Source organism: Miniopterus schreibersii (assembly GCF_964146895.1).
Source record: "Miniopterus schreibersii genome assembly, chromosome: 1".
Taxonomy (NCBI): domain Eukaryota; kingdom Metazoa; phylum Chordata; class Mammalia; order Chiroptera; family Miniopteridae; genus Miniopterus; species Miniopterus schreibersii.
Window position 1 is genome coordinate 61147270 of NC_138101.1, and position 288358 is coordinate 61435627.

General features: G+C 36.6%; 1 protein-coding gene across 4 annotated transcripts; it reads right to left on the bottom strand.

Annotated features, from left to right (window-relative positions):
• Positions 1–104023: 104023 nt before the first annotated feature.
• Positions 104024–206693, bottom strand: EMCN (endomucin). 4 transcript variants are annotated; one of them, XM_081120899.1, is made up of 12 exons: positions 206446–206693; positions 168254–168388; positions 161190–161267; positions 152264–152374; positions 141244–141282; positions 122874–122966; positions 122389–122439; positions 120693–120788; positions 116682–116706; positions 115185–115246; positions 109747–109819; positions 104024–104838 (listed from the first exon to the last, which is right to left on the bottom strand). In XM_081120899.1, exons 1-11 carry the CDS (start codon positions 206510–206512, stop codon positions 109785–109787), a joined length of 792 nt encoding a protein of 263 aa, XP_080977025.1. In that variant the 5' UTR covers positions 206513–206693; the 3' UTR covers positions 104024–104838; positions 109747–109784. The 4 variants fall into 4 exon arrangements, with proteins under 4 accessions (XP_080977025.1, XP_080977024.1, XP_080977027.1 ...); XM_081120898.1 differs by lacking the exon at positions 109747–109819; XM_081120901.1 differs by lacking the exon at positions 141244–141282 and having other exon boundaries at positions 206446–206650.
• Between the last annotated feature and the right edge of the window lie 81665 nt (positions 206694–288358).

Genomic DNA, 288358 nt, shown 5'->3' on the forward strand with positions numbered 1-288358 from the left:
TTCACATTTTGATTGCCTGACTTTTCCTTCTATCCATCCAGCCCATCCCCCAGGATGCCCTTATACACATTTCTTGGAACAAGTATTTTCCCCCCTAGGACTTTCTAAGCTTGTACACGTTTTCGAGCCCAACATGTCTATACACAGTCATGAAAATGGATTCTGCAGAATTGGAACATCTTAGGCTTTAACTGAGACACATTGATTTCCTCCACCAGACTGAATGGGCTGAGGTCTGTATTGGTCATTTTATAGCTACTGTGGTTGAAGTATAATGAATATTTTTTAAGCCATGCAGCATGCATATTTTTCAGGTATAGCAGAGATATACACTAAATTTTTAGGCATCTTTGTATTACCAAAGCAGGATGAATGAACACAGGTTAAATCATGTTTGAATTTGTAAACTATGTGAGATTTCAAGTTTGTAGGAATTTGACATAGGATTTCTCACTGTAGGATATCAAGAGGTAGCTATTTTAATGCCATTTCTCTTCCCAAACTTCCTCCTCTTTTGTTCAAAGATGCCAGGCACCTTTGGGAAGTAGTGAGCTTTGAAAGAGCCTGAGCTCATGCCTTTGAGAGAAATAGATTCAGATTTCCATTCTGTCATTTCCTAGCTCTGGGCTTTTGCCCACCTCTTAATCTGAGTCTTATAAAATGCAGCCAATAACACCTGTTTTACAGGATGACTGTAAGGAGAAAATGACATTTACACACTTCTTGGTTTTTATTTATAGCAGGGGCTAAATAAATGGTAGATGATTATTTACCCCATTGTTTTGTAAAATTTTATCATTTTGCTTGGAGAAAGTCTGTACTAGATACCATTTTCGTTGGAAAAAACAGAGAGCACCTTATAATTTACAACAGTCTTCATAGATAAAAATTTTTTTAGAGCCATCTCAATTATTCTGAAAGCATTGTTATTATTAATATTTACCTTAGTCTTGAAATAAAAGCTATTTAACTTAACACAATATGATTTTGCATTCTATACCTATAGATCGAAATGACTGTTTCTTCCAGGGCTATTCAGAGCTGCCGGTCCCCTGTGATAAAACCATTTGTGTACATTTTATAAAAGAAATACCCAGTTATTATTTTAAAGAAAAGGTGAGAAGAGAGCAAAGCTGTGCTTGGGAATCACTTAAAAATGAACAGAGTGTGGATAACATAGGATGCCTAACAGGCAGAAGGACTAACTTGTTTTAAAGGTTGATGTGTAGGATGTAGGAGGACATTTAGCAAGACAAGAACCAATGTGAGGTTCATCGCACAAAGGACTAAATTGGTAGGCATGGGAGTGGCAAAAACGTTGTTTTTTTAGACTTCAGTAGGTTAGGCTGTGGGAGGGTGAAGAGATTGAAAACCCAGTTTGCTTATTGACAGAATAGCCGAGAGAAATTACATGAAGATGGGAAAAGGCACTTTGAGTTGTTTTGCTATATTTGAAGTGAAAACTTCACAGAGACACAATGCTGACAAAGAATGCACTTTAATTAAGCCTGGATTGTCTGTGTGAACGTGTGCGCATCGCTTTCCCTCCTGAGGAATTCTTCTTCAGAGGCCCCGCAGACCATTCGAGTTACTTTTTTATTGGATTTTGAGTAATTTCCCCCACTCCCTTCAGCCATGGTGTTACTGACGCAGTGGTGATGGTTTCTGAAAGCCCTGTCTGGCTTATATCATGACCTCATTGGCATTTAATTCAAACAAGAGTTTTAAGCCAGAAGAGAAGAAAATTCCTGTTTAATAGGCAAAATGTCTGCAAAGTCTAGAGCGCTAAGTATTGAACACAACAGCTAATACTTTGAATTGTCTGGTGGGAAAGTGTCAGGTGTGTCCAATGTTCTTGCTGAAACTGTGGTAAAATGAAAGCCACATATTTGGCTATGTTTGGTGACAAGTATTTTAACCAAAGGCCAAGAGGAGGCATTCTAGGTGTCTGGGGGTGACAGTGGAAGGCTCCTGTGTTGGAGGGGCTCCCTCTTCTACAGCAGAGCCAAGCGGAGGCATCGCTGGTGGGGGGTGGACGGGGGCACCGACGGTGATTCTCACACACGGGTGCAGTGTGTGGAGTGGGCCAGAGGAGGAAAAATAGGAAAGTCACATCCTAGAAGAGGTGCAACAGACCCGCCGAGAGAGCATTCTTAGGAAGCAGGAGAGGTGAGGGGAGGAGAAAAGCCAGGTTGAGGAGGCAGAGGGAGCCAGTCAGCTGAATTGGTCTAGAAAGGTTCTGGAGATGGAGCACCAATTCCTTCAGTAGCTCTTACGCTTCCTGAACATTGTCAAGGACAAATGATGCTTTTTGAAAGACCTGGGGGGGATGATCAGAATCACTTAATGGACCCCAGCTCTGGTTATGAATATGCCACCAACAAACTCACTATAGAGTACTTGGGACTAGTAATTTACCTCTAAAAGAGGCAGATCAATCGAAGGATCATTGAAGATCTCGGTTACTTTTGTTGTTTAAATTAATTCTAATTAATGGATGACACAGAACAGGCACAACTTGAAAGAAAAATTAAGGACTTTGGTAGAAAGTAGTGAAGGAAAAATGTGCACATGTGATCCTCAGATATTCAGCGTTTAGACCATGAAGGAAAACACCAGACAGAGACCTTTCCCTTTACTCCTAAGTCCTGCTTTGTGAGAAGCTCCTTTCACAGCATTTCTGTCTTCTCAACTCCACCATTCCCTTTTGAAAATTCATTTTAAGAAAGGTCAGAATTTGCACTTATTATGCAAGGGAATAAGGAGTAGGTGACTATTTCTTCTTAGAAGTTGGAGAGTATGGAATTCTTCACTTTTGAAAGTTGTAAGCCTTCTATTTGAGCAGTAGAGCTTCATAATTCTGCTGTTGTAAATGTATAAAGACCTCTCAATAGGAGGTGGAACTGAGTCTGGGAACTCTGGATTCTTTCTAATTGGTTTGTTGTTTGTGGAAAAATAAATATTAGTTAAAAATCACCAACTTTAGACATTTGGTATTTACTGAGAGGACCTTACTGTTGGGGGAAATATGGCCTTGGGAGCAATTGGCTAGCATTTATTGCTGTGTGCAGTGTACCATGCTTTTCTATGTGATTTACAGAGAAGTGTGGAATAACTTTCCACTAAGCAAGGAATTTTCTTCTTCTTATTCAATTTCTCATCTTTATTTTCCCAAATAATTTTAAAACTTAAAACAGTTATTTTTAGGTCTTTTCTCATCTGCATGAAATTATTAGATCCCAATTAAAATGTAATTAAACAGCCATGGCTGGTGTGGCTCAGTTGGTTGGGTGTCGTCCTGTGCACCGAAAGGCTGCTGGTTCCATTCCCGTCAGGGCGTGTTCCCAGGTGGAGGCTCCATCACAGGCAGGGGGTGTGCAGGAGGCAGCTGATCAATGCTTCACCCCTATGTGGATGTTTCTCTCTCTCCCTCTCTTTTCCTCTCTCTCTAAAAATCAATAAAAAAATCTTTTAAAAAATTAATTAAAGAGTTAAACCCAAATTCCAAGCTGAAGTTTATTCCCGTTTTACCCCCAGATACTCATCTTGCCTTAAGTAATGACCTCATTTGATGTGGTCTCAAGATGTTACCACAACTCCAGATTCACTGTGTGCTAATGAAAAATGCAATGGAACAGCTGTTGTTTGTTCTGAAAAATTCTAAACCAGTAGAATATTTCCTCTTAATTAACTAAATATAGACAAGACCACGTGGTCATTCTTTACTGTGTCCATTATTAAGACTATTAAAAGGCGAATGACACCTATTTGCTGCACTGTGCATTTGTGTGGTAGGGCAGAAGGAGGAACAGGAATGGAATTAGATGATCTGAACTTTTTAAAGCAGTCTGGCCTTTTCTTGCACAAAGTGTTGTTTTTCTTTCCTCTGTTCTTAATAAGACCTGCCTTGCAAATTTTAGTGGGAACTAAAGGGTCTTATTTAATTCTTAATGCTCATCACTACAACAAAAACCTGAGCAGTCATTATCCTTTGCAGGAATTATGTAGGTCATTTTTCTAGGTAAATTAAGATAAAAACAATCTGGATTTAAAATATTTAATCCAGTAAGGTAAATTATTTGTTAAAATTCAGTTATTCATTGATTCGTTCAATAAATTAAGAAGCATCTTCTCTCCTGGAGAGAATTTCATAAAACTTGACCCATTGATGATCTTTCACTTTAATCCTGTTCCATCTCCTCTTTGTCTTGCTGGGATGAAACATGGTAGCCAGACAAGCACTACAGCTATCTCTGCAAGAGCTTATTGTGACTGCCTTCATGGGAAATATCTTGAATAAAATCCTAGAGCTATGCTGAAGAATCAGAGTTGGAAAAGGTCCTAGGGAGGAGGAGAGAGGGTAGGGAGGGGAAAAGAGAGAAGAGAGGAGGGAAGAGAGGGCAGGAAGATCTATTAGAGGGAAGAGAAAATATAGAAAGCACATCAGATTTCAGTCCTTAAACTAGAGATTTTAACCTTTTTGATTGAGTTGGCCATATGTTTATAATTAAACATCAATTAAATATTATAATAAATGATACAAATATTAAATAAATGTTATGCATATGGAATTATGTGTGAGTAAATTCATGTAACTAATGGATACAGCCCAAGTAGAAGACTCAAATGCCATCTCTTCTTTAGGGCTTCTTTTGAGTTCCCAGGTAGAATTACTTATCCCCTCTTGTCTGCTCCCAGAGGATATGCACATTCACCTATAGCACCGTGTTGTGACTACGCATTGCATATTTCTCTCTCCAGTAGACTATGAACTTTGTGAGAAGAGGAGGAACTTTGTCCATATAACTAATATTTATTGTGAACATGTTATGTGCTAGGCATTTTACAAACCACTTTACATATATTTAATCTTCTAAACAGTCCTAAAAGTTAAATATTCTTATTCCCACTTTAAAGATAATAAAGCCAAAGTGAAGAAAGATAAGTGGTGTCAAGGTCACACAGCAAGAAAGAGGTAGAGCTGGGATTTGAAAGTAGTTAGTCTGATTCCCAAACTTTCACTCTTGAGTGAACTAATGTATTATGCTACTATGCACTTAACAATCAATAAGATAGTTTAGTTCCTCGAATTGCTAGTGGTTAAATTTTTTCAAATCCTGATAAATAAATGATTTCTATAAATGCCACCCAGCTTTACTGTAAGATTTTTTGTTTGTTTGTTTGTTTTAATATTTTGGCATTTCCATGATGTCTATTTTTAAATTAAATTTATTGGGGCAACATTGGTTAATAAGGTTGGGTTTCAAGTGTATATTTCTATGATACATGATCTGTATATTGCATTGTCTGCCCACCACCCAACGTCAAACCATCTTCCGTCACCATGTATTTGTTGACCCCTTTACCCATTACTACCCTCCACTCCCCTTCCCTCTGGTAACCACCATACTGTTTGTGCCTATGAGTTGTTTTTTTTTTTCTTATTTTTTCATTTATTGCTTTGTTTGTTTTAATTTTAAAGAAATACTTTTGCCTTACTCATTAGATAAGTGTGAAATACCTTTAATTAGAAGCATTAAAAAGTGTAAGCTGGCCAGGCCAGGCGTGGCTCAGCGGTTCAGCATCGACCTAGGATCCAGGCCATTGGGGTTCAATTTCTGGTCAGGGCACATGCCCGGTTGCGGGCTTGATCAATGACTCTCTCATCATTGATGTTTCCATCTCTCTCTCTCCCTCCCCTTTCCTCTCTCTGAAATCAATAAAGACATATTAAAAAAAAAAAAAAAAGTGTAAGCTGGAGCTGTTGCGATAACCTCAAATTTCCAACAGGTTTCACTGATGTTAGAGTGAGGAGCAGGAAGGTTAAATGCAGATATTATTTTAAGTTTATTTTCCAAATAGATGTAACTTATTTTGCAGAACTCAAAAGTGGTCTCAGGAGGCCAAGATACAAATGCATCTACATAGTGACTAAAAAGAAGTGGACAAAGTAGGGTCTGTGGACGACCTGAGCCACCATACTTGTTTCACTGCTGCATTCAATAAACATTTATGGGGTGCCAATCTGTTTAGAGTTCTCCAAGGTGAAACTCCAAGGGTAAGTTGCTGAATAGTATCTCTATTTACCTTTGCACCATCAGGAGATCTAGGAATGTAGCCCTGTAGTTTGAACTTTGGTGATATTTTTGGATAACATCTCTTTTTCTGGGAGAAGCTGATAGCAAATTGAGGAGAAAGATTGTGGCTCATAGTCTTCCCGTTCTCAGATGATGCCTACCAGGGCTACTCTCAGAATGGTTGGTCAGTAAATATTTGCTGAATGGGTGAATGAGTGGATTAATCAGTCAACTGAGAAAGGTAGACTATTCCCAGTAAAAAATAGCAAAAGCCACTCAATTTTACAGAGTTAGAATACTGGTTTGATTCAAAGGTGATATAGACACTGTAAAGAAATTCATCATTTCTCTCTCCCCTACTTCACAAGTGTTCTCTTTTTCTACTTTTTTCATTTTTTTCCCTTTCTCTACTCTTAATTTCTTTTTTCTCTCCTTGTCCAGCTATAAAGTATGTCCCCATGATCTCTATCATTAACTGAATAGATATCTTTGTTTATGGGGAAAGAAATGGAATTTTAAAAATATGATTTTTATTTTAGATTATTTGGGTTTGAGATGTTAGTGAGGTATCAGGAAGTTAGGATGTGAAATATAAATTAAGAAAGAAGTTGAGGTTTATCTAGCATGAAGGTAATATTCAAAGGTATGGGAATAGATGTGACCACATTGCCTTAAGCATAGCACCAAAGTTTACTCCGAAACACTAGTTCTACTACTCCAATCAACACTAGAAACAACAAGGCTGTTAGTAGCACTTATTGCATGCCAGGCATTGTTCCTAGTGATGCACAGTTATTTAATTCTCAGAGCAATGCTAATGCTAGTATCTGATTTTTCAGAATGTCTGAGGTTATTGGTAGTATTTATCAAATTGCCAATTATCTAATTTCCTTTACTCTGATTGTGTGATTTAGGACAAATTATTGGCCTTTTCTAATACATACATACAATTTTCTGTTTATATGATCTTATCTTTATAGCTTTCATCATTACCATTACCAAAAATCACATACCTTTTTACTTAATTTTGTGCATAATAGTAATCATAGAGAGAATTAGTTGAGTGCTGTGCTTACTCTGTGACAGACATTGTAGCATAATGTATATATGCATATGTGTGTGTACATATATATATACACACACAAACACATTTATCTTATCTAAACTTTATAACAACCATATGAGACAGTTTCTATTATTATTCTCATTTTACATGTGTAAAACATGAGATTTACAGAGGGTTATTAACTTGCCTAATATGATATAGTTAACCAGGTAGAATTAAAAATTGTGTGCCTGGATACAAATACTCTACAATTCACCAGCAGTCTACTTTACCTATTGGTATTATCTCTTTTCTACTTTTTGCTGCAGCCTATCATTCATGCTTAAGGCTCTTGCATGCTTTTTAAAAAAATTTTTATTGAAGTATAATTGACATATAACATTATATTAGTTTCACGTACACAATTTAATGATTTGATATTTGTATATATTGCAAAATGATCACCACAATAAGTATTTATACATAACTACAAATTTTTTGTATGTGGTAAGAACTTTCAAGATCCACTCTCCTAGCTACTTTCAAATATGTAATATAGCATTATTAACTAGTCACCATGTTGTACATTACATCCTCATGATATTCATTTTATAACTGGAAATTTATACGTTTTGACTTACTTCACCCACTTCATGCAGCACCTATCCCCCTCTCTCAGGCCCCCAGCCTTAGGTAGCCACCATTTGTTCTCTAAATCCCTGAGCTCAGTTATTTTTGTTTGTTTTTCTTTTGTTTTGGTTTTAAATTCCACATATAAGTGAGATCATATGGTATTTGTCTTTTTTTGGTCTGACTTATTTTACTTAGTATAATGCCCTCAAGTATAATGTCCTTAGTATAATGCCTTGTGTATCCATGTTGTCACAAATGGCAAGATTTCATTCTTTTTCATGACTGAATAATATTCCGTCGTGTATATTACCACAAGCTGTTTGTTTATTCAGCCATTGATGAACATTTAGGTTGTTTCCATATATTGGTTATTGTGAATAATGCAGCGATGATTACATGGGGGTGCAGATATCTTTCTAAATTAGTGTTGTCATTTTCTTCTAATAAATACCCAGAAATGCAATTGCTGTATTATCTGGTAGTTTTATTTTAAAATTTTTTGAGAAACCTCTATACTGTTTTCCATAGTGGCTGCAGTAATGCACATTCTCACCAACAGTGCACAAGGGTTCCTTTTCTCGACAACCTCACCAACACTTGTTATTTCTTGTCTTTTTTATAATAGCCCTCCTATCTCATTACTAAGGCTCTTGCATTCTTTTTTTTTTTTAATATATCTTTATTGATTTTCAGAGAGAGGAAAGGAAAGGGAGAGAGAGATAGAAACATCAGTGATGAGAGAGTCACTGATTGAGCAACCCGGGCATGTGCCCTGACCGGGAATCGAACCCAATCACCTGGATCCTAGGTCAATGCTCAACCGCTGAGCCACGCCCGGCTGGGCGCTCTTGCATTCTTGAACCTACAACATTCTCTTGTTTCCACACCTTCTTATGATCTCCTGTCTTAGCCAAGCTCAGTTAAAAAACAGCCTGCACCTCCTTTCCCACCGCACTCTGATGCTTGACACACGGTTGGACTTATGCTGCTATGACAAAGGGGACCAAGGCCTAAACCCAATGGACACTTCTCTCCTTTCTTTGTATGCCCCTGTGACCTTTGTCCTTTTTGAAAATGCTCTAATCACGTGGTTTCCTTTGGTCTTCTCTTTCCTTGAGCTTGTCCTGTAGTTAGTGATGCTGAGGGCTCTCTTGTAGTTCATGGTAAGTCATGGTAAATGCTCTCCCTTCCTTTCTGGATGTACACATTTGGATGTCTTATGAACACTTTAAGACTAACAAATTTAGCTGGATTATTCATATTTCTTTTATAACCTGGTCTTTCTCCTAAGCTCCTGATCCCAGCAAACAGCAACACCATCTACCCCCTTATCCAGACCACAAACCTGGGTCATTCTACATTCTTCCCTCCATCAACCTCTACATTTCACTACCTAAATGCACCTTACATCTGTTTCATCATTTATGCTTCTGTTTGTATTGTTAAAATTCATCAATCTAGTGCTGTACAATTTTGCCTTTAGGAAACCTATTATTCATGCTATCGCCAGAGTAATTTATCTGATAAAACTCTTCACTCCTTTATTGGCTTTGTTTTTTGTGTAATGTGTTTACTGCCCTAGTTTACCACATTGTCTTAGAATCAAGTCAGACAGGTACTCAGGCAACACAAACATGATTATGTCACCTCTTAAGACTCTATAATAGAATTCAGTGGCTGATAAGGTAAAAATGTAAATCTTTTCATGGCCTTCAAGCCCCAGCTGGTGACCTCTGCTTGTGTCTCAGCCTCATTTTGAACCACTTGCCGCTTGTCCTCACTCCAGCCACACAGGCCTCCTTATAGTTTGCGGGACCTGCTCTGCTACTTCTTGCCTCAGGGCCCTTGTACATGCTACTTCCCTTCTTGGAATTTTGCCTCCCCTCCTCCCTACACATTCAAATGAAAACCCCATATAAGAATTATTGTTGTTATTCTAGGATCTCACAAAACTATGCCCCTTTCCTTCAGAGTTCTTAATTCAGTTTGAAATTAGATAATCATAAATATGATAATTTAATTAATGGCCATTTTCCTTATTTCCTTGTTAGGCAACCCCACACCAGTACTGTGCATATAGTAGGCACTTAATAAATGTTAATTGAATAACTTCTTTCTTCAGCATTTCTGATGTTTTGGGTGACTTTCTTCTTTCTCAGAGAATCATCTTCAACATATAGTTGTTTGGGTTTTCTGAATGTAAAGAAAACTTGGTCTCACTTAAAACATGCATCTCTCTCTCTCTCTCTCTCTAAAGAAGAAAGTGCATGTGGGAAAGACAGATGTTTCCACAGTTCTCCAAGTTGCAACTTCATTTAGGGTTTTCTCACAAGAAATTCAGCGTCCCTCTTTATATTCTGTGCCTAGAGGGGAAAATTCCCCTCCCTTACTTACTGTTAACCCTGTTGATATTTTTCCCCTATAAAGCATTTTCTAAGTAATAAGGAAGAACCGAGGAAATATTGAAGTTCCCTAGGAACAGACACGTTGCTGAGCACAGGCTCACTCCAGCGTGAGGATGGCAGACTGGCCTCCTCTCTCCTCACATCCCCGATCCCTTGGCAGTGGGGGCCTGGATCCGTGTGTGACAGGGGTCCTGGGGCACGGCCAGCCCGGTGGGCAAGCTGCCCTGGCGAATCCATTCAGCACACTGACTGAGTGCGCTGTGAGCCAGCGGCCTAGCCAGGCCGTGGGGGTAGAAGCAGGACCTTGGGAGCAAGCCCTTAGCCCTTTTTTACACTCGAAGGACTGGTAAATTCTGTAAGCACCTCGCTTATTTCATTTCTCCCCCAGCTCAACGCTTAGCCCTCACTTATGTGGCTTTCCGCCACCGTTTTGACTTCCTGACCCCAGAAGCAGGTCTAAGGCTGAATTTTATTTTGCCGTTGGACAGGAATCAAGAGCCCTTTCCTCACTTAAAACCCCCACATTTTCATGACTTGAGCCTCCCTTCTCCCCGCCTTTTCTCTTTTGAGAGACGTACTTTGCTCCCTTCTAATTCGTACTGACAGGATCATGACCTGTATTGAGCACCAGTGAATAATCTGGCCCTTCATTCTTCGATTTTGTTTTTTGTTTTGCTTGTCTGTTTATTTTGTTCTTGAGATTCCACATATAAGCGATGTCTTATGGTATTTGTCTTTCTCTGTCTTACTTATTTCCCTGAGCATAATGCCTTCTAGGTCCATGCATGTGGTTGCAAATGGTAAGGGTTCACTCTTCTTTATGGGCCCTTCGTTCTCAAGCTGTGGTAGAGACAGCTAGCTGTTCATCGAACATCCATTTCCTTTTTCTTCTTGATAGGGATGGCCGGGAAGTGGCCCCTGGGTGGGGATTTTCACACGCGTTGCCCTTTGCCTTTTCAGCCTCTCTTGCTGGAAAGTGGAGGTGAGCACTAGAGTGTCAGGAACCATCCTGTGACAGGCTGGAAGACCTGATGGCAGAGCAGAAAGCTCGATAGAGCCTGGGTCCCTGTGAACCCAGTGGAGTTACCCTTCACGGTCCAACTGCCTACTTTTGGGCATCATTTTATGTGAAAGAGTACGCCCTAATATGTCTAAGCTACTTAGTCTCCTTTTTATTCTTTGCAGCTTTTTGTACTTCCTAGGAACGCATGGGCTATTCAGCTCTGGTTTCTCTTTTATTACACGCTTATTCAGGTGAAACCTCTCTTCATCCAGGAAGGGATCTTACACTCATGGTTTCCTAAGACTGCTGTTTCCACGAGGACAGGGGATGTGACTATTCTGTGCACCAGTATTTCCTCAGTGACCCAGGTTTGTGGTCTGGGTAAGGGGGTAGATGGTGTTGCTGTTTGCTGGGATCAGGAGCTTAGGAGAAAGACCAGGTTATAAAAGAAATATGAGTAATCCAGCTAGATTCGTTAATCTTAAAGTGTTCATGAGACATCCAAATATATACATTCAGAAAGGAAGTGGCATGAACCTGTCCCTCAAAGAAAAGTTCATGGATAAATATATAGATTTGATGTGTGACCTAATGAACAATAACACACACTTTACTCAAACACAAGTCACAATAAATTTAAAAGATCTAGCAATCATATAAATATCAGAAAGCCAATCTCTCAATGATTAGTTGAATATCTCCTTTCCTAATGGCCAATAAATACTATCTATGGTTATAAATTTTGTGGAGTAAAAAAAATTTGTTTGACATTAAAACACAATATAATTTGTAAAAAATTTGATGATAACATTTATAAACTTTAGCTATAGTAGTGTTCCTTTAATGTACCTTAATTTAGAACATTTCAAAGTCTCCTAGCTTAGAGAATAGAAAGTGAATTTAAAGTTTTTCACAGTGTATACCTGCACTTTAAAACTTTGATATTTGCTGAGTGCTTCCTACCTAATCATCTGAGTTGTAATTGTTCTATGCGCAGATTTAACCTGATAGAGCAAGAACTATGTTATTATTGTTGTACAGTTGAGAAAACTTAGTTACAGAAAGCTTAAGTAACTTGTTAGTCTTAAAGTCAACAAGCTCTGTAATATTTTATTTGATATTTTTTGGTGACGTGTACATTCACTCATTTGTTTACTCATTCATCAACAAAGGTTCTTGTTTGTGTGTTTATTGATTGATTGGTTGAATGTACTCAGTGTCAGGCACTGTGTGAAGCTTTGGGGAAGCAGAAATGTGTGTTTTCCCACATTAAGATACGTACAGTATGATGTAGCATAATGCAGGCATACCTCAGAGGTATTGTGGGTTTGGTTCCAGACCACTGCAATAAATATTGCACATATCTCAATAAAGCGCGTATTGTGAGCCATGTTTTTTTGCTGGTGGAGGTTCTTCAATTTCGAAAAAATGCAACACTTGTGAAGTGCAATAAAGCAAAGTGCAGAGAAACTAGGTATGCCTGTAATTGCTTTGGTAGAGAGGTGCACCAGGGCTCTTCATCCAGATGAGATTGGATAGAGGAAGGGAGAGATCGAGAGGCTTCTAGGAGTAAATGGCATCTTACAAGACCATATAAGTTGACCAGATAAAGACTGAGAGAATGATGTTCCATATCACAGGAGGAACATGTGCAGAAGTGTGAAGGTGAGGAAGCATAGCTTATACAGAAAATGGGACGTAATTACTATGACAGAGGCACGTCTGGGACAGGCAAAATAGAGAGACATGGCTCTCAACTGTGATCAGCTACAGCCAGGTGACTGAGGACTTCTCCCTTCACCCTAGAGATCTCAGACACTATCCTAAAGTTCCAAAGAGACCAATAGAGAGTGCTTTAGTTATCTTAATGCTTAAAGAGAATAGTTCTGGCTGCAGAGGGGAGAACAGCACAGAATAGAGTAACACCTGGAGACTCAGGTAAGGTGAATGAATCAGGTGCCTACCATACTTTTTGAATTAAAAATAATTGGAATGAGATCCACTGCACATGTTGAATGCCTATCCTCATTTACTACTGAAAAGTTGTATACCCAGGAAATACCTGCATTTTGGGCCTGTATTTCAGATAGGGTCAAATCTCTATCTCCACCTTAGTGAGAAGGAACAAAGAAGGGAACAATACAAAATGGTAGATTACATCAATAAATTCTAAATTAATACATATTGATTATATATATTTACTATTTTTGAATTTAGAAATGTCTAATGTCTTGAAAGTTTGTTCCCAATCAAACAAAAAAGTGGTGCTATGGAGAAACCCTGGAGAGGCTCAGGAAGTGTCCTTTTGTTCCATTCTGATCTTGCCTTTCCATGCATAGTCTCCTTCCATCAGATTCCATTCTGGGAATTGATGGCTAATTCCTGAAAAGGATTCATTAAAAAATATTTTCTCAAACTTTCTGTGATGGGAGTACTATATTAAAAATTGCAATTCCCCTTAATTTTTCTCTGCAAAAGACAAAATGAAGAAGACAAATAGGAGATATCAAATAGCTCAGTCGTTGCTATCTACCCATGCCTTCCTCTGTGTGGCCAGAGCAGGACTCGGAGGTGTTAACTCTTTACCTGTAGCTCCAGAGCCAAAAAAGATCTGACTTGTTAGCAATACTAGACAAAACCTGAACTCATGTGGCCACAAGAGTTCATGGAACTCTGAGCTGATGGAAGGCTATTTATAATCTGCACTTCACTTGGTATGAATAGTGGTCACATGCTTTGCTGAAGAAATATTGTGTTTGACACCGCTGGAGTGTTACATAATATACTGAATATGCACTTTGTTGCCTATTTAAATGTTTCCTTTACAAATTTATTTCCAGACTTATAGATTCACTTGCAGTTGTAAGAAATAATAGATATAATATACCTTTCACCTAATTTTCCCCAATGGTAACATTTTGCATAATTATAGTATAATATCACAACCAGGAAATTGAGATCGAGACAATCCATTTGGATTTCACCGAATACTCACTTTTGTGTGTGTGTCTGTGTGTATTTAGTTCCTTGCAATTTTGTCACATGTTGATTCCTGTGACCACCACCCCAGTCAGATGCAAAAGAGTTCTTCACAAGGATCCCTCATGCTATCCTGTGACAGCCACAACCACCCCTCTCACTACTATTCTCCCTCACCCCTGGCAACCAGTAATCTGGTCTATTTCTATGACTTTGTCACTTAAACAATGCTAGACAAATGGAACGTACATTATGTAACCTTCTGCGATTGGCTTTATTCACTCAGCCTAATTCCTTTTTAGACCCACACAAGTTGTTGCAAGTCTTTTATTTTTTATTTTATTTTTAAAAATATATCTTTATTGATTTCAGAGAGAGGAAAGGAGAGGGAGAGAGGGAGATAGAAACATCAATGATGAGAGAGTCACTGATCGGCTGCAGCCCACAACACGAGCATGTGCCCTGACCGGGAATCAAACCCCGATTGCCTGGATCCTAGGTCGACGCTCAACCGCTGAGCCACGCCCGGCTGGGCGCAAGTCTTTTAATATCTGAACATTCTCATCTTTAAAACACATTTAGCCCAGTGGCTTTGGGTAGGAGCCGTGGAGCTGCACTGAAAGTCTGCTGCCGCAGAGAGAGCCTGGCCTGCTCCTTGAACCACTGAAGGGCTGGGCTGCCAGGACCCGAGGGGCTGTGTTCTCATCAGGGAGCAGAGGCTGGAAATCATTTGAAACATATGTTTCTGGTGTCTGGTTTGAATGTGGCTCCTGCTGTCCAAGTGACATTTGCATCCTGTGGCAGCCTTATTCAATGCTCACAGTCATCTGCCTCACTTGCCTTTGCCTGGGTTTCTCATTCTCATGGCATTTCCCTTCTGGACCTAAATTCTAGGCCTAATTTGCAATCTGCTTTCCTTAGCCGTGTTTCTATTAGCCCCTTTCCCTGGGACTGCACCTGGCTCCCTGTATCACTTACACCGACTCCAATCTGCCCGCAGATCTGTGACTCAGGGCTCAGGTTTCAGCCCTCGCCGGCCTCAGCTTGTGTTGTGTCCTCTCAGCCCCTCAGACTCCAAGAGCTGGATATGGGGTCTTCTTTGGAGATCTTCCTGGTGTGGATTCTCATCATCATTACAGTGAGTTTTGATGTCAATACAATAAAACCATATAGTTACTGCTTATATTCTAAATCAAAATCTGCCCCATTCACACTGACATGCAGTTCAAAAGATACTTTGATAAATTCTGTAGTGGAAATTGTCACTAAATGTAGTAAAATCATGTTCTATTCTTGACATTGGACTTAAGGACATCTCTGAGAAATGTGTGTGTTACTCTAGAGGATCCAAAGCACAGTGGACCAAGGAGAGGCTTTTACCACACTCATCCTTGCACCTCAATTCTCTTTCCAGCCTGTTGCAGTGGAAGACATGGGAATATCGATGTTATAATGTTATTGTCCCAGGCAAACTTGATTAATTTACTTCACCCTTTTGGAGATGTACATTTCAATAGTTGTGGGATCACCAAGATTTTGTTTCCAGCTCTACAGCTATTATAAAAACACACATCCAGGTGGAAAGCAAAAACTTCATTTTTAATAATTCATAGAATTTGTTCAAGTGAAACAATTATCTGGGAACTTTCCAGATGTTTGAATATTTCACTTTTCCATCTGGTGTTTGCCATTGTGCAGAACAGCCTAGCATTGTTCTGGGATACTTTTGGTTAGCACTGAGTTGCCAAAAAAATTTGCTCTGGGAATAGCAGTGTGATCTGTTGATTCCCTGAAGAAATCAATTAGGAATAGAAGAGAAAAGAGAAATAATAATAATAAAAAAGATAATATCTAATCCTGACTTACTTTATCATCTAAAATATTGTTTCTCCTCTCCCCCCAAAAAACAAGTGTCATGATTTGGCAACTAGGAAAGAACATAAGGGAAATTTTAAAAATGTAGGGTAATTTGAGCAATCTTTTAAACATCTGCACAACATAAATGGGAAAACTGAATACAAAAGTTATGTAATTTTCAGGGTGCATGAAAGAAGAACAAAGAATAAATCAGGTTCTCCCTTTTTAAAATGTTTCTAAACTCTTTCTCTCTCAATCTTCCCTCCAAAAATTTCAATAACTGAAAATTGTCCCATTTTCTCCAAATGTCTTCCAGAATAGCAATGCGATGGATTCCTGTCAACGATTTTACCTTCAGTTAGAATAACTTTTCCTTAAGCAAGTGCATTAGCATTGAAGAAACAGCCATACTGATAGGCCCTTGCTTTTGCTTTGTATGTCAAAACTGCTTTCTGAAAAATAACTATCATTTTACTTTGCGTATTGGCCCACAACTGAGTCATAAAGTACATACAATAAAAAGTACACAGGAAGCGCATGTGTCTGGCTGGTTGCTCACGGTGGAATGGCGAGGTCGGGTAAATGAATATGGAAAACGAAGGCTGACAGGGTTCTATTTCTTAACCTAAATTATATATATTTGTTACCATTGGTTTATCTCAAATTTTTAAATCACAACATCAAGTTGACCTTAGAACCTTATGACTATTTGGTGCCCAGAACAGTGGCTGGCACAAAACAGGTGCTGAATAAATATCTCCTGACTCTGCATGCATGACTGAGGGTCTCTATTTATTCTCTCTCAATCTTTAAAAAATATGGAACGAACAGTGACATGATTTGGCAACTAAGAAAGAACATAAGGAAAATTTTTTAAAATATAGGGTAATTTGAGCAATCTTTTAAACATCTGTACGAAATAAATGGGAAAACTGAAGACAAAAGTTATGTAATTTTTAGGGTGCATGGAAGAACGGAAAACAGAATAAACCAGAACCTTGACCAAAGCAAGTATTAATTTCTGAGTCTGGAACTAAACTTTTATTTATTTTGAAAAGTGCTTTGCTTGTGGAATTTCAGTTGCGCATAATATAGTAACAGCCCACATTTTATAGCTACAAAAATAAAGGCTTTCGCTATCTGTTTAATTATCAAATTAGAATTCAGTAAGCTACATAGAGGCTGCCCTTTGGGGCTCATTAAGGCAGCAGGCTTAGGAGTGTTGCAAGGGAAGAAAATACGTTCTGGAATCAAGTGTGTTGTTGCCGAAAGGTCGCTTGGTTACTACAACGCCTGTGAGAGGGAGCGGTTAAGCAGGGCCATGGCAGGCAGGTGTCCTGGGAGGCTGAGGTGGCCCAGGGCAGGCAGGTGTCCTGGGAGGCTGAGGTGTTGCACAGCTCTGGGCTGCAGAGGAGGAGATCCTCTTACTGCAAGCTGGGATGACATGCCTCAGGCAACAGGTTTTTGAGTGTTGACATGCAAGGTCAAAGAAGCTTAATCTTTTGTGCTGGCTGACCCCCGCTTCACTGCAGGAACGGGCTGAATCACAACGGTCTTTGGATTGAAATATTAGCTCCTACGGAACACGAGCTCTTTACTGTTGCTGCTGCTGCTGCAGTGTTTGCTTCTAATGCTGGAAATTCAAGCATTTCAGTCTCCAGGATGCTCAGGTGTAAATCTTTCTACCAGCATGAACGTCTCACAGAGTTGTTAAAAAAACAACACAAAGCCACGAGCCCTTCACATTTAGTTTTGTTGGGCAGTGAATCATGCTAATTTGAAAATAGAACTGGCACAGCCTATGTTTTATAAACTGAGAATTTTGTTCTTTTTTTCTGCATTTTGATTTTGTCATAATTGCCATGCCATGAATTTCTTAACCAGAAGAAAAAAAAAAAAGAGGCACTTTGCACCAGGATATAAAATGTCACAAGTCTTGATAACGTCAGCAAGATGCTACCCTCTCACAGAAGGCCAGTTCTGCCAAAGTTGAATTACACTTCTTATCCACAAAAACACCGAGTTACCAACATATCTTGGTCCAAATAGCTGGATTTTAAACATTCAGAAGAGATTTGTCGTTTTGCTGTTCCTGACTCTATAGTATGTAGCTTTATGACAGTTCTTTTCATCATTTGAAATGATTTTGTTTAGTCAGGCTCCTACTAAAATGAAATGCATTTCCATGTGACTTTCTTGGGTTTGCAGCCCCACACTGCTCCTGCCTGCCTCCTCGATTTTGGCTTCACTCACAGCTCCTTTTATTGATTTTTGGCAAGCTGCTGAGGGCATATGTTTTGGACTTCTCTTGCCTGATTTGTGAGATTCTGCTGACACCCTGGAAAGTGCCGCAAAAACCTGTTGCTCATATCCAAGCTTGTGTGTTTCATGGCAAATCCACTAGCACAGCTCAAGTTTCTTGACAAGTCTTATTTATGGAGAAACAAACATAGGCAATATTGTGTCGAACCATGCTGTTCTCTTCCTGGGAGTAACATTTGGCATTTCTACGCAAAAGGGTAAATTGTTTTTAAACGTCTCATATTTTATGGGCGTGATGTTATTGCTGCTATTGATCACAGTCACCATTTATTGAGCATGTGCCACATACCATGTGATTTGCATTGACTTGTCACCAGAAAATTGCAAGGGAAATGCTATTGTGCCCATTTTGCAGATGAAGAAGCTTAGGTTAAGCAACTTTCCAGTCTTGTTGAGTGGTGCAGCCAAATTTAAACTTTGGTTTCTCTGTCTCTAGAATTTATGTTTTTTCCCTAAAGAAACCCAAATACTGCCCTCATTTTATGAATAAAGAGAAATTTGTTATATAATTTCCATTCTATTTTATAACAATTATTAAATGTATACCATTTATAGTAGTTGATGCAATGAGAGTACAGTAAAGACGTGGTTCCTGTTCTTTAAGGACTCATAGATTAGAGCAGTGGTTGTTGACCGGGTGATTTTACCCCTCCAGGCAACATTTTCCAAATTCTGGAACCGTTTTTGATTGGCACAGTGGGTGAGTGTACGTGGAGCTATTGATATCTGGTGGGATACTGCTGAATGTCCTACAATGCAGGCAAATCCTGTAACAGAATGATCTGGCCCAATATGTCAATAGTGGTGAGGTTACGATGCTGTGGCTACAAAAAGAATGGAGACTCTGAAAGCATGGAGGGATTCATGCTTTACCTTTAACGATGGTGTGGTGGATTGTATTGTTTGCTCAAAATATTTGCTGACACTCCCTATTAGGATCTTCAATGTGGAAAAATTATACCTCCAACCCCGTTAATACAAGGTGTGGCCGTTTGACCTGCTTTGGTCAATGAAATACGGGTAGGAGCTTATGGAGCCACTGTGAGTTCTGCCATCATTCTTTCCCCTGTGACTTCTTTCCAGCAGCCTGCCTGTAATTTCTGCAGCCACCAGCAGGTTGAGGGTGGACCATTAGGGAAGCATTTCTCAGTCATTTCGTCCCAGGATCCCAACATACTGAAGTGTGAAGCCTGAGAAAGGGAACTAGGTGGTGTTCTGACTTATTCTTAGGGAATGTGGCATATCACCAGCCTCTTTTAGCCTTTGAACTGCCTTGGCAAAACTTCCAAACTGATGGGTGTATTGCCTGTGAACCCTAGAGGGGCTGGAAAAGGGTGTAGACAGGAAATTCAGACCTTTAGTTACGGTTGTGAACACAGGCTCGTTAGATTTCCCTGAGGTGTGGAAACTGAGAAGGGAGATTAATACGTCATTATCTAATCATAAACATTTTTACTTAAAATTATAATCAATCAATCAATAAAGAATGTAGTATTCTAATTTCTAACTGGTAGGCATAGCAAAGACATAATAAATAAAGTTTAAAACTAAACTTCCACGTATAACTTAAGAATTATTTCAAGTAAGTGCTACTCCGTTTCTGGTTTTCATTTTTACATGAGGAAAACTTTGAATTCATACTCTCATTTTGAGTGTTTATAAATTCCTGACCTTATAGATGAGTACTACTTTTAAAAAAATATATATGTTTTTATTGATTTTTGAAAGAGAGGGAGAGGGAGATAGAGACATCAGTGATGAGCGAGAGTCATTGATTGGCTGCCTCCTGCCCCCTACTGGGGATCAAGACTGCAACCCGGGCATGTGTCCTGACTGAGAATCGAACCATGACCTCCTGGTTCATTAGTCGATGCTTAACCGCTGAGCCACGCCGGCCAGGCTGTGTGTTACTTTCTTTAACCAGGGTTTAACTGCTTCAGAATAATAGCAAAAGCGTTTAAGCACCTATTTGTAGTTAACCAAGGAATAAGCATTAATTTGCCTCCTTACACTCCTAATTACTTCTTCAAGATCCAAACATAGCTCCTTACCAGCCAGGCATGGCAGCATTTTCCTCAAGTGCCTGGCATGCCTCTGATCAGGTTCATTCTTTGCCCAAACTCCAACTTCCTTTTCTTAGATTTCTCCCTCACTTCCAGCCACTATCCCTAGATAACACTGTCCAAATTGCACTCTTATGCATAAGATACCCTAATATGTAAATCATACTAGGATTCCCACTGTTTAGATCCTCATAGCCACCTGCCTCTGAGCATCTCTCAGTGGTTAGCCCATCTTTATCTGGAGCTCACTAAACTCTGGAAGGAATTTATCATATCCATTCTAAAACATATTCTATGTAACACTATTTTCCAAGATAATCACTCTCAAAATCTTGATATCATCTTCTAGTCATCTTCTCATTAGCCATACAAAGTAAATTTTAAAAAAAATATATCTTTATTGATTTCAGAGAGAGGAAAGGAGAGGGAGAGAGAGATAGAAACATCAGTGATGAGAGTCATTAATTGACTGCCTCCTGCACGCCCCCGACTGGGGATCGAGCCCGCAACCTGGGCATGTGCCCTGACCGGGAATCGAACCACGATCGCCCCGATCCTAGGTCGATGCTCAACTGCTGAGCCACACCCGGCCGGGCCAAAGTAAATTTTTAAGGTCAATTATTTTTTTTCTTTTCCAATCACTCTGGCATAAGCCTCCTTTTTTTTTACTTATATTAACCCTGCCCATGTTTAGGCCCTTGCTCCTCTCATTGGGTCTACTATTATCATAGCCTGATTTCCTGCCTCCTGTATCTGTCCCTTTCCAATAATCTTTCCCTCTGCTCTCAGAATTAATTTTCTTTCTCACCCCTACTAAATGTCCCACACATAAAATTAAAATCTGCCCTTTGTCATCTGGCATACCCTGGCTCCAGTCTTTTCTCCCAAGTTTTCCTCCTACCACAATCCCACCTCATTCTCACCGACTGAAATAAGAACCATATCCACGTTAGCCAGCATGGACTACGTTACACTGCATTACCAATTTCAAAATCTCATTGGCTTAAACAAAGGTTTATTTCTTGCTGTGATACCAGTTCTTTGGGGTAGATTGTATATCTACTCCATGTTGTTTTCATTTGAAATCTCTGGTGAAGGAGCCCATGCCTGGAACTTGATGGTCTTGTGACAAGGCAGCTCAATGGATAAAACAGGTTGGTGATATGCTACATTCCCTAAAAATAAGTCAGAACACCACCTATTTCTCTTCCTTGAGCTTCAAAGTTCAGTATGTTGGGATCCTGGAACATCATGGCTGAGAAATGCTCACCTAATGGTCCACCATCAACCTGCTGGTGGCTGCAAAAATTACAGACAGACTGCTGGAAAGAAGTCACAGGGATGCTTTAGTTTGCCTGGGGAGAGAAGGTATTAAACTAGTTGGTGTTAAATACCACTCATGTCTGTGAAGATAGAACCTGCCCTTCTTCTGAAAGCAACACTAACCTGAGTAATTTCATTTGCAATTTTAATTTCCGTTCATTTCTCCACCTAACCAGTCTGTCAGTTTGCACTTACTGTAAGCAAAGAACTTAGGGTCTTTCTCAGATTTGGAGAGTTTAGGACATAGTCTTCTTTCAGGCATTTATCAAATATTTATATTAAATAAGTTCAGTTCTTTGGAGATCTTACAATTTACCCCAGAGAAGGCTGTCTAATCTTTCATTTTCTACACCTAAGCTATCTTATTAACATCAGTAAAACCTCCCCTCTGGTTGCACAGTAATTGGAAATGTGGAGTTAAGTTACTGAGCCTCGTGTTCCGGGTCCTCAAGACTTGACCTCACTTTCTGTATCGGGGACCCAGCATCTGCAGGTGCCCACTGCAGCAGCCCATATTTTCTTCATGTTTCTGACCTTTCCCTCCCATCTCTTTGAAAGTTTTGTACACATTGTGACACTGGCACAGTGCTAATTTTATCAGCTAATCACTAGAATATGTTACTGGGAGTGAACATTTTTAATGGGCTTTCCCCCACCCCAGGGTCTTTCATTTTCCTGGGAATGCAAGTTTTCTGGAGACATAAAGCCTTAACCCAAATCACTGTCACTAACAGAAGAATGTTCAGGAAGATGGAGGAGACACTTCTGAGACACCTTTAGACCTCCTTTTAATTATATCATGTTAGTGATCAGCAACTTTGCCTCTCTGCTCTGTATGTGTGAAGAATAATAAACTGAATGCCAGTTTGATGTGGGTTGAGTAGAGATAAACCCATGGCCTGTTATTAATATTGTTGCATTTTAATGAATGATTAGGGGTAATCAGATGATCTAACTTTAAGCAGGTTTCTAGATTTAAACTCTTCCATCATAATTCACATTACAAAAACTTTCTGAAGAAACTTTGAATAATTCGCAAGACTCAATTAAAACAGACAAAGAGAAGCATCCAGGTAGGTCTTGGTGAGGAGGGTGAAGTCTCCGGTCTAGTGATTTTCTTAGTGATTGCCACTGCTTCTCTATACAGGCAGCACAGGAGGGATGACACAGAAGCCCCTCTGTGACTGGTGGTGGAGTGATGTACCATTCTTATGCTCAGAACGAAAGCACGGAAAATGAAGGTAGAGAAATGAGGTAGAGAAAAATGAAGGTTCAGATATCAGAAGGTTGTGCTCTTCCCAGAACCACTCAGAAACTGGTCTGGGGCTGGGAATAGGTGGGGCCAGGGGCTGGGGTAAAGGTTAGGGTGACAGCATCCAACAGGGGCAGGGGCAGGGGCTGGACACAGCAGCCTTGGGTGACTCCCCATGTCTGACTGCTCCACTGTGGGATGAGAGCTGCTCTTTGCCTCTGCTTTGAGACCTCATGAGGTTCCTCCATGAGCAAACATGGAGTGCTTGTGACACCCAGGTCCTAGATATCTATTAGGCTAGAAGAGGGTCTCAAATCTCCACATTTTGGAGGCCTGAAGTGACAGAGGGAAGTGCCTACTTCTATTATTTACAAATGAAGAAATGGGATCAGACAGATTAACTTACCCAAGTTCTCACATAGAGAAAGAAGAGTTAGCATTTGAGCAACGTATTTTTAACTTCGCAGCTTGAGCCTTATACATTCACTCTTTTTTGTTAAAATTGCCCAAAGTACCAATTCTGTAAACACTAAAATATAGCTAGTTTTCTGCATGTATCTTCACTTTTCTTGGCTATGCATATGTTCTGGGTCCCTCGTGTGGTGGCTGGGATGGATCAAGGATGTTGTATAAAGGATGTTGCATGGAAATGTTGGGTCCTAGGTTAGCTGGACAAGTAAGGGATTTTCTGTGATGCTAACAGCATTTAAGTTGAGAGAATTTGTGGTCTAGGGGTAAAGCTGCCCTGTCTGAGGAAAACTGAAATAATCAGAAGAGGACTTTCTCAACTCCCACCACCCTATCTAACCATGAACAGCATGCATGCCGCCCTATTCTGCCTTCCTACTTGCTTCCACAAATTCTGTGTCCTCAACTACAGGAGCTCTCTCCTCTTTTCCACTAGATTGCATCAATTATCTACCAAAGGACATCACTCCTGCAGTTCTTTCTTCTCTCTCTGATTGTGTTGACTCTCTAATGATGCTTAGCAGCAACCACACATTCTGTTAATGATCCCATCTTTAAAAACATATTCCTTTGATTTCACTTTCTTTTTTAGCTACTTTCCATTTGGAGCAAAAATTTAAAATTCCTGTTCCTTTTTCAACCCATTTCAGTTTGGCTTCATCCATGACCACAGTACTGAAACTGTTCCTGCCAAAATCACTAATCTCCCATGGTGCTAAAGCCAATGGTCAATTCTCAGTTCTCATCTTACCAAACCTATCAAAGCAGTTGATACAGTTGATCATGCCCTTCTCTTTGATTTCTTCACTTGGCTTCTAAGACACTGTTCTCTCTTAGTGGTTTTCATAACATTCTAGATTCTCCTTTTCTGCTTCTTTATCTTTTCCTTAACCTCCTACAGTCAGAGAGCCCCAGAGTTCACACCTAATCCTCTGTCTACAGTCACCTCCTTGATGCTATAATTCAGTCTCATGGCTTAAAATACCACCTACATTCCAAAGACTTCCACATTTATATTCATAATCCTAGTCTCTTATATTAAACTTTCTACTTGATGCCTCCTTTTGAAGGTCTAATAGACATACCCAACTTTATACTGTATATCCAACATTGAACTTTCAATCTTCCTCCCAAAAGATGGTCTACCACCACCCACTCCCAAGTCACTTGATGGAAGCTTCATCCCCCAAGCTGCTTAGGCTAAAAATCTTAATAGGTCTCAACTCCTCTATTTTGCTCCTATATCTAAATGTCCTGGAAGTCTTGTTTGCTCTACTTTCTCACTACCTACACGACTACTATGTTGGTGTGAGCTGAATCATTGCTCCTCTGGACTTCTGCAATATCTCAACTCCCATTATAATCCCATAGAACCTATCTTTCACACTGTAACTGGAGCAATCCTTTAGAAATGTAAGTCAGATCATGTTGCTCCTCTGCTCATAATCCTCCAATAGGTTCCCACCTTAATTAGAATAAAAGCTGAAGTCTTTACCTGTTACCATTACCTCTCAGAGCTCATTTCCTGCTATCATTCCTTCTCTTACTCCTTTCCAGGCACGCAGCCCTTAGGGCTTTTGCTCTGGAACACTTTTCTCCCATATAGCCATGTGACTAAGCCCTTCATAATTTATTCAAATGACATCTTCTCAACAAGGCCTGCCCTGACAACACCACCTCAAATTATACCTTTATTTTCAGCCCTTGAATCCCTCTACACTATTCTATTTATTTCTGTTTTTCCATAATATTTATCAACTTTCAAAGTACCATCTAATCTACTGATTTGTAATATCTATTGTTTGTTGTCTGTCACTTTCTAGAATGTTAGCCCCACAAAAACATGGATTTTTGTCTGTTACATTCATTGATATTTAAAGTGCTTAGGAAAGTTGCCTGGTATATAGTAGATGATCAATAAATGTTGAATGAATTATTTCCTTTACCAGGAGAAAAGCTATCACGAGGGCAGAAGCTGGGACAATCAGGATATAGAAGAGGGCAGTTGGAGCAAATGGTCCACGATGAGGACCATGGACAAGCGTAGGTAATAGAGTTTGTTTTATGTTATGGAGGTGGGTTTGACAAATGTAAGTTACTATGAAGCACTGAAACCCTAGCTTCTTCACAGTTCTGTACAGAATGTAGCTTCCAGAATATCTAGTACTTTGATTATCCCCTTTGCATACATTTTAGTTGGTTGGAATCCCTTTAAAATTTGCTGCTCAAAATTAAACACAATATTCCAGATACACTCAGATCAGCATCCCATTAATGTCATGGGCCATCATCTCCCTTTATCTGAACCTACATGTTTAGCAATGTAGTTACAAAGGTCATTAACTTCCCAGGGTTTAATGACACATGACTCAGATGGAGCCTGTTGTCAGCCAAAACCACAAGTTACTGTTGTTTATTTTTTCACACAAACCACACTTACACAAAATCTGCTCAATTCTATTCTTTTAGCCTATGTGTATGACTTTTATATTTTTTCTGTTAAATTTATCTTTTCAGTTTAGATCCATTATTTTAACCTGTCAAGATCTCAATGTTAGTAAATCCTCACAACTTTTTATTCTCTGGAAATCTGACAATTAAAGGTATGATTGTGAAGGTATTGATAAAATGTTGTCCTGAACAGGGTCCATGGCAAAACCTGTTTCAAACTATTACAAACCTTTATTTCCATAATAACAAGATCCATTTAATATTCAGGATATATGAGTTTAAACCGTTATTTCTTAATCTTGCCCACAAAATTGTTAGAGTAATTTTTCAAATGCTTTGTTGAAATCCAAATGTACTATCCTACAGGATTGTGCTGATTGTCTATTCTAGTATTTTACCCAGAAGAGAAAGAGGCCAGTTTGGAGTAGTTTTATTAGATAAGCCCATGTTGGCTGTGTCTGAGCCTTTTATATAAGTTCAGAAACCATCTTTTATTAATTCTGCCTCGAGGTCAGGATTGCTATCTGCAATTTGAAGACTTGACCTTCTTCAGCATAGTGACATCTTATCTCTGTTTATTTTGTGACTTACATTTGGAAGAAACTATTCATTACTCCTTCTGGATGAGTGGTCCTTGTCATTTAAAAATATGAAACTTTTTAATATATTATTTAACATAAATGCATATATGAAATCTTATCATACAGATTTTATCTTTCTTCTATTTTTCTTGACTCTCTTCTCTCCTTATCCTTCTTCTTCTGCTCATATTGTTCATTTACTGCTGCCTCAGGTACTAGGAACACCTAGTGTACATATTACATATTTCCATATGTTTTGCATGCTCCTGTAATCATAGATGACCTTCTTTATGAACTCCCAGGCAACTTATTTCAAAAAGAATCAGTTTAATTATCTTTCTCTGAGAGATGATATTACTCATAAAATTGTCCTTGAAGCATGCATTTTATACTTTAGACCCCAAACTAAAAGTAATAGAATAATTCATTTGTCCTTTCATTCAATAAAATTCACTGAGCTTCTCCTATGTACTAGACACTGTGCTAGGTTGTACAGTAATTTCAAGCCTCGACAAGGTGTTGTGTTTAATCCACCTCTGTATCTTTTCTTTTGCCTCTGAATTAAAAAAAACAAACATCTCTGCTGCTTAGAAAGCTTCTGTTATGAACTGAACATTTGTGTCCTCTCAAAATTCATGTGTTGAATCCCTTACCCCCAGTGTGACTGGGTTAGAGGGCCTTTAAGGAAGTAAAGTTAAATGAGGTCACAAGGGTGGGGCCCTGATCTAATAGGAATAGTGTTCTTATAGGAAGATACACCAGAGAGTTCTCCCAGAGGGAGAAAGAGCCTGCAGGCTGACAGCCATAGAGAGCCACAGATTTTTACCACAGATTTTCATTTTTTGTCTGAGGAGGACAGTGGGGTGGTGAACAAAAACATACTGTGCAGTATTCAGGGAAAAATATCTTGATTTAATAACATCAATAAAATTATAAATATTTGTTATCTGAATATTGTTACTTGTGTGGTTTACTTTCTCTCAAGACTCAAACATGAAGATTCCCACTATAATATTCAGCAAGGTTAAATATCAATGTAAGTATTATAAGCTAAATTGTTTTTCCCCTTCCAACCTCTCCCCACCCATTACCTCAGAATGTGACTGTATTTAGAGAGAGGGCCTTAAAAAAGGTAGTTAAGTTAAAATTGGGCACTTAGAGTGGGCTGTGATCCAATCTGATTGGTGTCCTTATCGGAAGACGAGATTAGGATACAAAAAGAGACAGCAGGGATGTGTGTGGAGAGGAAACACGAGTGGGGACACAGGGAGAAGATGCCGTCTACAAGTCAAAGAGAGAGGTCTTCAGAGAGACCAAGCCTGCTGACAACTTGATCTTGGATTTCTCTCCATGACTGTAAGAACATAAATTTCTGTTCTTTAAATCATTCAGTCTGTGGTATTGTGCTATGGCAGCCCTAGCAGACTGATACAGATGGGATAAAAACATATTTTTAATTTTATTTTTCTAACCCTCCTTTCTCTTAATATTCTGAAATTATTGCAACTGGTTCATTTGCTATTTTGGGAAATTCTTCTGATCTACTCTCAGGTACCCCAAGCACAGTATCATTTCTACGAATATTAACGCTGACTGGGTCATGAGTATACATGTATTTCCATGTCCAAACATTGCTGACCAGTCACAAGTTAACTCGTGTCTGTACTTACATTCATTTGAGTAATTTTAAACACTTAAATACTCATTGCTGACCGGTCATGAGTTTTCAAGTGCAGAAAAGTAGCTGGCCACACAGGTGTGTTCTGGTTCAAAATAACCAGTCAGCAAGGTGTTAAGTACTGGCATATCAGAGGAAGAACACGATTCTCCTCTGTTAACCAAAAAGCTGGTCATCACAGCTTTTTGAAAAACATGTGGAGTGGAATATTGTGTCTATTAAAAGTCTGTTCTTCCAAAACAATGCATAAGCTTGCCTAGGACACACTCTGAAAGTACTTTTCATTTATTGTGAAGTTTATTGTTCTATTTACTTGAATTTTCCTTCCAAGTTTTGAATGTGACATCCTGCATCTCTTTTTTATAAGAACAAAATAGTGGTGTACCCATCCAGATGGTGGGAGTTTGGTAAAAACAGACCCTAGAGTGAGCCTGGTAAGCCCATGCTCAATCTTCAAGGCCAAGGTGACTCAATGTAGCATGCAGAAAGAGGAAGCCAGGGTCCAGGATCAGGCCATGTGGTATTTAAAAAATAAATAAATAAAAAGATAGAGACGGGAAATAGCTGGGCTGACTGAAAACTTATTCCCTGGAGCCCAAAACTCCTTGAGGTTCCTTAGCTAAATTCCCACACTTAGTGTATTTTATTGAGCCAGTTTCTAATCTGTTCCCTGCTTTACCATGGAAGCCTTTGCCCTACAGCTGGGGCTCATTTGGTTTGGATTTTCATCTGCAAATTGCTGTCAGCAAGAATCTTTAGGAGCTAATTGGTGAAAGTGACCTAAAAAGGGAACCCCAGAAAAGAACCGGAAACACTGAATTTTTATTCTTTCTTCCCCCAAGAATTTGTGTAACAGTTTGCCAAGGAACAGCTAGCTTTGAAGCTTGAGTAATCTCTTTTGTGTAAAAGCTAAAAACCACCGTAGATGAGACACCATCAAACAAAGGTATATTTTTCAGTCTTGTAGTTGAGTAGTGTGGAGTGGCTAGTGTTTGTGATTCAAAGTCCCATTTGGACACAATTCAAATGCAGACTCCGGAGGAACTGCTCATAGCTCCGCCGGCACCAGGACATACAGATTTCCAGTCACGAGGGCCTGTGCTCAGTTCTTGCAACTGAGGATGATCGTAATGGCTCTCCTTTTAATGATCTCTGCAGCCTATCAAATGGAGGTCACTACAGCAGGACACATAGGTTCACAATAAGAACAGAATTTTTAACCATTTGATTTCCCTTAAAAAAATCTTTGCAATGATACTGGAGCTTAATACAAGTGTGGGAATTAAATTCTAATAAAGGCATTCAGGAATAGCTCAGATGATGGAAAAGCAATTCTGGCATCACAGTACAGGTAGTATGACAGGTAAAGTAGGTGTGAATATCAGCTTACAAACTAAGGTGTACAAGCGTACAATTTTCCATTTGGATAAAACAACTAATTTTTATCTCTAGATCCCATTTCATGAAGGTGGTATAACTTGATCTTAGTCTCTTCAGGGTCTTCAGTGTCCTAATGGTTGCGCAAGGTCATCTGTATAAATCTCTCAAATAGCAAGTGTTGAGGTATCCATTCCATTATCCTGCTGGGACTTGGCCATTTGCCTACATGACGCACCATCTTGATGCCCTGTGTCTATGTATAATTGGCTCCAGCAGCTGTGTTTACTATTTTTGTGTAGAATCCGGGGCACAAGAGTTATTGTGCCACTTGACACAGTGCACGGGAGGCTCACCCGTGTCCGGACCAGCTATTTAGTCCGTGCCTTCCCAAGGTCTTGCCGTTTCCTTGAGGCGCTACAAGGAGAGCATTGGTTCTTCTGCTTTTGGAGTTTTCATACCTCTCTGCTTGACCACATTTCAGAAGCAGAGCCTCCATTAGACTCGCCAATGTTTATACCCTCAACATTTTGTCACCAACTCTCCTTCTCTGCCCCCAAGGGGGATATTTTCTACTTTTGAGGTAGAATTGCGGGCATAGTTAGGAACTCTACCTTCCTCAACCCCCCTGGGTTGGGAAGCCCAACAATCCTCAGATCTCCTGCTTTTAAACATCTGTCTGTGTCAAGCCACTTCTGCACCTGAAGACTTTGTCTTTGGAAACAATATCTAGGAAGATATTTCTTGTCCTTTGCTTTTGTTTATTTTGTTTTGTTATAAAATATCCTTCCCCTAAGGCAAGGAGGGGTTGGGGTGAGATTGTGGGAGGTAGGAAGCAGAGGAGGGAACATTTTTAGGGGAAAATAGTATTGATTAACATTTCAAAAATATGATTTCACCTTAGTAATCCCAGGGCTAAGAGGAGACTGCCCTGGGATAATGCCTAGTAACCTTATCTCATCTCTCACTTGTAATTTAGCGACTTTCCTCATCTGTTCTCATTCGCATGCCTCTGAACATATCTTCCCCATTCCTACACTTTATTGGTCTTAAGCAATTCCTCAGTTGGATAACCAGTACCCAAAAGGCCTCATACTCTTAAATGTCCTCTCCCCACATGCATTCCTGAGTCTTTCCTAATCAATCGCCCAAAGACTAGGATAGGCTCTTCCTGTTATTTACTCTTTTGGTACTTTATAGTTCTTTTATAGCATATGTCACAACAGTGATTGATTGTGCTATAATTTGCTAAATATTTATCTTACTCACTATGAAGATAGGAACCACTGCTGTGCCCACAGAACCTGGCCTATAGAAGTATGCAATAAATATTTATTGGGTAATGGATTAATGAATGATAAACCAGCTAGTTGTTGAGGGGGAGGTGAATAGAGGCCCAAATTTGAGTTTCTACTACTCCAGGCACTTTCACAGATACCTTATCTGTATCCTCACATCTGAACAAAAATTTCTTTTCCCTATTTTGTAAATAATGTAAATCTCTATAAGTAAGGACTCTGAGAGTCCAAGAGTTGAGGGAGATTTTTCCCAAGGTTATTCAGTTAATAAAGGGCAGATGTGTCATCTATTCCCTTCTTAACATGTGGTCTTAGACACCATGTCCCCAGGTGTCTTTGAAAATAACTTCATAACTTCTATGAAAAACTGATATCTTATCAAGTGATATTTGCTTTTTTGAATAGAATGAGTCTCTAGTCCGCCTAAGAATTTTAGGCCAATTATGGTGCCAGAGTCAATCAGATCTCTTTCCTTAGGTTATTTAATCACACCAGAGGGATGTACCTGTGTTCTGCCCACTTTTTTCCTTTCTCCTAAAAACTAGACCTGTTTCCTTTTAGGGCCTTGTTTTTAAAACATGAGCCTGGCATTGAGGATAGAGCATCTACTCTATGCAAAACATTAAAAACAAAGCAGAATAACAATTTTAAAAGGACATATTTTTATTATAATGGCTTATATTATCAAATGTAAGAAACGTGACAACATAAATAATTAGTACAAGAAAAAATTTTACAGATTTTGTGACTTAAAAAAATGCATCAGGGGCAGGGTAAGAGATGGGCCAAGGGAGATTAACAGAAAGAAGACTAGAAGGATTCCTGGAGGAGAGGCGATTTGGCCTGGGCCTTGAATGAAGTATAAAATTTCTGCAGGCAGATAAGAGGTGATTGCTGGGGTAATGAGCATTCCATGAAAACCTAGTGGTTTATCCTGGCTCTATTTCTTCAATTTAGAGGACTTCCAAGAAGTGTATGTGGCCCTAGGGTCAGCTTACAAGTTGGAATATAATACATGGGGTTTGAGTTTCTTTGAGGTTTGATTGCGTCAAGGCCAGCTTAGGTGTACCTCAAACAGAGCCAAACTCTAGATTAGTTACAGAGCTCTCCTGATCTCCTGGAAGCGGTCCTGACCACAAGACCATCTCTGGGTCAGAGCAGATGAGATCAGGAAGCCCTCCCCAACAAACAACCCCACCCATTCCAGATGGAGTTAATAATTGCCATCCTGCCAGCAACCTCTGCAACTCTTGCTTGCCTCCCTTGCTATCATCATTACATTGCTCACTTTGTTTACTGGGTCTTCTTTCCTCATGCTCTGGACTCCTTGAGAGCAAGGCTCTGTTTTATTCTCTGTGTCCCCAGGTGTCTTCAGCGTCTAGTACTTTCCTAACAGCTAGCTTAGAAGGACCTCAATTAATTGAGAAGAAATGAAGACACCCCTGCCAACCCCAACTCCCTGCTAGCCCTTATGGAGGCAATGTATTTTTATATAGGTTGTTATGAATCTCACCTAGCTCTAAGAGTTTGATATCCTTATATTACTATTTGACAGACAAAAGAATGGAAGCTGAGTGATTAAATGACTAAGGTTGTATATTTAATAAGTGCATACTTCCAGACTTGAATTCCATTTCTTTTTGCCAGAAAATATTGTGCTCTTCTTTGTGAAGTTCCTTTCAGACCTATGCTTAGAAAAAGGAGCAGGTTCTGAAGAAGAGTTTGATGGGACCCACAAAACTTCCTATTTATATTAATCTCAACCACCATATGCCATAAATTCAGAAATGCCCTTTAAAATTTATTGTTGGTTAAAGCATGATCTTCAGAAGACCCTTTTTAATGTCATGTTTTCTGATAGTTATTATTTGATAATAGAATTTACATGATGTGGATCAGTTAATTTTCCCAAAACAATAAACACTTTATTAGTACTTTTCTAATTGCTTTATATATTTTACTTTAATTAGTCCTCACAACAACCTAATGAGACAGACACTGTTATTGCCTTTATTTTATAGATGAGGAAACTGAGGCAAACGTAGATTAAGTAATTTTACAAAGATGACACAGTAAGTGACCGAAGCAGTATCGCAATCTAATGACCACCCCATGTCATCAAATATTTTCTAAGGATCTGCTCTATGCCTTGCATTGATCTGTTCTGGGAGATGGAATGATGCACCAACCAGATGGGTTTCTGTCTTCATGGAGCTTTCATTCTAGAAGTGGATGACAGGTTATAAACCAATAAATAAATATTATAAATCAGACAATGATAAAAACAATGAAGTAAATAACAGGGGTAATGTAATCAAGTCTGACCGGGTTATTTGTGAAGTGTGGCTACTTCAGATAATATGGCAAGGAAGGAAGGGGGATTTGGAGAGTGAGAAGGCACCCCCTGTCAAAAGATATGACATGGGAATGAGGAAGAGCTTGTTCTTGTGACTGGAGCTTGGGAAAGGGTTGACCGAGGGGAAGAGAAAGGGGCAAGGCCATGCTTTACATGTACTGGTGAGAGCTTCAGTTTATTCTAAGTACAGTGGGAAGGGTTTTCCACAAGGAAGTCAAGTGATCTGAGTTATATTTTATATACAACACTCTGTTTTAATAAAGGTGATCCATAGTTGGTGGAGATGCAGGAGTAAGGAGAGCAGTTGAGAGGCTAGATAGAGCAATACTGGCCAGAGGTGACAGTTCCTGAAACAAGGACGGTGGCTGCACAAATGGAGAGAAGGGAGGAGGGTGGGAAATATTTTGAAGGTTGTGACTACAACACTTATCAGTGGATGTGGAAAATGAGAAAGGAAAAAAAGTTGGATGGCTCCAAACATATTTTACTTTAGTCACTGTTTGAATGTTTGCATCATCTTACTGATAGGGAAGGACTGAGGGAGGAATCAGTCTTAAAAAATGAGGTGGAGTTCAAAAATTTTTGCTTGAAATGTAATTTTGAGTTCCTCTTAAATATTCCTCTGGAGTATAAGGAGGTAATTGTATATAGAGTTAGGAGCTCAGGGGTTGTCCATGTGAAACAGAAGCTTCTAGACAGTGAGATTTGATAACATTACAATAGAGCATCTGTGATTTCAACATTTCTGCTCCAGAGGAGTATCTACTTTTTCAAAAGTATGACTTGACATTGAAAGTTTCTATTCTTATCCAAACAAGTAGACTGTGATTCCTACCACCACCTCAGGGCAGCAGCAATGTTAATCAGGAAGAACACAGAGGAAGCAAGTTGGGTATAATTGGGGGATAAAAGCTGCAGATGCGAGTGCACCATAAACAAACCTACTCACACCATTCCTGGAAAAAGTAGGATACAGCAAGTCTTGTATACTGCAAGTCAACAGAGCCTCTTTACAATAAGACTGCTTAAGATATTGCTATTAAAATCTGAACTTTGAGCAAATACAGAGACTAAGCCTAGTGATACAGATATAAGAATGCACCCTATTTCATAGCAGAGTGTTGTAGAACAGCATAGATGATGCTGCACAGATTATCAGGATGTCACAATATAAGGTAAAGACAATTCAGAACAGATTAGACCCAAAGCCATTCTCTCAGCCATATCTAACAAAGGATTTTCACCAACTTGTGGTTATGAGGAACTAAATTTACATCAAAATCCCTACTGTGCATCCTTTGTAATTTCATGCCTAAGTTAACTGTATAATAAAATAAATATATATTTAATTCTATTTTTCATTTACTCTTTTTAGACTAATCCATTTTGATTTTCTTACTCCCTAAGTCCAAGATAAAGAGAACCCCCAGATTTTATTAGCATCCTGCTGGTGATTACAGTTAAGATTTTGGTGTCTCCAGGGTGGGCAGAACCAGTTGGAGGAACCTCTCACATGATGTTCCCTTAGCCAGGTTGATCCCTTCCCAGCTATGCTACAAGTTTCAACTAAAACTTTAAAACATGGGCACAAATAAGTTGGCCATATTTCCTGCATGGAAGCTAGCTGAGAACAATCCTAAGCAAGTAAGACCTAGCCCAGGTGGATTTTGCACTGGGAAGAGGGGATGTGTAAAGGTGTGGGACAATCAGCACTTGTAAAAAAAAAAAAAAAGAAGTGGGCTCAGTTGAACTGTGTTAGTGACTGGGAGAGGAGATCTTCACCTCTGCTACTCTACTTAAGTTGATCTATCTATCCTTGGTAATTGGAGAACCCAACTATTTCCCCTTTAGACCTTGCCCAAGTCACCAAAATGCTCAGGAAGTCTAGCAGAATTATTCATCCTTGTCAGTTAATGTTTACAGTTCACTCTCTGTATGCTGGCCATTTCACTGACTAGGCAACTTGCTATGGACCATGCTCCCTGAGACGTTGAGGATTAATGGAGCAAGACAGAGGATTTGGCAAATTCCAGTGACCTGGATATCCGTCTGCATTTTCCAGGGTATTGAGAACTGCTGAGACGATGATTAAGCCAGAAGCTCATCTTTCATCAGGTTCTACTTGGTTCCTGTTATTTTATACTGCTAATTGTGCTCTGCATTTATTTGCCTACTTATATGCCCATGAACAAATACGAGAAAATGTATCACAAAGCCCATTGGACAAAAAAACCCCACAGAACCCATGTGAGGCTCAGTCACATGCATTCACATAAGCATGTAGACATATATGGGCATGTTTGGATAATAATGAGAAATACACTGTTAAATTACACAGATAAAGAGATACCAAGGATTGATAATAGGTAAAAGCTAAAGGAATCTTAGAGGTGATGCAGTCAGGTATTTCTCAAATGGTTTTTAAACCATAGAACATTTTCTCCAATTGAAAATTTATGCAGAAGACCAGTATATAGAGTAAAGCTTTCCTGCATAAGGAGGGGTGGTGGGTGAGGGCTCTGCCCTTCTTAACCTCCCTTGAGGCACTCCATAGAACTGGAGAGATTTAGCAGGATCATTCTCTAAATCTAACTGCCTGGCTTACTACTAAGTAAACTATGGCTCAGAGGAGCCTGGAGTTGATTGGCCCAGGGTCTGCTCTAAGTAATTTAAGTAATTATAGCTAGAACTTGGTTCTACTGACTCCAGGTTGATTGCATCACATAGTAGGAATCAGTTTTTCTCATTCAAAAATAATGTGGAGCGCAGCCCGGGGTGGCTCAGCGGTTGGGCATTGACCTATGATACAGGAGATAGCAGTTAGATCCCCAGTCAGGGCACATGCTTGGGTTGGGAGCTCGATCCCCTGTAGGGGGTGTGCAGAAGGCAGCCAGTCGATAACTCTCTCTCATCATTCATGTTTCTATCTCTCTCTCCCTCTCCCTTCCTTTCTCTGAAATAAATAAAAACATATTTAAAAAAATAATGTGGGGTCAGTGGAGAAAGAACTCTATGATTATTGTTAGTGCTTTTGTTTAGATCTTTCTCATTTTTTAAAAGGAGTTGGATGCTTTTATAACTTGGTCTTTCCTATCTGATCTTTGGGAAAAGCCCAGCTTTCTTAGCTAAGGACACTAGTTCCTCCAGCCTGTTCCTGGGTTGTCTCTTCAGTCCTGTTGACAACTCAACAGTTCACCCACCTGGTGCACCAGCTTCTCAGCGTCCCATGCTAAACTCCTCCCTCTCCCTGGACCCCACATGTCTTGGGTGGTTCTGACTTGCCTCCTCTGGATGCTTTCCTCCCATGTCTCTTCCACTTGATATACTAACATCTTGCATCTCAACTCTTCTTCAAGGCTTTCTACATGCCCTCTCAGCTCTCATGTTCCTTCCACTATGGTTTGACTAGCATCCATCAGAGATTGTGTGTTATTAGTGATTCTTAGTGTGTGTCTATCTCCTTCCTTAGTTATGAACCACTAAGAGAGAGCTGGAAATGTTTATAGCATTAGGTAAAATACCCGCCCACTCCAGAGGCTCCAAAACTGTTAGGTGAATAGAATTGCATAAGTATATAGAAATAGTCTTATTGCCTAGTTTTCGATTGGCAATAAAATTACAATACGGATAATGGAGATCATCCCAATTATGCAAGTGTTATTAAAAAATGAGGTTTTGGAATTTTATATTTACAGGTAAATGTGGAAATATTCAATAGTCAAGGAATTAAACACTATAAGAAATTTAAAAATATGTAGGAGTGGGTTTTCTGTGTCAGTTTATTTGTTGTAGCAGCCTCACCTTTTCTGTGCTGTGCGATCCCATCTTCCATTGTCTGCTATGAAATTCCTGACAAGCCTACTTCATTAAGTAGGGGTTAAAAAAAATGTAGAACTTGAGGTGTTCAGTCTGCTCCTGCAGTTCTCTATTAACCCCCAGCTCCCAAATTTTTATTCTTTTTGGAGTATTGTATCTCAGTTGATATATAATTTCTTGATTGGAAAAAACTGTTTTTCTTTTAATTTTAAAAATTTTCTCTAAATGTACTGTTTTTCTGACTTAGTTTTCCTAGAAATTATGATAGTATTTTATGTATTAAATATATACATTATGTGTGGTATCTATATCTATCTATCTGTATCTATCTATCTGTATCTATCTATCTGTATCTATCTATCTATTATCTATCTATCATCTATCTATCTATCATCTATCTATCTATCTATCTATCTATCTATCTATCTATCTATCTATCTATCATCTATCTATCTATCTATCTATCTATCTATCTATCTATCTATCATCATCTATCTATATCTATCATCTATCATCTATCTATCTATCTATCTATCTATCTATCTATCTATCTATCTATCTATCATCTATCTATCTATCATCTATCATCTATCTATCATCTATCATCTAGCTATCATCTATCTATCATCTATCTATATCTATCATCTATTTATCATCTATGTATCTATCATGTTTCTCATCTATCTACCTCTATAAGACAGTCCAGAGGAGCAGGTTTAAAAATCCTGTTGTTTTAGTTCTTGCTTGATTAAAGCTTTAGTAGAGGGATAGTCACCAATGTTGTTGGGCCCTCTGGAATAATCTTTCAACTCATTCTTATCTGCAACAAAAGCCCATATGACATTATACTTAAGAGCATAAACTTTGGAGTTAGTTTACCTGGGCTTGAATCAGTTCCACTACTTCTCAATCATGTGAATGAGGGCAAATTAGCTTAATTCTCTGTTTCTCTTTCCTTGACTATAAAATGGGATAATAATAGTACTTACCTCCTGGAGGTGCTGTAAAGGCTAGCTGAGGTAATATTTAAAGTGCTTAGAGTAGTACCTGGTACTAGGTCTATGCACTAATTATATAAGTACTAGTCATTGTTTTAGAACTCTTTTTATTTGTTCCCTCCTATTGCCTTTCCCCTGACATGCTCTGTGGTACCTTCTTGAGCATTAGTTACATGGCTGAGATGAGTACTGGTAAATACAGACACATACACCTCAAAAAAGCATTTCTTCAGGGTACATGCTAATGACAATGAGAAAGTTCTTGCACCAAGGGTATTAATAAAGACTTAGAGGCTTTGCTTATAACTGAGAGGAGAATATATGGAGACGTGGTTGGAAATGCAGCTACTGCATTAAAGAAATCTTCAGGTAATATAGTGCAGACTTTACCATAGGCAACTTCATTGTATTGTTAAACTATGAACAGAGCTGCCTATCTCGAAAAGCCATTCTCGGCAGATGTTCACTGATGCTTAAGAAGTACAAATATATATAATTAATGGGTGAACGATGGGGAGAAGTGTTTGCTGACTCAGAAAATACTGAGTTCCACCTGACTGGTATTATTTACAGCTCTCTGGGAAACAACAAGTCCTCCTGCAAGCTCTGAGATGGTTTTAATGATGCCTTTGCTCACCATCAGTCTGTGTAATAAGACTAACCCTTCATGGGCATTTTCCCTGAGTTTTGAAATTCTGCAGATTTTTTTTTCTTACCCTCTTTACATTTCTAAAGCCTATGTGTTTAGTAGAGAGAAGCTCCAAATTGTGTTCACTGTGCTTGATTGGACATGTAGTTTTTCCACTTGGGGTTTTAAATAGATTTTCAGATTTAGAAATCTGCAGAAATAAAGCTGTCCCATGCAGCTTTATTCTTGAATGGACTACCTACTGCCTCCTTTAGCCAAAGAATTCAGCACCCACTAAAACTCTCCAGTTATGTTTTCCATGCCTATTCACAGATGCAAATTCCAAACCATATGTCTACCTTTATTTTTAATATTATTACCTACAGAAACAAAATTATGGATCTTTCATTCATAGAAACTGTAGTAGCCTAAAAAAGGAGGGACAAGAGGAAAAGGGGTTTATATGTAAATTGAGTTATTATTTTTTGAGCCATAAAAGTCGTGGCATGACTAAGAAGCCTGGCAAGTAGTTGTATGGAAAAGTATAAACTAATGCCAAATATCTAAATAAAAAGCAAAGAACTCACATAAATATTCAGACATCCTGTCTCCATAATATCAGATAGCCAGATGCATGAAAGTATCTGTATCATGAGCTGATTTTTCTAGATTTTATATGACCTGTGTTGTCATTTAGAGGTAGATCTGACTCTAAACAATTACATTCATTCTTGGAAGTCTCTAGTGCTATCTTCTGTGTTTGTGACCCCAGAAGTTTTTGGAAAGTTAGAGGCTGACTTAATAGCATTATCCACTAGGAGGTCTCTACTTATTTACTTACCTTTTCATGATCCCACCTTGAACAACAGATCTTAGTGATCTATTAACTTAATCTCAAAAGATAAACAATTGCTCCCAGAGAATAATTTGATAACAATGTCTCTGGAAATGACATATAAACATCTGGGGAAATTCGGTTTTGTTTCTAGAAGAAATCAATGAAAATCTTTTGTTGTGTTACCTACGGTTATTATTATTAAGTGTGACCATGTGAATGCTTCTTTACTAATCTGAGTTTCCATTCCTTCCTAAGGAACACTGGCATAAAAATACCAGTTGTGGAGTTGTTATGAGGTTCAATAAGACAATCTGTGTTAAAATGCCTAATCTAGGACCTGATGTATAGTAAGTATTCAATAAAAAGTAGCTGTAGGATGGTATCAAATACTTAGGCTAATTGACAAAGCTTTGGGATAGTTTCATGTAATTGCACTCAGTCACACAATAGTTTGATACTTTTCTCTCCCATTACTGAGTAAAATAATTTTTATTTTTAATAACTAGGACTTGAGGATGCTCCATTCTGCAGTGTCTTCAGTTGAGAATGCTTGACTAAAGGGCTCTCTCCTTGAGGGAGCTCAAGTTAATAGTTGATAGCCCTTCTGTTAGTCTCTGCTGCCCAAAGGAATTTCTCTCTCTGCTTCCAGAAGAGGTAAGAGAAGCAGATGCAATGTTTTATCAGATTTGGAAATGATTATTGAAGGTAATGCTTACTACTGCATGATTTGATTTCAACTTGCCAAGGAGTTTGAGGAATTTAAACTTCTAAGTATTTCCATGTTAGTTTTTTTTCTTCTATTTAAATTAATTATTGGGGGAGCAAATATCATGTATAGTATAGATAGGTTACTTAGGCCTATATGAACTCACAGCTATATACTACCATGTTTCAGTGAATGTTCAGAACATTAGGGGGTATACTGCTGGGAAACAGACATGAATGAAATGTGTCAGGATGGTTTGGACTATAGACTTCTGAACATTGATCCTGAGAACCTCAAGATGAAGGTGAGAACTTGAATTGTGAGTTCTATTTCTTTCTAGGAGAGAGCACAGAAAGAGAGGCCCCCTGTCACTCTGGAGACACAGTCTCATCACTCCATCATGAGCACAGAGGCACAGGATCTTAGTGAGGAGCTGGTCTCAAGACAGAAACTGCACTAGTTATTTCAACAGAGAGAATTTAATGTGAAGAATTGTCAACTTGGTATTAATGAACTAAAAATGACAAAAATGTAAATTAATGTATCAGAGAGATAGTCCCTGTCAATGAGACTGGCTTCATGTGTGTGTGACCCCTGCATTTGCACAGGCTCCTACATTTAGAAAGGCCCCATGTTTGGTTTTATATTCTGCTGTCATCATCTTGAAATTCTTACTAATTTTTGAACAAGGAGTCCACACTTTCATTTTTCACTGGACCCATCTGTAGGAAGCAGCTACCACTTTTAGGGGTGGGGGAACAAAGAGAAGTAGTTGAGATTATTAAACAAAAAATCTTGGAGATGGGGTTTCTGCAGTGTGGATGCCACCTGGTGCTGGTGCCTCTGAGTTCAGAGAAGGGACCCTTTGAGGCTGGCCCCTGAGAATGAGTGCTGGTCAGTGGGTGCTGGTCAGCTGCTGCTGGAGTCTTAAAAAGGGCATGCCAAAGTTCTAGAGTCCCTGAGGTGGCACCAAGAGGCTGGCTCTGAGTATTAGAACTTCAAAGTTCTACTGGAAAGTATTCCATTGCTGGGCTGAAGAAGTACTGTTCAGTGATGCTAATAAAGGCAAGCCCAGGAGGAGCAGGAAACATGAGATTCAGAAAGCAGACAAGGAGGAGCCAATTCCCTCTCCCTCTTCTCCTCCTTCTATCTTCCCTTGTCACCTACTGGCAGAGTTTAACAGCCATCCAACTGGCAAAGCACCACCAAGGGCTGCGGAGTCTTAACCTCAGAGTCACAAACAAAGTACAGAAAGATGTGCATGTAGGGAGCGTGTAGTCATGTTCTTGAGCAGTAAGAACCTAGGAGAGGTGTACAAACTGCCTTGAAGTCTGTCCTCCAAGTTGCGTTTGCAGTAGTTCTGACAGTTTAGGGAGATCTTCTGATGGTCAAATGAACTCTCAGAAGACTCAGCTGACATGACCTTTCCAGACCTCACAATATTTGTAGCTCCACTTTGCCCCAAGAACTTTTTGATAATTTATGCCATACATAATTCTGGCTCAGACCGGTAAAGTGTTCAGATGTACACTCATTAGAAAAGGGGAGGGAACGCTTCACCCTGCAGAATATTGACTTTCCCTCTGAGTGCTTCCTGCAAGAAAACATTTTGTTTTAAGTAGGCACCAGACTTTAGACTTCTTCCTTTGTCTGTGCCCAGGTTTCGAGTTGTGCTTGTGCCTGTGCTTTGGTAAAATTTGATAAACAGGAAGTTTACATATAGTACAATCTTTTTTTAAGTTCTTTTCATTTTATTTGGTTAAGGATTGTTATTTCATTGTAAATAAAAAAAAATTCATTTAAGGATTCAAAATTCCTATAAAGGGAACACCCTCCAGATGAGTGGGTGGGTATTTTTCATCTTGTCCCGCATCCTGCTCTGGCAGCCAAAGCTGAAGCAATGAGGGCTTCAGCTATACAGGTTTGGTGGGTTAAAGAAAAGTCTGTTCCGTAACAGCACTTTATAAGACTGGCAGGCTGACCACACATCCCTTCCCTGCATCTTTTATTTTTCTATCCACTTCTTGGATGAGGATTGAGTACCACATTTCCCAACATATGTATATGTTAAGGGAAAAGCATTTCATCAGAATGGTGATGTCAAGTAAGGTAACTCTATGACTTTAAACCTAAACTTACCTTTATAAGGTTATTCCCCACCCTTAGGGCTGCCTTCAAAATCATAGAGGCTTATGGTTGCTAAAGGGCCTGAGGTACGGAAACTGTATAGGGGAGAGAAAAAAGCCTGGGACAGAGTTATTTAATTAGAGTTGTCAGTAGTTGAAGAACAAGCATAGTAATAGTTTAGACTTGTCATCCATCATCCACCCTGATTTTCCTCAACGAGGAGTGTAAGGCATCTTATAATAGAATGTCAAACCTCTGCCTTGAGCAATCCAGCCAGGCTCAGCTGACATGCTGGGCTTAGAGTTGTCAATAAGGGGACACACAGGCAGGCCAACAGGTTAACTTGATACACTTGATTTCCACATCATTGTTGGATGAAAGACAGACACAGCAAGGGCGCCGAATTCAGAGACTTTATTGCTTACAAAATGCCAAAGGTGGGTTTTTTACAAAACAGCTAAGAGAAATCCATCTGTGAAATGCATTTTCTTCATAAAGTGCACAATTTACCACAAAGCACGCAAGAATAAAGCTACCCTTACTGCTGCTTTGTTCATCTCTCTTTTTCATTTACCAGCAAGGATCCTCAAATTATATAAATATGTAGAGTCTTTGGTGCAGTTTTGGAAAAGGAAAGAAAGAGACCCAGCTGAATCAGCTTCCTACACTATGGCATTATTTTACCCTGATGGTTTTAATTAGAGAAAAAATAGCTGCATTGAGGCCATCTGCATATTCATAATGTAGAACATATGGCTGGTTTTCAGGATTTTGAGAAAGAAAATGCATTAATAACCGTGCTTCTTTCCATTCATTTCTCACGTTGCAGGTTATTTCTTTGAAAAATAATATATTCGAAAAATCTGTTTAGTCTTTTCATGAGCCAAATGTTCTTATTCCTTCAGGCTTTTGTGTGTTGTGCCTGCTCCTATTGTACATTTCAGCAAAAAATGCTAAAACAGAATATGGTTATTTATGATTGAGAATGTCACATATGTGAGTTCATCACACTTTGTAGAGGTATATTTATTTACATTAGCACATTGTATTCTGATAGGTAGGTTACTAGAGTTACATTAATGGGAATGTCTTGTTAGAATTTCCTGAGTACACAATAAGAACTTAAACCAAGATGGGTGTTTGTGTGCTTGTGCATGTGAGGGTGTGTGTATCTCAGAACATAACAAGGTGGATGCAGTTTTGACCAAGTGAAATAATAAATTATGAAAACCAAAATAAATAAATATATAGAAAGTATTTCAGACTTAATGTTATTCTGGTAAGATAATAAATAAGATGGAATGATTTTTGAATTTTAAATTCTCAGTGGAAGAAAAAAACCACATTTATATGAGATGAAAATAAAAAACCAATAGAACATTTGCTTTTTTTGTCTGGCTCTCTGGGTACTCGCCGGATCAATAAATCCAATTCCAGTGTAAGGTAACAAACAAGAAAACAACCAGAGGACTAGAACTGGCATAGCTACCTTAATAACAAAGCAGAAAACAGTGTAAAGGGGAGGGGTGGAGCAGATTGGGAAAGAAATGAAATTTTGCTCCTCTGAGACCAAGCTACCATGTTTGTAGAGCAAAAGGAAAGGGAAACATATTTAAATGGCAGGGAAACATGCATGTCTTGAAGAGCTGGAAGAAATTTACCTGCTCCCCCCGGAGAATGCACTCACTTCCTGAGAGTCTTGGTGCATCTCAGTCTTATTGCTCCAAGGTGCTTTAAGGTCTCCAAGGGCTCAAAGATACAGTTTTTTCTTCTGTGTTGCCACACTTTTCTCAGAATCTTAGTGGCTTGGATGAAACAATTTACAACCTGTTGCCCAGTTTGGAGAAAAAAAATTCAAGTTATTTGAAGCAGGTATTGTTTATTAAAAAGAATGGATTTCAAGACAGTGATTACCACTGAAATAAACAACCTACTTATATCAAAATTATGCTTTTATAAAATCAGAGTCTTTGTTTTGGAAATGAAAACAATCAGACACTTTCATTTATTTTAGTGAGGGCGTTGGAGATTTCCCACATTTCACCTAATCTATTATGATGACTGTCAGGTTGGGGATAAGTTTGCTTTTATGAACATAGTTAATGTGTAAATGGAAATTGCCATGATAGAGTCAGTTATGTTAAGAAAAGTAAAATGGAGCTGGGAGGCCATGAAGAGGTTTGCCTTATTCTTGTCCCACCCATGAACTCTTGGACCGACCATGAAATGGTGGTAAGCAGTTAGACATGAGCAGAGTAAGGACAATGGGCCAGGCAGAGAAGGTCACCAAGGTGGAAAGCCCCAGGTGCCTAGCAGAGGACAAATGTAGGGTGGGACCTCGCCCCCAGGCAAGGTCATGCGGTTTGAACCCCCCTGACCTTTTCTCTCTAGAGATAACATCTAGGCCTCAGTTGTATTTCAGCCCCAGGCCCAGAAAAGCAGCAAAACCAGACAAGCAACACCAGGGCTGACCTCAGGACCAGCTGCATTGGATAATGACCCTCCTGCCCTGGTGCTGACCAGTCAATTAGTGGAGACCTAAACTCTGAAAGGACACACCTGGAAAGCTGCTGAACATTCTGTTGAGATCTTCCCCTGGGACCTCCCCTAAAATCTCCACCCTCAAAACCCTAGGACAGAGGACGCAGAGGGCTCTCCCTCCCTGGAGCATGCCAGGGCCTTTCCCTTCCTATTCCCCTTTCCTGTTCCCCCAGGTGCAGTACCATTACCTTCCTCACTCCCAAGCTCCAAGGGCCCTTCCTGGATCATAGGTCTATGCTCAACCTCTGAGCCCTGCCGACGGGGCATGGGCCCTTCCTTTACCTCTATAACTTGTTTCCTAAGCCCATTTCTTCTAGGAATTGCTTTTCTATCTCTGCGATTTTTCAAATAGATGCTCTCTTTTAGTCTGAGTCTTAGCTCTGCATTCTTTCCTAGCCAGGACTCCAGTACCAACGTTGCTGAACCCGGCAGTCTAACACCTGGTGCTGTCCGCTGCCTACAACAAAACCACATCCTGGACATTGCTTCCTTCTCACCATGGCAACCAGACCACCTGCACACTTCACCTTGAAAGGAACCAATTCTTTTTACCAGGCACCATCCTTCACATGCATGGAGGACCTAAGTGAGGTTGGAAGTGTTGGACTTCCATGCTTGCCCTAGAAGCATTTCTTGGAACTTGCTTACCTCAGAGTCTCACCACTGGGGACCTGACCAATCCTTTTTGAGCTAGTCATCACATCAGGTTAGATAGCCAATAGGAAAGTTTCTTTTGTTACAACTTGTGGTTTTTGCCTTTATAAGCTCTGGCTCCCTTTGTTTTCTCCGGAGCAGGTTTCAGGTCTTCCCCTGAATTTGTGTCTTCCAGATTCAAATCCTTTAAGACCCCAAATAAACTTTTAATTTGCTTTACAGAGTTTTATTGGTTGACAATGAATGACTCCTTTTCAAGGCAATCTGAGTTAATTTTGTCTTTTTTGCCCTTCTAGTCCAAATATCACACCAATGATTTCAGCAAATCTTGTTTTGAAATAGACTGTATTAACTCAGTTCAGTGTCATAGTTCTTTGTGTTGGAGAAAGGTTGTCTTATGTGTTTTCTCTGTTTTCTAATTTCTAGTAATGGTGATACAAAGTTAATAATTTTCTATATGGTTTTGAAATTTGCTTCATATTTACTTCCTTATATCTATCTAAAAATCTCATTTCCTTCTTTACTGTGAATATCAAAGTTTTCCACAATGAATTCAGCCTACTGTTTCTTGTGCATATATTTATCATGACTATAACAGTGTAATATAGGTTTTATAGTTTTGTTTTTATTTTTTGCTCTGTGTACCATCTTGTTTTATTTATTTATTTATTTATTTATTTATTTATTTATTTATTTATTTATTTTGTTTTTTATCAATTTCAGAGAAAGGAAAAATATAGTCAGTATAATATAGGTGTTTTGTTTTTATTTTTTGCTCTGGGTACGATCTTGTTTTATTTATTTTTATGTTTTTTATTGATTTCAGAGAGAGGAAGAGACAGAGATAGGAACATCAGTGATGAGAGAGAATCACTGATCTGCTGCCTCCTGCACACCCCCTACTGGGGATCAAGCCTGAAACCCTGGGCATGTGCCCTGACTGGGAATTGAACTGTGACCTCCTGGTTCATAGGTCAACGCTCAACCACTGAGCCAGACCTGGCAGCCCACTTCTTTTATTTATTTTACTTATGACTTTTTCCCTATGGGTTTATAGTATTTGAAACTCCATTATACAGAATGTACCGACAGAGTGTACTTAGATGTAACAATGCCATATTTTAGTAAAATCTGGACAATCTGATCAGTGTCAATTTGTCTCACTCTTTCTAATTTGCTTTGGTGGTATGCCAATCCAGAAGTAAACATGGAATGAAAAATCTTCATCAAGAACTGCTTTCCTTTCCTTACTGACTTGTGATAGAATTTAATATATATCTTTTAGTTCTGTGCATTTAGCAATTCCTCAAAAATTTCAATCAAATCAATTATTTAATATAAAATGACCCAAATATTTGAAACAAATTTTCCTTTTTCTTTTATTGTGGGAAAATATACATAACATGAAATTTACCATTTTAACCATTTTAAGTGTACGGTTCAGTGGCATTAAGTACAGTCACATTGTTCTGTAACTATCACCACTACCCATCTCCAGAACTTTTTTTTAAAAAAATATATCTTTATTGATTTCAGAGAGAGGAAAGGAGAGGGAGAGAGAGAGACAGAAACATCAATGATGAGAGACTCATTGATCGAGCCCACGACCTGGGCATGTGCCCTGACCGGGAATCGAACCTCAATCACCTGGATCCCAGGTCGCTCAACTGCTGAGCCGCGCCCAGCCGGGCTCCAGAACTTTTTCATCATCTCAAACTGAAACTCTGTATCCATTAAATAATAATTACTCATCTCCCTTGCCCAGTCTCTGGTAACCACTAATTTACTCTGTCTCTATGAATTTAACTATTCTAGGTACCTCATGTAAATATAATAATATATTTGTCCTTTTATGCAAAATTTTCACTTTTAAATGGATATCACAGAATTAAGAAATTGGCTTGGATCCCAAAAATTGCTCATCCACTTACCTTCAGCTTCCAACTCTATTATCAGTCAATGGAAAATGGTGGGAGCTCCATGAGGGCTTCCCTATAAAGCCCCAGTGAGGATATCGCTCAATTAACCTCATCAAAGAAAAATTCATTTCACATCTTATCAGACTGATAGGCTGTATCACAATCATGTAAAAATGCTTTTAAGTTACATGAGCTAAAGAAATAAAAATATATTGAAATAATAAATTAATTGAAATTATTCCCTCTGTATCATGTATGTGTTTGTGTGTGTGCACACATATGCACACTTGTGTGTCTCTGTGTGTGTGTACTCATAAAGGAAATGATTTTGCTTGATAACATTAATAACTAATCTCCACAAGTCATATTATAGTTAATGAAGGACTTTTTCATAGACACTTTCCTATCAAACAGCAGCCCTGAAAATGTTAATGTGTCTTCCTGGGTTTAGATGCTACACTCCAGGCTCTGTGAGATTAATGCCTCACATTCACAAGGCAAGTGAGGGGTGTTGCTGGGCCCCATGTGCAGTCCCACTGTGTTTGCAGCACATCTTCTGTCTCGCTGATTGTCCCTCAGAGGCACAGGAAGCCCTGTCCAGGCAGTGTGGAGTCCCAGCCTGTTGCATGAATCAGCAGATGCTGTGCTCTCCTTCTTTAAATTTGACCTTCCAAGAGATCTTTTCCTGTGTCCAACACTCTGCTACTCACCCTAAGGTCCAGACACTGACCTACACATTGTGAGGTTTGGTGAGGGTCAGAAGCTCCCCATGTCGGGAAGAGAGCGTCCCCAAGCTGCTGTAATTAAGGATGAGGGGCTCCTTTCTCTCACCAAACCTGGGTCACATTACAGACAGTAAGGAGAGATAGTGTGGAACTAGTTCAGCCTGGCAGCTGACCAAGCTCTGCTGCTGGCAACGGAAGTGGAAAGTGGCCTTATGTTAAAGTCCAACATGAGATTTCAAGCGATTAAAATAATAATAAAAGCAAAACTGCCAATGGTATTAAAAAACAACCTTTCAAACTTTGAGGAACATAGTGTAAAACATATTAGTTTACTCTGAGATCTCCTGGCTGTAGCTCTGTGTCTGGTCTGTGCAGGAAACACAGCAAAGGGAAGGAGGTAGAAGCAGAAACGTCAGCTCTGTGCTTTCTTGACTCTTGGAGCCTCACATCCCCCAAGAGTATTGTCAGAGTGGTTTTCAAAAAAAATTTTTTTTTAAGTGTAGCTTGGCAGAGCTGTAGAAGTATTTTATTTCTTGAACACTTGCTGGATACAGCCATTGACAGAACCATGTTTGACTGGTCCTGCAGAGCAGCCAAGGCAGGGAAATGTGTTTTGTTGCGTGCATTCATCTCAGCTCCTTCTCATTCGCTCCTATTTTCCGTGGCACTTTGATCCTGTCTCATTTTCCACTCCAAATTTGTCCCTGTATATCCGGTGCCAATTGGCACATTTTTATTAAAGAAATATTTTGCTTATAATATCCTAGCTGTTCTGAATTCTCCTCCAGTCTCTTTCATTCTATCTGGATATAATGTTGATTGCTCTAAATCACGCTGCTGAATCTTACAAAGATAAGCTTGACTGCTTAGTTTTATGTTCTGCAGATTCAGTAAACATCTTTATTCCAAAACATTGCATTCTTTTTCAAAAAGTTATTTTTATTAGATAATATTTCACTTTAACAATTTGACAAAAAGATAATTATTAAAGAATTTACTATGGTTTGCTAATTTGTTAATGTCACCTACTGTGCTTAGGCTAGTTAAAACACAGTTTTTAATTTGAATAAGTAAATCTTACCAAGAGATACTTACCCTAATAGAGTGGCTCAAAAAGCTCTCTTTCTCACTGGCGGTGCTACATTGGATGAGTTCCTAGACCTTCCAGACCTCTATTCTGCAGCAAAAATAAGGGGTGGAATCTTCCACTTGCCTCTGGGCAATAAAATGCAACAATTCTATGAATTTATAAAATAAAGAACACACTGAGCATGTTGCCTGAGGACTCCTAGGAGTTACATTTCAGATGCTCTTGGCTGTGTGTTTCTAGAAATCAATTTCCTCATTAGTGCTCTTTCAACTTATTTTGAAATTCTGGATTTCTTTGTCTCCTTCCCACTGCAGCCCAGCTCAACTTGTTTATTTCTAGAAGCCAGCAGCTTCTTTATGTGCCTTGAAACAAAGCTATGTCAGCCACTGAGTGCTCCATGTGGGATTTCAGTAAGGGGATTTCATAGAAGAGTATGTTTTAAGGTACTGAACTTCTGTCCTTTGTTTTCTTTTTTAGATCGTTGAACTATTGTGAGGCAGAAATGTAACTTCTGTGTTTTGTTTGACTTGGGTAACTCAGTTTACATAAATATTTTATCATTATACATTAACTTTATCTGGCATACGATTTTAAAAGAGTCCTGCTTGAGCAAGGTGGTTTCTATTATGCCCTAGGCCTTGTTTTCCTATGGGAATGTGCTTTTGATGTTATAATAGGAGTCTACTGGAAAATAAGATTAAGATAGAAACATTTCATTTTGAAAGCAACTTTTAAATAATACTATGTATAAGGCCTTGATAAGGTTTTTAGACTTTTAATATTTCATAAGCTAGTGTATATGTTTGAGAGAAAACTCTGTATATTCCATAGAGGCCATATTCTTCTGTATTTTAGAAAGGAAGATGTCAAGGCTTTAAATTAGGCAGTTTGGGACTTCAGTCTCATGCTGTCCTTAGCTGAGTGACCTCAGGCAAGTCATTTGGAGCCTCGGTTTCTATTTAATTTTTTAATTGTAGACACTATTGCACATGTTCCCCATTTCCCTTCCTTTGCCCGCCTCCACCCAGCCCCCTCTCCCTTAGTCCTCACCATACTATTGTCGGTGTCCCTGGTTCAGCCTCAGTTTTTTACCTGTAAATTGAAGGCAGTAATAATTAACTTCTAAGATTAGAGCTAAATATCTAGCCCACAGGAGGCACTAAACAAATGTTGTTGGGATAACTTTCTATTAAGAGATAAGAGAGATTTCAGTACTCCTAGCCTCAGGGTTATGTATGTTTTTCTCAGTTGGACTTGTGGTAAGAGTTCACTGGGTACAGTTGTGTAATAAACTATCACTTTAATAAATTCATCTTGAAATGATATCTAGCAATGGTTTCCTTCATGCTTAAAACCAGTCTTTTATCACATCCTCAGCCTTCTTAAAAATTAACTGTCAGAAAAGCAAGTCAATATGGATCAGATGCTTTTAAAAAAATCCAAATAATATTTCCAGTATATAGTTCAAGTCCCAATTATATACTTCATTTTGTTTCACTGCTGGTTTTCTTACCTGAATCAAGAATATTTATCTCTTTTTCTCTTGCTCCGTCCTTTATGCCATTTTTTCTTTCTGTCATTCAACATGTATTTGTTGAGTATCAGTTATGAGCAAGACATTTTTCTAGGTTTTGGGGATGGAGCAGTGAACAAATTAGGAAGCCTCCTTTAAAAAAGATGGTCAGAGCAGGCCTCTATGGGAAGGTAACATCTAGACTGAGAAATCTTGATAATATTACATTTAATGTGACATAAATTTCTACAGGAGGTAATCATTTTTTGAAACATAAAGTCTGTAATACAAAGCAAAAAAGATACATAAACACATATATAAATAATCTCTTTCTCTTTCTCTCTCTCTGCCTAGATATCTGAACAAATTCTGATTAATAAGGGCTATTTCAAGAGGCCATAAAGAGAAGGGGATTTTAGAAATTATATTCTGAGCTGATGAGGAAAATGAGGTCCAGAAGTTTTAAATTCATGCCTGTGTTCATGGTATACTGGGGTTGAAATTTAAACCAGGGGTCATAATTCTTACTTGGGTGTTATTTCTAACAAACTATACTGCCTCTGAATTGTTCAGAGACCCATCAATTTTACCAGTTGGTAGGAGAGGTAGAGAGCATTTACCATATCCTGGGAGCCTTGCTGGCTGTTGAAAGCAAACGGTGATCCCTGGACTCATGGAGTTTACAATCAAGTGGAGAAGACAAGCCATTAGATTTGTATTGGTGCCTGTAATGTTCCAGGCATTACCAGGACCCCAGATAGAATCGAATGCTTAACATGACTTTAATACATAAGTTTTAAATCAATGATTTTGTTCCCTTAAATGAAGATGTAATGATATTACAGGTCACTGGGACATCACTGAACCAATATTAATTGGCAGCTTATTATGTGTCAGTTATTATACTGAAAAGTAGAATATAATGCTGAGGATACTGAACTTAAGTCGTGCTCTCATGTAGGTTACATTCTTACAGAAAGATTAAGCTTCTAAACTCATAATTCTTTACATAAGTAAATAAACAATAAGTGTACTTCTGTTATATTGGCATATTCTGTGTGTTAGTCACTGGCTGCAGTCCGCTTTCCAACACTGAGGATCCCCCTCTGTCCACATGGTGAGAAGCCTTTTGCAACAGCATCTTATTCTTGGCCAGCATTCCTGCAGGAGTGAGTTCAACACAACTTGCACGGCTGCTGCTTTCTGTGGTTATGCTGATATCTGTGTTAACAGTGGCAGGTCTGCATTCTTATGCTTTAAACAAGAATTTCTGTAACCTTCAGTCAGATAATCACACCGCTGCCCAGAGTGACTCTAGCTTGAGTCTACATCAGTCCCTTTCCCTACTGTGCCAGCTGTTAGGATGCAGAAAAGGAGACACTCATAAAATTTATGGACTTCACACTCATGTAGCACATTTCTATTGAAGAATTCAAGTCACTTTGGATTTTTATTGCTTTTAATTTAAAATGACCTTGAGATTTAAGGTGGAAGTGATAGGGGTTTTTTTTTCCTACTAAATGGAGCAGCCTGAACACAAGGTACTTACTTCATGCTACAGCTCTATTCCTATAAATTGGCACCTGAGCTGAATGCTTACAAATCAAGCAAGTGATAGAGGTAGCAGAGCTGTCAAGGTAAAGAAACTCTATAGTAAAAGTGCTTATAAAACATACTATTTCTCCATTTATATTTTATTAAAAGTTCAGCTTTATGTATGTTTGGCCTAAGGAAATATGATTTGCCTAAACTACATTTCTTGGACTGGAATTGTTAGTAGAAGCTTCAATCCAGGGCTCTTTGTCCTGGATTTTATTGAAATGTCAGTTGCAAATGAACTTCCATTTGCCTATGGGGAAAAAAATGGAAGTCTTTAAGACTGGTCAACAAGACTTTTTAGAATCTGGGCACTACCTACATTTCCAATCTTATTTTTCTACTATTGTCTATTTTTTTTTTTTAGCCAATAAAGTAAGTTTATTATCAGTTCTGCAGGCCCAGGTTCAGCAGATTGGCAGGTAGTACTAAAAAGCTGTGAGCTCAGCATTACTCTTGCCTTGTACCAATATGGATGAAGTTTGGCAGGTATGTAAGGAACATTGTGCTTCTGGAACAGCTCTTCTCCCTGGTCTTTGGATCTTGCTCCTTCTTACCATGCAAAGCAATTTGTGAATTGTCATGATAATTTCTCAATTTTCTGCCTCAAAATTCATCCTCTAGCAACACACAGCTTCTTATTTATCCATTTTTCTTGCCTCTAGAACTTTGCTTATATTTCTTCTGCCTGGAAAGTCTTAGCCAATAAAACTTTCACATCTTTGAAGACCAAGATGTAAATGTCTCCAGAAACACTTCTCTAGTCCACAGAGTAGGCACATTTTTTCCCTTTATTTCTCTATAGTAAACTGAATTGTAATTTCTGTTTGTACTTATATTCGTAATAAGATTCTACATATGCTCCATCACATCCCCACTCTACAAACCTGTGAAGTTCCTGAGGCTAAGGACCAAAGAGTTCATCTTTGCATACCTAACCCTCTAAGATAGTGTTAGATTCTCAGTAAGTGTACTTTGAATGACTGACTGCTCCCTGGCTCTGTGGTCACCAGCCAGGGTCTTTATCAACTTGGAAAACCTTTTCTACAATCATAACTCTTACTCATTGGCTACGAGTCCTCACCATGGACTTACCCATTCCCCCAATCAGACTATGAAAATCAGACTATGAAGATGGTGCCAGATTAGAGAAGATCCAGCTTCACTGTTTCCTCATGGACATTATGGTATGCCAAGCCCTTTGAGGATGGGGGTAACTGAGAGACTCCCCTTTGGCTTGTTGCTTTTATCTGGGTCCATTTATTTCTGAACATCTCCCTGCTTCACAGGCCCATTGTAGAGTGCCCATCAGACCTTGAAGTCACAGACATGTAAATTATAAGACAAACCATTCCCTCCAAATGTCATAGATGTCCCCATCTTTGTTCTCATTTTCATGTTGTATCTTCTTGGAATGCTTTCCACTGGTTTCTCTCCTTAATTAAACCTTCCCCATTCAAATTTTATTTCAAGTTTTATCTCCTTTGTGAAATTTCTCTAAGCACTTAAACCGACATTAATCCCTTCTCATTTGCATTCTTCTTAGTACCTAGACTCCCAAATTGGCCCTTCTCTTTTTCTTATTTTACCAGTTTTTTTCTACATACCTATGCTCTTTTCTCAATAGGGTTATAAACTTCTCAATGTTGGGTGTTTTATCTAAGTTTAGAACATGTGAGGACCTCAGTGACACATCCCCTCGGGGGGGGGGGAGGAGGAATGGTAGAACCAGATCAGAGATGGACAGGGGGAAGATGACCTGTCCATAGAGATTGGGCTCTCAGGGAGACCAAGACTGACCAATGCTGTACGTCCCAGGGATGAGGTGGTCAGAGGTAGTCCATGCCAATGTTGGGGTGAAAGAGTCTGATTAGTTGTGCAGGACAAGACAAGATGGTGGGAATCTGGGTGGCAGATTTTATTGTGACTAGTTAAACAATGTTCTCCTGAAAGGAAGCCATTCAGGATGTGGGAGCAGGGAAGGCTCTGGAAAAATCTAGGTAGAGTAGGAAGGAAGGTTCATTAGGAAATGGGGTTGGGCTAGTAGATTGAAGCAAAAACCCAAACCACATGATGGAGGTGAGGAAAGGGCTGGAGGAAGGGGAGAAAGAGAGAGAAAAGGAGTAGGGCAGACAGAAAAGGGAAATGAGGAGAAGGGGGAGAAGCTAGCAGTGAGAGAGAAGAGAAGAAAGAGTTGAAGAGGAGAGAAGAGAAAGAGAAATAGAATGAGAGAGAGAAAAGGAGGTAGAAAAGAAAATAAGTTAGAAAGGAGAAAACAAATAGAGGAAAAGCAAATCGGAGGGCTCATCTCTACTCACTGCCTGCCTGAACAAAAACAAAATCCAACCCAATAATCATGCTAACAGGGTGGGTCAAGTTAAAGATATTCCTCTAAAATCACTACTAGTTTTCGCCTACCTTGACATGGACAATTGCCATTTTTCTCACCTTTTGTAGACTGTGAACAAAAACATTTTAAGAAAATCTGGCTATATTTAATTTATATTATATATACATCACACATTATCTAAACATTGCATACATTATGTATACATTACATATATTATGCATGTATTCTTTATTAGACACAAATGCAGTGTGATTGCTAATCAAACACAGCTTCAAAATGAATTTCCTAACCAACCCACTGTCCTGCCTGATTCTACCTTAACCAACATTGCTGTCATGAAGTCTAAGTTCCTGTGTGCAGTTCTGGGTCTGCCATCATGTCAGTCACAACCAACTTGTAGTTTTGAGGCCCCTGAGGCACTTCCTGGCCTCTTCAGAATTGGAACTTCGCTGAATAAGGTCTAGATGGTAGGTGACTGAGAAAGTGGTCGTGATGCAGTTTTAACATCCAAGTAAGACAGCATCAAGAGTCATTCATTCCCAACACTCTAATATATTAGATATGAAGTAGGTTAATGCAAATAAAATAATACCTGTGTGTGTTGCACAGCCTCTCTGAAGACTGAGAGACGAGCACTTAGAGGAGTAACTTGGCACAAAGTGCTATTAAATATGATCTATTATGACTTTATTTTTATTATTATTTGTTTAGTGCTTACACTTTATTTATTTATTTTTTTTATTGTTCAAAACAGATGTCCCTTTTTCTACCCACTGACCCTTTCCACCCTGCCCCTACCCCTACCCCCCTTCCATAGTTGCTCACCACACTATTGTCAGTGTCCTTGGGTTGTGCTTATATGAATATAAATTATTTGATTTATCTCTCCCCACCCACCCCCCACACTCCCCACCTTCCCTCTGAGATTCATCAGTCTGATCCATGCTCCCATGTCACTGAATCTATTTTGTCTATCAGTTTATTAAGTTCTTTAGATTCCACATTTAAGTGAGATCATGTGATGTTTGCCTTTCTCTGCCTGGCTTCTTTCACTTAGCATAATATTCCCCAGGTCCATCCATACTGTCCCACAGGTACGAGATCCTTCTTTTTTTACAGCTGCATAGTATTCTATGGTGTAAATGTCCCATAGTTTTTTATCCACTCATCTACTGATTGGCACTTGGGTTCTTTTCAGATCTTAGCTATTGTAAATTGCTCTGCTATGAACATAGGGGTGCATATATTATTTCTGATTGGTGTTTCAGGATTCTTAGGATATATTCCTAGAAGTGGACTCACTGAGTCAAAAGGCAGTTCCATTTTTAATTTTTTGAGAAACCTCCATACTGTTTTCCATAGTGGCAACACCAGTCTGCATTCCCACCAGCAGTGTACCAGGGCTCCCCTTTCTCCACACCCTCAGCAGCACATTGTCATTTGTTGATTTGTTGATGGTAGCCATTCTGACAGGTGTGAAATGATACTTCATTGTGGTTTTAATTTGCATCTCTCTGCTGATTAGGAAGGGATCATGTTATGGGATATGAAACTACTACTACAAAGACATTGTCATCAAAACAGCCTCATATTGGTACAAAAGCAGATATATAGAGCAATGGAACAGAACAGAAACCCCCCAAATAACCCACACAATTACGATCAGTTAATATTTGACAAAGGAGGCAAGAGCATACAATGGAGTAAAGACGGTCTCTTCAATAAATGGTGCTGGGAAAATTGGACAGGTACATGCAAAAAAAATGAAACTAGACCACCAACTTACTCCATACACAAGAATAAATTCAAAATGGATAAAAGGCTTAAATGTAAGTCACGAAACCATAAAAATCCTGGAAGAAAACATAAGCAGTAAAGTCACAGACATCTCATATAGTGGAATTTTCACCAATACATCTCCTAGGGCAAAATGAATGAAAGAAAAAACAAACAAGTGGGCTTGGCCAGGCGTGGCTCATCGGTTGAGCATCGACCTAGGAATCAGGCGATCGGGGTTCGATTTCTGGTCAGGGCACATGCCCGGGTTGTGGGCTCGATCCCCAGTCGGGGGCGTTCAAGAGGCAGCTGATCAGTGACTCTCTCATCACTGATGTTTCTATCTCTCTCTCTCTTCCTCCCCTTTCCTCTCTCTGAAATCAATAAAGATATATTGAAAAACAAAAACAACCATAAATGGGACTATATTAAACTAAACGCTTCTGTACAACAAAAGAAATCAGCCTTGAAATACAAAGGAACTTCACGGTATGGGAGAAATATTTTCCAAGGATGTATCTGATAAAGGGCTAATTTCCAAAGTGTACAAAGAACTCATACAACTCAACTAGAGGGAGACAAACAACCCAATTAAAACATGGGCAAAGGACCTGAATAGACACTTCTCCAAAGAAGACATACAGATGGCCAATGGACATAGTGCTTACACTTTAAAATGCAGTAGCTAACCTGATCTTCGCCATACTTATGAGGTGGAGCTGATGTTATAATCTGTTGTACTAAATGTGGAAACTGAGTTTCATCTAAGAAACCCTTCAGTAGCCTAGTTCAGTGTTGTCTGTTTCCTTGTGAGCCACAACCAATTAGACCAGCAACAGAAAAATGATTATTTCTATATTATTTCTGAGTGGCCACAAAATAATATATGGTATGTCTTGACAATCCTCCAGTAAACAATTTCACAGCTGATATTCCTTGATGCATTTAAACAAAATTTAGTTTCAGCTAGGGTTTATTTCTGTGCTCTGTCTCCATTATCTTTCAAAACTGAGAAAGTAATACTCAAAATTTTAAGACTAACGGGCCACAGGGAACAAGGTTTCAAAATAAAACTGGCTTCCAAACTGCGCCCAGTTTTATTAGTGTGTGTAAAACTGACATTCGGCGGTGGCTGCGTGGGGGTTTAAAGTTATCCTCTGTTGAAGTGAAAAAGCAGGTGGTAAATCCAGGGCTGGAGTCAGGACAGCCAATTCCCGACGTGCTCTTCACTCCTGACCAGTCACTTATGATCCATACCTTGTTAGCTTCCAAATGCAAACTAGGGCAAACACCAGGACAGGAATGGCATGGGCATTGTGATTGTTAGCAAACAAAACATTTGTTGAAGCAATTCATGCAGGAGCAATATTTCCATATACGTGTCAGAGTGTTGGAAGGATTTAAGTCTCACAGTTCAGGTCTCTTCAGGCGGACACCATCACAGGCATTAATGTCGGGTGTTACACAGAAATTTTTATTCACTGGCTACATTTGGGCCTTGCTGATTTTACCGGGGGACATGCTATGAGGACAGCAACTGCCTCTGTTGGATGCATATTAATTCTCCTCTTGTGGCCTCCAAAGGATTGCTGAGGAAAATCTTGAGAAATTACTTTGGATTTAACTAAGACAAAGGTTTTCTTACAAAAGGCCTACAGCTAAGCACTGGCTGTGCCTCATTCATCTTCTGGAAGCCCTGAGGAGGTCTTTATTAAAGCATTTCTGGCCTATTTTAAATGTGTGAAACCTGAGGGAATAAAAAAATGTAAGTCTAAAGAGATTGTATTTCAGGCATATCCATGATTATTTTTAACTTGGCTATGATGCTTAACACACTTAAATAAGAATTTTACATAACTTCATAGATAAACAGAATTATCTTTTGACCTTCCACAATTTTAAAGATCCTCAGAATAACTGCTTTAGGATAAAATTTTCTCAGGGACTAATTCATATTTCAAATTTATGTTGATTTTTTAAAGTTGATATCCACTCTCTGGGTGATCTTATCTAGTATCATAGCTTTAAATATGGTATATGTGCTGACACTCCCTTATTTATATCTCTAGTCTAGGGCTTGCCTTTGAACTCCAGATTGTATATCCAATTGCCTACTTCACAGTTCTACTTAGTGTCTAAAAGCATCTCAAGCCTAACATGTCCAAAACAAAATTATTGTTTTTCCCCAACAGATCTGTTATTTTTAAAAGTATTCTCCAGCTCTGTGAATGGCAACTTCATTTTTAGGTTAGTTTAAAAAGTTGGGGTTATTTCTTATTCTTTCCTAACTCACAATGCATACTCAACTCCTCAGAAATTCTTATCAAATTTAATTTTCAAAATATATCCAAAATTTGACTGCTTTGTGCCAGCTCCCCACTACCAGACTGGTCCAAGCCATCATCACCTTTCATCTGAATTATTGTAATGATATTCTAACTGTTCTCCCTATCTGTTGTCATCACAGAGTTTCCTGTGTGATCCTTTAAAACTGGAAATCAAATTTTGTCACCCCTGTGCTCAAACTTTCTGGAATCTTCCCAACATATGGACAATAAAATAAAAGTCTTTAAAATGACCTACAAATTCTGCAATACGTGTAACCTCCTTCACCCCTCTGTTCTCATTTCCTAACAGTCTTTCTCTTACTCTCTTCTAGGTGCTGTTCTAACTGCTCTTTCTCCACAATGCCAGGCACACTATAGTGTTAGGGTCTCTGCATTTTTTGCTGCTTTTGTCCTGGAATGTTCTGTTGGGGAGGAAAAATTTCTCTTCTATCCTTCTAGGTTCTTTTGGTTGGTCCAAGAATTAAATTGTTATAAGACAGATTAACAGGAGAAAACCAAATTTAATTTTGTATATATAAAGGCTCCCCAATAATATGAGGGCCCACAGGCAGTCAAACAATTGGTGCTTATATGCTATTGTGAACTAAGGAGAAAGGGATGAAGCCAGTTTACATAGAGATGGCAAAACAAATGTTTGGTGAACAACTGTTTGCTGGACATGAAGAGACAATGGGACATAGAGAGGACTTTTGGTCTTCAATCCCTGAGGAGTCCCCCTACAACACGTAGCCCATATTCTCTGTAGATATCTTTCAGGATAGTGCTCTTCCTAGACCAGGCTCTTTATCTAAATTTTTTTTTAGGCAGTTAAGGGGAAGGTAAAAATCTCTTCTTGAGCCCTCCTTCGTCTTCAGCTCAAAGTCATCTGCATACCAGGATGCACACTCTAGGATGGCTTGCCCTGAACCTCTACCGCTCTTCCATCAGAGCTGTACTTGTCTGTCAACTTCCAGATTCTGATAGCTGCTTTCTCTCCTCATTGCCACCTTTGGACTACAAATGATAACAAAGAATCTAGAATGATGCACTATCACTTGTGGTTCTATATCTCAACTTTCTAAATTGTCCCTTTGTAATAAGCCTTCCTTGAATTATCTTAATTTGAATATGCCCTCTTTTTCTTGCTGTGATCCTGAGTGATACAATAATTAGTATTAGATGTAGTACTTATTGGTACTGGAAATGCCCGTAGAAAATAGGCCTTCCAAGTGAGACTCTGACATTGAATTTCTCCTAATTTTATGGAGCACAGGGATTATCATCTTGCCAGGGGAAGGGGGGACATGAGTACTCCATGTAATCGAGTGGCATTACTATTATGCAAATTCTCATTGATGGTATAGAAAGATGTGCAGATCACTATGCCAAAAATAGACATTGTAAAGATTGTGGAGTAAGCCTGCTGCTTCTCCTCAAGAGATACAAAGGTATGTAACACACATAGAAAACAAGAAGGCCTCTGTGGAAGCTTTGAAGGAATTCTTCACCTCCTACTGTGGGAGGACTTATTTGGCTAAGCACAAGCCCAGGGTGTGGTTGTAAGGGGTGTGGGGTGGCAGCGTCAATCAAATGCTCAAGCCTGTCAGGTATTTCATTTAAGGAAATGGGTGGAAGAGGAGTTGAACCCAGGGGTTTAGGACATTTGAGTAGTCATTGGGCTGAGAGCTTTGACCCTCCAAATTCTCCAGAAATTGTCTTGCCTGGAAAGGTAGTCCATGCTCCATGCCCTCCCTTTAAATAGCCATCTTCTGCATAAAATCTTTTCAATGATTCATCCCAAGGCTATTGCTTTGTAACCTGGTACTGACTTTCCTCTGACCCAAACTTACCAATACTCATTCCTTCTAGACCTAAAATGAAAGTTATTTTTTAACATAGAACAATTTGAGACATTCAAGACCTACTTCCATGAGGAAAGAGCGTATAAAAAAGGACAGAAGAACTGACCAATCTGTATCAGTAGATGACTTTAGTGGATGTGGGGGAAATGAATTCTAAAGGTTTGAAAGCAAGGGAGAGAACTATAAAGATGTTATGATACAAAAGATCAAGTAGAAATCCCTGATACTTCCTCCAATCCTTCTCCTCCTTCTCCCCAATAAGATAATGAACCAAAAACAATGTCTCATTTCTGGGGATATTGTAGAGATTAGTGTCACTTAAAAAAAATTGAGAAATGAAATGGTTTTGCTTACCACATATTATTTAACATGCCTATTTGCTTGGTACAAAAACCAGATGTATCATGGAGAGTAATAGCAGACTATAGCAAACTTAATGACGTGGTGATTATATTTGCAGCTGTGCTATCATTCCATTTCAATCAGTGAGGAAAATCAGAAACAGTTTGCATTTACATGGCAGGGACTACAGTATATTTTTATTATTTTGCCCAAGGGCTATGCCAACTTTCCAACTCAGTGCTATAATATAATCTAGATAGACCTTGATTAGTTCACAAATATCTCACTCGTCTACTGCATAATGATGAAATTGTTAACTGGGTCTGGCCAGTAGAAATAGCAAGCACTCTAGATATCTTAATATGACACATATATTCTAGAGGGCAGAAATGAAAATTATAAAATTTCAGGGTCTGAAATATGAGGGGTCCAGTAGGAATAATGTGACTTCCTTTCTGAAGTGAGGGACAAGTTTCTATACACAGTACTCTCTACTTAGAAAAAAGTATACACATAAGACCAGTTAATATTTTGCACATAATGCATATTTTATGTATGATCCTCTCACCCATTTATTGGTAAATTCATAAGTTTGCAAGTTTTTACTTTGACCTATAGGAAGAATGGGCTTGTAGCAGGTCTAGGTTGCAATGTAGACTGCTCTGGTATCTGGACCTCATAGTATAGAACTCTATAAATGAAAAAGTATTTATGACAGAGATCCCCTTTGAGGGTCTAGCAAATTCAATAGAAAAAGCCACAGCACAGACACCCAGGGATCTGGAATAAAGCCATGTCTTTATTTACTGACAACTATTTTCCAGGCTCTGGTAGACACTAAACACTTGACCATGGAATGTAAAATGACTATGCAATCTGAAATTCTCATTATAGATAAAGTATTATTTAATTAGCAGAATTAAAGTTGAACATAAACAATAATATTATACTATAAAATCAAAGTAGTGTTCGGTCTTGAACATCTTCATCAACTGTAGGAGCAGGTGGCTCAGACTCATACTGTACCTGCTTCTACTGATTTGCCATCTTTTCTTCATCCACAGCTCTGACTTCATGGAGAGTTCTAAATGACTAGGTAATTATGAAAGCAAAAGCATCGGCCTGATTTATGGCTAGATCCCCATGCTTCGCTGGCACCAGCTGAAGGACAGACACTGCACAACAATCACACGCAGTGGTGACCTTGAAAGACAAGTGACAGTATGGTGAAATTATTATTACTCCATGATAATACAGCAGCTGATGGGACTTCATCATGTCTCCTCAGATGAGAACATTTATTTTTTAACTGGATGAAGGACAAGAATGAGTGGTAAGGGGCAAAGCACGTAGGCTGTGCTGAATACCTTTCATTTAAAGCTACAGGTCAACTTCTGCCCTTCTAAATTTCGATCTCTGCCTTGGGAAATGGATTTGTGTGGGCTGCATCTCTGACTTTCAGCTGAGTATGGCCAATAGGGATTCCAGACAGAAGGTCAGAACTACAGTGAGGTCGATGTGTTTATTCCCATGGCTCTTTCTTGTGAGTTCACTTTAAACTATCTGTGTCCCTTGACTCAATATCACCATTTGTTTCAAGGTAACTTCTGCGTGAATCTATTCTTTCATGTTTTGGTAACTGGTCCCTCCCCTTGTCTTTGTAGGCCTGTGGGTGGTTATAGGACTGTTCTAACCAACTCTGGGTTAATGCACAACCCTTGAGGTTCTGATCCACCCTATCTATACTTTGTAAATAAAACCTTAATTTAAAAAATCCTCTAGGATTTTCCAATATGAGAGTGCCATCTGTTTCCTTTTGGGAAATACACTATTTATTATTTAGAGATCATGCATTTGCAAATGACAAAAATATTCCAACTAACTAAGCTAAGAAAGTATAGGGCTTTATTAGCTTGTATCTTTAGAAAGTCCAAGGGATAATTCTGTATTCAGGCATTGCTGAGTCCAAGAGCTCACATAATATTGGCTGGGCCCTCTCCTTCTCTTGGCTTTACCTTGTGTTGCTTTTTTTTTAAAGGCAAATCCTTTTTACAAAATGCAAAATATGGACATTCGCAGTTCTGGCTATAGTGGTTTCACAGCTTGCAATCCCAGAAAAAGAGTATGTGCGATATTGCAAGTGTCCTAATACACATCATTGGTGTGATTCCAATGATGAACTGCTGGGTGTAGTTGAGGTTGCTTCCCTGGCTGTCACATTGGCAGTCATGCAGAATAAATTAACAAACCCATTGCAATTTGGCCCAGGAGTAGCTGTGAATAAAAAAGAACAGTGCCTGGCTCAGAGGAGTACCATCTCCCAATCCTCAACTGGAGCTCATTTGCTTTGAAGTTTAGAGTTGAAAACAGAAGAATGCTGATAACAGATGGAGTAGGGCAAAACAAAGACCAGCTTCTGTTTTAACTGGAACACTCTTCTTGCCAGAAGACACTGTCACTTGTCAGTCTCTGGATAAAAACTGACTCAGCAAATCCATTTGAATGGCCTCTCAGCCTCAATCTGATTGTCAAATTCAACAATACATGAAGAGGGATTCCCTTGGGTGAACAGTGAAGTAGATCTGTTCAAAGGACTTCATAAAATGCAAGGAAGCCCTTTGTCAATCTTGCATATCTTCTTTGGCAACCCATGCTGAGAACATGATTTGGAACAGTGTTCTGAAACTTTGAGATAAAGAAGAATGTAAGGGAGCCAGCTAGTCTTGGATGGAGGGTGTGTTCCACCTTCTGTAATCTGTAATCTGTAATCCATAATCCATAATACAGCTGGATTGTAGTGGCAGAGGGAACAGACAAATATGGTGGGGTGAGCTCCTGAAGGGAACAGCCCCCATTTATAAAATTAGTAGAACCATGGAAAACCTTCGGGACATACAACATGAACGTGGTAGGCACAGAAAATATCTTTGGCCATGGTGTTAGTAGACTGGAGGGAAGTGGGTTATAGCTGTTTAGAAAAGGAGTGCCTAGGCCTAAACAAGGGAATTAACAGTTTACTGGAGAGAAAGTAAGACAAAGAGGTAAAGAAATTGCTTTATGCTGAAGACAGAATAAATTGTGCTAAGAAATAGTAAACAGAATTCATTGGCCTTGTAAATTTTTGTTTGCTCACATCAAGCCAGGAATTAAAGTACTATAGAAATACACATTGCATCTTTCACAGAACATATAGCATTTTGTGACTGGAGCATTTGGCATGTTTTACTCAACAGATGTTAAATTCTTTATTTTTACTGTGTATTTAGTAGCTACTCTGAAATGTAGTGTAATATAATGAGAAAATATGGGTTTTGGTGTCTGGTAAGATTTTTTTTTTTTTTTTTTAATACTTATTCTGTCACTTACTAGCTTTGTGTTTTTGGTAAGATATTTGACCTTCAAGTGTAAAATGCAGAACACAATTCTTACCTTATGGGATTGCTGTAGATATTAAATTAGATAATGTATACAAAGTGGCTGCCACAATAATCACTCAACAAATAGTTGCTGATATTACTACTTATTCCTTCATTAGGAAGGCTCTGTTAAAAGCAGGATGGCACCATACTTATGGTTAGTTGGCATATATATCAATATTTACTCCTACTTATCCTGCCTGCTTCACTTTAAATTATTTGAGCAAACTGAGAATATTAAGATTCACCTTTTACTTTTCAGTCTGTGGTCTGGTTTAATTCCCCACTGGGATCAAAGGTGGTATATATTTTGTCAGCCTGGCTCACAAACTGCACCAGAGGGGATGTAGATGACCTCTGCTGACACTTAGAAATCCATCTGGAGTTTGAAGTTTCTGGTCTCTACCGTGGGCTCGTTCCTATACATTTCAATGCCTCAACATTTTCAATGTGCATCTGAATATCAGTGTAGTTTGACCTCTGGACCTCCCCTCATTTTGCCACCACTTAAAACTACTGATGCAGAACTAGCTTTTGTTTTTACATTAGCAGATGAGAAAGGCACACTGAAATGGCCTATTTGTTCCTCTGGTTTAACGGAGTTAACCAGGAGGATGGTGCCACAGCAACCAGTTACACAAATGTGCCAGCAGGGGGAAATGTGGGAATTAAGGAAAAGTGCCTTTTATTTTTTTTATTTTAACTTTTATGCATACTATTTAAAAAAATGATTACAGCAATTTTGTTTTCCCCTTTGCACCTGAATGTGTCTGGATGGTTCCTCAGTTTAAAATTTGACTTACTGAAATAATATTTTGAAAGTTGGAGCTTCACATGGAATATAAGAAATTTTTTTTTTCTTTATTATTTTTTAATCAGAGAAAGTAGCTGGAGTTTGTGGATGTATTCATTTTAGAAATTTTCCTGCTTGCTTTTTACTAATTCTAGTTTAGAGCTAAGTATCCTGTTTTCATTTTCTTCTCAATTACCTTGTACTTGTAACTTCTTTCTGATTTTCCTAGCTACATAAAAGAGAACCCTTGAGATGTGCATCAAAACAACAAAAGGAACACAGTTATGCAAAGCAGAAGTGCCTCATTAAAGTTACATTTTTAAAAAGTTACTTAAAAAATTCAGAATGACCTTATAAAATGCAAAAAGATATTTTGGTTTTAATTAGTAAATATGTTTCTTTGTTTAAAATCTCCATGCCGGACATTTTCAGATTGCAAAGAGCAGCAGCATGCTCAGGGTACTCAAACCTGAGTTTAATGCTCAGAGGATTAAACTCAAACTTTGTGAGTTTACTCCTTTAAAGGGAGACAGAGACTGACTGTGGGACAGAAACTAGAGAAGAGATACAATTTGATGCTGTAAACACCTTATCTGCATTAAGACACCCGGTCAAACTGTGGCTCAGGTGTCATTTCTTTTTTTAAAAAATATATTTTTATTGATTTCAGAGAGAGGAAGGGAGAGAGAGAGAGAGAAACATCGGTGATGAGAGAGTCATTGATCAGCTGCCTCCTACATGTGTCCCGACTGGGAATTGAACCGTGATCTCCTGGATCAATGCTCAACCACTGAGCCACGCTGGCCAGGCCAGGTGCCATTTCTTGGTCCAATCAGTGGTGGCCAGAAGAGCAGGGTTTCACATATAAAGCATGAGATCACATGCCTAAGGGGCCATCCGGTACAAATTATGGTGTCTTATGCCCATTACATTTTTTCTTAGCAGGTCTTAGGACATAATCATGGCAAAAGTTCAAAGCCAGATAAAGTCCTCTACAGTATATATCATAACTCAAAATACAAAATCTGAAACTACCAAGAATTTAAAACACATACCCTACTTCACACCCATTAAGATGACGCCTATTAAAAACAAACAGGTGTTGGCAAGGATACGGAAAAATCAAAACCCTTGGGTACTGTTGGTGGGCATGTAAAATGGCGTAATTGCTATGGAAATCAATATGGCTGTTCCTCAAAAAATTAAAAATAGAATTACTATATGATCCAGCAACCCCACTCTGGGTATAGAGTCAAAAGAACTGAACACAGGATCCAGACGCAGAGATATTTACACAGCCATGTTCATAGCAGCATTATTCTTGGACGCACCCCTAGAGCTCACCAGCGGATCAGTAAACAAAATGTGGTCTGTATGTGCAATGGCATATCACTCAGAAAGAAAACTTTGAAACATGCCACAGCATGAATGAAACTTGAGAATATTATGCTGAGTGAAATAAGCCAGCCGCAAAAGGACAAGCACTGTACAGTTCCACTTCTATGAGGTCTGTGCTGTAATCCGACTCAGAGAGGGGAAGCGGAACGGTAGCTGCCACGGCCTGGAGAAAGGGAAGACTTGCTTAATGGATGCAGGGTTTCAGTTTTGTGACATGAAAAGTTTTCTGGAGATAGATGGTGGTGACGGTTGCCCAACAATGCGAAGGTAGCTAATGCTACTGAACTGTACACTTAAAAATTGGTAAGATGGTAAATTTTATTTAAACATTTTTTATATGGAAAAATACTTTCCAAAGAGCCATAACACACCACACTACACACTACACACACATACACACACACACACACAACATCACGCCCATGGAAGAGTTAGCATGGTGTAGTGATAAAGTGTGCAGTCTCTCTAACCAGACTGCTTAAACTCAAATCCTGCCTCTAGCATCTGACAGCTGTGTGACCCAAGGCAACATCACCTCTCTGTGCTTAGATCAGTTTCCTCATCTGTAAAATGGAGTTAATAATGCTATTTACCTCATAAGGTTGTTGTAAAGATCACATGAGTTAATACAGCATTTAGAATAATGTCTGGAAGATAGTAGGTACATAAAATGTGATACTTTATTCTAAATGAATTGAGTATATCCAATATTAGTGACTTTGGCAAGTGCATCTTTTACAATTTGAAATAAGGAATTTCGAATAGAAGGTCCTACTGTCCTAAATGTGAAAGAAAAACAGCTCTTTGCTTTGGAAATATAATGGTTTGGTTTCTTTGGGTCAGAGATGTCCACATAAAAACCATGTATTGTATTCTATTAAGCTAGCAGCATCTTCTGCTTGTAACTATTTTTAATTTTGCCATTTACTTAGAGAAAATGCACTTCTACACTAGATATTTTGCTTTCTTAGCCTCAGCCATTTGATTTTTTGCTAACTTTCCTCTCGCAGTTATTGTGGCTTGTATTTATTATAGGATGATTTAATGAACTTTTGAAACATGGCTGGGAATATCTAATGTTGCAAACCAGGCTAAGCTAGACACAGAGGATCATATTTGCATAATGGCCACAATACTCCGAAACTTGAAGCATTTTTGTTTGCATAACAATAGCGTTCAAATCATTATGCTGCTCAGAATATAGCAGTAAACTGACCTAGTCAGGTGTCCCAGTTTAATATAACGTACTGTTATCCTTTTCTCCCTGAACATACCTAATGAGGCTCCTGTTTATCCAATTTTTTCATGTTGCAATCCACATAGGGCATCTCAAATGATTATGTCTGTGTGAGTTTGTGTATATGAGATTCTTGTTTAAAACAAAAGAATCTGTTTTCCTGTTTTGCTTTCACTCCTATTGCAATTATTTTCTCAATCTGTATTTTTATTGATGCAATTTAAATAATTTTAAAAGCCTGTGAATATGTATATATGAATAGTAACAACAGCAATTTGTAAAAATATACATTGTCGACTTAGAATGTGTCATGTGATTTCAAAATTTTCTCTTTAATTAGCTATGTTGAGAATATAGGAATTGTCCTGGCTGCCACAAAGTCATGTTTTTCAATGGTATATAGGAAATTTTAAAATTATAGATCTTTGTTGTATTTCTTTTTCAAGTAACAGTTATGTGCATGAAATTTGACATCTCATAGACCCAGGCTGCAGCTTTTCTGTTTGCTAGCTATGTGACTACAAATCTCTCAACTCTCAGTTTTCTAATCTATAAAGTGAGGTAACAATACCTACCTCTGAGGCTTGTTACAAGGATTAAATGTGAAGCACAGAATACGGTTTCCTTCTCAGGCTGGCTCCCCATTATATAGCAAGACAGCTAGAAGCAGATCCAGACCTATATCTGACTGGTTAAATAACTATAGCAAAGAGAGCTACAAAAGGCAAAAAGCTGATCTTCATTTGATTGTCTCAGATCAAATGTATGGTCCATAAAATAATCTCTATGTCTAGAAATAAGGAACACATGAAATGGCCAGGATCCCATGCCTACTATTTTTCAGTTTTTTTTCCTTTTAAGCTGCCCTGAAGTATAATCTACATGTGATAAAATTCATTCATTTTATGTGTAAAATTTGATGAGCTTTGATAAATGTACACTATTATAGAACCACCACCAGATCAAAGTATAAAACATTTCTGTTACTTTAACAAGTTTTTCTGTGACCCCTAGAGTCCAACTCTTCCCTAGCTTCAGCCCCTGGCAACCAATGGTATGCTTGCTGTCACTAGAGTTTTGTCATGTTTTAGATTTCCATCTGAATTGAATCAGCCTTTTATCTCACCCTACTTTTGCTTAGGACGCTAAATGCTTTTCAGTGTAATCCATGCTTCTGCCTATATAAGTAATTTTTTACTGTGTCTTGAACAATACAAACATCATGTTGTTGAGTAGTGGATTTTGTTATATTCTTTTAAAGATTATGAGACTGCTCAACATACAATTAATTATAAGAGGTATGGTTTTTTACATTTGCCTTTAAATTTTATTAATGTGGGTCCACAACAGCCTTTTATTTAGAGTTTCTTTTAGCCCTGCTACAGGGGGTGGTTTGCTGAGTCAAGAGTGATTTTTTTTCTAATACAGTTATTGAGGTATAATTGATACACAATAAACTGAATGTTTAAAGTATATTATTTGATGCATTTTTGACACATGAAAATATACTTATGAAATCATAACACAATCAAGTTAATAAACAGACATATCACCTAAAAATGTTCCTTCTGCCCTATCCTACACCCTACCCAAAGTAAACAATGATCTGCTCTCTGTTACTATAGATTCAGTTCATGAACTTTGAGGTTCATACATGTCATTGAGTGTATCAATTCCCTCCTCAGGTATGAAAGTCCTGCATTTCTAGCTCTAACTATAATTATGGTTTACCTATTTTTTCTTGCAGCACCATCAGTTTTTGCTTCATTTTAATTCAAATTCTATAGTTTGATACATAAACATTTAGGATTGCTATGTTCTCTTGCATAATTGGCTCCATTATCAATATGAAATAATCCTTTTTATTCCTAGTGACATTCTTTCCTCTGAAATATATTTTATTAATACAGTATAGACACTCCAGCTTTCTTTTGATTAGTGTTAACATAGGCATCTTATTACATCTTGTTACTTTTAACCTATTTGTAAGTGGGTTTCTTATAGGAAGCATATAGTTGGTTTTGTTTATGTATGATTTGACAATCTCTGCCCTTTAATTGATGTGCTGATATCATTTACATTTATATTTGGTGTAATTCTCTCTCTCTTCTTGGCAGTATATAATGTATCATATTTTGAAGACTGAAACTATTAAAACTTCACATTATAATTATTTTTCTTTGCTCTGATTCTAGGCTTACAAGGCAAAATCATAATTATAATGTTGCATTCCATTGGTTTTCTGTGGGACTATAATGCTTTGGCAACCAATAAGAACCACTTACAGTCTACCTAAAAGTTGTATTTCTCACTGTAAAGTTGTCCATTGAAATTCCTGGTTACACAGCTGTCTTTGTAACCAGGGTTAACCTCAGGAAACTGAAAACCTTCTGAGTGTGCTGATATCCTTCAGAGCTGAGGTTTGAGCCTTTGAACTTGATGATCTCATTGAGGTACAACTGTCCTTTGAGGATCTGAATGGGTGTTCTGCCTTCTCAGATAGCTCGCTCTTTTTTCTCTAACTAAAACTGGGCCTGGTTCTAAATGAGTGTTCCTTAGAGTGGTTTGTGAAGCATTTACACAAGAATCATCTGGAGTATGTCTTGTAGTATAGATCCTTAAGTGTAAACTCAGACTAATTGAATTTATCTCTCGCAGGTAGGCCCCAGGAATTTATTTTTAACAAGCTTTTCAGGTGATTCTCATGCACACTCAAGTTTGTGAACTATTATTCTATATCATGACTGTGATAAACAAAGGAATTTAATGATACTCTGTATTTATTAAAAATTATAAATTAAAGCTTTATAATTATAAAATTATTAAAATAAGCATCCTCTGTATTTATTATAATATTTATAAATTTTACACATGTGTTACTATATTAATATGTTATATAAATCATAAACTTGGCAAAAATTAATTCTAGAATATTGAAATTTAAAATAAATAAAAATGAAAGTTCCAATATTTTATGCCTGTATTCTGATGGTTGTATTGTACCCACTCACTTTGCAGACCCATGTTCTAAACCTTGGGGAGTTGGGTAGGCTGAGGTCTATTTTTAATAATTTTATTAAAAAGAACCAACACAAACGCTCCAAATGAATTGTAGGAGTATTGATTCTCAACTATGATAATACCCAGGCTTCACCCACACCAATTAAATATGAATCTGGGATGGGACTCAGGCATAAATATTTTAAAAAGTTTCCCCTGTGATCCCAATGTGCAAAAAAGGTTGAGCTTGTCGCTATTAGAACAATGCTCCTTAAACTTTAGATGCACAGGAATCACCTGGAGAGCTTGTTAAAACTCGGATTCCTGTGCTGTACTTGCAGATGGGTTTAGGTGGGGCTGAGTAGTGTGTTTTTAACAAGCTCCCAGGTGAAGCTGATGTTACTGGTCTGTGGACTACACTTAGCCCTGTATGAGTACAGCACAGCCTTAAGAAACTTTCAGACAGATCTTCACTTCTAATAATATCATCCAGCGTTTAGTAATTAAGAACTTGGATTCAGCTTATGCCTACATTAATAAATTATTCATTTGAGAAGAAAATAATTACTTACAACTGTTTAATTATAAGTTCTACCTTACACATTTGAGAAAGACCAATTATCACACATTGTGCACACATTGGTGGGTTATCCTGCCCATCGATTTTGTGACCTAAGTTAATACCATGACCATATGATGAGCAGGAAACGTCAACATGTTTATATCTACCTTTTCTCCTTTACTGACTTTTTTGTTTAATATTTTATATTCTTGATATAGGAAAGGGTCTGGTTTATATGATTGGAGGTCCTTCCTTATTCCAGCTTTCGATCTCCATGAACTGCTTCAGTACCAGTCCTAGAACCTCAAAATTAGACATAGAGAAAACAGGAGTGAGGCGACTCAGTTCCAGTCTGACTTTGCCATTAACTCTAAGTTTAAAAAAGGCACTTTTAACTTTCCGGGTCTCATTTTCTTCATTTATAAAGTAAGGAATTGGACAAGATGAATATTGTTAAGTTCTTTTCCAGTTCTAAAATTGTCTTCTCTATAATTTCACAAAATACCAGGCCCAGTGCAAAAGTTGTTTATTTTGTGAGCTGTTGGTTTAGTAATTCAGTACATTTGAAAAGAAAAAAAATAGTTCAAAAGCCTAGCTTTCTTGAGCTTGAGCTTTGCAGCTTTTAGGGCAGAGCAAACACAATTAAAGTGGGTAGAGCTCCACTGTGGCTTTGCTTGATCCAGCTGTGACTATGAACCTCCACAGCACCCACCTGAAAAGAGAAAAATCATGTTTCAATCTTCCTTTGGCAAAACAAAAGGACTTTGTTATGTTTGCAGAAATTGTATTCTTTGTATAAAAGCCCATGTGCCAAATAAAGAAACTTGATCACATTACTGCCAGGTTCAAAAAAAGGAAGATTAGTGATTTTTAATAAGGTTGTAAATTGGAGCTTCCAATAATTTAGCCTGATGTAGAGCAGTTCGATAATTGACAGTAACCTATTGCAAGAGAGAATTTAAAAAGGTAGAATCTAGTTTATCACTGATTTTAAGGACTAACAATCTAGTAACATACAGTGCTTGGGAAAAATGAGAAGCATTTTAGGTGTTTCTAAAGAAAAAAGTGTATTATGAAGTTCACTCTAAATTACTCAATAATCCCACTCCTGGATATGTTCCTTAAGGAAATAATTAGAAACATTATAAAAGCAGGGTTCATAAAGATGTGAAGGGTCGGTTTATATACATATACAGTAGGAAAATATTGGGTGTAGCCAGTTATCCAATATAGGAGCATTATAAGTGAATTACTCCACCCACAGGATTGAATAATATAAAGACATTAACTGAATTGTAATAATTACACAAAAACATCAGAAAATAGTTATAATATGATAATTGATGAAACCCAAGTACAGAATATGTACTATAATAATCATGATACAAAATTAAGAATATAGAAAAGGTGGAAAGAGACTATTCAATATGCAACAGTATATAGGAATGAAGGGATTATGGGTGACTTTTTCCTTTACTTTCCTAACTTCCCATGTTTATATGTTCCCTTTATACCATAATGCTTTAGAGCACAAACTTTGCAGCCATATACCTGTGTCCAAACCTGGCTCCACCTCTTACCAGCTGAGTCAATTTGGAAAACTTATTAACCTCTCCTCTCAGTTTCCTTATTTATGAAATGGGTATAATTTTAGTAACTCTCTTATAGGTTGTGAATATTTTATAAATTAATGTATAAAAAGCACTTAGGTCAGGGAGTATTGCTTATGGTGAGCATTATATATGTGTTTGTGATTTATCAATGTTTAAAATAATTTATCTTATTTCATCTATAATATCCTTTCTATTCACAGAAACATTGCACCTTATTTTTTTCAATAAAAAGATTATAAAAGTTTTCTCCTTAGATTACCTGATCCCTCTGCACCAATTCTCCACAATTCAGGAAAAATTGTGGGTAAACTTGTATAGTCTATATGTATTCTCTGTGCTTCTGACATTCTATAGTTTATATCTCATATCCTGGAAAGTTTCTTACAGTACATTTAAGTAACTCAATCAATTTATAGGTACTCACTTTAATATGAGGTTTCAGGGGTTATCATTGGGGTCACTTCAAATGAGACACCTAACTTTTGTTTTTGCTTGAGTCTCTAAAATCACCAGATAGTTTTCTGGGTGTCTTTCACGTGCTGTGATGCCGGTCAGCAAATAAGGAAAACATTTTTAAAACAACAATGCATTAAAGACTATTTCATTTCCAAAAATGCTGGAAGCCAGGATCTAACTTTACGTCTTCTCAAACTCCATGGCACAGAATCCATGTACATTGTTATAAGGCAGTACAGAAGGACCAAAACTCAAACTCACTAAAAACTTTTAAGCAAACTTCTAAACTGAGAAAAAAGTTGGAATATTTGGAAGTAGATGAGACTTAGGTATTGATAAATATTAGTAGTGACATGTAGATACTTCTAAACATTTAGTTCTGCCTATTTAAAACTTCTAAACAGAAAGTTTTAAATAGGCAGAAAACTCCTAGCTCCACAGCTTCTTAGTCCTACTACAGCTCCTCAGAGGCAACAACTTTTATTGGTTTTATTTTCAGGTCTTATTGTCATTATTTCTATATATTCAAATATTGTGCTGGTACTACTATTCCTTGACCTATCATTTTTTATTAACAATATGACAAACTTTGCTTTACTTGGCAAGTTAGTGCATTTGTATGTGTAATTATTACTGTTATCTTTATAATAATTTCTGCAACCTTATTTTGTGCTTTCTATTTCTTTAGAACTTTCCCGTCCCTCCTCCTCCTTTTTATGTCTTCTTGGGTTAATCAAGATTTTTAAAGCTTTCTTATTTGCTTCAATTAGATGAGAAGTTATGAATTATATGTCTGCAGGTTACTTGACTTAACAAACCTACATTGATTGATTTTCAAATGTTAAACCAAATTTATAATTCACATAGAAACCTAACTTTGTCATGATATAGTATTCTTTTCACATATTGCTGTTTCTGAGTTGCTAATATTTTAGGATTTTTTTTGTTTCTTTGTTTATGTGTGAGATTGGTCTGTAACTTTTTTCTTTTACTGACAGTGTTGGGATTTGCTCTCTGGGCAATGTTAGTTCTTAAAATCAGTTGAGAATTGACACACTTTCAGTTCTATGGAAGAGTTTGTGTACAATTAGAACATCCTTACTTAAATATTTATTAGAACTCAGCAGTGAAACAACCTGGACCTGGAGTTTTCATGGTAGAAAGTTTTCAATTACTGCCCTAATTTAACATAAAAATTTTTTAAAAAAAAATCTGTTTATTTCTACAAGTTATAACATTTTTCGTCTGTAAAATCTGTAATATCTGCTTTTTCATGACTAAAACTGGTTATTTCTCTCTCTCCATTAGCCTATTAATTTTAATAGACTTTTCAATTACCTTTGACTTTGTTGACCATATTTATATTTGTTTTCTATTTTGCTAATATTTTCTCTTTCTTTAAAATTATTTATTTTCAAACTTCTTATGATGGATTCCTAGCTCATTTACTAAGGCTATGCAGTTTTCTCTACATAGTGATTTAGTTGCATCCTATGAATTCCTGATCCTCTCTTCCCAACTAGGAACCACACTTAAAGGTCAGCCTTAAAACTTCCCCTAGACTCAGCTGAGGTGTTTGATGAAATTTCATCACAGACATGTGTGTGTGTGTGTGTATGTATATGTATGTATGTATATGTGTATATATATATATATATATGTATGTATGTATGTATGTGTATTTTGCCAATCTTGTTTCTGCCTTTTCTTTCCACAGATATTGATTCTAAGAGAACGCTCTAAAAATCCTGTGGCAGATTTATCTCTGTGCTATTCTTCTTCTCGGGGAATTGGGCCTATAAGAGATGGCTTTCTTGCGAAAATGGTATTCAGCTTGAGAACCAAAGTGAGTGTAAATAAGAATATATACAGTAAGTACCGATAGCACATATGGTTGGAGAATAGACAGTGCGTGCATGTGTATGTGTGCTGAAGTGGAATGATGGTGGGGAGGCTTGGCATTATGGGAGATAGATCTAGAAAAGCAAGCTTTACTTAAATCACAAAGGATCTTATAATTTACCTTGAGAAGTTTTGGCCCTTAGATACCACTAGCAGTACCATAGCTGTAGGTGCTAGACACAGTTCATTGATTAAAAGACCTAGGTGGGAAACTATTTGTCAGGTAGAGAATTCTGGAATATAAAAGGGTCCCAATTTCATTCAAACAGTAAAAATATTTTTTGAGGTGTGATAGCACTTAGCCAACAACAAATGTGTGCAGATAGACATGATCACTAAGTGATCACAGAGTCGCTAACTGCCCAGTTCCTCATTAGAAGTCCTTTTTACTGTTCACTTACCCAGCAGAACTTTGGAAAATGTTTTTACTCTGTTGGGACCATGCAGCCTTCTACTTCGATGGCTTGCAGGCAAATAGCACCCACAGGGAAAATTCTACTGCACATTGTCAGTGTTCGATATGCCACCAGATCACTGCTGTGCTTTATTAAAGGCATAAATCTGAGCTTGTGCTAAATATGTACAAAGGAAATTTGATATATACATCTTTATAACATCAAAGAGTTACTCCAGTGTCCAAAGGCAGCCTACTTACTGTCTCATTAAAGGATCAGCACCGCAGTAATAGGTGGTATCATGGACAGGTCTGAGTTTCCTGTTTTAAACACAGTGAAGAATGCAGCATGATCATAAGTAAAATACAAGCTAATACCGAGTTCTTCAATTGTCAGTAATTTATCAGATATGGAAAATATTCATTTTATTATTATAAGAATGCAATTAAACTTAAGCTTTTTTGTTAGATAAGAAGTCTCTGTAGTATGTAGAGGACTGAAGTGGGAGTGGGAGGCAGGAGAATGACAGGGGAGGAAGAGAGGAAAGCGAAGGGCTAGCTACCTCTGCTTGACTGAAGAGGAAAACATTGATGCTTTTCTAAAGATGTGAACAAGTATTTCAGAGCCCTGCTAGCAGCAGAAAAGTCATCAGAGTCACTTTGATGATGAATTCAGCTGAGTAGCAAACCCTGTTGCATAGGAGGTGCTTCAAAAGCAGTGTTGCAACTCCTGAGTGACATGCTGCTTAACTTACCAGCTCAGTGCAGCCAGGAGGAAACAATGTTTGTGTATGGAGTTTCATAGAAAGAACTGATAGGCATGGTAATATTTTGTGGTCTATATTAGGTTCAGAGTAGCTGCTGCAATCATTAAAAGCACTGAAATATGCTAGTTCAACACAAGACAAGTTATTTCTCATTGATGTAGCAATCCAGTGAGGTAGAGTCATATGTTCCCACTTACTTGCAGTGGAGGCTGGGAAATGAAATCTGGGCCTGTGAAGCCACTTCTCAGTGTCAGCTCTGTACTCTGGTGATCTGGTGGACAGTTAACTCTCTTCCACATGAGCGGTCACTGTCCTCAGAAAATAGCAGCAGAACCCCATTTGATTTACTTCTCTGATGATTTCTGCATTTGGAATACACACATCTAATCTATATCCAATTCTCTGCATTTTAAAATAAAAATGATTACATTCAGTTCAATTCAGTAAAAATTGTTGTACTAAATATTATAGGGATCTAATATTGTTGAGGTGCAATGTTAGAGCCTGTGAATATCAATGGTAGATAAGAAATTGTTAGGGTCCTCAGGGAACTCATAGACATTACATTCTAATAAAACCCAATTTCAATACAGCGTAATAAGTGCTAGTCTCTTTTAAGAGTGCAGGAGGTTTACTCTTCCTATATTTTAATGAAGCATCATTTATAGAGGATTAATTATCACAAACTCAGATACAATTGCACCGACATTTGGATTAAGTTTCTTTATGTCACAGGTAAATAAATAAAACAACCTTTATAAGATTTGAGTAAATTTCTATAATGTGATCATATAGGGAACTTGATGTTGCATCAAAAATTTCTTATTTTAAAGAAAATTCAATTTTCTTTCCAAAGTGGAGAAATAGCATCAGGCAGACTCAGACTAGCCAACGTCCTTTCTGTTCCATAATGTGACACATGCAGTCAGTCTCTTCTTGACAACTAATAAACAATATATTTTTTTAATGATCTTTAGTTCAAGAAGTTCTCCTCAGCACTGAGGAGTTCGACACGTCACATCGCAGCACAACTACAGGACTTATGACAAACAGTTCACCTTGCCTAGATCAGTACTTTCTTTGTTCTTTAGTGTCCTCCACAGCCAAGATTTATTACTCCCAATTCCACTCGTGTGCTTTTTGGTAAAGAATTAAATGCAGTTTGGATCTTCATAAGGTGTTAGATTTTGTAATGGAAAGATATTAAACCCAAAGGGCCTGGGTCTGCCATTGTGTGACGTAAAATATGCAGTTAGTTACTCAGTGTATTAGTTTCTTCATGTGTGAAAACAGATTCAGATTAATGAAGCTTCAGTTCCTTATGTATCCTGCTCAGTGAGTCTATTATTCTAATACATTTTTATATAACTATGTTGCCTACACAGGACATTTCAGTGTAAAAAAAAAAAAAAGTCCAGTGGATATAGGCTTTTAAAATAATATTCCTTTTATTATTTAGATGTAATCTTACCTACTTGTTCAATTTGGAGATCAGTTTGTTTATGCTACCTTCTGTTTGTTACTTTAGCTTCTTTTGTGCTATATCTTTCTTATCCTCATAAATGCAAATTATTGCCTACCTGAAACTTATTCCATAAGCTACAAACTAAAAATGTGCACAATTCTTTTGTTTGGCATACCTCTACTGAGGAAGATAATGTATTAACATAAATAGGTTTGGTTTTGGGAATGCTTCCAACTTTGAATCCTTGGCAGGGTTGGACTTCCACTGGAAAATAAAATTAGCCAAAGCTCCAGCTCAAAATCTTTTCAGAGATAAAGCTATGGGGATTACTCTAATGCATTCAAGGTGTCCATGTACTTTGAGTACAGCTAATAATAAGCTCCCTGGAAAATATGATGAAGACACTGGCAGATTATCAAAGTTCAGCAAAATCAACTTTATGCATATCCGAGACTGCCATTTCCAAAATAGATGGTGGGTTTCAGGTTTATCATTTCATTTGGAATGTTAACTTGGGGAGTGTGGGTGGGAGGCATTTTTCATAATCACAGGGAAGGGGGCAATAAGCTTTGCCTCCCACATTCATTGTGTGTCCTCATGTTGTTTTATCTTAGCATCTGAAATTCAAAGGGCTTCCTCCAAAGGAGAAGGCCACCCAGGAGCTGGAGTGAATGGAGCATGTGGAGGTATTTGTGGTGAAAACTGACTGCAGTCCCTGAAAGTCCCTTTTCTTGTATTTTTTAGAATGTTGAGTAATATTTGAGTGCTCATAATAAGATAGATGTTTTACCCACCAAACTCCTCTTGTAGGAATTCTGGAGCAGCACTGTGTTCTCAAAGGGATTGGACTTCAAAAGTGAATTAAGATACCACATCACTTTTCCAAGATACAGAGAAAATAATAAAAATATTTCAGATCATGAGAATTTTCCTAGCGATCTGGCTACATCCAGGGTTCATAGAAAAGGGTTTAATTGTCATAACTGAATAAATATACTCCCTTTCTAGTCAGTAATTATATAACTTCCAGCAGTCATTTTCAACTAAGGAGGTGAAGTGAGGGTCCTGTCAGAGTCGCTTGTGATGCCTTTTCAACTCACACTTTCTCTCTTCTCAACAGGGCCTGTTTTCTCCCCAGGATTCTGGCACATTCGTGCCTGTGGAGCTGTGTGGACTGAATCTGCCCCAATGGTTACTTACGAGAGTGGGTTGTAGGTCCTGGATACTGGAGTGGAAGGAAGGCTGAGAAACAGCTCCACCATCCTGGAGCAATGTTTCTCGACAGCGTCCCTAGCTCTTTGGGGATTCATGAGGTTAGTAATGGAGACCTGCAGGCCATGTTCCTTATTTTTAAAAACCTTATGGAACCTGTACATCTCCAGCTGCTGGCCAAAACCTTTTCTCTTGTCTTCAAGCTAAAATTATATCAATTCATGGTGATTAACTATCAAAAGCATTTGGAAGCTCCAATGAACACTTACATGTCCCTGGATGAATAAAATTAGAAAAAATAAATTTCTATTTAATTAAGTTTGATCATTTAATAGACCATTTCAAAACATGGGACACATAGAAAAAAATAATAATTAAAAGGGCACATGGCAGCTAAAAAGATTGGAAAACACTAACCTCAAATGAGATAGGATAAGTAACAGGAGAAATAATCTGATTTCTCTTTAATCAATAACTCTCTTGGTCATAGTAATTTATATATATGTGTAAGTGCACAGATGTGTACATTGTTATAAAGTAGATAGGACTGAAAAAGGGACAAATCTATTATTAAGGACAGAATTATCTATATATTGACAGCTGTAATCAAGAATTAATTTTAATTATGATTTTTTAAAAATTCATGTTTTATGTATCTTCAGTAAATTTGAATCTCACACCCTCACTTTTCCTGGGATGGGTGCTGTGGGTGGTGAGATTGTGGGAGGCTCAACTTCAGAATACATTTTACAAAATCACTATCGTCAGTAAGTCTGGGTCTTATGTAAGGTGTGAATGATTGACCTTAAAAATACATCTGTAAATATGATGCTCATTAATATAGCTCTTAGTACTTTTTGTACAGTGGATGATAAATTAAAGTCTGGGCATTTGGGTCTTTTTCTTTCTCTTATGTAATTAGCAGAATTTTTACCAGCAAATATTAAGAAACTTGTTACTAAGGCAAGAAAACCACAGAGCAGAGGTAGGAGGTCCTTGAAAGCTACCAGCTTTTAACTTCTGGGGAGCAGAAAGCTACTTGTCCTTTTCTCTCTTTTCTTCCTAATACCAATTAGGACTGTAAGGGAAAAGACAAAGGGTGACAGTGCTTTGTTAAATGGCAGTGAGGAGCCGGGGCATGAGAAGGGTGACATACATTTGAGATGAACAAATATCTGGGTCTGTTGCTTTGATCTCCAAGGTATCACTAAGAAAACAATGAAAGAAGGCTGACCTACTGATTTTCCTTCCTGCTGAAGAAAGGTGTCTTTTAATTCTGAAACTAAAGTGCATTCCAGAAGAATTCTGCTTTTTAAAACTGTAGCCAACAAGTTCTTGAGATTCCAGGTCATCCTTTTAAGTTGCTTGAACAGAGAGCAAAAATACATGCTCGATATTAACTCCATCCATTCACACGTTTATTTAACAATACTGTAGCCCTTTTGGAGTGATACTGGGCTATATTATTTTCACTGTACAGTTAGTGATCACAGTGACTCCTCAGTCAGATTTTATCAAACGGAGATTGGGCAGAGAACAAAAGAGAAGCAATGAAAGATGCCAAGCATTTGCACAGTGAAATAACATTATATAGAGGATTCATCTTTTTGAAATCCCTTTTCCATCTCTGCGTATTTCCACTGTAAAGCAGGAACAATGGCTGGAAACTCGGAAGCAGTTTGACATCTGCTGCACTTCGTGTGTATAACATCTGTACCCTGTCAGTCTGCGCTTTGACAGCAGAGAGAGAGCCCAGAGCACAGGGACTCGAGAGCCAGGGTAACATAGACCCTTTATTCTGTGGTCCTTTGAGTCAGAGGGCTCAGAACAAAGTCAGGAGAGGAGTTTCCAGGTTTATATGTGCTCTGAGAGCCTAACAAACAATCGCAGAGAAAACTCAGAAATCATTGTTGTCTGCTTGTCGGTAATTCCAGTTACCTTCACCCTGCTTTGAACTTGTCAGTAAATTTTTTATCTTTTGTGTTCTTCCTCCCCCATCACTAAACTTGAACGTAGGGCTCTATATACACATTCACCCCTCAACAATTGTGGGCAGGTTGGAAATATGATAAATCTGAGCTGGTAGCATGGGGGCGGCATGAGAGCCATGAGCATGGATCTGATGTGGGGAGCGTAACTGAAGGATGGGCCCATGGCCGCCTTCTGAATCCTCCATGGCTGTGCACAGGGCCCTGTTTCTGGCAGACCCATTCCTGCAGGGACAGACTTCTTGTGTGTGACTTTTCTTGCAGACTCTTTTTGAGCCTGGCTGAGGCCTTTTAAAGCTGTACTGCTGTGTAAGACTTTCTACTGACCCTCCTTCCTTTCTTTCTTGTCCCACAGAAGTCAGACCTACAGGCCACTCTGAAGACTTTCTCTATCTCCTTCAGCCTCCACCCATTGGCCCCTCACACTGCTTGTCTCCAGTAACTCTCTTCTTGAAAGTCTAATGTTGTCATGGTATCTGCTCCTTGGAGGACCGAAGCTAACACAGGATGGAAGTAGACTTCTCCTGACTTAGAGCTCAAAATCTGGATGTAAATAATGGGATAGGGAAAACCAAGGGACAAAAGGCAAATATTTAAATAAGATTCTGAACTGTGCAGGCCACCCTTTCTCTCCCTTAACTCTTTTGCCTCTTCCCAGCCCTCTAGTAGGTGTCAGTCAACTTTTATAAAGGGCAAGATAATAAATGTTTTATGCTTGTAAGTGCTATGGTCTCTACTGCAACTGCTCAACTCTGCTACTGCAGTGCAAAAGCACCCATAGGCAATATATAAAGGAATGGACATGGCTGTGTTCCAATAAAGCTTTATTTAAAAACTAGGAGGCAGGACATATTTGTTCTGTGAATTATAGTTTGCGGAATCCTGGTCTTTCAAGTTTATACTGGAGATTTGCTTTGGCTCATGTATTCAGTCATTTATTTAGGCCCCTAAGAACTGAGATCATTTAAGCTAAAAAGACCAGGAAGATCTTTGTTTTGCGTCGGCACCTGCTCCTTTAGAAATGCCTCACCCAGCAGTCCGCATTTGTGGGTTGCTACCTTCCCTAGGGGTCCTGAGTGCCCCCCATGGTGCCCACTCCCCAGCTATTTCACTTTGCTTATAAATTGCTAAGCACTTCACTTTCTGTTCTAACAAATTAAACATTTCTTTGTTTTTCTTGTTGCTGGAACTTTTAAGACTGAAATATAACAAGAAGATGACAGCAACTTACAAAAACTTCTAACAACTACAATGGGAGTCACCATGGCAACTCACATATTTTTTTGGATTAAAGCATTTAGAGTGGGAGTTGATGAGAAAAAAAAGTTGCATGCAGCAAAATGAGGTTTAGACTTTAGCTGGAAAAATACCCTGAAGTTTTCCCAGAGGTGGAGGGGTTGGGAAAAAGAAAACAGAGCTATAAGATCCCATGGCCAATAACAAACCGAGGTGGCAGATCAGTCAAATAATGGATGGCCACGTACTCTGAAGCTTCAGGTGAGACAGGAAGGCTTTAGTTACCTGATTGTGCTTAATTGGTGATGAACATGAGTATTTTGTGATTAGTGTTTTATGTATTTACTGTCTTCTTATTTATATCCTTGCTTGGGTAGTATGTTTGGATTGTACCACCTTGAAGAAAGGATTTAGAAAAGGGCACTAGGCCTATTTGGATTGCTGTTGGCACTTGTTCTACACTCCAAGACAGATTGAAAAAAAAAATGGCCTCAATTCTTGGACAGTGATGTGGGGTGGTGGTAACATAAACCTTGGCCCTACCTCTCGAGAGAGATCCGTGACTCGGAATGGATTTCTAAGCCATTCCTTTGTCTCCTGGCACTTCACCCTGATCCCTTTGTTCTTTCCTCCCTCTTTATTCTTATTAAGGACTGAGGCGCAGAGCCAAGCCTGCAAAATAAGTAATAGATGATAAAGCTTCATTTACACAGAATAAATTTTTTATTGAATTTATTGGAGTGACATTGATTAATAAAATTGTATAGGTTTCAAATATATAGTTCTACAATACATCATCTGTATATTGTATTGTGTGTTTACCACCCCAAGTCAAGCCTCCTTCCCCATTTATCCCCTCTTTATCTTCTACCTCCCCCCGATCCCCTTCCCTCTGGCAACCACCATATTGTTGTCTGTGTCCGAGTCTTTTTTTCTTTGCTTAATTCCTTCACCCCTCTCACCAAGCTGCCAACTTCCTCCCCTCAGACAGCTGTCAGTCTGCTCCCTATATCCATGAGTCTTTCTCCACTTTGTTAGTTAACTTTGTTCATTAGATTGCACATATGAGTAAAATAATATGGTACTTGTCTTTCTCTGACTGGCTTATTTCACTTAACCCAATACTCTCCAGGCCCATCCTTGAGTGGATAAAGGCTATGGTACATTTACACAATGGAATACTACTTAGCGATACACAGAACATCTTAAAATGGTAACAATGTGCAATAGTTTTAATGAAGCAGCCATAGTTGTAAGCATTCATTACCAAATTAACACAGCATATCTTTAATCATTGGTTATAAAGTGGTACACTAAAAATGATCATGATGACTAATAAAATAATAATGAAATGTGTATCATCTCATTTGATTTTCTGTGTAGTTGCTGTTTTATAGGTTAGAAAATTGAGGCTCAGAGTTTAATTCTGATTAAATGAACCTACCAAGGAAATAAAGCTGATAATTTGTAGAGCTGAAATTGTTGGCAAGTCTGGCCTCTAATGGCTGGGACCTAATGATTAGGCTCAGGCCTCTGGGTTTGATGATCTGGGTTTGAATCCTGCCTGATTGTGTTTTTTTATGGTAAGTTACTTAACCTCCATGTCTGCCCCAGAGGGCATCACTAAAGTATTTGGATAATGTTTAGAACCACGTTTGGCATATATACTACATTAGTGTTTGTAAAATAAATTTAAAAACCACATTGGTTTTAAGAAGTTGAATACATTAGCCAACCTTTGGAAATCTACGTGATCTTTCTAAGCTTCATTTTCTATTTATCTGCAAAATGAAGATAAAAAGTACCACCTATGGATGCTTTTCAGGTTAATTGGACTTAATGTAAATACATTCAGATAGTACCTGGGACTTGTGAAGGACTCTATTTTTGTTAGCTATTAAACTAGTTTGGGTTTTCTAGGGAAACAAAACAAATAGGAGATATATATATATATATATATATATATATATATATATACACACACACACACACACACACACACATACACATATGTATGTGTGTATATATGTATACATACACACATATATGTATATATATATGTATATACACACACATATTTGTTGTAAGGAGTTGCTTTCTATACTATGGAGGCTGAGAAGTAAGTGTAAGTTCTGAAGTAGGCAAATGGGAGACCTAGGAGAGCAAATGGTGTTAATTCCAATCTGAGTTCAAGCCCAAAAGTAGCAGATTGATGTCTCAGCTCGCAGAATGTCAAGCAGAAAGCATCCTATTTTTCTTTCTTTTTTTTTTTCTTTTCAGGGTTTTATTCTATTGAGGTCCTCAATGAGTGCCATCCACATTGGAGAGGGTGATCTGCTTTACTCAGACCACCAATTCAAGTGTTAACTTTCATCCAGAACCCTCCCACCACCCCAGATACACTCAGAAATCATATTTATAATGGACTGCACATTTAAGTCTCTCCAAAATTCGTATGTTGAAATCCTAACCCCCAAGGGATGTTATTAGGAGGTGGGCACTTTGGGAGTGATTAGGTCATGAGAATGACACCTTTATGGATGGGATTAGTGCCCTTGTATAAAAGACCTTATTACGATCCCTTGCCCTTTCCATCATGTGAAGTAACAGCAAAAAAAGGGCCATCTAGGAAGTGGGACCTCAACAGACACTGAATCAGTTGGTGCCTTAATCTTGGACTTCCCAGGCTCCAGAACTGTGAGAAATAAATTTTTGTTGTTTATAAGCCATTCAGTTTATGACATTTTATTTTAACAGCCAAAGCAGAATAAGACAATGTTTAACAAAATCTAGACAGCCCATGACCCAGTCAAGTTGTTACATAAAATTAACCATCTAATCTATTATGGTTATTTTTGTTGTTATCATATTATCTTTTGTGTGTGTGTGTGGAGTTGAGATCTGTGCAAATAGATCCATCAGATCAACAGAGAAATAAAAGCAAGTATAAATAACTAATATGAATAATGTATATAATGTTTTAAATTTCTTAGGAGACTACACATGTGATTCAAAGATTAATCTGCTTGGCTGAAAAAATAATTTCAACTACAATTTAAGGACATTTCTTCTCAGAGAGACACATCTTGTTCCGGCACTAAACAGCTTAAGAAGAATAAGTTGCCTGAAAAGACAGTAGACTCAAAGTAGACCAATGTATAAAAATAGGAGGACCTTCCTTAAGTGGTGGAATTGCAATGCACCCATTGGACAGCAGGCTTATAAAACTGCCAAAGTAAGGCAGAGTTCTTGCCACTCAAAGCACCCTTGCACATGAGGGGAATTTGTGAAACGTCGCAGATGTTTTACTAAAAAACACCCAGAGGAAATTCCTGCAGCATACAAGCAAAAATGCAAATGCTGAAATACAACGCTCCTCAAGATGCTACTGTGAAAAAAAATGCCGCTGTGAATATATCAACCCACAACCTTCGTAACCTGGGAAGACGGGGGGTTTGCCAACTGGAAATCTGAACTTTCAGGCTTTTGTACCTGCTACTCCTTTCTGTGGAGGTCATTGTTTCTCACTCCTAGTTAGCTCCTTCTCATCCTCCTGTCCTAGGTTGGGGATCATTTCTTCAAGGAGGGCTTCTGTGGTCCCCTAGGTGAGGTCAGACCCTGAGATATGCTCCAAGTGCACATATTTCCCCCTCTTCTAGGGCCATTTTTCATGTAATTATTTTTCTTAATATATATATATTAATATATCTTTATTGACTTCAGAGAGAAGAAAGGAGAGGGGGAGAGAGACAGAAACATCAATAATGAAAGAGTCATTGGGGATCAAGCCCACAACCCGGGCATGTGCCCTGACTGGGAATCGAACCTCAATCTCCTGGATCCTAGGCCAACGCTCAACTGCTGAGCCACGCCCAGCCGGGCTCTTACTATATTTTCTAGTAACTGTATATACTAAGATTATGTCAACTCATGAGGGGCAAGGCCATGTTCACTTGATATTCTCAGTTCTCACCACAGTGCCTGACTCATAGCAGAGCCTCATTAAGTACTACATTTAATCGATGCATTGATTGTAAGACACATTAGTATTTCATGTACCCCTAGGAAGAAAAGATTTCCAATTAAGCTATGACATGGTGTTTTCTTCTCATTTATCACATTTATTCTAAATTTATTAGAAGATCTTGTTTAGTCTTATTTAGACATTAGTTTTTATCATATATTACTCTTGTGCATGTAGGGAAAGGAAAAAGTGAAATAAATTGGCTAGTATATTTCCTAAAGATCTTCATATTTAGAATCTGACTCTTCTGATGTGTCTTATTTTCTTCTTTATTGTGGTAAACTACACATAGCATAAAGTATAGTTTTTAAACTGTTTTTAAATACATTCACATTGTTGTGAGATTTATTTTTTTAACACTTAATTTAGGTGTTTTTTTCCTTCCTCCCCCCTCTCAAATATTATCTTCTGTGTCATCAAGAACTTGGTGATAGCACATTTAAAAAAGGTAATTGACTATTGTCTCCAATAATTTCTTACAAATTTCATACCCATTCTTTAAGTATTTATATATACATGTCCAGGCAGTGACAACTCCATCATGACTGCTGCTTGGCTAACATGATTTTAAGATGCATTCCATTTCCAGAGATGTTAAAAGTGAAAAAAAGTAAAACAACAAAACATGGCATTTGCCAAGTAAACCCTGTAAACTATATAGGTACATGTAAGGAGTTCTATGCAAGTATATATGTAGGCAGCTAGGTAAGCTGAAATAACATATTATGCTCAATATGTCAGTGAAAAATGAGAAATCCACAGCCCATTGGTTATGGACCAGCCTTTTTGAGAGATTCAGAGGTCAAGGCAGAAGTGCTGTGCCCTCCTCTCTCTCCTCGTCCTGTCTTGGTAGGGCTGGAGCAAGAAGGATGGGGCGTCCACTTACTGCAAAAAACTCAGCTATCTCCTTCTTTTGAGCTTTGACACTATTTTTCCTTCAGCCTCTTGCTCTCTCACTATAACATCTGTCTGAATTTATACACAATGAATTAGGATTCTGCTCTGTTAGGCTTGAGGACACTATACATTTTATCTATATCTAGTCAAATCTTTTATTTTACAAAACTGGAAATTTTATGTCCGTACAGAGGTAAGAGGCAACATGTTCATAGTCACATGTGACCAAATATAAAGTGGAGTAAAATGAGTAGAGATTTAAGTGGAAGGTCATAGGCTAAGCACCTGGGAAACCTAAACTCATGCAATGTACATCAACATTGTTTGAAAGCATCTATTATGGGCTAACTTGTGTCCCCTCAAAATTCATATAGTGAAGCCCTACTACCTCAGAAGGTAACTGTATTTGGAGACAAGAGTTAATTATGGTTAAATTTACCTACCCAATCTGACTGGTATCTTTTTAAGAAGAGGTTAAGACACACAGAAAAAGACATGAGGGATGCAGTGAGAAAGTGACCATCTGTAAGTCAAGGACAGAGGCCTTGAGGAAGCCAACCCAGCGCCTTTATCTGGAACTTCCAGCCACCAGAACTGTTAGAAAAGACAATTCTGTTGTTTAGACCACCCTGCTTGAGGTGGGTATTTGTTGTTGCTGTTGTTTTTTGTTGTTTTGTTTTGTTTTTTTGACAGCCCAAGCAAACTAATATAACATCTTAATGAGGAAAGAGAAAAGGGGACTCAGAGAGATAATTACAAATGAGGGAAGAAGAGCCCACTGGAATGTTCTTAATAACTTACAGCAAGATTGGGCTAATAGACAGCATTGTTCAAGGAGTCCCAGGAGAACTAGAGCCTTCCTTAAACCACAGCACTTTTCTCCCCAAGGCACTCAGGGAAGATATTTGCTAAAGCAATGCTGTTAGCCAGGCTTGGTGGAGAATTTCATTAGAGAGCTCTGGTTTGCTGGGCTGAGGGACAGAACTAAAGCTTCTTTCCCTGCCCTGAATTCATACCCATTTTAGCCCCCAATTTGTTAGGCAGGAGGACTGTACACAGAAGAGAGGAAAGTGCCATTTTTTGCAGTTTCAGGTTTTTTTATTTCTTCTTGAGTAAATATGAGCTACTTATATTTCCCTATAAAGTCATCCATTTCATCAAGATTATAAAATTATTGTATATATTTTTTTCTAATTAAAAAATACATCTTTTATAATTATTACAGGCCTTTTCTCATTTTTTGTTTTATTTGCCTTCTGCCTTTTTTTCTTTTCTATACTTTACTGTCTCAAAAGAGAATTTAAATTCCTTCGTTGTGTTTGGTTCACTTGGAGTCTTCCAAGCACTGCCTCACACGCTGCCATGGCCTCCTAACCTCTGCTCTTCATGTGGCTCTCTCTGTCACGGAGGTCCTGTCTTCTCCAGCCTCCTCCCCTGATTCTCATGGTAAGTCAGTTTCAGACCTACACTCTTTCCTGTCCTGCATTGTGTTTAACTAGCTTGCTGTTATACTCTTCCTTGAACGAAATAGATCTATACCTGGTGTTTATAAACATAGTGTATAGATCGCCTTTGATCCCAGCCACTTGAGTGTTTGTCGTGTTTGTTCAATCTTCTCATATGCATGAAAAGAGAGCCAATGGTCTGTCACACAGTTTCCACTTTGTTGCTGGAGTCTGGCAGACTTTTACCTAATGCAGCCCTACTGAGGTTCGACCATGTGACACTACTTCTCAAGCTCCCCCACCCCAACTTCCTTTTGTAACAATTTGAATCAGAGCACTAGATGGAAATCATGATATCCAGGATATTCTACTCCTCCGATTCTTTTCATGCATGTGCTCAAGACCTGTTCCTACTTCCTGGCCGGTTGTTTTCTGAGTGTTGCAGTCTCTATATAGATGTAGAAAGAGAGGTATGAGGTCCAGGGGAAGGAGATGCATGAGTATCATTTTGCTTCCCTCAAAATAGAATCCATGCAGCAGCAGGACTCATGCTCAATGTTTTAGTTGGTTCATATCCTTGTTCTGAGTGGGGCAAGCAGTGGAGAAATAAAAAGATATATTCTTTTTCATCATCTTTTTAAAAAAATATATTTTTATTGATTTCAGAGAGAGGAAGGGAGTGAGAGATAGAAACATTAATGAAGGGAGAGAATCATTGATCGGTCGGGCACCATCATCTTGCTTTTGCAGAACAACAGGTTTGCTTTCTTTTCAGAAGTGAAATATGTGTGGGACCATATTTGTGTTTGCAGTCTCACTTCATCATTTTAATTCCAATTTTAGGCAATTGCATGATTTTTCATCTTTTTTTCTGGCCTCTAAGTGGCAGCCTGTCTTATTAGTTTACTTCTGACATATTTGCAGTGTCTGGGATACCCTAAGTGCTTGATAAATAATTCATTTAATAAGTGAATGACTGTCACCATTGTTATATTACTGGGTTATTAGGACAATTAGCTAGAAGAAATTTTAAACTAGGCTTCCCTGTTAAGGTTGGTTTTATTAAATTTTAGTGCCAATTTAATTTTCTTTCTACCTAGTAATATAGCTATAATTATAACAAAGCCTAATGACTTGATTTGGAAACTTTGATATGCAATACATTATAGTAAGATCAATCATTCATTCCATAAACATGTACTGAGTGACCATTTAGGCTAGTCCTATGCCATGGTAGAGTTCTTTCCAGCCCCATGGGAATAGGGGCTTGGGGTAGGTTATATAAATATGAAAAACATAGGTTAAATATATAAATATATTTTTATATTAAAAATAATTGCAATGTATTGTGAAATATAATAGACTTTATGTAAAGTGTGCAATGAGATACAGAAGGAGTAGTATTTAAGTTATGGTATTGGTCTTTAGAGAAAATCATGATGATTAAGAGTTATTAAGGTTAAAGATCTTAGAAAAGGAGCATTTCTGAAGAAGGCAGTAACACACAGAATCTGGAACAGTCAGGGAATTGCATGTAGTTAATTGTGATTTAAAAAGAGAGTGGAAGATAATTGAAAGGGTTTTGAAAATGAAGTTAGTTGTTGGTCACTAAGGGGAATTTTTACCTGGAATGTGTGGATGGTACTAGATTCAGAAGGGTCTTGGACCATAAGCCAGAGTGATAATGACTGGGGAAGATATGTGAGTGTCAGGCTGTGAGAAGTGTATGTGGATAAGGGTTATATAATTGAAAAAGCTTCCTATGAGGAAGTGGATTTAAAATACCATTTTATAGGTAAGAAGAGAAAGTGTTGTGAGAATTATGGTGTACTTATGGAAAGAGGTGTGTGTGTGCACAATGTATGTGTGTGTGTGATCACTAGCATATTTGAGCTAGAGTTTGAGCTGTGTGGCTGCCTTAGTCAGCCAGCATTTTTTTGGTATCCCTTGAAGTCATGCCTTTAAACGCTGGCTCAAATCCAAGACAGGAAAAGTACAGATAAAATTAAAGTATAAGCTAAGAATTCTTGGAGAACAGAACACGAACTACCAATGACATTGTTGGGGAAACATCATCACAGATCTTCCAGGATATCAGAGGAGTGATGTCCTAATTGAATGTCTAACCTTAAATAGTAAATATAAAGATGGAAAACTTCTATTAAGTAAGGGGTTTATAGCAAGAGTGGGTCCAAGCAATCAGTATATAAGGATTATGATGCTAAAATCATTGAGAATGATTTTAAAAAAATTATAGTTGACAAACACTATTATATGGGTTTCAGGTATACAACATAGTGATTAGACATTTATATACCTTGCAAAGTGATCACCCCAATAAGTGTAGTACCCATCTGGCACCATACATAGAGATGACGCTCACAAGAATGGACACTCACTCTTATTTACAATCAGGCTTTATCTCTAGGAACTTTTGTATAAACTTCACCATGATGGTACCAAATTTCTATCACTTTATTCAAAACCAAATTTCCCTCCTACCAATGGCTTCATTTCTTGCATTCCCAACATGTGCCTTTTGGCATAGTCTAAGTTTTTAAAATTTTTATTTCTTCATACTCTTGTTTAGAAGTGGTATCCATTGTTACAACCTCTACAACAATTTATATATAATATTCACAATTTAATTGTTGTATAGGTCATGGCAATGTGTGCTACTTCTAAATCAGAACACATATAAATAAAATCTCAAGAATATATTCTTGAGATTTTATTTATGTGTTCAAGCGTCCTATGGGTGAAGATATAAAAAAATTCACTATTTTGTCGTGTCTTTTAGTTATCCAAATTACTGCCCAGCCCAAACTGATTATTTATAGCGCTGAAATAGCTCTTTCAAGGATAAGAATTCATCATTATTCCAGTTAGTAGATATCTGCTGCTGGGCAGAGTTAAAGGGACCAAGAGCTTGATGATATTTAGATTTTTCTCCTTAATGTAATTTCATTTCTGAATTTCTTTCGGGAAAGTCATGCCCAGGATTATAATAACTGGGGCCACTGCTGACAGGTGCCCAGGTCTTGTGGGAGGAACAGTGTGGGGAGAATAAGGAGGTGAGGGAGGCTGCAGCTGCTTTTTAAACTAGGAAGTGTTTAAGTTTGGTGTAACAATTAAATAACAATTTAAAAATTAACAAATAAAAATACCAATGAGGCAGATATCATCTTTTAGTTATGAGTTAATAAGTTAATATAATGATTGAGTTCTGAGTTTCCTGATAGCTGGCAAAATGGGAGCCATACCAGGGTGTGGCAAAAAGTAGGTTTACAGTTGTTCGTATGGAAATAATCAATAGTTAATAAGTAATAATACAAGAATAAACTCTGTCTCACATAATCACAACTGCAGACCTACTTTTGCCATACCCTGTGTTGGCTTTATATTGTCTAATAAGAGAAATAATGCCAGCTCATCTGCGGAGACAAACTTTGGTGGCACAAATTTAAATCCATTGTGTGATAATAGAGAACAGACTGACAACCCCAGCGTGGAGGGGAGTTGGGGGGCTGGGTGAAAAAGGTGAAGGGATTAAGCAAAAAAACAAACAAAAAACCTCACAGACAACAGTACCAGAGAGAAAGAGGGAGGGGGGGAGGTAGAGCAGGGTAAAGGGGGGATCAGTGGTGATGAAAGGAGATTTGACTTTGGGTGGTAAACACACAATACAATACACAGATGATGTATCATAGAATTGTACACTTGAAACCTATATATCAACCAATGTCACCCCAATACATTCAATAAAAATAAAAGTAATAAAATAGTAAAAAATAAAAACAAAAATTAATCCATTGTGTGAGTCTTTAAGGGCTATGGAGTAACATATCCGGCAATGTTTTCAATTAGGATTTTGCAAAGAACCCATATTTGTTGCTCAAAATGGAGTTTTATAAATATATTATCTATGAAACTTGAGGGAATAACATTAAAGCATCACTCAGGGAAGGCATTTGTGCAGGAAAAAATGAGTTGGGTTCAGGAATATTACTTCCTAATGGTCTTTTTAAATGCGGGCATTAAGTTTAAAGCATCTAGGATAATGCTAGGTTAAGATACCCATTATGTTATTTCCCTGACATATCAGTTGCTTAAAATGATCTATTCACAAATGCTCAGAGTTGACACTGGGTATTTATCCGGTAGAAACCTGGAGCATAGCTAGTGCCGAATGAATCTATGTATTGGTTGGAATGGGACTCGCATGTTTAACTTGCAGGAGTTGAGCTCTCTATTGATGCTCACTTTCACCTGTTTCTGCTACATTTCTTTCTCTTGGTTTGTCACTACCCAATACTATTCAATGTCGATTTTTCTTTTGTCCATTCTTTAAGCAGTGCTCTTTTACTGTTTCATTCTCGCTGTGTGAACTCTTCCTGTGACAACATATTCACTCTCTTTAACCACCATGCATATGCTATGATGTCCCAAACTATATTTCCAGTTGGGATACCTCCCCTGAGATCCAGGCTTCTAATTCCTACTCCATCACCACACGGAGGAATATATGTATGTATAGGTATTGCACACTTTACTTCTTCAAAATTAAACTTATCAGCTTCACTCTCACTTCTATGTTTCTGACATTAATACCACTATTTAACCAAGAAGGCCAGTCATTCAAGGAGGCCATCCATCTGGGAATCATCCAAGATGTATCCCCTTTGGTCATCTTTCATATCTTACATTGCAGAATTCTGTCAATTTTCTGATTCTTCTTCCTTTATGGTAATTGTCTTAGTCTAGGCACTAATAAAATTTAAATGGAACTATATTATAACAACCCCCTGTGCCCCCCCCCCCACATACACAGACACACACACACACACACACACGCACACACACACTAGACTGGAGCACCACAATAGCATGGATTTTTTCTCTCATTTTTGCTTTTCTGACACATTTTTAGTCGCAAAATGTTTATCGAATGGATGTGTAATGGGAGAAAATAAATAATTAAATTATGAATGGCCCTGTCTTTTTGATTTTTAAAAAGAGGTTAGAGGTTTTGTCATTTCATTTCTTTCCCTCCCCTCAGCTTCTCTGGAGGTTTCCATCTTTGCTAGCCTGCATAGTTCTTTGAGATTTTTAAATAGAGAATTAACATAAGAAGGAGGGAAGGAAGAGGAGTCTTGAGACAAGAGCTTGAAGAAAAATTACTCAGAGAAACTTTGGAGAAGATTTGAGAAAGGTAATTATATTACCTGAATAAAACATGTTACAGAAAAGAGAGATTGCAGAGTATGTTGCTATGGTCAGGAAACACAGCTCGAGTGTTGAGTAACGCAAGTAGAATACAAGAAATGTAGAAGATAATATTTGAAATGACTTTTGTTGCCTAGTTGTGTGTAGCCTTGACAAAGAGTCACAGATTCAGTTCAGATGATTGAGTACAGAATATGTAAAGGAGTGAGCTAACGAATGAAGGAATGAATTGGTAAAAACCTGACCAGCATTGTCATCTAGATGGAGAGTATTTCATATCTGCACAGGATCCACTGCAGATTGTCCACAGGTAAGGGTTTGCAACCAGAGAATTCTGGGGCATTTGACTTAGAAAAGGCAATTTTGACAAATATTTTCAAGATCAGGTGATAATTATTTCATAATAGTAAAGGTGCTTTAATAGAATTGTATCCTGATGAGCCTATTAAAATAAATTTATATGTGAATATGTGTCAAAGCACTGAGTAATCTGTTTGATGAGCTTGCTTAATATTTTCCAATTAAATTATATTTGCAAATATGCTGATTTCAATTTTAATGTAGTTGGTGAGGAACTTTGTATGTATGTATTTTGTGGCTAACGCTCAGCTAGTATGTTCAGCTTTCTTAAATTTACCTCCTAGTTATAAGAGTAGAACTATTCTTAACTTAGCAAAGAATGAATGCCCTAACAGATGCATCCAATCACCTAGTAACTATTTAAATTTTATTGTAGAGTGGGGACTTTAGGACATAGGCTTGGTTTTCACATCATTACCAATGGATTTTTTCTGTCATAAGTTTATTTCCACTCACTGTGGTATCAGCAATTTTATTAGAAATAGCCTCAAGGAAGCATTAATAGTGTAAGAGAGAGAATCATGATCCAATTTGGTTCACAGGCGGTTCCTTCTTTATGAATTTGCAAACTAATGATTGGTTGGTAAAATTGAAAACAATCTTACCTTATCTTTGACTATATTCTTAACAATTATCTCACTGTTGATGCAAAGTAGAAATACCTGCTGGATCCACATGCAGGACATTAGATTTAAAAACCTGGTTGTAATATTTTTTGAGAAGAAAACTAAAGAGTGGGAATATCTGTAGGGCAATGAATTTGTAATTTAAGATATATTTTCTTTATAAAGATAATATAAACAATATTTTATTTTGAAGAATTAGATAGTTTGACAAACCTTGATCCCATCACTAAGAACTGATTCTGAACTGTTTGATATTTTAAAGTATCCTGCCTTCCTGACCTCCCTTTTCAGTTTTGGATGTTGGAGTTTCTAAATCTGAGGATTGGCACAGGATCTCACTTATATGTGGAATCTAAAGAACTTAATAAACTGATAAACAGAATAGATTCAATGACATGGAGCATAGATGAGACTGACGAATGTCAGAGGGATGGAGGAGGGCGGGTGGATGGGGAGAGAGTAACCAAAGAATTGTATGCAAATATGCACAACCCAAGGACAGGGACCATGCTGGGGAGAGGGCCTGGAGAGGGGGATGGGACGGGGTGGAATGGGTCATTGGGGAGAAAAAGGGACATCTGTAATATTTTAAACAAAAAAAAAAAATCAAAAAAAAGAATCTGAGGATTGGGATCCCTTGGAGTCCCTGAACCTGTGCTGTCTAATAAAGTAGACCTTAAACACCATGGCTATTGAACATCTGAACGTGGTGCATTTGAATGGAGATGGGGTGTAAGTGTAAAATATATATACCTGATTTCCAAGACTTAGTTTGAAAAAAAAGTGCATATTTTTATAGTTTTAAAAATATATATATATATTTTATATACACATTGAAATAATTAATTTCATCTGTCCCAGTTTTTGATGTGGCTACTAGAAATTTTATTTTATTTTCCTTTGAAAAAAATTTTGTTCCATCTATTTATTTATTTATTGTTGACACTATTTTATATTCCTCCCCCTTTGCCCACCTCCACCCAGCCCCCCACCCCCCTTGCCTCTGGCCATCACCACACTATTGTCTGTGTTCCTGGTTATGCCTATATATTCTTTGGCTAATCCTTTCACTGTCTTTCATCCAGTCTCCCCTGCCCCCTCCCCTCTGACAGCTGTCAGTCTGTTAAAATTACATATTTCTATTTCTATTAAATAGCATGGCCTTAAACTATAAAAAACGTGTCATAAGATTGTGAGTTTAGTGATACAATTTGCTTAGATGTCAGCTTTAATAATTTTATTAGCTTAAGACATTCTGATAATAAGTGTCTCCAAATATGTATACCCATTATTTTCTCATGTAGCTAAGGGGTTGATAAGAGAATTTGCTCTTAAGTCTTTGGTGACTGAATGACTTCTTGATGACACAAAGAGAATTTTTGGTAATCCAGCAGTCATGGCTACATCCCAGACAAGGTGGATAGGCTAGCTGCTCTTTCAAGTCACAGGAAAGCAAACATTTTAGTTTCTCTGATGGAAATGGCTCTGAACTAGAAGTCAGAAGACCTAGGTAAAGCCAAAGCTTTCTCGGACAGTTACAAACTGTATGTTCTCCAGTAATAACTTATCTTGCCTGGAGCCAACAATATATTTTCATATCTATTAGAAGAGGAAAGTTAATAATAGCAACACAACCCATCTACAAGGTTATTGTGGTAAATGGAACCCTAATTGTTAGAGTGTTCAGTAAATTTTTTTTGTAAAGCCTTATTACATAAATAAGATGTTGTGATTTCAGTAGACATTAAGAATGTATATATGTTTGTTTTATTATGTTTTTGAAGGGAAAAATATGTACATAGTATTTATTTAGCAGAGCTCTTGCAGAGCCTAAGCTGATACTTTTACTCTCTGCCCCCTAATTCAGCCAGAAATGATCACTTTAGCTGTTTCTGTGTTCGGTTGTTCTGGGGCTTACAAATAATAAGTGTATTTTTTTTTTTCCTGTAACAACTTTAGACAGTAGCTAATGACCCCATGCTATGAATAAAGAAGGATTTAGCTTACTGATATGATACTGCTTTGCATTCTTTTTCCTCCCACCTCCCAAGTTACGTAATCTATATCACCACTGAATGCTTTCACTGCTTCTCTTTTCATCAATTTAGGCAGTGTCTCTTGGTTTCTCCTCGTGTAAAATGAAGGCATTAGGGTCCCTACTGCATCTTCACCTCTCCTCTCTGTCTTGTAATTTCTTTTAACCATGCCATTATTTTATATCTTCAAAGTTTCAGTTCAACCTTAAATTCATGTCTACTGAATTGAGAACCTATAAACACATCTTACATCATCATGATTAGATAAAGTATATTCACAGCTGAATCCAGCAGTGAAGTTTTCTTTTTTTAAAAGGATTTTGGACAATTTTACTGAGGCTTCCTTCTTGTGGACTTAAACTGGCACACCTAAGTGCCATAGAGAAAGCCTTATGCCATTCTATTCCAACAGAAATTTGTGTATAAAATGAAAATGGCAGTACTAAATACACTTAAATCATCATAGCTTATACTTTAATGAGAATTTTTGCCTACATAAAACTTTAGAATGTCTTTTACAGAATAATGGAGACCTGCCTCCTGATGTCCAAATAGGAAAGTGCAGATTGTAATTGGTTATTACTGCTGTCCATCACATTGGGATAAAAAAAGAGACAGGTTACCTCAAAGGAGAGATTCAATTATCAGTGCATCTTGGCCCTAGATGAATCAAATTTTTAAAATCCACTTTTTAAAAGATGGAAGCAGAGTGGGCGAGTTACAGAAAATCTCAGGCCTTTGAAACAGTTAAAGAGAGATACTCAGGTGACTGAAGTTTGAGAAGCCAGTGTACATAATCCTTGATTATTAATTAATATTAAGTTGAGTAGCAAATAAAGGGATTTTTCTGGAAATAGACTACTGTTTGTATCTTAAGGGTGTGAACTTTTTATTGCTTTAGTAAAGTACTTTATTAATGAATTTGGCTCAGCAAAACGAAAGGAGTCTTTCTTGATTTTTGGCCAAAACAATTTCCTAGAAGAGATTAAGAGTAGGAAACATAATCCTGTGTCATTCAATTGTGCCACTTAAAGTACGCTTTTCTAAGCATCAAAAGCACATATGTTCTTTTGGAAATATTCTTGATTGTGTGTTTTTCCTTTCTTCCTGCATTAAAACAATAATTAACAAAGCAAAATAAAAAAGATCTTCTGTTGCATCTTCCTTAAACTGTTTCTTGCCTCCATAAGATACTACTTGGCTGAAATATATTTAACTTCTTCAATGCCTATGGGGAAAGAGGTAGAACTTTCCCAGGATTTGGCTTCTATTTATGTTTATCCTTGTATACCAAATTACTTGTCTTTATTAGCTTTCTTTCTTTAAAAAAAATCTATTTTGAAGGTATTGCTTTTCATGCTTGATTTATTTGCAAGCATTCTGCTAATCTTCTCAAAACCTTAATATTGCCACTTTGGAATTGAGAGGATAACTGATGGAAACTAGACTTAAGCTCATGTCCAACTCAGAACCATCCTTGATTCCACTCCTTTGCACTGTACCCAGCGTATGCAGTGCCACATAACTAATAGTGTTCCGTTTCATCACCTCAGCTCATCTGCCCATATCAGCAACGACGCAAAAAAGCCCTCCCCTTTAAGCTGTATGTCTCACCTTCTATACTAGACAATAAGCTCTTACAGGGAATTATCACTTACGTTGTATTTTCATAACTCCTGTGCCTAAAATAATACCTTGGACTAGTAGGAGGTAATAAAGCTACATTGACGATGATGAAAAAAATAACTATTAGTATTTGGTATTAACAGATAATTTCAATTTCTGTTCCCTTCCCACACACATTTCTTAAAGCTTCAACTTTTGAAAGCTTCCCACACTTCTCTATGCAGACAGTTTGACTTCAGTTTTATACTTCACACTCTGAACCTCCACAGAGGGAGGGCTCAGCTAGCGGAAATTTAGAGTCACCATTCTTCTGAAATAAAAATTTAGGGCAATCCTATGGAGTGGGCCATATTATAGTAACAGGATGGAGCTGAGACAGAGCACACACTTCTAGAATGCGAAAGTGAAGTTCAATACTTTTCTTAACACAATTCTTAGATAATAGAGGCATTAATTAAAACCAGCCTCTTGCAGCACACACACGACAAACAGTGGATCTGCACTCAGCAGATAAGTGGGCTTTCCTGCAAAGCCAGAGGAAATCTCATCTGTGCCTTCTCCAGCCTATCAAGTCATCTGAGCTCTTAGAGATAACTAAGTGATATTGCTGTGGAAACAGTAATGTAGTGGCCGACAGTGTTTGTTTCAAATGCTTTTATTTGCTTTATTTTTATTTTTATTTTTTATTTTATTTTTTAAATAAAATGTATTGGGGTGACATTGGTTAATAAGATTATATAGGTTTCAGGTGTACATTTCTATGCTACATGATCTGTATAATAAATTGTGTGCTCACAACCCAAAGTCAAATAATTTTCCATCGCCACATATTTGGCCCCCTTTACCCTTTCCTACCTCCTCACCTCCTTCCCTCTGGTAACCACCATATTGTTGTCTGTTTCTATGACTTTCAGTTTTATATCCCACAGATGGGTAACATCAGGTTGTTCTTAGATTTTTCTTACTGACCTCTTTTGCTTAGCATAATATTCTCCAAGTCCATCCATCTCGTCCCAAAAGGCACTATTTCATCTTTTCTTAAGGCTGAGTAGTATTTCATCGTGTATATGTATCACATCTTCTTTATCCAATCCTCTATTGCAGGACACTTTGGTTGTTGTCATGTCTTGGTCACTGTGAATAATGCTGCAATGAACATAGGGGTGCATATATATATCTTTGTGAATAAATGTTTTCAGATTTTTCAGGTAGATACCCAGAAGAGGGATTATTGGGTCATATGGTAACTCTATTCTTAATTTTTTGAGGAACCTCCATGCTGTTTTCCATACTGGCTTTACCAGTTTACATTCTTGCCAACAGTGAATGAGCATCCCTATTTCTCCACAACCTGCCCTGGCCCACCTGGCTACAAAGCGATCTGCAGATGGCTGCTGCTAGTGCTAGGCCTGGGGCCACTTAGCCAGAGGCGAGAGGTATGCCAAGGCCAACTCTGTCCCCAACTTGTGTGGGGGATGTCTCAGGGAATCACAGGGCAGGGTGAGCAGTGTTAGCCAGGTTGGTGGAGACTCAGGTATGGCACCCACCTGCTTGTTCAGTGAGGGGAGGGCTCAGAAAAGGAACGATGGCCTCTGACGCCATTTCTGCCTGGGAGGAAGCTGCCCCTCCACCTCTAGCCCTGATTCCAGACAATTCAGTTCTTCCCCATATGTCTCTGGTGCCTTTCAAGCTGCTGCGCAGTGCTGCAGCTCAGAGTAAATGAGTCTGAGTAAGTCTGTGCATGGGCCCTTTAAGAGGAATGCCTGGGACTCTAGTGGCCTCTGTGTCACTCAGCCACAATCTCTGCTAAATTTTACAGCCAGAAGCTATGGAGACTTCTTTTTCTGGCACTGGAACATTGGGCTAGGGGTTCTGGTGTGGGGCTGGAACCCCTCACTCCTCGGGGGCAACCTTTGCAGCTGAGATATCCCTCCTGATTTTTATCTGCCACATGTAAGTGTGGGACCAGCCTGTTCCACCTCTTCTCTCCTCCTACCAGTGTCAATGTGGCTTCTTCTTTATATCCTTAGTTGTAGGACTTCTGTTCTGCTAAATTTCAGGCGGTTCTGCATGATGGTGGTTCTGTACTTTAGTTGTAATTTTGATGAGGTTGTGGGAGGAGGCAAGTTCCTCATGTATTTACACTGCCACCTTGACCGGAAGCACCCTCTAGGGGTTTATGTTAGTGTAATGACTAAGGCTGAATATTCTGGATTCATTAATCAAAGGGATCAATGAGGATTTTCCAAAATTGTTGATCAGACCTTGAATGTCTCTCTGCCCTGTATGCTATCTAGGAATTTTCAGCATACACTCCTCAGTAATTCTTTGCTTGGTTTCATGGCATTTCACCCTAAGTATACATACAACTTTATATCTCATTAACAGATAGATACAAAGTCAGCTATACATGCAGGTTTTTTTGAGGATTTTTGTGTGTGTTTTTTTCTACGTTGTTCTCTCCTGTCTGGTGCTGTGCTCTGAAAATTCCAGCTACCTTAGTTTCCTTGCTCCAACCTATGTCTTCTCAACTCAGAGTGATTATCAAGTTCTACTTAGGGGCCCTCTTCTATGCAGCTAGTCTCAAGTATGTCAAAGTTGGGTATTCAGCTTGGCTTGTGTGGCTCAGTGGTTGAGTGCTGATCCAGGCTCCAGGAGGTGGAAGGTTTGATTCCTGGGCAGGGCATTACCTGGGTTGTGCCCCAGTAGTGAGCATGCGGGAGGCAGCAGATCGATGTTTCTCTCTCATCCATGTTTCTATCCCTCTCTCCCTCTCCCTTCTTCTCTCTCTAAAAATCAATAAAAACATATATTCTTTAGAAGAGTTGGGTATTCATAGATATCATATTTATTTTGTTCTCTCTTCTTAGGGATCACAATCCAACTCTGCCTTTGTCCATTGAAATAGTTATTCAGTATTATAACAGTTTATAGTGGGATGATAAATCTGTTTTTAACTATAGCCAGGAGCATGATGATATAACCCCTTTTTATAGATAAGTAAACTTAGATTAGAAAGACTAAGTAGCATAGTGATGAAGACAGGGGCTTGGGATTTAGGTTGGAATTCAAATTTTTGCTATTTACTAGTTATACAACCTTGGGTAACTAGCTTTCTATCTTGGTTTCCATGTCTTTAAAATAGATATGCTTATGATAATGATGGCGATAATGATAATAAAAATAATAATATAATATTAGAAATTCTCCCTTGCCATTATTGTAATGATTAACCAACATGGTGAATGTGAAGTTTTTAGCATAGTGCTTGGCACATAGTGAGCCTTAGATATGATGGTATTCGCTAACTAACAATATTATCCATGACCGCTTTGGTAGAATCCTGGCTTCAAGTTCAGGAATGCAATATTGATGAACAAGATAGATGTTTTTCCATAACTTACCAAAGCTGGGTTTCCTTTAAAAAGTATCTAGAACAGAAAATAGGTATATTCAGGCCCTTGGGAAAAATCCTCTTGAAGCAATGACAACGTATACTCATTTAATAGAAAATGACAAGTCTTGTTTGTGTTTGTGGGGAAATTTTTAAGGGAAGATCTCTGGATAATCCATCACAAAGTATTAGTTCAGGGTATCTATCATTTAATTAATCACAATGATGGATATCTTTAATATTAGGCAAAAATTAACAGTTTCATAGTCTTGAGACTATCATTACTCAAAACATAACTTCTAAAAGACATACCCAGTTTTCTTTTTAGGATCCCATAACAACTTGAATGATCATAAATAGAGTTCAACTGAGGAAAATCAGGGGAAGCTAGGGGGTTCATTGTTAAAGGTTCTCTAATGTCATGAGTTGATTCTCATGAACTTAAGTATGTCAGGCAGACAAGAAATAAAACACAGATTTGTCAGAAATGTAATGGGATATTTCAGCTCAGCAAGGGGAATTTAGAAGTCTTTCTCTGCTGGCTGATCACAGCCAGTGTGTCAGCCAACAATATCCTCTTACTTTCACATAACAACAGTGTTAGTTAATTAGCTCTTGTTTATGTTTGGACTATTGATAGACTTAAATTATATTCAAATTGTCATGCAGAGCAAACACAGAAAAGTTTGCCTTTGATCTAAATACAGCCATTCCTTTTCTGCAGCGACATTTGAACTGTATATCAGAATAAAAAGCTTATAACAAGTGAGGCATAAAAAGTAGACAATTTAAATCAGATGCTTAAAAAAATCTAATTAATGATAATAGTGGCTTAAAACCTATTTCAATAGAAGTTTAAGTTGATTTATAAAAATGCAGACATTACCTCTGAGATTGATGCTACAAAATGCCATTAATGTCTCTGCAAATTCCTCAATCTTCTTATCACTTTGACTTTTTAAAGATTTAATGCTATAGTTGTTAGTATAAAACATATTCTTTAAGTATAATTCTTGAACTAGAATGAATTTTATTCTTTCATGACCATTAAAAAGCTTTCTCTTTTCCCAATCATTGTAAATTCTTTCAACAATTCTTATGAAAAGTCAAGAAGATGGTTTTTCTAGACACCAGAATAACATATCACTTGCAGTAATTTAAATTGCAGAAGAGTTTGTTTCTCTGCAGTACATTCTGTGTAATACGGCTTCTGCTGAGTAGCTCAGTAAAGCATCCTAGGGGTATTCGGATATTTTTCTCCTGAAGACAAATGCTCTATGATTGGCATGCTCCAGCCCATCTCACCAGTTTAAAAGACTTAGGTTAGAGTTAAACATGGACAGAACATCTCTCAGGTATGTATTAGAAATCCTTGCTCTCTTCTCTTCCCTCTTACTTTCCTTTTCACCTCCAAATTCCCTGTCTTTCTTCCCAAAGAAACATAAAGTGACACCAATTAGAAATATAGATATGCTTGTTGTTGTCTTGGTGTCTAGGCATCAGGAAGCTAAAACCAAGATGATTATTTATATACTCCTTAAAGTTGAAATTTTTTAAAAACATTGCAACAAAAAACTTTTAAAAGGCAGTTCTATATACACTGTTCTGATTCTACTACACTGTCCTCACATCACTAAGATGATTTAGCAGCGAAATCAGCTAAGGTAATCATAAAAGTTAAAGAGCTGCCACTGGCAGCTTATTAGTTCCAGAGTTTTCCACAGAACTGCAACCAACAGGACATTTTGATTGCATGTGTCCAAGAAGTGGTCAAGGCCTATCAGTCAGCTTTCAGCAGAAGAATGTGCTCCTGATGGGGTAGCAGCTATTATCAATTTTTTTTTTTTTTTTTTAGGAAAGGGATACACAAAGAATAATATAACAATTATGTATTTATGAAGTGTTCATTTAACAATGATTGTTAGAACAAATCATTCCATTTCTAAAAGAAATAAAAAATGCACAGAGATAGCATTAACTGAAAAGGTTATGAAAAACTCTCAATCCTGTTTATCTTCTTAATGAATGCAGTACAGAGTGTCATAAATGCCCTTACATCCTTGTTACATAGTGTGAATTACAAATAGAAAAACCAAAGAAATGGTATGACTTACCTCTAACAGGGTCTGATATGTGAATCCTTTGTCCCTCACTTATTACAGATGCCTTTCATTACAGAGTTCCCATAATCTAATAATCAACCCCCAATTTTTCATAATCATGAAAAGACAATACCTTTGACATTTTCACAGTCATGTTATGATACTTTAGTGTATTGAATATAGTAAATATTTATTAAAAGTAACACATGAAAATATGAATAAAATATCTTTATGTACAAAGTGGCGCATCATGATTTCTACCTAATATTTAATAATACACTTGCAAGTGTTCCCTGCATTAACATAGTGGAAAACAATAAATACAAACATTAGGTAATAGAAGAACACCAAGGAAGTAGGAAAGTCCCCATGGATAAAAATTGTGGGTTCTGGAAACTTCAAACTTGAGGGAAGATCATGTCATCAGTGAACTCACATGCCTGGGCTGTCAGGTTAATGGATCACAAATGCCTTTCCTAAAATGTGTTCTCCTGAGAATGTTCCTGTATAATGTACAAATGAGACCCAGGATTTTATTGATTCTATCAGATTATTGCATGTCATCTGGACATCGCTTTCTTGGGATAGGCGACTGGTATAGACTGGCGAGCAGGATTGGAAGTCAGGATTCATTCCACAGGGCTTTCTCTCTTTCTACTCCTGGATCATAGAAGCTGAAGATTAAGCCTGTAGGGAAAATAAAAGTTCAGATTCCAAAAGAGTGAAGAAGTAGGGATGGTGGATGTTGGAGGAGATGATGTTAGTGACTAGCTGAATTTTTTCCGCCCAGTAGAGTCATTTGAAACTGAACCTATCTGAAAGAAAAACCACTATACTTCCTTCCAAGCCTGTTCCCTCTCACTCCATGATTCCCATCTTTATTATTACTCCCATGATCCATCCAGGCACTCACACTAACCGTGTGGACATCATATATAGTCATAATCTTCCTCATTACCCACTGCCCACATTCAATCAATCACCACCTCTGGAGAATCTTATTTGCCAGACATTTCCTTATCCATTCTGTCTCTTTATCCCATCTCCCCTGTCCCTGTAGATGTGGGAAAGTCCTGTCCTTCTTCTAAATAATACTGCAATAGTCTTCTGACTTCTCTGCTCACAGTCTCACTCCTTTTGAATTAACAAAAGTTAATTTTCACAGTAAACATCGGTGTGTGTCCCAAGCACAAATCTCATCACATTCCTCTTCTGATTAAAACTCTTAACTGTACCCTACCACTAACGGGACATAATTCAAGGTCTGTTGCTTGCGGTGACAATGTGAGTAATTAAGAAATGTATTGGCAACTTTCATTCTTCTTCTAGTAAGTAGAGAGAATGAAACAGGAAACTCTCCATTTCTCCGTCACAGGAAGGAGAGCCAGGGCTTTGCTCCATCACTTTGGGGCAGAAATATCTTTCTCTATTGTTCCAAAAAGGAGCAGGAGATGGAGGTTTCCATGCCTCAGGTGGGAAAGGCGCAGTGGCCCGTCCTGGCGGGCTAGATGTTTGCTGCAGTGGCAGTGCTGGGGCTTGCTGGAGTCTGGGCGGATGATGTGGTGGGGGCGGGGTGGGCAGTAGAGCTGGGGTGGAGACTACCCTACTCTCTCATGGCATGGTTGGCAGAGGCAGGGTCTTAGATCGGGACGGTGGCACTGTTGCCTTGCATGGGGGAAAGCTGGCCACTGGCTGCCATGGCTGGGATGGGGGCAGTTTGAAGGGCATAGAGAGGCCCTAGGACCTATGTCAAGCCTTAGTGTGTAGGAAGGACAGTAGAACAGGGTATTTCTGATGTTCCCCAGAGCATCTGTGGCTGCCATAGGGTCCAGCACACACCAGAGCGTGGTGCAGCTCTAGAAGGAGCACGGAGATTATAAGGAGGACTGTAGAACAGACTCTTCCTCTCAAATTTTGGATGGATTTCCTGGGTGTGGTTTACATCCAAGGTCAGAAGATCTCCCAAATGAATAAATGACTTCTTGATGACATTAATGAAGGAGGAAAGTATCTGATTTTATCCTGCTTACAAAAAGAAGGTATTTCATTCTTGTCTTGTGAAGCCTTTAATGGTTTACTATGGTAAACAGGACCTCCCATGATCTGGTGCCCTCTTCTGCTCCAGCCTCTTTTCCTAGCCCTCCGGCATTGAACTATATCCTCTGGGCAAGTGCTTCTCAAGCGATCTATGGTGAAGTCTAGGCTTTGTTTTTAATTTCTAGTAAGATGCCAACTGATATTAAAAATACAATAACATGAGTAGAATGTTGCAGCAATGTCAGATTGCTCTAAATTTCTTTTTTTAAAAAAATGCTCACACTCAGTTTCTGTTCTTGATCTTGTTGTGGAACAGTATCAGTGGTTCCCTGATCCAACAGCAGATGCTCACAGTGCAGCTCTTGGCCAACCAATTATTTATAATTTACTTCATACACCATGCAGCTTCACAGTTCCTTTGTATTTGTGCATGCTATTCCCTGTGCCCAGAAAAACCTAGGTCCCTTTTTCTCTTATCCTGGAAGTCTCAGACCAAATATCATCTTCTTTAAAAAAAACCCTGCCATTAAACTTCAAGGTGCCATGTTTATCTTTACATACCACTATCTTATTATTTACCATATTATATTAAAGTGGTCTTCCTTATACTTATTTCTCTCCACTTCTATAAGCTTCTTGAGGACAGTAACCATGTCCTATCCCCCTTTATACCTGGCCTAGTACTAGGCAAGGAGTAAAATCATGGTCACCTTTTGTTCAACTGAACCATGCTCCTCCGTAGGTGAGTTTCCAAGTGAAGTCAAGAGTCTGCAGCATAGATCAGCTAGTCAAACATTTGGATTTATGTGAGTAGGATAATGCTCGTGATTAATATTGTACTGACCAATTTTTTCAAAGATCAGGAACCAATGTAAGAACAAACTGAGGTTTTTATCAGAGTGTATTTCTTATTCATTATCTTTCCCATGAAAAATATCTTCTTCATTAATGATTTTTTTTTTGTTGGTTAATAATTTGCTTCCTTTCTAGCATTATAATCCTTCTAAATTTCAGTGTGTAAGCTTTAATAATAATAATACAGGACTTAATAATCACTGAATCTCTTACAACCTTAAAATTTCATAAATTTGTGATTCTTACAAAGAATAAATGGTCATGATATCATGATAGATATCATGATAGATTCTTTAAGAATATTGACAACACTTCATAAACAAAAAAGCACAATGGTTTTAGAGAAAAGATTGTTTTATCCTGGTTTTACAGACTTGGAACCCAGTGCAATGATGAATCCAATTTATACTTTCAAATGCGATGCATGAAATTATTTGCTTCACTAGAATGATTTTTTAAAATTACAAAAATCTTCAAGTAAATTGAAGGTTACATGTTTTTTGGTCTTTGTTCACATTTTTTATTAGTAATAGTATAAGAATCCTCAATATAATTTTATGTTACCATTTCTATTCCCTCCTCCATAAATTGTCTGTTCATGGCCTTTGCTTACTTTTTTATTTCCCAATATGTATACAACATATTTGTATGTTTAGAATATTAATTAACTGGTGCCATATTTAGACATTTCTGCAATTTGTTTGTTTTGTCTTATAATTTTCTTTACAATACTGTTTTTTTAATATTTCAAAGTTTTAAGTCATGTTATAGTAGAATTTTTATCTTTTCCATTGAATTTTCTTATGTTTTATGTTTTGAAAATTCTTAATCAGACACCTAAAGCGTACTTAAGTTTTCTCCTTCCCTCTTTCCCTCCTTCTCTCCCTCCCTCCCTTCTTTCTTTCTTTCCTTTCTTTTTTTTCTTTCTTTTTGCATTTATTTCTTGATACATTTTCTCCATAGAGATATTACTAGCTACTGTCCCCACGTCCACAGTTATTATTGACCAATTTGTTCAGACCATTTGTTGGCACCAATAAGAAAGAGATGTGCTTAGTTTGTTTCACATTTTGGCATAGAAATTCTAACCTTAGCAGAAGTTCTGTGTAACAATAAATCAATTCCTTTAGCAATGTCATCTTTGCTACTTCTTGTAGCAAAGAGAATTAATCTCAGAAGAAGATAACAGAGCACATTTGCATTGTAAATAAACACAAATATGTATAGAAATGTATAGAGCTACATATCTCTAATCTTTGATTTCAGTGGCCTTCAAAATTTAACACAAATTATTTTTGTACTAATAGCTATTTTGACAGTGGTCCCAGCTATTGTTTAACTGAACCACGCTCCTCTGTAGGTGAGCTTCCAAGTAAAGTCAAGAGTTTGCAGCATAGATCAGTTAGGTAAACATCTGGATTTATGTGAGAAGGATAATGCTCATGATTAATATTGCATTGAACATTTTTTTCAAAGATCTGCAACCAATATAGCAACAAACAAGTGTTTTATTAGAATGTCTGTAACAGCATTGTATTAGTGGCTGGGCATGAGACCTGGATAGTGGACACAGCAATGACATTCTCCTCCCTAGACAATACCCAGTGTGATGCCATCTTGGTCAGGCCAATTATGGGCATATAGATATTTTTGTTCTTTTTAAAAAAATATTCATTGTCAAAGAGCAAATTCTTTTGCAGGCTCTGAAAAGCATCAAACACTAATTGTGAGGGCACTTCATCAGTGCTTCCTATGAAAATGAAATTAGAAGAAAATCTTCTTAGCTAATTCTAGGAAAGCAAAACAATCCCGTGCTAAACTGGGACAGTTAATTCCAGCAGGCCTAAAATTGGTGAGCAGTTTTAATGAAATAAGAAATGTACCTGCTTTGCACTGATTCCTGGTCAAAGCATGGAGCTTGCAGAATAACAGTGTTGCTGGTAACCAGAGTTTTGAAAGGTTTCAATTATTTATTGATTACCTATCATTGTAGTGAAATTGATCATCTGCATATGGTCTGATTGAAGCACCTGAAGGGCTCTGTCCCTCAGCTAGTTATATGCCAGGAAATTTCTTACATGATGCTGAATATAAGAAACCCCAGGTGAAGCTTCATTTTGGATCACCTTGTTTGAGGTGCTCTGTGCACATGTCCATGGTTCCTGGGCTCAGGGAGGAAGTACATCCTGGTACAGTTCTTACAGAGGGACAGTCAGACCTCCACGCTAGCTTCCCTGGATTTCATGCCCTGAGCCAGCCTTTGGCTGTGATGCACATTCTAACTTTAATGCACCTATTGTATCATAACCTTTGGCAGCAAACTGCACATTTGTAAGCATTGTCATTTTGAGTCCTGCGAGTCTTCAATAGCCATATAACCCTGGCTGACTGCCACTGGCAGTGTGTAGAGTGACCCAGGTAAAGGCAAACTGCAATTAGAAGGAAACATTACCAGCAGGCAGGAACTGTGTCATTCCTGAGGGAGGCAGGGCAACTGGAAGCATTTTTTACAGCCCCCAAGTCATTCATCGCTCCGGCAGATCATTTTAGTGTTTGTTTTGAGACAAATAGACATTGATGGTTTCACTGGCACAAACCACTAACTTGTTGCCTTATAAAAGTCTTTAGAAATAATCTAAGATGCAGCCGGCTAACAAAACAGATATTAATGAGTATCTCAGTGAATGAAATCAGGAAACTTACATATTTACTGCCTAGGTGTGGGAGGATCCATCAAGCTGTCAGTTTTTGTTTTTTCCTTGTGCAGAGCGTTCACCTAAGAACAGAAGATATGATTCGATCTCTAAGCTCAGAGAGAGAATTAGGATGAAAATAAAGTTTCTTGGCTCGTTTTCTGTTTTTTAAGAGAAGTCCAATTTCCCTGCAAGAATGACATTAGAGCCACAATTTACCTCCTGGTATGGCCTGGAAATTGTTCACAAAGATTTATGAGCTCTTTTCGGCCATCATCTGTTTTCACCCTGAAGGAGCAATGCTAACTCACTCCCTGGGAGTGGGGTGTGGGGTGTGAGTGGGAGGTGATAACTAGAGAAGCGCCCTAGGGAATGAGTTATTGATTTTTACTTGTTCCATGAGCGAGCTCAGCCTCAGTAAAACTATGTCATATATTTAAAGTGTCATTTTATCAGGAACACATTCTAGGATCCTCTGTTTAATTCAGTGAGAGTTCTGTGAAATTGAATTTATAGGTCAACAAGAACACTTTGATGACATACAGAATAGCACCGAGGACACTACTCAAAATAACAGTGTTATCCCATTATCCAATATAAGGATAAATATTAACCTAGGAAGCTGAGAGATATGCCCCTGGATTCGTGATCAGCACATTTCACATTACCTGTGTCTTTCAGGTAGATTCAAGTATCAACACCTGTCACATTATATAAAATCAACATGGATTAAAGTCTCCAACGTTGAGAATAAATGTCATCATTTTGCTCCAGGTTTTATCTACCAGTTAGGAAACCTGTCTTTTGGGGACGCTGTTGATGTCACTTGTTACCTGCACAGTTACGGAGATAATAGTGTCAGGAACCTATGAGGACAACAAACTGAGTTTGTTCTGGGAACTTCCCTCCAAGAGCCCCTTAGATACTGTGCTCTGAGAAATGCCAAGCCCCAAGTAATGGCTCCCGTGGCCTCTAGCCCAGAACAACCCTTTGCTCACTAAAGGCACAGCACCTCCTGGAATCTATGGGTGTGAAGTACAGGAATGAGAAGTAAAAATATACATGTATTGAACCCCTTATTGTCTTCCAGAAGTCATGTAAAGCAAATCATATGAAAATCATTACAATTTTTAATATCTCCCCTCAAGGTCTCTTTACTTGGGAATAAAGGATGTGAGAAAGATTCAATAACAAGCTGATTCCAATAAGAGTAATAATAATATCTATGGTGAAAGCAGGTAAAACACATGTATCTAGAAAAAACAACTGTAGGAAAATACACCAGATGCCAATAGTGATTGGGTCAAGGTTGTGTTTCATGAGTAATTTTTAATTCTTTTCTGCTTTGTATTTTTTCTATCTTCCATTATGTATAATGTGGTCAAATATTAAAATGGCAGTTTAAGCCATAAAGAGATATTACAATGTGGTGATATATGTTGATTTGCCAAATTAACAGTAGAGGAGAGAAAGACCATTTATAGCTGGGACAGTCAAAGATGATTTGGTGAAAATGCATGCAGAGATCAAGCCAAATATTGAAGGGCTGGAAAGACACAAGCTGATTCTATTGGCTTTATAAATCTATTCTTTTTGCTGATCTTTATACTTTTGCTCATTTCTTGTTAATCAACTTTTATTTGTAAAAATAAATAAGCAAATAAAAGGGACTGTGCATTTACGATCATATACTGATTAGTATTAGCATACTAATAATACACTCATAATGTGTAATGACCATAACTTAGGAGGGGGAGGTAGGAGAGACAAAGGAGACCAAGATACCATTTCCTTCAAAAGAGCTCTAGTGCATTGAGAAAGACAGGGACAGGAGATGAATGACGTCTGGGGATATGCCTTATTAAGTCCTTCAAAACTGAGCAAGAGAAGTCTGGCACAGCATGGCAGGTCAGGCAGACATGCTAAAGTGTTTGAACTTAATCTTAGCTAATACACACTTATCAGAGTTTTTTAAGCAGAGCAGTATTATAATGAATTCAGATCTGCTTTTCTTCCTCCAAATGGTTTAAAATCAAGTAGTGCTTTGAAACTGAATTCAAAGATACCGTGTTTTCTTTCTAATGTGGAGTCATATATTCTTTAATTTAAGCGGTCTCCTTCATAATTCTCATTGCCTTTAATATTAAACATGAGATAGTGTATTAACTTTTTGAGATGTGATGTCAGTGGGAATCACATTTAACATGCCTCATGTCACATGTATATTTTGCAGTCACCATGGGATGTTTAATTTGGCCAGATTCCTTACTGAAGCTGTATGGTATCTTATATGTTCTCATTAAAAAACTCCTTGATCTCCCACATTTGGGGCTTATTTTTGCTAAAAGCACATTCTTGTTATACTCTAATAGGCTTTCTCTTTTACTTAAAGAAAACTCCTAATATAAAGAATCAAATTTTAAACACTTATGGGCTACATTTCAGCCCAAGATCCCTGTTAGAGGGAGCACATATTTAGAGGAAGCAGTTGGATGTGGACAGGTGAACACCATGGTCAAATCAGAGGAGGTTTGGGGACAAGAAACTAGCCGTCTTATCAGCAGAAAATAACCAGAGCAATAGCCATGGTTCACTGAGGCTTCTAGAAACCTAGACAATTTAGCACCCACTGGCACTTCCCTTGAAGGTGGGTGGCTGCAGAGCTTTGTTTCCTTGGAAACATGACTTATTGACCTCTAAAATGACACAATTCATTTTCAGATATAAGACCAGAGATTATAAATTGAAGTACTGACCAATCCAATGAACTCATGCCAGGGAAGCTCAAATTTCACTTTATTACCACTTAGGCACATTAATTCCCACTACATTTCTTAGAAGGGAATAACATAAAATGTATCACTCTTGAATTCTGAGTGATGGGTAGTCAGGTATTTGTTCTATCAAACTATTTTCTATATTTCTAAAATTTCTAAAAATTTTTATATAAGAGATAGGGGAAAATTGGGCTAAATCTGTGAATGTATATCATACCTAATCATATTAGATTTTATTTTAATTATATTTTAGAAAATATGTCACTGTTGGGAAAAATATATTTAAGTAAAAAAATCATTATAATAATGTAACTTCTGTTGAGTATGATGAACATAATTTTATAAAGAAAGCATATTTGAATAAATTTAAAAGGCAGTAGAAAGAGATTTGTTGGTGACTGTCAGGAGCCAGTCTTCAATAAAAACTGTGGTGGAACAAGAGCATTTGGAGATCATTATATTTTAGATTATTAATTCTAGGCTGTTGAGAGTGATTCTGAATCACCAATTCAGTCTTATCCTCTGATCAGATATTTCCACAGTAATTAGTTGGGTTGACCATTGAAAGGTTATTTTATTAAATGAGGAGTGAGTCCTAAATTGAGGTTGGCAGAAATAAAAGTACCAGAGAGCAGATCTTATTTCCATAATAATATTGCCTCCTTATGAAGAAAAGGAACCTTAGGGAGTTAGGGGTCTTAATTATCCCATCATAGTCTATTCCATTTAATTCGGCAGTTACTACGAGAGTGGGAGATACCAGCTTATGTAGAACTTTCCCTAGGCATTAAAGAAGAATCAGATGTTAAATTTGCCATCAAGAAACACAAGGTTCTTTAGAGTTTCCTCCTTCGAAAGCCTCAATTCTAGTGTCAGTTGTCACTTCCTTGGCAGAAAAGAATGGTAGAGAAGGTAGTTCTGATCCCAGCCCCCTCCTCACAAGGAGAGCCAGGGGCACCTACACAGACACTTCTTCCAAGGGCTGGTTAGTAGGCCAATCCACAGCCGGAAGAGCCACAAGGCTGCAGGTTGTTAGGTTAAATAACCAGTGGAGTAGGAAAAGAGCATGAAATTATTGTGATGCTTGCTTGCAAGTCACAGGCAGGTTCTGAGAACTCTTCTTGACCAATGGTATAGTCATGCTCAGGATCCTTCGTGAACTTACTCAGAACCAGTTCCCATTTAGGCTGCTTTTCCCTGACAGAGTAGAATAGGTTTGGCTACTTAGTGGAGCCAGGTGAATGGGCAGGGAGACCTGTGAGTGGTTTCTAATCATCCTATGAATGAATTTTACTCCTCTGCCTATTCAGATGGTTACCTCTAAGAGGAAAGTGTAGGAGTAAAATAACCAGTACATCAAAGAGTAGAAGAGATGCATGAATGAAGGTCTCTTTTAAGAGACTGGCTCATGGGAGGGGTTTGGGCCTCTACAGATTTTGGGTGCCCTCATTTGTCACATCTTCTGTTTGCCTCTTGTAGTTTGTTCTAGTTAGAATTTCCTACCTGAAATTAAGACCACATTCAGCCTTTTATATCTTGCTCTTGAAGTGAGACAATATTTATAGGGTTTTTTTTAAACAAATTTTTTTGCTACATATTTATAATGTAGTTATTATTCTATAGCTCAGACTTTATATAACATCTGTATTCTCGAACTAGTTTGCATAGGTAAAACTGGGGGAACTGAATGTTGTAAATGTATTAATGTAACTTGATATTTAAATTAGAGACACATGGATTGTTTTGTAAAGCTAATAATTATTTTTCATTTGTCTGTTTTGTGCTATTGGTGTTTTAAATATGTGGTCTACTCAAAACAAGAAAATAATCTGTGCTTTTTTAATGTTAAAAGCTATGTAGCATCTCATTTATCATTGCTCTTGATACACTATAACTCATACAAATCATATTTGTATTTTGAAAAAATGTTTACATTTCAAATCAAGCAAAATCAAAACCTAAGAAATTGGAAAAAGAAATGTAAATTTTATCAACAGGAAATTGTGTTCTGCCCTCATGGGGAAACTCAATTAAAATCATATGAAATTGCACAAAATATGATTTATACTTTAACTGATAAATCCTGATTCCAGGAAACTACACACAGCCATTACCAAAAATGAAACAAAATCACAGTGATAATAGAAACGCTTTAGTATACAGGTAATGTTCTTTTTGCCACTACTGCAGAATGCAAAATGCCTCTAGTTACCACCCATTCTTTCTTTTTTTAACTCTCATCTGAGGATATATTTTTTTCATTGCTTTTTAGAAAGAGTGGAAGGGAGAAAGAAAGAGAAACATCGATGTGAGAGAGACACATTGATTGGTTGCCTCTTACACATGCCCCGACCTACGCCAGGGATCAAACCTGCCATCGAGGTACATGCCCTTGGCCAGAATCGAACCCAGGACCCTTCAGTCCGTGGGCCGATGCTCTAACCAAACAGGCTAGGGCACTACCATTCTTTAAAATATATCTCCATGTTATAAAAAGCAACTTTTAAAAGCTGGATAATTCAATAATTATACTAAAAATTATATTTTTAGGCCTTGTCTTTCCTTTAAAGGAAAATTTGATATGTTTTTCGGTTATGTTTCAACCTGAACAAAATCCAAATCAGATTTTGAAGCAACCATTTTTCATCTAATCAACAATTTGGGAGCTTACCAGACTCATGAGAGATTGTCTTCACAGTGAGAAGCTTCACACTCTCTTTGTCGGACTGAGGTCTATTTGGAACAGAAAACATTCAATTAGCACCACACTAATTAGCACTGTATGTCTGTGATAGAAAGTAAACATTATATACACATAATGAAGAAGACACAAGCATATATATTTTATGTGTTTCTGTGGCAAAACCTATGTCTCTTCACATACAGACACACACATAGTTTTATAGCACTTTCCACTCTGGAATCAAGCCAATAAATCTCCATCATTCTGTTACAGCAATGATCATCTGATAAACTAAACATCGAGATGGGCCATGTGAAACACTTGTCCCAGGTCTATATGGTACATGTCTTCCATCCTGAATTATGAAGGGGAAAACATAGAAATGTTTCCAAACATTTGGGGCTAATGCTGAGTTCTAGGCATACCCCTTTTTAAGAGGTCCTGGATACTGCAGTCTAGTGTCTGGACTATTTTAACCAAGAGTTCCCACCTATTCTTTCTCAGATTCTAAATGGTTTAAAACCCCTGTTCTTTTTACATGGACAACTCAAGAGCCTTTATTTCAAATTAAGAAGGACAGGTGATCTACAAATATTATTTCTAAAGTTCATAGCCTGAGGAACATATAAAAACACCTATATAAAGCAGGGTACAACTTCAGGTCAACAGAGAAAACTTAACCACAGAATTGGTTTTTGACATTAAAACAATTTGACTCTTGATAGCACCTTGATTGCAACAGTTGGCTGGATTGGTAAGAACTGCTTTGCTTGTTTCTAAAAAGTCAAAGCAGAACACACATCTACTGTTAATAAAGCCACTCAGAGCTGTCTCAAGTTGTGGGCATGATTTTTTTCTAATTGTGAGACACATAATGAAAAATTCACTGGGAAACTGTTTTAAAACTCTAGGTATGTCTTTTATTTTCTCTTTTCTCTTTTCTTTTCTTTTTAAATGGGGGGGGGAAGCCTCATATATATATTTTTAATATATCTTTATTGATTTCAGAGAGAGGGAGAGAGAGAGATAGAAACATCAATGATGAGAGAGTCATCAATGATCGGCTGCCTCCTGCACACCTCTGACTGGGGATCGAGCCTGTAACCCGGGCATGTGCCCTGCCCAGGAATCGAATTGTGATCTCCTGGATCCTAGGTCGATTCTCAACCACTGAGCCACGCCTGGCTGGGCTAGGTATGTTTTCTATTATATTTATTCTTGTAGCTACATTCATTCTTCTGTTTTTGCATTTTATCTTTTGATTTTCCATTTTAACACTTTATTCAAGTTTAAGAACAGTCCTCTTTTAGTTGTTGAAATTTCTCTGTTGAAAAAACAGAGCTCTGACAAAGTTCATTTACAATACTTTCTACACAAATTCTTTCAAAATACAAACAAAAGTGTAATTAGAGGATCATTACTTTTCCTTATGTAAATGATACAGACAGAGTTTCTAGGGGAAAAAAATGATGTAGCCTTACTTACTGGTCATTTCCATTCTCTGGTGTGCCTAGAAGAGGAGAGAACTGTTGTTAGAGTTGTAAGAAGCTTGGCTACAAAAAACCCCTGAGATCCCTGCCATTTTCAGTGCAAAGATATTTCTAAAGCCAATTTTAAACTTTTTAAACCTCTCTGCTCCCTGACTCACTGATCATTTTCTCAGATATGGGTACCATTCATCCCTCAGGTATGGCTAATACATTCAAGGGATAGTCCTAAGTAGGCCAGCTTCACTGACCTTAACTCGGAGCTAAGTCTTATATTACTACGTAAAACTACTATTTGTTATCACCCTTTCCAAAAACACCAGAAAATGTCTCTGTTTATTTCAGTACCTCTGAAAAAATTCTCCTCAAAGTACTGAATTACCTTTTTAGACCACAGAATTGAATTTCTGACGTTACTTTATTCTTTGCTCTTTCTGGGGACACAAATCACTGTATTTGTGGTGAACTACGATACTGCTTCTAATTGCATCTGAATCACACTGATTCATTCTCTCTAAAGTGCCCTGCAGCATGTCACTGAGGCTACTAATGCCAACTAATTTCTTCTATGCTTTGCCAGGCTGCTCAGCAGGGTCTGGTAGAAAACAAGCTGGGCTTAGCGTGCGAACTCAGGTGATTCGTTCTGCACAAGAGCATGGCCTCCGGAAGCAACAGTGGTAAAACCTGGCATTAACTGTGGCCTATTAGGCAAACAATGTAATGTAATCCCTTAAGGATCCCTTGTGTTGTTCCCGATTTTCCTGTGGTTTCATTCCATTGCTACTCAGTTTCTGTTTCTTAGATTTCTTTCTATCTCTAATCTAGCTCTTGTCATGGGATATAAGAAAGCCCTTTAAATATAATTCTGGCTTTGAGCATCATTGTTTTATAAAGACCTTGATTTCCACTAATATTTTGGCTACTTCTACTTCACCTTGGCTAAGATACACCACCATTACAATTTAATTTGTGGTACCATGTGCTGTTCACCAAGTAGATCTAACCTTATCTTCCCTACCATCAGTAGGGTTTAACAGCACTTTAAAATTCCTGTTGTAACCACTCTATATGATATCAGCTGTGATGCTCACAGCCTTGTTCCAACATGAGTTGATACTTTCTGTATGCCTGTTTTAATATTTTTCCTTAATACTATAATATGGAATACTGTAATAGGAGTTTATTACCAGATAGACACATACCAACAGATTACTTTTGGCATATATGCCGTTCTTATTTGGGTTAAAACTCAGACTACTGTCAACATTATCCAGATGAGCTCAATTTCATACTGAAATCTCTGATTCATGTTGTCTTCCAGTGAGCAGAGTGGGTTTACTAATTTTCTGAACTTAATGAAGTCTCACCCACATATTGAAGAGTGATTGCTGCGGATGTTTAATGGTGCTAATTTAATGATAGCAATGCAATAAATTCTGTTTGGCAAACACAGTTAATGGCAACCAAATAGATTCAGCTAATTGTACAATTGCCAAACTTGGTTATAAAGTATTGTATGTCTTCAGAATAACTCTACATAGTGGTACGAATTTTAAACATTTTTCCCCTGAATGATTCAATTCATCCACAGACTCTTCTTTCATAGCAAATGTCAACTTTTCAGATAACTTATTTGTAAATCTTCCCATGCAAAGCAGTTTTTCAGTAAAGGGTATTTTTACAAATGGATTTAGGACACTAATTTTTTCCCCCTCTGCTATGTACCCAACACCCACAAGCTTCAACTTGGATGGTTGCTTTCCCACATAAAAGATAGTATTGGTGGTTTAGAAACTTAAAGAAATTAAACTGATTTATAAAAATGCTATTTCTCCTCTGAAACTGAGTAAGAAAATATGTTTTAGACATTATTAAGAAGTTTACTCACTAACTCCCAAAGGGAAAGTGATTGATTTGTTTCCTCTTATTTTCCACCAAGGGCTAAAATGAACACTATTGTGTTTTGGCTTTTTTCTGTAACTTCTCCTTACACTGTCATGCTCTTGCACCAAGCTGTCGGTGCAGTGCTGGTTAGAGACTGGCTCAGGAACAGCATGCATTAGTATCCTGGGGGCACACTGTCTATGGGTAAACAAAGAACAGTGTAGCTTATATATCTTATAAAAATGGATTTTTGCTTTTTAACAGTATTTGAGACTTAGGTAGAGTTCTGTTAGTGAAATATTTAGAAATAAAGTGAGGAAAGGCAAGGTTCTATTTTATTGAAAATTTAAAAATGTAACTCAACAAACGTATAGTAGGTTCTGTTATGTATTATGCACAATGCACTGTGCACAATACATGGTGTGTGCCTGGAGAGGTTGCCTAATGTTATGGACTGAATGCTTGTGTTCCCCTAAAATTCATAGGTTAAATCTTAATGCCCAATATAATGGTATTAAGATGCTGGGCCTTTGGAAGTTGAATAGGTCCTGAGGGCTGAGTCCTCATGGGATTAGTGCCCTTATAAAAAGGCCACAGAGAACTCTCTTGTTCTTTCTGCTATGTGAAGACACAGTGAGAAGGTGGCCATGTATAAACTAGGAAGAGTACGTTCACCAGACACCCAACCTGGCACCTTGATTGGACTTCTCAGCCTCCAGAACTGTGAGAAATAAATGTTGTCTCTTTAAGCCACACAGTCTATGGTACTGTTATAGCACCCTGAATAGACTATGGGGAAATCGGTACATAGAGAAGTAACTGTACTATAATATGGTGCATAGAGAAGTAACTGTACTATAATATGGAATTTAAAGCGAGAACACTCCATTCTGCTTAAAGAGATGGTGTGTTATACAAAGATGCATTAAATTGGTGTTTGAGCTAGATGCTAATGGAGAAATTGGAGGTTGGGTATGTTATAACAGTTAAGTGGTGGACTGGACATTCTAGAACAAGGAATAGCATGGACAAAGGCACAGGTACATAACACTATGTGACACAAGCAGGACAGGGGTTGGGAATGGAAAGATAGATTAATGTTTCAGATAACAGAGGAGAGTGTGAGCCATGGGAATTGAAGGGATTCAGATGAAGCTTTGAATAAAAAAGGTCAATTTGCCGGAACAGAAAAAGACAATAAGACTGGAAGAAATCTGAAAAAGTGGGGACCTTAGTTAATAATAATGTATCAACCAATAGTAGTTAATTCATTGTGACAAACATATCATATTAATAAAAGAAATAACAGCTATGGAGTATATGGGAACTCTTTGTAACTATCTCTGCAACATTTCTGTGAATGTATATCTATTTTAAAATAAAACATTTATTTTAAAAAAGCATAAAAAAGATAATGACATTACAGGATTGTAAGTATTTCAGGAGCAGGGAGAAGATAAAACATCAAAAAGAAGAAAACAAAGAGTGAAGATGTTTAAAAGAGAGCAGTGTCATTTTAAACAAAAGGAGAAAGACTTCTAAATGCTACTGGAGAGGTTAAGATGGATAATAAAAAGTTCCAAACTAGAATTCCACTAAAAATTGCAATAATCTTCAATCCTGAGAAGCCAATTCAATTAGCAGAACACACAGTCCTGAAGGGAGACACCTTCATGGGAAGGAAGCTGTGCCTCCCAGGGGGAAGTGAGTCACAGAACACTCTTCTTGAGATTATGGGCCCCAAAACTAAATTCTTAGCAAGGCTTCCATTTAGCCTCTGTTACGTGGGAAAAAAACAGACCTTCACTACAGAGAAGGCACATCATTTTATGCCTTCTGGACTACCACATTCCCCCCACCACCCCCAAAACTAGGATTGCTTCATTAAAAAGTATTTGTTCACATTCAAAATTATTGGCCAATAATAGTTAAGCCCTATTTCTTACATTCACCAGCATCCCATGGGTTTCTCTGTCCCTTCCCCTCTCTTTCTGTGATCAGGCAATATGGCCTTTTCTTTCTTTCTATAATTCCTCTCTCCCCTGAAGACTTTAAATTTAAGTTTAGGTCTAGCATGAGCATTCTCCTTTCAGGAATCAAAATGGAACAAAACACGGTTACCCACCTGGGTCTGTCTTCCTGCACAGTCGATACAAACCCACCAGAGCAAATACTGATAGTGTTATTACAATCAAAGCAATAACCACAGGCAAAATAATACCTAAAAAGTATCAAAGACATTGTCAGTTAGAGTGGCAACTGAATTTCACAATAAATAGTTTAAGAACTGAGCAAAAGCATCCATGTTTTCTTTCTTCTTTAAACATCATTCTATTTAAAATATTGTATTTTTAAGCAAAGATCTATCTGATTCATAGGTTTTGCTTTAGTTGTCGTTTCTGACGCATCCACTTGATGTCAGTCTTGTAGCCTTTCTGAAATAAAATTTCAAACCAAAGGGAGAGAGTTCCCCCCTTTCCTGGAGACTGAAGGACGGAGGAGGTGGGAGACAATGGGCAGATGATGTCCTCTAGATGTGCAGGCAGACCCACATTCACACGTTATACCCTTTACTACTCTATAGTGAAGTGATTGGAAAAGAAAACCACAGATACTGGAACTACTCTAGTTATAAAGCTGGCATTCTAAAAAACTCACAAATATCTTTCCATAACAATATTTTAGAACTAGAAAAGGCATAAAATAACATAAATGGATATAGTTGGATAATACGGTGCATATTATTCTAAACATGCACAAATGGTTCAAGAATAATATGCATGTGTGTGTGTGCAGGTGCATATATGTCTGAGTGATTATGGCTTTTCTTCTTTTTATTAAGAGGAGGGTTGTTTTTTGTTTTTTAGCATCTGCCTTCTTTTCTGACAGTCATTTTCTAGGTTAAAACAACAATGATGAAAGGAAAACACTGTCCTATGGATATAGCTAAAGATCTAGACATTATAGTTTCCATTTAGTTAAGTATTCACATCTGCTTGCTTATGTGGTCCTCCTGTTTATCAGGGAATGATAATAGTTATTCAATGCATTTGCAGGGTGGTTTACACTTCCACTGTTATGATCAAATATTTGTTTTAAGTAATTAGTGCCTCCCAAATGAAGAAACCACGAATCAGCAGGTCAATAAATGCAATTCTGACCTATTGCATAGAACAGCTTTACCGAAACCTAAAATACTCTTTCATCATCCGAGCTTCATATGTATTCATTTTATTCTTAATTTCCAGGGAAATTAATGAATACTCTCTATTTAGTCCTAGCATACACATACACAGGGTGGAGCAAAAGTAGGTCTACAGTTGTTCGTATGGAAAATAATACAATAATTAATAAATCACAATCCAAGAATAAACTTTGTGTTTGTTGTACTCACAACTGTAAACCTACCTGTGCCCCTCCCTGCATGTTATATGGCATGTATCTGTTTTTGTTAAAATGGAACATCTCTTAAAAGGCCATTTTAACATGAAGACAAAGTTTTGTAAGGGTGAACAATTCATTTTTATGGAGATCTCTGTCTGTACACTTTGGCTTATCTAAGACTAGTCCCATCAATTCACTTTGAGCTTAGGTGGTAATTGCTTAGCACTAAGGTAAGAAAATAATTTTTAAAGTGTGCTCATTAAAACCAGACTCACAAGTAGGAAATTCTCAAAGCAGGTTGCAGTTAGGTAGGATTATAATGGGGTTGCAGGTTCAGTAAAGCTGATAAAAGTCTATCTATAATCGAATCCCCTATCGATAAAATTCAAATAATCTGCATATCTATCGCTATGAATGAATATATGCCCATTACTCACTGGAACGAGAGGGGTTGGTTGAAGGACTTGCATTTTTTGCATTCTCAGTGCCTATTATTTTAAGAAAGAAAAAAAACAAGTTACCTTTGGTTAACATGTGCCAATTCTCACAAATCCTCCCTTCCTTCCCTATGACCCCCATTTAAGTAAGCCTCCATGTTCTATAGGTAGGATGTTTCAAATTAATACATTTGGTCTCATTCTGAGAGACCTCTGTTTTGCAAATCAAGATTGGTAGGGAGTTAATGTATATAATTTGATGAGTTTGGACATACATCCATGAAACCATCACCACAATCAAGGTAATAGATATATCCACCACCTCCAACAGTTTCCTTGTGCCCTCCCCTTTTGCAGATATGCATTTTTTGTATATCAGTTATAACAATAAAGTTGTTATAGTTTTTTTAAAAGATTGGAAGGGATTTCTTAGTGAGAAGGAGTTGAGCAAAGGGAGTTTCCTGTCATGCACACAGAAGTCATACCCTGAGATAGTGAGATGTTTTCTGGAATTGTTGTTGATACTGAGGGTACTATTCTGGGTTTAGAAGGTGAGGTATCTGGTTGTGGAGTGCTACCTGTTGAAAAAATCAGAAATCCAGAGTCAGACTATAGTGTTAACTCTTTTTATTGCATTTCTCTTCAGATTCAAACAGTTTGCATTTCTGAAGACCTGTGAAAACTGTTTCTTATTGAATAATAGGATACACACAATCGTACATTAAATCCTAAGTTCATCTATTCCTCCTGTAACAATGATTAAATTTGGAATCGCAAAACCTGAGTATCAGTATTATATCTTCAAGAACTGCCAAGAAAACGTGAGTGTGTCTCTTATCTCAGACTATAGTCTGTATCACCCGCTGCACAAAATTCTTCTGGGGTAAAAATCTATGCAAAAGCATTATTCAAATTTCAGATATTATAACTTTGGGTGATAGTGAATTTTTTTTCATCACACATACTTAAAATGAACATAAACACACAGGACCTTATTTCTATTCTGTTTTTTAGTGGTTGAAGAGAAAGGTTTCAGTTGAATGGGGAAAAAATAAGAAATTCCTTCATTTTCATCTGTAAAGCTCAGCTGTGGTTTACATTTATGTGGCTTATCTAGAATAACTGCTGCTTGGTTACATTTCTACCATTGTCCGTAATCGTTTCTTCCAAAGAAAATGTAAATTAAACATATTATAATTATTTTTGTTTTCTTAAGTCAACATTTGGCATCTTTAGTCAAAAGGACTGAAACAAACAATAAATAAAAATATACCATTCAAAATCCACAAATCTCAATAAATTTCAAAGAAATATAAATAATCAAATGTGTTATAAGTGTATAGCACTTATTCTTGTAAATTTGGGATAAAATGAAATTTGTATTTAGAACATTTTTGAAAAATCATTCTTTTTCTTGTAGTATAAAGTGGTATCTTTTCATCACACCTGTTTGCCTTGTCTCATCACTGAATTGCAAGTTCTTGGAGTGAGAAGGTCACAACTCCCACCATGCCCCACATGGAGCTCTGACCACAGTGGGTGTGCAGTAAAATGTAGCTGACAGCTTGGCTGAACTAAGAGGCATCACTTATAATTATGGTCCCTTCAGGAGTGCTGAGGCCATGTAGAGTTGCCACAAAGAAACTGATATTGCCTATGACTGCCTTGGATCTTTCTTCCAGTGCTATACACAGCCCAGCACTGCATGCTCATGCGTTTTTGACATCTGTGGGGGGGAGAGTAATGTTTAAAGTCTGTACCATTCTTGCCATGCAAGAGATCTGTGGGAGGAAGCTAGATATATGCCCATAAGAACAAAGAAAAGTGTTAGGATAGTGCACTAGGCAGGCAGAAAAAAGAATATTAAATGAGAGTGGGAACTAGCTGAATCCTTGGTAATTTTAGTTGCTTTTTTCAGTGTCAAGGGTTTTAGTAAAAATGAAGGCTCTTTCTATTGTGTTGGTAGAGAATGAGATGGCTGATGAAATAACCAATGGCATTAATCCATCTGGGATTTCCCAAGGGTTAATTTTCAAGACTCTTACCTTATTACCTTTTCATAGACAGGTTAAGTGGCAGCTACAGTTCTAAGTATAATCTATCCAGTTCAGATGAAACTCTAATTTTCCTATTTAAAATGTGTTGATGATCCAGTGCCAAACGTTACTGATAATAATCTATAGGTAAGCAATAGAATTAACTCTTCTTAAAAGGAGAATTCATGGGATCCTTGGACAAAGACTTTAAATTTTTTCTTTTTGTTTTTCTTTCAACCTCAACCTTCAGTTAATAAATCATTTCTAAATCTAGCACACACACACACACACACACAAACACACACAAATACAATTTACCTCTCTTATATGTAATGCCCTCTGGTGTTTTCTATTCTCTTTTATTTCATTTTTTAAATGCTGGTCATGGGGCACTTATGGGAGTTAACTCACAATTTGAGAAATCCTTTCCATTAACACGATCATATTAATAAAATTATTATTAATTTTGGTTGAAATGATCACTTGTGAGCCTAATGAAATTCATTCTGTGACTAAGATAGTGGGAACCATGATGTGTTGAGAGCTGATGATCTCTGTGGGTTTTGCTAATACTCTATTATCCTACATTACTACCACAGTAGTATTGGCAGAGGAGGTACAAGAGAGGTATAATAGATAGTTAAGGGCATGATTCTGAAGACTGAGTACTGGTTCCAAATTTGACTGTTGCACTTATTTGCTGTGGAATCTTGGGTAAGTCACTTAACATCTTTGTGTCTGAGTTTTCACATCTCCAAGTGGTGATTATAATAATTCTACATCATGGTGTGAAAATTAAATGAATAAAAACAATTTAAATTGCTTAGAAGAGTACTTGATACTATTTTTATTGTATATATTATAAAATTTATATATTTAAAATTATATTTTATTAATATACTATATTATTTTATAATATCCAATTATTATGATTAGGCCCCTGGAGAGTTGTACCTTTCAACCAAAGTCAATTTGCCTAAGTTTCTCCAAAATTTTAAGTGTAAAAATATGTGAAATAGACTCTTAAGAAGCCTGTATGTTTTCAGATTCTTCTTTGCTCTGGTCAGGAGTGGGAAAAACTGGAGTGGGCGGTACCCTTAGATGACATGGGTTTACTCTTGAACCCTTACTTTTGGTGATTGTATTGATTATTGAATTTAAGATATGTTGTGTCATAATTTAAATGCAATTTTCAAACATCAGACCAGAACTTGGAGCTGGCTGTTTGAGGCAGGGACCCTCAGAACAAAGTCTACTGTAGTAAAGAGACCCTTAGAACCAAGACTGTTGTAATAATATGTATACAAATTTATCCCACTGGTGTCTGACAGTGGTAGATATTTGGCCTTTGCTGTAAACCAATTACTAGATAAATCACTGGGAGTTTTAAAGACAGAAGACCTTGTTGATGTACCAGGGCACCTGAGGTGGCTATGAAAATGCACTTCACAGAAAGGCAACTATAGACAGTATAACTGACCAAAGTTCCCCACCTGCTCTCTAAATCCCATTTCTGTATTTGGACTGATGCCATGCCAATGATTGAGCCTGGCAAGAATATGAAACCAGGTTATTTACAGAAGTCCTGGACTCTTCTGAGAAGGAATTTGGACTGGAAGAGTCCCTGATGATTTTCTGGAACCTTCCTTAGAGGAAGTAAAATAATACATAGTTATTAATGGCAGATCGGTGTGAAACACAATAGAGAAAAAAACATTCTAGTCTATAAAAGAAAATAAAACTGTGTTCTATTCTGATTTTCTTTATATTTTCTACACTTTTGGTGGGGATACGTGTACATTCAATGTGTCTAAGGAGCTAAATTCAATTGAATTGAATGATTATTGTTTTCACTTATTTATAAATAATTGGAACTGGTCTATTTGCAGTTTGATGGATTCCTGTTCCATTTTAAAAAATAACTTTTCAGTATTTGAAACTAAATCATTCAATTCTTGAAGATGGTGGCCAACAGGACCTGACAGATGCTGAGAGTGTGAGTGGATGAGTGTGTGTGTGGGGTGAGTGTGGGGGGCATCTGTCAGTGCAGGAATTCCTTGGAGGTGTGGGAGCTGGGGAGCTCATTGCAGAGGAGTTGCAGCTGCTGCAGAGCTGTTCAGCCGGGCGCTTCTCTCAGATTGAGAGGGGAGAGCCGGCCATTTTTGAGGATCCCCAGGGTCTGCCTTGGGAGGAGGCTGTGGGGAGCAACCCGACCCAGCACCCAGAGGCCACTGACTGGCACACTGCCTCCCTGATGTGGCTCCCACAGATGGCCTACTGCTTCCTTGAGTGGTTGCACCTCCCTGATCTGGTGCACAGACCTGGTGGACACAGCTTTCCCTGCCAGAGGCACAACTTGAGGGGGTCTCACTGCTGGCCGGCCTGCCTGCCTATTTGCCTGTCTCTATGACAGGGTGGCATGGCTGGTCTGCCTGTGTGCCTGCCGCCATGATGGGGTGGCCCAGCTGACCTGCCTGCTTCCCGGCCAGCAGCGCCTCCTTGATGGGGTGCTTACAGTCAGAGAGCCAGCCTGCCTGCCTGCCTCTTTAACAGGGACACAGGGTTCTCTGCCTACCTCCTTGACAAGGGTGCACAGCCAACCTGACTGTCTGCCTCCTGGCCAGTGGTGCCTTCCTGACCTGGCACACAGGCCTGCCTGCCTGGCCTGCCTCCTTAATGAGGTACACCCTGCCTGCCTGCCTGCCTGCTGTGCCTCCTTGATGTGGTGTGAGGCATGCCTGCCTGTCTACCTGGCCTACAGCCTTGATGTACTGCACCTGGACCTGCCATCATGACACAACACCTACTAAACACATAGACCTGCCATCAGGACCTGACTGATGGGGCCCTGGGACTACTAGAAACAAGCCCTGATCACCCCCTTCAGCCTTGACCTGGTACCCTGGGACAGAGCACACAACAAAATGGAGAGACAAAGAAACAACACTCAAATGAAAGAGAAGAAATCGCCAGAAAAAGAACTAGATAAAATAGAGGCAAGCAATCTATCAGATATAGAGTTGAAAATAATGGTTAGAAGGATGCTCAAGCAACTTAATGAGAACTTCAAAAGCCTTCATAAGAATCAATAGGAAATAAAGAATGATATAGCTGAAATAAAGAATACACTAGAAGGAATCAATAGTAGATTAGAAGCTGAAGACAGAATCAGCAAATTAGAGGACAGGGTAGAAGAAAACACCCAATCAGAGCAGCAATTAGAAAAAAGCAAAAAAAAAAAAGCAGGAATACAGTTTAAAGGAACTTTGGGACAATATGAAACATAACAATATTCAAACCATAGGGGTGCCAGAAGAAGAAGAATCCAAGCAAGGATTAGAGAATTTGTTTGAAGTAATAACGACAGAAAACTTCTCTAACCTGGTGAAGGAAAAAGTCACTCAAGTTCAAGAATCACAGAGAGTCTCAATAAAAATGAGCCCCAAAAGACCCACATCTAGACACAACATAATTAAAATGGCAAACATTAAAGATAAAGAAAGAATCTTAAAAGCAGCAAGAGAGAGACAGAAAGTTACCTACAAGGGAGCACTCATTAGACTGACAACTGATTTCTCAACAGAATCATTTAAGGCCAGAAGGGAGTGGCATGAAGTATTCAAAGGAATGAAAAATAAGACACTGAACCCAAGGATACTCTATCCAGCAAGGCTATCATTCAAAATCAAAGGTGAAATAAAGAGCTTTGCAGACAAAAAAGGCTAAAGGTGTTCATTACTTCCAAACCAGCTCTGCAAGAAATGCTAAAGGGGCTGGTGTGAGAAGAAGAAGAAATGTAAAGAGAGGAACACAGACATAAAGAAAGAATGGCAATAAATAAGTACCTATCAATAATAACCTTAAATGTAAGAAGCTTAAATGCTCCAATCAAAAGGCATAGGGTAGCTGAATGGATAAGAAAACATGACCCATATATATGTTGCCTACAAGAGACCAACCTCAGAACAAAGGACTCACACAGGATAAAAGTGAAGGGATGGAAAAAAATTTCTATGCAAATGGAAATGAAAAAAAAAGCAAGGGTAGCAATACTCATATATGACAAAAATAGACTTCAAAATGAAGACCATAATGAGAGACAATAATGCTCACTAAGTAATACCAAAGGGATAGATCCAACAAGAGGATGTAACACTAATAAACATGTATGCACCCAATATAGAAGCACCCAAATATATAAAAAAACTTCTGGAGGACTTTAAGGGAGACATTAACAGCAATACAATCATAGTAGGAGACTTTCACACCCCACTGACATCACAGGATAGATCTTCTAGACAAAAATTCAACAAGAAAGAGTGATCCTAAATGACACACTAGATCAAATGGAATTAACTGACATTTACAGAGCATTCCACCCCAAAGATATAGAGTATACATTCTTCTCAAGTGCACATGGGACATTCTCAAAGATAAACCACATGCTAGGACACAAAGCAAGTCTCTACAATTTAAAGAAGATTGAAATCATATCAAGCATCTTCTCAGATCACAATGGCATGAAATTAGAAATCAACTACAATAAAAACATTCAAACACATGGAGGCTAAATAACATATTATTAAAGAATGAATGAGTTACCAAAGAGATCAAGGAAGAAATCAAAAACTTCCTGGAAACAAATGAAAATGAACACACAATGACCCAAAATCTATGGGACACAAATGAAAACAGTTCTCACAGGGAAATTCATAGCACTACAGGCCTACCTGAAAAAAGAAGAAAAATATCTAACAAATTATCTAACCCTACAACTTAAAGACTTAGAAAGAGAACAAGAAAAGCCCAAAGTAAGTAGGAGGAAGGAAATAGTAAAGATCAGAGTGCAAATAAATGACATAGAGAGGAAAAACACCAGAAAAAAAAATACCACAATACAAAAGTTCAATGAAACCAAGAGGTGGTTCTTTGAAAAGATAAATAAGATTGATGCACCTTTAGCCATACTTACCAAAAAACAAAGAGAGAGGACCCAAATAAATAAAATCAGAAATGTAAGAGTCGATATAATAACTGACTCAACAGAAATACAAAGGATTGTTAGAAAATACTATGAGCAACTATATGCTAACAAACTAGACAACCTAGGTAAAATGGATAAATTCCTAGAAACATACAATCTTCCAAAGCTGAATCAGGAAGAATTAGGAAACCTGAATAAGCTAATAACGAAGGAAATTGGGACCAGGTGGATTTATAGACAAGTTTTATCAAACATTCAATGAAGAAGTAACACCTATTCTCCTTAAACTAGTCCAGAAAATTCAAGAGGAGAAAAAATTCCCAAGCTCTTTTTATGAGGCCAGCATCATCCTAATCCCAAAGATAAAACACTACAAATAAAATTGTAGGCTAATATCCTCGATGAACATAGATGCTAAAATCCTCAACAAAGTATTAGCAAACCAGATCCAGCAATACATTAAAAAGATCATATACCACGACCAAGTGGGATTTATCCCAGGGATGCAAGGCTGATATAATATTAGCAAGTCAATAAATGTGATGCATCATATAAACAAAATGAAGGACAAAAAATCATATGGTCATATCAATAGATGCAGAAAAAACATTTAACAAAATCCAGCACCCAATTCTGATAAAAACTCTCAGCAAAGTGGGAATAGAGGGGCCATACCTCAACATAATAAAGGCCATATATGACAGACCTACAGTGAACATCATATTCAATGGTCAACAACTAAAACCATTTCCCTTAAAAATAGGAACAAAACACGGTTGTCCACTTTCACCACTATTATTCAACATAGTACTGGAAGTCCTTGCCACAGTGGTCAGAGAGGAAGAAAACATAAAAGGTATCCAAATTGGCAAGGAGGAAGTAAAACCATCATTATTCTCAGATGACATGATATTATACATAGAAAACCCTAAAGACTCCACCAAAGTACTACTAGATTTGATAAATGAATTCAACGAGGTAGCTGGATACAAAATTAACATCTGAAAATTGATGACATTTTCATACACAAAGAATGAACTCTCAGAAAGAGAAACTAAAAAAAATAATACCATTTACCATTGCAACTAAAAAAATAAGATACCTAGGAATAAACTTAACCAAGGATGTAAAAGACCTGTACTCAGAAAACTACGGGACACTGAAAAAAGAAATAGAGGAAGATATAAACAAGTGGAAGAATATACCATGTTCATGGACTGGAAGAATTAATATTAAAATGTCCATACTACACAAAGCAATCTATAAATTCAATGCAATTCCTATTAAAATACCAACAGCATATTTCACAGAGTTAGAACAAATATTCCAAAAATTTATATGGAACCAAAAAAGACACCGAATAGCTACAGCTATCCTGAGAAAGAAGAACAGGGTTGGAGGGATCACTTTACTGGATATCAAAATATACTACAAAACCATTGTAATCAAAACAGTCTGGTATTGGTTCAACAACAGACATATAGATCAATGGAACAGAACAGAGACCCCAAAAATCAACCCAAGCCATTATGGACAATCAATAAGGAGGCAAAGGAGGCAAGAGCACACAACGGAGTAAATACAGTCTCTTCAATAAATGGTGTTGGGAAAATTGGACATGTATGTGCAAAAAAAAAAAAGAAAATGGATCACCAACTGACACCATACACAAGAAAACATAAATTCAAAATGGATAAAAGACTTAAATGTAAGTTGGAAAACCCATAAAAATCCTGGAAGAAAACATAAGCAGTAAAGTCACAGACATCTCATGTAGTGGAATTTTCACCAATATATCTCTTAGGGCAAGAGAAAAAAAAGAAAAAATAAACAAATGGATCTACATCAAACTAAAAATCTGCACAGCAAAAGAAAACAGCCTCAAAATACAAGGGAGCCCCATGGTATGGGCAAAGGATTTGAACAGATACGTCTCCAAAGGGGACATACAGATGGCCAAGAAACATATGAAAACACGCTTAACATCACTAATCATCAGAGAGATGCAAATTTAAATGAGGTATCACTTCACACCTGAAAGAATGGCTACCATCAACAAGTCAAGAAATTACATGTACTGGCTGGTGAGGGTATGGAGAAAGGGGAACCCTGGTACACTGCTGGTGGGAATGCAGACTGGTGTAGCTGCTATTGAAAACAGTATGGAGGTTCCTCAAAAAATTAAAAATGGAGCTGCCTTTTGACCCAGTAATCCCACTTCTAGGAATATATCCTAAGAATCCTGAAAAACTAATCAGAAAGAATATGTACACCCTTATGTTCATAGCAGCACAATTTACAACAGCCAAGATCTAGAAACAGCTCAAGTGCCCATCAGTAGATGAGTGGATAAAAAAGCTGTGGGACATTTACACCATGAAATACTACGCAGCTGTAAAGAAAAAGGATCTTTTACCCTTTGGGACAGTGTGGATGGACTTGGAGAATATTATGCTAAGTGAAATAAGTCAGGCAGAGAAAGGCAAACATCACATGATCTCACTTATATGTGGAATCTAAAGAACTTAATAAACTGATGAACAAAATAGATTCAGTGACATAGAAGCATGGATCAGACTGACAAATCTCAGAGGGAAGGTGGAGGGGGTGGGTGAGTGGGAAGAGATTAACCAAAGAATTTATATGCATATACGCACAACCCATGGACACAGACAATGGTGTGGTGAAGGCCTGAGGAGGGAAACGGGTGGGGGGCGGAAGGGGTTAATGGGGAAAACAGGGGACAGCTGTAATATTTTGAACAATAAAGATAAATTTAAAAAAATAATAAAATAAATCATTCACTTCTTCTTAACTCACTTTCTTCATGTGGCTCCAGTGAAGCACATTCTATTTCTTTTTCTCCTATCTTATGGCTTATTCTTCTTGGTATCCTGTCTCGTTCCTCCTCTTCTCTCTAGCTCACAGTTTTGGAGGCCCTAAAACATAGCCCTTGTTCCTCATCTCTAACTACACTATTTTTTTGGTGATCAAACTCAGTTTCAAGGTTTAAATACAACATCAAAGCTAATAATCCCCAATTTTATATTTCCAGCTCAGACCTCTTTCTTAAACTCTGTCTCCATAAATCCAGATGCCTTCTCAGGAAATAATAAAAATCTATAACTCAACATATCTAAACCTGGGCTTCTTCTTCATCTGCATCCTTCCCATCTTAGTTGATAGCAATCATCCCTTTCAATTGCTCAGGCCAAAAACCTCAGAACTATTTTGACTCATCTCTTTCCATCCTATACCACATACAGTCATCAAGAATATCTATGGGATGAATCTTCAAAATATACCCGGAATTTGGAGATTTCATGCCACCTACCCTGATACTACCTCAATCTAAGTGACCATGACCTGGCTTCTGGAAAATTTGCAAAAGGTATCCTTGCTTCACCAGACAGTCTCTCCTCAGATCTCACATTTATACTTATAAAACATGAGTCAGATCATATCATGACTCTGTTCAAACCCCCAAAGTTTCCCCATCCCACTTACAGAAAAAGCCAGTCTTTGCAATAGCCCACCAAACCCTGGGTCATATGCCCAGCCAGTCCCCTGCGTCCCTTCCCCCTCTGCCCAGGTACTTGGTGTAGTTTCTTAAACATTCCAGGCATCTCCTCAAATTCTATCTCTGCTTGTATGCTCTTCCCCCATCTATTGGGTGGCTCAATTATTGTCTTTACTCAGATCTTTTCAGGGAGGTTTACCTGACCACTTTTTTCAATATGCAAACTACATCCCTCCAGAACTAAACCTAAACTGCTCTATACGTTCTCTTTCTCACAGCCCCTATCACCTACCACCTTACTATATGAATTGATTAGTATATTTATTGATTATAGTTTTTCTCCCCTACCAAAATATAAAACGCCTGATGGCAAGAATCTTTATCTTTCTTACTGTTGTTTCCAAATGCTAGAAGAGTGTCCAGAAGTTGGGTCCACAAGTCTTTGCCGAATGCCTAAACTTTGTAGAAGCAAAGTTTACTGTTGAAGACTCAGTATATTAATGAGATTACCTTTTTAATCTTAATATTAGATCTGCTACATATTTATCATTAGTTTTTTGATTCATTCTGCAATAACAGAAAAAAATGGACACCTACTCGGGCCCAGGAGTAGATGCTGAAGGGAATACAGCAGAGAACAAGAGATTAAGGACCTCTAGCAGGCAAGGTGAGAAGCGCAGCCCAGAAGTGATAGATGTGAAGAGATAAAGGGTAAGACAAAACAGGAGGTCAGGGACCAAAATAGGAGAGACTATGTTATTGTTTATTGACTCTTATTTAGAAACTAAGCCTTACGAAGAAGGCTTTGAGGAACTTAAGCAATGACATATACCATAAAATGAATAAAATAGAAATAGGAAGTAGAACAAATGCCAATGGAAGGAACAAGCAGGCTCCTTAATAAGAGTTAATGTAGTTGCTGGCATTGCCAGAGCATTGACTCTGAGCATCTTGACATTCAGGGAAAGGAAGCATGGTTTACTCTAGGCTTTTGTTATCATAGAGGAAAATGGTTTATTATAAAAGTGGCACATAAGTGTTTACAGGCAATAAATGCTATAAGCTTAGTTGGTACCAGGCTGCGTTTGGGGAGAGAAATATGCTGATATGACCCCTGAAATATGCTGATATGACATATCAGAAATATGCTGATATGAAGTCGCTTCTAGCTTTAAGATTCTTGTGAAGGTTCTTTTCAATACAGATTTTGTCATAGCTAGAATGTATTTTCACCCATAAGGGCATACTCTGTTTACTTAACGGGTAAAATAACAAAGAGAAAGTTTTCTGCCTTCACATGATGAAAACTGATTTCTTCTCTCATCAGACTTTACCTTTATGACACAGTTGTATCCTTAAAGCAATGCAAGAAAAAGTTTTATCTCAAATTTTTTTTACTTTGCTCTGGGCCATCAATGTGACTAACTTGAGGTAATAATGTCCTCTGACCCAGGAAAAACTGTGAAAGGAGATTTATTTACCTGAGATAAGTCTGTAGAAATATATACTGAGGAAGGAGGCTGTATTTTTCTTTTGTGATTTGAATATGGCTAGTTATTAATTTACAGAAAATTATGTACAATATACAAAGAATGAATGAGGTACCATGCTAATTACTTCCATAGGTGCTAATTCACCTTATTCTTAAGCATTTTAATCCTGTGCTTTAAGGAAGAGAGATACTGTGGCTCAGAAAGATAAAGTAATACATCTGACAATAGTGGAAGAACTAAGCCATAAGCCAAGTATGACTCAAAACTCTTTTTGTTTCCTTTCTATTACCCCATGTAACCAACACAGTTGAATTGAATTATCTTACTTGTTAGTGGCATCATTCTCAATGATCAATTACATTTTTTTTTCTCAGCATTCTGAAAAGTTTAGAATGTTCTCACCCCTCCTCCAACATACACCCATGATCTTAACTCAGATTCACACTTTGTACAGTATGATCTGAAAACACTGAGAAGCTTTTCAATATGTAACTGTGCCTATGCCACATGTTTTCTGAGAATGTGAATGTAAATGATCCAAAATATGGACATGAAAATATTTTAAAAGATTTTGTTTCCAAGCCCTAGACACTGTGAGGCAGACATTATTCTAAGTGTTTTACAAATATTAACTCATTCAGTTATTGTATATTTAATATTTGCATTGTACAAAGTGGAAACTGAAATCTAGAGAGATTAACTCATTTGCCCAAGGTCACACAGCAGGTAGATAGCAGAGCCAGGATTTGAATGCAAGCTCTAGTGTCTGTATAGTTAACCACAGCTCAATGCTACCTAAGCTGCTGCATTTCAGTAGGAATGAGTTATAGGTACACGTCTCTTATTTTTGTTACCTGAAATATAATCTATTTCAATTTAGGCTTCTGTCAGGAATGTATTCTTTCCTTCAAGACAAATTGAATACCTCCTTCCTTCAACAGACCAAACTGGACCATGCAGATACATACAAAGAAACAGGATTATTCTTAACATATTGAAACAAAACACACTATAGAGCTCAGTGGAGGCGCACACACACATAATAATACCATTGAAAATGTTGGTTTATGAAGTGAGTGCTGGGCAGCTAATGAGCTGACAGACTGAGTTCTTATGGCCTTTCAGTGTGGACTAGAGAGGCACAAGAACAGTGCAGAGCATTTCTTAGAGACTCAGCAGATCTCTGAACCAGAGGAGAAACCACTTAGCCATGCCCAGATTTATACAATTTCCTAAGTGGAAGTTTATGGCATACTCTCCATACCACATAAATATTGATATATTTCTCATTCCATAAGTGAGTTCTTTTATTCTCAACTAATCTTTCAAACATCATAAAATTTCCAAGTTAAAAAAACACACCTCTAAGTATTGCTTTGGTATATATAAATATATTTTTAGCTTGAGTAGATCCTAACTGAACAATAGTGTCAAGAATCTGTCATTCAGAGTTAGAATTCTCAGATAAGTAATTCTGCATAGAATGATTCATGCTTCATGTTATATGAATTCCAGGAAATAAGCAACCCGTCCCCAGGCATTCCACAGGGTACTGAGCATAGAGAACATGACAGGACAACGTGTTCTCCTTTTCAAAGGCCACTTGTCAAGTTTGGTGGTACTTACATCTATTCCGGCTTCTGGTTTTCCATCAAAGTTAATATCTACAATGCAATCAAGCTTCTAAAATATAGCTAAGGAAAGTGAAGAAAATAGGTACAACAAGATCCTTCACAAGTTGTGCTGGTCATTATGGGAATATTGTTGTAATGATTAATTTTGTCAACTTGGTTTAGCCTTGGGATGACCAGATATTTGGTCAAGCATTATTCTGGGTGTGTCTGTGAGTGTGCTTTTGGATGAGGTTAACATTTGAATCAGTGACTGAGTAGAGCAGATTGCCCTCCTGTGTAGGTTGCTCTCATCTAATTGGTTGAAACCCATTCAAGAATAAAAAGTCTGACCCTCCCTTGTGTAAGAAGGAACTCTTCCTGCCTGACTGCCTTGAGCTGGGACATCAATCTTTCCCTACCTTGGACTCAAACTGAAATACTGGCTCTTCTTTATTTTCAAGCCCACTGGCTTTCTGACTAGTACCATTGCCTCCCCTGGTTCTCAGGCTTTTGGACTCAAACTGGAATGACACCATCAACTTTCCTTGGTCTCCAGGCCTCCAGCTCACTGGCTGCAGATCTCAGAACTTCTGAGCCTCTATACTGCATGAGTCAATTCCTTATAATAAATTTCTGTATCCATCTGTATTATCTATCATCAATCTATCTATCATCTATCATCTATCTATCTATCTATCATCTATCTATCTATCTATCTATCATCTATCTATCTATCTATCTATCTATCTATCTATCTATCTATCTATCATCTATCTATCATCTATCTATCTATCTATCATCTATCTATCTATCTATCTATCTATCTATCTATCTATCTATCTATCATCTATCTATCTATCATCTATCTATCATCTATCATCTATCTATCTATCATCTATCATCTATCTATCTATCATCTATCTATCTATCTATCTATCTATCTATCTATCTATCTATCTATCTATCTATCTATCATCTATCTATCTATCTATCTATCTATCTATCTATCTATCATCTATCATCTATCTATCATCTATCTATCATCTATCTATCTATCATCTATCTATCTATCTATCTATCTATCTATCTATCTATCTATCTATCTATCATCTATCTATCATCTATCTATCTATCTATCTATCTATCTATCTATCTATCTATCTATCTATCATCTATCTATCTATCATCTATCATCTATCTATCTATCATCTATCTATCATCATCATCTATCTATTATCTATCTATCTATCTATCTATCTATCTATCTATCTATCATCTATCTATCTATCATCTATCATCTATCTATCATCTATCATCTATCTATCTATCTACCTATCTATCATCTATCTATCTATCATCTATCATCTATCTATCTACCTATCTATCATCTATCATCATCTATCTATCATCTATCTACCTCTATCATCTATCATCTATCATCTATCTATCTATCTATCTGTCTGTCTGTCTGTCTCTATCTATCTATCTATCTATCTATCTATCTATCTATCTATCTATCTATCATCTATCTATCTATCTATCTATCTATCTATCTATCATCTATCTATCTATCTATCATCTATCATCTATCTATCATCTATCTATCATCTATTTATTATCTATCTATCTATCTATCTATCTATCTATCTATCTATCATCTATCTATCTATCTATCTATCATCTATCTATCTATCTATCTATCTATCTATCATCTATCTATCTATCATCTATCATCTATCTATCATCTATCATCTATCTATCTATCTACCTATCTATCATCTATCTATCATCATCTATCTATCATCTATCATCTATCTATCTACCTATCTATCATCTATCATCATCTATCTATCATCTATCTACCTCTATCATCTATCATCTATCATCTATCTATCTATCTATCTATCTATCTATCTATCTATCTATCTGTCTGTCTGTCTGTCTGTCTGTCTCTATCTATCTATCTATCTATCTATCTATCTATCTATCTATCTATCATCTATCTAATCTATCTATCATCTATCATCTATCTATAATCTATCTATCTATCATCATCATCTATCTATTATCTATCTATCATCTATCATCTATCTATCTATCTATCTATCATCTATCTATCTATCTATCATCTATCTATCATCTATCATCTATCTATCTATCTATCTATATCTATCTATCTATCTATCATCTATCTATCTATCATCTATCTATCATCTATCTATCTATCTATCATCTATCTATCTATCTATCTATCTATCTATCTATCTATCTATCTATCTATCATCTATCTATCTATCTATCTATCTATCTATCTATCTATCTATCATCTATCATCTATCTATCTATCATCATCTATCTATCTATCATCTACCTATCTACCTACCTATCCTATTTGCTCTGTTTCTTTGGAGAACCCTGACTAATATAGTTGTATTTTCCAGAAAATTAAGGGGAAATGGTTTATTCCTTTCCCAATACACTGAGGAATGTATATTCATTTTTCTTCAGAGCTGAAGTCTCTTATCAAAAAAATAAAGAGGTTTATTTACAAGAAGAAGTCTGTGGAAAAATGATAGCGCTAAAGAAAAGTGAATTGCATCATTGCTTAAACTTGTAATGGCCACATGACGTCTGCATATATCTCTAGGAAATAAACAGCCTTTCATCACTTTTCAGTGGGTCTTTCAATCTCCTCATGAGCTCTGAACTCAGAGTTAGAAAAATGAATAAGCAGAATAATCTGGTGGCTAGAAGGTCACCTCTTTCATAAACCCTTTCCTCATCTACCTTAAACTGCTTTCCCCATATCCGATGTATAACACAACCACAGCTAAAAGGAAAAAGATCTTTCCCTCCACCAATCTTAACATAAGGTCATGTGAAACTTGTCTATCATGTTATACCTCCAGGGCGACTAGAGTTGTAGAGTTTTGTATGATGCGGACCAGTCTTCCTTGAGCTCGCTTACTGGCAGGCTACAAAGTATCGAATGCCTCAGCTAGTGGTGGTTACTATTACTCCACAGTTAGTGGCATATACTATTCTGTATATTTAGCAGGGTATCATACAAAGTTTGAAGTCTTACCAGATCTGATACAGTGGGCAGTTGGGGTGTAACTTTCCCACATGTTTTAGACATTAAGCATGATTTCCTCATGCTTAGCATTGTTAACTCTAGCTGTCTACTGCATACAACTGAATGGAATGAATAGATATGTCTTTAGACCTGTATCAACCATTTCTGTATAACTATGACTACCTTTCTTTTATCTTTATTGTATAACATTAAACATCATATCTATGTGCAATTTCTTATAATTCACACTTTATGTACAGTTGCCTTACTTATTTTGAATTCCCAAAAAAAGATCCTATATAAAACAATCATCAATTTCTAGACCGTTACTAATAGTTTTTGAAGTGGGTGGTAAAAACATCATTTTTCAAGAAAATTCAAGCTGGATGCATAATATGAAAAAAAATCAAATGTGATAAACATGTATGATCTAGTCAAACACATGCATATTAGCTCATATTAATTATTAAAAAAGAAGCAGTATTAATAATTCTGTGGACTGGAATTCTACTTCTACCTAAAAAAAAAAATATTAATTATTTTAATATCTCTATCCTTGATCATATGGGTGAATGCATCAGAAATTTGATATTTGAACATCTTGGATACATATGTATAACTGAAAGTTTTAAATAAACAAACACAATTACAGTCATTAACATTGGTATAAACGAATACCCTGTTAATAAATGTTATTATTATTTTTTAGTGAATCTTGACGCAGTCTTTAGCCACAACACATATTTGAAACTTGAGACAGACTTTCTTTATGGGTTATAAAATCAGTCTCATTTCTTTTTAGTCCACTATTCAAACCATTGGCTCATTTTATTATCTGTTTTAGGAGAACTAGTTTCCATAGATCAAAATTAAAATATTCTAAATGGGCTTTTCATTATATTTAAAAATAAATGATAGCTAAATGGCATTTTGTAAATACAACTTTTCTAAACACAATACAGGATGCCTCAATCCTTCCTGAAAAGAAGCTGAGGATTTTGGCAGCTTCCCAGTTCCTCATCTGTAGCTGCTCCAAGATAACCAATCCGTGAAGCAGATGGGAAGAATTTCCCCAGAACATGCACAGTCCCTGCCAACGAAAAGCTGCCCTCTTTGCCTGGATGCATTGTTTTCATGTTTTGTTTTGCTATGTTGTTTCCAGTGCTCTTTTGAGTGCATTTCCAGACTATGTAGATGGAAATGAGAATGCAAGTATGGTGGTGAGATAAAAAAAAAATACAGAGAATTAATAATATAAAACTAACCTCTTCATTCATGAAATATATTATGTAGAAGGTAAATAATTAAAAGTTAAACGCATAACCATTTCAGTTTTGAATTCCTCAAACGTAAAAAGTAGAAGGTGGACTATGATGATTATTTAGGACATCAGCTGTGAAAATGTTATTAGATTCACTCAAAATGTTCATAGCTTTATTTTTCCAATTTTTAAAAAAGTTACAAGATCTTCTGTGTTTATTTCACATATTTCTCATTTTATAAATACCAGAGGGGACCAGGATTGAGAACCTAAGAGGTTTGTCAAAGTACAAGGTAAGATGTAAGAAGATAAAATAATTTTGATTTCAAAATAACAGAAAGATTCAACGTTACCATCTTCCCCTGCCCAATGTTCTTTTTTCATTCCCATTGTTCCATCATCTGAAATTCATTCAGTTTAAAACTAAGGATAGCAAAACATGAGCACTTCCTGGAGTGACAACATTTTAGGCTGCTGATTGTGGTTTATAACATCATCTCTTTGGATACCAGGACCAGGATTTGTTAGGAAATACAGAGAACAGCTCACAGATTCCCTATACTTCTGGGAAAGGGCATGCCAACCATAGAAACAGACCAGGAAAAGCAGATTCTTCAGAGGACAATCCGACAGGCTTCCTGCATTTACCAGGGCTGCTTCCACTCACTAAAGCCACAGACCATTCAGGCACATTCTTGTACGGTTCCCTGGTCTGCATTTATTTTGAAACGCAAGCTCTCCTAAACATTTTAGTTGCTATGTAATGTTTTTCCTGTATCATTTCACCTTGTGCTCAAACCGGTTGATCTACTTTTTCTTATTTTTGAGATTTTACACATGAACATCCTCAGAGGATAAAAACATTTACTTACCTGATATTTTTGTGGCATTGACTGAACTCTGATTCTCAGCTTTAAAGGAAAGAAAAGAAAATCACTAAAATTAAATGCTGAACATCACAGGTACTCTCATAATTATTTCAGATGGCAAATGAATATAGAACTTAGCTCATCTGTGATTCACTTTCCCTTAAATTAGAAAATCATGAGGCTTCATGATTAAAAGCTACTTTAGAGCAGGGGTCAGCCAACTTTTACTTAAAGGCCAAATAGTAAATATTTTAGGCTCTGCAGGCCATTAACAACTACTCAGCTTTACTGTTGTAGTGTGAATGTAGCCACACATCATACCCGAAGTATAGGTATGTCTGTGTTCCAGTGAAACACTACTTAGAAAAACAGGTGAGGGCTGGATTTGGCCTGTAGGCCACAATTTGCTGAATTCTGCTTTAGACCGTCTGGTACAACCTCACATCTTGAATATGTCAAGATGACACAGACAACTACAGGTCCTTTGGGAGGTGCTGTATGTTTGGTGCTGCTATGTGACGTATGCCCAGTAAGACCTGATCCATCTCCTCACCTGGGGAAGATTCAGGAAGGTTCAGACAGATACTTTTGAAATTTAGGCGATTCCTTTAAAGTAAATACAATGGAGAAGAGCTTTCTACAAGTCCAATTACTTGCGAGAATGACAATAAAATTCACTTCAACAACTTTAAGTATATTCACCATGAACAATATTTACCATGTGGAAAATATAGAAAATATTTTTGAAACAAATAGAAGCCCAATAATAAATGTTTAAAGTACTCATTAGCCTTCTTTGTACCTTTATTTGGCTGGTATCCGCCTTTTTGGTTCAATGCATAGCCCATTTGCCCCCCAGTCGCACAAGACAAAAAGTAGTGGTCTTTCTTGATTTTCTTCTTTCTCTCACCTCCCTAAGCTCTAGCTTCAAAATATATTCCAAATATGTCCCACCACTTAATTGGTTACTATTTATCTGGAACCCATATCTCTTGTGTTGGTAACTGCAATAACAGACACCTAGAAATATATTTTTAAATTTAAACTGGGCTGCTTCAATAGCTCCCTACTATTACTAGGCTGGCAGGTCGTAAGAGGATGTGGCCCCTGCCTTGTTCCTCAGTTGATCTCCAACCAGTCATACCCTTGCTTAGATCAAAGTCATGGGGCTCTTCCCGCCTCAGGCTTGTCTGCTTGCCCTTCTCTGTACCTCAATGTTACTCTCTCAGGCTGACATCAGCTTCTTTCTATTTTTTCATGATTCTGCTCAAATATCACCACATCACACTCAAAGAAGTCTCCTCCAGCCATCTTATCTAAAATTGTCTCATTTCCCTTCATACTAGTCCACCACACTGTTTCATTTGCTCAACAGTACTTTCTTTACTACAGTGACATTTACTTTATGAATTTTTTAAATTTATTTTTTTAATCCTCACCTGAGGATATTTTTTCCATTGCTTTTTAGAGAGAGTAGAAAGGGGAGAAAGAGAGAGAGGAAGGGGAGAGAGAGAGAGAAAGAGAGAGAGAGAAACATCGATGTGAGAGAGACACATCAGTTGGTAGCCTGCCACAGCTGGAGCTGGGGATCAAACCTCCAATGAAGGTGCGTGCCCTTGGCCAGAACTGAACCCTAGACCCTTCAGTCTGAGACTCAGTGCTCTAACCACTGAGCCAAACAGCTAGGGCACATTTACTTTATTTAAAAAATATTTTGTTGTCAGGATATAATCGCCATGAGGATAGTGATTTCTTTTTTTCATTTTTTAAAATTAAAGTGTACTTGATATGTAATATTATATTAATTTTCTGTGTAGTGCAACATAGTGACTTGGCATTTACATACATTACTATGTGATCACCACAATATGTCTAGTAACATCTGTCACCATACAAAGTTATTACAATATTATTGACAATAGTATTACAATATCATATTCCCTATGCTGTACACTACATCCTGTGACTTATTTGTTTTATAGTTGAGAGTTTGTATCCCTTCACCTTTTCCACCCATCTCCCCACCCAATCCCCTTCTGGGAACCATAACTTTGTTCTCTGTTTCTATGAGTCTGTTTCTGTTTGGTTTTGTTTGTTCTTTTCTATTTATTTTTTTATTTTTTTATTTTTTTATATATTCCCCATGTAAGTGAAATTATACCATATTTGTCTTTTTCTGTCTGACTTATTTTACTTAGCATAATACCCTCCAGGTCCATCCAAGATTACATGTTTTACTCAGAGCCACAATTCTAGTGCCCACTACCAGGACATAGCAAAATAGAGCTCTGATAAAAAAACATATGGAATGAACAATTGAGAATAGAAAATAACAGTAATAATAATAATAATGATGATGATGATGAATAAGACTAATTATACCCACCTAAATTTAATTTTAAGCAAAAATTAATGTTTCATTTAAAATAGCTAGTTGATAATCATAGCTACCATTTTTAATGCAACTTGTATGATCAATACCATATATTATTTGTTGATGTCTACAAGAGAGACTCTCCTTTTGCACATCTGCAAACACTTTCTGAGAGAAGTAAAACTACTTTCTCAAGGGGGTACAATGGTTAAAATTCAGATCTGTTGGTTATAATGTCTACCCTCTTATACTAAAATAGACAGCTTTTTCTTCCACTAAACAGTTATGAAAGGAAAAGTTATGTAATCAAGTCCTACTTTTGATAACTAGTTAAAATGCTTTTGAATATGGCTTAATTCTGTAGAAGATGCAGTTAAAATATTTATCAGCTGCTAGAGGGTGAGAAAACAAAGAAAACCAAAACCCTTTGTTTCTCTTGCTATTAATATCAGGTCATAACCTTTCTTGCTGATAGACTTCATTGAGAATGAAAAATGTTTAAACTTGAATCAGACAAAAACTTCTGACTATCCTTTAGTTGTGTTTTCTTTTCAGCCTTCAAAATAGTATAATAATTTTAGAAGGACTTAGATATAAATGAAAAATAACTATGTTTTAAGGTATAGTAGAATTTAAAAAATTCATATACCAATTCAGACTTAGGACTTATATTGAGTCCTAAGGTGTCCAGACTTTTATATATGAATGAATATATTGTTATTCTGAGGACAAAATTCTGCAAACCTTAAATATTCAGTCAATATTGAAATAGCTTTGGGAGGGGATGTTAGGAGTGGTGGTGGAGGGACTGAGCAAAAAAGAGAAAAAAGATAGAGAACTCATGGACATGGACAACAGTGTGGTAACTGCAGGGGTGGAGGGGGATGGATGGAGGTGCTAGAGTGCACAGAGGGGATAAAAGGTGATGGGAAAAATTAAATTAAATTTTTAAAAATTGAAATAGTATATACTTTTTTTCTGAAACCAAGGAGAATTATTCTGAAGATAATACAGTTTTATCACATGGCATACCACTTTCAAATCTGAACTCAGTTCTGTGGATAAAAAAGCTTAATAGAGGTGAATGCTATAAATATGGCTAAAGTTATGGGAATTAATGAAAAGTGATGATAATTGCAATTATTTTTGGTTTTTATTTATAATGATCAGAATACACGTGTGTTTTGAGAAAGGGCCAAGATCTGACCTACAGAGGAAGTGAGTAAAGACAAATAGCAAGTGAGTGTAGTGCATCCTTTTACTCTATTCTCAAATTTAGATGTTTAATAAAGACCAACATCTTAGGGTGGTTGCCAAATTAAAACCTGTTTGTTGAGTTTGATTTTCTAATATGAAACTGAAGTCTTATGAAATGCAAATGAACTTCTAAACTGCTAAACTTTAATCCACATTAATCCAAAGCTAAACTTTAACTCAAATAATTAGCTTTTAAAACAGAAAGCTTAAACAACAATACAACAAATAACTTTGCTGAATATTCTTATCTTACAAAGGATATTGTGTTTCCAGCTGTATATAGTTATACACAGAACATCATTAATAGGTCCAGGAGAAAAAACACATACAGTTATTCCCAAATAGAATTCTTGACCGATTTGCTTAAAAATAATTTGCTATAAACAATTCCAACTTTCCTTATCATTCTCCTATGCATGGTACTGACTGAGTCATGGCATGTAAAATTATTTCTCCTTTGGCTGAACCATGACTTGTGACTAAGACTTTGTTATCTTGAGGATTCCTCTTGTATCTGTCCACAAGAAATGATACAAACTAAGTAGCCTATAAGAAACATCATGATTCAGCTTCTAAATAAGTGGCAATCATGCCATTCACAAAAGAAATAATGAGCCTGGAAGATCAGATAAATTAATGTTTTCCAAAGGATAAGGTGCGTAGATAGCACTGTATGAGAGATTCTATAAGGTGATACTGGAAAGCGGCATTAAATAACATTGAAACACTCAATTATAAAGTTATTTCTTTTTAGCTTTCTTTCAGTTTATTTGATTATTTCAATGAGGAAGTTTCAAAATTTCAGTTTAATGCAAATATGTCATTAAAACCTATCATGGGTTTACTTTGATTTTTTTGGTTGTCTGTTTTCAGGAGAATGTGAGAACACAGTCTCCCATGACCACAAATGATACAGTTGAGTTTCCCACATTTGGGGAAATTGCAAGGGTCAGCATATCCAGAGTGCAGAGTGGATATAAGCCTGGCCCTGAAAAACCACCTTATGATCCTGGTATCTCCTCTGCCAGGTAAATATTTGATTTATTTTTGTAAACAAGGACAAGCAAGCTTCAAACTTAGAGCTGTTGGCAAGCAACAAAAGCTAGCTAGAATTTTATTTTATTTTGCTTACATCATAATGATTTGATAGCTCCTGCTTATGCCAAGTGAAACTGGTTTTTCATTTATGATAGTTTCGTTTTCAAACAAATTTAAGAATAAAAAGTGCATCGCTTTCAAGAAAGTACTAAATAAATAGTAGTGCAGATAGTACACATATATGGCAACACTCATTAAGTTGTGGGAAATACTGAGGTAAAATCTTGGAGGGCCTTGATGAAAGTGTGGAATTTTAATAAGTTGGAAGAAGGACAAGGGAAAGAATAAATAAGGACCATACAAGTGTGGAAGGAAGGGAACACACCCACACACACAAAATTTATTGCATTTATTTGCTATACACTGTTTTAAGCTTTATATGTTTTTATGTCTTTTAATCTTCACAAGAATCTGATAAGGGAATAACATTATTATAAGCTATTTTATGGATGGAAAGCTGAGGCACAGAGAGCTTAAGTAAACAAATGGTTGTGCTATTATTTGACCCCAAGCAATCTGACTTCAGAATCATTATTTATAACCAATAAGCTAAGTTCCTCTTGGCAAGATTAGAATGTGCAATTTTTATTTTAAGAAGGGTGTGTTGCCTTGAAAATCACAGGCTTGTGTGTAGGTTATTCTCATGTTCATCCAGGAATATATCTAACATGTCTACAATTATCTCTGCTTTTTGTACAAAAATAAATTCCATATTAAACTAGGATAAATTATGCAAAAGGAAACCTATGGTAAACTACTTATTATATATAAATGCAATTAACCCCTGCTTAATAATCTATTGATTACTTATACGTGTTATTCATTTCTACTTAAAAGCAGCCAGATTTTCCCCTTCGAATTTCACATCTGTAATATTGTATATGCTGTGGGAGCAGGAGCTCTGGCTTGGAAGAATCTTTTGCAGAATTTCTGTCCAAGAACTTGCCTTGGTAGAGTTACGTATTGGCATTTTGTCTATCTCAATTTGCCTTCTACCTAAATTCTTATTCCACAATTTTTCTTAGGCCAAGTCTGAACTCACCAAAGGAAGATATAGCAATAGTCTCTTCTTCCCTGCCAATCTTTTAGAGTGTGCACCATGCCTGCTTTCAAATCTGGTTATCAAAACTGGAATGACTCATTTTCCAGCAAGAAAAGCATCTATTTTGCTTCCTTCCTTTTCTCTTCCTTTTCCTTTTCTCTTCTTTCCTCAGAAATCATCAGGATGTGCACAGGAAACGAAAAAAGAAGAGTCAGAGAGGATGCCACATTTTCAGGTTACTAGTAGAAAAGGAGAACTCGGGAAGAAAAGATTTGGAGTTTTATGACAGAATTTTACACCCAGTCCTTCCACAGTTTAGGTGTTGGAGGGTGGGGACTCCTGTGATTGATATTTCCACTGAATACCCCTCAATGCCCAGCAAGGTAGCAGCTCTGCATATGGATAATGATAAATGCATTGATGACAAAACCTAGGCGTAGTAAGGCTAAATTCAGGACATGGTCTGGAGTGGGTTAAATGGTAACACCCTTTCCCTCCATGAAAAGATATGTGCACCTGAAACTTGTGAATGTCACCTTCTTGGAAAAAGAGTCTTTGCAGATATAATTAAGGATCTTGAGAGGTGACTCTTCCAGATTAGGCTGGGCCCTAAATCCAATGGCACATATCATTATGAGAAAACACACAGACAGAAGAGGCGGCACAGAGGAGAAGGCTGTGTGAGGATGAAAGCAGAGATTAAAGCAATGCATCTACAAACGAAGGAACACAGAGAAATGCTGGCCAGAAGTTATGAGGCATGATGCCACACAGATCTCCTCCAAAGAATCCTTAGTGAATAAAGTAATTTATTAATTAATTTGAAGGGCCCCCATTTTTTTTTTATAACATCAGAGCACTGAGTGAATGAAGATTTCAACCTTAAAAATTCTAGGAATGTGTATTCTACAGGCAGAATAAAAGAATAAAACAAGAGAAAGACACACAACATTTTTAATGTTAGTTTATTTGTTTATTAGACTCCACATATAAGTGAAATCATATGGTATTTGTCTTTCTCTGACTTTTAACAGTTCTTGTAATACTGGTTTGGTGGTAAGAAACTCATTTAGCTTTTTCTTGTCTGGGTTTCTCAACAGAAACATTTCAGGCCTAAAGAGATCGGCATGAAATATTCAAAGTGATGAAAAGCAAGGACCTACAACCAGGATTATTTTACCCAGCAAGGCTATCACTAAAAGAGAGCGAGAAATAGACACAACTTTAAGCAAATGGGGAAAAAAACTACAGAGAAATGTTTTCAGGACAATCTTCCTTTTGACCTACATTCCACCTTTCTGGGGAGGAAAGCAGCAAACCTCACTTACTCTTTTCTACTCCAAATCAAACCTGCACTTGACATAATGTACAAAGAGCCTTTATCTGATAGTCACTATTTGAGGACCCCATTACCCATATGTTTAAGAGGAAGATGAACTTCAGCTGTTCAACCTTCCTCTACCAGTAGACTGTTGTGTTCTTTTTCTGCCTCTCTGTCTTGGCTCCACTAGCTCTGAATGGTTATGTAGTGAAGGGTAGAAATGGAAAGGGTGCTAACCAGGAATCTGGACAGGCTCCTGGTTTCATAAAGCACAAATGGAAATGTATATAAACTCCTTATATCCAGTGGACTCCATGCTAAGTAGGAAGCACCTTGAGGAATGAGAGCAATCTGGGGAAGAATGAGTTTCATAACAAAATATCTAAAATACTTAGTATAAAACTGGTGACTCCAATGACAAATGCAAAGGGCAGCAGTAAATGGCCTTATTTCATTATCCTGCTTTCCATGTGTTTCATTTTTCAAGAAATGTCTTTGTGGGCATAATTTTTTAAAAAATACTTGGAAGAAAGCCACTTTAACTGTGTTTAGAAGCCAAATGAATACAGTAGTCCCTAGAACTGAGATGCAGAGGGCATTGTACTGCATGAATCAAAGTAAAATTAAGAATCTTAAGTGACTCATAGGGTTGGCCACTCACTCTGTATAAGTGCTAATTTGAATGAAATATGGACCTGAATGACATTGTCCTCATCAGTCACTGAATGTATTAGTGTAGCATACTAATTATTTGAGTGTAATTTTCAATTGCTACACATTTTGCAAATGCATATTTACTTTTATTTTTGTTTGTATAAGGGGCAATCATATTATGAGATGAATGAGGTTTTGTTTTGGTAAAGGCATCTTTCATGCATATATTGCCTACAAAATAGATTCTCCTTATAAGAAGCCAAACTCTACCCCAGGAACTGTTCTTTGTGTGAAGTAGAAATGACCCTGCTCTTCAAATTTCTCTTTGTGGTTATTGTCTCATGAAATATAATTATTCACAATTTTTGTGTGAAAGTAGACTCCTTCTAGATATTGTGCTTCTTTATGTTGTGCTTAAGATGATTACAATAAAAAGGAAGAAAATGGATGTTCCTGATGTATTTCAAGACAAGAGTGGGCCTTAGATATCCACAGTTCCCACTTGCCATCTCCTTCTAGCTGGGAGGTCTCCCAAGAAGATACTCAGAGACTGAATCATCTGTAGTTGCTTCTTATTAAGGACTATGGATATGTCGAAAATGCATACATTATTTATAATGAATGGCATCTGGTAATGCTGTTATGGTAGATCACTAGCTTTTCTAGTCAGGATATTTTCAATAAAAGTATAGATTTCCTCATATCATAGAGGCTAGAATATGAGCAATGCTTCTTATGAAGATAGATGTAGACTAGAACTGGAAATCTGTCAGAAATTAGAGGAGTTCTAGGTCCTACTACTCTCTGTCTCTCATGAACAACTTAATCTTGCTCATGGGGTTTCCCCATGTCCCCATATACTCTCTCCATTCTTCTCTATCAACTCTATTTATTCATAATATTTTTTATTATGTCATAGGCATGGGGAGAAATCATGGATGTCTCAGACTCACTCTACTAAGACCTTGCTGCTTTTATTCCCACAACTAATCACTTGTTTTTGTTTCTTTGGGTTTTCTAGTTCACGTGGCCCAGAAAGGAAATTTGATTGGCCTAGGTCAGCATTTTCTTCTTTTTAGTTTTTAAACAAGTTTTATAAGGAAATTCAAAACTAAATTAACTAATTTTAAGTATACAACTCAATACTTTTTAGTAAACTTATAAAGTTGTGCAACCATCACTGTAATCCAGTTTTAGGATATTTTATTAACTCAAGAAACTCCCTTGAGACTTTTTTGCAATCAATCCCATTTGACCTTCAGCTTGAAGCAAGCACTTGTCTGTTCTTTTTTCCTACAAAAATGTTCATTCTGGATATTTTATATAAATGGAATTACACAATATGTCATGTTTTTGGAAAGGCTTCTGTCACTGAGCTTAATGCTTTTGAGGTTCATTGACCTTTGTTGGCACCCAACCATTTGTGGCTATGGAGGAATAGAGTATCACATGTATCAGTATTTTGCTTTTCTAAATTGCTGAATAGTATCCCATCATATGGATAGCCCGTGTTTTGTAGCATTCCAAATCCATTCCAAATGGAAGATCCAATAGAATATTCCATTTCATCATTTGATGGCTATTTGGATTATTTCCAGTATTATGACTAATGTTACTATTAACATTCATTATCTCAATAACACCCTGTCTTGATTATTATAGCTTTAGAGTAAGTTTGGTAACTGGCTTGGGTAAGTCCTCCAAACTTTGTTCTTTTTGAAAGGTATTTTTCCTATTTCAGGTCCTTTCCATTTCTATATATGTTTTAGTATCAGCATATCAATTTCTAAAAAAAAAAAGAAAAAAACTTGCTGTGATTATGATAGGGACTGTACTGATATATTAATTATTTATCAACTTGGGGAGAACTGTTATCTTAAAATATTGAGTCTTCTAATCCATGAATATGTAATGCCTCTCCATTTAATTAAATTATTTAATTTCTCACAGAAATGTTTTGTAGTTTGGTGTACAAATCTTACACTAATATTGTTAAATTTATTCTTATATATTTTATCCTTTCTCATGCAATCATAAATGACATTATTTCCTTAATTTTATTTTTAAATCATCATTGCTAATATATAAAAATATCATTTATTTTTGTATATCTTATATCCTGTGCAATGAAACATCCTTTATTAATTCTAGCAGTTTTGGTGGATTCTTGGACTTTCTACATAGACAATGATGTAGTCTGCTAAGAAAAGATATTTTGTTTTCCTCTTTCTAGTCTGAATAAATTCATCTATCTGTCTGTCTGTCTCTTTATCACCTTATTGCACTATCTAGAATCTTTGATTATAATTTTGAACAGAAATGGTGAGAATGGACATCTTTGCTGTGTTCCATAACTTAAGAGAAAAACATTGCTTCTCAGTCTTCAGTACGATGTTTGCTATATGTTTTTCACTGATGTCCTTTATCAGTGTGAAGAAATATCATTTTATTTCTAGTTTATTGAGAGTTAGTGTGTGTTTAATTTTGCAACTATTTTTCTTTTCCTACCGATTCTATTAATATGGTGTATTATATTACTTGACTTTCATATGCTAAACCAACCTTGCACTCCTGATAAACCCCACTTATTCATATTTTATATCCTTTTTTATATGTTATTGAGTTTGGTTTGCTAATATTTTATTCAGAATATTTGCATCTATATATATGAGGGATTTGGTCTGTAGTTTTCTTAACTTGCTTTTTCTCATTATTCTTTTCTAGCTTTGGTATTAGGATAACACTGGCCTCAGATAATTACTTATGCACTATTCCCTCTTCTACTTCCTGAATTTGAAGAGAATTGCTATCATTTAAAAATATATATATTTTATAGAATTCACAAGTGAAGCCACCCTGTGTGGAGTTTTCTTCATGGAATGATTTTAAATTTCTAATGCAATATCTATAATTGTTTTAGGTCATTTCAGACATCTTATCTTTTTGAGTCAGTTTTAGCAATTTGTTTCTTTCTAAGAATTTTCCCATTTTATCAAACTTGTCTAATTTGTTGTCCAAGCTCACATTTTTGTACCAGATATCATAGATGACTTCCCACTATTGAATTGATCTTTGTTGGCACCCAACCATTTGTGGCTATAGAGGGATAGAGTATCACTGTACAAAGCAAAGTTGCCAAATGGTTGTCTCATTTGGTAGAGACTAGGAGGAAATATACAGGGGGTGTGATTCTTTGGTAGCAATGGTCTAGACAACAATGAGTCTAATTCTATTTAACACACTAGTTTAACATTTCAGCACAAAATCTTATACTTACTCTTGTGTTGGGAACTTTGTAATGTTGAAACAGCATTTGGAAGTGTAAGATTTGTCACTGTTGTACTTGGGGTGGTCAACACTTTCTTCGTTGAAACATTGGTTGTGGCTTCTAATTATGTAAAAAGAACCAACAGTCATCAGAGTTATAACCAATCACCAGATAGTCTCTTCAGTATTCATATTAACATCCAGCTACAACTTAAAGATTAGTTACTGAAAGTCTTCTAATCAACATTTAGAATTTCAGCATTTTGATGTCTATCTTTTGGTGATCCAGTTAATTACATTAAAGAAACTAAGAGGCACATTAGACTCTCTTATATGCTTGCAATAGGTTATCTCATTTAATTATAATAGTAATACTATGAATTAATAATTGTGATAATAATTTTATATATAAGAATCAGAAAATTTAAATAATTCCCTCACAGTCACATAACTTATAGCAGAAGAGAGCCAGGATCTGTATCCAAGTATTTCTGGCGCAAAAGTTAACCACTTGACTACCCTAGAAAGGGGATGGTAAGGAAGTGGTGATAGTTCAAGATGGTATCATGGTTCCCATGCTGTCCGGGAAATCATTTTAAGGTAGGTGAAATAGCCAGGAGGAGCCTGGCCAGGCGTGGCTCGGCGGTTGAGTGTCGACCTGGGATCTGGGCAACTGGGGTTCAATTCCAGGTCAGGGCACATGCCTGGGTTGCAGGCTTGGTCCCCAGTCAGGGGCGTGAGGGAGGCAGCCGATCAATGACTCTCTCATCATTGATGTTTCTCTTTCTCTCTCTCTCTCTCTCCCTCTCCTTTCCTCTCTCTGAAATCAATAAAGATATATTTAAAAAAAAACAAACAGACAGCCAGGAGGAGAGGGATAACAGGAAGTAAATAGAATAAACTTTTAATTATATCTCATTTATTTTTTTAAAAAGAAAACCACAAAGATAAGCCAAGCTTTCAAAAATAACATTGGAATAAGTTTACTTGAAACAATCTATATTTGCATAATATTATAAAAACAAAATGATTGATGCCCTTCGTTTTTTCAAATTCCAGTATGGGGAACATTGTTTAGTGAAGAAAAGGCCAGCATTCAAGTTAGTCCAAGCTTAATGTTAGCCAGATAGGATGTTGGCCAAAGATGGGGGAAAGCAATTTAATAGCTTTCTATCTCAAAGTCAGCTGAAACCCGGAATTGCTGGTGCCTTCCAGAAGTGTTAATCAATATCATGTAATGCAAATTCTTAGTGCAGTTGAGAGACTTATGCTAGAGAAATTAATAGTTTCTCACATGTGGCTAAGTATGTCTTCAGACAAAAAGCCTCCAGGAATTGGCATGCAAACAAAAGTGAAATAAATTCAAATATAAGCTATAGCATTAACTCTGCACATGAGAAATAATAAGTGAAATTGGGTATAAACTTCAGAGGCATCTTGAAGGGTTAATCTGAAAGGAAAATAACTGAGGGAGTAGAGAAAAGTCTTATCGTAGCAAAAAGGCAGAAATCAATGTCTGATAGCATGAATGTGGGAAGGTCACTCAAGGTACAGAAACTCAATATTAGAGGATGGAGGTACATGTGGGGATAAAGATTTTGATTCTCAAGAGAATTTTTTTTTAAATGCTTGGAAAATATCCGAACAGAAGATTCTCTTCAGAAATCTTTGGAGAAGAATTCTGTTGAGTTAAAATTGGAAAACATGAAAAAAACCACCCTGATGGCCTAAAGAATTTTGTAGTATGAAGAGAACTCAACAATCTTGTTGATAGAAAGAGAATATACAGCTAAGAAAGATGTGGGGAGCTGCCAGATTAGAAAAATACAAACAAAATAGTAGAATAATGGAATAGCTGGGGATGCAACACCAAAGATTTTGCTTAGAGAATTGTGCATTTTTTTTTTTTTAATTTTATTTTCAATCCTCACCAGAGGATATTTTTTCCATTGCTTTTCAGAGAGAGTAGAAGGGAAGGAGAAAGTGAGAGAGAGACATCAATGTGAGAGAGACACATCGACTGGTTGCCTCCTGCACATGCCCCACCTGGATCCGGGGATCGAGCCTACAACAGAGGTAGATGTCCTTGGCCAGAATCAAACCTGGAACCCTTCAGGGGCCAACGCTCTAACCACTAAGCAAAACAGGCTAGGGTGAGAATTGCCTATTGTTGATGTGGAATATACTTCACAAACAAGAGTAGAATTCAAGTTTACACTCAATTCAGAACAAGTTTCAACTACACAGTGCCAATTAGGCAATGGAAGGAATCTTGAGTGCTTTGAAGGTAATCGAAATATTTTTAAATATCCATGGTGGACCTAAAATGAATAGAATAAAAGATGTGGAGACAGACACTGCCAGAGCTGTAAATTCTCAGATTTTACTAGTGTACTGAAATGTTTCAAATCTTGTATTAACATCTTGATGGGAAAATTGTCCTAATTGCATTTTGGGTTCACCCATAGTAGATTCTGTGCTCCTGCCAAAACTGACTGCCTCCTCAGACTAAAAAAAACCCAATCTTAAATCTGTTCTGCAACATATATGGTTTGCTCTCTTTCAGTTTTTCTGTCTGACCATTCCCCCCCCTCCCCCCCCCAAATACCAGCATGTGTCTGCTTTGGTCTACAGGTTCTCATTGCACTTAACTCTAGTTAATAATATATGTATTAGGTTTGATGAACATTATTTTAGTTGAGAAATTTATATTGCAAAATCAATATATATTGGCTTTACTTTTAGGATTTGTGTTTTTGAAATTCATGACTTTTAAATTCTTAGAACTTTGTTTTAGGTGGAATGCATGAAAGACAAAATATAAGTAATTTTTAATCCATATTTGAATTGGAATAAGGAAAATCTAACACAAGAGATACTTGAGAGAGACACACCAATACTGGAGTGTAAGTACAGAGAAAAGACCTTGATTCCAACCATACCCTAGCCAACTATTGGCTAGGCTGAGCAGAAAGAGTGTGAGGGATAGAGGCTGTTTTATAATTGTCTTGAAAATACTAATTTGGGATTCATCTTGTATATTCTGGGACATTAAATTTGATGGAGAAAGTAGTAAGTGTGAACATTAATTACTTTAGAAATTTAAGGTGTGGGAATATTAGTACTATAGTATGTTATTTGGTTTCAAAAAAATATGTTTTTATAGTCAAATTATTTGAAGCTGCATAGTTTTTATAGATTTTAAAATCAAATGAATGTCTTTGTGTTAGTATTACTAAGATTAAAAAAAATGTTATTGTGCATTGCAAAACTCAAGGGGGTAGTATTTTCTAAAGTAATTTCCCAAGAACCTTCATTTTCAGGGATCACTTTATGTACTAGTATTCCATAGAAATTCTGTCCCCGTGATAACATGGGGAGTCTTGGATAAATTAGCTAAATTAATGTCCTGATTCATTTAACTGACTTTTGGAGAAATATTAAAGAGTCACTCATAGAAAGATTGTGAGGAGCATAAATGTTTATACCACTGGTCCTAGGGAGATCTGTCAAAGCTGACATGGAAAAGAAGCTTCTTAACGTTTTGCTTAGATTCTCCTAATCTCCTCCCTTGAAGTGAAAAGCAATACCTTAGACTGTAGATAAGTTTAAACGCTAAGCCCAAGAGAAAAAAGCAAAACACTCATAAAAGAGATGTGAAGGAGGGTAGCAAACACCTGAACAATTCAAGAACTTAAGATCTCATCTTCTTCAGTCTTTCTCTCCTAAGGAACCAGTCTATAAGAGAGTTTCAAAGATTCTGAAGGAAACAAAATGGTGGTGGTAAAAAAATATAGGTAAAATAAAACTATAGCTTTCAGCAGGAGACAAGAAGAGGGAGAGTTTTATTTTAATGTGAATTTTATATTTCTTTCTCTTTTTCATATTATTTAGATGGTGAGTTAAGGTAGGTGTTAATGGCCCTTTGGAATTGTATATTTACCACTGTCCTCCTTCTTGCAAGACCAGTTAAAACCTGAGTAGTACCCCAAGGACAGTGAGCCAGAACAGACCACTGAAGAGCTCCCTGCCACTTAGGCAAATAGGGTGTTTAGGTGTCTCCAGATCTATCCATTATCTACCCCAGTTTACCAAGGTAAGTTTATATAGGACTTTGGGACTGATCTTAGGCCAGGAATAAAGTTGTACTTAGTGATGCTCTTTGCATACGTACCCCAGAAATCAGATGGATTGGGGTAGTTTGGTGACTTCAGAGGAATCCAGTAATTTGGTATTCTTTTTCAATCTCTCTGCTCTTCCTTAGAGACTTTACTAACAAGTAGATGTTTACTTTCTACTTCCTTAAAATCTATTTTAACAGTGTTTATTGGAGCTAGAGAAAATATTGGTAGGGGCTTCACCTTTATTGTCTCCTATCTAGTGATTCTATTTACCTACAAGGTTTCACATATCAGTGAATAATTAGCAGTGATGCTTATGGGGACCTTAAAAGCTTCTGAAACATTTGAGTTGTCCTTTTGAAAACTGTGGTTCACAACAATTATGCAATGGGGTCAGGTCAGGTGGTGGGTGAAAATGGGCTGCTTTGTTTGTTTCCTGATTATAGCTTATACTTTTTTAAAACTATGAATGGAATTTAAGTAAACATAATATCCCATTTCAGGAACTTTTATCTGTGCTGCTGTAGCCCTAAGGGCTCAGTGGCAAAGCTTCATGGATCACCTTTAGTGGTAAGATTGAGAAATAGGTAGAAGTCCACCCTACCTTGCCCTACACCACCACAACACTGTTTAAAATTGAGCAATTCAACTTCTACTTGTTTCATATATTGGCATTTTGTACTTGCCAATAAGATTTTCTGTGAATATGTTTCAGCCAAGTAAAAAAAATTTAGACAACAGTAGCCTTACTCAATAATGAGGCTCCAAAATGGTAACCTTGCCTATCCACACTAAAAGCAAGATGAAGAACATCAGAAAAGCAGGCAGAAATAAGATTTACTGTCACTGTGAAATTCATGTGCGAGTAATATTTCTACACTATGCTCAAGAACATGAAATTTCACCTGGACTTCTTTTGTAAACACAATTCTAACTAGTTGTTGTTCTTGTTGTGTGTGTTAAGTTGCTCCCACTTAAAGGAGTAACTTAAAAGAAATAACCATCCATAGCAGGCTGACAATATGACCAAAGGGATAGCCTGGGAGCAGGGGAAAAACAAGAACCTGTATCAAAACCAGAAAAAACACACCCACAATTACAGAATTTGGTGACCACTTTGTGGTGGGAGAAAAAAATGCTATGTGAGCCTTATTAATACCTGGAGAGATCACTATCTAATAGTTAAGACAATTGAGATTGAACTGAGATTAAAATAATATCAATTCAGTGAGAAATATGTAGTTATGAATTTGTTAAATAATAAATAAAAATTTGAAGTTAAAGGACAGATTTCAAATTCAAAATTGTTATAAAATTTGTGTGTTTTAAAAATGAAGTCATTTAGCCTTTCTGAAACTCAGTTTTCCTATCTTTAAATAATAATATTTAAATGAAAACATTAAAACAATCTAAAAATGTTTTAGATAGTGACCTCATATTACTAAAATAATGAATGAAAGAGAAGACATTATTACCATCTTAATAGAAATAAAAAGGGTTATAAGGCAATACTATGAACAACTGAGTGCCAACAAATTAGATAATCTAGAGGAAATGAACAAATTCTTAAGAAATCACCAACTAGCAAACTGAGTCAAGAAAAAATAGAAAAATCTGAATAGACCTATCACAAACAAAGAGGTTGAGATAGTAATCGAAAATTTTCCATAAAGAAAAGCCAGACCAGATAGCTTTACTGATAAATTTTGACATATGTTTAAAGAATAATTCTTCATAAACTCTTTCAAAAACTGATACAGAAGGGAACACTTCCCAACTCATTTCATGAGACTAGTACTAGCCTCATGCCAAAATCAGACAAAAACATCACAAGAAAAGAAAACCATAAATCTGTATCTTATAAGTGTAGATACAAAAATTCTTTACAAAATAATACAAATCATACCCAGAAACATATAAAAATATTTATATGCAATAACCAAGTGGGATTCACCCAGGAATGTAAGTTTACTGAGCATAAAGAAATCAACTTCATATGCCATATTAATAAAATAAGAGATAAAAAACACATAATAATCTCAGTATAGTAAGATAATGCATATGACAAAAATCCAACACCCTTGCATGATAAAAAACACTCAACATACTAGTAATAGAAGAGGATTTCCTTAACCTGATAAAGGGCATCTGTGAAAAACCCCAAATAACATCATATTAATGATGAAAGACTGAAAGCATTCCCTTATAATTAGGAACAAAACAAAGATATCCCCTCTCACCACTTCCATTCAGTGTTGTATTGAAGGTTCTAGCCAAGGCAGATAAGCAAGAAAATAAAATAAAAGGCATCCAGGTTAGAAAAGAAGTAGGATCGCTGGGTCAAGAAGTAAAATTGTCTCTATTTGCAGATGAATCTTGGATATAGCAAATCCTAAGGACACACACACACACACACACACACTCACACACACAAATTAGAGCCAATGAATGAGTTCAGTAAGATGGCAGGATATAATATTATTTGAAAAAAAAAAAATGTATTTCTATATAGTAAGATTGAACAGCTCAAAATAAAATTAATAAAATGATTCCATTTATAACAGCATCACAATGAATAAAATATTAGGAATACATTGAACAAAAGAAGAGCAAATATTCTAGACTGAAAACTATAAACATTATCAAAAGAAACTTAAAAAGACCTAAATAAATGGAAAGGCATCTCACATTCATGGATTGGAACAATTAAGACTGTTAAAATGGCAATGTTTCCTAAATTGATGTTCCTGAACAGATTCAATGCAATCCTTATCACAATCTCAACTGACTTCTTGCAGAAATTGACAAACTGATCCTAAAATTTATATGAAAACTCAAGTTACTCAAAATAGCCAAAACAATCTTGAAAAAGAAGAAAAATGTTGAAGCACTCACATTTTCTGATTTCAAAACAATGCAAAACTATAGTAATCAGGAGTGATGATTCTGGATAAGGGTAGACATATAGATAAATGGAGACTTGAGAGTCTAGAAAATACTCATGCATTTATAGCCAATTGATTTTTATCAAGAGTGCCGGGATAATTCAAATCAGGAAAGAAGTCTTTTCAACAAATGGTGTTAGGACAACTGGATAATTACATGCAGAAGAAGGAAGCCGGATACCTACCCTACACCATATACAAAATCAGACTTAAATATAAGAGCTAAAACTATAAAATTCTTAAAAGAATATATTTGTGTAAATCTTGTAACCTGAGTTGAACAATGGTTTCTTAGATTTGAACCCACTCTACAAGTGACTAAAAAATACTAGAATGTCAGCCCAAAATATGCCTCTTTGACATAAAAATTTTAAATTAAGGAGCAGCAAATGCAGAAAAAGCTTCCCCTTTCTGCCTAAAGGCGGGATGTAAATTCTCCTTTTACTGGAGACAGACTCTTATCAGGCCAGAAAGGCGCCAGAGGAATTTGCAAACAAAACTTAGTCCATTAGTTTCCTTTCATATATTTATCTATTTGTCTTCCCTCAGCTTGCCCCAGCTGGGAGGCTGGACAGTTTTCCTTTGTCCTGTCATTCTTTTTTTTTTTTTTTAACAAATTCATTGTGTTTGTTGTTGTTGTTGTTGTTGAAGACTATACTAGCTGAATTCTAAGCCACTGCTTTGAGTAACTTTGTTTTAGATATAGCACATAATGTGTACTGCCTGTGTTAATAAACTTTTTTTCTTTGGTTTGTATGTCTTTTTGCCACAGGTCCCAGCTGGAAACCTATGATAGGTAAAGTTTTGCTTCCTCTACATGATCAGAGGAAATACAGATACATTTTACTCATCAAAATTAGAGATTTTAGTCCTTCAAAGGATACCATCAAGAAAATGGAAGGGCTACCTACAGAATGGAAGAAAATATTTGCAAGTTATCTATCCAATGAGGATTTAGCCTAAAATGTATAAAAAACTTTTACAACTCAACAAGACAAATAACTCAATTTAAAAAAGGGGGGCAAGGACTTAAATAGACATTTCTCCAAAGAAGATACACAATGGCGAAAAAGTTCATGAAAAGATGCTCAATGTCATTAGTCATCAGGAAAATGTAAATGAAAACCACAATGAGATACCACTTCACGCCCCCTGGAATGACTATGATGAAAAAGACAGACAACAAGTACTGGTTAGAAAATGGAGAATTTGTACCCACATACATTTCTGGTGGGAATGTAATACAATGCAGCTGTTTTGGAAATTAGTCCTCAAAGAGTTAAATATAGAGTTACCATGTGCCTCAGCACTTAGAGGTATATACCCAAGAGAAATGAAAACACACGGTCACACAAAAACTTGTACACATATGTCCTTAGCAGCATTATTTATAATAGCCAAAATGTAGAAACAACCCAAATGTCCATCAACTAATAAATAGATCATCAAAATACAGTGATGCATATAATGATATATTCAGTCATAGAAAAGAATGATCTACAGAAACATGCTACAACATGGATGAACCTAAGAGCATTATTCTAAGTGAAAGAAACCAGACGCAAAAGGTCGTAGATCGTATGATTCTATTTTTATGAAATTTATAGAACAGGCAAATCTACAGAGACAGAAAGTGGTTGCCAGGGGCTGGGAGAAGTGGGAATAGCGAATGATTAGCAACAGATACAGGGGGCAATGAAAATATTCTGAAATCAGAGCATGGTGATGGTTACACATTCTCATGAATATACTAAAAACCACTGAATTGTGTATTTTAAAAGGGTGCGCAGTATGGTATATGATATTATACCATTATGGCATGCAAATTATATATAGAAAAGAAAAATGGCGGCAAAACGTTATTACTCACCTTCACTTTTAACTGTAGTGCTTAATGAAAGAAGTGTTGGTAGCGGAGATGTTTGTGAGGATTGGTTGTTGATTGTTCCTAATTTGATAAGATAGATGACATTATTATTAATCACTATTTCATCTCACCTGCCAAGGAATAAATAAAAGTAAGTCAAATCTGGAGGTGGGCTGTAATCCCTCTATAGAGGTACTCGGTAAACCTTTGCCTGTCTTTAAGTTGTCCATTTTGCAGCTCCTTTTGTCCAAAATGCAGAATGTAAGTCCTGAACACTTGGGTGGCAGGATGAAAACACACCCATATACACACATATCCTATTTGTGTGCTCACACACACACATTTTGTATGATAGGACCAAAAAACAATTTTTTACTAGTTTGTTACTTAGGGATTTTTAAATGTACAAAAATATTATTGTGAAACAAATGATTTAAAATCACATCTACGATTTTGTAATGAGAAGAACCAGGAAAATTGTTCTTGGAACATCTGAAATCTCTTTTCCATAAATATAACATATAGCTAAAACAATCAAGAGGCACTGGGGCATTTGGCAATTTTTCTCCCTGTTAACCTAACTAAAATGAAATTTATACACATTTCTTTATAAAAAAAATAAATTCATTAAATAAAATCATTATATTTTTCCCAATGGGAAAAATGACCTGGTCAACAGGACGTAGGAATAACATGCCTTTTTTTTGGTCAGAATCACATTTCATTTTGTTGGTTTACTTATGACATTTAGACTTCCAAATAAACATAAATTAAAAAGAGACTTGCTGCCCTAGCCAGTTTCCCCAGTGGTTAGAGCATTGGCCCATGGACTGAAGGATCTCAGGTTTGATTGTAGCCAAGGGCACATGCCTCAGTTGCAGGTTCGATCCCTGGCCCTGGCTGGGGCAGGAGGGAGGCAACCAATTGATATGTCTCTCTCACATCAGTGTCTCTCTCTCTCTCCCTTCCACTCTCTCTGAAAAAGCAATGGAAAAAATATCCTCAGGTGAGGATTAAAAGAAAAAAAAAAAAGAAACTTGCAGACTCCTATAATTAATTAATTTGCTTATTTATGAAACATTCATTGAGTCCTCACTCTATACAAGGCCCATTCTTAAACTCTAAAGGGAAGCATCTAACTTCCAGTCATCTTTTTAATCTGAATAATATTAAGAATAATTCCTGACATACAGTCCTCATGTAGTGAATATTGTTTCAGATAAGGTGGCCTTCAAACCAGACAGGGGACCAACAAAGGGACAAAGCTCTGCTTTTAGTGAACACAACTTACCAGTTAGATACCCATAATAGTCAGCATTTCTTTCTTTCTTAAAACACATTAGAATGTCCTTTTGTGATTAGGACACATCCATTTTTACTATATGATGTATATAAAATCTGTATTGGGGGGAGGGGCTATTTGAGTTTGCAAAGTTTACTTAATGCTTTAAAATCCTACTCTGGAGGAGGTTTTCAAGGGTAAGCTGGCTGGAGCTATACAATTGCAGGGGGAAGGGTGGAGGTGAAAGAGGGAGTAGAGGGGATGGAATAAATAAAATAAAATAATAAAATAGAATAAATAAAAAAAAAATAAAATAAAATATACTAAGGAGCCACAAGAAGAAGATAAAACCTTTGGATAATTGTTGAGGACAAACACCTCTAAGCAGGTGGTGAAGGCTTTGTCTACTGCTCACTCTTCTGTCCTCACTGCTTAGTAAGGGAAATAGGTTATTACAGTAATGGACAGTGGCTGTAACAGGCAGATTTTGTGAATTACAATGAGTGCACTGAGGCACTTAAGGCTTTCTAAAAGTTTTATTTTTTTAAATTGTTTATTCATATGTGGTTATATTTTAGAAGAAGAAACCAACAAAGGAAACATTATTCCTAAAAGCTAGGCTTGAGATTGTACGTTGCCCACTCACATGATGCCAACATATTAAAGTGAAGGTGTAACGCTATAAATAAAGTGTCCCCTCTAGCCAGACATGGTGCCTTTGTTTTCACTTCAGCCCTACTCTTGATACTCTTGTTACCAATAACAGGCTGAACTGGATTTTTACAAACACCTTGACATTATGATTTACTGGCATATGTCTTGCATATTGCTTGAAAATTCAAGACGTAGATATGATTACAGAAAATAATTACACATATAATGATAATAATATAAATAGAGAAAATGTCAGTTTCTGAAGCCCTTGACCATTTTCTTTTATACATTATCTTGATTTCATGGTTGTTAGAGAGAAAAGAGATGTAATGAAGTTGAACTTTGGCCCAAATAGGTATCTTATTTTTCGGTTCAGTTTCAGCCTTGATCTTTGGGAAACAGAAGATCTAAATGGCTGCACATTTCTGAATGATGACCTTGTGATCATGCTGATGATCATCATATTTAATCAGTAAATAGGATATAAATCTATAACATAAATAAGATATAATTTATTTTAAATTTATTGTTAATATATAAATGTTTTCTTTCAAATGTTGATAAGGATTCTACATATAACTTACAGAACTGTTCTGTGTGCTAAACATGTTAAAATTCTGAAGTGTAAATGCACCCTCATAATTGTAAAATAAAATATTGTAGAAACTAATGAGAATTTTTATTTCTGTTAATTTTATGTGCAAAACAATGATTAAGTACTTTAAAGTGGTAAATAAAAGAAATAGACTGAAGTTAATATGAACATTAAGAGAGTACTAAAGCTATATATCTTTAGGAATATAATATCATTTTGAGTCAACAGATGTTTATAAAAGATTAAATCAGAGGAGAATTCTATTCTTTGTAAAATTGTTTAGTAAACTATCATTCATCACACTTTCCAAAATAACCTTTTATAACCATATTTAATTCCACTCAGGACACAAGGGTTTCAAGAAAATGTCAACTTGTAAACATTTCGTATCTTGTGAGAATAAACTAAAAGCAAAATGTCAACTTTACCACTTAGGAATTCAGTGAAAAGGAAAAACCAAGAGATCTTGTGCAAAGATATCTTAGGTAATTCATCTTTGATTCAAACTTAACAAGGGATATAAAAACAATAAATAAAGTTAAAAAGGATATGGGGAAAAAGAGGTACCCAAACCTATTTTTCCCCATTAATAATACAAGAAAATTTACAAAAATGCCTCCTAAAAGTCTTCTTTATAGATTCATGTTAGTCTCTAGAGAGAAAGTGCATCTTAAACATCACCGCAGCTGGTACTCCTGGTTCCTCTACTGACCTCAGTTGGAATTGAACCTCTACTTAATATCAATATTACTGAAATGTTTAATATCAGTGCTGAGAAATTTTTATTCCTGCATTGTAATTCAGTTCATTAAAAAAAAGTGACTATTAAATGTTTGAAAAATCAAGATGGAAAATAATTACACTTAAAGAATGAAATTTCAGGTTTATTTTCCTATCTTTAAAGTTCATTTTATGATGATAATATTCAGTGTCTGCCAAATGTTGGGAAGAGATGAAGTCCTAGCTCTCTCATTGGTTAAATCTGAGAGCAAGTCCTCCTCTGCCTTGGCTATAAGAATTCTCATCTTACTTGTACATTTTCCACTTTTCTGATGATAACATTTCTGGCATTTTCTAGAGAAAGAAAATTTTCATGCTTTAGAATACACATAAGTACTATTAAATGAAGTGTCTTGAGCCCAGCTGGGTGTGGCTCAGCGGTTGAGCGTCAACCTAGGATCCAGGCGATCGGGGTTTGATTCCCGGTCAGGGCACATGCCGGGGCTGCGGGCTGCAGCTGATCAATGACTCTCTCATCATTGATGTTTCTTCTCTCTCTCTCCTTCTCCTTCCCTCTCCCTGAAATCAATAAAGACATATTTTAAAATAATAATAATAAAAAATAAATGAAGTGTCTTTAGACCTTTAAACAAGAAAATCCGACTGGGAAACTATACAATGAAAATAAAGAAGCCTCTCCATGGCATGCTTTCTGTTGTAGTTGTCATTGTTAAGCACTTTTATTGTGGCTAAAATGACCATGTTGACCATGAGGAAGGGGGAATATGGAATCATTTCATTATAGATATACATTTTGTGATATTATTGTGAAATAGTTATTTTGGAGGATGGGACATTGTATAAAACTCCCCAGTATGTAAATCCCCTCACAGGTCTAAAGTTACGAAAACATTTAAGTCCTATCCAGGTAGCTCAGTTGGTTGGAACATCATCCTGATATGTCAAGCTTGTGGGTTCCATTCCCGGTCAGGGTACATATAAGAATCAACCAATGAACGCACAGCTAAGTGGAAAAACAAAACACTGTAACTCAACCTCTCCTCTTTCTCTCTCTAAAAAAATCATAGAAATGAAAACATCTATACTGATACACTGCTGAGAATATGAGAATTCAAGACAAACTTCCCATCATTTTCATTATTTGTGTATTAATTTTGTTGCCTTTAGGATCAGGGGCAATCTCTAGTATATGTGGTTCAACTTGCTTACACCCTAATACACAAATGGTGATGAGATAGGCCAGACAAAAAGGAGTTCCTCTCTCTGTCTTCCTTCTCCACTGTGGTTCTCTCTTTTTCCTATAGGCATCGTGGCCCCCCAGCTGCCTGATGGCTCCACCTGTCATGACCACCCTGCCAGACTTTCTGTTTCTCACCCTGCATCAGAGCAGATCACGGCCATCAGAGCCTGCCTGCTTCTCCCTCTTCACCTGCCTTCCACCATCACTCTCTCAGCCTCTTTCCTGAGAGACCCCAAAAATGGAGTCATTTCTTTTCCCTAACCCCTCTTCACTGCTATCCTCACGGTTCCTAGATTTTAATCCTTAAAATCCCTCTAAACAAATATTAGATGATTCTAAGAAATTATTATTAATTTGAGGGATTTCATAATGACAGTGTAGCTTTGCAAAAAATTGTCTGTATTTTTGAGATGTGTATTTAGTGTGTAGAGAGAAAATGGTATAAAGCCTGGATTCCCTTCAAAATACTTTACAACCAAATAAAAAGAGAGAAGAGAAAGAAAAAGAGAGAAGAAGGGAGGGAAGGAGGAACAGAGGGAGGGGAAATGTAGGAGGAGAAGGAAGGAGAAAAATGAGGCAAATCTAAAGTCTTGATAATCATTGACTCTGGGAGATGAGCATATGGTTATTAATTACAGTACTCTACCTTTGGGTTCATATGAACATTTTTATAATAAAAATAACAAAAACAAAAGCTTCTCTAGCCTATTACAGTTTTTATAATTAAATGTGAATAATTTAAAATTCTTTGGGAGAACTTTTGAAGAACACAGACTAGAGTTTAATTTTTGTTAACTGGGTACTATGAAGCAGTAAATGTACCATGGAAAAGAATGAGGAGCGTGTGTGTGCACGCATGTGTGTGTGTGTGTGTGTGTGTGTGTGTACATACAATCTCAAGTGTTCTATGCACTTGCTTCAGAGAAAGGGGCTTCATTGTCCCTTTACAGGAGCCCCTGACTCTAAAGTCACTAAAAATGTCTCTCAGTTATGCTTTATCTGAGTAGGTTTAGAGTGTCCCTTCCAGTCAGAAATGTAAGATGCATTCCTGGTATCACAAATGACAATTCTGTCTGAATTCCTTCATTGAACCATCCCCCACCCCTGGCTTTTCACCATCAGTTAACATAGTGGTTAGGATATGTGTTATTATTTGGACAGTGTATTCACTATCAATCGTTGTAGGCAAGGTTAGGGATCTTTCTATCAAAAAAGTGTTAAGTCCCAAGTAGTTAACATTAAAAACTATGAAACTTCAACCCTTTGGGTCTGCATGCCAAGTCAGCACTTATTTTGAAAAGGGTGGCATTATTGATTGCAAAAATAATATGCTCTTACCAAATTAGTGTTATTTTATGTCAAGCTCTCAGCTGGGAGGGGGGGGGGAGAGCACTTAAACCCTGGAAAAAGAATTGAGACCATTTTTAAAAGCCAAATAAAAATATAGTGTGCAGGAGTTGGCTGGAGGCCTCATAGGCCCTGGCTTTCTGATTATATCATTTGGAGTTCCTCTCGGTTGAAAATGAAGGTTGTGCCATATTCTGGAAATAAAATTCCATGTGTTGCCCTCATTGTGTAATGCTTTCTCCTGGTTTGGTAGGGAAGTTCTAGGAGTTTAAGGTTTCACTTTAAAATTAAACATTTCAGAAATAGTGGACTATATTTATAATACCCTTTTTCTCTGAGAATCACTACCCCATCCAGGCCCAGTGAAATAGCCCTCATCAGTCCTCAGCATGTGTTTGAGCTTGGTATCGGAATGAAAGGTGAATGAAGAACAGAGAGGTAATGAAGATCGCTACGGGAATTTCAGTCATCAATTCATCAGGAGGTACTGTGAACTTAGCATTCTAAGCAGGTTTTCTGCCCACAGGTGATCAACAAAATTTTTTATTTTTTCTCTCTGTTGATAATTGGACCTGAACTATCTGCCTCATTTCATGTGTGTTGCAGGATAGACAATTTAGTATTCACTGGATTGATAATCTCTTGAAGTTTTTAATTCAATGATCTCAATGGCTCATTTTACTTTCATGGATGGTAAGGTAATCCCCTTTATACCTAGATCCATGAAACCTGATACAGTTTTCACTTAGTCCAATAACAATAATGATGACATTGCTACTGAAACCTACAAATTAAAGCTATAATCAACCCAATATAACTAGCAAAATCAGCTTGTTATTAATGTAGTTTCACCTTGTCAACTGTGCTGCTTAAGTGGAGAACTGGAATATTTAGAAAGATATTTTTCTGATTTAGGAAATGTCAATTTTTTTTCTTCTCTAAAAATAAAATGTGTGTATGTAATTTTCACAATAAGATAATTCTCAAACAGGAAGTAATCTAAGGGACATTACCAAAGAAGCCCACTAAGATCTCAGGGTTCTGTATTCAATTCAAATAGCATGAGTTTCAAAATAGTTAAATAGCACAGAACTTCATAACAATAGATATAAGGTCCCAATTACTTATTTTCCTGTGATTAAATTACATAGGAGCTACTAATTTTATTTGTTAGAGTTAGAGTAAATTTCACTAAGTATTTATCCTACCTTTGGGAGATGTTCCAACTGTTGATTTTTCAAAAAAATTTAGTGATTTCACTGCTGCTGATAGTGTTGGTACAGTTGTTTTTGCTGCAGAAATTGTTGATGAATTTAATACAGGAGTGGTAGCAGTTCCAGCATCTGAAAAAAGTAAATTGTGTTAAAGTGGTTGCATTGAAATTTACATTTATTTTGCCAATCAACAGACTATTTTATTTAAATAAATGAACTGCATGTATATTGCTGGTAAGGCATCCAGTAGGGCATGAATTTGAAATTAATTTTCTAATTGTTATGAATTCAGCCTAGGGCTTAATATTAATTCAGAACTCCATATGCTTCTCACCAATGGCATTTTCAATATGGCTGGCAGGAGTAGCCTGTGGGTCTAAGACAAAATAATATATGACAAAACTAGTGAAGAACAAGTGTGTCAATTTAAAACTTAACTATATTTTTAAGTCAACTAAACTAATGTCAGATGAAATGATTAAATAGACATTCTGGGCAGTGGATATTTTACTAAATATTTTCAATATTGCAACATGTGTAAATTTTTGACCACTGAGCCACCACAAATCTGCATTTTCAAATGGTTTACTTTTCTAAATTGTAACAAGCAAGAGCATAGAAATGAAGGCAATTGTGATCTATGATCTATATTATATATTTACTTTTTAAAAATTATTTTCAAAATATTACAGATATCCTCTTTTCTCCCCATTGACCCCTTTCACTGCCCCCCGCCCCACGTCAGTCCCTCACCACACCATTGTCTGTGTCCTTGTGTTATGCATATATGCATATAAATTCTTTGGTTAATCTCTCCCCACCCCCACCTTCCCTCTGAGATTTGTCAGTCTGATCCATGCTTCCATGTCATTGAATCATTTCTGTTCATCAGTTTATTAAGTTCTTTAGATTCCACATATCAGTGAGATCATGTGAGGTTTGTCTTTCTCTGTCTGGCTTATTTCGCTTAGCATAATATTCTCCAGGTCCTTCCTTACTGTCCCAAAGGTATGAGATCCTTCTTCTTTATAGCTGCATAGTATTCCATGGTGTAAATGTCCCACAGCTTTTTTATCCACTCATCTACTAATGGGCACTTGGGCTGTTTCTAGATCTTAGCTATTGTAAATTGTGCCACTATTAACATAGGGGTGCCTATATTCTTTCTAAGTAGTGTTTCAGGATTCTTAGGATATATTCCTAGACATGGGAATTTATTTTTAATAATTCTATTTTTGGCAAAAAAGTCAATATTTAATACTAATTCTTAAATATTCCATTGAAATATTATTAATTTTTCAAAGTGAAGTAGGAGTTGATTCTCAGTGATTTATAAAAGATTTATTTCATGTAATATTATTATAATTTATTAGCATTTATATAAGCTTCTTAATCCTCTATTTTGTTGCTCTTGTCTCGGTACACTCATTGTTAGGTTGAAGATCAAAAAACAACACACAAATGTCTACAAAGGATTTGGAAAAAGTACTCACATCCACAGAAGGCATTATTTTTATGTTGTTACTTTGTATGTATAGTCAATAACGTATAGTGTAGCATTTAGTTAAAAGGATGGATTTGAATAACAAAGACATTTTCAAATCCCAACTGTCTATATCATTTCAGTAAATGTATATCACGAGTATGACTTCTCAAGTTTAAATTTCACCCAGAATTTCCCCCTTTGAAATATTAAATGTCAACTGCAATTAATTTTTTAATTAAAATATTATAAAAAAATATACTTAGCCTGAGTATTATAATTATACATTTTACATTTTAAAAATAGCAAAATTCAAATATTGTCTCTGGCTGCACTAAAATAATTGTTGTAATCCTTTAAAATGTAGATATAAACTCATCAATTATAACTTTTTGTTACATGAAAATATAATATGTTAACTTCTTCAGTTATAGTAAATAAAAATAAAGTTAATTTAAAAAAAATTCCTCTTTGAATCTCGGAAAAATCAGTAATCTCATGTCAGTGAAAAGTAATATCTCAGATGCCATGAGATAGGGTGTATTTCCTTTTTCACTTTATAGCAGCGATTTTCAACCTTTTCCCTCTCATGGCACACATAAACTAATTACTAAAATTCTGTGGCACACCAAAAAATATGTTATATTTTTTGCCAATCTGACAAAAAAATTAGGTATAATTTTGATTCATTCCCACTGGGTGGCTATTGGTGTGTTGGCTGTTGTCATTTTTTAATTTGACAATCTAAGGGAACAGAGGTCAGTGCCCCTGACTGAATAGTCAGGTAGTACATGTTTTAAAAATTCTTGCAGTGCACTGGTTGAAAATTGCTGCTTTATAGTGTTGAGGTGCTTGGAAGAGTCAGCACTTAGTACCAACATTGTCTATGACAGTACACAGAAATTGCTTGATGTGTTCGTCATATATAGGTGTGTTCAGCACATACAGAAATGACAGAGCTGCCTTTTCACAGGTTTTATGGAAATCAAGCCAAAAGCTTTTTTCACCTATGGAGACACACTTCACACCCTTGGTGTCACCCCTCTGCCTCCCACAATATTGATCGGGGAGATGGAACGTAGCATAGATGAGGTTATCTTCTCTCTATTGGACATTTTGTTTTTGCTTTCTTTTTCTCCTAGAGTCCATAAAGTGACCCTAATATTTCAGTTTAAATTAAGGTTGAAGAAGTTGTTCAAAGAAGCACACACCACACTGACTGGAAAATTTTCTTGTAAATAACTTGAATGATTCCCATCTGTTGACTTCTGAGTATAATTAACATTTCCAGAAATATTTTTCTTATTTCCTTCCTCCCCTTCTCCCTCCCTCCCTCCCTCCCTCCCTCCCTCCCTCCCTCCCTCCCTCCCTCCCTCCCTCCCTTTCTTTCACAAACACTTAGGAACAAATATGGAAAGCATGATTCAATACAGTAAAATATTTTGTAATGTACCACATAGTATCACCCTTGAATAGCTTTCAATCTGGTAGGGAACATAATGCCTATACACAAAAAATAATAAAGGATATTTTTTTTTTCAAAGTGTTTTTCACAGTGCAGGTTATAAGGCATTTAAAGAGAAATTAAAATCTGTCTAATGGCCAGGACCCAAAGTCAAATCTCCTTCTGTTGCCATACACTCAACTTTGAGTGGTGAACATGCAATGCAATGTATAGATGATGTATCATAGAATTGTACACTTGAATTCTATATAATTATCCAATGTTACCCTAATAAATTAAATTAAAAAAACCCCACAAAATTTGTTTAATGGATTATAATCAGAGCTTTTGCCAAATGAAAGAGAAAAGGGACAATATTAGAATGATTTTGCAAATAACTTCATGAAGCTTTTTTTAGGTGTATAGATGTATAGATGATGTATCATAGAATTGTACACTTGAATTCTATATAATTATCCAATGTTACCCTAATAAATTAAATTTTAAAAAACCCACAAAATCTGTTTAATGGATTATAATCAGAGCTTTTGCCAAATGAAAGAGAAAAGGGACAACATTAGAATGATTTTGCAAATAACTTCATGAAACTTTTTATAGGTGTATGCATGTGTGTGTAAATTTAAATGAAATATGTGCCAATGCAAAATATATTTCTTACTTTGATTCTAGCTAAAAATTTGAAAGCGACTGGACAAAATATTGGGCAAGAGTTTATAAATAAAAGATGACCACTGTGCAGTCATGAGCAAGGAATTCTTCATTAGAGAGTTGACATAAAAGCTGGAGCTTCAAGAATGTTTCCATACAGGGAGAAGAGAGGCCATGAGCAAAGGTCTGGAGGGGAGAACTGAGAAGTAACTGAGAAGACTGCGAACAGTTCTTTTTGGCTGGACGGCAGTATCCTATGAAAAGATGTAGTGGATGTTTGGTAAAATTCTGGAGGCCAGAATCTTGAACACCAAGCTGGGGATTTGGGACATTATCAAGGAGTCAGTGGGGAGCTTTGGAAAATGACCAAACACAAATTCCCCAATAGGAAAAATGATGAGAAATGGTGTGGCAGAGAATGAAAAAAACACCAGTGGAAATGAACTGAACTTCCCATTTTTGTTAGCAATGTTCTCTGCCCTCTTGAAGTCAGCAAGTGAGATCAATGAGTTGAAGCAAATTACAAGGAGGCAAATTTCGGACCACTGATGAGGTAGAGTAGAGATGTACTGTAAGACTTCCCTTTCACCATCCTCCTACACATTTGGCCATTGATTTCCTTGAGTAAACCTTAATCCATTAGCACTCATACTCGTAATTAATCCCTATTATTAGTTCTTCATATTGTTTAACAGAGAAGATGCCCTCTTTTGGCAAGGACTGACAACAACTCCTAAAAGTACTGAGTGAACCATGTGCCAGGCTCAGTGTCAGCTCTTTCTGTGGATTATCTCATTTAATCCTAAGAAAGACAGTACAATGCTCATACTGTTATGAGCATCATTTTACAGATAAAGGCACTGAAGCTCAAAGAAGCTAAGCAATTTGCCAGCATTGTACATGGGGAGGTAGTACAGTCAAAGTTTTAATTCAGACAGCCTTTACTCCAGAGAAGATGCCCTTAACAACCACACATCTTGCCATGGGGTGGTGGCTCCCTGCAAAGCCACATACTCCAGCTCCACCTGCTCTCTGTCTTTAACAAGGTGTGACAGTAAAACGAGGGAAGTGACTAGACAATGTTTTGCCTTTATGTACCTAGAATGAGGAAATAGACATAATAATTCACCATTTTTTCTTACAAAAATCCACAAACATTCATTCTTTCACATACACATACATATACACACACATATAAAATGTTTCCATATTAGACTTAACACTTTAAAGGAAATTTCCAATCTGCTAAAAATAGTATTTGAAAAATAAAAATAGAGATTTAGCCAGTTCAAAAATTCTACAAATAGAAACTTTTTCTTATTGTCTGGTGGATAAGAACTACCTACCACTGTTGAAGGCTTTATTGACCATAATGCAAGAAGGAATTATGATTGTGCTGTATTTATTGCCTAAAGTTTCCTCTAGGCTTGATATGATGTCATCACAAACTATAAAAGGAAATGGTTTATTCTGAAGTATTTTCTCTTTACAGGACACAGTGAGGTAGCATTTTCCCTCCCTTTCTCTCCAAGGTGATTCAACACAAATTTAATAAGATCTGTGCTTTGTTTGTGCCAAGTCAGATAGATAGTTTTGCTCCTGGGAAGTTGTAAGAGAAACAGATGGCATTTTGTTCTGATTCCACCCTATGTCCATATACCCAGACTGAGAGAGCACAGGGATACCATGACACTAGTTTCTTGTGCTTCGAAAGGATGAAGCATTGTTGGGATGTTAATAAAATAACTATTTTAATTATGGAAATTATAGGATAGATTTATGCTAAGGTATTTCCATAGATGCTAAATAGTCTTCCACTCTCTGAAGTTCAAGGTAGGGAATCCCCCACTATTCATATATACAGTAACACCATATGGGATCTTTCTTGTGAACTTGCATATCTTGTCTTTGAGAATTCAGCTTATGTCTGGAAGCCAAGTATCACATTTTCTCATGTTGTCAAATGACCTAGTCACCTACTCCAATCTTTCTAGGTAACTCACAAATAGTCTCTAAAAGTTAAAATTTCATTTATCCTTATAATAAGCATCTATCTCTCCAGGATTTGTTCCCCTACCAAGTCCATGTCTAAAGTCCACTGGAAATAGATCTTGCTTCTTCTAGGTCAACAGGAACACTGAATGGCTGTTATATTTCTAGAAACTGAGACCTAGCAAGAACTTTTTAAGTATCCTAACTTAATAGAATCTCTACATTTTATCAGTGGCTTAGAAAATATATGAGTTTAAGACAGTTTCAAAAGAATATCACTCCAGTAAAACTGTTCCCCTGATTCCCGATTCAGCAGTCTATTATGCAATCTAGAAAGATCTGTGTTGGTTTCTTATTCTACTCTATGGCCATGTGAAAAGCAATCCTAAAGGAGACAGTGTTGAAGTTTTCCCTTGAACTATCTCTGAGAAAATATTTACTTTGCCACTTTTAATCATAAACAAAATTTCAGAAGAGTTAAATTTTTTAAGGAAACAGAAGAATGATCTCTTTAGAAATTACAGTACATACAAAATGCTAGTTACTAAATGGTCTCATAAACCCTCAAAGTACCATTATTAGGTAATACTTTTCTAACCCAGACCAACTAATCTATAGAATTTCAGACAAAGTAGATAATTCTATATTTCAATAGCTTATTATATATTATTTCCACTAATTGATATCTCCATGCAATGCCACATCCTATATATCCCTATGCTTTCAGGCATTCAGAAATGTTATACAAGTTTTATCTTGAAATAAACTGTGGATTATTTAGTTATGATTTTCTGATGCTTAGCTCCTTATGCATCACAGTTTTGAATGAACATAGATCCACTCTGAAGTTTGCATGTGATAGCAATGCATAAATCAGGGTATTACAAGTGGTAGGAAGGTCTCTTTTCATAATAATTTGTCAGTAATTGACATCATTATAATAATTTTTGTTCCACGGGTACTTTATATCTTTGTAAGTAAATGATCATGAGTGAAGCTTAAGTTGAAAATTTCAATTTTCTCTCATGAAAAATGTATATTAAAAAACAAAAATGTAATATATGGCAAATTTATGTATAAAGTTAAAATACATTTTAATTAATTTATTTATTTAAATATGATTTTTGTTTTTCATGTTCCCACCAAAACAGAGCCTTCATGAAAGATAAGGCACAAATTCTTTAAGATGATCAGTTTCATACTAACACATATTTACACTAATAGGGATCTTTCTCTTTCAACACAGCAAAGGTTCACTGCCAACCAAATATAACATAGTTGATTATTTTCTCAATTAAAAGAAAAAAAACAATTATTATGTGGGGATGTGTCCTTGATGATTTCTTCTATTTGCATCAATCCAAACTTCATAAATCCTCTATGAAATGTGAAAGTAATGCATTAACCAATACATTATTTACCTCAATTTTCATAGATAAAAATATGTTTTTTAGGTATTTGAGACTTGAGTTATATATATGAAACATCTGTAAGATCATGTTAAGGTGATATGGAAAATGGTGTCATAAATTAATATTACATACAGCTGGCTCTACACAATGTTAAGTGAATCAAAGTAAGGTGACATCTCTCTATGTGTCTGGAATAATTAGAATCATTTTCTTGGAGGAAGAGGTTGAAGAGGAATCAAATAATTGAGGACAACAAGGAAAAAAATGTTTCATGGAAAAAAAGAAAGAAAGTATATTGAAGTAGAAGGGAAAGTCAATAGTGTCAAATAAAATAGAGGCTGTATAATAAAGGCCTGTAAGGAGACACTGATGATATTAGACACTATAAGCAGAATCTTTGGGGAGAGATAAAAAGGAAAATCCCATTTTTCAAAAGAAACATCAGAACTAATGGCACTCTTGATAAAGGAATTTTAAATTTAAAGTATATTTTCAGTTAAGGCTAACAGGTACAGTAGCAAGCAGACGCGTTTTGAGAATGCTTAAATTTTCTAGGTGGAATAAATTTGGGGGATAAATAAGAAGCAAATCTCATTTTCACAGAGAGGAAAATATTCAGATCAGTGGGAGAAAGCTGTGCCCGAAACAGGAATCTCCTCAGGTTGCCAGCCATCTGTGAGGTGTGCAGGGAGCGCCAAGCCCAGCAGGCTCCGAGCACGGACAGGTGCCTCAGCCACCTGGCCCCTCTGGGGAGAACAGGAAGGCAACATTACATTGGTGAGTTCCTTAAACAGAAAACAACAATATCTGCAAAATGGACCTGGAAATCTGAGGTGTTTTGCTGACAAATGGATGAAGATGTACAAGGCAAATGCTTCCCCTCACCTAGGGGTTAGGTTGGAAATTGTGGGGCAATGCAGTTATTTTTCCTTTGCAAAATAACTGCAATTCTTTAAAATCATGTTCCAAATAATGAGATATTTTTAAATTGTGGGCTGTATGATACAGGATTTTTGTTTACTGTACCAAATTTGATTGAAGAGTTTCAACTCTTTGAGGTGTAAAAAGGCAAAGGCAATATTCAATATTTATAAGGGTGGGAGTAAGAGGGGAAAGGAACAACCCGGTTTGTAGACAATTGTCCCACACTACGCTCTGACTCCAGAGAGGAACTATGGTTCTGCAGCTCAGAAAGCATCTTCCCCCAAAACAAGATGCTTATGCTTCACACACTCTTGTATGCTCCAGCAACCTTCACAAACAAGTCTCTTAGGCCCATATCATAACTTCAGGAAGGGGACCAGTTTGGGTGCCCTCTAAATTCTGGGAGAAACAGCACCTCTCAGTCCCTTCGCTGGGATACAGATAGGGGCAGGATAACAGGAGCGTACAATCCTATTACCTCCCTAATGGCACCTCCAGCTTTCCTCTGAGCTTAGAATGTAGCCACTTGTGGTCTTGGGTCTTTACATGCTCTCCTGAGCATTTCCTCAGAAAGAGAGAAGGTCTTACTAGACACTTTACCAGCAGATCACGTTAGTTTAGAATAGTGACTTACACAAATGAAATGACATGCTGGGAGGTAGAAGGAAGACAAAGACCTGACAATTCTGACAGTAGCTAACTATGTAACTTTGAGTGAGCCACTTGACCACTCTGAGCCTCAGTTTTTGCTCTACAAAAAGTGGCTGTGGAACAATATTTTTTCAACTCTAAGATTGTATTACCTCTAAGATGAATTATAATGTAAATATTCATTATGGCAAAAAATAAAGTGTAAGTTGCATCTCTACAAACCAAGAGGAGGCTTGTACTTTAGCAGTTTTACACAAGGGCTTTATTAACTTGTTACCTGGCAGAAATCAGAGCCCTAAAGGGAATTCCGTACTTTAAGAACAAAAATGTCTACATTCATTTGTAATCTGATAATGTTACCCAGACTAAGTGTATTCCTTTTTAGAATGTTGGTCTACCTAGACCTAGAGAAAATGTGAAAGACAAAGTTTGAAACAGACATTTGAAATACTTTGTTTTCAATATAGAAGACCAAGTGTAATAAGATGAAGTATTTTGTATAGGTAAGTTAATTCCTATGGGAACAAATAGAGCTCATATCCTATAAGCTAGTCAACTCCCTCCCACCAGTATGTGTGTGTGTATGTGTAGTGTATGTATGTGCATGTGTGTTCATGTCTATATTTAATTAAAGACAACTGAGTTTCTAAAAATAGTCTACAATTTTTAATTTGGAGCTAGAAAACAAATGATATTTGGCTAAATTTGAGATGTCTTATTTATCATTTAATCTACTGTTATTTTTGGCTTCTCTAAATGTAAAGGAAAACTCTCTAGCTGATTTAAAAGGTCACCCAGCTTGAGCTCAGGCCCCACCATTTACCAGCCATGTGACTTTATACAAATTGCTTAAACTCTTCAGCTTCAGTTTCCAATATTATAGAAACCTACCCTACAGGGGTTTTGTGCAGACCAAAAGGTTAATATATATATATAAAGGTGAGAGGTACAACTAATATCTGGGTTGCACTTAAATTTATCCTAATTAAAACCATTAGGTCAGATAAATTTATATTTCTTGCTTATACTGTCCCTTAATACTTGATTAACTTCTTACAGGGCCATGTTCAACACAATCAGCAGGTTCAAGCTAGTAAAGTCTTTCTGAAAAAGACCTAAGTCCTCCTAAATCATAACCTGCCTCCCATTTAAGTCCTAACTTTGAAAACTACTTTGCCAGATTTTATAAATTAGTTTCATTACTTTCTTTTTCTAACACCCTTATACCATTTCTTTCAAGAAATTTTGATTATAGTAGTAGAATGGAAAGATCACAGGATAAGAAAAAGAAAACTTGGAAGTTGCTTTCATGTAGTAAAAGAGATTTTACGTAGTGCAGTTCCATAGGCCCATGGTTGCTACGATGCTGTGGGTATGGTCCTACTGGGATCTGCAGAGTTTTACCAGAGATCATTAAATATGTATCCACACTCAACATTGTCTTTATATTAAAAAAATTAATTTATACATATATGCTACTATTTTTAAATATACATAGCTTCCTCAGTGATTAATAAAATACAAAATTTTTTAAATTTCTAAATATTTAGAAGGATTCTACTTCTAAGTATGTGGGTGCAAAATCTTCTTGGGAAGGGAGTTCACAATAAATTCCATGTAAATGAGATTTATCTTCAGAAAATTGGGATCCATTTCCTTGTATATCTTAGTATATTAGTAACAGTACAGTTTTGTTATTTTAACTGAAAGCTTCATCTAGCATCACAAACTAAATCAGAATTTCGTATCTTGCCTCAACCATTCCTTGCAAATGGTTAGGGCCACTCTTTAAACACGGTAACTCATACTTTTTAATTAGAAACAAACAAGCAAAGACTTACAGAGCAGAGGATTTATAAGCCCCTTTGGTTCCAGTGTGTCCCAGTTCTAAGTGCTTTCTGCGAACCTGTTTCTCCACAGTTCCTCCACATAGGAGATGGAAAACTGCTCTGAACCACATGCCCAGCAGGAGCCCATCATGTGTTTACACAAGAACAGAGAAATCATGGTGTCTACTTTCTGATTTTAGAGACTAGCTTTTATACGGTATGTTTTCCAAATTAAAACTATTTTGAACCTTTCATTAGGATGCCATCAAAGGAGTGACTCGTAGTGGGTTAATTAAATCTAACACATTTAAAAATAACTCCGCATGTCATGGGACAGATGCAGCCCTTGGAAAAAGAAAGATCTTACACCAAACACGGCAACATATTTTTTTTATTTAATAGTAGGCAACATGCATGTTTCCAGAATACGCCCTCAAAGCCTATTTGGAAACTATCTGCTCTGATTTTTTATTTAATAGTAGGCAATATGCACGTTTCCAGAATATGCCCTCAAAGCCTATTTGGAAACTATCTGCTCTGTTGACAGGGGGTGAAATCAGGAAATTCATTTTTAAGGAAAAAAAGAGCAAGAAGTAAACTGCATACTTTTACTTCTCAATCAACTCAAGTATGTCTTATTATTTAAAAGTAGTACCCTTTTGCATGGTATCATCCCATTTTAACTAGAGGAATGAACCCTCCAAAATCCCTTTCCAAATGCCAAGATCAAGACTAGGATGGAAAATTTGTTCTTAAGAACAAATGGTCAGATGTATTTTTTCTAAAGGTGATTTTGGCATTCAAAGTGTGTCCAGGTTGTAAGGGATGTAAGAGAAAGAGATAGAGAGAGCTGAATTCTTCTGACCAAGAAAACAAAAACAATTTGTTATTTTTTTCCCCTGAGGGTGAAAGGGCAGGAGATGTGGGGAAACAGGAATAAGAAAAGGCCAAGAAGAAAAGAGTTTAAGAACTGGGATATCACCCTTGCGGGAGGCAGCCGATTGAATCGAGATATTATGCTCTCACATCAATGTTTCTCTCTCTCTCCCACTGCCTTCCTCTCTCTCTAAAAATTAATAAACTATTTCTTTTAAGAAAAAGAACTGGGATATCTAAAACTCAACCATAACTTTTCATCAGTCTGATGTAAAATCTTCCTTCCTTCCTTCAGTAAAGTCAGTTTCTACACACACAGTCTGCAAATGCTCACCAAAGCTTTAGTTACGTGGATCTTCTGGGCATGCACCAAGGAAAGGGGAACTACATTTTGATTGTTGCCACTGCAGTTATATGTTGCAAGATACCAAATGGAGTACAGGATTTGAAGGATGCAGGAAGCTGGAAGGAAAGGTGAGCTTGAGAATTTAATCATCCCTCTGTCACAAAGGATTTGTTTGCAGAAATATGGGACACTGGTTTTGCCTCTGAGCAGAGAAGTCTTCAATCTGAGCATGTTTTTATATTAAAAGATGGCAATATCCAGGTGACATCTAAGTTATATAAAATTATTTTCTTAGTTTATTCAATGCTGTTTACTGGATTCAGAATTGCTGAGTCATAGTTATGCTCTTGCTAAGCAGAGGATAATCATAAATTTGTTTTATAGTAAATTATTCCAGACAGAGTTGGCTATAAATAGTTTGCTTCGCAAATATGGCAAGATAGATAATCAGAAAAATAGATTCTAGAGCTATGTAGATGTAGAAGTAATAATTATTGGAATCTGAGATATCACTGGTATTAAGCAATAAAGTATTTTCTACATGTGAAAGTTGCCATTACAGTTGGCATTTATTTGGGAACTGATTTTCTTGATTTGAAGATGAATTCTAATCAGAAAAATTAAGTTTACTTGCCTGACAGAGTAACAGAGATAGTAAGAGAAATCAATAGATACAATCTCTTATTATCATCAATATGTAATTAGTTTCATTTATTCAGAAGCCTAAGAAATACAGTGCTTTGTATAATTAAATATTTTTTATTAGTTTAGAATCATTATGTAAGATATACCAGAATGATAAATTTCAAACAATTAGAATTGAAAATTGGGATAGCATTAACATTTCTGTGTATCTTCCACTATGAGTGCTGTACTTAACAATTGGTCCTTATTAAATATTTATTAAATTGTAAATATAAATAAATTTTCCTGAATAGCCAGAATCCTCAAAATATTATAATTACTCTATCATACCAATGGCTAGAAAGTAAAACTTGGATTGAACTTATACTGAACAGATGATCTGTTGAAATTATATATTGAAATAAAAATTTGGGGTTTTAATTTATTGGTCTCATTATTTCTTATGCTCTATTAATATTTGTAAATACATCTCTGCTCTTTTATGACAGCAATAGTGTCAAATGCTTGATAAATTTGGATTTATGATATTTTTTCTGATGTAGTGTCACTTTAAAATCTGGGAAGAATTTGTAGGAAGAATATATTTTTGGCATTTCTCTTATCTCTCGTGAGTCTTCTGAAATATTTGAAAGCATTACACTTCATATTCTTCTGGGTGATAAAGGTTGAAATAAAATGTATTTGTTAAATTCAGAAGAGTCACTTATCAACTATCAAAGTGTCCTCAAAACTCTTGTCTATTTTAGCAGCCTACTTTTGAGAACAAAAGAGTTGACAAAAAGAAATGCCAAATTTAGCTACAGCTGCCTCCTAAGGTTTAATCTCCAGGAAAGTGTGTCCAAAATTTAATTCACTCCTGTACTACTTTTGAGATCTTCATATTCTTTATCTACTACTAGTTCCTTACTCTTATTCTTAAAATAAAAACTTTTGAAAATTGAATTTAGTTTTTAAAAAGAAATATAATACTCTCACCCTGGCCTGTGTGGCTCAGAGGTTGGAGCATCAGCCCACAGACAGAAGGGTTGCAGGTTGGAGTCCTTGTCAAGGGTGCCTACCTGGGTTGCAGGTTTGATCCTTGGTCCTGGTCAGGGCACATGTGGGAGGCAACCAATCAATAATACTCTCACAAAAAGAGAATAATATCTCTAATCATTAATTGAACTAACCACAAAAATAAATATTATGAAAAAGTCATTTTTAATATAGATACCACTAACTATGATGGTTCCTTGCTTGAGTCCTGCTCTTTTTATGTGGACAAGTGAAATTAGTGAGTGTAAAACATAGTAAAGGCACAAGAACACCAAATGTATGCCTAGATAACCAGGAGTATCGTAGAAATTTGAGTTAATGTTATTTAATTCTGTGGCCATTTATGCCTAAAGTTATCTCAAGTATTACCAGTTATAGTCATTACACGCCCTATAAATACTGCTTTGGGTGAAAGCCTTTTAAAGCCGCCCAATCAGTTCCAAAGTACCTAGTAATGCAGCAAATTATGGCTTGTCCATATCGAAGTAAGTCAGCCTTGCCTCCATGGTTATCCTCTTTTCTCATACTAACATGCATTCATTCCCACCCTTTAAAAACCAGGGTCAAAAGAGTCAAAAGATCAGTATTGCTTAAGTGCCTGATAAATACAGGTGGAAAGTAAGGGCCAACTGAGTGGTTAATAATCACTTAATGTCTTAAATACTTCTGTGGAGAAAATATATACAGTCGTCCCCCCTTATCCATGGTTTCACTTTCCACATTTTCAGTAAACCACTGCCAACCATGGTCTAAAAATGTTAAATTAAAAATTTCAGAAATAAACAGTTCATGAGTTGTAAATTGCACACCCTTCTGAGAAGCATGATGAAATCTCATGCCATTAGCCTTCCTGTCTGCATTGTGAATCATCCCTTTGTCTGGTGTCTCCACGCTATATACACTTTCTGCCTATTAGTTACTTAGTAGCTTCTCAGTTATCAGATCGACTCTCACAGCATCTCACTGTTTGTGTTCAAGTAACCCTTATTTTACTTATAGTGGCCTCAGAACAGAAGAGTAGTATTGCTGGCAATTCAGATCTGCTGAAGAAAAGCCATTAAATGCTTTCTTTAAATGAAAAAGTGAAAGTTTGGTATTACCTGTGGTCCTAGGCATCCAGTGGGAGTCTTGGAATTATTACCCATAGATAAGAGGGGACTACTGTACAAATCAGAAGCCATAGGGCTTATAATAATCTAGTTAGGCTTGAGTAAGGCTTTTGATTTTGACATTAAGCACTAAATTATAAGCCAAAAAGGATAAAAGCAATTTAAGAAAAATTTTAATACAGCATTGCAAACAAATCTGACCTTTACATTAAAAAAAAAAATCCAACTCAGGTTTTTAAAGGACAGTATGCTGAACTACAGTTTTAAAATCTCTGATAATAGTAAGGAAATTAATGATTTAAAATAATTAGATAAATTATTGTTCATTTACAGGATAAAGCTCAGTAGAAATAAATATAAAGTAAACAAAAAAAGAGCAAAAGCAAAAAATATGCAAATTTAGTAAAACAGTATAAGAATAAATACACCAGGAAAAGATGTAAAGCCAAAGGAAGCCTCAAGCAAGTAATAAATAATTAATATATTACCTTAAAACTGTATTTTCAAATGAAACGGTAGTGATGAGATTATGCTTTATAACTAAAAAGTAAATATTGTTATTTTGCTCACTGTGGTTAGATCTTTATTACAACATGAATTCAATTTTTTGTTTGCGTTTTATGCAAGCAGGAGCAAAGTATTCAAAGAAGAGGAACTAATGTGAGTAAAGATATAAACTGAATTCCAGGAGGAAAAGAAAAAGGAGTTGAAATAATTTACTGTTTAAGCTGAGGAAACAATGTCTGAAACTAAATTCAATCCTTTCCAAATTTAAGTTTCTATAATATCATTTATCTCTCTAACTTCATTTCCCAATATGTGAAGAAAAGTGGAAAGAATTTCACCTTCTAATATCTGATATTTCACTAGATTAAAAAAATCAATAATTTTACTAATATGTAGAGAAAATAAATAGGCAAATATAGTTCATTAACAAATTAATTCTCATGTAAGCACATCAAGAAATGCAAATAATACTATAAGCCAAATTCATGAGTAAAATATATCTGCTATAAAAATAACATGAAGAGATTAAAGATGGTGGCAGATTGAGTGGAAGCTACACTGACACTCTCTCAGGACCAAACTGGAATTACAACTAAAATATATAAAAACTATCCTGAATAATCAACTGCAACTGAAGACTAGCTGGAGAGCACCCTCATAACCAAGGAGGAAAAGTGGAGACCACATAGAGACTGGTAGGAAGTGTGGAGGTGCAACAGGGCTGGCTGGGCTCCCACAGGCAGTAGCTGAAGTTCTGGAGGGAGATCTTAGCTGTGGGGGGTTCCCACTGAGGACTCTGGGGCCTAAACCCCAGGCTGGGCTTCCCAGCCAAGAGCATCACAACTGAGAAAGGTGCCCACATAATATCTGACTATGAAAAGCAGCTGAGTTCCTGTCTGCCAAAAAGAGGTGACTAGAAATGCAGGCACCCTCTTAAAGAGCCAACACAAAGCTTCAGGTGCAGCCGCTGACCTTGGGCTCCAGAGGGAGGGCAGAGTGGACTGGAGCTGTGTGAGGAGACTCTAGGGTTGTTGGCTCTGGAAATAGAGCTCAGAGGGCACCCCTCTGGATTCCTGTGCTGAGTCATTCCCCCATATTGCAGAGGACATCTTTCACCGGCAGACATTTACCTTCCAAGAAGCTTTAGCCTGAGGAGGAAGAAATTGCCCCACCCTGCTGGAAAACCTCTCGCCCTACCCCATGGAATTTATACAGCTTGAGGTTCATTAAGAGACTGATAACAATCAGCCACCCCAACCTTTGGGATTTCTACAGCTGAGGCTCATTAAGAGAATCAGATTATCAGGCTGCAAGCAGAGGCAGACCTCAGAGTCCTTTGAGTCTTTGCCTGATCTGCTCCTGGACCCAAGCCTTCGAAAAGCAGACTTTGGTGTGCATCTTGGTCCTGTCCAAATGCACCCAGCCCCAGCAGAGGGGTACTCAAGCCATGGGTTGTTGATAGCCCCATACAGGGTACTCAAGGCCAGTTACAAACAGCATCTGACATTGGCCTGCACCAGAGGCCTTCCAAAAAGACTGAGAGTCCTATCAGGCCTACCTAATACATAGAAACAAACCCAAACAAGCAGCCAAAATGGAGAGACAAAAAACAAGCCCTAAATGAAAGAACAAGAGAAGTCTCCATAAAAAGAGCTAAATGAAATGGAGATTAGCAATCTATCAGATATGGAGTTCAGATTACCGATTGTAAGAATGCTCAAGAGCATGAAAAAATATATGAAAACTATGAAAAATGATCAGTCAGAAGTGAATAATGACATAGCAGAAATAAAGAATACATTGGAAGGAATAAACAGCAGACTAGAGGAAACTGAGGATTGGATCAGTGAATTAGAATACAGGGTAGAAAAAAATCACTCAATCAGAGATCAAAAAAGAAAAAACAATTAAAAAGCAGGAGGACAGTCTAAGGGAGCTGTGGGACAACATGAAATGTAACAATATTCATATCATACTAGTGCCAGAGGATGTTGAAAGTAAGCAAGGGTTAGAGAACCTGTTTGAAGAAATAATGGTGGAAAATTTCTTTAACCTGGTGAAGGAAAAGCCACACAAGTTAGAGAGCACGGAGAATCCCAAGCAAGAAGAATCCAAAGAAGCCCATGCCCAGACACATCATAATTAAAATGCCAAGAATTCAAGACAAAGAATCTCAAAGGCAGCTAGAGAAAAACAATCTGTTACCTACAAAGAAGCTCCCATAAGGCTGTCAGCTGACTTCTCATCAGAAACTCTACAGGCCAGAAGGGAATGGCATGAAGTATTCAAGGTAATGGAAAACAAGGATCTGAAACCAAGACTACTCTATCCAGCAAGACTATCATTCAAAATAGATGAGGAAATAAAGAGCTTCCCAGACAAAAAAAGGCTACAGGAGTTTATCACCACCAAACCATCATTGCAGGAAATGTTAAAGGGACTGCTATAATAAGAAGTAGAGAGAGAAACATAGGCATAAGTAATTAAAATGGCAATAAATAAGGGCCTCTCAATAATAACTGTAGGACTTTAAAGGAGAGATCAACAGCAATACAGTCATAGTTGTGGACTTTAACACTCCACTGACTTCACTGGATAGATATTCCAGACAAAAAGTCAACACAGAAACAGTGACTTTAAATGGCATACTAGATCAAAAAAATTTAATTGATATTTACAGAACATTTCACCCCAAAGCTGCAGAATATACATTCCTCTCAAGTGCACATGGGTCATGCTCAAAGACAGACCACGTGTTAGGACACAAAACAAGACTCTACAAGTTCAAGAAGGTTGAAATCATATCAAGCATCTCAGATTACAATGGCATAAAATTAAAAATCAACTACAGTATAAAAGCACTCAAAAACATTCAAACACATGGAGGCTAAATACATGTTATTTTTTATTTTATTTTTTTAGGGTACCTTTCAGGATGGACTGCTTTCTATAACTAGGTTTAAGTGCTCTAATAAAGTATTGTCAGCATTTTAAGATCCCAAAAGACAGGCCAAGAAGAGGTTCTGGGCTACAGTAATTCAAACGTTCTAGGAGAGGTCCAAGATGGAGCGGACCCAGTGGAAGCGACACTGACACTCTCCTAGGACTAATCTGGATTTACAACTAAAACATAGAAAAACCATCCTGAAAACCAACTGAAGACTAGCTGGAGAGCACCCTCATAACCAAAGAAGAAAAGTGGAGTCTGCAAGTAGACTGGTAGGAAGTGCGGACACCAGAGGGCTGGCTGGGCTCCCACAGGCAGCAGCTGAAGGTCCCAAGGGATATCTCAGTTGTGGGGGTTCCCACTGAGGACTCTGGGGCATAAACCCCTGGCTGGGACTCCCAGCCAAGAGCACCAGAACTGAGAAAGGTGCCCACATAACATCTGGCTATGAAAAGCAGCCGGGTTTCTGTCTGCCAGGGAGAGGCAGCTGGAAGTGCAGGCACCCTCTTAAAGAGCCAATGCACAACATTTTGTGTGTAGCCACTCACCTTGGGCTCTGGCAGAGGGGGAGTGGAGTGAATTGGAGCTATGTGGGGAGAGTGTGGGGAGAGTCATTCCCCCAGACTGTGGGGGGACATCTTTCTTGGGAGGTGAACTTTTGGCTTTTGCCTGAGGGAGGAAGTAATTGCCCCACCCTGCTGGAGAGCCTCTTGCCCTGCCCAGCTAAATACATGTTATTAAACAATGAATGGGTTACCAATAAGATCAAGAAAGAAATAAAAAACTTCCTGGAAACAAATGAAAATGAACAGACAACAGAGCCAAATCTATGGGACACAGCGAAAGCAGTCCTAAAAGGGAAGCTCATAGCACTACAGGCCTACCTCAAAAGGGAAGAAAAATTTTTAGTAATCTAACCCTACAACTTAAAGAATTAGAAAGCTTCCCTGTGAAACCGCCTGGACCAGGGCTTTTGTTTGCTAGGAGTTTTTTTTATTACTGCTTTGATTTCATCAATTGTTGTTAGCCTATTCAGATTTTCTGATTCTTCCTGATTCAGTTTTACATGATTTCAATCATATGTGGCATCTAATAAACAAAATAGGCTGAGGAACAAAGTAGATCCAGAGACATAGAAGCATGGAACAGACTGCTGAAGCTCAGTGGGAAGGCAGGGGTGGGAGAGTGGGTGGGGAGAGATTAATCAAATAATTTGTATGCATATATGCATAACCCAAGGATATAGATAATAGTGTGGTAAAGGCCTGGTGGGGGGGTGGATGCGGGCTAGAGGAGATCAATGGGGGGAAAAAAGGGGAGTATATCTGTAATACTTTCAACAATAAAAATGTTTTAAAAAAAAATAACATGATAACTTCCATAATAACAATGTATAACTTTTAAAATTATCTATGTTGGAAGAATAGAAAAATTATATTTCTTATAAAATATATTGCTATGATTATTATACTATTACAAAAATGGTGATAAAGCATTATTCTAATTCTATCTGTACCAGTTCTTCTTCAATGATAAATTAAAACACTGAACTTAAAGAGTTTAATAGGCAAGGCATATAATCCTAAAGATGTTTTGGTTTTTATGGAGCAACTAAATAATGGATCAAGTAAATTAATTCAGCCAATTTTAACTGAATATTTACTGTGGATATAGCTTGAGAGAAAATAATTTACCTTGAGTTTAGAAAAGTTTTCTTGATACACGGTATTCTTTCTGGTCATCTGAATACCAATTTAATTTGTGTCAAAACTTTAAATGTATTACAAGTTTTAATTGATGGCACTTGTATTAGCTATTTATTGCTGCACAAACTGTACCTAAATATGAGTCTTAAGACACCAATCATTATTATCTCTCACAGTATTTAATGGGGCAGTAAATTAAGAGTAGCTTTGAGCTAATCCAGTTTGGAGTCTCTCATGTGATAGCAATCTCTAGAAATTACAGCTAGGGCTGCAATCAACTCAAGGCTTGATGGCACTGGAAGAGACATTTACAAGGTGACTCACTCACAGTGCTGGCAACTTGGTGCTGGCTGTTGGTGGCAGGCCCTAGTTTTTTTCCATTTGTTCTCTCCTCAAGGCTGCCTGGCTGTTCTCACAACAGGATGGCTAGCTTCCCCAAGAGATAGCAATCAGAGAGACTGAGGTAGAAGCCATAATGTGTTTTACTACCTAGCCTTGGAAATTCCACATCACTTTCACTATATTCTGAATCACACAATTCAGCCCTACCTGAGAATGGACTATTCAAGAGGCAAGGATCATTGGAGGCCGTGTTGGAGACTGGCAATCACATTTGTGAAGAAAATTCACAAATTTTAGAAGAAAATTCACAAATTTTAAAAGAACAAAGTTTTATTCACTGAGTCTGCATTCAGATTTCCCATTGCTCCCCAACAGATATAGGCAGGTTTATTTTCTATCCCTTTTAAGTTTCTGAAGCTTGGAATCTGAATTTATTCACTCTTCCCAACCATAAAAGGTAATACGAATAGAAAACTGAAAAAATAAATAAATATATGTATAATGCCTAAATAATGTCCAGAATTTGGTGTAATTATGACCCAGTTTAAGAAAGTGAATGTTACCAGCCATTCAGGAGCTCCTGTGAGTTATATCCCTCTCCCACTGCCCTAGAGGTTTCCCATAGCTAATCTGATTTATAGTAATCATTTCTAGCCATTCTTTATAGCAGCGATTTTCAACCGGTGAGCCACAAGAATTTTTCAAACATGCAATATCTGACTATTTAGTCAGGGGCACTGACCTCTTTTCCCTTAGATTGTCAAATAAAAAACTGACGACAGCCAGCACAATAGCTGTCTGGTGTGGATGAATCAAAATTTTACCTGTTTTTTGTCAGATCAGGTAAAGTATGATATAATTTTATAAAAATATAATTTTTGGTGTGCCACACAATTTAAATAATTCGTTTATGTGCACCATGAGATGAAAACATTCAAAAATCGCTGCTTTGTAAATTTTCTATGTGCATATTTCAATATAATAAAACTTAGATTTGACTATTTATACCTTGATGCAAATGGAAATATATTGTAGGTATTTTTTGTATTTTGTTTAATTCTATATTTTAAGATTTTTTATTTTGTTGATTAAAATTGTAGTCTGTTCACTGTCACTGTACACAGTTCATTTAATGAATAAATTAAAAAACAATCTGCTTATTAATTTACAGTTCTAGACATTTGAGCTGTCATTAATTTTTGTGTATTATAAAACTATTGCTATAAACATATGTGTATTCTATTCTTATGCAAAAGTTAAGTACCTATTTAAGTCTTCCCCTTTTTTTGGATTGGGTTATTTTTATTTTTATTACTGATTTGTAGTTTTTTCTATATAAATATTTTTTCCCATTTTGTGGCTGTCTTTTCACTTTTGCTACTGTGTCTTTTGACAGAGTAATTCTAAAACAATAAAATATATGTCTTTTCTTTTATGGTGAGTGTTTTCTGTGTACTTTCCTACAGCAAAGTAACAAGACTATTCTCTTATATTTCCTTCTTAATGTTTTAAAGTTTACATCCTAGTAAATAATCCATCTGGAATTTACTAGTTGAATTGCCTTATAGGAATCCAATATAATTTTCCCCCAATGGCTGTCTGATATGTCAGCAGCATTTATTAAAAAAACCAATGCTTTCTCACTGCCCTATTGTACCATACTTTTTATATCAAAGATCCATATATTTATAGGTTAATTCCAGAGCTCTCTATTTTATCCACTGATCCACATGGTATCAATGCAACTATTACCTAATATGTCTAAGGTGCAACAATTTGACAATTTTTATTACTATATTTTTTTAAATTTGTCTTTATTGTTGAAAGTATTACAGATGTCTCCCTTTCCCCCCACATTGATTCCTTTGATATGGGTCTTGATAACCGGTAGAACAAGTTCTCTTTTCTTGCATGTCTTCTTTAAGAATTAAGACTTTCTTGACTTTATGCATTTCCATATATAATTTATAATCTTATATTCCACAATAAAATCAGTTAGGATTTTATTTGTAATTCTACTGAATCTATAGGTCTTTTAGGAGGCAATTAACAAAACTAAAATACTGGGTTGCCCAATCAATGAATATACTATACATTTCTAATGCTTAAGGTTGTCTTTAATGGCACCCTATAATGTTTATTCTTCTCCTTGTAGAAATCATGTCTATCTTTTATTAGAATTATTTATAGGTACTTGATATTTTTTTATTTTATGTAATGGCATATTGTTAATTTTTCTACTTAAAAGTTTTGTTTGCATAGATAGAAATACAATTAATTCTAACTAAATACAATTTAGTTCTAACAATTTATCAGTAAATCCTTGTGGATTTTCTACTTATAAAATTATATCATATCATCTACAAATAACAGTTTTATTTTTTCCTTTCTAATTGTGATATTTATTTTTCCTGTTTGACAACATTAGCTAGCATAGTTAGTACAATGTTTTATGAAAGTAGCATTGCTGGGCAAAGTTGTCTTGTTCTCATTCTCAAAGGGAAATCTAACATTCCTTCATTATGCATGATGATGATGGTTATAGTTTTTGAAGCTACTTTATCAAATTAAGAAATAGCCTTATTTCCTACATGTGTTTATGATGAATGAATATTGAATTATTAAAAGTATTTTTTCTGCATCTGCTCAGATGATTATATATTTTTCTCTGTATTCTATCAATGTAGTGAATTACATTGATTGCTTGTCTAGTTTAAACCTACTTCACATTGGTAATACAATTCCAATTTTGACACACTTAAGTACCTTTTTTTATGTTTTACTGATTTTTCCTTTCTATTTCATAATGAGATTGGCCTATACTATTCCTCTTCTATTTCGGGTAGGTTTTGATTTCACCCACATGCTAGTTTCATAAAATAAGTTAGGAAGTAAAATCTCTATTTCTATTCTCTGGAAGGTTTTATATAAAACTAATTTTATTTATTATTTAAGTGATTAGTATAATTTTCTGGTGACATCAACTGAACTGAGACTTCTTTTGTGGGAAGATTATTAATTACTTATTTAATTTTTTAATGGTTAAAGGTCTACAAAAATTTGCATTTCTTCTTGAGTTAGTTTTCATAGGCTATATTTTTCTATAAATTTATTCATTTTATATAAATGTTTAAAATTATTTGCATAAAACTTTTCATCATATCTACCTATGAAACAAATTTTTAACAGCACCTGTGGTAATGTGTCTTCTTTTTAATGTTTATTTGTTACTTTTCTTCTTTTTCTTGATCAGTTTTGTCAGAGTTTTAGCTATCTTATTATTAATACAGAAATCATTTGCATTATATATTTATTTTCTATTTCATTAATTTTTGCCCTTAATTTTGTTATTTTCTCCCATCTACTTTGTTTGAGGGTTTAGTTTGCTATTTAAATATTTTTCTAAGTAATATGTGCATTTAAGACTACAAAGTTCCCTATAATCACTGGTTTAGTTGTATCATGCACATATCGTTATAAAATATTTTGTTTCTCTTTCTATTTAACATATTTTTATCATGTTTTTTTCCTATGATCCATAGGTTATTTATAAGTGAATGTCTTAATTTTTAAACATACAGAGATTTTAATTGTTCTAATTATAGTTTTGATTTATAGCATAATTGCATTCAGCTCAGAGGAAATACACATTTGGGCCTTTGTTTCAAAGGAAAGATTCATGCAAGATATCTGGCACAGCATATGAACATTAAAGTTTTAATCAGGTACTAAGATATGCGAAATTACAAAAGGGTGGGACAAATAATTATATACAGATTTTCAAATAAAATATCCAAAACCTGTTCTGTAGACACTTGAGTTCCTTTACCCACTTACAACATTAAAAAAAAAAAGCATGGAGTGAGACATGTAGATATTATCTGAGAGGAGGCTGTCTTTGCAGAATACTTCTTTTAGTCCCATTCCCACTTTCCCACCTCCAAGGAGCAAGACTTGATAGCCCCCTCAGTTCAAGCCTACTATATTATGTGAGCCCTACTACAGTTGAAAGGTATAGTGGCCTTGGATCTGACTCACACCTGGAAATCAAGAGAATGAAAGTTTGCTGTCTAGCTGCTTTGATGTGGGACCAGGGAGTTATTACTAAGTTGATAATAAGCTTGCCCTGGCAGTGATTATATATATAAAGAGAGATGACCTTTCCCTGTGGATCAAATGGAGAGAGAGAAGGAGAGAGTGGGCGTAGAGCTTTGAGTTCTGTTCCTTAGGGCTGTGTAGAGTTGGACACAAGCACAAAACTACTACTGCTTTGGAAAGAGTAAGAGTGAACTCCCAGAATGAGGATCCATTTTCATGAACCAAGGAGATACAGGGAAAAGAGGCCCAAAAGCACACCTTCAAACAACTCATGAACATGCACCATTTGGAAGCTGGCTTTAACCATCTGCCATGCTCTAGGCATAACTTATGGTGCCAGGTCAAGTAACACATTTCATTCAATTTTCTTACTAGTCCCTCACCCTGCTCCCAACATAGAATGATCAGAAAGGGGCTGGAGGTAGAACAGAGAAGAAGAAAAATAGAGACCCTATTTTAAAAAGTCACTTTGTAGAATTTTATTCCACACTGGCATGAACTAGAGGAGATAATTTTCAATTATTATTTTGGATTGTACATTCAAATTTTGAGTTAGTACACTGCATTTTTAGTTGTCAACAGAACTATGCATTTATTAAGAATGAGCAAGAAAAAAAGCCACAGGCCTCCAATATTTTCATCAAGGGCAGGAAGTTAATGTCCATCAAATAAAGAGATTGTGGGAAACAAAAATGAAGTAGAATTTTAATTACATTTTATAATGTGTAGTTTATACTTTCTTTAAATCATTTTCTAAGTGTTATGCTTTCTTAAGACTATGAAACAAGAGTAGTAATCAGTGCTGTTAATTACTTATAGAAATATTTTAATAAAAGCATTCTTCTTTGTGTGAAATGAAAAAGAAAAAAAATGATGACTGGAACATGTCTTTAAAATTCTGAGATTTAGCTGGCAAGCCTAGTTAGTTGAAGGAAATTTCCCCAGAACCCTGCCTTTTCAAAATCCATTGAACCACAACAAATGTGGTGATAGCTTTGCAAATTGCACACCTAATGCTTTGATGAAATTCTACAGATTCTATGAAATAGGAAAAGGGATTAACTCAGTGTGCACAAGGACTGGGCAGAGAAGTAAGTGAGAGAGTCAGGTAGGGTACAAGTGTACATATGTTTGTAGGAAAGAGAGGATCTCACAATTTAAAGGGACACTTATTGCTCAGGTTTAACTGAATGCTGCTATGAGGAAATATAAAGCCCAGAGTTTCCAGAAGAGCTGAAAATATGATTTTCTCTGCTTTTTTCTTTTCTGTTACTGTTTTTGTTTTGTGAAATGTTCTTATTTGTAGCTACTATTCTCTTGTAGTCTTAAAACAGTGAAGCCGAACAATACACACCTGCAGGTTACTAGTTAGAGGTTAGTTTGTGAACCTTACAAGAAAGGCTGTTAAACTCTTGTGACTTATCCAAGTTTATTAAATAATGACAAAGTAATGAACCAGTTGACAAATATTGCCATTTTCAATACTAGAAGTTTTCCTGCATATCTAGCTCAAATTCATAATGTCACAGCTTTTTCATTTTCTTTCATGCTCTTACAGTATTTATTAATGGTAGTCATTTAATTCTCCCTACCCTCTCAAACTCTCCTGCCTCTTAACAGTTCTCTGGGAACCAGAATAAATTGTGTTTGGAGTATCAGACACATCTTGACCCCACTTGAAACTTCGATGGAAATACCGTGGCACCATGGCTGTCTCCCTAATCAAACACTGTTATTCAAGGTGGCTAATTTTCTTGAGAAGTCTGTAGGGCAGAGACCCAGACTCTTTCGGTGTTAAACAGGAGGGAGATTAATAATAGAATTGAAAGCAATCAATGAGATCTTATAATGAGTAGGGAGTGATGGTCATAAAAGCTGAAATTTAAGCCTGCGTGCCAGGGGAGATTGGAGTCCTTCAACTACTTGTCTTGGCCAAATCTAGCTTCCTATTATCCTAAACTAGTACAATCAAAAAGAAAAAATATATATATTTCACTGAATTAATATGAAAAATTTCCCTGGAAGCACTAGACCCCAGCACTTTCCTTGAAAAGTCAACAGTTCTGGTTATCTTGTGGACATGGGCCAGTCAAAAGGGCTCAGATGCCTAGTCAGGAAACTTGAGTCCAGTCCAGGATCTCTCAGAGAGTGTGTTGATGTACGAATGTGCAAAAATTATCTGTAGTAATTGCTGGAAACGGTTTGGTTTGGTTTGGTTTGGTTTTAAAGGGGTCCTAGGGATCTCTGGGGCTGAGCACTGGACAAATATATTTTAACACATACTTTAGGTGATTTTTATGAGTAATAAATGTTAAGAGCTATTGTTTTGTATCATAGTGTGTGTCCTCGGACTTTTCTCCTCTGATAATGAGCACAGACACCAGTTTGCCCAATCCCATGGCCAATGGCAAGGATTCAATGAGATAACTGATCACTGAAAGTACTTTGAAAATGTACAATATTCTACAAATGAAATGGATGGACATTTGAAGGAATGGCAAGAGATTTAATAAGAAGAAAGACCTCTACGGGGTACTGGGCCTGTAAAAGTGGCTAGTGGGTTATGGGGAATACTTCTCCCAAATCTTTAGAGCATTTAGTATGCCCCTCATCTCTCTATTGTTTTCTCTCCCTTTTTCATTCTTGATCTTTCCCATGCAACCCTATCACATGGGTTCTCTCTCTCTCCGTCTCTATCACTTCCTCAATTTCTTTTAACCTTGTTCTTACTTTCAATCTTCTTCTGGACATCAATAAATGAATTTCTCTCTCTCCTCCCACCATCAAATCTCTCCAATTTATATACAAATAATACCACATGGACAAAAATTTTTTAAAAAAAACATATCTTTATTGATTTCAGAGAGAGGAAAGGAGAGGGAGAGAGAGAGAAACATCAGCTGCCTCCTTCCCGGCCCCTACTGGGGATCGAGCCCGCAACCCGGACATGTGCCCTGACTGGAAATTGAACCCCGATCGCCTAGATCCTAGGTCGATGCTCAACCGCTGAGCCACGCCCAGCTGGGCGGAAAAAAAAATTTTTAAATGCCATCTGTTGGTGCGTACTGTGAGAAATGTCTCTCAAAGCAGAGAATCAGCCTTTCACATGCAAAGCAGATACTTCCCAACAGACCTATCTGAAAATTCCCCAGGGAAGTAAGCATTAGGGAATACAATTGAAACTTTGCTCCTGTGAATGTATCTAAGAATAACAGGATGAAACTGAAGCCAGGTAACTTGAAGCAAAATGTACAGAAATTGTGGCTGCATTACTGTAAGGTCTTACTGTAAGATCTGGAAGAAGTCTTTAATATCATTTAGTTAAGCTATGATCATTTTGTAGATGGGGAAATTAAAGTCTTGAGCAGTTTAAAAAAATTGCTTGGCTTAGTCACACAGCAAACTTGTGACCCCTGGTAACTAAACCAAGGGCTCTTGGCTCAAAGGACAGTACACTCTCCACCATCTCACAGTGCTGACTTATGATACCAATCAGAGCTCAGTGAGAATAAAATATAAGAACTTTGTTGTATTGCCAGAGACAGAGAGAGACAGAGAGACAGAGAGAAAGGGAGCTAAAGTAGCCTTTATTTTATGTGTGTACTGGTAAATATTATATATTTGTAGAGGTTTTGTGTCTTTATTTAACAAAGTAAAAAAGCTGTTAATACCATGTCACCTGTTGGAAGGACATTTTGATCATTTACTGATCAATGAAATTTTAAAAACCTGGGAATAACAGAATTTTCTGATGCCTTTGCTTCTGGACATCATTAGAATAAAGTTCACTTCTCAAAATACTGGACCAAGACTTCAGAAGTGGAAAAGTAAAATCTATAATCAATGTGTCTTTATGACTGAATTTCCATAAGTTTACATTTTATTGTAGTGGGGATGAGAATTAGTCTGCTCTAAATGGTTCAGGTTACCTGATGAATGATGTATAGAATTACAGGATACCATTTTTGTGTGCGTGTGAGCAAGACGCAGGAATGATTCAATACTTGCATTCAGATAATCAGGCCATTCTTGTGTGATTTGCACAGTCAATATAAACCAAAGACAAGCATTTTCTATTATTTATACAATAATAAGATGGCAAGTCAACTTCATAAAGCAAATCAAATAAGTCCAGTTGACCAAGAGAGTATCCCAAAATGACACTCAGAACTTCTGCCCTACACAGGCCAAGGATAAAAATAAATATTGCCCTCAAGTTACTGAAAACAAATCCAAACTGCCTTGGGTATTTTCAACCCTGCCCACTTTCGGAGAAACAAAGTTCTCCAAATTAAAGCAAGAGCTAGTTAGTTAGCATCATCTAAGTGTCTGAAGATATGTTGGGGTGAAGATCAGTTAGATATGGTCCTTGATCCCAAGAGATTTATATTTAGTTAGGCTGTAATAGACCATAATAATAGGTTTTTAAATGGTTGGCAGCATTATCATTTTTCTTTCTTCTACTTTCAAATCTATAGAGTTTTAAACTTAGTTGATATAAAACTTGTACCCAATAAATGAGGCTGACAGAAATGAAAAAGAAAGGAGGAAAAAACTAACAAAAAATTTATTGATTCACGTAACTGAATTGCCCTAATCCTAATAATGCAATGACTGTTAAGAAATCTTTAAATTAGTTCATTCTTTTGCATTTAAAACAGCAAGTCTCACTTTTTAAAACTGGATTTGCAGGGAGACAGATAATTGAGGGATGTCTCATTGTAACAGGACAGAGATGTCACAATGGCCTTGAGCTGACCTATTCAAGACTGTGGCCTTTGTACCCTAAAGAGAATGTCCAAGACTTTGGGTGTTTTTGCCCTTACACTTGCCAAATACCCTAGGAGGACAATTTCACAGTTCATACCCAAAACTCATTTCTTTTCCCACTTCAGTTAAAAATAATTTCAATATGTTACACAAATATTTTTCTGTGTTTTGTGTGTGTGATTTTTATAATTCAAGCATTATTTCAACACACGACAATTTAAATGTGTATCAGCCATAAAAAATATGTAAAGGTATTGTGGTAAAAGAACAATGGTGGATTGGCAGTTAAAGGCCCAGCCAATAAGGAAAAATTCTCACATTTATAAAATGCCTTCTTATTTATCCATTGATTCTATAAGTTAAATGTTAGCTTGCATATTAACAACTGATAGTAATTTGTAACTTACACAGCATCTAAAATAGGCACTCTTATTTTCATGTAACACCAACCCTGTTTCAACAAATATTTTTTCTCATTATTAGAAAAAAAAATGGGGCTAAGAAATGTTTAGTGTCTTGACTAATTTCAGCATATTAATAAGCTAGATTCAAAGCTGGTTCTCACATTAAGACCTAGGTTTTTTTCACTAACATATTCTACCTGTCAGATTAAGCAATGCTTAATAGTTTAAAATAGGTAATAATACCTATTTGAAAAGGCATTATTGAAGCTCGATGATTTTCAGACTAAAAACAATTCTCATTAAATACAAACACAATTTTGCTTATTAATTTGAATAATTAGTTTACACAGTGCGTTAAGAACTTATAAATCTGAAAGACATTCTGGAGAATACACCAGTCTGTGTATTTTAAATTGTTCCCCTATATATTGTGATTAAGAATGTATCTTGGCACTCATCTTTCTAGTATCCTGTATCAATTCTATTGAGAAAAATTTTCATATGCTACTTTTTCACTTTGTGGGAATTAACATTATAATTATTTAAATATTTGCTGTTTCTGGATTGGAATCAACTTGGAAATAAATTAAGTTACCTAAGGAATGGGATATAATAAACTGTAGGACTCTACATTCTAAAACTCAGCAAAACTTATTAAGTTACCACATGCCAAACACTATTCTAGGCGTTTTATGGTACATTACCTCTAGTGATCCTCTCAATATCCCTGTGAGTTAGGGACTGTGCTCACCCCATTTTATAGCTGAGAAAGCTAAAACGTATATAACTTACTTGCCTAAGTACACACAAATAGTAAGTAACAGAGTTGGAATTTGAATCCAGACAGTTTGGTTCCAGAAAAATTATAAATGTGACACCAAGTGATTAATTCACTAATAAGTATTTCCTCTTTGCTTTTTTTTCTTTTTCTCCAAGTCCCACATTAACTGCACTGACATTAATATTAGAATCCTAAGCACATTTTTTTCAAACAACATAACAATGAGTAGGTAGGCAAATTTCTACAATTCCTTTCAACAGAGCCCCTAAGAATTCATTGAATTCAGAATATATATTTTTTAATGTTTCTTTATCTTTATTGTTGAGACCATTACAGATGTCCCCCTTTTAACTCCACTGATCCCCTCCACCCCACATCCATCCCACCCCCAGAGCCTCCCCACACCAATGTCCCTGTCCGTGGGTCATGTTCATAAACATACAAGTTCCCTGATTAATCTCTCCCCACTTCACTCCCCTCCCAGCCTTCCCTCTGAGATCCCTCAGTTTGTTCCAAGCTTCTGTGTCTCTGGATCCACTTTGTTCATCAGTTTATTTTGTTTATTATATTCCACATATAAGTGAGATCATTTGGTACTTGTCCTTCTCTGACTGGCTCATTTCACTTACCATAATTCTCTCTAGTTTCCTCCATGCTGTGCCAAAGGCCAAAAGGTCCTTCCTCTTCACAGCCACATAGTATTCCATGGTGTAAATGTGCCACAGCTTTTTTATCCACTCATCTACTGATGGGCACTTGGGCTGTTTCCAAATCTTAGCTATTGTGAATTGCGCTGCTATGAGCATAGGGGTGAATAAGTTTTTCACGATTGGTGTTTGGGGTTTCTTGGGATATATTCCTAGAAGTGGCATCACTGGGTCAAATGGCAGGTCAATTTTTAATCTTTTGAGGAAACTCCATACTGATTTCCATAGTGGCTGCACTAGTCTGCATTCCCACCAGCACTGTACTAGGGTGCCCTTTTCTCCACACCCTCGCCAGCACTTGTAGCTCATTGACTTGTTGATGATAGCCATTCTGAGAGGTGTGAAGTGTTACCTCATTGTGGTTCTAATTTGCATCTCTCTGATGATTAGTGATATTCAGCATTTTTTCATGTCTGTTAGCCATTTGTATGTCCTCTTTAAAGAAATGCCTATTTAGGTCCATTGCCCATTTTTTAATTGGATTGTTTGTCTTCCTTTTGTTAAGTTGTATAAGTTCCTTATATATTTTGGATATTAACCCTTTATCCAATGTGTCATTGGCAAATATGTTCTCCCATACAGTGGGCTCCCTTTTCGTTTTGTTGATGAATTCATAATATTGAGGGTTGTTATATCTAAGTAAAAATTCATTCATAGTTCTGTGGTTTTAGTGATACCATTGTAATTAGCTAGTTATTAATAACACGAAAGGAGCAAAAGGAAGGCCAGACATTATAGGCATTACTATCCAGGCAGCTTCACCAGGACAATGCAATTTCACACTCCCCAGGAAAACCACCAGCCCACTCCCTGCAGATCACTGGAGAAAGGGGTCCAACAAAGGAGAGAGAGGCGCATGTGTAGTGAAGTTGAGGTAACTAGGTAAGGTGACTGTCAGTCAAACCTGGGAACAGAGATCACTGACCAGAATGGGCAGGGGCACTGCAAGTCCAAGGAAGTTTGGGATTACATAATCCCCCAAACAAAGGAGTTGACCCTCTTGGCTCTTGGCTCCAGGCTTGCTCTTGGCTCTCTTGCATCACCTGTGTTTCCTCCATAGCCACGTGGCCCTGCATACACCACATGCAATAGACTGATGGACTGCAACTGGGAACACAGACCAAGCTAGCCTGATGCTGGACTGGACACTGCTCCAATATGAAACAAAATTTCTGGACCCTGGCTTTGATTCTAGCTCTGCTGAAGCCACAGCTATACTTCTTCTATGCTGGGGCAAAGGGAAATGGGACCTTGGAGACTCAGGGGTTTAATCTCACAGAAATAAAGCTTTTTACAATATTTCATCCTCGAGTGCAAATCTCAGAAAATTCCTTTTCTCAGGATATCACAAGAACCCACTCCCACAAGCAACATGGAGTTTAGTTGTTGGTGTAGATGTGCCAAAGATACTATGAGAGGCAGCAATACCTTCTGAATTACCTTATAGGGCAAATCTCTATCCCTGTTATTTTCTATCAGAAAAATTCAACTACTGCAGTTTCACAACATTGGAAGGTATCAAACTATAGGGGAAGATTTTGAAGAACAATGTCCTTTGGTTTCATTGTAAGCCATATCACCCTTATATAACTTTATATTATTTCCAAACCTCTGTTTCCTAATCAGTAAATAGGAATAATAAAGCTGAACTTGAAGTGTTGTGATGGAAGTAATGTGTTTAAAGTGCCAGGCACAATAAGTGGTAGATGTCAGTAGATGTTATGATGATACTTATTTGGGTTAACTTGTACCAGTCTCTGTTTTTTGATACAACTAATTTAGGATTAGCTCATTATATGACTGATTAAACAGATTAAAAAGTGGTTTACATTTTAGATGAGCAGAATGACAAGAATGAAACCAATGACACTGACATTTTTTACTACTAACCTCACAATATAATTTATAATTGACTTACAGACAAATGATTGCCTTTTTGATCAGAATTTGCCAAATGAATAAAACCTGAGTAGAATATTATTTAATTTATGCAACAAAAAGTTTGATTAAAGCTTTTTACGTGTGTGTGTTTTTAAGAGAAGAGGAAGAAAGGTAATGAATATTAATCAGAGTGTCAGAGAAACTATAACTAATCTATTCCTAGATATACATTATCATCCAAACAAAAATGTTTCCGTTAGGAAAAATAATAAATTTTGGGTTGCCATAACAATGGCTGGACTAAACATGGCCAGAGAGAATATAGGGAAAAACACTACAGGTGTCTAATACTTAATATTGTAGTTGCTTCTATTTAGAGACTAGTTATGATTATCTCTATGAATAAATTATTCTACAAGACCTAAAATTTCTATTCAAGTTTAGAAATAGAAATTTTAGATTACCTGAAATTTAGCTACCATATAGTGGCCTTTCTAGATGTAATTAACGCAACTAATGATCTCCATGCTGATGCTCATTTTGAGAGTAACAGTACAAAAGGATCTTGTTTGCTAACTAAAAGAGCTTTTCTAACACCCAACAGGCACTATGATCCTAACCTGATAGAGCTATAATGACTCACAGGAATTCAGTAACAGGAAAGAGGCACTTACTACACAGGAATTGAATGTCCCTTAGAGTAAATTCCTGCTTTGACAATCACTGTTTAGCAATGCGCATTGCAATTTGTTCTCAAAGATGAAGAGGAAGTTGGAAATGATGACAGAGAAAAAAGAATATAAATTATTTGGATTAGATAGTTCTTTACAAGTTAAAATATTTACCTCAGGCTTGAAATGTAACTTCGTCAATGAAAAAATGGGTAATTACCCACTAAATTAAAAACTTTTCTGAGACTCAACTGTTCATTGTTTTTTCTCATCATCTGAATAATTACAATCAGCAGGGTAAAATTGCCAGAAAATTCTAGAATGATCATGTCTACTTTTAGGTAGAAGCCATTAAAAAATAAGTAGTGAAGAAAGAATGCTAAACAAATGGATCGGGGACTGAATACTTTTCCCCTTGAGTTTGTTTCCATATTGGCTCACTCTTATAATAGATCCCCCATTTTAGGTAAGATCTGTTGAGAGTAATTAAGCTAGATGGAAGTGATAAGTAAAATGATCGCTAAAGCAATTCACGTTACTTAATACATGAATTAGCAATGTGTAGTATTTAACTTCCTTGCAACTTCTCTTTTTTGAATTTTGCTTGTTTAGAAAGCCATTTTGTATTTTGGGAAGTTGGTTTATAATAAGATTTCTCCTTGAATATTTCTAACTACAAGAAAATATTATATAAAGTATTTGATGTCCCAAAAGGAAAAAAAAAAAGTAGTCACTTCTGTTTAGATATTCATCCTCCCAATGATTATAGACATAGCACTTTCTTCTTCCAGATTTTTTATAAATTATTACTACCTGGCACTACATTGTCCATCTATCCCTATCATCTCTTCTCCTGCTGGAGCTTGGGAATTGGATTAGTTTTGATGATACCTACTTTCATAGCCAAGAGTCAAAATAATCTACTGTGTCTATGTTCTGTTCTATGATTCATACCTGTCCATAACCTTTTCACAAGGACAAGGAAGCAATCTGATGTGATCGTGATAGAAAGAAAGAAAAAAATAAAAAATAAGAAGACAACTATATCACTCATTTATGCATTCATTTAGCAAATTATGTCCTTATGTGTTTAGAACTGTTACTAGACAAACAATAATAAATACAGGCCTTACTATCAAAGCACTTATAGTCTGGTAAAGGAGATGAGATATACACAAAAATAACTATGACAGATTTGGAAAATAAGTGCCATAAGACAGTAAGAAATATGAGCATCCAGAAGAGAAATAAATTGTTTCTCTATGTTATTAATCTTACAATAGGCATGATGAAGAATTCTTGGGATTCAAGAGTAAAAAAACTCACTCCCTCACTATCACCTCCAGCTCCAGAAGAGTTCCAACTACCCACCAGACAATTTAAATTTACCATTGGATATCTCTATTTGGATATGTTACTGGGATTTCAAATTCGCCATGTCTCAAATCAAATATGTCATTTTTCTCCCTAAACCATCTATTGTTCCCTATCTCTACTCCCAAGCGATTTCCCTACTTCTACTACTAAAGTAACCCTCTCTGTATATCTCAGTCACTTTCTCCCTATTGCCAGTCAATAGCAGGTCAAATCACAGACTTTCTACTTCCTTAAAACTTTCCCTCATACCCTTCTTTTCATTTTACTGACAGACCCTTAGACTTTCAATAACATTTGAACTATTTTCTTGAACTTTTACCTTTCCCAACTGTGTAATAGTCTACCTCTATCCTGCTCACAGATTAATCGTCCAAGTTTATAACCCAATCATGTAATTTCCATGCTCAAACACATTTAGAGGCTCTAAACTAATTTACTAAATGAGTCAATATTTCTCATCCTGGTATTCAACATATCCTGAGGCTGTAATTCCAACCTTATCTGTTCAACCAGTGATTGCCTTACATTTCTAGGATAGCTTATACACATGTTTAATGTTCCTACTCAGGAATTTACATTCATCAGGAACCTCCTCATTTTCAAGCTTCAGAGTTCATCATAATTTCCACTTTTATATGAAGACGTTTCTGATGTCCCTACACACAAAACTAAGCTAGTTGTGAATTCTCCATTTCATTTTTGATTTACCATTGAAGGCCTACAGTATAATCAAACTTGTAATTAGTTGGCTCCTCCTCCTTTTTTCACCACTTTTAAGGCAAGGGCTGAGTCTGATTGATCTCTTTAAACCTTCAGCATTTAGCGTAGTGTGTCTAAAAATGTGTACAATCCATTTTTTCCCCAGGAAATTGAATGTTCAATCATTAACGAATGAATTTCTCCAAGCAATTAAATTCTTCAGATACCAATAAATTGATGTTTGTTCCTGCTTGCAAATGCCTAAAACATTATAATCTTTCCTAAATTAATGTAAAGTTCAAAAAGCTAATGGCACTTGAAGAGGAAGTTTCTTCCAGGGACTCCTTTTTGTTGGAATCCCTCTTCATTTAAATTCTCTCAGTCCCAGCAGTCAAAAGCTCATGGATCTAGACTTAAAAGCCAAAGGGGCTTAAAAGCCACTGTAGGGGTCTGTTCAGCTTGAAATACAATTTCGAAAACCTCTGCAAAGAATGACAGTTCCTTTTCAGGAAACTCCCATACATATCTCAATAGAAAGCTTTGCAAATTGGAAATTGTAAAATATTATACCACCAACCAAGTAATAGAAAGTCACTCACTGCCATGTAGAAAGATTCCCTTGATTTTCAGAAAGAGTACAAAAAACTATATTGTATTTATTTAAACCTCAGGCTAACAAAAAAAGTCAGAAAGAAAAAGAAAGCCATCAATTTCTCTAAAAGATCATTATTTAAGAATAAATTACTATGCAAAAAAGCATGGATCTTCTTGACAACTTGTGAATTTAAGACAGATGAAGTACCGAAATATGTTAAGCACTCTAAGTTTGGGGAACATATAAAGCTTTGAAATCAATGTGTTTCCGGTAAAGGGGGTTGGGGGAAAAAAACTTACTAAATCAGCTTAGGAAATGCTTCATTTCCTGCACAGTATCTGGCAAGGAAAACATAAAACAGGTAGAACCAGGCGCAACAAAATCATACAACTATATGGGAAAATCTCTCCAACTCCTAGGCACCACTCAGTCGGTCAAATTATGCTCCCAGGCTAGAAATTTCTAAGATAAATGGAGTGGTTTATACAGACACTTGCCTGAAGTTAACAGACAGGCTTGTTGGCAGAGGTTGAAGAAGGTAGTCATTACTTAACTGCTGTCTCTGCTCCAATGGGAAATTATCTTACTTGGGTTAATAGTTCATTAGAAAGAAGACACCCTTAAAAGAGAGGTTAGGCTCATTACCAGTGAGCTAAAGGAGACAGGTATTTTCCAAAAAATGACCATATAGAAAAATCTGCCAGATCATCTCTGGGTCATCCTTAATCTTTCCACCTTCTTAACGGCCACATTTTGCAGGCTGTTCCTATTGATCCTATTCCACTTTGCTTTCAGAAAGACACGTAATGCATTCAGAGTTTAACGATGCCAGGAAAGTAGTGTCCTGATGCTCGCAGAACAGCCTAGCCCAGTCTTTCAGAATTTATACTGACCGGACACCTGTGTTGTGAGCAGTGTTTTTCATGCCTTCAAGGCTTCTGTAAATCTCTCCCATGCATACTGAAGAGTTACTTCTAAACTGGTGCATTGATTTCTGTGACACCTCATAAAAATTCTTTATTTTAAGAAATCAGATTCTTCGGCTCTTCCAAGTCAATTGGATGGCCTTGACAGCTACAGAAACTTAACCCTGAAATCTTCAAGATGCCTGGTAAGCCATCATATGTAATTTTGAAATATATGGGGATTTGTTCTAAATTTACAGATATATTTGAGAAATTAATGATAAATGTTTTTCAAGGAGTATGCTTAGTTTTTCATACATTATCACTGGAAATTAGAATTCTATAGGAAGCAAACTTTTGAAAACAGCACTAGCAAAATGAAATTAGAACAGAATTTTTTGGGTTTTTTTCCAGGGCTCCTCAAAGTCAGAGTCAATCTTTCCCAACTGTGCTCTTTTATGACAGTTTGTACTTCGGTTTTCTCATTTATTAAGGCTGTTTTGTACTAGACTTACATGCTTATTTCTCCCAATAACACATTTACCACTGAGGGCAAGAACAACGTCCTGCTCATTTTTCATTCCTTGCACTGCTGAGAATATGGTAGGAGCCTAATAAATATTGATTAAATTTAACTGCTCACTGTGGATCTCTCTGGAAGAGTTAAAAGTCAATTACAATCATTTCTTGCAACTGGTCACTAATATAGTCAGGGCTTATGTAGGTACACATATAGCCTTTATCTGAGTTTCAGAACCTGCAGCCAATGGGCAGGGTTTTATGTCTGTAATACCCGAAATGTTATGCAAAATGTTGTGTGTAGATATGTGCATATTTCTGGAGCAAACATCTATAAACTTTAATCAAATGAATCCCCTCTTTACCCACCCCACCTTCTCAAGGTATTAGGATTCACTCCCCTAAGCAGCTTACTCAACCTCTCAGTTTATCAAAGCCAAAATATAGTTGGGACAAACATGGGCCAGCATCTGCAATGTGATATTTCCAATTACAGCCTTTCACCCACACACGACAATCTTGTTATTTCTAGACTTATATCTGAAAAGAGGACATTTTAAACCAGCATTTACCCCAGATTTTTATGCTCTGAAAAGGTCACTGGATATTCCCAGTACCTTTATGATGTTGTCAACGACACTGCAAGGCTGCTGCGCCAGCAAACATTTCCCTTCGGTGAAAACAAACCTCCTCTCTGTAGAGCCCTCTCTATGCACTCACAGTCAACACCCACACACTCCACTCAGCAGACGAATCGCTGCATCTAAGTTTCAGGGGAAGCTCCCTGATGGTAAACTGAGGCTAACAGCCCCTACTAGTGAAATCTGATCCACATTATCAGAGGAATAAGAGAAAATGGTACCTATGTTGTCGTCACTGCTACAAAGACTGGACAGAAGACAAAGGACGGTCACTTGAAGCAGTTTCATGGTGCCCGGGGATTGTCGCAGTGGCTCCTCACTCCAGAGTCAGACAGGGATAACTCCCTTCCAGTCTGGCAGGACCTTATTAGCAAATGGAAAAGGTGTGCTGAATGTGAGCAGCCACTGCCCATGCCTACTTATTTCGGGGGCTCTGATAAAGAAGGGAGGAAATACACACACTCCCTTTGGGAGTTCAGCAGAGGAGATTTATTGTTTCAGTCCCTTACAGGAACTTTTTTTTTTTTTCTCTCTTCCTTTGGCAGCCACTTGTGTTTTTGTTACTACATTATTTTGTTCTTCAACAAAAAGGTCAGGGCGGGTTTTGAACAGAAACAGATCTTTCTTGAGAATGGATCATGCAGCTTTCTAACTTTTGTTTTGAAAGTGCGTTTTGGAGTGGTTATAAAGGGACCTCACTAAAGAGTGACTCAGTTTGGATAAAGAAGCTTTAACTGCCTGAGGGTTAAGTTTTAGAGTAAAGTCCACAAGGAATCAACTTTTCTTTTCTTTCCAAATTGAAAGCCAGATTAGCAAGGACCGCCTTCTGAAGATAAGTCCAAAATCTTAATAAGTAGAGCATACCCTACCCGTAAAGTAAGCAAAGAGACTTCTGAAGGGATGTACAGGGAAGTGTCTCAGGATATCCCTAATAGAACTCAGCAAAGACATGTAAATGTTCACTGATCATTCTTGGGTTTTATTGGTGGAAAATGATGAAGAAGAAGAAAAAATTACAATACCCTGAGGGTGCAATTGGAATGGCACTGAGGTGGGATGCTCCAGCAACAAACCGGTGAAGTTGGGAGGGATGGATTCTTCAAATCAGAAGAGCAGGCTAGATATTCTGTAGATCGGGGATCTCTTTAATATTAGTAGTAATTGATTAAAACATGGTGAGTACACAGCCACAACCCTGGCTGCAATCCCCGTGTGTGCCAAGTAACTCTACACTCTTCCTCAGCCACAGGCTGCACATCTCATCTCAGATGATTGCCCTTTTCTATACCTTTAGGCATAAGCCTCCTGGACAAAAGAGGGTCAGTGCATCAGTATAAATTCATCTGCTACACACACACAAAAAACTATTCCAAAATTCTACTTTAATCTGTTTATAAGGACTACACACATTTCACTGCTGCATAGGGCTGGGAAGGATTCCTTTAAAGAGGGGTTAGAGCAATTTAACTAATCAGAACTCCCCAGAACACTAGCTTGTTTCATCCAAAGTTATGTCAAACCTCACAAGTTCGATTTTGTGTATAAACAAGACTTAATTTTACTAACTTTTCTAATTTATTTTCTAAAACCGACTACTTTTGGAGTTGTTACTTTATCTGGCATATCCTGGAGAGTACAGAGACAGCAATGTAAGTGAATAAATGTCACATGCACATTCCAGAAATAAGATGGGGTGTGGCCATGAGCTCACCATCAAGTACTCACATTGCCTCACTTCCTGCACTTTGCTCTGCTTTATCCCTGGAGCTTTCAGCACACAGGGTCACCATTGATGTTGCTCACAATCATTGCTATAAGGATTCAATAGCATTTTGATTTCTCAGCCCTGACTCCTAAGCATTTCCATGAAAAAGACTAGATATCTATTCTAAGAATACTTGATAAAAAAAGTATGTGTAGTTAAAAGACAGGACCTATAGATTTAAAAACTAGAACTAAAAAATTTGCATTTTTAAGTGACTAGGCAAAAATATAGAAGTAATATAGTGGGTCATCATTATCTTATAAATCAGAAGATATTTTTAAGATAAAATAATTAAAATAACAGTGATTGACACTGAAGAGATGACTGATCGATAACATAAACAGAAATCACAGACAGAAATGTAAATATAGATATATAGATATAGATATATTTGCACATATGTGTATCTATGTGTGTCTGTAGAGAGAGATTAGATATATAGTAAAAATAGTTCATACCATGTATTATTTAAGAAATGATTTTGACAAGTTGTTAGCCATCTTAAAATAATTAAAGTTAGGTCTCTATTTTACTTCAAATACCAGAATAAATTTCTTAACTGTTAAAGATTTAAATGTAATAAACAAAATCACACAATTTTAGGAGAGACTATGGGTGACTATTTGCATATAACTGGGTGGAGAGGACATTTTTACATGATATCAAAAGCAGAGCACCTAAAAAAAAGACTTGATCTGTTTCCTTACATGAAAATTAAAAGATTTTGGCTCAACACACCATAAGACGAAATGGCAAATAAAAAATTTGAAAAATATAATACACAATAAATATTTGATATTTTTAATGTGTAAAGACCTCTTAGTAATCGGCAATAAGACAACAACTCTGCAAGTGAAAAATAGACAAGAACATAAAAGAAGAAACAGAGGCCCACAAAATGGAAGAATGTGTTCATCTCACTAGAAATCAAAGAAATGATTATTTAAGAATTGAAATAACTTTTTTTTTTTACTTTAAAATATAATTAGGTATATTTTCTGACAATGCTCAGTTTTGATGAATGCTCAAGAGTGGTTAATGTCTTATCCTTGGTGTATGGCCTTTCTGGCCTGTGACTTGACAATATACATTACAACTCTTAAAGAATCATACTCTTTGAGCTTGCAATTATATGGTTAGAAACTTGTGCTAAAAATGAAGATGCTCATTAAAGTTCATGTTATTATGAACATTTGTCAACAACATTAATTATTAGGAATAAGATGGAATATTATTCTGTAACAAAATAGTATTAGAGAAATTTTATACATGTGAAAATATATTATGATACTTTTTGCATGTACTTATGTATTTATGCATTTAATATATAAGTAAATATATACATATGTGTGTATATATATACAGAGAGAGAAAGAATTAGAAAATGTTAACACTGTTTATCTCCTGGTAGTTAATTATGGATGGTTTTTAACTTATATTTGTTTATTTTTCTTAAAAACCTTTTTGTAAACACATATTTCTACCTTTAAATAACAAATCTTTTGTTTTACCTGATACTTTTTGTTTAATTTAATATTTTGAGGGAATATTTATACAAACATTTTATATACATTCTACCTTAATTGAATATTTTAATTATTAGTAAGTATGTTACTTGAGTACTTTAATGAAATAAAATATGTGAGAAGAACTAAACCACCCTAACCTGAGAGAGGAAAAGATGTTTCTGTTTTTGTTTTTTTCTCAATTTGTCTTCTGTATACCTTTTATAATCGAAAAGATAAGTTGTGATTTTTTTTCTTTTGTTTCCCATGCCCAAGGAGATATATCAGAAAAAAATCTTGCTAAGAGAAATGTCAGAGATTTTGCTGCCTGTTTTCTTCTAGGAGTTTTGTAGTTTTGAACCTTATATGTAAGTCTTTAATCCATTTAAGTTAATTCTTGTATACAATGTAAGAAAGTAGTCTCGTTTTACTTTTTTTGCATGTATCTGCACAATTTTCCCAACACCACTTATCGAATAGACTATCTTTACCCTATTGTATGCTCTTGCTTTCTTTGTCAAATATTAATTGGCAATATACTTGTGGGTTTATTTCTAGGCACTCTATTCTGTTCCACTGACCTATATGTCTATTTTTATGCCAGTACCATGCTGTTTTGATTACTCTGGCCTTGTAGCATACTTTGATATTGGGTAGCATGATACCCCCAACTTTATTCTTTCTCAATATTACTGAGGCTATTCTGGGTCTTTGTGGTTCCATATACTTTTTGGATTATTTGTTTAGATCTGTGAAATATCCATTGGTATTTTGATAAGAATTGCATTGAACTATAGATTGCTTTGGGTAGTATGGACATTTTAATGATGTTAATTCTTTTCTTAAATGTTTTTATTGATTTTTAGGAAGAGAGGAAGGGAAAGGAAGAGAGAGAGAAAAGCATCAATGTGAGAGAGAAGCATCAATTTGCTGACTGAACCTGCAACCTGGGAATCAAACTGGCAACCTTTTGGTGCATGGGCCGATGCCCAATCAACTGAGCCATAAGGGCCAGGACTAATGAGGTCAATTCTTATCCATGTTTCTAATTATTTGTAACTTCTTCAATTTCTTTGCTTCAGTGTCTTACAATTTTCTGAGTGCAGGTCTTTTATCTCCAATTGCACTAATCATCAGAAAAATGCAAATTAAAAACATCTGTCAGAATGGTTATTATCAATAAATCAACCTAGGGGGGTAGAACAAGATGGTGGCATAGGTCACAGCTCCACCCGCAGCCTCCCCCAACCACATCAAAATTACAACTAAGATACAGAACCACCATCACTCAGAGCCTCCTGAGATCTGGCTGCACAGAAGCCCCACAACCAGGGAACCGAAGCAGCACGGAGACCGGTAGGAGGGGCGGGGACAGGGGCGGATCGGTCAGGATCCTGGAGATGCGGCCGCGGGCCCACACCCAGTGCTGCCGCTTAAACCCCGGAGGGAATCTCAGCGATGGGGGTTTCCTGGAGGAGGGGTCCCATCCCCACAGCAGGCCCCCAGCCCAGGGCTCCAGGGCCGGGAAGAGACGTCCCCACAACTCTGGGCTGTGAAACCAGCGGGGACTGTGGCTGAGGGTCACGGAGGCTCCGGGAGCCCCAGCAGCTCCTCTTAAGGGCCCGGCACGGACTCACTCGGATGCTCCCTCTGAGCCCAGCGCCGGGCAGCAGCCTGAAAGGACCTGGGACACTCGGGGAGGAACTAACCTGCCTGAGATCCGGGCAAGAGGTGGAGGGCGGCTTCCTCCCAGGCGGAGGGGCTGAAGAAGGCCATGGCTCCTTTGGCGAGTCCTCCGGGCACACAGCCCGCAGGCAGGCGCCATATTTGAATCGCCAGCACCTGACTCCCACCTTTGGCCCCGCCCCGTGATTCCCAGAGGCCCGGCCCCTCCCCACCTGCAGCTCATCCAGGCCATTTCCAGGGACTTTTCTATGCAAGTGGCCTCTCGAGTCTCATGCTTAGGACTTTCCTAAAATCTCTCAAACAAGCAGCAGTGGGCCCTAAACGTCTTGGTAAGCGGCCCCAGGCCTGGAACTAGTGGCAGCTGCATTGGTTCATAGCTTGGCCTCTCCTGGACACCTCCAAGCCCAGCACAAGTAGCAGCCAACTACGGTTTGCTGTGTAGCTCATGCTGGGTGGCCCTGGGCAAGGCACTGGCACAGGCTGACTTTGCACCCCCCGGAAGACAGTGCACCTGGTGGTCAGACTGGACCACGCTGGATCACAACCCTACCACATCCACGAGTGACACATTTAAGGGGCTCACTTGGTGAACATCAAAGCCCCACTAAAGTAAATCCTGCTCCACAGAGGTGTCTCCAGCACAGCGGCTCTTTGGCTGTAGTTGTAGCTGGTCCTCACAACCAATTGGCCGGGGGCTGAATTCCTCCCAGTGACACCTACAGCAGCCAAGGCTCAACTACAACAGGACAGTGCACACAGCCCACACAGGGGAGCACCTAGAAGGCCCAGCTCAGGTGACTGGGGAGGCTGAGCCACTGCACCCTACAGGACACCTACTACACAAAGCCACTCTACAAATTTCAGGAGACATAGCACCTCTACCTAATACATAGAAACAAACACCTGGAAGCAGTCAAAATGTGGAGGCAAAGAAACATGTCACAAAGGAAAGAACAGAAGAAATCTCTAGAAGAGGAACTAAATGAAATAGATCCAAGCAAGCTAACAGATACAGAGTGCAGAATTTTGTTTATAAGGATGTTTAATCTGACTGTTAGGGAAATAACTGAGAAAATCGATAATAAAGTATCAATTTGAAATGAAGGCTACAGGAACTGAAATGAAGAATAATTTACATGGAATCAACAGTAGAGTAGAGGATGCTGAGGAATCAGCAATGTGGAACATGAGGAAACAAAAAACACCCAATCAGAAGAGCAAAAAGAAAAAAGAATCCAGAAATATGAAGATAGTATAAGGAGCCTCTGGGACAACTTCAAGAGGCCCAACATTCATATTATTGGGGTGCCAGAAGGGGAAGAAAGAGACCAAGAAATTGAAAACCTACTTGAAAAAATAATTACAGAAAACTTCACCTACCTGGGCAAAGAAATAGACTTACAAGTCGAGGAAGCACAGAGTGTCCAAACAAGAGGAACCCAAAGAGACCCACAGCAAGACACATCATAATTAAAATGACAAAGGTTAAAGACAAAGAGAGAATCTTAAAAGCAGCAAGAGAAAAGCAATTAGTTACCTACAAGGGTGCACCCATACGAGTGTCCGCTGATTTCTCAACAGAAACCTTGCAGGCCAGAAGGGAGTGGCAAGAAATATTCAAAGTGATGAAAAACAGAACTACAACCAAGATTGCTCTACCCAGCAAAGCTATCATTTAGAATTGAAGGTCAGATAAAGAGCTTCACAGATAAGAAACAGCTAGAGGAGTTCATCACCACCAAACCAGCACTACAGGAAAAGTTGAAGGGTCTTCTTTAAGAAGAAGTTAATGAACAAAAGAATCTGACAAAATAAATAGATCCAGAGACATTGATGCATTCAACAGACAGTCATATCTCAGAGGAAAGAGGGAAGGGGGGTGGAGGGTGGGAAGAGATTAACCAAAGAAATTATATGCATATATGCATAACCCATGGACACAGTCAATAATGGGGTGAAGGCCTGGGGAGAGGGTGGGAGGGAAGTGGAGGGGGTCAATTGGGGGGGTGGAATGGGACACCTGTAATATTCTCACAATAAAGATAAATTAAGAAAATAAATAAAATAAAATAAATAAATCAACCTAGAGCTAGTGCTGGTGATGATGAGGAGAAAAGGGAACCCTACCTAGTACACTATAGGTAGGAATGAAGATTGGTGCAGTCACAATGGAAAACAATGTGGAGTTTCCTCAAAAAATTTAAAAATAAAACTGCCTTATAACCCAGCAATTCCACTTTTGAGTATTTATCAGAAGAAACCCAGAACACTAACTTGAAAGAATATGTACACCCCTATGTCTATTGCAGTGCTAATTACAATAGCCAAGATATGGAAGTAACCTATGTGCCCGTCAATAAACGAGTGTGTAAAAAAGTGGTGGTATGTATAAACAACGGAATATTACTCAGCCATAAAAAAGAATGAAATGTTACCATTTGCAACAGCATGAATGTACTTAGAGGGTATTATGCTATATGAAATAAGTCAGTCACAGAAAAACAAATACCATATGATTTCACTTATATATGGAATCTAAAGAACAGAATAAGCAAATAAAAAAGTTGGAACAGACTAATAGATACAGAGAACAAATTGATGGTAGTTAGTGGGGAGAGAGGTTGGGACACTGGGTGAAACGGTGAAGGACAAATTGGTTATTACAGAATAGTCATGGGGGTGTAAAGTACAACATAAGAAATATAGTCAATAATATTGTAACAACTATGTATGGTGCCAGGCGGGGGGGGTGCATAGTTGAAATACTAGGGGAAATACTTTGTAAAGTAAATGATTGCCTACCACCATGCTGTACACCTGAAACTAATATAAACATGTTGAATGTAAACTGTAATTGAAATAAAATAAAATAATGAAATAAAAAAAATAGAAAAACTATTCTTACTTCACAACAACTCCTTAACCTGATAGGGATTAATCTCATAAGACTATTGATACTAAAGTACATGAACATGGGGGCAGCGGGGATCATAAAAACACAGTCTCTCAGAGATGAGATATACAAAAAGTTACTTTAGTGCAAATTCTTACCTAACATTATCATTTGTCAGGAATGATGACAAATGATGAGTGAGCCTGCATGTCAACAGTTGAAACGATTGAACCTCATTACTCTGTGAGACAGTCCATTCTCCTGTTGGACCATTCTTCTTGTAAAAAAAATACAAAAAAATTTCATTTTCCTTATCTGCCTTACAATGCTCTGCAAATAACTGTCATAAATTGATTTTTTATGTACAAAAGTAAATTGAAGTGTGTTTATTCCATTAATTATGCAAATCATATGAATAAATAAATGAGATTTTTCTAAGAATTTTTGGGAAATAGGATGGCTTATAATTTATTCAAGTATATTTGATAAAGCACAGGTATGATTACCTCTGGAAATCTAGAATATATAAATTAACTGAAAAGTAAACAAGCAAGTCTAAATTTCTTCAATAGTTTTCTCAATGTTCCATTTAGCTCAGCCGTTGCCATATACCCCATGTCCAAGGTTTCTGCTCAGCTCACTTTTAGTGTGCCAGAAAGAGTATCTTAGGGAAATATTCTTTTCTTTTGTCAAATGATATCTATTAAAAGTTATTAACTGTGTAGTATATGCCAGGGATTTTTTTATAGATTATTTTCATAGAAAACTGTGATATGTAAGTTGTGGACCCTGAGAAATAAGATACATACTAAGAAGGACTCCCAGTGGCCTATTGGTTTCAAATTTAAAAAACTGAGCCTTGAGGCTATTTCTATATGAGTGCTTCTCATGCGAACTGCATTTCAGGGAGAAGCCTGCACTAAACTACCTGCCTCTGCACTGAATTGCCTGCCTTCACTGTGTTTCCTCCAATTGAGCCAACTCTTATAAAGGAGTTTCTGAAATTCTATTTCAACCAGTAGGACTGAGGCTCTCTTCATCCAGCTGGAGCTGTGCAGCTATATTCCCCATCAGCTTCTTCACCAACCAGTCAGAGCAGCTCCATTCTGACCAAACAAGACAGTGCTTTTTAGACCAAATAAACTGTGAGGCCTTGGTGTCCTCATTTGCATGAGGCCTAACCAATCTGGGACCAGCGTTGGAGACTTCTGTATCAGTCCCTGCCCTTCTGACTCAGAGAACAACTTTTCCTTTCCACTGAAGACTGGAGATGTGTCCCCTGCTGGAGCTGAAGCACTGAAGATGGAACAGGGGAGATGTCTCACTGGAACAGAGTGGAGCAGACCAGGGCAGGGCAGAGCAAACCAGCGAAGAGCAGAGCAGAGCTGTCTAGCCAGAGAGAGCCCTGGCCCCAGGGCCACCTCCTTGTCTCAGGGCCTCCTAATAGCAGTTATGAGGTTCTAACAGCAGTGCTGTTTTCACAGCTGTGCTGTATCACAAGCGAGCTGTTTGCACTGAACAGTTTCATCTTGACCGCACCCCAAATTGGGGATTCCTGTAGACGTTGAACTGACTCCGCTAAGGACCTTTCAGTTGACAACGTGAATAACATCTAAGTACCTTTACTTTTCACTCTATATATGTTCCACTAATTTACTAATTTTGCTTTATTAATTTACCTGTTCATAAGTTTATTCCTTTCCCCGCCACCCATTTTAGTTCTTACTTTCATTTCTCAAATCCCTTTTTGCGTTGTCAGTCTCTGTGGCCATTTCGTAATACTAGAAAGAATCTTTCGCCAGACTAGATCAGAACCAATTTCAAAGCATGATGAAGTGATTTATTTACATGTCCCTTCCAAATTCCAGATGAATGGAAGTTGAAGTTAATTCTTTAAAAATCGTGTTGCTTTTTTCTCTCTTTTTTTTCCAAGTAAAGAAAGGCAACTTGCAGGCACAGCTTTCTGGTATTTATAGAAACATGTAAACTTAAAGTTAGAAACAGAATGCTTGTACTAGCCCATTTTTCTTAATAAACCACTCTACCCATAACTCCATGAGAGAGTTACCTTACTAATGGTTCTTGGGCTATACCCCAGGGATTCAAGAAACCGCTGCTTGCTCTTTGCCTGTATTTCATTCCTAATCTTCTTAGTTCTTTTTCTTCCAGAATTCTGACTTTTAGCTTAGTCTATGCCTCTACCTATTAGTGTTTTAGTTTGGTTTTCTTTTTGGATACTGTATCTCAGATCAACATTCTGCTAACCTATGGAGAGGTTTCCCAGATATTGATGTTCTCCACCCTCCACCTTGACTCTTGTCAAAATCAGCTGAGATTTGTAGCGAAGATTTTTACTGCGTACTGAATGTCCAACTCCTTGTATTAGGTAGGTTCATGTGGCTAGTTCTGGCCAGAGGCTTTAAAAAAATAACATGTGTTACTTCTAGGACAATACATGAAAGAACAGGTATGCGTCCTCTATGTTTGCTATTTCCCTTTTGTGGCGACTCTGAGACTATGTATTCCTGATGGGCAGTCTGGGTCCCTGTGTGACTGTGTGGAGCAGAGGTTTCCACTTCCAATATCATAGATCTGTTGTAAATTTTCATGAGCAACACATAAACATCTGTTGTATTAAATCAATGAAATTTCAAGTTTATTTTGTTACTGAAGTCTATCCCGACCAGTAAGGATCTTATTTATTACTTTCTCCTAAAAATCTTGATTTGATAGAATTAAAATGAAATTGGTTAGACTTTTCAGATATCATCAGCCTCCCACATTAAATAGTAAACTCCTCAGTGGCAGAGCATTTGTCCTTGTCATCTATTCCCACAGTTTAGCACAGTGCCTGACACAAAATAATTAACTTTTTATATCAATTAGGTTGATATCTCAGCTCTGACCCTAACCTTTTAGGAAGATCTTATGTCGAGTCTTATTTTCTCTCCACATTCACCTGCTCCATTTTTCCTCCAGCAATGGAAGACATTGATCTAATTGAAGGCTCACTGATTGGACCAGGAGATGGTTGAGAGGGAGGGAGTCCAAACAGCTTCTTAGAGATCATGAAGAGTTTCTTATTTTACTGAGAGACATTAGTGTAATATGAGAACATGTGTTAGGGGCACACAGTCTTAGCTCTGTTATTTTTCCTATGTGACTAAGGACAAGTTAATAAAGCTCTCTAATACTCAATTTCTCATTTTTAAAATGGAGAAAACAAATAATTCTCTCATGGAACTGTGGAAATAATACCTGAGATTCATATATGTAAATTACCTGAAGCATTTGGCACTCCTCACGTTCCTGTTACATGACACTACAATAGAAATAATTTTTGTTTGAGTCTTACTCATTTACCAACTGACAATGGCAGTTCTTGGTTCTGAAAACTACTAAGTTGATAGTATTGTTTCAAAAAGTAAAGACAATTTGAATGGAAGTATGCTAAAACCTATTAGTTTCTATATACAAATAAGATACTGCCTTTTAAGTTCTCTGAAAATTAGAATATTTTCATAAACTAGTGCAAATAGTTTTATGAACAGGGAGTTCATAATTAAGAACATGGTCATCATTAAATGCCTTGCCTTGCCTTGCCAGAATGCAAACAATTTTAGCAAAATGCATATGGTTTTGAACTAAGCTTTTCAAAATAAGTCACTTCTATTTCATCACCACCTACAATTGTTTACAATGTTTTCAACTTTATTAGACTAACACTGGCTTAGTATTTTCCCACCCTGTGTAACTAAACATAAAAATATCTTGGACGAAAAACAAAGCTGGCACCCACTTTGACTAATCCTTTCAAAGCCAGACTGCGGTCAGAGGAAATGACATAGTAATGGCTTTCACAAGAAGATGAGTGTTGTATCTGAGCACATTTCCAGTCATAGAATCCAAATGTCCTGTCTTGGGAGGTTTGGGATTTTGATATCCTGGACTGGCCTGATGCTATACAACTGACAGTTTTGCCCATGTTTATCCGTGAATCTTAATATCAGAATTACCATATGGAGTTTTTCAAAAACATATTTGTAGGCCTCATCTATAAAATTTCAATTTAGGAAGTCCAGGGTGGGGACTAGAACTTATATAAGGAAAAAATATATATGTTTATGGTGGTTCTGATGGTCATCTTTAGTTAATAATTAATGATTTAGAGCATTATAAAAATATATTTTTTAAAATGTGTGCTTGCTAATATGTAAAAGGAAGCAGCTGCATTTTCTGGTCGTCACTCTCAGCAACCATTCCAAAAGTCTTCATTTTGAGATTCTATAAGTTAACAATTTTCAACGGGTGTGCTGTGGTACACTGTGTGCTACAAGAAGCACATGGGTGAGCCACAAGGATTTTTAAAACATGCAATACCTGACTATTTAGTCAGGGGCACTGACCTCTTTTCCCTTAGACTGTCAAATAAAAAAAAAATGACAACAGTTACCACAATAATAGCTGCCTGGTGTGAATGAATCAAAATTATACCCTTTTTTGTGTGTGTCAGATTGGCAAAAAGTAAAATATATTTTTTTGGTGTTTTGCAGAATGTTAGTAATGTTTCTGTGTGTGATGAGATGAAAAAGGTTAAAAATCACTGCTATAAGTCTTTCTAAATGACTCCTATCAAGCTTTCTCAAATCAGCATAATGAATTTTCAAAAGCAGTAACAGTATTTTAGAAGTTCACTTTTACAGAAATTTTACTGCTTTAAATTAAAATATAAATTTCATTTATATTGTCAAACTCACAGCTAATTAAACCTGGCTTGATCTTTTAAAGTGGCAATGAGTCCAGTCTATGGAAAGACATAATTAGTTTTTATGATTTTGAGCTTTAAAATCCCAAATATTCTAAATAGCCTTGAATAATTGTTCATAAATCCCCCTTTGAATCTCATTATATTTGCATCCTGATTTATAGAACAAGAATAAAATACCTCCATATTCTTGAGGTAATGGTTATATTCCAAGTGGTTTTAGGGTTTTTTTTTTCCCCCCTTTCTATTTGGCTGAGTTAAACACTCAGATTTGAGAGATGGTGACTAAGGTGTGATTCCATTAGAATGGCATTCTGTCTAATCGGTTTAATTATACCATGTTTTATTTCATGCTGTCCAAATAATATCTTAATTATAAGTTTGCCACCATAGAATTATGCTCTTTGGAAAAAAAAATACCCATAGGGCAAGTGGCTCAGCTCCTTAGCAGTAATTATGTTCTATATAAATTAATAAATTAGCATTTGTGTTTCTATACAATCAGTCTCTTTTGAATATGACTTTCTTGGTTTAATTTCCCACATCTGACAAATTTGAGTTTCTGGGTCTTTGAAACTGAAAACCAGTAGCTGATCCACTGTGACCCAACCAAGTCATTCCTCTATGGAACCCTGCCTGAGTGTCACTGATGACACTCTATTTTGTTGTTGTTGCTGTTGTTCCTTTCAAAACAGGGAATTTCTAAACTTTATTATTCATTGAACTATGTAGAACGTATTTTCTTTTATTTTCCAAAAGAATTATTTTAAGCTTCAAGGATGGCACTTTAAGCCTTGAATTCTAGAGTTTAAGGAAAAAAAAAATTGCTTTCCCATTTTGATAAATTCTAATGTTAGTTTATTTTGTCTTTTTTACCATTTCACTGAAACTCTGACTTGTTAAATTATTTACTTGTTTAAAAATAGATGCTTTTTGCTTTACATTCTTGTTAACATTGACGAATACTTTTTGGTGGAAGCTTATGCATGTTGTGAAGGAAGCTAAGTAGCAAGCACCTCAATTTCACAATACTCACAGTTCTATGCAATGGGTAGCCAAGTCTTGCATTACAATCAGGTGCTTTATCCTGAAGTTTCTCTTTGCAGCCTGCTCTTTCTGCACTTAGAGAATGAGAAGATCATATAAACTCGATAGCTGACACTGGTCTTGACTTGAATATGTCTAAATTTCTAAAACTGACTTGACTTTTAAATAATTTATGCCAAATTTCCATAGTACGCTGGACACAATTGATATTGCCTGCTTTCTCTTAAGCATAATTTTTGAAAGACATTTATAGTTTATTGATGAGAAGTCAAGAAAAGATGAAACTTGTAAGTGCATGATTTAGAATATCTAACAATTGTTGAAGGATCTCGTACTCTTTGGGACAGTATGGATGGACCTGGAAAATATTAATATGCTAAGTGAAATAAACCAGGCAGAGAAAGATAAACATCACATAATCTCGCTTATATGTGGAATCTAAAGAACTTAATAAACTGATGAACATAATAGATTCAATGACATGGAAGCATAGATCAGACTGACAAATGTCAGAGGGATGGAGGAGGGCAGGTGGGTGGGCGGGGAGAGAGTAACCAAAGAATTTATATGCATATATGCACAACCCAAGGACATGGACAATAGTGGGGAGAGGGACTGGGGAGGGGGGTAGGACAGGGTGGAATGGGTCATTGAGGAGAAAAGGGGACATCTGTAATATTAAAAAAAAAAAAAAATTAAAAAAAAAAGAATAACAATTGTTGAAAATACCAAGATTTACCCACAATGATTTCTTATCCCAAAGTTCAATGTTAACTTGTGAAAAGTATCTAAATTCAGTATTTTAAAACAAATTTAAATGATTATAACACAATAAAAAATGCACACATGGAAACAAACAAAAAATAGAAAGAACTATTATATGTGGAAAGACAAGAAAGAGAAAATACTCAATGCTTGCATATTAGGATTGGCTATTGGCTAACCCTATCTTAGGTTAAGTTAAGTAATAGCCATCAAGAATCCTGGTTTGTCAACTTGAACTTGGAAATATTGTAGCACAATGCTTCTCTAAGCATAAAAATCACCAGGAGTGCATGATAAAAAATAAGGAACATAGGTTTAAGTCTGGAGAAGATAGTAAACGTCCTAAAGATAGGACCCCAGAAATTATACTATCGAGAAGTTCACCCAGGCAATTCTTCTGCATGCTGAAGTTTGGGAAGCACAGCTAGAGTTTGTTTTGTGTGTGTTTGATTTTGTTTACTTGTTTTCCCTAGGGCTTACTAAGTGTGAATTCTATGTAGAGCCTGGGATCTGTCAATCAGCAACTAAGAAAATCAAACCCTTTGAACTTGATGAGAATTGATGTGGTTTTCGCAAAGATATTCAATCTGTATTAGCTGTTCAAAACCAGCTCCAAAAGCAAGAGGTCCATCAATCATCAATACCCGGGACTCCAGGTCTATCTCACACACATCCTTTCTAGCTCATTTGTAGGTGTAGGAATGTTCGTGAGGAGTGAAAGAAGGGAATGCTTCTGTTTACTTAAAGGTTGGATTAGTGATTTTATTTCACAAAGGAAACAAAGCCCATTAACCACAGACTCAGACATTTTGCTAAACCCAAACCTGCAGAACAAATTTTGGGAAATTTGTTCATAGGTAGACCTGAGGCTGAGATGAACAGTCGTCTTACAGTATGCAATTATTTGATGATTACAATTATCTGAGACTTTTGAAGGACAAAGACTATATATAAAGCAGAAATACAAACATGAGAAAGATGTCACTGGAGATGCGAGAAAACTCATAGCCTGACACTTCCTGTTTATTTTTTCAGACAAGTTCTTATTATGATAGTTATCACTCATGTATAGAAAACAACCTAAAACTCCAAAAAGAAATAGCAGAGCCTGTTTCTTCTGTTCATTTTCTTCATGATGAAAATAATGAAAAAATAAAAACACTTGCTCTACCAAACATAAGTTCATTTTCCCCTTGACATTTCAGGAGACAGAATATCTAGAAGAGAAAATATGAGGCTCAGGATTAATGGTCCTTTAAGAGCCCATGGCAAGAACTCGGCTCTGCAGGAAGTCAGCCTTCCTCTCAACTTATGTGTTCCTCCCCAGTCTTCATTCTGAAAGCAAACCCAAAGATTGATGGATGAGACTTTCACCAGAGACAGATCTACGGGCAGAGGTAGAATTACCACAACCTAATGAAATTTACACTTCAGAGCCTTTCACTTGCATATACTTATATCAAGGTCATCTGGGTGGAACCTAGAAATATTTTTATGTAGTTACACATTTTTGCTATAAAGTTTGCAAAAGGAAGATGCTTTAAACTGAAATCTGTTAAGATGTTTGTCTCCCTCTCCATTGTCTCTCTTCCTCTCTTTCTGGGTAGCACTGAAATGGATATTATGGGGAAATGGCTAAGGGGAAATTGAATTGGGAATTTAGTTAAGGTTTAGCGGTATATATTTTTTGTGGTCTAGAGTTATTTCTTACTCAGTTCATTACAGTTTCATGAAGATATGGCAAGCTGTTCCATATGTACAGTGTGTCAGAATGTCTTCACTGATCACTGCACTAATTGGCTTTGTGCATCCATAGGGAAGACCCATTGTCTGATTATGATATGAATGTATTTTATGACTATTGGTACTGGAATTTTGTGGATTGTGGAAGCAAAGCAATGTTTGAAATGTGTGGAGTTGGATGCTGATTTATGGATAATTCTTCTAATTATCAGATATATCAAGTTACATTCTGAACATGTGTTTCTCTTTGCTCTCTTCTGTCAGAAAAACACTTAATAAATGTCATATATTGAAGTATAAATGTAATGTAAATTTTTATTTTTTATTAAGAATCATGAGAAATAGACTTTATCAGGTTGTCAGTATTTCTTGGATTAATATTATAAAAAACACGTATATATGTGTGTGCAGTCTCACAGGTTTAAGCACCTCAACTAGAAGTAACCTAAAACAAATTTTGTTCAATCAAACTTGAGAAAGATTGATTAGCTTTCTCTTGTTCCTGTAAAAAATGGTTTACAAAATCTTGGTCATGTGAACAAGTGATCAAATATTACAAAGCCAAAACATGTAGAAAATAAGTATTATAGAAGCATGTTTGGGGTGACATTTGTGATATTTGTTGGCTTTTTAAATATGTTATTTTTGTGCCTTTTTCTCTAGTTCTAATGAATAATTACCTTCATACCTTATATCTTTTCCTTAAAAATGAAGACTATACTTTATAAACTTCAGGCCCCACAAAATCTTTCTTGTTCTTCCTGGGGGAGTTAAATGAGGCTATTAAAATCTTTTAAGTATTCAACTAAAAAATAATATGTTTCTGAAAACAAATTATCTAAATCACTATAGGGCAGCATGAAACTATACCAGGTCTCTTTCAGTCTCTCATTCTCTCTCTCTCTCTCTCTCTCTCTCTCTCTCTCTCTCACACACACACACACACAGACTGTCTAGACTTTTCATGCTTTAGAGAATAGAGCAGACATTCTCCACATTCAACATTGTAATTTGCATAGGAGATCACTAAGCCTCAGTGAGAGAATTCTACACTAACTTTGTTTTCTTGTCTCCACAACAGCCAATTAATACTTCCCCTCTATTGATTGCAAATCTACTTGAAAAGTTCACTCTTCTCAAGCCTCTATGTCTTTAAACACTGTTTATCTGCTCTGTTCCTGAGAGTTATCTTTAAACTCCTATTATATTTCTGAGTAGTTGTCCTTGATTATTTATGCTGTAGATGCTAACTAGGAATACCACTCAAAACCATGCAGAAGAAAGGTCCTGTTGTCTCTGGAAAACCCCTTGATCAGATGAATAGATAGTATAACTAAATCTACAGGATTAATGACTGGCTTCTTTTTTGGACACAGTCTTTGAAATAAAGGAAAATCATTCAGGTGGCTGAGTTTACACTAAAAGAAACTTGAGAAGTCTTTATTTAGTCTAACACTCACACTGAAGTCTTAGAAGCTAAGTAGGTCAGGTCAGGATCTGAACCAACTTCCCTTTTCTTGGTCCAGTGATTTTCTGCTTACATTCTTATGCTCTGTCCACAATTCCAACAAGAGCTGACAGGACTATATTAGCAATACATTAAAGTTCAGCTCACAAAATAAATCCAGAGCTTAACAACTAGATGGAGTTCAGATTTGTGAACAATTTGGGAGTTCTCAGAGAAACTGGAGTCAAACAAATAAAATGCAGCAGTTTATGAAGGTTAAATCATCATTTGTTCAGCATATATCTATTGAATACCTACTATGAGCTCATTTCTGGTATAGGTACTAGGTATAAAACAGCGAACAGGACATCTGCCCGCATGGTATGAAGGCAAATCTTAATTACTTTAAAATGATTGAATTAATAATATTTAATTACCTATTGTATTAGTTTGCTCAAACTGTCATAACAAAATACTACAGACTGGTGGCTTAAAAAACAAAAGTATATTTCTCACAATTTTGTGAAACAAGATCAAGGTGCCAGCTGACTTGGTTTCTAGTGAGGATTCTCCTCCTAGCTTGCAAAGGGCCTCCTCACTGTGTCCTCAGATGGTGGGAGAGAAAAAACAAACTTTCCAGTGTCTCTTCTAAGGACACTGATCTCATCCAAACCTCATAACCAAACCTCATAACCTTATCTAAACCTAATTACCTCCCAAAGATCTCGTCTTCAAATCCCATCACATTGGGGTTTAGGATTTCAACACATAAATTCAGTCTATAACACTTATTTAAATAAAAATATAGAAATTTAATTATAAATATTAAATTATTAAAATTATCATTTAATTATAACTTTGATGAGAGTTATAAGGAAAATGTAAATTTGCAATGAAAATATATCACAAAACTACTCAATTCTAGTAATTTAAAATTCTCTGAGGATAAGACATTAGATCAAAACCCAGAGGATGAGTGAGTTTTAGACAGGTAAACAAAAAGAGCTTTGGGAAAACATGAAAGTCTGGAAACAGAAAAATATCACTGCATTCAAGGCAGAGGAAAATAGGTCATCATGGCTACAGACAAATGAGTAAGGAGGTAGCAAAAAATGAGATCAGAAAGGTAGGCAGGTAATGCAAAAGTCTATCTTATAGAGCATGACAAGGATATTGAACTTTGTTTTAAGGGCCAAAAGTTCATGGACTTATTCCAGGCAAGAGAGTAAGTTGCTGATGCTGTGAGAGAGAAAACATTGTTTAGGAACATACTTAGGAGGTCATAATGAGAGGACTTGATGAAAGGTTAAATTAATCATTGAGGGAGAGTAAACTGTTGCTAAGTTTCTGACTTGCAAAATTCAAATAATAGTGGTGTCATTCAGAGTGATAAAGAACAATAGAAATACACAGGCTTTCAGGAGAAGGTCGAAAGTTTGGTTTTGAAGTTTGAGTTTTAGGTTCTCTGGAGATATCCAAGAGAAGATACAAGTAGCTATGTGCTTGTGTCTATCTGAAGGTAAAAGAGAATGCATGAGCTGGAGATGTAAATTTACTGCATGTTATGTATATATTGTCATTTAAAGGAATAGCAATTGATGAAATTGCCAAGGAAGAAAGGCCTACAGTAATCCTAACATTAATTGTTGGGTGAAGAATGAGGAGTCTACAAAGACAAAATAAAACTTCTAAAAAGACTAAAATATCTTGACAGAAAAAAGGGAAGAGTGTCACAAGAAGAGTGAAAGACCCACACTATGGAATACAGTTACAAAGTTAAGTAAGACGAGGCTTTAAAAATGGCCTATGGATGGAATAATATCTCAACAGGTAAAGTGGATGAAAGCCATATTGGAATGGACCAATGCATGATCAGAAGGCTGGACACAATCCTGAGGAAATGTAGACTTCAAGTGTAATAGAACTTTTTTGAGAAGTTTAACTAGAAAGGGTAGGAGAAGAGAAAAGGAATGACTGAGAAGGGGAAACTCTTTTGGTGTGGGCTGATTATGATCAAGATATGGGAACCAGGAAATGTAAATTGCAGGTAGATATAAGAAATTTTTTTTTGTTCAACTTGGAAAAAGAGAATAATTACTGGGAGATAGCTACAAGGTCTAGGAAATGTTTTTGAACTTTTACTGCAGTGGGATAAATAGATTGGAACTGCCCATGGCAGAAAGCCAGTGATAAGGTCATTGTTTTAGTACAGCAAAAGATGGCTTGAGCTAGGGCAAAAATGGACTGAGCTAGATGAATTTAAGAAAGATTTTTAAAGTAAAATTTATAAGACTTGGTGATTATTTGTACACTTGGAGAGAAGGTGAGAGAGGAGTCAAGGGTGATTTTTGAATTTCTGGTATGAGTAATCAGATGGGTGACAGAGCCATCTACTAAAAAGAAGGAGTTGTGGGGCAGAGCATGGATTAAAATTTGAGCATGTTGAACATTAAAGTGTGAGTATGGGTTAAAGTTTGAGGTGTCTATAAAAACACCAAATAAAAATAGCCTGTCAGCAGTTGGGTTGGGGCTCAGAAAAGAGGATTGAGTCAAAGATATAATTTTGTAGAGTAATTAAAGTCATGGAATGGATGGAATATCAAGAAACAACATGTAGAGAGAGGAGAGGACGTTCTAAAATGCAGCCCTAAGGGACTTTATCATTTAAAGGAATTATAGTAGAGGAAAAGAAGAAAAGCAGCAACCAGAAAGATAGGTGGAGATCCAGAAGAGGTCCCTGTTTTAGAAGCCAAGGACAGAGAATAATTAGAAAAGAAAATTGACAATTTGCAGCAAACAATTCCAAAAAGTCAAATAAGATAAGAATTTAAAAATGTTATTTGTATTTAGGGTAATGGAGATTACTAATGGCTATACTGGGAGCTAGTTGAATATAGGATTAGGGTTAGTTTTAGTGTGGAAACCAAATTTCAGAGTTAATAGGATATAAAGAAGAGACCAAGGCATAGACAGCCATTTCAAGAAGTCTGTAAAGTGTTGAAGAGGCAGGAGTAAATTTTAGGGGCTACATGTGACACATATTCCTTTGGCACTGCCCACCACTCAGGTCTTTGGCCTCAGTGGAGGCCAACCAACTCTTTCTGAGCAACACAGTTTCCTTGTCTGGGCTCCACCAGTCACTTGCCCTGGGAGCAGCACCTCTCCCCCTGGGCTACTTTATGCAGCCAAGCTGACCAGCTGCACTGCTAGGTTTTCTGGCTTCTCTTATCACTTCTGAACTTGGGTGGATTACAGCCTCATTAACAGATTCCAGGGTGGAATCTGGCATTTAAGAGTAGTAGACTACAAAACTCAAAAGAGCAACAAAGTTAATCACTCAAGGGCTACACATTGCCCAGTGGAAAAGAAGAGCTAGAAGGGAGTTAAGCAAGTCAATCCCCCCACCTTTCTTTCTCCCCTGGACTACAAGGGGAAAGTTTTCTTCTTGCACCCTGTCTGTCCAGCGATACTGCAAGTGTCAAGCAGTCATCTGTTGAACAACCTGCTACACTCTTCAGAGCTTATAGTGAAGGAGTGGCTATTTGCTAACACCTCATTCTAGGTTGCTTTATGTCCTTCTTTGCCACACTTCTCTTCTCAAAAATGGCATCAGAACTTTAATTTTTATATCAGGATCTCTAGTTTATAGTAAATGTGAGCTAATAAGGGTCTGAGCATGTTACTGAAGAAAAGGATCTTGTCAAGAAAAAAATGTTGCCGAAGAATGAGAGAAACATCATTGAGGTATGGTTTTTAAGTAAGGAGGTAGAATGGGCTCCATAGAATGCATGGAAGATGAAGGTGAAACTAAGTTTTATTGAGCTCTAATTATATGCCAGGTTCTCTTCTCAATGATAGAAATATATTGTTTTAATTATTTTTTTGTTTTCACAACATCTGTTGCAATTTTCACCATTCCCCTCCTATTGCAGATGAAGAAACTGAAGCACAGAAGTACTAAAGAATTTTCCCAAGTCACACAGAATTTAAGTGGAGGAGACAGAATTATACTTTAAACATCTATTTTCAGAACCAATATTCTCACTCAGTGTATTTTACTACTTATCCTTCACTAGACTAAGATAATTTCCTTCATTGTGATTAGAAGAGAGGTTCAACACAGTTGCAGATGTGAAGACATTTGTGGTGGAATGGTGAAGGAATTCCCTCATTTCCAAATTCAGAAAATTGGTCCAATTTTTCCAGCAGTTAAGTGTGAGTGAAAAAATGGTATGTTGGAAATTTAACAACAGTATAGAAAATTATGTCATTTCATTTATAACCTAGGTTACTGCAATATCCTCCAAGTCATTCATGCTGCTTCAACTCTCATCTTTCTCCAATATATTCTCAACATATTAGCAGAGTGAGCCTGTTAAACTTGAGTCTGATCACATTACTCTGCTCAAACCCACCAATGAATTCCATCTTCCTCAGAGGAAGAACAGGACAATTTTTAGGAAAACTTGTAAGGCATCCATTACTCCTACCACTACATGCCTTGTTTCTGAGCTCTTCTACTACTTTCTGTGCTTATTCAGCTCCCATGAAAACACCAGTCATGATTCCAGTGCAGGACCTTTGCACCTACCACTTCCTCTACTTGGAATTCTCTTTCTCTAGATGTTCAAATGTCTAGTTTTTTCACATATTTTAAGATTTGCTCAAAACTTGCCTCTTAGAGAAGCCTTTCTGGCCACACTAAGATCTCAACTGTTCTGTCAACATTCCTCATCCCCATCCCCACTTTACCACTTTGTCCTTAACATGTGTAATCACCTATTATATTATATTCCTCAACTTTTGTCTTGTTTGTGGTCTGTCTTTTTCACTAGAATGTAAAGGTCTTTAAGAGCAGAGCTTTTAATCTGCTTTTTCACTACTGTATCCCTAGAAGCTAGCACAGTGCCTGGCTCACAGTTGCTCAATAAATATTTGCTGAGTGAATGAATTCTTGTAGAGAGTGAGAGAGCCAGGTGCTGAGTAAAATGTACTAAGATAGCTAGGCAATACAGGCCACCAGGTTGAGGGTGTGACCATGACTATGTTATTTTTTTTCTACAATTGTCCATTGCTAAGGTACAGGCAAAGGGAAGGAAAGAGAGGGGCTTTTCAGCCACCAGAATTTGTCTCAGAAATGTCCTTTCTACTTCTTTAGTAGAAAATTTTGGGCTTTTTTTTTAGATGAGCCACTTTTAGATGACATGTTAAAATACAGATGGATGTTATTGTTAGATATTCGATAAATATTTTGAATAAAGGAAATTGTTTTCACATCAACAAGGTGAGCTTAAGTTCAAACCTTAAGTTGTATATCTGTCTTTTTCATCTAGGAAAAACTTGTATTTGTTGGCAGATCTGTGAATTAAAAATTTGCTGCTTAGATGTTTAGTTTCGAAGGGTCACAGACCAGGCTTAGAGTCCTGATATGTAAGTTAGTACATTCCCATCTAATTTCCACCTCCAAGAAATGGAAAAGATTGAGTCATATAATGATAAGAAGCTTCCTCATTGTGACAAACAAGTCCTAGTGCAGCATGGAGAGGTGATCTAACCAATGGAGAAGACAGGGAATAAAGGAGGCACTATAATGAGAATTTAAAGAAGGTGCTTTAATATTCAACTGATAATGACACATACAGAAACAGTGGTTTTGCAAATTTTCTGGGCACAGGAAACCTCTGAGGTATTTGCTAATTGCAGAATCCTGGGTCTAACTCAGAATCTAATATGGAAGCATCTTGAAGGCAAGGCCTTAGAAACTTAAATTTTAGTAAGCACCACAGCTGATTATACTGCAGGTTGTCCATAAGCCAAACCTAAACAAACACTGTAGAATATAACCCATAATTAAAAGAAAGCAAAATTAGCCTCTAAGTTACCAAATTGATGAAAGTTAGATACTAAAGCTCCTGTATCTTCCTACAGGAGGAAGCTTTATATCTTCATCCAGAGTCTTTTCACTTTTATTTTAAACAAATATGTAATACCATTGCTTGGTTATTTATTTTAAATTTTTATAATTGAATCAAAAAAAGCAATTAGAAGAGGGAAAGATGCCTGCTAGAGCCAGGCAATCTGAAGTCTAATAATAAGAACTAATATCTGAGAGTCTGTCAGGGAATTAGAAAAATAAAACTACTTCCAAAAGTACACAGAGCACAGAAAGAATTGCAGTCTAGGACCTCTTTAGGTAGAAATAAACAGATCTCAATAGCTCCAGAGAGTATCACTGCATTACAGACTAGCAGTGTCCCTGAGTTAATAACGAAGGATTCAATCATTTTTAGTATTCTCTGTTTAAGACTTCAGGGAAGTGTAATGAGTATTACAAAGAGTTAGATGCACAAAAATAATATTAAATATAGATTAGAGTAAATTTCAGTTATTTGGAAAATTAACGGAAATGAAAAATCTTATTCCCCAGGTTAATGAGATACTCACATACTTTCTGCGTGTATAGTGGTTAACTAATGTTTTTATGTTGGATCTAGGCTTGGCCTAGCATAAGAATTAGTCTGAAGGATGGTGCCATAGTTTGTTTTTAAGGTCCCAGAAATTGGGGAAGATTCCTGCTTAAGCCAGTACAGGGCAGTGAGTCAGAGAGGAAACCACACCACTGTTCACTAGAGCTTTGCCACTCTTAGGGCAGTCCCTGGACTGATGACTGCAGCATCACCTGGGAGCTTGTTAGAGCTGTAGCCTCTCAGACCCATGAGCTACATGGTACAAACACCCACTATCAAAGCAAGATCTGTCTCTTCTCTATGTGAACACTTGACTGTGTTGTATTTTTTGGCAACTTTAATACCAAGATGCAGTATTCAGACTTTTCCTGTTAATAGGCAACAAATGCCACTTGCTCAACAGCGCCAGTTTCTGAGCTTGGACCTCAATAACCTTCAGCTCCCACTTTCTCTTGGGGTGCTTACTCTTGGAACCCAACCACTCTGCTATGAGGAAGCCAAGCAGTCACATGGATAGGACATGTATAGTGTTTTATGAACAACAGCCTCCAATAAGGTACCAATCACTCTCCAGAAGCACCTTCCAGACATGTAAATCAACAAGCTTTCAGATGATTCCAACTTCCAGGCACTGAGTTATCTTCAGTCTTCATGGAGTGTGAGTTGTTGCCTAATAAAGCAGATATATTCTATCTTCTCTGATCCTATCTCAAATTGAAGATTTGTGAGCAAAACAAATGATACTTTCTGTTTTATGTCATTAAGTTGAGATGGCTCATTATGCAGTGATAGACAACTGGAAAAGTTTTATGCTTATTTTTAAATTAGATTGCATTTTTTAATATAAATTTGTTTGTAAAAATCCTTTATATATTCAGGGTACCTGATACATGTACTTTGCTAGCTATATGTACTGAAAATATTTATTTCCAATCTATTGTTACTGTCATAATTAGCTAGTTATTAATATTAATAATAGGAAGAAAGCAAAGGGAAGGCCAGACATTATAAACATGATCATCTGGGCAGCTTCACCAGGAAACTGTAAGCTAACACTCTCCAGGGTCCATTCCCTGCAGATCACTGTGGGAAGGGGTCCAACAAAGGGGAAGATAGATGCATGTGCAGTGAAGTCAGGGTGATATAAGGAAGGTGTATTTCTGTTAGTCTAACCTGGGAACAAAGATAATTAACTAGGGGTTGGAAGGGTAAAATCCCCCAGACAAAGAATTCTCTCTCTCTTGCCCCCTTGCTGGCCCTTGCACTCACTTGCTCCATGACTCACACTAGCCCACCATGTGGCCCTAGAAGCCTCATGGCACATAGCCATGCAGACCCCACATGCAATAGTCTGCAGCTGTGAACACAAGCTAACCTAGCCAGATGCTGGGCTTGACTGTGCAAATATGGAGCAAAAACTCTAGGCACTGGCTTGGATCTTAGCCCTGTTGAAGACAATATAGGACTTTTTCCATGGTAGGATGGAAGGAGATATGACCTTGGAAACCTAGGGTTTAATTTCACAGAAATAAAGCTTTCTATGATACCTTATCCTCCTATGAGGGCCTCAAAAAATTCTTATTCCTGCAGCATCCCAAGAAGCTCACTTTCACCAGCAAAAGGTGGAGACATGGAGGTCACCCCACCAAAGGAAAGAATGACTTGCCTTTTCTTAGTGGTTAGTTTGGTCAAGCAGAAGCTCTTTGTTGTTGTTGTTTTATTTTTTTTAATCTTCACCCAAGGATATTTTTTTCCATTTATTTATTTATTTATTTAGAGAGCGTGGAAGTGGGAGTGGTGGTGGAGAGAGAAACAATGCTAGAGAGACACATCAGTTGGTTCCCTCACACATGCTTCCTGACCTGGGCCAGGGATCAAACTTACAACGCAAGTATGTGCCCTTGACCAGGAATTGAACCCCACACCATGGGCCTACATTCTAACCACTGAGTCAAACCTGCCAGGGTGGTCAAGCAGAAGTTATAATTTTGATGTAGTCCAACAGTTTTTTTTTTTCTTCGATGATTAGTGTTTTCTTTGTCATCTTGAATGAAGCTGTGCCTTTCAGGATATTGATTTTAAGCTGGTTATTAAGAAACAAAAGATAAAAAACAAACAAAACAAAAAACCCCAACCTTTGACTCTCCCCTTTTCTACCTAAAAAAATTCAGATTAAAAAAAAAAAGTCTGCTTTAGACAGAGCATCTTAGCATATTTACCTTAGGAATTTCTCCTTAGCCATATTTGGTTTTTGTTGTTGTTGTTTGTTTGTTTGTTTATTTTTAATTTATTTACTTTTATTTAATTTATTGGGATGACATTTTGTTAATAAGATTATATAGGTTTCAAGTGTATATTTCTATTATTCATGATCTGCATATTGCATTCTGTGCCCACTATCCAAAGTTAAATCATATTCCATCACCATATATTTGGTCCCCTTTACCCTTTAATACTCCTCCACCCCTCTTCTCTCCGGTAACCACCATATTGTTGTCTGTGTCTATGAGTTTCAGTTTTATATCCCACATATGAGTGAAATTATATGGCTCTTACCTTTTGCTGACTGACTTATTTCACTTAGCATAATATTTTCAAGATCCATCCATGTGGTTGCAAATGAAGTATTTCATCTTTTCTTATGGCTGAATAGTATTCCATTGTATATATGTATCACATCTTCTTTATCCAATCATCTATTAAAGAACTGGGGTTGTTTCTGTGTCTCCACCACCGTGAATAGTGCTGCAATGAACATAGGGGTGCATATATCTTCACAAATAAATGTTTTCAACTTTTTCGGGTAGATACCCAGAAGAGGGACTGCTGGGTCATATGGTAACTTTATTCTTAATTTTTTGAGGAGCCTCCGTACTGTTTTCCATAGTGGCTTTACCAGTCTACATTCACACCAGCGGTGAATGAGGGTTCCCTTTTCTCCACAACCTCTCCAACACTTATTATTACTTGTCTTGTTGATAACAGCCGTTCTAACAGGTGTGAGGCGGTATCTCATTTTAGTTTTGATTTGAATTTCCCAATAGTTAGTGAAGTTGAACATCTTTTCATATATCTGCTGGCCATTTGTATGTCTTCTTGAGAGAAGTGTCTGTTCAGGTCCTCTGCCCATTTTTTAATTGGATATTTTGTTTGGTGTTGAGTTATATGAGTTCTTCATATATTTTGGATATTACCCCCTTGTTGGAGCTGTTGTTTGCAAATACCATCTCCCATTCAGTTGGTTGCCTTTTTGTTTTGTTGGCAGTTTATTTTGCTGTGCAGAAGCTTTTTAGTTTGATATAGCCCCATTCATTTATTTTTGCCTTTATTTCCCTTACCTTTGGGGAAAATTCATAGAATCTTGTCTAAGACCAAAGTCCATGAGTTTAGTACCCATGTTTCCTTCTATGTAATTTATTTTTTCAGATTTTAGCCTTATTTGAATTAAGTATGGTGAACAGAAAGGACCCATCCAAAAACCTCTTTTGGTGGATGCTCCTCTCAATCCCATTGTTTCTGGGTTGCCTAGCAAGAGTTTGTTTACCATGTGCTCTGCCCTTTCTTGGAGACCTATGAATTGTCTATTTCTCTTTCAAAATTCCAGACCCCTCCCCACCTTCTTCTTTGTCCAAAATGGTATATAAAGCTCAAGTGCCCAGTTCCTCTCCTGGTCTCATTATTACATTCTTATAATAAACTTTGAACATTGTCTCTTGTTAATCTAATTATTAGCCTAGCTAGAAGAATTTAAAAGGTAGGAGGGAAATTGTTTTTTTATATACCACACTGTTTAGATGAACTGTAGGCATCACAAATAAATAATTCTGGTTTTTTTCCTGATTTCATTTTGTCCATGAAATGGTTTCTTTTAATTTCTCTTTGCTTGATTAAATAAATCAATAACCTTCACCTACCACTCTTACTTTTTGTTTCCTACTTATTTATTCCTTTTATCTAATTAGTCACCAAGTTTTTTACCTTCTACTTAAAACAGTTTTTAAAACCATTCCTGCTTCTGCAAAATATTAGTCCTTACCATTTTGGTTGTATTTTGCAAAAGGTGTCTTAACTGGTCTACTTTCAGCCATTTCTCCTTCAAATATTACAGTGATAACCAGAGCTATTTAACAATATTCAACCAAATATATAAGCATTTTTTGCAGCTCTGACCAAAAAAATTTCATACTCTCAATTCTCCATTATATACATCATAAGGCTCTAATTTTGGCAGAAACCAATTCTCTTCGCCATTCCCAAAATTTGCCATGGTATCTACTGCACTTCATGTATTTACTCTTCCTACAGAATAGGGTATTCTCTCTTTGTTCTCTTCCTGGCTGTGAACTCCTGTCTGTCTCCCCATCTGTCTATCTATCATCTACCTACCTATCTATATCTATCTATCATCATCTATCATTTATCTATTATCTATCATCTATCTATATCTATCTATCATCTATCTATCTATATCTATCTATCTATCTATCTATCTATCTATCTATCTATCTATCTATCTATCTATCATCTATCTATCATCTATCTATCTAATCTATGTATCTAACATTTAGCTAGCTATGTATCTATATATCCATTCTTTGAATCTCAATATACATGTAACTCCCTCATGAAGCCTTGTCTAACTCTTTAGCCCCAGGCAGTAAGTTGCTTCCTCCAAATTGTTCTATGTTCTCTATTCTTATATCAAAGATGCTTTAATTTCTTCTTCCATCATTATTTTACCTTATTTTAGTATTGCAATCTGTGGTATATGCTTAAAGTGTTGAATATTAGACACACATTAATATCTATGACCATAATAATAATATGAAACAAAGGTTATTTTTAAATGCATAGTTATATAATTTGCTGTGTATTTATTGGTAGAAAGCAAGAGGGTTGAATCATGCACAGTCCAATTTTATTGTTTCCATTGAATGGATAAATCTAAATTTTTTTTAGTGAATTTATTTCCATGTAATCTTGAAAAAAATAATGTACCAGAGAATGCCAGTGCACCAGGTATTTCATAGTAATCTGTGTTCTCACCTTTACATTTTAATACATTTACTGTTGTCTCCAAATATACTATGAATTATTTGAGAGAAGAAATCACCATTTTAATTCATCTTTGTCTTTAAAAAAAAAAAATTCTGGCACAGTGTCTAGCACATACTAAGCTCTCAACAATGGTTAAAGACCTGTGACTATGGAGGCCAAAATTCAAAAGACTGTATGACATAATACTCTGAAGGGATAATGAGCTTCTTTTAATAGTTTATTTTAGAGAAGGGCCACTGAGTTGAATAGACGTTGTGGAATGAAGGAGCTTGGGAAATAAGACAGATCTATGCAAAGAATTTCATTAAATGTTTAATCAAAATTTCATGATCTGTGTAGGGAATTGAAAAGACTCCCTGAGAAGTCATAAAAATTAATTTTGAGGGGAATTAAAAATGGAGACTCATAGTGCTTTGTCAGTGATTTTGTGTCCCAGAAAGCTCCCTAAATGTGTTTATGAGCTGAGCATCCTGTCCCAAGCTCATGAAATAGGAAACAATGCACCAGTCTTGGCATCTCTTGGTATTTGAGATGCTTGGAATTATTATCTCATACTCTTGGCGGTCTCAAAGGAAACAAAACAGAAGTGTATGCCTGGGTCAGGCTTTAATTTTCCAGAAGACTAAAAAATTCAATCACTATCTGCCCAGATGCAAGTCTCATCTTGTTTTTTTTTCTGATCAGGAGGAGCTCATTCTGTTGGGCCTGGGTTAACTGTAATGGGCAGTGGGGAAGATGCCAACCCAAGAGTATTTCAGCATTTGCTCTACATTTATTCTCTCTTCTGTCAGCTTTAATCCATGGTGGAAATCATTGTGTAAATTTCACTAGCTTACTTTCCTTCCTTTTTAATAGTGGGTAGAAATAATGAAATTTAATTAAGATCATTAAAATATAGTGCTTGTGACTTTACATGTAAATTCTTTAAATTCTACTATTTTGGACTATAGAAAGTATATTATGTAAAAGTGTAATCAGCACAGAAAATTTACTCCAAAAAACTGAATAAATGTCAATGTAAAATAAATACTACTATAATATTGAAGTAATAGAATTTAATTTTTTAAAAGTTGTCATATTTAAAATTAGTATTCACATAACTAAAATAATTTATTGCATACATATTTGATAGCATAACCAAGATTTCTAAAGTCAACATGTGATATAAATATAAAAGAACAGTTAATTAGCATGTAATTCAAGTAATTCAGGATTTTTAAAAATGCTTTAAAATTTGACTACAAGATGATGACAATAAGACTTTAGGTTTTTGTCTTCAGGCATTAAAATGTAAAGGAAAGCAAAATATGCCTTAATTTTTAAATAGAATTATGTTTAATGAAGGGCACAGAATAAGTTAGAATTTACGTTCAATGCATATTTCTCAATAAACAAACATATTTCCATGTATGAATCATCTTATACCATAAATTTCTTAAGAGTAAGGAAAGATGATCATGCTTTTATAATTACTACAGCATAGTGGGTGTTAAACACAGGATTTAAATCAAAGTACATGTTTATCATTGAGGTAAGCCAACATTATCTGTAAGGAGAAATGAAGGAATTAGTTATGAGCAAAACCCTTACAAGCCATTAAATGATCATGAGGAACAGAAGTCTCTGTCTGCTGACATTGGGTTACAAAAATAAAACAAACCTTTATTGTGCTTAACCACTGAGATTTTGAGGTTGTTTGTTACTCCAGTTACTCTGACATGTCACTCAATAGATAGTGTCCACTATATTCTTACTAAGCAACTAAACAAGCTGATCACTGTTTTAAGCTGAATTTGAGAAAGAACTAATACACTGATAAAATGATCCAATGAGTTATGAGTTATGAAAGTTCATGAATGAATAATGTTAAAAAGAATGCCCACTAATTTTGATGTATTTGATAAAATAACAGAGAGAAGAAGCATGAGTAATATTTGTTTCTTGAGATGTCTGCTCATTGTTTTGTGTATTTCACATAGTAAAACAAAATTATAGTAGAAGGAGGTATATTATCTCATGGGTATCAGTGAAATCTGGTGGTTGGAGCACCTGGCTACACTGAAAATAGAAAATAAATTTTTATTTATGGAATCAAACTGATTAGAAAGGTGCCACACTTGTATGTGTAAGAAGATATTCTTACCCCTACTTTCCCCATCTTTGCTCAACAATAGTTACTGAAGTCTTAGACTTGAGGGCTCCATTCTGTCTATCTGATTTTCAGTTTTACCTGATAGCCTGAACACATGCTGCCCTATTTCCCCCTTCGGATGATCTCAAGCTTGGTTTACTAGAAGAAAAATTATGTAATAAATTTCTGCTACTCATCTGATCTTTACCCCATGACTAGCCCTCAAATTTGAGGGAATTATGCTATGTCAGTGTCATTTTAGCCTGGCCCAGCATCTTCTTGTTGATCTTTTTTAATAAGAATCTCACGTAGCTCACAACCAAGTCTTATCCAAATTATTAGAGCATTTATCAAGAGATTATTATGTTTGCATGCATTTGGAAAGTGTTTAAGTAAAAATAAAGACAAAAGAGAGAGACACTAACAAATGCTGTTGCAGGAGTTAACACATTAAATCAGTAGGCTGAGTTGGATAAAGCAATCAAAATATAGGGACAGAGGGATGTAATAATACATACAAGATACAGAAGTGTATTGAAGCGCTCTTATATAAAGATGTTTTTTGGAAACTGAATTCCACTGAAAGTACAAAACCTGCTATATTACTGATATTTCTTATTAATAGATTCATTTTCTAGAAAGTGTTGGAAGTAACTATGGAGACTACTACTTTGCAAATCATTGCAAAAAAATGAAGAGCTGATTTTTGGTGTATAACATTGGCATAAAATCAAAGAAAAAATATATACAGGGTATAGTCTGATGTGTGCACTGGCCTTTAGGAAAGCAACTTCAAAATATTCACAAAAACATGAGTCTATCTTCAAGAACTTAAAAGAACAGGATAATTCAAAAAGAATACGGATCTCTAAGAAAATAAATTCTGACAATTCAATCATAAATAATCCCCTGAAATAAGAAAAAAAGAGGTCACTTCTAAAGACATCAATGTAGCTCTACAGGGAGTTATCTAAGAATTCAAAAATGATAGAAGAAGAGACACATTTCAAAGGAACAACATAAAGAAGTATTCTAATCAGAAAATTTGTTATAAAAATACTAAAACCCAGAATAGGCTAGGGTTCATGAAGTATACTGAGGATAACAAAAGTGTCTGGGTTTTCTGTTTTGTATGAAAAAGACCATAAGGAAGGACTGATTAGCCTTGGCCCTGGTGTTGTGATGTTAAAGGGAGAAAGAAGAAGTCAATGTTTATTTTACTTCCACTTTCCATATGAAAGACAATAATCTTCAAAGTGTACATGGTAAAACCTTGCCAAAAGGAAATTTGGCTCAAGGTAGGCAAAGAAGGATAAATTAAACCTACATTTATTGATATATGCATTTATTTAGCAATTAACTTTTTTGGAAATTTACTATTTGTACTATTACAGGCTCAGGTATATAACAATGAATAAATTAAATAAGTCTGAGTTTAAGGAACTTTGATTGACAGTGAAATCTTATACACAAATCTCATGTATTCCTAGGAATTTAGAAGGTATCATTACTTCTACAGAAGAGGAACTCAAGGCAAAGAGAAGGTCACTAAGCTCACTAAGCTCATAAAATGTATTTAGTCTAGAATGGGAATCTAACCCTGTTTGTATTTTCTGCTTTCTATTATGTGACTCTCTCTTGAGTAGACAGTAAAAGTCCACGTGAGTTACATTCTAGGGTGCAAAAGTAATTGCAGGTTGTAGAAAATATGTTGACAGTCTACAAAATCTACAACATAAATGAAGACAGAGATACTTAGAAAAAGTGTAGGTACAGAAAATTTTGAAAACAGCTAACACATTGGATAAATATACCATGATAACAGTGTATGAGCAAAACTTGGTGCATTTGAGAGGCATAGCTAAAATAGATAAGGCACCCCACCCATGTGGCTCAGCGGTTGAGCATTGACCCAGGAACTGGAGGTCACTTTTTGATTTCTGTAGGGACATATGCCCAGGTTGCAGGCTAGATCCCTAGTAGGGGCCGTATGGGAGGCAGCCAATCAATGATGTTTCTCTCTCATCTATATTTCTGTCTCTCTATACCTTTCCCTCCTTTCTCTAAAAATCAGTAGAAACATTTAAAAAAAAAAAAAAACTTTAAAAAATAGATAAGACAAGATAGGTATATCAACATATATTAAATAAATAAACACATATAAGGTGAAACTAATTGATTGAAGTAATAGTTGAAGAGGAGAGAAGCATGGGAAATTTTCATCATGTGTCTCAAAACCATGGATGTAGACTATTGAGCTTGCTAGAAGTAAGGGGAGCTTGTAATGGAATGATGAATAAGAATTATGGTTATTACTAACTATTAAACAGTGTCTTGCTAGCCACTAATCTCACAAGGCTCTATAGTATCACCATTTTTATAGTCTGAAGCTAAGAGAAGTTAAAGGATTAGCCAAGATCTCCTAGCCAGTAAATGATAAAACTAGAACTGCAGCCCAGCATCCAATACCCATTGTTTTTTTCTCCTGCATAAAAATAAAAAAGGGTTTTCAGAAGTGCTTAACTCACTGAAATGAATATTCCAGGCATGTATCTCTTTTCTGTAAAATTACTTTGAGTTCAAGGATTGTATGCATAAAAATACTACCTAAATGTGACAGATAAATTTTACATAACCACATTAATTCAACACAGAAGCACAGAGGCATTCACTATCCTTCTCCTTATCTACCTGCAAAATAACTTAGGAACATTATTCAAGTTGGAAATACACAGCCTCTGCTAACATTAACCAGAAAACTTATCTTCAATGTCTTTTTCTTTCTTTTTTAAAAAAATGGACTGAGTATATGAATGATTTAGTTTCTTTTTAACATAGTGATGGTCTTCGGAATTGATGGTCATGACAGATCTGTTCTTTACCCTAAAAAATAATGACACTTTTCAAGGTAAGTTGCTGCCATACACTGATTATCTGGACAGAGATAAAAAGCAGTGATTATGAATATACTCACTTCTGAGTTCAGAGGAATATTTGTAAGAGGATGACAATTTTGACTGGAGTCATAGCAAACTCCAAACCTTCTTTTCATGTTATAATTTCCATTTCTGAACTTTTGAATCTCTTACCAGGAAGTCTTTGGGTTTATAAACACAAGCCAAATTGAAATGGAAATTATCTATGTACTTTAACACTTAATGCCAGAGTTATTAGCATTGATGTTAACATGAGCTTTAAAGTAAAATAGACAAGAGTTTTAAAATGCTTTCTGCTTCCACTCATTAACATTGTCAATATGAACTATTATTTAAAATTTCTATGCCTCAGTTTCCTCATTTGTAAAATAAGCACATTGAAATTATTAGAAGTGGAATGTCTGGATTATGCAGTAGATTTATGTTTTAATCTTAAAAACGGACAATTCCCTAGTGCACCATTTTACATTCATTCCACCCAGCAGTGTAAGAATGTTCTAGTTACATCTCATCCTCATCAGCTCTTGGTTGAAAGGAGCAGTTCACTCTCATCCAGCAGCCCTTATTGGAGCTGCTTGGACCACACATTTCTAAAACAACTACTGTGCCTTCTATTTGCTCAGGCCTAAACCACAGGTCCATGCTGTAGCTGAGATTTGAGTCAGTCAGCCCCACTATAAGCCATATGCTTGGGTTTGGGGAGGGAATGGTTCCCCAGAGGGAAACTGAGGCACAATTAGGGAAAGCTGAATGGTTTCCAGGGTGATTGGCTTCCAAGAGGCCAAAGATGAACATAATTCTACTATACAATGTCATTCTCTATAGAAAACTCTACTAGAAATCACAAGTTTTTAAACTTAGTAATGTACAATTAAAGGAAAATTTTGATTTTCAGTTGGAAAAAATATTTTAATGAAACAGCCACCAATAAACATATGCTCAGGACATTTGGTGAAGAAACTGATGGGTGGGTGTTGAGAAAAATATATTAAATCCATTGCTTTCTATTTCTTTTTTTGTTTGAAATTCATGGAAATCTGTCTATAGGGCAATTGGGTGTACTTGCTGAAAGCAGATGGTTCTGTTCTCTCTCTTGATATCAGCATAAAAAGCTGGAGAAGGAGATGCATATGGCCAGGTGGGGGAGGCTTTAAAATGTGTGTGAGGTCAGTGCTATCTTAGGGATCCCAGAATTTATGTAAACCTAAAACTTTTGGAATATTTGTTAACCTGACAACTTATGATCTAGAACATTTGAACATTCCTTTTGTTATCCCCTGGCCTTATAGAAAAGGCAAAGAAGGGAAGAGAGGTGGATCAGCCAATCTTCCCATTTTTTATCTGCTTATTAGGTTAAGTCAATTATCTTTGTGGGTACAGAATACAAAGTTTGGTTCTCCCATATTCATTCTTTACAGGCTGTATGGGATTTCTGAAAGTTATTTAACTTAATGAGTAGTTTTATTGACTTGACATTCTGTACCTTACCACTTTCTCCTTTACCTTGCTCATCTGAATATATATACATATATATGTATATATATATATTCACATGTAATATATATAATACCTGATATATCTAACATATATTGGATATGTACACACACACACACTTAAATTTCTTTTTACTGTCTTTTTCTCCCCATCCCCTCACTAAAATGAAAACTTTATGAGGGAGTGCTATTTTATTTATTCTGTTCACTATTGTATTCCTTTCATCAAGAAAAAGTATTGGTCTGAACAGGCACTTTCAAATAATTGTTGGGTGTTTTCTGAATTTGTTTTGGAATTTATTATTTAAGAAGCCTTTCAGTTTCTGGGTCATAAGATTAAGCCTGAGACCAAGGTAAAATGTTAGCATGAAGTAGACTGCTTGTGTTTGAGGTTTGTGTGGCATATAGTATGGGTGGAGAAGGCCAAGGAATAGAGAATTAGGTTCCAGATTGAGTTGTCAAGAGTTTTGTTGGAGATGTGTCCTCTGAGTCATGTCCAATGTCTTCAATGAAAGTGAAAGTGACTGAGAAGTCTATAGGTGATACAGACTCACAGAATTAGATAGAAGGGATGATAGAAGTAGATAAAGGAGTGGGATTAAGGATAGTGTAGACAGACAACTAAAGCTTCCTAAGAGGAAGAGAGTGGTTAGTTAATTGCAGGAGTGGCAACAGGAGCCTAAGAGAATGGAGCTGGGGTGGGAGAAACAAGTTAAGCCAGGCAGCAAGAACGCTGTTTGCAGGCTACTGCAGAGCAAGGAGACAGACATTGGTGGTTTGGGCCAGGACAATGAGGCGGAGGTGATGAGGTGTCATTTGGGGGTCATTTATTTTAAAGCTCCTTGGTATTTGGTCTGAAAAAATGGGATGAATGTTAATACTAGAAGGGCAAGGCAAAGGGAAAGTCAGTTTGAGGGAGAAAAAGAGAGTTTTGGGGCTTTATAAGTTTAAGAAATTTATTTGACAGCTATTTGAACACTCACGGAAGTTCTGAAAACTGTGTCAACTGCTGTCATAGGCACCACGTTATGTGTGATGTTGTCTTATTGATTTTATGAGATAGATAATAATATTATCCAACTTGATACGTGAGATTAGAGAATTAGAGGAACAATGTCAAAGTTATATTGCTAGAAAGCCTCAAGGGCAAGATTTATACCAACATTGTTTGACTAGACATCCCTAATTCCCAATTCAACTTAAAACCCTCCTGATCAAGTAGATACAGGTTTTGCTATGTCTAAAGCATATGCAATTTGGGGAGGCTTCTTTAAAAAAACATAAATTTATAGCTACAAAATTAGATATAGAAGTAAATATTTAGAATGAGAAAAGAAATCACAGCAAATTGTATATTTTAAAAGCTGTCCAGGCACTGACCAGGTAGCTCAGTTAGTTAGAGCATTGACCCAATACACCAAAGTGTACATACAAGAATCAACCACTGAATACATAAATAAATGGAACAACAAATTGATGTCGTTCTCCCTTTTTCTCTCTATCTCTCTCTTATCAATAAATAAAAATTGAGAAAAAGCAGTCTAATACTATAAGCATCTCAAAATCTAGAAAATTAGCATAATTCTTAAAAGTTAACAAGCGAACACATTTCTGTAATATTTTGTTTGCATACTCTTTATAATCTGTTCGTATGACAAAATTTTTGTAATGCCATTTTCTATAGGAAAAATTGAAAGATAAATTATTGTGCACCTTCTATGAATAAAATTGATCAATTTGTAATTATTGAGAGTTTAGAAATGTTTCTTTCATAGTCATAATTTATTAATAGTAATATAATACTATGTAAATGTGTAGGATTGTTTGGGAACTTATTAGGGAAATTTGGGAAAATATTCAAGTTTGGAAACAACATATGACCAAGTGTCACATTGTTAGAGCCTTTCCTAGGCCTTTCAAGGTGCCCATACAGGGAAGGGACCTGGTGAACCCACCTATCAACTGTTTCTCTCCAAGTCACAAGGGAAAGGAGAACAGAGCCAGGAGGCCTTGGCTTTATGTGGGGTAACATGAGATTTACCCTCCGGAGTGGCCAGAGGGGATTGGCTGCCTCTTCAGATACTCACCACCTCATGGGATGATTAGTTTTCCAACTCTGAGTGAGAGCCAGGGGGTGGAAAGGAAAAAGCTTGAAGAAAGTAATGCTTTCTCACAAATTTCTCAGCAAGCATTAAAAGAAAAAAATACTAAAATTGGCATGCTTTTTCTATTTCTCTTATCTCACCATGAGTCAATAAAAATAACTTACTAAATATTTATCATGATAAAGCTTTTATTATTTTATTTTTTTCCCTGATAATTATTTTTTTAATTTTTATTTAATTTTTTAATTAACTTTATTGGGGTGACAATGGTTAATATGAACATGTAGGTTTCAGGTGTGGGTTTCTATGTTACAAGATCTGTATATTGCTCTGTGTGCCCACCACCCAAAGTCATATCTTCTCCCTTCATCATATATTAGGACCCCCTTCACTCCCAACCCCCTTCCCTCTGGCAACCACCACACTGCTGTTTGTGTCCACAAGTTTCAGTTTTATATCCCACATATGAGTGAAAAGCATTTTCTCTTTGAAGGCTAAGTAGATAGAAAACATATCCTCTTTATAATTAACTAATCAATAATTGAAAGCTTTACCATGATTATATTCCTGCTTTAACACACTTTTATATAACAGTGATTAAACTTTAATTGTGCATGGTTTTCTTTCTTCACTCAATTTTTCTTTGCCTGAAATAATTACAGGTTCAGGACCCTTTTTGCTATTGTATAGCAGCTATGAAATAAGAATAAAGTGGTTCAGTTCTGTGTATCCTTGAGTCTGAATGGTAGATGAGGGCTGGGGTAATCATTACAGAAGAGTGACTGTCCTACCTGGAAAAATATAGGGAATTTAAAGCAAGAAAAACTGTATGTTTTTAGGGAACATTAAAAATACATTATTTTGCAAATGCAAACAAATGTGTGTGTGTTGATGCTAAGCAATTCCATTCTTTTTTGAATGGAATTCAAAATCGTTTCATTCATTCTCTGTTATCACATAATTTGTTAGAATTCTCTGTGAAATTATCTGGGTGCAGTGCTTATAAGTGAGCTGAACAGGAAGGAACTTCTTTGATATCTTTCTTTCACAGTAATATTGCCTCATATTGAGTAAGGCACCCTGCTTTCCTTTTGTTAACATTGTCCTGGCATGACTTTCTTCTTTTGTTTTAGCATAGCATTTTGCTTTGTAATCCAAATAGTCTTTTTATGTTGTGCTACTATATGAGTTTGGTCTAATTACATTTATTAATTTGACTGATTTTTTTGTTATATTATTTTTTCTTTTTATAGCTTTAAAAATACTTTACAGGATCCTTGGAAACAATGGTGATATGGGATGAAGGTTGTTCTGTGTTTGGTACATTTATTTTTGTGCTATTAAGTATACTCAGCATCTTTACTCTCTGACTTGTTAAATAAGAGATCAGAATATTTACTCTTCTAACTTTGGTTCATTTCTAACCACTGCAGATTAGATTACTTGTATTTTGATCAAGTTTTATAATCTTAACATTTATTTCTGTCTTTGTTCTATGGTTACATAGATTCAGTGATCAGAACAAATTTCTTCGCTGAGGCTTTTCCAATCATTTCTCAATTGGCTAAATCTTGCTTATTGTTAGGTTACTCAAGAACAGATGGGAAGATTCCCTTGAATTTTTGCTTTTTGTATACTTCTCAAATATATAGGCTGAAATAGTCTTTTATTTCAGAAAAGTCATCATAAATTTATCTCTAAATACTCATGTTGTTTCCTTTTATTTCAATTTATTTTTCTATATTTCCTAGTATGGTATTTTAAGTTTCCTTGGTTTATCTTCCATATCTATGAAGACGTAATAGCAAATCCTGGGATTTTTATTATTTTTCCTTTTTCTTTTTATGAAGAAAAAAAACTGAAAAGGAAGCAAATAAATCTTCTTTTAATACTGATTCATAAATCAGTATTAAAATCAGTATGTAATTTAACCAGAGACCTGTTCCAGGTCTCATTTGAAGTTACATTAGGATATGCAAAGTGGGTAGTCCCAGGTTGTTGAAGGCAATATAGTGTGTGGGTTTTTCTGTTGGAGATTGAAACAGATTCTTGGCCCAGTGTATTAAGTGAAAATATCATGGGAGAGAAACCTAAAGTCCCCCCACATTATGTCATCTACCCAAAACACTGTGATATTTGCTGCATAGACTCTGAAATGTAAAATTTTAAAACTTTACCTATCTGCTATCTCATCTTATAAAGCTTTCTAAAATATCTGAAGATGTTTAAAGTTACTTTAAGAGACAATCTCTAAAAGAATAGAAATAAGATCTTATAAGGCTAAGGTAGATATCTGGCCCTGACAATGAGAAATAGAGTGGATCAGACATAAAGACTTCAAGCCTCAATGTAACTAACTTACTACTTAAACCTACAGTATCAGTAGGTTTTACAGCAGAAAAATAATCATGTTGGCCAATAAGTCCCTAATGTTACTGGTACAGACAAGGTCTGGGCTACTGCAAGGGCAGGTGACTCAGCCCTGCGCTGGATTTCCCATTCTTTGGTTTCTTGGAGTGTCCATCTGATTTCCTCCTGCCTCTAGGAAGAGCCTAGCCTGTGACATTCTGTAACTCCCAGGCACAATGACAGAAAAAGAGCATCAGATCCAAGACCTGCATGATAAAAAGAAAAAGAATTGAAGGGAAGTGAATAGCAGCTGTAAAGAGTGCCAAAACATACCTCTGATTTCATTCTTCAGCTGCTTGGTGGCTTACGTATCTACTGTTCTATAGATATCACACATATTTTCTTGTTTTCAGTGTTTCCTCTTTCCACTTTCTATCAGAGATAGAAGAGAATGAAATATTTCTCCCTGAATATACTGCAATCAATTTTGCCAGTAAGTACAGATCTTAAAATAAAACCATCTTGACCCTCTCATAAAAAAAAAAAAAAAAAAAAGTTATTTTCAATTGCTTGATGAAAGCTTGGAAGCACACATCATTTTTCATACTCATAACCTTAGTAATTTGTCATGTGTCTGGACGTTTCATTATCAGCAATATTTTACTCTCTATCCATCTCTGTTCTTTCAAGTGCCTGTGTTTAACATTGAAACAATAGACTTTCTCCCATCAATAAAAGAACATTCCAATGTGCTGTGATTAAGAACACATACTCGGATGTCAGACAACTTGGTTCAAATGGGTAATTTACTTAATTCTCTTTGCGCTTTGAAAATAGAGTTCATGTCAGTACCTGCCTCATAGGATAAAATTTATTCATACATTTAAAACTATTTTGGGGTACCTCTTATGGTAAGTGCTATGATGAATAAATGTAAGCTAAGGGGATAGAGAATATGGGGTGCTGCTTTAGATACGGTGGTCAGAAAAGGCTGCTCAAGGAAGGTTTAATTTAAGCAGAAATCTGAATGAACTGAAAAAGCAAGTCATGCAAATACTGGGAGAGAAAATGTTCCAGGCAGAGGAAAGAACAATTACGAGGTGCAGTGTTGGGAGTATCACCGCCATGTTTGAGAAGCTGGGTGAATTGTGATATCATTAATGAGATCATGACATGCTTCTCACGGTGCCTGGGGCTTAGGAAGTTCTCCATAAATATTAGCAATTGTGCTTAGAATCTGAAGCCCAGGAACAGAAATATTTCCTCCTTTTCTTATTTTGTTTAATGTAAGAGGATCCAATTATGCTAACCATGGCACAGAAGCTACAAATAGGCTCTCTGCTGTGAAAAGAAATGAGCTGACTGGGTTTCTCATTGGGGCAGAGCAAGGAGCAACGATTTTGACTTGCCCCACCCGGAGGCCTAACAGCACACTGCTGTGCCTTTCTGGACACGGGGTGTCCCAAACTGATGGCCTCAGGAAGACAAGGCATGAAGTGAATGTGAAGAACTATGCTGCATAGGAGCTGCCATAGCCCGAGTCTTTCTAGACTCAGGGTTTTAGGCTAAGAAGGAGCCCTAGTTTACATGCAGAGTATATTGTGGAAGGGTGCTTCTTATCATTTGGATTATGTATTTATTCCATGAGCCATATTTATTGTGGAAAATGTGTTTACCTATAAATAAACACTTATTATAGAAACTTATAAAGCTTATGCAAATATTTTCTTAATTTTTATTTTTAATATATCTTTATTGATTTCAGAGAGAGGAAAGGAGAGGGAGAAGAAGAGATAGAAACATCAAGGATGAGAGAGTCATTGATCGGCTGCCTCCTGCACGCCCCCGACTGGGGATGGAGCCCACAACCTGGGCATGTGCCCTGACCAGGAATTGAACTGCAATCTCCTGGATCTTAGGTCGACACTCAACAGCTGAGACACGCCCAGCTGGGTTATTGCAAGTATTTATTGTAGAAAATTAAGAAGGTACAGACATAAAGAAAGAAGAGAGAAGGAAGAAGAAAGACATGGAGGAAGGAGGAAGAAATCATCCATTAAGCGACCAGGGAAACATAAGTACTATTCATCTTTTATTTATTCTTTTTTAAATTCAGGTTCTATAAAAATATACATAGATTTAAAAAATATCTTTAGAAACCTACTATGTTCACTCAGCATCTGTTTGCACCATCTTTTCATGGCCATAAACTCATTTGACTGAATCTTTTTATTGGCTGTATAGCTATTCATCACACAATTGAGCCATAATTTATACAGTCATTGGAACCTCATGACAATCTCCCTTTATAATGTTAAATATGTTTCTCTTCACATAACAGGCATTGTGTTTCCAATATTCATGGAAAGAGAGAACACATAATGATAATAATCCCACAAATCCAGTGACACTTTCAGTGAATTTTTAGGTTAGTGACCAGAACTGAATTTATCTGCACTTAAAACTTAGCTAGATGGTTAGATAGATGATGGATAGATGGATAGATATAGATAAATAAATAATTAGATAGATGATAGATAGATAAAATATTAGGACTATTCACTTTACTGACATGTGTGATACACAAATTGGCCCTTAACCTCCTTGCAAAGTTTCAGCCATACACTGCCCCACTTAGAGTGCAGATGCTCACAGATTAGGATGCACAGGTGATGCCAGGCAGTGGTCCTAAAAGTATGATCCCAGGACCAACAGCATCAGCATCCCCTGGTAACTTGCTAAAAATACTAATTATCAGGCCCCACCTCAGGCCTATTGAATCAGAAGCTCTAAGGATATGACACTTCCTGGTGATCCTGATGCTCTCTCAAATTAGAGAACCACTGAGAAGGAGAGGGTGTGACAGTTGAATCTTGTCACTACCACTAATTAGACCTGTGACTTCCCACCAGTTATATCCTCTGAGCTTCAGTTTTATCATTCATAAACAACTGAAAACAAATGAAGCAAGCAAAAATTATACTTATAATCACAGACTTGTCATAAAGATTAAATAACAATCTATCTGAAGGCAATTGGAAGTGCCTGGTATATAATATACACTTAGATTCAAGGATCATTTAAGAACCTAATATGTAACAGGCACTGGAAGGTAAATATTTTCTTGGCCTTCATCTAGTGAGGAAAGAAGAGCAGTTTGTTTGTTTTCCAAAATCAATTAAATGTCATATTTGCCTTAATAACTTGTAGGTGGGTCCCGAGGAAGGGAAAGGTTAATTCTATTTGTGAAGGGCAGAGTGAAGAAAGGCTTCATAAAGAAGACCTGAGCCTCAGAGAGAGCCCAGAATGAGTAAAGTCCGGGAAGTGTTGAAGGGCTGGGCTTGAGGAGGTGGTAGGAGGAGGTCACACTATACTCATGAATGACACATGAATGAGACATGAATGAGAAAACAGAATTTCCTGTAATATTGCACATCTGCTATGAGAGGAAGAGAGAAGTCACAGAGGAAGCCACAAGTAATTAGAAGAGATACAGTTTGAGAAAGAGGAAAAGATCAGACCAAAAACAAGCCAGATCCCGAAGGTCTTGAATGGCCTTTATCTTTCTGGTTCCAAGCTATGTTAGTTTCCCTCTTTTTTTTAACATTTTTTTTATCCTCACTGAAACTACATTTTAAAGGTAGCATTGATGGAGGAAAAGAAATCATAGGAAGACTACATTACAGTTTGGGGCCTGAGTGGACAGGAAAAAGGGCCTCAGGAATTTATTTTTTTATTTCTTTCTTTCATCCAGCTGATTGTCTGAATTACTGAAAATCCACCAGCTTTTGGGGAGAGGAAGATGGGGTGAGAGGGGAGGAAAGGAGAAAGAAAGGAGACAGGAGAGATAGAGAAGAGAGAATCAGAGGCGTTCCTTGGGGCTTCATCATCCTCAGGGCCAGGCAGCCTGAAGCAGGTTTTCAGATACACCAAAGTAAATCATTTACTGCCCTTAGATTTCTTTAGATCCTTTGTGGCACATTATTTATGACTGAGTTCTTTGTACATAGTTATTTTTAATGACTTTGTTCCCAAACTAAGCCCTTGGTACCATTGTGCCAGCACAGCCCCTGTGAAAATTGACCACTTTGTTCTGTCTATAAAGACCTTTAGTTATACAAAAGCCAAAAATAAAACCCAGAGAGTCCATAAAGTAGATGTTCTTGGTTCTCTGCTACCTTATTCTACATTTAAAATGCTTTCCCAGCCACAGACATAATCATGGTTTACTGCATTGCCTGAAGATACAGGCTTTAGAACATCACTCCTGTAACTCAATGCAAGGTGGTAGCTCGAGCCCTCACTTCTGCTCTCAGCTCTCCAATTAAGACAGAAGAAATGATTATGTTTTATGTAAATATTATGGATATGCATTCTGTCTCTGTAGCTCAGGGTTTAAAATTTTCCACTTTAGAAGACACTCACCACTTTCCCTTGCTTTTCCCAAGCATGAAGTAAATATCAAAGAGTAAAGGAACGTTGGTTGAGACACCATAATGCTAAGTTTCAGTATAATTAAATTGAATACACGTAGTCACACTCTGGGAGAGCTGGGACATCAGCTTCTAATTTGCCACCAAACAAACAGTGTCTCCAGTTATTTTCCAGAGTCTAGGGTGGTAGCTTCAGTAATTGAAGAGGGGAATAAACAAAGTTAGCATAAAATTATAGTCTGACACAACCTTAAATTCTGCATTTTAAGATCTGGGTGAGCTCATCTGTCATGAGGCCTAAAATAAACAAGTGTCCAAGATGGAAACAATAGTGTAGTTAAAAGTCACCCACAAAAGTGAGTCAAGCACTCAAAGTGCCTTCTGCCTGGGGCACAGAGCAAAGCAAAATTCTGAGGGGTGAATCTGATGATCGTCCTTTTAAGACATTAAGATGTTTAAGCAACCATCACAAAAACAGACACACACAAACATACATACTTTTATTATGTTTGTAAAATGTTTGATAACAATCATGTTGATAAAATATAAAACTTATTGCATTGTCCATGCTCTGAGTTACAAGGTAAATACCAGAGGGTTTCGGTTTTTCAAGGCTCCAAATGGTTGGGAAATGGAGGAAGAAAGTGAAATGAGGGACTGTCTCTGGATGAACTGCAGCAGATTGAGGGACAAGGTTGCATTCTTCCCTACCTAGATAAATAAAAACTTACTTTTTCAATTGCTCAGACCAAATGCTGGAATCACCTTTGACTCCTCTCTTTCTCTCAGATCCTGTATCTAATCAAGCTGTGAATTCCAGCAGCATTGACATCACCCCAGTGCAAGTGACTTGCCCATTTTGTTGTCATCATAGATTTGTAATTGGTCTTCTTGTTCCTACTATTGTCCCTCTGTAGTCTAACTTTAAAACCATCAGCTAAGTGATATTGTTAAAATTTAAGCTAGATCATATCAATGGCTACCCATGTCTTTCAGAGTAAAATCCAAATTGCTCATAGTATCTTAAAAGGCCCTTCTTCATCAGGTCTACCTCTGTGAGGTCTTCTCTAACCACCACGCCTTCTCCCTCTTCATTCCAACAATGTCAGCATGCTCCTGCCTCAGGACATTTGTATTTGCTATTCCTTCTGCCTGAATGCTCTTCCCTTTGATATTCTTCTTCACCTATTATTGGTCTTTGGTCAAAAATATTTACTTTAATCAGTAAAGCATTTCATTAGTACCTTATTGTAAACTGCTGTTTTTTTCCTTCACTCTCAGGACTCCTTGATCCCTTCCAATCTTTATTTTTAACTATAGCAGTAATTGTCTCCTAGAAATTACAAATTTTATTTATTTGTTTATTATGTGTTTTCTTCCACTGGGGATGTTTATTTGTTTGTCTTTTATGGCTATATCCACAGTGACTATAATAGTGGCACAAGTAAGTACTCAGTAAATATTCATTAAAATGATGAAAAGAATTCTTCAAATAATCCCAATTGTGCTACTTATAACACTGTGCCGCTCTGGTTCACTATGAATATTTGCATAAACAGATCTGAGGGGTCCCAGGACTCATAACTAAAGAGAAGGAGAAGAAATCTGAGGAACTGTGGCAGTCCAGACGATTGTGATGTTCCTCCTGCGTTGGCCTTGTGGTTCCATGGAACAGTCAGCCAACCTGTTACATCTGGTTCCCAGGCCAAACAGATGTCATTCTATAATATTCAAGAGCAAACACTTAGGAAGGAGAAAACAATTTTAAAGGCTGATTGACTAAAAATTAGCCAACAGCATTTTCCTGAATTCATTAAATATTCAACAACACTGTCATATTTCCAAATCACAATGATATTCTACTTAATGGAAAAACACATTTGGCATTAAAAATATTAATGCTAATGCTATGAATTTCATTCATACTCCCAATTTTTGTTTAAAATAATAGGTTTACTTGGCTCCTGATTAACTCTATAAAACTGTTCTGACTTTATTTAGGCCCTAAATTAATGAGGTTATTCTGATTTTTCAAAGATTAGGATTAGAATTCCCATAGTCTGACCAAAAAAATGACTTGGTTAAAAGAGATCAAATAAAGTTTTTCTTTTTTTCTTTTTTAACCAAAGAAACATACTACACTGAAGAGCTTCAGCTATGATTATGTGTTATCTTCTACTGATCCCATTGGATCTATGGCAGTGCACACTTGTTTCCACCATCCATTTTCAACTGCCATGGATTAATCTCTGCCCTCAGGCCTGCTACCCTGGGGAGGAGAGGAAATATGACTTAGAAACAAACAAGAAAACTTGTAGGTAATAAATAGGTTTAATGGACAATAATATAAATGAATCTACTTAAGGCTGTCTCTCAGAGGCTGAAATGAATCACTTCATATTTAAAGATACTGCAACAAATTCTGATTCACAAAGGATTCATGTTTCTCTTGAACAGGGTCAGTTGGATCTTATGGCTCACTGGAAATACTGAATTCCAAAAATTACAAAGCACCTCATACCAGTGCTCTAAAGAGACACACAGATTGTCTACCCTGTTATTTTCAGAGAGAAAATATCTTACCTCATTAAAAAACACAGGTGGTGGAAGAACATACCTTAAGGGAGCCAAACCATTCAGGTAGGAACATCTTATAAACCCATACTAAATCTAGGTGGTGTCAAAACTCCAGAGAGTTGGGAGTTTCCACATGACCTTTTCCACTCTCTTTAAGAAATTCGATGCCATAAAGTGATCATCTTAGTCTTGGTCTATTATGCTAAAAATGAATAAATGACTCAAAGTAAAATACTTTTTTTAAGTGGTAGCATTTCTTACATCCTCTGACCATCTTAACTGCCAACAACAAAGTGTACATAAGAGTTAAGAGTTCTAATTCATTTATATTGGTTTTGGCTGCATAACATGAAGTTCTGGTCAACTCACATTTTCCTCAGCTGCTCACATTGCCAAGTGCACATAATATCCCTTTAAAAAACACACAAAAACTAAACTTATTGCTGCTTTTCATTTTATCCCCTCTGAGCTTCATCAGCTTGTTTGGGTGCCATGCCATGGAGTTCAGAGATCAGCTTAAAAGAAAAAAAATTCAGTTAAGAACATCTGAAGAGCTTTGCAAGGCTGTATAACTATGTATAAACAAACTCACTCTACCTATATCAAAAGGGTTAGGAACTCCTGAACAGCACTTCAAGGTCAGTGGTTTGCTTTCATCCTGGTCCAGCACTTTGCATAGCTGGCAGCGATCCATGCTTTGGAAAGAGCAGGGACAGCTGAGTGCACAAGACTTCAGTTGCAGCCAGAATTTTCATAATCACATCAACAGATGGAATAATAATCACCAAAGTGACTGCACAATCTTTCTCATCCGAGGAAACTTCCTCCAGCTTGATTTCAAAATCTTTTCTGCTGGTAATTTAGACTTTTAAGGTATTTTTATTTTCTGGAAATGTAACAAAGTTAAGGTGTTTATTGACTAGTGTGAGCCCTGCATTTGAATACAATGCTGTGGAGGGAGCCATTGGATGTCTATAGGGAAGCTGAGTTTCAAAGGCAGGTCTTTGTGAGTGCTCCATAGAACACTGGTGTTTTCTCAGTAACTAGAAGCAGTGACTGAGAGGCCTTTCACTTGCAACACTGTCTCCTGGCCACCTGGGCTCTGTCTCCACAACTGTGGTTCGAGTCCTGACTGTGCTTGAGAGAATCCTCCCCCAGTCTTGTCGTGGTAGGTTTTCTGTGTTCTTGATTATTCCATGAGGAAAAGCCAGCTATATGGATTGTATTGCAGAGCATATGAGATCAATGCAACCAGAATCAAACTTTCTGGAATCTGATATGTTAGAGTACTTAACGTTGATTTCTAAACAATAGCTGAGTCTGCCCAGGAAAACCCATGTAAAAAGCATGACAAGTTTAAGTTACCTATAAAGAAACATTAAACAGCATCTCTATTGTGTAGATTTTTAAACTGTTTGAAGTTTACGGCTCTATTGATAGCATCTGGAAACAGACATTGATTTCTCAAAAAAGTTTTCTAATTATTTACTTTTTACCAATGTAATAATGTCCAAGCCACCTATGTGGCAATTTGAATGACCATAAAAATATGATGTAAACATGAATCTCTCTTCTCCAAAGAATTCATAAAAGATGTCCCAGTAATTACTACGTATATTTATGTGTCAGTCTACTCAAGAGATAATGAAAACAGGAGAGAAAGAATCTATGACTATAGCAGAAAAATTTATTAAGAGCTTTACATCTAGCACTATTCCAGACATCAAGGAGAATATAAAGATTCTCCCCTTCTCTATACATCCTATCCCTTGGAGTTTAAATCTTTTTACATAGCTTCAGCTATATGCTAATTCAGAGAACTATATTCTTTGAAATCTGTAGTTTCAGTAGCAACCTCTCTTCCAAGCTTCAAGCCAACATTATTGCAGGGGAGGAAAGGTATAAAGTTGCCAGATAAAATGCATGACACCCAATTAAATTTGTTCCAAACTTATGGGACAAACATACACTAGAAAAGTGTTTATTGTTTCTCTGACATTCAAATTGAGCTAGGCTTCCTGTATTTTAATTCTAACAACCCTGGGGTAGAGGTTGGTATGAGTTTTTGTTCTTTTGTGTTTTCATCTCTGCATTTTCCCTTCTAATTCTGAGCAGTAATCAAGCCCTACCTAAGCATTTCTTAGTCTTAAGTATCTTTGAAGGATGTAAAGTCTATGCTGAAATTCAGTGAAAAAAATTATATGTGCTGTTTAAAGAGAAGAGAATGAGGACAGATGATGGAAGAGTGACTTGAGGGAAATATTTCCCTTAGATTGTAGGAAATCAGAGGTTTTCAGGTCTTGCATTTATCAGGGGCCAGTGCAATGCTTTGGAAGCACTAGAGCAGAAGGATGGTGAGACTTTCAAAAGAATGACAATTGGTGTATCTAGGGAGGTACTATCCATGACACCAAAGTTCCCAGCCTCACTATCAGTTCACATGTCTGAGCAGTGAGTAGCACATCAGGCCTGAAGCTTCTATGTGCATTGCAGCAATGGGTGCTTCAGTGGAAACCTGTGCTGACTGCAGTGTTTTCCTTTCTTTCATGCTTTGGCATCAAATAATATCACAGAACCTTTGCACCAGGGTAACCCAGATTACAGACTATGACTGAATTTCCTACAATGCACAGAAGTATGGGGACTTTAGAATCTAATGAAAAGTGATTTAAAATAAATAGTAAAATGAGATATTTCTTCCATACCGCATTTATGGAATCAAATTCAGACACTTTTTGTGGTAGACACTGTTACTCATTTAAAGTCACTTCTTTCCCCAAATTTTTGCTTGTTGTCAAATTGCCTTCTGCTGTAAGAGCTGAAATTGCTATTCCAGCCTCTTAATAAGCTATGGGAATATCACCCAATGCAGGCCACTGAAACCTGGAGAAAGAGTTTCTTCTCTGATTGAGACAAACAAAAAAGTCATTCAAATAAAACTATCATTCTGTCTTTGGAATTGGTTATGAGAGTATATCATCTGAACTTGTGACAAACATCTTTTGATTATGAGGGAGCAAACCTGAGAACAAATGATCTGAGAGATAAACCTTAAAGAACAGAAAATGGAAATATAGAAGGAGCTTGAAGGTATGATGATATCACTGAGTCATTTATTGGTCAACTCTATAACTGCCTTGCTTCAGAACTTTGTGTTTTATGAGACAATGAAGTTTTAAGATGTGTAGTTGGTTTTTCCATTATTTGTGTCTAAAAGAACACCAAATGATACATCAGTACTGCCACGAGTTGGGTTTTCTGGAAGCAGGTGTTGAGATGCAGTTTAGGTGCACGAAGTTTATTAGGGACCAACAACTGTGTAAAGGAAAGGATAGGAAGCAGAACTGGACAGAGGAAGAAGCTGAACCGGAAGGGAACTCTGAAGCAAATGCTGCCCATCAGAGCATCATGCAACAGGTCACAATGGCCAGACATTTGCACTCCTGCCTTACCCAGTCACTGAATATAAGCTGCTCTGGGGGGGATGTGACCTCAGGCAAAGATGTTCTCTGAAGCTGAGGCAAATCTGATGGGTAAGACACCTGGCTGTTGACTACTGACCATGTGCCCTGTTTCTAACCAGCACAACCTCCCTTGAAAGGTGATCTGGGCATTTTCGTGTCCACATCAGCTATATGCACACATCCATACATATATGCATGCATAAATACATGCATATATACTACATGCCAAAGCTATCTCCATTCTAACACCTGAAATTTAATCAAAATTAAAAGATGGCTCAATTTTTATATCAACAATGTAGGATTAACATCTCATGTCATCTTTGACATCTTTTCTTGCTTCCACCCAGTCAATGTTTAAGCCTCTTTTTTCCCCATTACCATTGATGCCGGCAAAATTCAAGCCTCATTGTGCCCAAATGCTAAAGTCATTTGGTCTCTGAACCTTTCAATTTATTCTTCTCAATATTACTACTATTGCTTTCCCTTGAGTCAAGTTCTGATCATGATAGCCCTTTGATATCCCTCCTCTATTTGTCTGTTATATTTCAACAAATTTCTTAGTTTGTCATCCCAGTCCTTTTAGGATCTTGCCTTTAACTAATTAAACACAAACAATGAGTTGATTGCCAGTTCTAATGTGACATGTTCTATTTTTCTACCTGTCTGCCTTTCTTTGAACTATGTCATTTTAGAAATCTGTATTTACCTTTGTCATGACTTCAGAAGTTTTATCAGAGGGTAGCCTGGCACATCAGACCCACTGGTTAATAAGCCACAACAGGACACACTAACCAAATGTCAATCCTACTTTTGGTATATCACATAATCTGCCTTTTATTATGCTTGCAGTGCTGACTTACCCAATAAGCACACTAAATAGCTGCTTAAGGAGATAGAAAATCACGACACAGCAGTTTCAGTATGTATACACTTGTTCTGCATTTAGGTCAGAAGCACAGTAGCACCAGCACACACTGTTCCTCTAACACTATAAATCTGGGGCTCAGCTTGGCAACTTCTTCCTCATATAGGTTTTAAATATATACCATGTGCTTCTCAGTTTATGTTTAGGGCTCTCCTGTAGGCATCACATGCCATGGAAACTACTCAGTGCCCACAATTAATAGCCCATAATTGAGATGAAATTGAAGACTCATGGGCTAGACTTGGTGCAAAGGCAAAAGAGAGGCAGAGTTGTAAACTGTGCTTGGACCTGACAACATTTGCCTTCCATCAACAAGGCTGATCTAACTACTGCCCCTGTTACATGCTCAACCTGCACGCAGCATAAACCAACATTAAGCACTAAATATGGCTTCATTCCTCAAGGACACCAGGTAGCCACTTAGTGATAGGTCAATTTTATCTGATTCCACCTTAGAAAGGGCAGTGATGTATTCTTTCAGGAATTATTAGGTGCTCTGATTGTGGACTTCTAGTCCCTGTCTGCAGTCTCTCTTCCTGCACCATTATCTAAATATGGACATAATGGCTTATCTATGAAAATAGTGTTCTATACATCTTTGACCAATGGCCCATTCTAATGGGAAAGACATGCAACTGTGGGCACCTGACTATAGCATTCACTCATTTACCATGTACCCTATAATCCAGAAATAGCCAGTCTGATAAAAAAGTGGAAAGGCCTATTGAAGTCTCAACAGAGTTGCTAAGTAGAGGACATCACCCTGTGGGATTGAAATGTTATTTCCTGGGATGCACAATTATGTGTACTCACAGGAAGACTGCAAAGGAATACAATATAAATTACACTGAACTAGAAGTTGCAGGTATCATTTGGCCTCTTTTTAGGCAAAGAAAGGAGTTACTGTACTAGTGGGGGTAATTGAGCCTGATTACCACAGGGAGCTAGCATTGTTGCTATACAATGAAGACAGGGAGGAGTATTTTGAACAGAGAATTAACTGTGGTGTCCCTTGGCACTCCTATGTCAAATGAAAACCATGAATGGGCAATTGTAGCAACCACAGCTTGACAAGGGCAAGGCAACTATGGGCTTTAACCTCTTGGGGATGAAGATCTGGGTCATCCTACTAGGCTAGCAGTCGAGGCCAGCAAGGGTGTTAGCTGAGAGTGAGGAAAATCTAAACAGGGGGGTTGAGTAATGGAGGGAGATGATGAGTATCACTTACAGACTAGGAACAGATTGTAGAAGTAGATACTGGAAGCCTGCCTTGCTAACTTTTTTTAAGGTTCTTTGGAAGGTTAAAGCTTTCTGCCACCTTAATGAATTAGACTTGAACTTCCTATCCCAGGAAGAATTGAGAGCATCTTTATCTTAGGAAAGACGTGGATGTCATTAGGAGAAATGAATGGGTCTGAAATGTAGTTCTTGTTTATATGACACCTCAGCTTCATGCACTTGCTTTGCCTTTAAGTGAAAGCATTAGCAGCAGCTGACACTGTTCTTATGGCTGTGCAGCCAGATAGCTGCTAACCGCTGCCAATGCCATCACCGAACTAAAGCCTGCCTTGCAGAAGGCTCCCCATGGCACCTGTTGCGCACATACAAGCTCCAACAGTTCCTTGCCTCACATGCTGTGTACCTTCATCTACTGCTGTGATGCTTCCCTGATGCCACCATGACATGGATAGTGCAGGACTCACTTGGCATTCATGCACACGCAACCCAAAATTTTGAGAGAGTAGATGCTTCATGGGAGGAGTTTGGACCAATGAAAGCTAGAAGTCTCTCCACCCCCACCACCATGGATTGTTTGGAGTTGTAGTGACGATATATGGCTTTTATAAACATCCTGAATGGCTGAAGTATCAGCTTGTCAGGAAACTGTCCAGTTGGCGATAACCTCTCTCTCTCTCTCTCTCTCTCTGTCTATATATATATTCTCCCTCTGCCTCAGTTCCCATTCCACTGCCTCTTGCTTCTTAGGCTTGCATTCCCCAACAGACTTGTAATGCAGAAAGGTTTGCCTTTGTCTGTATTTCCTAGAGAAGCTGGGCTAAGATACAGGTGCATCTTAACTTATAAAATGGTGAGATTTTTTTATGTTAATAATTTCATAGTTGATTTTTTTTTTTTTTAAATGTCATCATGGGAAAAGTGAAAATAATTTGTATTTCCTTACACTAACTTTATGGCTTTGTGTTGTTTTTTATTTTGGATGATATTAAGCATTATAATCTTTTCATTGCTTACCACTTCTAACAACAGTACTAATCAGGCATCATTATTTGAATTTATTTGGCATCTGCTTAACTAGATCAAATTGTGAGAAGGGGTTATGTATCTAGTTTTTACTCATATTTATATTCTTCACTGAGGGTAACTTAATACTGTTAAAATCATAGGCACTTAAAACAAGTCTAAACTCCCCTTCCACTGAGACTGCCCTGAGGCTATCAATCAGGGAGCAAAGGAGAAACAAGGGGTAAGTCCCAGGTAAAAGTGAGCCTGAGAAATTAGGAATAGTGTTTAGGACCCAATTTGTAAGGAATAGGTGCTCTTTGGAGTATTCAAAGAAAGCAGGGAATTCAAAGGGAAGGATCAACAATAGATAACTAGGGAAACTGGGAATTTGGAAGACCATAAAAAGTTAAGCAAAAGCAAAAAGTACCGAGGGGTGAGGAGTGCCTAATGTGAAAGAGAAGAGGAAGGCGCTAACCATGTTTACAAATTAAAGAACATGAAGGCCAATGTCTTTCTCTGGGAATTTAGTTTCTTACTGGGAAAAAGGAGAAATAAACATAGGAATTAGGTGAATGAAGATGAAGACAAATCAAGTGTACAAATAAGTGATGACAAACAAGTACATTTGGATTTCAGAATGATAAAACTTGTTATTGTTAAGTGCTAAAGGGAACTTACATTGGATGGGTAATTATGGTTCACCTTAGGGAAATAAAGATATCTTAGCAGACCCAGATATTCCATTCAAATGACTATATCTAACAGAAATACATATGTATGCTTTCCAAAAACACGTACAAGAATGTCCGTGGAAGGACTCTGCAGTGTATAATGGGCCTAGAGAAATCCCACCTGCCACCTCTACTAGAATGAATAAAAATAAAATTGTGGTATATTTACTCAGGTGGAAATAAAAGAGGCAATAAGAATAAGCAGATCATAAGTACATGCAATTGAAATAATATAAAATTCAAAAAGAGGCAAGAGTAATTTACAGAGTTAGACGTCAGGGAGTGGTGACTCTTGTGGAAGACAATGGCTTGAACAGAACAGAGGATACTTTCAGGGGCAGATAATGTTCTTTTTTTTTTTATCAGGTTAAGGGACTATACTTTGAGATAATGCATCAAGATATATATTTATTATTTTCTTGGCAAACCCTCTACTGAAGTACACCATACAGATCCAGCGTGAGTGCTGGATCATACAGCAAGAGTCTGTTAATTTTGTATGAAATTGCCAAATTGTCTTTCACAATGGCTGTACGATTTTGTATGCTCACCAGAAATTAAAGTTCTTATTACTCCACATTTGTCTTTTGCAAATATTTTCTCCCAGTTTGTGGCGTATCTTATCCTGTTAACATTTTAAACACCTTTAAGTGTGCAGTTCAGTTACATTAAGTACATTACTGTGTGACCATCACCATCATTCATGTCCAGAACTGTTCATCTTCCCAAACTGAAACTCTGCACCTATTAAACAATAACTTTACATTTCCCATTCTCCAAGGCCCTGGCGACTGCCATTCTACTTTCTGTCTCTGTGAATTTGGCTACTCGAGGTACCTCATATAAGTAGAATCAGACAATACCTGCCCTTTGATGATAGGCTTATTTTATTAAGCATAATTTTCTCAAGTTACGTCCATGTTATAGCATGTGTCAGAATTTCCTTCCTTTTACCGGGTGATGCAAATGTAGGTTTATAGTTGTGAGTATGGGAAACACAGTTTATTATTATATTATTATTCATTAATTATTGCATTATTTTCCATAAGATCAACTATAAACTTACTTTTGCCCTACCTGGTATTGCATTGTATGCCTAAGCCACATTTTGTTTACCCATTCATCTGTTTATGCAAGTTTGGTTTTGCTTACACCTTTTGGCTATAATAAATAATGCTACTGTAATCATGGATTTACAAATATCTCTTTGAGTCTCAGTTCGATTGTTTTTATAATATAATTTTCAATGGTGACAACAAGGCTATATCTTAACTTTTTTTCCTTCTTTCAGGTTAAACTCATATTAAAACCATTTAAATATTTAGGTTTTATTTTCATTTCACTGCCCTCGACAATGTTCTTACTATGGTATCATTATGAACAATTTTAATGTTGACAGTAATAATGCAACATCATTATATGTTGTTAAGGTTTTATATTTTCTTTCCCATATAAACTGCTTCATTTTCCTCTTACAGCAATTCAGCTTTGAGTTTACAATGTTTATTTCTTATGTAATATCTTTCCCTGATTCTCTTGCTTAGAAGAAACAACTAATCATAGGTTAAATTACCAAAAACATATATTGTGACTAGAATTTCAAAACCATTCCTACGCTATTATAGAGTATCTTGTAAAAGTGACAACAGACCAGAGAGAGGAAGGTCAGTACTGGGAGACCAGTCTGGTCTGAAAGAGGAGCACAGGTCACCATTTGGGTTCTGGACAGTCAGAAAGTCATTCAGGGGGAAACAATGGATTCAAGCAAAGATCTAAAAAGTTAAGCAGGGAAAAATGTCAAGGACGTTCAGCAGAGTGCCACCCATACCAAAGGATGTTTGGGCAGGTCTGATTGCATATAGCTCAGGGGAAATACTTGGTCTCTGGAAAGATTGGAGAATAAGGCAAAAACTATTCCCTGGACTGGGATATTGAGAAGGAGCCAATCAAGAAGTTGGGAATGAGTGACAAGAGAATCATAATTTTTTGTCTGTCCCCCGTTAAACCATAAGTAAGTCATATGAGGGCAGGAAATAAAGCCTGAGCAAGGAAAAAGCAAAGCTAATGAAACTTGAGCTCCTTTTACTTCCCCTTCCTTCAAACAGTATTGTTTGAAGATTGTAGAAGTGGGCTAAGTCTACAGAGAGTGTGAAAGTGACTTTGCAGTGGATATTAAAGGACCATAAGAGCAAATATTCAAGCATGTATATTCCATTCCATGATGTTTGTTCATGGTTTTTTGTTTGTTTGTCTGTTTGTTTGTCTGTTTTGGAAGCTGTAGAATTCTACACTTAGTTAGATTTTGTTATGCTCTCTCTCTAAGCTTGGTTCTTTGTGCAGGTTTTTTTCTTTAAATCTTAATTTTTGATATGTGTCAGGAACATGCCCCCGCTACTTTATATATGCATTAAGGAGTGTTAAGATTTAAATACTAACTGTGTTAAGTGTTAAGATTTAAATATAGCTATTTGAGAACACATTTACTGTATATTTATTATATAAACAGGAAAAGACTTACGTAATTCACCATTTAGCTCATCTTTTTAAAAAGATATGGAGAGGCAGGATATTTACAGTTAGAATTAGGAATTTAAGAACAAAAAGTGGGAAGAAGAGAACAGATGCAAAAAAATTGAGAATGGATTAATAACATAATATGGGAATCATTTAGATTTTTCAAATAGCTGTAAGTCATGGAAACAAGTAAGATTCTCTCAGGCGTAATATCCAGTATTGCATTAAATGAGAAAATGACACAAAATTCCACACAAGTTACCAGAAAATTCTCAGTTGTCCATAAAAGATGTGTGGAAATCCTTGAAATGTGAAGAATACACTTACCAAGAGATTAGCAATGGAAAGTTCATGTTGGCAAACAAAACAATTTTAGGCAGTTTAAGAACAATAGCAGCCTCTGAGAGTTTGATTTTGGAATTGTGTCTTTATAAGGAATTTATTAGACACTGTGACAAATTATGTGACTAAAGAACCACTTGGACAAAGTTGATATGTTTTGCTCAATATTTTAAAAAGTTAGGTCTTATAATAGTCTTAGAAAAATGGGACTTCTATAAGAATGAACACTCTGTCAGAGATCATGAAGTAAAATGACTCCAATCTGGTAGAAGGCAATAAAGAAAACAGCTGAAGATAGATGGAGAGAAAACATCACAGATATTTGAACAATCTTAGAAACTGTCTGGGAAAGCTACCCTTAACAGAGAAAAGACTATATTTTAAGCATGATGAATAATTATATTGCATTTTTTCTCTCTCTCCTGTAAAAAGTCAGGGAAGGTGTAAGAGAATTGAAAAGCTAAAAGTAATTCTCAGAAAGTCAATTAGCTTCTTTACTTTTCTGCTTAGGTAAGAAATGATTAAGTATTTATCATTAAAGAGAACATAAATTGTGAAACTATGTCTAAGGCTTTGATACCAATTTGACAGAAAAGCCAATTTGAAACAAGAACATTTTAATGTCCTAGATCAATTTTAACATTAAGGAAAAAATTCAGGTTGACATAATGATGTTCTGTTTGAGACCATAATTAAATTAAAAAGAGATGGAACACAAGTGAAAATTTACATAAAATATGATCTGTTTTGTTTATACTGTATTTCTTAAAACCATATAAATTTGACTTTAATGTTAAATATAACGTTGCAGTTAACAAAAAGATTTTTAAGATATTTTATTATTTAAATTGAAAAAAAGGAGTTGATTTTTAATGCAGTTTGCCTCATCTGTAGGAAACTGACCACAGGATCACACCCTATATCCCAGGCCAGACCCCTTAACTACATGGAGGTTTACTAAAATGTACTAAAGTTACAATTATAGCTTAAAGTTTCAGGTATAGTGTCCGGAAAAATGCAGGATAACCCCTGAAAGACTAGTCTTAAGTCATCCGATATATGTAGTATAAGTGCATGTGGTATTAAAAAAAAAACAAACCCTCTTATTGATTATTGGTAATTTTGCAAAGACATCATGGACTGTGACTACTGTTTAGCTCTCTTACTAACAGTAAGGACCTGGGCAAGTTACGTAATCTTTTAGTCCTCAATTTCCAATCAATAAAATGGGAATAATAATACCCCCTCCCATAGTTTTGTTCAGATTGAATAGAATCGTGCTGTAAAAACTGCACAGTCCTGGAATAGAAAGTATTGGGTCAACAGCAGTTCTTCTTACCATGTATCTACACAAGAGCTTTAGAACAACTATGTTGTTAATGTTTAGTTAGATTAGACAGAGTCCACTATTTCAGAAGGAATCTAATACCTATTACTTGTATGTATCCCTAGATTAAATTTATTTTTCAAAAGAGAAAAATGAATGAGTCAAAGTGGATATCAGCATAACATCAGCACAAGCATGATTTTCACTGGATTATTTGTTGTACCTCATGACTGGAGGCCAGTCCTCTCACCAGACACAAGACTACTCTTGAGAACAGTCCATCTTTTTCAAGACTGTTAGAGACATAATTCTTATTTATTAATTTGCTCTGTAGACCCATTCATAAGAGACCGAACTTTTATTGGCTCAACAGCTTTTCATACATTGAGACAAGTTTTACTATATTGAAACTAAAACATACAAGGTCAACCCTTGCCTATAAGTTATATATTTTTAATATAGTTTTATTGATTTCAGAGAGAAGAAGGGAGAGGGAGAGAGAGATAGAAACGTCAATGATGAGAGAGTTATTGATCGGCTGCCTCCTGCATGCCTACTGGGGATCGAGCCTGCAACCCGGGCATGTGCCCTGACCGGGAATCGAACCACAATCTCTTGGATCATAGGTTAATGCACAGCACTGAGCCATGCCAGCCGGGCTTGCCTATAAATATTTTGTAGTCATTCTTGTCAACGTAGGTGTCGTTTATATTCAAGTCTGTTACTTGACCTCTTCTCCTCATTACACAAGTTGAGATGGCTCCCAAAACAACTAGATGCGTTGTGTTTCCTGTCCTTAAGCCAAATTTTTGTTTCTGCCTTCTCCCCCAATTTTTCCGCTGTGCCCTCTGAAACTCTCATTTCAGGGAATATCTTTTACATATGTATCCTTTTCATAATTTATTCTCTGCAGTATTTGGCTTTAAAAAGAATTTGGTTCTTCCCATGAGCATACTATACTCCTTTTTCATATCCTCATGTTTTTATCTCTCATAAAGCTCTTGACTTTCATTGTTGTCTATATGCAATTATACTAAATTCTACTAAAAGATTATTTTTGGAAGCTATTAGTTGGCTGTAGCAATTGTCTCCACTTTCATTGAATATGTTGAAATTTGGCTCACAGTTTTGGTTACAGCCCAAATGCTACTGACATCCTTGATACATTCCATGTTTGTTTTTTCTTCTAGACTGGCATTCATAACTTTGACATAATCACGTTTCAGTTTCTTACCAGCAATTCTGCCTTTTGATTGTCTCCATACATGCTGACTTCTGCTTTTCTAAGCATATGACCACCCAATAGAGTTCACCTTTCAGCTTACATAGGACATACTTTCTCAGTCAGAATGTCACATCCCTAACAGAGATAACATTGTCTCAACTTAGATCGGGTGACACTAGTGGTACATTGGATTACTGTGGGCGTGGGGTGGGTGAGCGGAGCCATGTAGTACAGAAGGGTGCCGTTTTCTGCAAACAGTAATTAATTGTCCTGAAGAGGCAAGACAACTTAAGTACTATCTGCTACAGTGTCAGTACTTTGTTTTAAAATCTTATGTTATTCCCTACCTGTGTCCTTCAGGAAAAGTCTAAATTTCTCAGCACAAAATCGAAGGCCCATTGTGATCTGAGCACTGCATCTCTCCCTAGGCTAATCACTTTCTTTCCCACCCCCTTTCACTCTTCTTTTTAACAAAACTAAAGTCTTATGGATTTCTGAACACAATGGAACTTCTCCTGCTTTGAAGTCTTTTTCCTTGTTAATCCCTCCAAGCACAGTGCCTTTTATCTCCCTTGTTTGCTTTGCAAGCCTCTCTTTCTCTGTATCCATAATTCAGGTGGGGTCTTTTGAAAGCTTTGATAAGTACTTTTTGCCCTACCTCCTCTGACAGGAGCAACCTGCCCCTGGCACCCTTAGCACTTTGTGCAACTTTCTATCATATCTGCTGTCACATAATACTGTGTTTTCTGATTTCCTGTCTCTCCAGTGCTATATCTTTTTCTCCATTTGATTGTAAGCTGTTCAAGGGTAGGGACTTTGTTTTTTTGTAATTCTTTTTGTGAAATCTAGTGTCTATCAGTGTGCCTGGTATTTAGAATATAGGGTATCCCCAAAAATGTATACATATACATTGAATAATTACAAATGCAGTGTTTGTTAAAATACATTTCATTTTCAAAATTGAGCTATCAGCTGTTAAAGTGTGTCATACATTGTGAGGGGGACACCCTGCATACCTGGCAAAGGAAAGAGAGACGAAAAGAAGTAGAATGACATGTTATAGTCATTTCATCATCAATTGTTGAAAATTGCTGATATCTGGTATAATTTATGTGAGTTAAAATATTTCTGTCTTAGGAGACTATAACATAAGCATAACATGTAGTTATGTAAATATGGTCCTCCCTAAACTGTCCACATAGTACATAAATAAAACCAATTGCTTTATTTCCTGCCAAAGTCTACTTTGAATTGCCCTTTAAGATGCACAACTTAAATAGCCCAAGAGCTTTGTTCAGGGAGCTAGGGCAATATATCAAACATCTTCCCACTCAGACATTTGCTTGACTTGAAAATGTAGTGGTGTCTGTAGAAACCAAAACCAAAATATCATTGATGAATACTTACTTTTGTTACTTATCATCAGAATCAAATTTTTTAGAGAATTTATTCTGTAATCACGAAGAACTGGACCAAGAGTATAATGTCATTTCAAATATTGTAAGTACTAAGAAAATCAATACACATAAGCTTTGCTCCATTATTTGCCAGAGGAAAAATTTAGTGGTTTAAATATCATATGTGAAATAAACTTTTAAAAAGATAATATTGACAGCTATAAACATATAACAATAGTTATTAAATGTATCTATGCAGCAGAGTTACTTCTTTGACTTTTGTAAAAAACATAGTGTTTTGCAGAAACACTTTTTCCGGCTTACTAAGTCATCCTTGTTACCACCCATTCAATCTCTGACCTCCTCTTGAGAATCTGGCATTTCTCCCCGCTCCACTCTACCCCAGTTGCATTATATTTCAAACACTGATTTGTTCCTATTTGGAATAAAATCCTTGTTCTATCCGTTTGGCTGTGTGATAGTCAAAACTGTCTAGACTGGAACTAGTCTATCCATGGTCCAAAGAGAACAATCATAACCATCCGTTCAATACCACCGTCTTGCTTCACAAACATGAAGCCCGTATCAACATCACTCAGAAGGCTCCTGATGGCAGCTTTTGATCATTTTATTTCAAACAGACTTCCCAGCTGCTGTTCTGGCCATCTCATTCATCTACACTAACTGGCATCTCCCATTTGCTATTATTGCTTCAGTCTCACCTACATTTTTTCTGTTTTTCCTTTTGTCACAGGAAATGGCATAATCTGTGGGATGTCTGCCAAAAGAAGGGAATTGAGGGATATTATGAGACTCCTGTAATTGTCCAGTGATATTTTCACTTGGAAGGTCAAGGATATAGCCCTGTGTGCCAAGACACAATAACCCATTTATTTTCCAGTGCCAACCCACGTGTGGAAAGACTGCATCATGGGTAGCTGCCACTGTGGGAGTGCTGAGCATTTGTGTAACCACATTTTGCACCCACTAATTTATACCAAAAATGACAGGACCCTGGAAAAAGTAAAGCAAATGTTCTAACCAAAGCAAATGAGGCAGGAGGGGGTGCAAAGCAAAAAGTAAGGAAAACATCCTAGATTCAGAACTAGGTTGGCCACCTTGGGCTCTGCTTTGCTAAACTGTTACCTCCACAGCAACAAAAATTGGTCAATGTCTGTTCACTTTCTCCAGTGCTAACAGAGATAAAAGTTTCAGTTGTGCCTAGATCTTGGTAAACAGACGAACAGAACACAAATAAGTAAAACACAGAACAAATGATAGATTATGGGCAATGAACTGTCCCTATGTTATGAATGGAAAATATTCAATGAAGATACTATACAAATTATTTTTATTTATGTTCTCTTTTTGTGTGTTTATAAGTAGTTATGCCAATCTTTTCCAAAAAAATGATAAGGAAAAACTAGAATTTTCAGGATTAGTGCTTTATTAAAAGATAAACTAGTACATAAAGGGAGAATTCTGCATGCTTTAGTAGCGGCATCGTTTCATAATTATTGCTGGCAACCTATTTTTTTTTCAGGCTGTTAATGTAATAGATAAAACTGACATTTTTATTTTTGCCTAGACAGAATGTTCTAAGATAAATATATGTGTTCTATGATACATGCACACCCACATCACACATATTTATTCAAAAACATTTGATAAATTAAAAATTCCTTTTTTTAAATTTTATATTTATAAAATTCCTCTTTCAGTGTACAGCATCTCTAAGAAGCATACATGGATGGCCTTACAGTGTGCAAGACACTATGTATAAAGCATTTTCTAATGACTACAGAATATATAGTCTACTGATGAAAAAGTGACATACATGCATTCTTCATTTGATAAATATTATTAGAATATAAAGCTATTTCTGAAACATCTATTAACTAAAATATTAATAAATATATAAATAATCTATGATGGTACACTGTCAATATGTGGGTATGTGTTATGTATTTCCGTTATGTTCTCAGTCTCTCTAATCCAACATGACTGTGTCCATATTAGAAGAGAAAAATTTGGATGTACATACACATAGAAGGAAGAGAGTCATGAACATAGAGGCAGAGACTGGAGTTATTGTTGCACTTAGTAGGGAATGCCTGGGACTACCAGAAGCTCAGAGAGAAATATTTGCTCCTAGAGACTCTGTAGAGAATATTTTCCTGGAAAAATCTTGATTTTATACTTCCGGCCTCCATAGCTCTGAGAGAATAAATTTATGTTGTTTTAAGCAACCTAGTTATGGTATGTTTTGTATGCAGGTCTAAGAATCTAATACATCCGGCTAAACGGCATATACATTCACAAATAACCAGTATATTGGCGAAAGATAGGGAGTGTTATAGGAATGTATGTAGAAAGTATCTTGGCAATATAAGAAGGAGAGATGATTCTTAATGAGAAAATTAGGACAGGACTTCAAGATAGATGTGACATTTACAGTTGACTTTAAAGGATAGCATTCTAAATGGAAGAAAATGCCAGTTCTTGCCCTTTGTCAGCTTTAAGCATTAATGCTGCCTTCCAAAGGCTCCATACCACCTATTTTCTGAGATTATCCTAATGTGAACAAATATTAAAAGTACTATTTCCAGCAGAAGGTGGGGTAGGGAATTGATCTTACTTCCTCAAGCCACATTGCTTGGAATGAGCTGTGAGCTCCTGTGAAATTATTAAACTTTCTGGAGCAGCCTTCTCTCCTCTTTTTGACTTGATCCTGTAACAGTACTTTTGTCTTCGTTTCCTGCTTTTTAATTCAGCTCCACTACCAAATCTAGGATCATTCTCTGAATTCTAATTAAGTTTTCCTGGAATCTGATACCTTATATAATTTTTTGCTGGAGTATTCAACCAGGAGCTAAACCCCTTTTCTTAAACCTATGTTTGCTAGAATTTTACTTTAAACCTAATGCCTAACTCTGAGCACCAACATTGTGAATAATGCATGTATTCTGCCTGTGCTAGTCAGAGTCATGACCCCCTAATGATGTCTACTTACTCATCACTGGAAACAGTGAATATGTCTTGATAGTGGCAAGGGGGAGTTAAGGCTGAACATGGAAATAAGGTTTCTAATCATCCGGTCTTGAGATGGGAAGATCATCCTAGATTACTCAGGTGAACCTGATGTAGTCACAGAGGTCCTTACAAGTGAATGAAGAAGAAAGGAAAGTTGGTGTCAGAGTGACACAGCATGAGAGAGACTTGAATGGTCATTGCTGGGTTTGACGATGGAATGGGGCCACAAGTCAAGGAATGCAAGTAGATTCTAGAAGCTGTGGAAAGGCACAGAAATAGATGCTACTCTAGATTCTTCAGAAAGAATGCAGCCCTGCTGTCACCTTGATTCTAGCCCAGTGAAATCCATTTCAGAATTTTGACCTCTAGAGCTATAAAACAGTGTATTTGTGTTGTTTTAAGCCACTTGTTTGTGGTAATTTGCTACCACAGCAATAGGAAGCAAACACGCTGCCTTTTTACAAAACAGACCTTAGAATATCAAACCTAGCTTGGTTTGAGTCTAAGTTACCATGTTCTTTTAGTTTCTTGAAATAGGGGGAAACATAATTTGTGGTTAATATCAAGGGAATTAGAATCCCACAAAGTAAAGGGTAAAAATCAGCCTCCTTAATTACTGGCTGAATGGCCCCTAACAAATGACATGGTTTTTTTGGTGCTCAGTATCATTATCTGTTTAATGAGGATAATACTTTTCTCATCAGATTGGTTTGAAAATTAATTGAAATAATGTATGTATAGTGCTTTACTTAGCTCAGTGTGTGGAAAATGTTATGAATTATTCAGGACTCCCTCATGCCTTTGGTTCCAGAGGTAAGTTCTCCTGTCACGTTAATGTAGTGATATTAGGTAACATGAGGAGAAAAGTAGTTTGAAGCCATGTCAGGAAGTGTCTTTCATCACATACTGCTAAGGATTTGTGATTTAATTTGCTAAGCAAGGGGTAGTCATTTAAATTTAAAATGCTTCCTATTTCAAAAAGAATTTGTCTAGCAGTCACAGTATAACACATAGACATTTATAGATATAAAGAAAGAAGTGAATAGTCACATATTGATGCCAAAAATGAAGACTAAGAGTCAATGTTTCATTGGAATATGGGAAGGAGACTATTCAATAGTCATAAAGCAGATGGATTTCAATTAGAAAGCACAATAATTAGAAGACTTATTTTCTTCTGGAAACATCTGGTCTACTTTCCTGAAGGCAGCTATTACTACCCCCATCTGCCCCTCATGTTTAGAACCATGTTTTCAACAACCTGAAAATGATCTTGTATATGCACTTTTTCAAAGATTTTTTTAACAATCTCTTTTTCCATGTTTCATTCTATTTCCTCACTAATGTTGCTTGCACTTATGGAGGAAAGAAACCCATAGGGGGAAATAAGTGAAAGGCAAACTGGTGGTGGACTATTTGAACTTGGGAGGTATAGGCCCCCCAAATAACTCACCATAGGTGGGGATGAAAAGAAGATTAGCTATAAGAACAATATTAGCAAATATGGTATACAAAGTGAATTGCAGGTTTTCAGTCTTCAATATTTTAGTATCAGAGAACTAAACAATGTGGAAAGAAAAACAAATCCAAATTCTCTGTCATTATAATCACTTAGATCTCTTGTTACTACAAGTTTAATTGTTTTCTCCAAAAAGATGTGCATGTTGAAGCCCTCACATCACTCCCACTGAATGTGACCTTATTTGCAACAATCTTAATAGGGTTTTTATAGATATAATTAGTTAATACAAAGACATACTGAGGTAGGGTGGGTACCAAATTCAATATGACTGGTGTCCTTATAAAGGAAGAGATGTGCACAGCAAAATAAAGTGAGGGAAACAGCCAGACAAAAAGGCTGGTTTAGACTAAGTGTATCCTACAGGGAACTTTGGAAGGTAATAATGTATGTCCTACCTTAAGGCAAGGGGGCTGTTCTTTTTGTATATACTCCCAAATAAATCCTATGCCTTTTGGGGTGAACCATGAGTGATCTGAGGAGAGTGAGGCAGCTCTTCACTATTAGTGGTAAATACTCATAGCATCTGGGGAATGGGTAGATCTAGTAATGGAAACCTGGGAAACACACCAATTTTGTCTACTACAGCGGATACGGGGATAGAGATTAGAAATTTAACTTATCAATTGTTGGCATTCTTTAAGAATACATTAGAAAAATTGGGACAGAGTAATAAGCAAAAATAAAATAAAGTAAAAATTACCCTTTTATTTTAAAACCACTAAAACCTACATAATACACAATTTTAAAAGGTTAACTGAATTCCAAGCAAAACATTTGGAAATAGAATCCAACTAAAATATTCTAGCAAAATTTTAAATGTAAAAGACAAATACAATCCACAAGCCCTTAGGAAGAGAAAAATGGTTCTATTTACCAACAAGTGAATAGAAATCAGACTGCTCTCAGAATTGTAAGAAACTTATCAGAGGACAATGAACAGCATCAGAATCTAGGGTGGTTTTTTTTTTTAGAGTGCTTTTATCTAATTAGTTAACACCTTTAGCTTCTATATACAGCTGTCCCTTGGTATCTGTGAAAAATTGGTCCTAGGACCACCCACGAATAATAAAATCCAGTAATACCCAAGTCCCTCATATAAAATAGTTGAGTATTTGCATATAACCTACACACATTTCTGAATACTTAAAATCATCTCTGTATTACTTATAATATCCAATGCAATGCAAACACTATGTAAATAGCTATTATACTGTATTATTTAGAGAAAATGACAAGAAAAAAAGTTATGTGTTCAGATGCAACAATTGTAGGCCTAAATATGTAGCACATGTCAACATAACATTAAAAAAAATTTTTTTTTTTTCTCTGCACTTGGTTGAATCTGTGGATGCAGAACCCACAGATATGGAGGGCTGGCTGTACTGTCTAGCATATTTAAGAGATTATAAAATATAACCTGTAAATCACATGTATTACTTGGATGCTTTTGTCAAGAACTGCAGCAACAAAAACTTACAAGTGGCTTGCCTAGTATAATAACATATCCAGAGGTATTGTGAATCTTAGATTGAATAATTTAATGCCTCAGTAACATCAAGAACTCAAGTTCTTTTCCTTTGACTCCTGCCATCCTGTTTTATTCTTACTCTAATTTCTATTGGAGTTACAAGATTGGTGTACCAGGTGAAAATGACAAGAGATTGCTCCCTGTGTATCTGTTACAGACACAGAATCGTTTCCCAGAAGCTTCTCAGCATACTTACACATTTTGTTGACTGAAATCAGGCCAGGTGCACTTTATCCTCACGTCATAAACCAATTATTTTCAAGAGGAATATAATTACCACAATTTACTTAAACCAAAAAAGGTGCATGCCTGAACGAAATTATGTCTCTGTTAAAAAAAGATTGATAGGGAGGCACAGAAAGGATGTGAGTAGGCAATCAACAATCTCTGATAGATTGTCTTGCTTGAAAAAGATGCATGAGTTGTCTTTTAACTAAGTAAGAAATGAATAATTTAAAATCTAAAAAATTATAAAGATGTTGGTTAGGAAAGCTGAAAACTCTTTTTCTATTCACTGTGGACTGAGACTAAGGTATTCAGTTGGGTTACACCTTGACAAGTAGATGCTCACTTAGTCGTTCAATCTTTATTCAACAAATGTTTATTGAGCGTATGATATGCCAGACAAAATATTAAGTTCCAGAAACACAGCAATAAGCAAACCAGACTTGTGCTTACTGTTTTGATTGCCTCTCATTCATCCTGTTGCCGAAAGGGGGATTCTTGCCCTAGTTTTATGAGCTGGCTGACCACTGATACCTGGACAGATGAGATCAACAACAGGTTTTAGTAACATGTACTCACACCTGGGGCCTCACATGCCATGTGGGGCTTCACAAGGCTTGCCCTCGACAACAGAATGAACAGGCAGGGGCTGCGAAAGGCAGAGTTTGTGGTAACAAGAGCAGGAGGTGCCTCTGATTCCTGTGGAAGGATGTAATTGGCTAATTTGAATAATTCCACGGCCAGGCAGAGAACTAAAGGCCAACACTCAGAGATAAGCACGCACTGTGCCTGGTTCTAGTGATAAAGAGGGTTGTTTGACTAGAGGATGTTATCTACCGGGACACAATGGGAAGGTGAACTTGAGTTTAGGTCTTTAAAGTTCTTCCAAGATTCAGATGTCAAGACAGCACATAATATTAATTTTAGGACTTATGTCACATTTTCTCTCATATGTAATTTTTTTCCTGAGCTATATGCTTCACATCATAATTTTATGCAGTTATTCTGTGTTCAGATATTATACTCTAATTGAAATTTTGTTTTTATTATCTTTCTTGGGATTTTTTTCTTGTGTGTGTTGGTTAGTATTGTCCATAATACCTGGATATTTCTCAGCTATTATTTTGCTCAATATTGTTTTTGTCACATTCTTCCTCACCTCTCCCTGTGGCATTCTTATTCCATGTATGTTAGGTTTTTCTTTTTAAAAAAATCTACAACTTTTATACTCTTTGTTTTTTTATATTTTTTACCCACCTTAACTGTATTCTAGATAATTTATTTAATTGTACTTGCAATTCACTAATTCTCTCTTGACTGTGTTTATGTAAACTTAATGTATTTGTCTAAATGTATCTAAATTTAATTTTATCCACTGAGTTTTTAATTTCAGGTATTGTCTTTTTTCAATTCTACAAGTTTTAGTTAATTTTTTCAAATTTGCTATGTCACCTTTTTTTGTACCCTACAGACATTTTCTAGATCTTTTACTTTTCAAAAACATAAGCATAGTTGTCTTATACTCTGTGTCAGATAATTTCGATAGCTGAAGTGCTTGTGAGTTAATTATTAATGCCTGTGTTTCTGGTTTTCACTCACAGTGGATGCCTTGTTTCCCCATGTGTTTTGTTACCCTTGACAGCAAATTATTTGGAAAAATTTTGTAGGAATAATTTTAGACTCGGGATGATTATACATCCCTCTAAAGAGGATCTGCCAGGCCTTTGGGAGGATACCAACCCAGGAACAACTTATGTTTGAATTTCATTTTGTGGTCACCAAGAGACCTGGAACAAAGGTTAGTTTACTTCTGATTCACCCTTACTATGAAAGTATAGCCCTATGGGGTCTCTCTCAAAGTTGGTGTCCAGAAGGGTATAACATTTTTACTTTCGTGAACTTGGGGCTCTTTTTCTTTCTTTTTTCCCCAGAACCCTACAATGCTGCTAAAACCATAGTTTAGTTTCACAGCTGCTACTCCCAATTGGACTAATGACCTTGGGGCAAAATAGATTTGCATTCTAGGCTTTCCCCTCTGGCTTCTTGCCTTCTCTTAGGTTTTGTTTGGGTAAATTACCCAGATTTTGAATGGCCAGATGTAACTGTATTGTTCCTTTTTTATATGTTTGCTTTTAGGGTTTTTTTGTTTCTTTTTACTTTTATTTAACATTTCCTTCAGTTTTTTTTATTTGTCTTCAGCGGGATGATTTGGTTCTAATTACTCAGTTCACTGTAACCAAGATGAAATCCCATTATCTCATAGTTGACAAAGAATCTCTACTATATTTGAAGACATTTAAATAATTATTGGTTCTATTGTGGCTCAGCTCTTCCCCACCAAGTCTCATTATTTATACTTTTAGGATACAGTTTAAGGATTATAAACAAAAGGCTCCTTCCCTTAAGAATAAAGTTTGAAGGAAAAAGCGATGACCATTTTTATGAGTAAGAAACTCAGTAATGATTTTCAGTACCTTTGAAAAATTATACCAAATTTCCAAAGTATTTTTGTGCATGTATTTTTTTATTTAATTGGTGGTTGCTGAAAGAAAGGCAGTGGTAGATACTATTTGTTGATAAGCCCCTCCTTGTTTTGTTTTTATCTAGCTAGTAACAATGACTATTTTTATTTAATTCTAGATAAAATTTGTATGTATAACCTCAAATATATATTTTTTAAAAACTCAGAGTAAAGATTGCTAGGGATGCATTAAATTTTTTTAGTATTTATTGTTTATTTTTCTTGCAGAGTAGAATTCTTGGTGTTTCTTTTCTTCTTGTCCTTGTAGTTTTTCAATATTTTAAAAATTTTCTTCATAGAGTTTGTACTGATTTGATATGCACTTATTTTAAATGTATAAGTATTGTGCAAACTGTATTGCCATGATCACAATCACATGGTCATAAAATAAAAATTTGAAGAAAACACAAAAGGTTACTACTGTTTAACTGCATATGGCAATTTGCAGTCTTTTTTTTCTGTTTATTATTTTCTCTCTTTTTTTATGTTTCTAGATTTTCTATTTAAAAAGCATTTATTGCTACCTTTATGGAAAATAATAATTAACAAGAAATATGGAGTTTTGAGTAAAATAATAATATATTCACCATTGTGCTTTGGGAAGGTTTATTTGAATATAAAAGGGTATGAGTACTGTCTCAGGGAACCTTGCAGAGCTGAGACACATTATCTTTGTTGAGAGGAGTTGATTGCCAAAGGTATTGGAATCTGCTGCATTGAAAAGGAAGTTCAGATACAAGAGCCATAGTAAAGATAACTTCAGAAATACGTAACCAATTATTAGAGTTAAGTAGGAAGAGGAATCAGAATGCTTGGTCTGAGGACAAGATGGCCAGTTTAAGACATAAGGGATATGGAAAGTGAAGCAGATTGGAAAGGGTTGTACCCGGCCCACACTTTGAATATCATATGTGCTTTAATTTGTTCACTATTTCTAGGTGTGATGAGCCCATTAACTAGGACTCATTTTGCATACATATATTGTACTAGTTTGCTAGAACTGCCATAACCAAATACCAAACAATTAGGTGGTTTAAACAACAGAAATTGATTTTCTCACAGTTATGAAGACTAGAAGTCCAAGATCAAAGTTTTATATGGTTTTATTTTTTCCTGAGGCCTCTCTCCTTAGTTTGCAGAGGGCCTCCTCTTTCTTTTGTTTTCACATAGTGCTTCCTCTGTGCACAAGCATTCCTGATGTTTCTTGGTATATGTGCAAATTTTCCCTTCTTATTAGGACACCAGTGATATTGGATTAGGCCCCACCCTTATGACTTCATTTTAATTTAGTCAACTGTTAAAGGCCTTATCTTCAAATTAAGTTACACTCTGAAATATTTGGGGTTAAGACTTTAACATAAAAATATAAGAACACAATTCAGCCCATACTAGAAGTAAATCACATTTATGCAAAAAAAAGTAGCGAATGAAGATTAGTCTCTCTCGTAGTATTTTGGATATATTTTGATAAGAAGTTTAATATGTTCGAAGAATTAAATGTAAGAATAATTTTAACCATAGAATTTTAGTAAATTATCACAATTTAAACCAAACTGCAAAAATAAGAAATAGAAAATAAATTACAATCTCAATTTTCTTTAACATGAATAAACACATCTATACATAAAAACATAAGGGAACATAAGAAAATAACAGTAGCAACTTCTGATTGGTGAAATTCCAGAGTATTTTTATATTTTCTTATACTCTGCATTCATTTTCAAATTCTCTACACTGAGACACATCACTTATGTTATAAAAAAATAATGAATTATTAAAGGAGAGACAGACTGATTTTTATCAGTATTAGTGTGGTTGCCTTCAACAAAGAACAATTTAGTATAATTTAGGCAAAAATGGAATTTACAGGAAGGTTATTCTGGTGCTTGGTAAATCAAAGGGGCTAATGAAAGACGAGGCTATAGGAAGATCTGGAGTTAGGGCAGCTCTGTGGAATTTGAACAGCAGGAATTGGCTGACAGTTTTATCAGTGAGTCACAGCTGAGATGCCTGATCTCTTACTGCATTCTCTATCTTCGTGCCATTCTGTTTAAAAGAGTCTGATTGGGTTTGCTTGGGTCTTACACCTACCCCTAGTGAATGGGGGGACACTTTGACTGACAGCCCCACTAATAGAACAGGACATTTTGGAGAAGAAATTCCTCAGAGGAAATCAGAGTGATGTTACCAAGGAAAAGAAGGACTCCCACTATAGATCTCCACTATAGAATTAAAGCAAGAAATCTATGTAAAATCTATGTCATATAGTCACAGTTAGATTCTAATTTTAATAGGTCACAATGGAACATTGTTTTTATTATGTACTATATTGATATTAAATTTCATTTGAATGACATCTGACATGAATTCTAGATAATTTTTAATCAGACATTTGAATTGTTAAGTGTGTATGTCATAGATTCTCAGTATGATGTCTTTTGTAAATCCACAACTATCTCAAAATTTAAAAAGTTGATTTTAAAATTGTATGATATTTTGTTTCTTTCTATGTTACTCTTTTTAAAAACATAATCTAAAATTTTTATTTTGTTTCTACTTACCCAAGATCAGATTTATTCTTAGTGAGTAGATCTCTGTGCACAAGCACTTCTGATGTTTGTCAAAGAGAGACAGTTTTAATAGCTTATTGTACATTTTTCCTTACAAGTCATCAATGCAAAGCTCAAGGCACATCTTTAAATTGCCTGAAACTTTTCAGACCAAATATTGACTACTTTTTTCAAATTTACAAGTATTCTCTGACAACCACTTTTAAAATCCATAGTAGTCATCTGTTTCTCATGTTGCATTTCTTTAATTCTTCAGTGTGGTACTTTAGAAAAATCCCTTGGAAAAACTAAATAATTATATCTATGGTTCTTCTATATGTTCTTAAAAATATCTTCCCAAATATCTGAAATATCAGATACAGTTCTTACTTACAAAACTATGAAAGACATATTCTCATTGAACTGCATATAAAAATGTAACCATCCTTTCAGTTACTTTCCTAAGTAGTAAAGTTTCAATGATTTAAAATGCCCATAACAGAACAGATTTAATAAGCTGTAAACTACAATTTATTTTAAAAAACTTAAATTTCTAGGTCTATTTATTCTGAGAAGTGATTATGGATACCAACCAAAAGAGTGAGCCCTTTTTGAAAAAGTGCAATTTTAAAGGCCATGTATGGGAGAAATGTCATAGATAACAAAGTCAAGATGTCTGAAGACCAACTAATATCAGCATACAGGAATAATGCACATATCAGTCAAGAATGGACAGCTAATGCAAAATTCCAGCCAAACAAATAGGAAAACTCAGTTCATTATAATTTTGAGAAAACAAACTATAGAGCTTTGATACTTTATTCCACTTTAAAAGTGTGTGTTCTACTGGGGTTTTCTTCTCATTTCTTCCAAACAACATTATGTTTAAAATCCAAAACAGACCTAAGGAGAAATGAAAAACTTCTCATTTCAAGGCACCAGGATAATCAGATGCGCGGCATCTTAAAAGTGATTTGCTTCCTGAGTCAGCTTCCAAACGCATTGTGAACAGAATATGCAGGTGATAAGAAACCTTGACTAATGCTCTGCTGAAAATTCACCTGAATCATACTAGATCAGTTTCCCACACAAAAGTAGAAGGTAGCTTATTAAAATAAACATTAACTTTGGCATTCAAATGAATATTTTTTTATTGTCCATTGAATTTTTGATCTCTGCTGCCTAAATATAGGCTTAGCGTACTGTAATCCATATTCCCTTCCCACAGTTGTAGGCAAAAAGGGTCGCTGTCTCATGCCAGTGTCTAAAGGTCAGCAGTTTTTCATTTTAAATCAAAGCCTTTTTCACTGACGCATATGAAAGGCCTATAAATTCCCATGGAAAGGCTTTCCACAGGGACAGTTTCTCTGACTGTCTAGGAGAAGAGATGATGAAATGCTCTACATGATCTCGTGGGCTCCCATGGCTTCAGTTATCTCCTCTGCGTGGACATCTCTACCTGGGTGTTCTGCTGAGTCCCTGCAGGTAGTTATTCTATACTAAATGCATTTTCTCACCCAAATATGCCCCCTTATGATTTTTCCAGTTCTTTTAATGGCATAATTATCTTCCCTGATACTCAGGACTGAGACTCAATTTTTAAATTTATCCAGCTTATGGTTTTTCCCTTAAGTTAGTTGCCACATATTGATGACAATATCTTGAAAAAAATTTTATACCCAATTTTTCTTTTCCCTGTCACCATATTAGTTTATTAGAAATCCTTTTTGAATGAGCTCAATTATAAATGAATATCGTAACATTTCCTTATTGGGGTTGACTTCTAAGTAGATAATACATGCTTTCTTCAGTGTAGACACTACTGCAACTATAATATTTAATTTTTATTTTCTAAATCTTTATTTACTATCTTCCCAATCACTCATTCACTTGCTCATTTGTTCAAGTTTATGTTCCAATGGTTTAGTTAGTGAGGACAGAGTACATGGTACCTGTTTTCATAGAGCAAAAAAGAAATGAATAAATTATTTCACATATTTTAAGCACTGTGAAGAATCCTATAATGTGATTTGAAAGAGAGTGACAAAGTAGTGCTACATTAAAGAGAGCAATCAGGGAAAACCACTCTCATGATGAAAAGTAGCTAGGCATGTAAAAATCTAAGAGATACACATTTTTATTTTTATTTTTTTATTGATTTTAGAAAGAGAGAAAAAAAAACAAAACATCAATTTGTTCCACTATGCATTCATTGGTTGCTTCTTGTATGTGCCCTGTCTGGAGATTGAACCCACAACCTTGGCATATTGGGACAATGCTCTAACCAACTGAGCTACCCAGCCAAAGCCATAGATAAGCATTTTCAGAAGAACAAAGTAACATGTCTGGATGAAAAAAGAACCTTGTATGTTTAATAAACAGAAGGCAAACTAATGAAATGGAAATTTACTGAGCCTAGAACAGAAAGGCATCAGAACAACTCTGGTAGGCCATAAAGATCCTTTGGAGAGCTTTCATTTTTAAAAATATTTTAAAAATGTTATTGATTTCAGAGAGAGGAAGGGAGAGGGAGAAATATCAAAGATAAGAGAGAATCATCAGTCTGCTGCCTCCTGCATGCCTCCTACTGGAAATCAAGCCCGAAACCCCAGGCATGTGCTATGACTGAGAATCGAACCGTGACCTTCAGGTCAATGGTCAATGCTCAACCACTGAGCTACGCTGGCTGGGACAGATTGGAGAGCTTTTGACATGAACGTGGCATTACCTAAATAGATGACACTAACTGCTGAGTGAAGAATGATTTCAGGGACTTCTTATCAGGATGGTAGATTGAGTTTACACTAAAACTTCTCTCTCTGCTCCAATTGCAAGAAATTAATCAAAACAAAATAACTAATAATAATAATGAAAAATAAAAATAACAAAAAATAATTTGTTATGTATTTCAATTCTAAATCAGAAAGGAAACAATAATAATTAATGTATGTAAGCATGGAGAAAGTGGGGCCTGATAAAGGTTTGTCACCAGTGTGTCAATGCCTATGCTAAGACAAATACTTCATCCCAAAGTTGAAAATTATGGTCTATAAAATATCACAATCCCTTGCCATGACAGATAAGAATCTAGTCAATATATTTCCTCCATATCTATCAGTCTTTCCCCCCCTCAACTGTTCCCTTTGAACATCACATATTATAGACACATCAGACTCCTCAGGTTGCCAAGCATATCCTGTCTTTTTAGTATTTACTTCTCTGTAATTGCTTTTCTTTTGACCTAGAATATTTGATCACATCTCTTATTCCAACAACACAAATATATCTTTTCTTATTTATACATAAAATTCTTCTATGATGGTTATGTTTATAGTTAAAGCATTATTATAACTGGCTCAATCATGGGGACAATGTCACTTCTTGCCTTACACAATGAAATCTCAACCATTGTCATCTACTGTGATTGTGTGTCAACAGCATAATCCTTCTAATTATATCCTAAAAACAAGAAAGCAGAACTCATTGACAGATACTTAGCAAGCAACAAAGGTAGAACTGATTTTTTGACACTATCTGTAAAGATGACAATGGTAAAGATGTTTTGTAGTGGACTGTGATTATTTTGTAAGGTGAAGTGTGCACAGGAGAGTCTAAAATTCTTATAAGCATGTGAGCTTTGATTAGACCAGAAATTTGTTATTTAAAAGCCTGATTTGTTTTTACATTTGTTGTGGTTGTGGTTGTGGTGGTGGTGTGTGTGTGTGGTGACAGGTTATGTGTGGTGTCTTCAATCATTTCTCTTTCATTGTTTATTTGTATTTAGGTCTTTATTAAGTCTCAGCCAGTGGGGCACTGAAGGCAGCATTTGAGTAAGCAAAGTCTTAAGGAAAGAAAAATAACTTCTTATTAAAGGAATAATATCTGTGGGCAGTGGTTAACTGTCACTTCCTGATTTTTCAAATGAAAAATAAAATCTTTCCAGTGTTAATATCCAAGAGTAGCACAGTTTGAACACACATCTCTATTAGTAGAAAAAATTGAGCAGTCTTGTATAAACCCAACATATGTTTTTTTAATTTATGAATTAAATACACACATTGGTATAGCTCAAGCAGTCAGGTAAAGGGAGTTCCCTTTTACTCCCAGGTCAGCCTTTTTGGTCTGTTTCGACCTTCAACTAATTGGCTGAGGCTCACCTACATTCAGAACAGCCTACTGTGCTAGTCTCCTGATTCAAATGTTAATCTCATCCAAAATCACCCTAACAAACATACCCAGAAAGGTGTTTGGCTAGATGTCTAAGCACCCAGTCAAGTTGACATATAAAATTAACCATCACACATTATTGACTGAAAATATTTGGCATATAAAAAAAATCTTCAAATAATTGGTACCAAAAAAATTTTAAAGATGTTTCAATATTTTCTTTCTAATTGATCCAATTTTAATTAATTAAAATTTGGAAAAGTCAGAAGTCATTTCTCAGAAGATCTTTACTTTATGGTTGATGAAATTGTAGCTTCCTTTCATCACCCTTTCTATTTTAAATCAAATTTAATGTCTGCCACTTATGTCCTTTGTAACATTTATGTGCCCCTCTTTCAGCATTCAACTCTACCATTTGCGTCTTGGTAGAGATATAGACTGTCTGCATATTGCCTATTTCTCCCAGTAAACCCCTTAGCTATCAGTAACAGAGTTATTCATTTTAATCCCCTATTGAGCAAAGAACTATTTTGTTCCTGGTAAAATGCTAAAAAAAAAAAAAAAAAAAAAAAAAGTTTGTTGAGGTAAATAAAATTGCTTAAATAAAAAAGCATAATTTCCTATTTTAAAAAAAATGAATAGTGGGGTTATATTTAAAATGAGGTTAGTTAGAATTTTGGACACACATTTTTCACATTAAAGGCTCAAGCCCAACTCCACATTTCAATTTCACACACAAAGTGCAACTTCCTGACTGAGTATTCCAAATTGCAATTCTCTGAGAACTCCAGCAATGACATCCCCTCTCCCCTCACACAGTTAAACTTACATGAAAAGACACCTTTGAAACCTGAGTCAACCTGCAGATAAAGAGAGCTCCTAGAGAGTGGGAAAACTTCATTGCTACTCTTTATTGCATTCTTGGTTCAGGGGGGGTAGTGACTTTACTGAACCCTTCAGAATGAACCACTATTCCTCCTTGAGCACTTTTTTACAGAATAGAGTTTAATCTGTTAATCAAATGATTGGCCAATAATGATCTGATAACAGTCTTGATAAACTTTTGAATGAAAGTCATTTTGAAATAGAAGTTGTTGCCATAAATGCATGATGATGGACACTGAAAAATAAAGAAATAGGAGTCAAGAATAGGTTTAAAGAATTTCAACCAGGCAAATTGGTAAATTTTCATCTTACACAATTATTTCATCATCAGAAAGCTTTTCTTCCTCCATTTCCCCAAAGCTTTAACCAGCCTTCAATATTTCCTGAGGAAATAACCTACAGATACCAAAACGCAGATAAATGTAATTTAAGGTTGCCAGTGGGCCAAATTTAAAGTTGCATTTATTGACACAACCCTAGGGAAAAGGGAATGTTCCTTAGGACTTCAAAGCAACCAGATTTAGAATCAACAGTGAAGATTTTAGAGAGGGATTGGTTTGCCTTCTAGAGCAGAGAAAGATTGGCACCACAGGAGGCCCTTGCAGCATATGGCTTTGTCCATCTGGAAGGGGGTAATGTGCTCTTGTTGCCAAATGTTCACTGCATGTTTGGCTTTAGACAAATCTAAATAAAACAAAATAAATGTGCATTACACTAAGACAAAATGTTTATACTTTAAGTCATATATAAAGGAAATTTAAAGGAATATAGATCTATCCTCTATCCAGGTCTATCCAGGAAAGATAAGTGTTGGGAAAAGCAGTGTGAAGTCAGGTCAACAAACCAACACCAACATGTGTAAGGATTCTCTAGCTTTGACACAATGATTGAATATGCTTAACAGAGGCAAGGATGCCTGAAGGATTTCCCTGGTTATTATGTAGAAAGAAATCCTACCTCTACCCAGCAACTACATATTGTAGAACTAAAATAAAATAAAATACCATGAACACAGGGGCCTTATCTCTTTTGTTAACCATCATATGCCTGGAAACCAGCACAATGTTTTGCATGTAGTAGGCACCCAAAATATCTGTTGAGAGTTTGAATGGGCAGTCATAAAATTTATATCCACCAGCACACTCAGAGCCTTAGCCACTTGTATAGCTTAAGCAAGGCTGAATTTTTATCTTTTAATTTTACTCTTCAATATATAACTATTAAGATTTATTACATAAATAGTATACAATAAAAGGTGGGGAGAAGAAAGCTAGGATCTCCTGTCACTGTTAATGTCATTCTGACTCCCTATAATCTTCGGGAAACCCCTCCAGGTTTCAGTTCCTTAGTTATAAAATCAATGACTGAGAAAGAATGCTCAGCATAAGTTAAAAAGTTCAGTATAAATTTCCAGTATAACTACACTTTCTTTTTTACAGGAATTGATTTCTCTCTTCCTTTCTCTTTATTTCTTTAATTTCTTCTATTTCCTTCTGAATCCCCTTTTTTCTCTCTTTTTTTCTCTCCCCTTCCTCCCCTTCTCTCTGTGCTTCTGTCTCAATCTCTCTGTCTCTGTCTCTCATAGATAGATGATAGATAAATTGATAGGTAGGTAGGTAGATAGACAGATGATAGATGATGATAGATAGATAGATGGATAGATTTCATCTTTTTTGAATATAGATATCAAACATAATTATGTAAAGTATGGCACCTTAATGTGGTCACAAGAGTATGAGATCTTTACTTTCTCTGATTTAAGTGTCTGTGTCTTGTCAGAAGTTACTAAGTGCTCACACACCAGAAGAGTCTATCAAGGAGTCATTCATTAGTAGATAAAGTGATCCCAAAAAATATCTTGCAAATTGCATGTCATTGTCTTGAGTCTTAAGAGCTTTGTGTAAATGTCTAATGTCATTTTCATTAATGAGGATTCCATTTTTCTGCACAGGAGCAAAAAAGAGAGATTATCATTTAACAAAAAATGTTTACCCAAGAATTTCTTTCCCTAGTAGCCAAATAACTAAAATACATTGAAGTATTAAATCAAGATTATATAGCATTTTGTAAGCACATAACATAGTTTGATTATACTGTATTGTAAAAAAATTAGGTTTTCAGAACTTTATGGCATGGTATCTGGAGAGAGCTTTTACAAGCAGTCCAATTTTCTTTAGGGGGCTAGTTCTGCGCAGTGCCCTGAGGTGTCCTCAAAACCATTGTCTCCAGGAGCCTCAGCATGTGGCCTAAGCTTTTGTTGGTTGCACTTTTTCATTATTTGTTATGGTCGTAAGGAAGTCTAGTATGACTATATTACATAAACTGTATTAACAAGTTTATTAGTATAAATAATTTTTTATGACATTTATTTTGTTCAAAAAAAATTTTTTTTAAATACAGAAAAACAGCTTTGACCATAAGAAATAAATTGCTATTAACTCCATTCCATTTTATTTTAATTTAAAAACCAAATGCTCCTGATCTTCAGTCTCACTCCCCAGAGGCAACTACTGTAAACTTTGACTTGTGTTTATATAACGCTTGTTCTGTGTGTATACATCTTGCTTTCACTCATGCATTGGAAGAATGAAAGCTACATGTCTATACATTAAAATCTGTCATAAAATCTTTGAATGGTTATGGCACAATTTACCTAACTAGTCTCTTGTTGATGAACAGGAAGGTTTTCTCCAAGTTAAAAAATAAAATATAAAAATGCATATATTTATATATTAATGCAATATACAAGTGTTGCATTAAACATTCTTGCATTCATTATACCATTGCCTGTTTAAAGTAGTAGGACTATAGGAAAAAGGTCCTTAGAAATGGGACTGTTGGGTCCAAAAGTACGTGCACTTTAGGTTTTGATAGATGATGCCAAAGTGTTATCCAAAGGTAATGTGTCTATAAGCATTTTCTCACCCACTCTAGTACTGGGTAATAATGTATATGTAATCTTTTCCTGTCTGAATGGTGAAAAATTGTATCATACTGTTCTAATTTCCATCTTATTATGAGTGAGGTAGAACATCTTTTCATGTAATGGTTGGCATTTCTATTTCTTTTCCTGTGGATTCATAATGTGAATGTATTTTTTAATTTGTAGTCTCAGTGAGTCTTCTTAGTTTCTGCCAAGTTTCTTTAGCAGCTATAATTCTTAAATGATATGCCCCCTCACCACTCCTGACCAATAGCCCAGAATCAGGACAACACTGCCTTTTTCAGAAGAAGTAATAGGGGAGGAAAGAAGAGGAGAGGAGAGAACCATGGAGAATGACTAGAAAGACAAGTGGTAGAGTTTGAACTCCTGAGTGATGTAATTTTGAATTCCACACCTGCTAAAAAAAAGAGGTATGCCCTGGTCCATCAATGTGAGGGGGACTGCAGTAATTTGGGGGTTTGCTATGGTCCTAGCTAGCCCTCTTCACCTACGCAGTGGGAGTAGAGAGAGTTAGAGTCAAAAACCTATAAAAGCATCAAAGTTCTGCATTGGATTTGCCAACAATGGTAAATTTTTTCCTCAGTGTCCCCTGTACAAATTTCTTGTAAATAAGCAAAGGAAATACATGTCTATAAATCTTTTACTTATCTGTCCACCCCTGTAGAGATTACACAACTAGGAGAACAGCTTCAGTCACCAGGCCTGTATAAACTGTGAGTGAAACAGGAGAGGCAGGTAGTGGGTTCTCATAAAATTTATTTTTATTTTCAAGCATGACTAACTCCAATGTGCTTTGCTTACAACACATTAAATGACATCTCTCACCTATTATGTGTCAAAACTACGGAGTGATAAAATTGAGGAATCATGCATAAAAATCCAGTCTCCTTACTTTATTGCCACACTTCAGGAAGAACTTTTCCATTCATCTTTCTCTATTTCTAAAAATAAATTAAAAGTAACTAAAAACAAAACTGACTTTTTAAATTCACTTTGATTTATCAGTCATTATCGCTATCACTTCTTGCCTCATGCACTGTTTACTGGCTTGTGCTGAAAATAAAAATAATTGAGGGAGGTAAGACTGACATACAGAAGAGCAGTGCTGATAATATAGGAGGCTAGGGGGTGGAGGAAAAAAGAATCTTAGAAATGATAAGAATTAGTACATCATCTTTTTAAAAATAAGGATGGGGCTCAAATTCCCCTCTGTTGCTGTAGAAAGATTATTTATAGATTTGTATAAGAAACAATTTCCAAGAGGATCCGCTCCCAGCTCCCTGGTTCTTGAAGCAAAGGCAAGGTCAAGTCTCCTGATCAGTAGAGCAGCTTGGGAGAAACCAAGTAGCTGGTCCTCCTTCAGTTGTCCACGTGACCGAGCCATATGCATCTTTCCTTTGACATTAGTGGGACTTGGGTGTCC

What these genes read in the sequence shown, in the direction of transcription:
- EMCN (XM_081120898.1), bottom strand. Translation starts at nt 206,512, where the DNA reads ATGAAACTGCTTCAAGTGACCGTCCTTTGTCTTCTGTCCAGTCTTTGT. An exon ending in ACAAAGTTCCCAACACAAGA is followed by an intron (nt 141,283 to 152,263) that starts GTAAGTATAAGA and finishes TTTCCTTTAAAG; the next exon opens with CTGAGAATCAGAGTTCAGTC. An exon ending in CAATGCCACAAAAATATCAG is followed by an intron (nt 122,967 to 141,243) that starts GTAAGTAAATGT and finishes TTTTTTCAACAG; the next exon opens with GTAGCACTCCACAACCAGAT.